Genomic DNA, 212,613 nt, shown 5'->3' with positions numbered 1-212,613 from the left:
GTTTGCCTCCCAGACCCCAACCTGAGTCCACGTTCTCCTTGGCCACAGCCCCATGCGTGCCTGAGGGCGGAGGGTGGAGGGGCCAGCTCCCCTCGCTGCTGGCCTGCTGTCTCCCCTCCCCCCGCCCTCGCCCCCCCCACACAGCCGGTCCCGGGAGCCATCAGGGTGGGTGGTGCCAGGTGCGGCTACGGCTGGTAGGGAGGACCTGGGGCTCAGCGTGAGCCTCTCTGTTAGAATCTTCCTCTTCCGGCCGCGGAGAAAGGAAGGAGCCCGGCCTCAGGGCTGTAGCCTCGGCCGCGAGGGGACGCCTGCCCCGGTTTGGTGCCACAAGTATTTGCCAAGCGCAGCTCTCCTCTCCACCCTGGCCCACGCTGTGCTGGGCATCTGGGATGGGGGTGAACCAGCTCTGGTCCCTGCCCTCAAGGAGGGGAGACGGTTGCTGGGCCCTAGAGGGAAGGACTGTAACCAGAAGGTACAAAGTGCCGTGGGGATGAGGCGACTCAACCAGGGAAGGCTTCGTGGAGGAGTGGCCCTGGAGTGGAATCTTGAGAGAGAGGGAAGGGTGTGTGCAAAGGCCTGGAGATGGGAGTCAGGGCTGCTCCCAAGGTGGGGCGGGAGTGATGACAGGATGGTGAGGACAGGATGGTGGGGGCAGGGCCAGCTGCCAGCGCTCACGGCAGGTGACCTGGTTTGCTTGGGGGAAGAGGAGGAGGGAATGGGGGTCTGGGGAGGCCAGGGAGGGGGGCGCCTCTGAGGTTCAGTTGGGCAGTGGGCCGAGTGGGGTGCAGCGCCTCAACCCTGTCCTGGGTGGGCCTGCAGAACCCTGGATGTCACCTAGCCTGCAGCTGACGTTTATTGAGCACTTGCTGTGTGCGGGGCTGGGCTGTGCCCTCGCTCGGTCCCCACAACCCCCTCTGAGGTAGGTGGTGCAGGTGCAGTCATCACGGCCATTTTACAGATGGGAAAACAGGCTCTGAGGAACTAAGCAGCTTCCCCAAGGTCCCCCAGCTAGGAGTGGCAGCTGTTCTATCCACATTAGGTCCCTCAGCTGCGGGGGCCATCCCACACCCGGCCCTCAGAGTCCCATCCCTGCCTCCGCCCTTGGCTGGGGGTCCAGGGCTCCATCCAGCCTCACCCTTGTCCTTGGGGGCGGCACAACCCTGCTGTGCTCACGCCCCCTCCCCACTGTCCTGAGCAGTGCTTCCCCCCCACCCAGGGCCCACGCCCGCCCCAGCTGGCTCAGTGCCCTTTGCAGCCAGGATCTGGCTCTACCCAGGGCCGTGACCTGGCTGAGTGCCCTCCCAGCCTGAGGACCTGGGGGCTCAGCTTGGCAGTGTGAACGCAGGTGTGGGCCTGGGCTCGAGCTGGGTGGGGAAGAAAGAACAAGATATCACAGCCCCTGCCCTGGTGGGGGTGATGGGGTGATGGCTCTTGCTTGCAGGCACCACCCAGTCTGCCGAGAGCTGTGGTTCCTTCCTCCTCAGGAAAGCCCCAGTCCGATGGGGGAGACACGGGCACGCCCTGTCTGATGGAGGGCATTGTGGCAGTGGGTAAACGGGACAGGCTTGCAAGCCTGTGGTGCCGGGTGAAGGCTCATCAGCGTGTCCACCAGTCCTGGGACCCTCCCCGTGTCCCTCCCAAAGAGCAGAAGGGCCAGTCTGACCATCAGTCAATCCCACTGTCCACACTGGGCCGTGCTCACCGGCTGGTGGGGTCCCTGAGGTGCAAGGTCCTGGGTGGACTGCCTTTCTCCCCTGGCTGCAGGCAAGCGTTGGTAAGGGCTTCACCTCTAGGTGTGGCCTGAAGGGATGAGAGCCTTCCTCCCGCCTGAAGTGTGGACCTAGCATTTTGGTTTCAGGCCCAGGCTCTGCACTTACCAGTTGCCCTGGTAACTGGTCCAGGAGGATTTCTTCCTCGGGACCCACACGGGGAGCAGGAGGCTGGGCCAGTCACACCCAAAGATCCCTGCCATGGTGGCTTACATGTTAACTATTTTTAATTTAAAAAAAATTTTTAGTTTATTTGGCTGCGTTGGGTCTTTGTTGTTGCACGTGGGCTTTTCTCTAGTTGCGGCGAGCGGGGGCTGTTCTTCGTTGCGATGCGCGGGCTTCTCATTGCGGTGGCCTCTCGTTGCAGAGCATGGGCTCTGGGTGTGCGGGCTTCAGTAGCTGTGGCGCGTGGGCTCAGCAGTTGTGGCTCGCGGGCTCTAGAGCGCAGGCTCAGTAGTTGTGGCGCATGGGCTTAGTTTCTTCCGCGGCATGTGGGATCTTCCTGGACCAGGTCTTGAACCCATGTCCCCTGCATTGGCAGGTGGATTTCTAACCACTGTGCCACCAGGGAAGTCCCTTAGCTATTCTTTTTTTAAAATATTTTAATATTATTGGAGTATAGTTGTTTTACAATGTTATGTTCGTTTCAGGTATACAGCAAAGTGATTGTTGTTATACGTGTACGTTCTTTTTTTTTTTTTTTTTGCGGTACGCGGGCCTCTCACTGTTGTGGCCTCTCCCGTTGTGGAGCACAGGCTCCGGACGCGCAGGCCCAGCGCCTACGGCTCACGGGCCCAGCCGCTCCGCAGCACGTGGGATCCTCCCGGACCGGGGCACGAACCCGCGCCCCCTGCATCGGCAGGCGGACTCCCAACCACTGCGCCACCAGGGAAGCCCCTACATTCTTTTTTTTAGATTCTTTTCTCATATAGATTATCACAGAATACTGAATAGAGTTCCCCGTGCTATACAGTAGGTCCTTGTTGGTTATCTATCTTATGTATAGTAGTATGTGTATGTTCACCCCAAGCTCCTGATTTATTCCTCCCCTTTGGTAACTGTAAGGTTGTTTTCGATATCTTTGTTTTGTAAATAAGTTCATTTGTATCTTTTTAAAAGTTAGATTCCACACGAGTGATAGCATATGGTATTTGTCTATGTGTTAGCTATTGAATGAGGTGCCGTCTATGAAAATGCCTGGGGCACCCCAAGCCTCAGGGTGGGGGGCAGGCAGGTGGCATCTACAAAGAAGGACTATAGCCCACAGACCCATCCTCAGTGCCTGGCCCCAGGCCCTCCCAGCCCAGGGTCCCCTTGGTTACTTAGCGAACCTGGGACTTTTTTTTTTTTGCAACTCATGGCATGTGTGATCTTAGTTCCAGGCCGCATATCCCGGTGGGAGCAGGCTGTCTGCCTCTGCTTGTTCTGAGGCTTCAGAGCAAAGGCCGCTCCCAGGCCCAGTGACTGGCTGAGTAGATGCTGGACACAGGTGCCCTTTATCTTCCAGCCTCTTTAGGGCTCACTGGTTACCAGGACCAGAAGCCCACTTACTAAGCAAGCAGCAGAGGCTCTTGGCCGGCTGTGGGCTCACGGGAGGGAAGGTTAAGAGGTGAGCCATCGGTGTCTGGAAGGACAGGACAGGCACTACAGCTCCGGGAATCATTCCTGGTGGGAATGAAATGGCACTGTTTCAGCATCAGTCTCTCAAGAGAGAGCATCGTAACTGGCCTATTGTGGGTTACCCGGTGGGGACGAGGGAACGCGACGGCCACACTGCACCGAGGCTGCGGGGAAGGGGTGGCACCAGAGAAGGAAGAGGGGCCGTGAACAGGTCCACAGGCCTACGCCACCCCTCGGGCGGGTAGGGTCCCACAGAGCAGGGAAAAGGACCAGCTGGGAGGTGGCCCCGAGCCAGGGGCACACACTCCTCTTCTGCCCCTCACTGAGGAAACCTGGTCTCAGGGCCCAGTGTCCCTAAGCTCACTGGCCTGACTTAGCAGCAAAAGGCAGCAGTGATGGCTCTTCCAGTGATGGAAGATTTTAGAAGGAAGAGTAAGATCAGGCCTGGCATACGTCACAGTCACAATTTCTGGCTTCCAGTTGTTATTTTTGGTCACGTGATCGAACACCTGATAAAAATGAACTCATTTATCTGTGCCAAGCACTCTGCTACCACGAGCCCACGAGGATGTCATTTCCATTGTACACGTGTGGAGAAGGGCTCTGGGTCCACTGACAGAGCTCCGGCCTTCCCGTCCGCCTCCCTCATCTTCTCCACCTGAAGGTCCTTGAAAGGAACTGCACGCAGGTGTCTCTCCTATTCCCCGTCTCTATCTCAGTGGCACTCTGCACTCAGTAAAGATGTGCCCCATCTGGGAACTTTCTCATCAGACCACGCAGAGAGGAGCTGGGCCCAAGGATTCGGGGACAGGCATGTCAGGGACCCAGGTACTTCAAACCAGAGGGGCTTCGCCGGGGTGTGGGCCCTACTGCCCTGCCACAGCTGCCCTGGTGTCAGCCGGGAGAGCACGGACTAGAGCTCGGAGGGACCTTGGGCACGTTGACCCCAACCTGTCTCCCGTCACCCAGGGCTGTGAAGATGGCGTGGGACGAGTGCAGACATGCCTGCACAGAGCAGGTGTTTGCTGAAACGAAAGGGGAGTTGGGGGGTAGAGCCCCCATCCTATCACACTTGATGATGGCACGTCCCCAGCTGTTCAGGACAGGTGGGGCGGGGTCTGCACGTAGCGGGGGCCCAGAGAAGCCGCTGGGGATCTGCAAGGACCCCCTGTTCGCTCACCACGTGGGGCCCACGCCCCCACTGGGGTCAGCCCTCCCAGCCGAGCTCACACATGCTTGGACAGCGAGGCAGGCGAGAAAGAACACAAGGCCAGTGCTAACTGCATCCCAGTTTCTTTTTATTTATTTTTTTTGTTCTTTTCCTTTTTTTTTTTAAGTATGGAAGCTCAAGTATAAGATGTAGATTTTTTTTAAGCTTTACAAAAAAACAAAATAAAACAAAAACTCCTTTTGCATTCCATAAAAATTGACAGAAAAGCACCTGGCCAGAAGAGCAGGACGGTCCGCAGGTCCCCGCCCCCCACCGTGTGGTCTCCGCGGGACAGGGGCCAGGCGTGTGGGACGACGCTGAGGGCCACCTCTCCTTTCTCCCAGAGCTGTCCCCTGTCCCCGCCAACCCCCAACCCCAAGCAACTCCCAAACACACGTGGAATCAGATTTCCAGTTTTTCTTCTATCTTTCACACACCACAGTTATTTCATAAAATTTTTTTGTTTTACATTTTTTACACCAATGTAACAAAAGGGTGAGAGGGAAGGGAGGCAGACAGACAGTGTATTTTATGCCTATAAATGGGTGGTGGTGGAGAGACGGGGGGCCGAGGCAAACAGAAAACATGGTTTCTATGGAAATACCGAGTTTTGATAGCAAAATGTGGTGGGAAGTAGGCCTCAGAGACAAGAAGGGTGTTTATAGGGTTTATTCTCAGGGAGAGATGGCGCTGTGCAGTGGTGATGCAAGTTGTTGTGTGACCTGGGGGGGAGGGAAGGGACGAGGGAGGGAGCAGAAAACAAGTTTCTAAGAAAGGAATCTAATCAGCGCACTGCGGCGTGTCCGGTTAGTTGGGAAGAAGAGGCTTAACACTGCTGCTTTCTCTTCAAAGCCTCCACCAGGTCGTTCTTAAGAGCTTCTTGTTTTGATTTGTCTGCAAAAGTCTGCACAGACCTGCCCGGGGAGAAGAACTGTCATTAGCAGGCTGAACAGGAAGAGTGCAGCGGCGAGGGGCTGAGGGCTGCCCTGCTGGTGCGTCCAGGGCGAGGGGCCGGGTCGCTGGGCTGGGTGCCCCCTCCCCATCCTCTGGGAGCGCGAGCTGCAAGCTGTGCGGTGGGGGCAGAGGGGCCCAGAGCCCGAGGCCGGCCCCACGGGGGAGGCCACGGCCCACCTCTGCACCAGGCTGGGCGTGACCTGGACTCTGGGCACAGGTCCCAGTGTCAGCCTGCACCAGAAGTGGGCCTCCAAGCACGCCACAGCAGAGACCATCTGTGCTTCAGCCCAGCTGTGGACTCAGGCCAGAGGCCGAGAGATAAGGACCCCATTACAAAGCACGGGGTGCAGGGCTGGCCACCCAGCGGGTGTTAGGAACCGGCACCTCGGACGTCTGAGCCCACTGCCTGGGCAGCACCTGCGGGCAGGCACTTTTAGGCCTCTGCTGCAAGGCACCATCAGCTGTTAACTCGGCCAAGAAAATCCCACAGCCTGAACTTCAAGCAGCAGGAGGGGACAGGTAAGTGGCCCTGCTGTCAAATCCTGAATTTGTGGGGAAATGTTCATGGGCGTGCACGTACGCACAGGTTAGACAGAGCAAACAGCAGCTAACCTTTGTAGAGGTTGTACAGCTTACATAGTGCTTCTCACGCACACTTCACTCTCACAAGCATTCTGGAGGGGTCTGAGCATTATTCCCAATTTACAGATGAGGAAACTGAGGCTCAGAGAAATGCTCCTGGCAATGACCTTAATGATCACTTTGTCAGATTTCCTCGATGTGTGGGTTAACCAGGAACTTACTAAACTATTTATAAACTTCCTAACAGTTTCAAAGCAGTGGAAAGAAAGAGTGGAAGGCTGCCTTGCAGGAATGCTGTGGAGCCATGGGAATGTCACGCTTGACACGCACTGGCCGTGAAACAGAATGGGAAGGAGAGACCAAAAAATAATCCCCCAGCACTGAATATGGGTGAAATACAATGAAGTAGGACCCAGGAGCATCCCACGTGGAATTCTGGCTACTGAGTCCTAGAAACATCACGGCAAGTGCCCTCAAGATGGTAAAGGAGGCAGAGACAAGGCTTTTGAAAGAGTCTATGTGCAACTACAAAAATTCCCATGAGAAATGCTGGCATTTTTGGTTGATGCTGCTGAATACACATTTCTGAGTATCTGCTCTGCTCTGTGACGGCCAAAGGAAGGGTCAGGCACCAGCCCTGGTGGCCCTCGGGCTGCAAACCTCAGCCAGCCCACCACGGGCTTCTGGAAAGCTTCCAATGGGAGGCTAACTTGCCCAGTGGGAGGATGCAGTGGGCGAAGTGGTGGCTCCCACGGCACCCTTGCCCAAGTGGGTGCTGGCTCTTCTGGGAAGGAGCACGCCAGGCCTGGGCTGTACCCAGCACCCCCGCTAACCCCCCAAAGGAGAAATTTCCAGAGTTAGAACCAGGTAAGGAACAGGAGGTTAGGCTTGGAACGGCTGGAGGTGCAAGGAGCAGGGCCCTCGTTGAGTTGAACGAGCTCGGGAACGTCACTGCCAAGCAGCTCGGAACCAATGCATGGAGGTGGGAAGGAAGGCCTGTCCTGGACAGAAGGTGCCAGGCTGCCCACTGCTGCAGGGGGTCTATGTCAGAAAGCCTCCAGTGCGTGGCCACAGGACTGGCTGAGGTGAGGGATCCAGAAGATTCTAGACCCACCCTAAAAGCTGAGCGGCTGGAGAAGAAACTGCACCATATGGAACGCCTTAAAAGGGGGTTTCTTAATGCTCTGATGGGAATGTGACGGTCCGAGCATGAGGCTGGAGGCTGACAGATGCCCCAGGCCTGATGCTGGCACACACACAGACCAGACTGTGCTGCGGTCCCACAGCTACAGAAGAGCCGCCCGGCCTGGCTGCACAGGTGCCCCACCTCTGTCCCCCCCACTGGGCCTTTTCCGGGTCAGGGTCTCCAAGTCCAGCCCCTGGGCCTGGGAAGAAGCCCCTAAGCCCAGGCTCTACAGCCCTGCCCAGCTGGGTTTCCAAACGCCTCTTATTAAAACCAGTTTCTCTCCTCCTCTCCGGGGATGCTGACTGCTTTCACACATCTGTATCTGTCACTAGCTCAAGTCGTGGTCCTCAGCCATCGTCTACAGCCACACTGCTGCCCCTCCATCAGCGTAAGGCATTGGGGAGGACAGCTGCAGCTCGCCAGGGGCAGAGGGTTATGCTCGTCCCGGTGGCTCCGGTGGCACCCGGCCCGGCCCGGCCCGGGGATTACAGCCCCACTCTTGTGTTCCATCCTCAGACTCAGGGTGATACACCGCCCCCTTTTAGGTTGGCTAGCCCCAGTCAATCTCCCACCGAGAAGGGGGGCTCATCTGACTTCCGGAATCCTTGGTGGACAGCTGGCGAAGCCCCGGCTGCACACACAGCTGAGAGGCCGCCAAAGCTGCCGGCCAAGCGGGAGGCCATTGGGAGTGGCGCAGGCGAGCGGCTCCTGCCAGAGAGGCGACGGTGATGCCCGGTGATGCCCGGCCTGCTTGGGGGCAGAAGCCCAGATGGCCTGCCCTCACACGTGGCCCCACCCAGAGTGCAAAGCACACACACCGCATACGTGATTCAGGTCTGTGTAACGCGGGGCGGGGCAAGTCTGCACGTAAAGGGAGCTGCTCCTGGCCGAGCGGACACGGGGTTAGTGGTGTTTAAGGGTCCGGCGGGGTCTCGGCGGGTTGGTGAGTCCTGTTTAGTGGGGCGGGCGCTCAGGCCTCTCAGGCAGGGTACCTGGAGCGGCTTAATTATCAGGCTGGATGTGGATCTGGCGCTGCGTCAGCACTTGGGAAAGCTCCCTCTGCAGCTGCAGGAACTTGGGGTTGTCGGGGATAACGTCAACAGATCTACAGAGAGTGTGCAGAGGTGAGTGCAGCAGGAGGGGGAGGACGGGACCCAGGAGCACAGGGGGCGACAGCTGAGAGGACGTGCAGGGGACACACAGGCAGAAGAGAGAGGGGAGCGTCACCAAGGCCACTGCCGCTCGGGGGCTGTGGTAGGGAGGTTCTGGCCGCAGGGCTCTTGCGGGCGGCAGTCACGGTTTTCAGGGGCTCAGGCCACCACCCCACAGGCTCTCTGCGGCTTTCTCCGATTTTTCAGCCAACGCCCCGGGACCCTGCAGGCCAGGCGGGTGTGTGGCTGGCTCAGGGGTCCCAGGCCAGGCAGCTCTGGGCAGAGATGACTTAAGAGGCCCCAGGCTCAACAGCCAGAGGAGAGCAATGCTCTGGGGGTGGAATAAAACCCACCGGGGGCCAGACCACGTTCCCCACAGGCAGGGAGGAAATCAGAAAGATGATGAGTCCAAAGTGGGCCCCCTCTTTTAAAACTCTATGAGTGAAGGACTAAAACATCTGTCTCCTGGACAGATTCACAAACCAGAGCTGCTTCCTGCCTCTCCTTGCTCCCAAAGGAGAGATCTGTCCACAGTGGGGGATTAGAGAGCTGGAAGCCAAGGGCACAGCGTTAGCCCCTGGACTCGCGTGGTGGTGTAGGGCTGCACACCGGTCTCCATCCCACCTCCTCCCTTCGGCAGCCCTGCTCCTGGACGGGCGGAGGGCCACTGGGAGTCGTCCCTGGTCGAAGGTCACACGGCACTGGCTGACAGAGGCTGCATGAGATCCCGGCCTCCCGACTCCAAGGCCCGTCTCGCTCCACAGCGGCCTCCACTACCCCCAAAGGGGCTCTGGCCTCCTACCCTGCCCACCATGACCTTAAGGACCCAGCGAGCCCGAGCCCCACTTCGGCCTTCACTTGGGCCGACGCTGAAGAACCGAGGGCACAAGACGTGTGGGGAGGGGCAGCCAACGGCCCTGGGAGGACCCCAGGGTGGCCGGTCCCTCTCTAGAAAGCAGCAGGTCGGGGGACTCTTTCTGTGGGACACTCTGCTGCCCTGGAAACCAGCCAACCAGAGGCTGGTGGTGTCATGCCCTCCTGCGTCTCAGGGTCTGATCTGGAGGTATCCTCAGGCCCAGGAGCCAAAGGGGCCGGGCAGATTCTTTAGGTGGGACTCCAGCTGAGGGACCGAGAGGTGACTCCAGGGACAAGGGCACCGATGTTGTTAAGGTGAATGGGCCCCAGGAAACAAAAATGGTGCAAGTCTACTCTGATTCCCACACCTATCCTGAGTACACACTCTGTATGCCGGGCTTTACCTTGCAAAACCTGCATTAACAATCCTATAAGGAGGATACCTCGGCCCTGGTTTACAAAAGAGGAAACAGAGGCCCAAGGCCATAGAGCTCTTAAGCAGTGACCTAGGATTCAAATCCACATCTTTCTGGTTCCAAAGCCCGTGCTTTGGGGTACATTACCTTAGCCCATTAACGATGTCCTTTGTTTTTCCAAAGTAGATCTCATTCAGCGTACTTCTGATTTTATTTTCCATGTCCTGGAAAAGGAGGCCGGTGAGACTGACGGGAACGCCCTCCCCTACCTCCCGCCCGCACTTCTGCAGTCCTCGCTGTGACCACAGGGTGGAGGCACGTGAGTGTGTGCCCTGAGCGTCTCCCCATCCTGGCGCCCAGGACGCCAATACCAGCTCCAGGTGTCCCAGGCTGACCCTCCCTGGGAGCTGGCCCACCCCACCCGACCACCCGCCAGCCCTGCCCCCGGCTCTGTGAACAACCCCGTGCAGCTGGAGAGCACCCGCTTCCTTCCAGGCGGCGTGGGGAAGGGGGAGCTGAGGTGTAGCTCAACTCCCCCACCAGAGCCCACTGGGGTTCCCGGGATCTGCTTCCCGTCTGAGCTCAGGTCACTGCTCGCACCCACTGGATGGCGGGAGACAGGACTCGGGGCCTCCCGAGCTGATCTTCTGGGTGCACGTGTTTAGGGGACAGTAGAGGGGGTGCCTCTGGAGCTGGGCCCTGCTTGTGTCCAGATCAGAAGGCTCAGGAAACACGAGGCCAGGGCAAAACATGAGAAATGCGCTGCTGGCTGCTGTGGAGCTGCGAGGGAGCAGCAAGGGAGGCCGGCAGCCGGAGGCCCACTCACCTCGACCAGGCGCCCGATGTTGGCTATGTGCGGGGAGCAGTCGCTCACGGTTTCATCCTTCTCCATCTGCAAGAGACGGAATGTTCCTGTAGGTCAGAGAGCCGGGTGAGGGCCCAGGGCCTGTTCTCCCTGCTGGCAGGCCCGGGGCCGGCTGGCGGGGGTTGAAGGCCACTTTCCCAGTGAGGGAGCCCCAGCACAAAGCAACCCAAGTTTCAGGTCGCAGACAGTCCAGCCCGCAGAAGCCCCGAGGCCCCGTTTCCAGAGTCTTGTTCCGCCCTTGTGGAGCACACCCCACCTCCACCTCCACGGCCCACAGCAGGGAGGGCGCAGGTGACCACCCCTGCCAGGCACAGGCTCAGCTTGGGGCCTGATGTCACAGGTGAGCCCCCAAAGTGCCGGGCTGCTGCCATGCCTGTGTAGCAGCTATGGAGGGAGGGACCGGCAACCGGGGTGTCAGGAGGCTCAGACAGATGGGGCGACCCGCCCAAGGTCACACAGGGAGTGACAGCAGAGCCTGGGTCAAGGCCAGGCTCACTTCCAAGCCTGCATTCCTTCTACTCTGTGAGGCTGCAAGGCCGGCCGAGTGACCGTGCGGAACTTGAACAAGAGAGTCTCAATCGCATCCCTGGTTACGACAGGGGGGGTTTTAGAGGAGGCGGGACCCAGCGAGCCAGCTCTGGCCCAGTGATCAGTACTCTGAGTATTAAAAGGAAAGGGGGCAGGGAGGGGAGAAGGCACTGAGGACCCTGACACGAGCGCCGAGTCACGACGCACGCAGAGCTCTCCCCCAACTTCCGCCCTATGTTTAAGGCTTACTTCCCTCACAAGATTATACATTCCTTAAGGGCAGACGTATGTACCTATTTTACACTTCACAGGTGCCTAGCAGAGTGCTAAGTGCATAAACGCTGTTTAAACCGAGTGGAAGTGTAGCTACGGTCACCACTGTTATTTATTCATTTAGAAAGATTTATTACTAATTCATTAATTTATTTTTGGCTGCATCGGGTCTCAGTTGTGGCACGGGGGCTAGTTGTGGCATGCGCAGGCTCCAGGGTGGGTGGGCTCTGTAGTTAGCGGCACGCAGGCTCTCTAGTTGAGGTGCGTGAGCTCAGTAGTTGCAGCGTGCGGGCTGAGTTGCCCCACGGCATGTGGGATCTTAGTCCCCTGACCAGGGATTGAACCTGTGTCCCCTGCATTGTAAGGCGGATTCTTTACCACTGGACCACCAGGGAAGTCCCTCACCACTGTTACTGAAATAAAATGCGGAAGCTGAGGCGGTCCAGGGGAGACTGGATACATGCATACGTATGGCTGAGTCGCTTTGCTGTGCACCTGGAACTATCATAACACTGTTAATCAGCTGTACTCCGATATAAAATAAAAAGTTTAAAAAAATACAAACAAAATCTGGAAGCTGAAATAGGCAATCAAGAAACAGGATGAGAAGATAGGAACTGGATCAGGAAGGCTAGAGCTCAAAATGAATTCAGACTAGTGAAAAAAGCAGAGCAAAGGTGGAAGGTTAACCACCTTCAGAACCGGAAGAACAGGGCAGATGCTTGGGGTGCGTGGTGGTCTGTTCGGAGGCTAAAGGCCTCTGCCCAGTCTCACCTGCTTTTACTTCTCTTACCCATTAGGGAGAGTGACTTCCAGGCTGGGAAAGGTAGAACAGACCCAGTTAGGAGGGAGACAAAGCCGCAGATGGTAGGAGAGAACCAAGTCACTTTAAATGATTAAGTTTCAGGGTCAGAAAAATCCGATTCTGTGACAGAGACATCCTTGAAAAGTTACGGCACACTTCAGAGGTGCCAGAACCCTGGCGGAGGGCAGAGGCTGACCCCACTTCCATAACAGAAGGAAGACTGGAGTTGGAAATTAAACACTGGTTTGACACTGATCCAGACAACAATTTTCGATGGGACCGTTAAAAAAAATCATCTGCTGGCACGCTTTGAGATCAGATGCTCCAGGAGCCAGCACGGGCTTGCTGTGGACACGATCTGCTGCGAGACTCTCCAATTTCCTATTGAGATGGGGATGCTGGGCTGAAGAACAGAGGGCTCCTCCGAGATCACATCACTGTGGCAGGCTCCCATCTAAGATCCTGTGGCCGAGGCTGGACGACAGCCCGCTCATGTTCCCAGAGTGGCCTCCAGGGCATCTCGCAGGATTCTCTACCTGGCCCTGGGTCTACCTGTTTGTCCAGGACTTAAAGAAAGGCATAGCGCAGAGGGTTCATGGGATCCTATTGCCAGCATCAAGGGTGGAGGTGATGAGAAGGGTCCTTCCAGGACCCGAGACATGGGCCAGCTGCAGAGCAGTGACCTCACTCCACCTGGTCCTCGTGAGAACCACTTTAAAGCTGAGGAAGCCGAAGCTTAAAGGTGTCAGGTGCTCTGCCCAGATGACAGCCCGGCTCGACCCGCAGCGTGCTGACTACCTTCACCAGGGCAAACGCAAACCACCTGCTTTGGCTCAAACATTAATCTCACAGAGAACGAAATGAGGAACAAGCCCAGTGAAGAGACTTGCGGGTTTTAGGTGATTTCAAGCTTGACAAGAATGTGACGGGACCAAAATGAAGCTGTATTACTGGAGCCCAGCTCAGGGGCGGCGCGCCCCCCATCACACGACGAAGCTGCAGGGGCGAGGCTGTGTCACTTGCTGAGGGAGGCCCCTCCGTTCCGTCCCAGCCCAGCCACGTCCACAGGGCTGGATGCAGTCTGGGTTTTCAGAGAGCTGTGGGCAAACTGGAGCCCTTCTGCTTAAAAGGTCTGAACACCCTGACCCCAAGAAATGGGAAAGAATGTGGATATCTCAGGCCGGGAGGGGAAGGACTCGGGAGGTCCTGGCCATGCTCTGAGGGCCTGCTGTCCAGCAGGGGCGTGTCCGGCAACCCATGTCATTGCCAAGGGGCGACGGAGCTCTCTGTTATCATATCTGCATCTGCTCACAGAGCAATGAGCCCTGGGTCCCTGCAGGGGTCTGGGGAGAAACGGGGTGGCCATTTGTCAAGATGCTACAAGAGGGGGATCCGGAGTAGAGTGAGGTCTGGAACCCACGGCCTTGCAAGGCCCTTTCAAAGTCAGGAGACTAAGTCTGAGAGTGAAGACGCCTGGTCTCTGAGAGTCTCTGAGAGTGAAGACGCCTGGTTCTGGCAAGACCATTTGGCTGAGGACTGGTCAAACAGGAGAGACTGAGTGAGATGCTAGAATGATCGGCTGCTCTGCCCCCAACACAGGGCCCTGAGCCACCCCGGGCACTCTGGCCAGTGATCCTGGGGAGTCTCGATCCTCAGAGACTCAGGGGTTGACACAAAACAGGAGGTGAGCATGCCCACCAACTTCAACTTCAAAGTGAAGCCACTCCCCACCGTTTCAGGTGGATGAGCACCCCACCCTGGGCAGCGCCGTGGTGTTTGCGGGACATGCTGGGCCCTGAGCAAAACCCTGCGGCCAGGACGACTGGAGTGTGTGTGTGTTGAACAGGGGCTGGGACCGCGCTCCGCCCTGAGGAAGGACGGTGCTTGCCTATCCATTCTTAAAAGGCATCTTTGGACACCGACACGCTGGCACTGAGTGTCCTCTCCTCCCACGTGGAAGAGGCTTCTGTGCCCGGCCAGACGGCAGCTCAGGGCTGCTCTTCCGGGCAAGGAGAGGCCTGGGGGGTCTGACCCAAATGAATTATGTCCTCCCACAAACTGGCCTCTCCGCCTCCCTAGCTCCACGCAGACGGCAGACTCCTGGCAACCCCAGGGAAGCAGTGAGGCTCTGAAGCTCAGCGAGGGCCGCATTTTAAATGCGCACCAACCACCCAAAGTTGAGGCCAGAACTGGGGGCAAAGGGCTCAGGGCCATCAGGGAAGCAAAGTCACATCAGATAGCCGACCTCTTGGGTATCATCTCTGCTTCAGAATCAAGAGCCATCCTCCAACAAAGGAAAAGGCTGGAAATGCTGGGCGCTCAGAGATAAAAGAGGTCTGGGCATGGGGGCCAGGGCGGGTGAGCCTCCCCCAGGAGCAGGCCGACCACCAGGGAGGACACAAGGGGCCACGAAGCTTGAGGCAGAGGGAATCTGAGCCCAAGGCAAAGGCCCAGCAGGGCCCGGGGGAGGGAAGGAAGAGGGTGGGCGGGGTCAGGGCAGAGGCCCGGCACACAGACACGTCTCCACGGCCCCCCTGCCCGCACCCCTGCCGACTCCCTGCACACCTGGTCAGGGTTGGCTCGCTGGCAAAGCTGACCTGCCAAAAATAGAACTATTTTTGCACTGCAGATATTATTACATCCTTATAAAAGGGGCTGCCAGAGGAAAACATTTGTATGTGCTGTGGTCGTACAGATGTTCCACAAGGCGGTTCTAACGGAGTCTGGAGTCAGAGCCCAGCCCGCGCATCCCCATCAAGCACCTCCGCGCCTCTCCGTGGCCTGGCGACGTGGAGGACACAGGCGAGTGTGTAGAAAGCAGGCCATTTTCCTCAAAAGGGAAAACGTGAGCAGAGTGCCGTGCGGCACTTTGCAGCGAGCAGAGCCCGGAGGGTGGGGACCTGCAGGAAGCCAGCCCCGTCTAACGGCTCCTGCTCTGGAGCCCTGGGGGACGAAGGCCTTCCTTGCCTCTACACTGCACTGGAGAACCTAATACGTGCACCAGGCCCAGAACGGCGCCTGCTGAACGGGACTCTCCCCGGCCTGGCTCCTCCTAGTAACTGAGCTGGGCTCCGGGTCAGAGCGGGGCTGAGGCCAGGACTTAACATGCTGTCAAGCCAGAAGACAGTGGTCAGACAGCCTCTCAAGGAAGGTTCGGTTTGCCCAGTTTAGGAAAAATTTAACTGAGCCTAAAACTGTATACATCCTAGAAGATGGAAAAGTCTCTGCTTGCGTGATAGGTGGTAATAGCAGTTAACAGCTATTATTTATTGGGCATAACCCATGTGTCAGAATGTTTTTTTATTTCTGCTCTACAACAATCTTTCCAAATGGGCATTATTAAGCTCGATGGTGAAAGTGCTGAATTTCAGAGAAGGGAAGTGGTTCGTCCAGGTCACACAGCTGGAAAGAGACTGGGCTAGGATGTGAAGCAAGGTCTGGATGATTCCAAAACCTGTTTTCTTCCAGGAGACTCCTCCATTTTCTCAACTTCATCCACGGTCTTTACCGGAAAACTCAAGGACAAACCGCAGTCCAGGGCTCAGAAATTCCGAGCAGTTTCATCCCTGCCTCACCCGCCTGCCCTCCCCCCAACCCTTCCCTTGCTCGGATCTCTGCTCCGTTCCTCGCCTGCCCAACCTTCCTAGCGGGGGATGGGCACAGGGAGGCAGCCTCACACCAGCTTTCCCTCTCGACCAGGCTGGGTCGTTCCGCCCCAGGTCACCGGACGTACACCAAAGCATCTCTAGAAGCCACGCCACTCAAGCCTCTCCACCCCTGAACCCAGGAACCTTAGGGAACAAGGGAGCAGCTGGAGCTGGGCCTCCCCGGGTGAGGAAGTCCTCCCTGAGCCACCCTGAGTTCGGCCCGGACCCCTCCCTCTGTTCCCCACATCTGGAGGGAAGGCCATGGGCTCTTCCCCCTGCAACATGCCGCCCTGCCTGACTGCCAAGCGCGAGTCAAAGAGGATTTTCCTGCCTTGACACGTGGGGCAGGTGCCTCTGCTGGAGTCTCACTGCTCGAAGATACATCACAAGGGAGCCCGGTGCTGAGCTGGGGGGAGAGCTCGCCTTCCGAGTGTCCGCCCTAATCTCCCAGCTCCACAGGACATTCCACCTCTGTTTCTAAATATTTAGAGTCGGAAAAAAATGTCAAATGAACATCTGCAGGGCCCGGCCCCAGACTGGAAACCTTGGATCTCTTTCCGGACATTCGCAGTCTTGCCTCTTTCCCACGCCTCCAGCTGTCACACAGAAGTGACCTCTCAGTGCAACTTCCTTTTCAGCACGTTGGTACTTGGCCTGCGGAAAGCAGCCTTCCCACCGGGGCCCAGGTGGCAGCTGCCCCCCTCCTGCCCTCAAGAATTGGCTGTGATGAGCCTCTGCGAAGATGGCCCTCACCTTGCCTCCCACAGCCTTCCAGGGACGTCCCTAAGAGACATCTTTTGGCAGGGGCGGGGGAACAAAAGACCGGAGTGGAGGAGATGGGTGAGGGTGCCTTGGTCTGAGCCCCTGGGGCATCTCCACAGCCGGCAGGTCACAATGAGGTGTGAAATGCAGCTCCAGTACATTCACCAAGAGCGGTAAGAAAGTCAGTGAGGGGGGCTTCCCTGGTGGCGAGATCCCACATGCTGCAGAGCAATGAAGCCCGTGCGCCACAACTACTGAGCCTGCGCTCTAGAGCCCGCGAGCCACAGCTACTGAAGCTCGCGTGCCTAGAGCCCGTGCTCCGCAACAAGAAGCCCGCGCACCACAACGAAGAGTAGCCCCCGCTCACCGCACCTAGAGAAAGCCCGCTCGCAGCAACAAAGACCCAACACAGTTAAAAAAAAAAAAAAAAAAGTCGGTAAGGGCGCCTTGAGAGAGGAGAAGATGGAGACAAAGCCTGGGGAGCCAGGGAAAGGGACTCCTGGGGGGAAATTCCGCCAAGCCCAAGCCACGGCCCTTCCCAGGACAGGCACAGGAAGCAGGAAAGTGGGGGAGCCCTGGGCATCGTGCCAGGCAAGGGTGGCCCCGGCCTATGCAGCTGTGGGGTGGCCAGTATGAGCTGGATGGAAACGGGAGAGCTGGGAGCCCTCGGCCTGGCTGGGTGCTCCTGACCGCTGGCTAGGACGGCTGCCAGGGTCGGGGCCTGGCACTGTGGGCCTGGTGAGATGGCCCCTTCCCTCCTGACACACGGGGGGAAGGTGTGAGTGTGTAAGTGAGTGTGGGGCTGCCATGACGCCTGGGTCACAGCAAGTACCGCTTACTGGAGGAGCTCGAGCGAGGAAGACCCACCCGAGCCCGGCGCCCACACCCTGGGGTCACCCCAAGACGCCTCCAACCCGTCCCTCCTCTACTACTCCTGCCTCTGCCCTTCCTTGTGATTTCCTGCCTTGAGGCTCCTTCACTGACCACCCGGCCACAGGCTAGTCACTGCAGCCGCCGCCGGGGCCATCTTTTGAAGTCACAAATCTGATCAGATCAGTTGACTACTTAAAAAATCTTAAAACCCTCCGCACTACCTCTGGTGGTGAAGGCATCTCATGTGGTCACTTGGGTTCTTGCAAGAGGCACCCAAAATGTGGCGCTGCGGAGCACACTCCAGGGAGGCCTGGTGCCTCCACTGGACTCCGCGGTTCTGGCCCCACTCGTGGGGCCTGTTTCTGGGGCGGCTGGTCCACTGCCGCTGCCCACGCTGGCTGCTTGAGGGGCTGCCAACGGAATGCTCCTGGGCGCCCAAAGGGCAGTGTCCTGTTTACGCTGAGCCGACTGCTCAATGCATTTCTGTGCAAATGCTTACTGAGCATCTCTTAAATGCCAGGCCTACAGATAGGGGACAGATTAAGACCAAAAAAATGCAGTGTGGCAGAATGCAGCTTTCTTTTCTTCTAGGCAGACAAATCAGGGTTCGCATCCCAGCTCTGCCTGCTACTTAGATAAGTCACCACAGCAAATTACTTAATAGCCTGAACCTCAGTTTCCTCACCTGCTAAATGGGAGCGATAACTCTATGCTGTTGACAACCCAATCAACAGAGACAGCCCACGTTACCACACGTGTTCACTCTTGATCACTGATCTGCTAAGCTTTCCTGGAACCCCTTCGCTTCCCATCCAAGAGAACCAGAGATGTCTTCCCAAGGCTCATCTGGGACAAACAGCTAAACCCGCAGCCCTCATTTCCCCTGTATGCGCAGGAGCTACGCATCGTTAACTTAGATGTGTCACCCTCATTGCTTCCCTGCCCCTCCTTTTGCAGTTACTTACTTTGGAAACCAGCCCCAGATTTAATGCACCTCAGATGAGTTATGCGACTGGCCGCGAGGATGATGACAGAAGCATCAATTTCCCCATGAAAGCCCAAGAGCACAGGCAATCCAAACAGGCCCGCGGGCCAGCGCGGTGTGCTGAGGACAGCCACTCATCAGGCCTGCGTTTGGCTTGGCAGCGGGTGCTGCTCACAGCAAGCCCAGACCCTGGCCGTGGGCTGACAGCTCTGATTTAAACTATTAGGAAGGCTGAGGATTAAATATTCGTCCAGGTCACTGTAAACCGGGTGGAATTATAAACAGTTCGGAGCGGTAAGTGATGCAGGAAACAGTTTCCGGATACGGGTTTAGGATTTTCCACCACTCCCCAGGTGGCAGGGTGTCGGGGAGGACGGCTGCGAGGGAGCCAGCTGCCTGGGCTTCGGCGGCCCCTCCCTGGTCAGTGGTTCCTGGAAGACAAGGGCCCATTCCCGTGCAAAAGGATGGTCTCTGCCCAGTGAGCACTAGCCTCTGGGACGGTGTGGGGACAGCCCTGCCCAGAGGCCAGAGAAGGGGACCCGCGAGATCCCCTGTGGCTCCAGGCCCTGTGACACGGCAGAGGTGGTGCAGGTTCTGCACGGAGAGTGTGAGGCTCCGACACGTGGCCCAGGCACCTGCCTTGCACTTCTACTGTTCACGTGCACGGAGACGCTTCTGTGACTGCACTTAAAAGAGCTACTACATTTATCCTTCCTGCCACATTTTAAAAAATTAATGGTTACGAAAAGCGTAATTATCATCTTACTGAAAAAGCCATTTTGCTATTAAAAGGAATCCTCATGAAGTCAGGCGCCCCCAGGATGAGGATGGCAACGGTCATCTCTGCCGAGGAAGGCCCCCTCCTGAGGCCGTCCTGAGGGATGCTGCACTGCAGCCAAGTCTCAGAGAAGACTCAGGCCAAGCTACCTGTCTGTGCTTCCTCTTCCTCACACAAAGGCACCACTGCCCTGCACCGGCACAGGGTTAAGGCCTTCCCTTGGGGTGGGGCCGTTAAAAGTCCTAAACGGGACTCTTAAACAAGGGTCTTCAACCTGTTCAGAAGCTTCAAGTAGCACGTGTAGCAGAAGTGAAGACAAGTCTGCTCCAGGGGAGGCGGCACCTTCCAGTCCAAGCTCCCAGCTCACCTCACACACCTGGAAGGGAAACCTTGAAGATGGGCTGCTCATGACACCTAAGCTAAAGATGGGCAAGAGAAAGGTACACAGCAGCTGTGATACTGTGATTTATAAGAAATACACAATTTGGTCATTCGGATGACCAAAATACATTTCTCACGTACGTCTGGTCTTTATCCATGGTTCTGGGCTCACGGCTCCCAAACCCTTGGCATTTCCCGGGCGGTAAGAGCAATGGGAGCATCTTTGGTTATATTTGGTCTCTTGTCACCAGTTCCTGAAATCAATCGCTTCAGGGCCATAAAGGTGAAATGGGTGCCTTGTCACTCATAACAAGCCCCTTTCCACCACAACTGGGTTTATGTTAATGAGGTGACTTTTGGAAAGTACCTAAGCATGGCGGCTGGTTGCCAGGGGAACCAACCATAAATAGAGGGGTGGAACTTTTAGTCCTTTCTCTGATTTCCAGGCAGGGGAGAAGGGCTGGAGGTTGAATCAATCACCAGTTGCCAACGAGTTAATCACCATGCCTATGTAATGAAGTCTCCACAAAACCCCACGAAAGATGGGAATCAGCTTCCAGGCTGGGGAACCAAAATGCTTCCAGGGGCCCCAAAACGCCGTGAGAACGAAGCTCCTTTGTTTGAGACCTCGCCCTGTGGATCTCTTCATCTGGCTGTTGATTCGTAACCTTTAAACATCCCTTGGAATAAATCTGCAATCTAATGAGTAAATAAGTTTCCTGAGTTCTGTGAGCAGCTCTAGCAAATTAATCGAACCCAAGTAGGGGGTCATGGGAACCTCTGATTTGTAGCCAGTAGGTCAGAAGCACAGGGGACAACCTGGACTTGCCACTAGCGTTGGAAGGTGTGTCTCAGGGGAGGAGGGCAGGCAGTCTTGTGGGACTGAGCCCCGAACCTGTGGGATCTGATGCTATCTCCGGGTAGAGTGTCAGGCTCATAGGTGAACTGTAGGACACCCTGCTGGTGTCTGGAGTACTGCTTGCTGGTGGCATGGGGAGCCGCCCCCCAAGATGGAATTAGGTGCAGAACCCCAAAGAGTAGCACTCGTCAAATTTTAATGTGCACATAAATTACCTGGAGAATTTTGTGAACTTTAGATCCTGATTTGGTGGGTCTGTGTAGGGCCCCAAGCTCTCTGCATTTCTGACAAGCTCTTCCGTGGTGCTGACGCTAGTCCCTCCTGGACTAGACTGTGGGCAGGAAGGTCCCCTCCAGCTGCAGAGCAGAGGCTCTCAGAGAGCCCTCCTGCCTGGCCGGGCCGTTCAGGACCAGAGAGGTGGGAAACAGAGCAAAGCAACGCTTCTCGCCACATCAAAGGAGCCTGAAGTGCAGAGACACGCTGAGCCCTGAGGGTGAAGAGAGAGAAGCCACGGCCAAGCCTGCAGTCACCTGGTCCTAGCACGGCAGGGAGCCGGCTGGGAAACTGCAGGCGGCGTTCAACCACAGGTGGCTCAAACGGCATCTATCTGGAAATGCGAAGCCCTGCTTAGGCGGTGAGTCAGAGCTGGACAAGCTCACCCTGAAGACCAGTGCCCTAGAAGGACGGTTATCAGACTGATGTCTCCCCGCTATGGAAGTCTGGTAGCCAGGCTGGAGGGCTCCAAACTTGGCCTTGAACTAATATGAAGACAGAGTCATCTTAGTTAATGTGCAAGGAAGAAAGCCGGAAGGAACAGCTAACACCTGGACGACCAAAACCGAGATTCGACATTATCTGTCCCTGGCAGAACGGACAAAAACCAAAACATGAGTTCACATGTAAAACCTCATTTTAAGAAAGATCAACTGCACAAGAACAGAAGGGGAAATCCCTGGACCGTCAACAGCCCGTGGGAAAAGAGATGCGGGGGCGGGGGTGGGGAGCCAGTGGGGGGCCATTTAGCCAACTGCACACCTGTGAGGTACCAGCAGAGCAGCACGGGGCCCATTCTGGATGCCTCTTTTTATGGAGACGGATGGGAAAGGAACGGGTTATCCCCCAAGGCAGCGGGCTCCCTGGTCCCACCCGAGCAGAGCGGCACAAACTGTCCTGTCAGGTTGGGAGATGACCTCTGAACTCTTCCCATGTCAAGACCCTGTGACTCAAGCAGTCTTTGGACTGCTTTGACCCATTTTTTCTGTATGAGGTGAACGAATATTCTGAGTTTTGAAAAGTGCCCTGCTGGGGTGCATAGTGGAGGATGCCGGTGACTATCATTCCGTTGCACCCCTGCATCCCTGGAGCACCGCTGCGGGGGCCCGAGCTGAGCAGAGAGCAGGCGTGTACCACAGGGCACCTGCCTGGGGAGGCCGGTAGACCCGCTCGGAGGCTTAACAGGCTCTCCCTCTTCGGGATCCCTGTAGCTCCTTTTTCAGTCCTTTCTCTCCTTTTAGGGACCTGGCTACTGTCCCCCAGCAGCCCGCTGCCAAGCCCCGAGGCTGGCCCCCTGGCGGCTGTCATTCCTCACTGCCCACCCCCACCCCCAGATCACGGCCATCCGTTCTCGCTGCAGAAAGCACCTCTCCATTGTCCAGTGGCTGCCGGCTGCCCACACGCAGCCCTCTCTCGACTGTGAGAAAGCTGCCTGATTTCACTCTAGGAAATCAACACCCACACCCCTGTTCATCTCCTCGACCATGGGTAGTCACATGACCCTAGCGTCAGGAAGTGATTCTGTCCGGGACAAGTAACCCGACCCGGCAGTGAGACGTTCCTGGGGTTACACGGCAGACCTGCTCTGCAAGAGAGGCTCTCCCCCAGGATGGCCAGAGGCTGCCAGGAGCCCCCGCGTGGAGAGCCAGAGGCCTGCCCACATCACTCGTGTCTTAGACCCGGGCGGGCTGAACGACGTCCGAACGTCACAATTAGGTGAGCTGACTCACTTCCATTTTCGCTTAAGTCAGTGAGAGTTTTACTTCCGTCACCTGCAACCAACAGCCCTAATACATCATCTAAGCCACAACTGAGAAAGCAATCCATTCTAAAATGTTACCAGCGGTAACACCCTAAACATCACGGGAGCATCTTAACATAAACACCTTGACCCCAAGTAAAACCTCCCGTGACTGAATGTCGGGAAACATGGACAGGCCTGTGGGGAGATCACGTCAGGTGCAGGGGCTGCCCCAGGACCCTCTGTGGGGCAGCTGCTCACTCATCTCCACACACGGCCAGCCCTGGGGCTGCAGCCAGGGGCACTGACCACTCTACCTGTCTAGTAAGGCTGCCGCCGAGGTTCATGGTGCCAGAGCCGGATTTGTTGGTCTGCAGCCACAGCATCACCGTGGAGGTCAGCTTGTAATGGGCGGTGCGACCGCTGGACTTCTCCTGTAGGATGAGACAGAGATCAGAGCCTTGGGCACAACCCTGAGCTGAGGAGAGCCCGAACGGCCCCTGAATTCAGGTCATTCTAACACGTCCCTTCCTAACATGTCACCATGACATGACCTTATAGAATCCCAAATGGTTTTTAAAGGGGCCGAATCTGCGGTCACTGTATCCAAGTTCTTTGGGGATCTTTTTCATCAGTGACTACTGCGATCCTGACTTATCTTTATCCACATGGCTGTGGACACTTTAAGGAATCAGCAGGGGTTTATACGTCACAACATATCCCCATCAAGAAGCACCTGCTAGGGAACAGGCCGCACTGTTTGGGCTGCCAGCTGCGGGGGCGGGGGCGGGGGCGGGGGGGGTGGGGTGGGCGGCGAGCTGTACCTGCACTTCCACCACGTGGATGGAGTCCCAGCAGCCTTTGATCTTCTTTGATCCATCTCCAGCCTTCTTTATGAGGATCACTCCAGCAAAACCATGATCCAGATCCCAGAGGTAGACAGATGAGACGCCGCCTTCAAAATACCTGCAGGAAACAGGCCCACGTGTCCATGAGATGCTAAGCCCGTCAAAATACATACAGATCATCATCCCAGGTCCCAGGGGTGGCCATTTGGCAAAGATTCATCTAAATGTCCCTCTGGGATTAACGACCCTCCCTACGGTGGTTCCAGGGTTGATTCTTGCATGTGTCCTGCGCATTCGTTGGTCAGGGGAGGGGACGCAGCATCCTTTCGGGTGGAGGGCTCACAGAATGAACACGGAACTAGGAGTCCAGAAGGTGAATCTGAGTCTGAGATGCCCTTCCTCTAGCTTTGTGGCCTTTGGCAAGCTGACTCCACTCCTCTGGGCTTCACATTCCTTCCAGAAGAAGGATCCAGAACGTGTGTGACATGTGACAGACCCTCAATGGGGGTCATTACTATTGAGTAATCATGATCACGTGACACTCCTATCTTTTGGGATGGCTACTTTACAGGCGGAAATCAGGAAAAGCAGAGCAACGACAGCCCAGACTTCTTCCACTGAGAGCAGACAGAGCTCTGTTCCCCCCGGAACGCTCCAGGCAGGGCCTGCACACACTGGGGCTTCTGTGGGTTTTTCAGAGCAACCTGCTGCAACACTGTATAGCCTGAAATGAAGGGCTAAGGTTGGGACCGAGCTTCCTCTGCAAGTCTGAGGCAATACGGAAAAATTCCTAATTCAGATCAAATGCAGGAGGGAAAGAAAAGGTCACAGGAGCAAAGGAAATCAGGCAAGGATCCCAAATTCAAGGGCACCGAGGCAGCGGCTGTCCGTACAGGTCCGGGGAGCTCAGAAAGCAAAGGCGAACCCACCAGCTGACGTGCAGCGCCTCAAATTCTGCTGACGACCAACTACGACTCTGGAAAGATGGAGTCTCTCGTGGCTAATAGCACACTCTTTACCAGAAAGTCTGTGGCCTCTCTGACCCCATTTAACCCTGCATCAGTGGTGCGGCAGGCGCACTCCGGGACTCTCCAGGAGGCCCGGGGCCGCGGCCTCAGATGTGAGCAGCAGGCAGGCACCGAGACGCACGGGCTGGGGAGTCAGGCAGGCGCAGGTCCCCATGCCCGCCCCGCCAGTCACCAGTTACGTCACGCACTTATCCGCCCAATGACTACTTATCAAGAGCTACCAGCTACTGGCTGTGCGAACTAGGCCTTAGTTTCTTTATAAAGCAGGGACAGTATTGGGACTTCCCTGGTAGTCCAGCTAAGGTTAAGGCTCCACGTTCCCAATGCAGGGGGCCCGGGTTTGATCCCTGGTCAGGGAACTAGATCCTGCATGCCACGACTAAAAGATCCCACATGCTGCAACTCAAGACCCGGCACAGCCAAATAAATAAATAAATAAATGAATATTTAAAAAACCAAACAAACAGGGACGGTATCTACTTTCTAGGACTGTTGAAAGACAAAAACAATACAGGAAAGTAGATACCTGACCAAAGATGATTATTTTCATAACAAAAACAAGTAATAAAAATAAACACGTATATGAATTACACCTCGATAATGCTGTTACATAATAAAAAATATACCTGGTAATTGCTAATGTTTAGAGAATGTAAGCGATGGGTATACCAAGAATTCTCTGTACTCTTTTTTGGATAATTTTGCTGTAAATCAAACTCTTTCGAACTAAAAAGTTTTCGTACAAAGGCCAGTATGTGATATACACCAGGGTGTAACCGAGAGACAGACGGAAGAGGTAGTCCCCTCTTCACGCTGGTGAGCTGCAGGGCCCCGCGGCTGCTTTGTCTCTGGCTCTGACCCGCCGCAGGCCCACTGGGCGTGGCACATGAGGGTCCACACCTAGGTCTGTTCCCCTCGCGCCCTCCCCGCCAGCACTCCTCAGGGAGACTGTCCCCACTGCTCCATCCCGCGCTACCCATTGCAATTGAGCTGTCAAGTGAAATTCACAGCTGTCTCCCCTGGCCAGTGGCCCCAGAAGGCAGGTGACAGCAGGAGGCTGTATGAGGTGCCAGCCCCGGGGCTAAACGCTGGTCAGAAGATTGAGGGACTGAGGTTGAGGGACTGAGGGAAAGGAAAGATTGAGGGCTTGAGGACTCTGGCTTCCGACCAGGGCAGCAGAGCGTAGAACCGCGAGGGGAGAGCACGGGAGAATGGAGACACACCTGCAGGCCCGAGCTCGGCACCAGCCCGGGGCAACTCCGGGAAACTGGCCAACGCTGGGCACTCGGGGACCCCACTCAGGAAGGCGCTTTCCCTTGTTCTAGATCCCTCCCCAAACCCCAAGTAGGTAAGTGTTCTGGCGTAGAGCCTGAGGCCCCCTCACTTCCCTCCACAGGGCCACCCTGACCCGGCCCAGCCCTGCAGGGAGCTGGTCACATGCTGGGCCACCCTGGAGCGCTCCTGGGACGTGTGGGGACGCATCGGTCACCTTGGGACCAGACCCCTCACTCAGGTGGGCGGGCGGCACGGGCTCCGGGGTTTTGGTGCCCCCTCCCCGAATTCCCCAGGAAGCAGGGCAGCACCACCGCGGGCGGGAGGGGCAGCCCAGGGCAGACCCGCCAACACCCGTCCTTTCGGTGACAGATGGCTGTCCTTTCGGTGACAGATGGCCGGGTTCCATCACATGGTTTTCCCTTTCTGCCTGCTTGTCGGGAGAGCAGCCCCACATCAAAAGGGAAAAAACAACTTTGAAAAATGTGGCTTTTCTTGCGCTGGCAGAAGCGGGCCGCTAATTCCTCCTTTCCTGGAGCGAAGGCGCGAGGCCCAGCGGGCGTGTTCATCCTCGAAGCCCGCGCAGCCCCCCCCCCCCACCCCGCCTCAGGCGCCTTCCAGCCCAGAGTGTTGTTCTTGTCTCTGTGCTGGGACTCGGGGGAGGGCAGGTCAGGCTGCCCTGGGAGGGAACCAGCAGAGGGCCTGGTGGCTTGACAACCCTCCTCGACACCACCTGGCAACCAGTTCAAAAGCACCGGGTGGCCTGTGGTTGAGCCCTCTCAGTCCCCTCCCTTAGATTTCTGTTTTCTTCCAGAAAAACACAACAACAGCATTACCGTTTTGCGGGGCGGAACTGGCCACTTCCACTCCCAAGTCCCACACCTCACGGCCAGGCTCCACTCCAGGCAGCTCCTCCCTGGCATCCTCAGCTTCCCTTGTGGGCCACACTGACCAGGTCCAGAGTCACAAAATGTTGGAGACAAAGGAGGTAAAAATGCAACCTCGACTCTGATGCTCACGTGGGTTACTATTCTTCCCCCAAATTACAAACTTTATTAGAAGAACATTATTTTTAAAAAAGGAAGTTTAAAATTTAGCCCACAACACCATAAACCAGCTTATCCCATAAATCTCATTTTTCCAAATTCCCCTCCAGACTCTGTCCAGATGCTTACTTTTTTATGTAACTGTAGGCACAGCAAGGGGACTGGGCTGGGCTCGGCTTTCCTCACTTGGCTGGAATCACGAGCACCCTTCCACGGAGCCACGGGACCTCCGTAATTGGTTTCATAGCTGGGAGAGTGTCCCGTCGGGTAGTACCCTAACTTGCAGGCGACCTGACTTTCAGTAAAGAGATGAGGGCAGCAGCACCAGAGGGGCCACTCTTCCTCGTGCTGCTCAAGAGCAGACTCACGTTCCATTCACCTAAAGGGACCTCTGGGGACGCGCACGGCTGCGCGCCTCAACCTGATGCTCCAGGACAGAGGGACTGGAGGACGCGTGATGAGAAAGGGCCGGCTCAGAATCGCCCAGAAGGCCAGACTCTGCGGCAGAGTGGCCGCGGGGCACCGACAGCCCCCGTCCCACGGTTTACGGCCCTGCTCTGCGCGTGAAGTGTTAATTAAAGAGGGACCTCAACAAGTTTTTGGGAATTTATTCTTACCTACTGTACTTTGATCATAATGACATGAAACGGGGAAAAAAAATAATTTTTATGTGGTTCACATTTATGAGTTTTTACATAAAGGCTTTTGTGGGTATTTTAAGAATGTGCTAAAATGTTGTCTGAAACCACATAAAGCCATCTGAGGAGTCGCCCGCCAGAACTAACAGCACACACATGGAAGCACTTTAACTGGCCTTTGTATATTTAATGAGTCAAATAGTATTAATATTGTTTAAATGCTAACATGCTATTTCAATAAGGGGGCTCTGCCATCCCTGGCGACTCGCTCTCGGGCCGCGCACGGCAACGTGAACGAGGCACCAAGAGTGGCCTGGCGCTGCAAGCGGGCGCCCGAGGGGCTCACCCGGCCTGCCTGTGCTCTGCCCCTGCTCCACGGGGGAGGGAGGGAGGACGGTCCCAGGACCACTGCCATGGCCCAGCCACGCTGGGCACAAAAGGGAAGGCCCAGAGGTCTCTGGTCAAGGGGGCAGCTCGGGGAACATCTTTAAAACGTGGACGCCCAAAGACGAAACCCCTGGGCTTTTCTTCGCCCTGGTACCTTCAGGGAGTGAGGGCTGAAATCCGCACACACGGTGAGGAGGGTGAATGACCTGTTAGCCACAGGGACACAGGGACAGTCTGTGGGGACACTGCAGAGAAGCTGGCTTGGAAAGTCGAACCAGGGAACAGTGGGGCCTTTCAGAGTTCCAGGAACATCAGTAGGGGAACCGATAGACGGACCCAGACCGACCCGGGAACAATGAGAGGAAAACGCTGCCCTGATGTCCACCCAAGAGTGAAGTCTCTCAACCAAGTGCCATCGGCTCCACAGTTGGTGGCTTTCAAGATCTTCCCAGCAGATTAGTATTTTTTTTTTAAGGCAAATGGAACTGCAGAGAATTCAGACAGCTGGCATTAAGGAGATGGGGGCACCTGGATTCGCTCCGTTAAGTCCCACCATCTGAAAAACAGTATGTTGATCACAACCAGGTTTCATAAACTTCAAAAGACCAGGTCACCAGGGCACAGCTCTGCGCTGGATAAGCCAGGAGCCACAGGCAAGCCCCTCGGGTGGGCTGGCTATTTACCCACACAGCCAAATACACTGAAGTGCCTGGGCGAGTTAGACCCTGAACCTGGATCAGCGAAAAGCCTGGGGTGTCGGTGACTCTCTTCTTCCCAGAGAGCTATGTCGTTTCCCCCTGAAATGCACTCCTCCACTTGACCAAAGTCAGCGTCGTCACACATACAGATTCTATGACCATAACTCTCCAACCTCAGGACTGCTGGGGAGGAGGAGACAAAGGGGAAAACTTAATACTTCATACTCAAAATGACCTACTTCACAAAAGACAAAAAAAAAAAAAACAAAAACCCCAAAACCTAGCTCGGCTCCTAAAGCTTTATGGAGTGTGTGAGGCTGAGGTGTGCGTGGAGACCAGGATGGAAACTCGCTTCAGGAATCCGGGCTGTAACCAGGCATGGCCAACGCGGGGCTGCGCATGTAACAGGGAAGCCGGGACTGGAATCGGCTTGGAGGTTGGCCCTCCCTCTTTCCCATCAAATCGCCTCCTGGGAGAATAGCTGGACTTGTGGCTCTAATACAGAGGCCCCAACAGGTAATGAGTCACATGCCAGGACCCCCACAAAAGAACCACAGCCAGCACAGATCTGCTGGGAGCAGGGTTCATTCAGACGTGGTCCTTTAGCTGAAAGTGGGCTGGGCAGCCTTCCCAGGACTGGGCATGCGGATCTCTGGCAGCACGACGACACCTGCGCTTCGGAGGACGGGCAGTCACCCCCAAACCCAGACGAGTCGGTGGGGGGTGGGGGGAGCAGCACAAGGCCACAACCTTAGGTGCTGGGGTGTGAGCTTCTGCAGTCGGCTTCATTAAACAAAGCCAAGAGGAAGGCAAGAAATATTTATGCGGCACCAATGTGGTTTTCTCATTTGTAAGATGAAAACACTGGATCTGGGGTTCACTAGGGTCTCTCCCAGCTCTGACACTCCAGGATCAGGCGGCTGCTTGAGGGCCGGTGTGAGTGTCACAGCGCAGATTCCGAACATCTGAAGTTGACCAAAACTCTGCTTACACACCTCCAGTGACAGCCGTTTCCACCATGGTTTCTGGAACGCGTCCCAGAATCTGCCCACGGACACGGGACAGGTATTCTGTGGACATTCCTTCCAGCACACACAGGTGCAACAATCCCCAGAGCAAACATGCCGATCGGCTTAGGCATGCGCGACTTTAATGCCAGTTGCACTTAGACGTGCACATCTGGACCGTGGCTGCGGCGCTTTACAGCCTCGCTTTACGAGGTTTTTATTTTTTTACTTAAAGAGGAATAATGAAGGCCTCTCTGGAAACAATGGTTCTGCTGCAGGGGCCGCCGAGCTGGCCTGGCACCTGGCCACGCCGTCCGCACTGCATGCCACCCGTGAGCATCCTCTGCCTCTCCGGGCTACCCGTAAACACACTGCCCACCCAGGAGGATGTGGACGGTCGAGGCCTTCTGGAGGTGCCATCGCCATCGCCCAAGAGCTGCCGTTTTTGAGAACCCATTCTGTGTCAGGGGCTTTGCATACATTATTCTACAGTTAAGATGGTGGAAACCCAGAGAGCGAAAGGAATGCACCCAAGTCACACAGCTGAGGACTGGGGAGCTGGCTGCCCCGGAGCCACGTCCTGTTCTCATGGCCCTGGTTTAGCCTGTGGGGCTGGACTTAGGTAAACACTCTCTCTCTCTCTCTCTCTCTCTCACACACACACGCGCCACTGTACACAATGCTGCCTCAAGATGCAGAAGACAGTCAGGGAAGGAAGGAAGGGGTACACCAAGTGGCCAGGAGTCTGGGCAACCCTAGAACCCTGCACTGGGAGTTCTGGAAGGAGGGCCCTCCACTTCAAGGTGGCAGCAGAGGCCTGCTGGCTGAACTGCTGGAAGACCACCCACCCTCGATACTTGCACGCAGCAGCGTCCCTGGCAGCGCAGGGTGCCCGGCAGGCCCAGGGAGCACCACCACCGGAGGACGCCGGTCCTCACTTCACCCCAACACATGCAGCCACATAACCCGAAGCGTGACTGCCTGCCGTGCGGTGACAGAAACCCAGAAATCCTGGAGGAACCAGAGTCCTTGATGCTGACTCGGGGATCATGTTTGTAAATGAGCTTGTTTTCTGCACACTCCTGATTTCCATTTAACTTTCTTCCAGCAGATGAAAAGCAGACAGCGCGTGCCAAGGTAAGCAGACCCTGGGCACGGCCTCAGGAGCCTGGCGAAGGGGACCCACGTGGACGCACCATCACTGGCCTCCAGGCTGGGGGGCAACGAGTGGCCTGTCTGGACCCTGCGCGCACGGGCTCTGGGAATCGCAGGAAACGCCCCTACTTCAGAGCAGGGCTCAGAGCAGCTGAAACTTACACCACGAGAGCAGGAAGCGACTCGACCCAACTCCCCCCAAAGCAGACAGGGCTTCTCTCCACGCGTCTCCCACTCAATCAAAAAAGCGCAGCTGAGGCGACCTTGGTTTCCCCCTTAGCTGCCTCCAGCACTCTCACACTGGCCCAAGATGCAGCCGGAGGCCCACAGCAGGCGGGGCAGGGTCCCAGAGGCCCTCCAAACGCATGGCTGAAGATACAAATAATGTATGTGGAAAGCCAAACACTAATTACGCTGCCGATAAGCTCAGAGCCAGACACGACTTCCCCACCTTTACCATGCGGTCCCTGGGGCACAGGATGTGTAGCAAGCGGCACTGTGGCAGGGTCCCTCGGGAGACCTTCAGACACGGGAGAGCTCCTCCACCTCCGGGCAAGGGGGAAGAGGTTCACGTGGCGGGGGCCACCCAGACCTGTGTCAAGGGGCAGGCAGCCAGGCCAACGGCCAATCCTGATGGTCCAGGTCTCACCTGCCCCAGAACTTTCCTGAACGATTGCATCACCTCACGCTTACTCTGCTCAGTGCTTCCACCCATCTCCCGGCTGGGTTCTGACTCTGGAGACCAAAGGTAACTTGGCCTGGCTGTTTCTGGTGGTGGGGAACACAGGGTAACCTCAAACCACAGGTGTCGCTCAGCCAGACTAGTGGGAGAGCGGTCAGGGCCAAGCAACCAGAATAAGAGGAGTCCGGGTCAGGGTCTCCCACTCCAGCCTCCAAACGGCTTCTGGAGGAATCTCTCAGGACGTACAGTCAGAGCTGTCCCACGTACCCCGGGACCCTCCAGACCATTTCCCAGGTGCTGAGGACTACACCCCAGGCCTGTGCCGGACGAGGGCCCATGCACCTCTCCGCATGGCTCCTGTCCCCTGGCCACACCAGCGAGCCCCTCCCCACCAGGTTACATGGCTGAGCCTGGCTCCCCACGACCACCCGAGCTTCCATGATTCGCTAGGAGGACTCACAGGACTCAGAAGAGCCGTGCTGGCAGCTGTGAGTTATTCCAAGGAGACAGGGCACAAGCCGCCGAGGGAGGGAACCGGGTACAGGCTCCCAAGACCGCCCCTGCCCCGCCCCGGGGAATCACACGAGGTGCGCCTAATTCCCCAGCGATGGGCCGGGACCGCATGTGAAGTGCTGTCCCTGGGGAGCGCACCCCCCAGCCCCAAGCCTTGGTGCCCAGGGTTCTTATTGCTGAGCTCCTCTGCCTGGCACACACCGCAGCTCCGCGCAAACCATAGCGTTTGCGCGACAGTTTCCACGTCGAGACGCCTCCTATCAGGGAATGGAACTAAACCTCCCAAATCCAAGTTCCCAGATGCCAGCCAGGCCTGCTCTGACGATGCTCCTCTGCGACAGGGACGCCCGCTCCAGTCAACCCACGGCCCCTCCCCGGCCACTGCTAGAGAAGCAGCGCCCAGTTTTTGGTCCTTCTCAGCACTTACCAAAGGGTGCGAGTCCTTTGTTCATTTGTTCACTTCTTCCCCTGTGTACCTCCTCACCCCTGCTGGGCCCAAGGGGCCCGCCTGACCACCCCCATGTCACCTGCAGTGCTCAGAGCACGGCAGGCTCTCGGGAAGTATCTGCGGCTCCATCCTAAGTGCTCTCTCCCGTCACCGCAGGCGGGAACTACTTCCCTCCATTTCTGACACAGAGTTCACTCGAGGTCTCGCTGCGGTCTATGGCAGAGCCCCGCCGGAACCCGGAGCCTCTGAACGCGGCCCGTTGCCTCACCACGTCTGCACCGAAACCACCCCCCAGCCACAGTACAAAACACATCCACACAGGTCACTGCTGCAAGACGAGGATAATCCTGTCACATTCGAAGGTGCGAGTGGACACCGTGAGTGCAAGGTGAGCCTTGGGAACAGCGCCTCACTGACTGCCCTCACCCACCCCCCACCCCCACCCCCCAAGATGGGCAGTGGCACCTTGCTGACAGATAAGGAAACAGAGGCCAGAAAGCGGACCACTCGGCCCAAGTCAGTGAGTGAGGGCAGATCAGAGAATCAAGGCCAAGTCTCTTCCAAAGCCCAGCTCCTCCCCGACTCTGCAGCCTGACCCGGATACGGTGACTTCTGCTGGAAGGTGTCTGTGCCTGCTGCCAGGGTGTCCCCACCGCCCACCAGTGAGCTGCTTCCCAGACTCCTGCTACCTCCACTTCATCAGAAAGCCTCCCGGTGCCACCTCGATTCCCATCAGGACTGAAACACTGAAACTCCCCAGGCCCAATGCTCACATCCCAGGAAGGGGTAGCCCCGGGGAGCCCAGGGTAAGAGGTCTGAGACGGCAGCTGGGAACATGGAGTTTCAAGGACCCAAGAAACCAAGGCAACAAACTTTTTCCTCACAGGAACATGGATGCCCTGCCTTCGCTGGGCTGGTGTCGCTCAAACATCATCTGACAGAGGCGCAGAGAATGGAAGGAAGGAGCGGAAACAGCCACGACTGTGACCTGGTCCCAGCGGGGGAGAGGAGGTAGGGAGCCGGGGGAAGGCCCATCTGCCAGCGCCCGGCCGCTGCCGGAGAAGCTCGCAGGCTCTGGGGCTGCCACAGGGACGCCAGCCTTGTTTCACTCTGTAAACGTCTTCCAGACAAGAAGGGCTGATTAGGAAACCTAATTAAGGCTTTTGAAGATTATCTCAGACCCGAAGCAAAGGAAGAACACAAAATGCCTTCCCGCCCCGCTCCCCCACCCCCTAGACTCTGGCCTTCGTTAAGCTTTGATTTCAATCAATCGCACACCCACTAAAATTAACTTATAAGGCCAATAAATTGCAACCGCATGTTTGAAGGTATTATCTGCTGCAAGCCAAGAGCCAAGGATCGCAGAGCACGGGGCGAGATGCCTGGCACGGATGGGAGCAATCATCTCTGCAAGAACGCAGTGCCAGCCCCTTTGGTTAGAACATCTGGTCTCAGCAGAACCTGGGCCGACAGAGGACCCAGTGTGAACGCCAGAGCGGGGAAGGTTTCCCATCTTCTCTGGGAACCTGAAAACTCAAAGCACTGATCGCGGGGTTCACGGCAGCCAACTGGTGGCTCACACCACAAATAAGATGTTTCTCTGGCAGCTGCAAGTGCTGACCCTCTACTAAGTCTCTCCCAAGAAAGATGGCTCACTTAGGTCACGTGATGAGGTGCTGTGACCGACGAGCTACCCCAGGCTTAAGGCGTGAGAAAGCAGAGACAACTCTGCCAAGAAAGCAGTGACCCTGTGAGCCAGCCACCCGAGAGGAGGCCCTTTCTACGACCTCTCCCTATTCCCCAGGGGCTAACTGAGCCAGCCCATGAATTAGAGCCAGGAAACCATCTTGGGGCTTGGCAGAGAATGAGAGTAGCCTGGATGTCGGCGACCCAGGTGGGAGGGCTTGGGAGGGGAGAGAAGTGATGACGTTCCACATGGCTGGAGAGTCGATCAGGACCTCCCCCAGCGCCAGCACTCCAGCAAAACCTGCCTGTCGTCTCCTGAGCATTTTCGGCCAATGGACTATTCTTAATCTAAAATCAGAGTTGTGCTATCAACGGTTGCTTAACAGTTATTCTCTTGGGGAAAAGTTACCACCACAATCCCTTTCTGTCACTGGTGACGGCAAAGAAGGCATCAGTAAATGTGGGAGGGACGGGAGGGTGGGAGGGTGAGAACGTGGCAGGGACCCGGGAGGAGCAGGGGGGAAGCCAGGAACTGCGGGGCTTCAAAGGGATCATGCAGGACACACAGCTCACCTCCCTGGGCCCCTACACGCCACTTGCCCACCTTGGGAAAGGAGCTGTGCTCCAAACTGCTGGCACTTTTAAGCTCTATGGAGAAATGCTGTGCACAGGCAGGAGAGAGGGGGGCCACATCCCCACCGGAGCTGCAAGCCAGAGGGCCTGTTCATCAGTGTGTCCTTGGCCTGGCCCCTCACTCGGACCATACCAGTTCCACATCCCAATTCCCTACAAAGTCAAAACCTTTACAGCCCCAGGGATTAAAGCCCAGAGCCCGAGGACAGAAGCCTAGGCTTTCCCTCAGGATGCTGGCGAAGAAGCTTTTCTCTCTCACGGCAGAGAAGCCCCCTTCGCCCAGCCTGGATCGCATCTCAGCTGGCTCCACGCTCCCCAGGTCTCCTTCCACTCATCGTGTTAAGGAGAACATCAGGAGGAGGAACAAGGTTGATGGGCCAGGACCAGCACAGGAGGAAGCGGAACCGGGAAGCTGTCTTCACTACCGTGGCCACAGGTTCAGTCTTAAGGCACAGCTAACAGCTGGGGAGAGGGAGAGGTCCACGCCGGAGGAGGACGTGGCAGGAAAGAGCACCTTAGGCCTCTTTTTTTGTTTTTTCCTGTTTTTTTTTTTTTTTCTTTTCCTTTTTTCCCTGTGCCACACAGCTTGTGAGATTTTAGTTCCCTAACCAGGGGGCTGAAGCCGGGCCCTCAGCAGTGAGAGCGCAGAGACCCAACCACTGGACTGCCAGGGAATTCCCCGTTTTTCTTCTGTCAAACCCACAGCCCTTCAGAAGCCAACAAATCTCTGCGAGCTGAGTTCAGTGCGGCCTTCCCAGTGTGGAGCTAGGGTCCTTCGTGCTAGGAATCGTGGAACAAGGGAGCCCCAAAGGCTCCTTACAGCACAGCTGCTCCCGCAACACAAGGGGGTTCTAATTCTAAGCCCGAGGGCCAGAGTCTGGCAGCTTGCAGTCATTTGAGGCGGGGAGTGGTCGAGAGGCCGGAGCACAAGCCAAACTCAGCCGTAACTCTGCAATCCAGCAGGGTCCCAGAATTCACAAACACCGGGTGGTCAGGAATTAAAGTCGGGGCTAGTACAGGGGATGGGCCTGCTCATCACAGTCCTCAGCCCCCGGGCGGCACAGGCCAAGCCCCATTTTGGAGCGGGGCACCACTGGAGCGGCAGCCGTCCGCATCCAGCCCTCCTGGGAGCGATGGTGTGCCCGTCCTCTCCTGACGGCGTCCTTTCAATCACCCGCTCTTCCTTCTGGCAGGGGTGGGTCTGCCCGAGGCTCCGGCACCCCTCGGCAAGCCCAGGACACGGGCCATCTTCCCGGCTGCTCGGGCAGCAACTCGGCAACCAGAGCCAGCAGACGTGAGGCAGTGTCAGGGAGCCTCCCCTCAGAGGAACCGCTGCCTGAGCCCATGTATCCACGTGAAAGGCGGGCAGGTGGAAGAATCCATGGAGGAGCGCTGTGGCTTCCTTCACTGGGATGACGGCAAAGGAGTCTTCCTTCCTGCGGGAAGAGGTCTATACTGCGGAGGGGCAGGGGTGAAGCATAAAGAGGAAGGCGTGACCTACTGCCCCTGCCTCCCTTGGAACAATCTGGTCCCTAGAAAACCTGGAGTGACCACTGGCCAGCACAGGCCTCTGAGCCCCTCGCTAATCTCCGTCTGCTCCAGAACCACAGGGGGAAGAGCTCAGGCTCTGGCCCTGCCAAGGTCACCGACATGGCCACTAGCAAGTCACAGGCCACTCTGACGACGGGGACTTCCAGAGGTAAGCAAGGTACTGGGAGGGAGGGGGCAGGGAAGGAGGAAGGGAAAGGAAGGAAAGAAAGTAAAAGGAGACTTGCATTCGTAAGTATTAGACCAGAAATGAGTTGGCTTATCAAGTGTGGTCCAGCTGGGAAAACGGTCCTCACGTACGGCCTCAGGAGGGGGCATCCTCAGGACACTGATAACACAGGGTGCTTTGAAACTGCTGACTCTGGTTGCCCAGTGACAGCTCTAGCCAGCCCGGTGGCCTGAGGTTGCCGTGACAGGGAGAACTGGGCCTCCCCTCACATACAAGGGCACAAAGGGCCTCCTGCCCTCCTCTGTGGGCGCCACCTGCAGGCCCTGTACTCTCTCCTCCCCTACGGAAAAGCACATTGACGCCGCTGGGGACAGACGGCATTCTCTGGGCCAGGATTCCACCTCTACAGACCATCCCAGAACCTCCGGGGCTGGCTTGTCCTGTTAGATCCGCCACTGGGTGGAGGAAGCTGTCCTGTCGCCCCCCTCCCCAGCCCCCCGCAGCCCCGCTCACCTTTACAGGAGAGTGCGGGCCCATGCACAGCTCCAGAGAAATACGGGTCATTAAGGCTTAACGCCACCTTCAAAGGGGACACTCGCCCAGGCAGGGGAGCCTTCTCAGGAGGCGGTGCAGAGAGTGAGACCTAGGGTATGAGCCTAGTTCCTGCCGTTTCCTAGCGGGTTAACCACTGGAGGACTTCCCTGAGCATCGGTTTCATCGTCTGTTAAATGAGGTAACTCCCACTTACCCTACAGAGTCGCTGTAAGGATTGGGGGATCACAGTGAAGACTTTTTAATGGTGATGGGGAAATGCCCACGATGTTAGGCCAGTCAAGACCCCACAGAAGGCACACGTCTAAGACTGACCACGTGTCATTATACACGTGAACCAGGGAGACAGGAGGGAGAAAGGAGTCAGAGACAACACCGGCCTCTTCCCCGGGCCTGGCCCCAAACGGCAGCACAGGGCACCAACACGTCTGCATTGCTTTATTTGGGAAATCACAGCCCAAATGTTTAGCCTCTAAGAAATCAGAACCAGCCTCGTTCTGATCCTTGGAGACGCCGGCACAGGCAGCCCTCTGCCCAGACCGCTCCTTTCCGGCCTGGGCGCCGGCCCTCAGCTCCAGCGTCAGCTCCCGGAGCGGCATTCCCACCCCCTCCCCGCCCCGCCACTGAAAGCCCGAGTCACTCCCTGTCCGGTCACCACACTGACTTGTTTGCACTCTATTTTTTTTTTTTTTTTTTTTTTGAGGTACGCGGGCTTCTCACTGTCGTGGCCCCTCCCGTTGCGGAGCACAGGCTCCGGATGCGCAGGCTCAGCGGCCATGGCTCACGGGTCCAGCCGCTCCGTGGCATGTGGGGCCTTCCCGGACCGGGTCACGAACCCACATCCCCTGTATCGATCGGCAGGCGGACTCTCAACCACTGCGCCACCAGGGAAGCCCTGTTTGCACTCTATTGTTTGTCCTCCCACAGTGGATGCACCGCGCAGGCAGGAACGTGGCCCTCCGTATTCAAGGCCGGCGCCCCAGGACTTGGCTAGCAAACACTCAAATGTCAGTCAGGCGAATGGATAACTGTTGGACTCTGGAGTTGGGTAAGGATGGTTTCATACTGGACCATACATGCGAAATACGTTACTGGCTGTGTGAAGTTGGGGAAGTGACTTCACCTCCTTGAACCTGTCAACTCATATGTAAAACGGGGACAATCCTCTTGCACAGGCTGATGTGAAGATCAAATAAGACCTAGAGGCAGTGAACACTGTGCTCGTCCAGCCCCTGGCTGGTAGCTGCTGTTATTACCACTGCTATCTTATTATCAATATTATCACTATCCCATGAAACTGATTCCACTTGGGAATTCTTATTTAGCAGCTGGATAGGCCTCTTGCCAAATGGCCAGGTAAGACCAACTACAAATACACCAGAGATGACAGCGACGAGGAAATCTCTCAGCATCACTGGAAGAGGAGCTATTCTACCACAGGGCAAATTTCTAGACATAAGAACTTTTTTTTTTTTTTTTCCGGTACACGGGCCTCTCACTGTTGTGGCCTCTCCCGTTGCGGAGCACAGGCTCCAGACGCACAGGCTCAGCGGCCATGGCTCACGGGCCCAGCCGCTCCGCGGCATGTGGGATCTTCCCGGACCAGGGCATGAACCTGCGTCCCCTGCATCGGCAGGCGGACTCTCAACCACTGCGCCACCAGGGAAGCCCGACATAAGAACTCTTTAATCAGTGAATTCACTCTAACGGTGAAAATCAGTAAGTTGTGGAAACTTCACGCAAATATGGACTCAAGTCCTAGCTCTTCGCCTCTGTGTCCTGTGGTGAGTCATTTAGCCCCTGGGAACCTCAATCTCCTCATCTGTAAAAAAGGGAAAATCATCTCCCCCAGAGGTTCTTGAAAAGATTAAAGATAATGTATATACAATACCGGCACATGACAGATACCACAGATAAAGCTGAGTCACACAGCGACGCATTCGGGGGCTACCGAAATGTTCAGGGCCATTTGTTCATGGTCTCCTCAGAGCTTCTGCTTGTGCGTTGTGGGTCTTTTTGTCTGTCCATGTGTCAGACTGACAAGTGTCACTTTTCCTCCCAAACCAGCTTGTAAAGTAAATTCTTTATTATATGCGTTATATCAAATCTGCTAAAAATTGGAAAACCACGCCAACTGCCTGCAAGATGGAGACCTGAAACTCCTTCTCGAAGTGTTAACAACACCAGCTTTCAGACAGTGGTTTCAGCCGTTCAGATGCTTCGTTTCTCTCATTTCCATTTTCTTGCCTATATCCTAGGTCAGGTCAGGGAGGGCACCCTGTAGACCGAAGGCCAATTCCCACCTACCTCAAGGCTCAAGAAGATGGTTTTACATTTTTAAAGGATAATATATACATAAAAAAGAAAGAACAAAGAAAAAGTGATAGAGACTTGTGTAGCCTGTAAAGCCTACAATGTTTACTATCTGGCCCTTTACAGAAGTGTATGCCACGCCCTCCCCTAAATGACAGAATTTGTACTGAGGTAGCATTGCATGTATTACAGTTTTGTTACATTTTCAATACAGAACTTAATTAAAAATGAGATTCTACGGATTAAGAAAAAACCCTTCAGAGGATAACCTGCTTTGGAGCCTTTCCTTGCAAGGCGGATTAATTAAGTGGCCACCTTTCTGGTGGTGTGGAGGGACTGGATGGAAGCAGAAAGCAGACGCAGCGAAAACACTTCCCAAAGTGCAGGCTGAGGCCCCCAGCAACTCGGGAGTCAGCAAAATGCTGGCTCAGAGGTGGCTGCCCAAGGCCCACTGTTTAAGGACCTCGACTCCTCCCGCCCTGCTGACTGGTCTGGAAGCAGGGGCCCTGAGCTCCAGCTAAGAACAGAGTCAGGGCAGGCAGTGCAGTGAAAACCAGACGGGCCTCTGGAGACAGACGGAGCCAGGTTTGATTCCTCACTCCGCCTCTTGCCTTGGACAAAACACCTTAATCTTTCTGAACTTTGATTTCTTCATCTGGGAAATGGGGACTAGAACAGTGACCACATTTGTGAGGATTTAAGGATTTAAGATGATGTGTGTGAAACATCGGGCACTGAGTCTTGCGCACAGGAGGTGCAGTCCCAATGGCACCGGCTGCTCCTGAGAGGCACGACGCAGAGTACTGCCCGGGCAAGGTAGCAGCCTCTCACGACTGACCCGATGACCACACTAGGGCCCAGCACCCTGCTGGGGGAGCTCAGAACTTTTACTAGTTAGGCCAGCCAGGTGGCAGGTCTAAGGGAGACAATTTGGCCTCGCGTTTCACCTATGAACTACCTATCAAAAGAGCTGCGGGGCAAAGGGAGTCCGTAACTCACAGGTCTCGGTACTGGTCAAAGGCATTGTTGGCTTCCACCTCCAGCTTCCTCAGCCGAGCAGAAGGCATGGCCCCATCTTCCAAAGGAGGGTCATACTTGTTACTCCACGGTGACCTGGAGGGGGAGAAGGAGAAGGAGATCACATGAATCATTCCAGTGAGCCATCGGCCCAAGCCCCAGCTTCTGAAATTTCAGAGGAAAAGCCATTATCCACAGGCCCTGGGCATAGACGCGGCTTTCTCAAGGTTTGCAGAGCAACGGCTCAGGTTCCATCTGACCTGGGTATGAACCCCAGGCTCCAAGTCTCACCAGCTGTGCATTTCCAACAGGTGTCATGACTTCTCTGAGCCTCCCTTTCCTTACGTGCAAACTGAGGCTACTATTTACCCACAGGGCTGCTTTGAGGAGAAAAGTATTGATACATCAAGTGCCTAGATTAGAGACGGGCATATAGTAAGTGCTCAACAAATGTGACTTCTTTCTCACCCTTTTTAAAATTTTCCTTTGTTCTCACCATTGTTTTGATCAATAGAGGCCCCTCTCTCCTCCCTGGCCTGCTGGCAGCTCTGGAGAAACTCTTACTCCTCAAAGATCTTCTTACACGATTAAGGATTAAGAAGAGAGCTGTCAGTTATGGAAGCAGCAAGAGAGCCAGCCCCGTGGGGAAAGGCTGACCACACGTAAGAAAACCTGAGGGACAGAGTTCGCCCTGTGAACAGAGGACAGCCTTCCAGCCTCCAAGGGCTGTGCACACAAAGAAGACTGTGAAGTAATGAGAACCAGCCTCACTTTTTCCAGCCCAAAGTCTTGCTGCATTTTTTAAAATGTATTTTGCCACATCAGGAAAGCATTTAATCACAGAGAGTGCTGAAAGGGGGTTATAAGGGAAGTAGCCACTCATTAATTCCCACAGGTGGAGTTCACAGAGCTGCGGGTTCAAAGAAAGAGAATTAAAAAGGTGAGGCGGGGGGGGGGGGGCTGCCTGGTGGCGCAGTGGTTAAGAGTCCGCCTGCCAATGCAGGGGACACGGGTTCGAGCCCTGGCCCGGGAAGATCCCACATGCCGCGGAGCAACTAAGCCCGCTCGCCACAACTACTGAGCCTGAGCTCTAGAGCCCGCTCGCCACAACTACTGAGCCCGTGTGCCACAACTACTGAGCCCGTGTGCCTAGAGTCCGTGCTCCGGAACAAGAGAAGCCGCCGCAATGAGAAGTCCTCACACCGCAACGAAGAGTAGCCCCCGCTTGCTGCAACTAGAGAAAGCCCGCGCGCAGCAACAAAGACCCAACACAGCCAAAAAAAAAACAAGGTGAGAGGGTAAAAGAAAGGAGGAGAGGACAATATGGAATTCGGACAAAGTCCTTCACATTCTGGGGCATAAACACCTCGACATGTCCACGGTAAGAAAACTCACTGCCTCTCCCGTTTCCCCGCAACGACACCACTTCACATCACTGAGGGCTCAAAAGAACCTTCTGATTTGGGATTGTTGGTAAGAGAAAAAAGGCATCACCGCCTCCTGAAGCCCAGTTTTAACTAATTCTGTGCACAAACATCTTTCTTCGTGGTAACTGATGCCTGGCACCTACCTCAGCAGGTCACGTCAAGTCAGCTGGGCGACCTCTTCTCCCAGCCACCCTCAGGCAGGGGTCCGAGCTTTCTTGGCTGCTGGTCCACAAACGTAAGTGGGGGAAGAGTTGGTGTGCTTGGTGTCCCAAAAGGGCCTCGTGCAGCAGCTGCCCAGGCCACCTCAAAGCAGAAGGTGCTTGGAAACCCTTCTTTCCACACCAGCCCCTGACCTCACTCACCAGTGTCGGGAGAGACTGTGCAACAATGGGCTGAAACGCTCCCCACTGCCCCGTGACCAGCAGCCAGCTCTTGTGGTCACACGGGGTTGTGCACAGGCCACAGCAAACAAAGGGCTGTTGGACAAGCCAGGACCCCACCTGGCTCGAAGAGCAGGCGAGAAGCCGACGCCGGGCGCCCTCTCACGCTCCCCAAGGCCTCTCCCTCCCTGGGCAGGGCCGACACATCCATCATCGCCGCGTTCACCCCTCACAACAGTGCTGCCCGACAGAACCTTCCCCGGCAACAGAAATGTTCTATATCTGCGCTGTCCCAAACGGTAGCCACTAGCTTCATGTGGCTCCTGAGCACTTGTGTGACTGAGGAACCGAATTTTAAATTTTACTGAACTTGAATTCGTTTAGACGGTCAACTTTAGAACCTGAGCTCCCAGAGGGCAAGAGCTGTGTCTGTCTTGCTCCACTGTTTGCTCAGCACCTGAACAGTGCCTGGTGCTCAGCCACATGCTCATGAGAAAAAAAAAGGCAGAGGAATGAGTGACTGATCTCGCACCCGACACAAAGCAGAAGTAACCACTGCCCCCGCCTGTCCCCGCCTGTCCCCTCACTCCCACACAGATGTCGGTTCCTGCAGCGGTCACATCCCCGCCCTTGACAACAAGAGCGCTCCAGGCAGAAGCCTGTGCAGTCTGCCCTCGCACCCCAGCACCCAACACAGAGCTCGTGGGCTGAAGCCTCCCAGCGCGGGGTGGGGAGGAAAGGACACACGGCACGCCTGCTGGTGCTCCTCCAAACCAACAGAGATGGAGCAACTTTCTGCTTTCTCTGCTGAGGGACACCTAAGCATTTAAAAAAAAAAGAAAGAAAAGAACGAAAAAGAAAGAAGAAAATCCACGAAGACCTCTTACCAGATCCAGAGACAAAGAGGAAGTTGCAGAGTGCTGTCTCCACCACTGTTTATTTGTAAACTAGGCTTGGTACCTCACCTCCACTCACCGGGGGGAGTGCAGAGGAATCTGAGCGGCAGAATCTAAACTCCCCACCTGCCCTGCGGCTCCTCAAGACCCCAAGACTCTCCTCAGCACACTCTGAGGTCTGACTTTTGTTTCCACGGTTACACGGCCATTGCTGTCCTGGGGGCCTGGAAGTCCCACCCCTACTGGCTTTCATTTAAAGGCGACCTGATTAGACATAAGAGCCGATCTCTCTTGAAGACTGGGGGTCTGGAATTTTCAAGACACATCTCTCCCTGCTCACAGACGACAGCATTTCAAGCCGTTAGTCCTGGAGCCGGGGTAATTGTAGCTGGGGGAAAAATCATAACATTACCCAGAATATCCTGAGTGGAAGGGGCACTCAGAACACATTTAAGAGCTTAAATGGAGGCCATTTGAAAAAAGACAGATGGACAGGAACGCTTAGATTTCAAAAGTCAGGCCTTTCATTTCCCTCAGAGAATGCTTTTTGTTTCAGCTAACGGGTTTCAAACAGTGCTGCTGGCCAGCTGTCACACCATAAGGATCTTATTTAAGCAAACGATCAGACACAGGACAGAAATGTGTGGAGAAACTCGGAAGACCTTGAAGTTTTATACCGAGAAGAGAAAAAAAACAAAAGCCCTGTGCCCTGACACCCTGGGCTCCTCTTCAGCTGAAGACCCCCAGGCCCCCTACGGAGCCCCAGGAATGCAGGTGGGAGCCAGCAGGGCGACCTGGAGGTACCACATCCTGGGAAAGCCTGGCCTGGGCATGGACTGGAAATGATTCCCGCCTTCCACAGGCTGCTGGGCAACAGCTGCCTCACACAGCAAGCCCGAATTTTCAGGTGGAAAAAAGAAAAACGACGACGATGTTGAAGAAGCAAGGCTAGCTCCAGGCCCCCCTCTTCCAGGTGCCTCTCCTGAACCCCATGCCTGGTGAAGCTGCTCATCCTTTGGCCACGGGCTCCCTGGCCTGTCAGCCCACTTAGCACCCTGAGGGACCTCTCCCTTGGTGAGGACTAGACCTGGCCCTATGCCCACAACCTGGACAGTGGCTGGCCCTCCAAGGCTGAGCCTGATCTGCCTCAGGGCTTGTCTCACCACCTTGGAGCTGGATGCCCACCTCTGCACCCCCATCTCCACACAGACCTCCGGGAACTCAGACTACCCAGCCTAGCTGACTCTCCACGTCCACCCGATGGGCGTCTGAAGCTTAAAATGCCTCCAAATCAGCCCCTCCCAGAGCCTTCCTCACCTCGATAGTCAGTGATCCCACCTTCTAGCTCCTCATCCGCCCCACCCCCGCACCTGCAAACACTGCTGGCTCTACTTTTTTTTTCTTTGCGTTACGCAGGCCTCTCACTGTTGTGGCCTCTCCCGATGCGGAGCACAGGCTCCGGACGCGCAGGCTCAGCGGCCATGGCTCACGGGCCCAGCCACTCCGCAGCATGCGGCATCTTCCCGGACCGGGGCACGAACCTGTGTCACCTGCATCGGCAGGCGGACTCTTAACCATTGTGCCACCAGGGAAGCCCTGGCTCTACTTTTAAAACGTACCTCAAACCCGACTACTTCTTCCCATCTCCACTCTAGTCTCCAGTCTAGGTTAGACCAAAATACATTCTTTACCTGACCTCCATTTGAAACTAGGAAAGGGACGTGGTCACATGACAGTCGTCTAGTCTTGTTTAAATAGTATGAATTCTTTGTAATTTCCCCCAAGTTCTGTGCTGTTCAGCCCTTCACACGTGTTACTTCTTTCAACCCCCAAGTGCCCCGAGCCAAGCCCTATGGCCCTGGCCCTCAAGGCCTCTGGCCTCACCTCCTACCCCTGCCCGCCCCCCACCACTGCTGTCTCCCACTCGGGCCTCCCTGCCAGGCTCAGCCCTGACAGCTCACCCCGCCCAGGGCCTTTAAAGGGGACACTCTTCTCCCAGACCTGCGCGGGGCTGAGCCTTCTCATCCTTAAGTCTCATTTCACACTTGACCACCGACGCCAGAGCCTTCCCTGTTCACCCCTCCACCTCTCCCTCCCCTGGTCCTCCATTATTTTCTTTATTTGCTCTTCAACAATATATACTGTTTATGCAGCTGCTTACTCTCTGGATTCCTCACTAGGACACAAGCTCCACAGAAGAGTGACTCAGTGTCTGACACACGAGCGCCTGCTCACAGAAACACGTCACCGAGCATCCTGTTAGAAGAATGAACACTACACCCTCCACTTAATACACGAGAGAACTAGAGTCCAGAGACAATAAGTAATTTGTCAAAGTTCCCGTCTGCTCAAGGGGGCAGTGCTGGTTTGGAGCTCATGTCGGCTACCTCCAGCGAATTTCTCCTACTTTCATTTCTCAGGCCCCAACCCCTCCCCCAAAAGAGCATGAGGCCAAAGCGTTAAGACTCAGCCCAGGTTCTGCGGCTTCTAAAAAAACCTATAGCCTATGGCATTCCTCCACCATTCTCCAAGGTACTGACTACAGCCATCCATCACAGGAATACTGGATGCGTATAGGGATTCCCAGTCTTTTTTTTTTTTTTTTTTTTTGCGGTATGCGGGCCTCTCACTGCTGTGGCCTCTCCCGTTGCAGAGCACAGGCTCCAGACGCGCAGGCTCAGGGGCCATGGCTCACGGGCCCAGCCGCTCTGCGGCATGTGGGATCTTCCCGGACCGGGGTACGAACCCGTGTCCCCTGCATCGGCAGGTGGACTCTCAACCACTGTGCCACCCGGGGAGCCCCCCAGTCTTTTTTAATATTAAGAACTCCTAGGCACCCTTAAAAACCTAGCTCGGACATCATCTCCTCCGGGAAGTCTTCCTGGAGTCAACCTTGGCCTTCTCTATGCTACCCTCAATAAGCTTGGCCCTGGCTGCCGGAATCACGTCACACAGTAATCAGCTCCTGGGTGCGTCTCCTGTTCTAGACCATGGATCACCCAGGGCAGGAACACAAGTCGACTTAGTTATTTACAGCCCTGGACAGGGTGATGGAGAGAGAAAGGACAGCTGCACGTCTGTCTGACGAGCTTCATTCACATGCCCTTAAGCACGCAGGCCCTCCCTGGGCTTGGGATTCCTGTCATGGGCACATCCTGGACCTTCTCCTTTGCAGGATTTGATGCGATTTTAATGAAACAGCTTGCTGGTTTTTTTTTGTTTTGTTTTTTTTGTTTTAAATAATTAATCTTTGGCTGTGTTGGGTCTTTGTTGATGCATGCAGTCTTTCTCTAGTTGCGGCGACTGGGGGCTACTCTTCGTTGTGGTGCGTGGGCCTCTCATTGCGGTGGCTTCTCTTTATCGTGGAGCACAGTCTCTAGGCACACGGGCTTCAGTACTTGTGGTTCGCGGGCTCTAGAGTGCAGGCTCAGTATTGTGGCGCACGGGCTTAGGTGCTCTGCGGCATGTGGGATCTTCCCGGACCAGGGCTTGAACCCATGTCCCCTGCACTGGCAGGCGGACTCTCAACCACTGTGCCACCAGGGAAGTCCCTGTTTTTTGTTTTTTGTTTTTTTACCAACATCCCTTTCTTATTGGACTGTAAGCCCCACCAGGGCAGGGGCTTCTTATTCACTGCTGCATCTCCAATGCCCAGTAGGGGTACTCCACAGACATCTTCCGGTCAATTGGATGGAATGATGGATAGAAGGGAGGGAGGGAGGGAGGGAAGGAGGAAAGCCTAGCAGAAGCACAAGCAGAAAGAAGGCTGATGGGCTGTCAGATGTCAAAGCTCAGCAGTCCTTGAGCTGCTGCAGCAGTGGTAAGCGGCTGGGGCGGGCGCAGCATGCCTGCTGCATTCGTGGGGCAGGAGCTCACCTATAGGAGTCCCCATCTCTGTTGTAGTCACACAAAAGGTAATCCTTTCCCACCACCTTGTCTCTGGCGATTTTCAGTGGCTGGTCAACAGAAGACAGGAGATCTTCACATAGACTGGGGACCTGGCAGAGAGAGAGGAAAAGTCAGAACAGAGGTTAAAATAACACATCAAACCCAGGTTGGCTCACGGCATCTGTAGCCATACTGTGGTCAGCATATTTAACATCTGGCCCTTGGTAGCCTGCCAGAATTATGGGCCTGTTCTTTTCTTTTCCACATGTGTCTGACACCAACTGTGTCCCTCTATAAAGAAACCTGTTCTTGAATTACAGTGGAGCGTGATTTCCAATACAGCTTTCCTTCCAAACTGCGTGCAGCTTTAATTACCTGGTCGCCAGGGTGGTCTAGTAACGTACGAACGTGCTTGGTATTGGTCTCTGGTGGGCAAAGCATAAGCTGAAGCCCCGAGAAGAAGGTAAACACTTTAAACACACAGGAGTCCAGAGAGCTTTGAGAAGAAGAGCCAGTCCGTGCCGAGAGCTCCCACAGGCTCCCTTGCTGGGTGGAGTTTCCAGTACTTTCCAGGACCCCAGCCAAGCGTTACCAGGTTGGCTTATGGAGTCAACCCTACCTGCTGCAAAGGTAGCTTCCCGCCAGCTTCCCACAGTGCCGAGCTCCAGCTGCTGTGCTCAGGCTCATCCTCCTGTGCCCCTCACTGAGAAGGGGGGCCCTCGGGTGGGGGGCGGGCAGGGCTGAATCCCAGGGCAAATGCTGCTGAATCGGACACAGAGCCCTGCTAGGAACCAGGCCTCTGGCCTCCTCCTCCCAACTCAAACATCAATTTCCACCCGAAGTATTCCGGGAAGGGAGGGCAGCGCTCTCCAAAATGGATTCCTTCAGGCTTGAGTCACTTCCATGCTATATTTTCAATGTGCTGACTTATTCGTTTCATGGGCCCAGGTTTACGGAGGCCCCACCGTATCGTTTACCCGACGAGTGGCTGCCAACTGCACCAATAACCCTTCCAAATGGAAAAGTTAAATCATGTGGCAAAGACACCCAAAGAGCAGCTCAGCAGAGGGGCGGCCAGTCACAGCAGTTCCCGTGCTCCCCCGGAAGGCCCCTGCCACCACCAAAGAGGCACGGATGGGGACACGGTCACCTTGGAGACCACCAGCCTCCGTGGGCTTCTCGAGGCATCTCTGCTGATGGGGGGGTGCCTCCAAACTCAGCCTGGAAAGAGCTGTCTGGCACACCTGTGAGATGGTGACCCTGCCTGGTGACTCACAGCCGTTTCTCATACACTGAGCAGCACCGGGCAGCCAGCCCCGCCCCGAGACACGAGACACACACACCATTAACCCCTATCTACAACGTGCTTATTTCAGAACTCCTTCTGGATGCAACACCCATCTGTGCACCCACCTCCCCAAGTAGAAAGACATACAAACAAAAATGGGGCTGTTTTCAGTTAGTTTTGGTACTGAGAATACCAAGCGTCTGCCACGTATCATGCACTAGGCTGGGCCCTTTACAGATGGCACACTGTCTACCGGAAGCTCACACTCATCCTGTGACGTAGTTATTATCCCTGTTTTACAGATTAGAGAATTGAGGCCTGGAGTCGTGAGGTTGCCCAAGGTCTACACAAGAAGAAAGCAGTAGAGAGAGAAGTCTCCCCCTCTGACTGGAACTCTGGTTTAGCGGACAGCTAAGAGGAAGAAGAGCACACGCCAAAGGCACACTCTGCTGGGAAATGACCCCCTCCCTCCCACCCAACCCCTGTTCCGCTGTGGCACCCTTCACCTGGAAAAAAAAGCCCAGATCAAGGCAAGGAAGATTTTAACAGCTTCCACCCAAGGCAGCTGGGATTTGAAGTGGCCTTGCTTTCCTGTCGTTGGCCAAGTGCAAGGGCCCTGGGCACCTATGTGCCCGCCTATCACGTTACAGCCTTTCCCTGGCATCACTATTCTGTTGGGCTGATTCCCTAGCTTACTTATTGGGCCCTGACTTTTGCCTAGAACCCCATTCTAACTGGCTGGGGCCCTGACACTACTGGCCTAATTTATCCTAGAGTATAGTAAAGACCAAGCAAACACGCTCTGAAGTGAGACTTCCTGACTCTACGACTCACTGGCCTCCTGGCCTGGGGCAAGTCACGTTACTTCTCTACCAAGTTGCATTTCCTCACCTGTAGAGTGGGGATAAGAAAAACCAACCCGGTTGCGGATTGCATGTGACGATGATGCATTCAGTACCCAGCATAGCGTCCAGCGCGGGGCAACGCGTGCACATCAGGAACCGACGCACTGATGCCCCTGCTCCCCCTGGGTCCCCAACACCACTGCTGCCTGTTATTCTCAGCCTGCGGCTCCGGCCTGGATGGCAGCCCCGGCCTGGATGGCAGCCCCTGTCTGAACGGCACCTCCGGCCTAGACAGCAGCCCCAGCCTAGGCTGCACCTGAATTTGCTGTACTGCCCCAGGCAATGGATGAAAATGCACCATTGAGATCCAGTTCTGCCCAGAGCCATGCTGCTCCTTTCCTGCCAGTCCTGTTGCGGGTGGCTAAGTCCTCCAACAGAAGAAGCTAACAAGATAATGGGATTTGGTATAAAACAGGCTTGACTTCACTCCTATCCAAGAGGCTAATCCACGGATCGAAAGTATTTCAATAATTTCTTCCCAGCACTTATACTAACTGAAATGCTTTTTTTATTGATTTGTGGTCATGTCTCTCTCCCTAGAATGTAGGTTTTACCAGGGCGAGGGCTGTCATCCTGTTCACCGCTGAACCCTCAGTGCCCAGGGCAGTGCCTGACACAGAGCAAGTGCTTGACGTATGTGGGAAGGAGGGAGGGAGGAGTTTTACAATACGGAGCCTCCCAAATGCCAATCGGCTTTATCTTTAAATTAATAAATTGGTGTGTAGCAAGGATCTTCACCCAAAGAGTGTACAGTCAAGAACTAAACTTTGATGGATACCAATGACAATTTCACCGTGGCTCCAACCAGGAATATGACCTGTGATGTGGTTCCAGAGCAGCAGACAGAGAGAGCGGGAGTTTTAGTGAAAGTCCTGGCGTCTGTGTTACTATACGACCCCAAGGAGCACAGCGGCAGTGCGAGACTGAGAACTGAGAGACCTGGGTTCGAGCCCCTGCTCAGCTGTTAACTAGCCATGGAGACCTGGGCTGGGCCCGAGGTTGTTCATTTGGCAAACACAGCAGGTGAGCTGCATCAGACACGGATGGCTGCTGGGCCACTGTAAGAGCCTCACTGCTTCAGTGCAAATAATTCAGGTAGAGAAAGCCTCTAATCAAGACACTATTAGATTCTTCATATGGTTAAACATATTCATCCTTTGAGAATGCCCCCCCCTTTTTTTGGTGTTAAGGTGCCCGTAACTTGATGAAACGATAGGTTTTGTTTTTGTTCTAAAGGTTCACAACCAATGACCTATTCCTCCTCTTTTCTTTTAAATGTCTCTGGCCTGTGAAATCAAAAAATGTGGCAGCCACTTTTCTAGAAAACGGGATCCAGCCCTCCCTACCTGTCCAAGCAGATCTGGGTACTTTCAAGGCCAGCATAAAGGAGCAGGAGGGACTCCACTCCCCACTTTGTAACTCACGTCCTTCGAAGCACAGACAGCGCAGATTAAGGCAGCGGCGCAAGGGGCTGATCCGTGGTACCAGCTGTCATCAGTGGCCACTCCTGTTGCCTGCCCAGCCTCCTTTCCTATTCTTCTGGTCACAAAGCTCCTCACTCCATATGGTTGGGCAAGGCTGATCTCTACTCCACCACCACGCGTGGGCAACGAGAGGGCCTCAGCCCCTGGCATATGCAGGGAAGAGTCTTCTCCAGGGGCGATGGAGGGATACACGGCTCACCTCCTTTCTGCCAGGGCAGCTGGGCTGGGGGTGCAGGGCCTGGGCTGCAGCAGGCATCGGGAGAGTACCTCCCTGCGTTTCTGAGCACTGCAGGACCGTGGAGATAGTACCTGAGCGCCCAGATCCAGCCACCCTTGAAGGTCTGTGCCTGGACTTTGCAAAATCTATGGCCAGGTTCTCACCAACCTGAGGAAAACATACATCTGAACTCTAACTCACAAAGCTACGGCTGTGCACAGAAAAACACAGAGAGCTCATGAATGACGGATGACTTGCCCCACCACGAAAAGCACCTGGTTGTGATATGGCTGGATGACTCTCCACCCCAGCAGGTACAATTTTCGCCTTTTGGATAAACTCCCAAGTTGGGCCATATCCTTGTATTCTGTTGCCCTCCACCAGTCCTGTTTCTTTGATCAAAGATAAAATGCTCTGTAAAAATAACATTATTGTCGTCATGTGAAACGAGAAGTGTGGACTACACGGTGTGCTCCCAGATTCGTACCAGAGCAGCTGCCAAGGGCGCATTAGTCATGATCTGGCACCACCACCGATTCGTCTCACTCCCGCCCCCGTTCCCACCCCTTCCCACTCCTGCACTCCTGCCTGAACCCTCTCAACCCACCACACGGTCCTACTCAGTGTTTCTAGACAGGCGAGCTTGCACATGCGTTCTTCCACTTACAAATCCTCCCCACTTAGGGTTGCCGGATAAAACAATGCATTGGCCAGTTACATTTGTATTTCAGATACGTAACGAATAGTGTTTTAGTACATCTCCAGTTTACACACGACATATATTATTTGTTAAAACTGGCAACCTGGGCTTCCCTGGTGGCGCAGTGGTTGAGAGTCCACCTGCCGATGCAGGGGACATGGGTTCGTGCCCTGGTCCGGGAAGATCCCACATGCCGTGGAGCGGCTGGGCCCGTGAGCCATGGCCGCTGAGCCTGCGCGTCTGGAGCCTGTGCTCCGCAACGGGAGAGGCCACAACGGTGAAAGGCCCTCGTACTGCAAAAAACAAACAAACAAAAACTGGCAAACTATCCCCATATAGTCTTAAATCCTACCACCCTTCAGGGCCCAGCCCAAACTCCAACTTCCTTATCAAGATGCCCCACTCTTTGGAATTCCTGCAGTGACGCTGATATCAACTGAATCCTAAATGCTCTGGGGACGGCTGTTCTAACACTGGCCTCAACTATCAGGTTACTCCTTCCTCAAGACTTAACATTCTTCACTGAGCACTGACTCGGTGGGTGCCCGCAGAGGCCGGTCCTCCAGACCAGGGCGCCAGTGACGCACACACTGGTGGGTGCTCGGGCGTGTTGATGATGGAAGCGGGTATCAATCCTATGATCTAGGGTCACAGTACAGACCCAACCTCACCCCACTTCCTAGTCATGTCAAATGCTTAGAACAGTGGAAGAAATCACGTTAAGTCTCATGGATCACAAGTTTGCACAGCCATTTAAATGAAAGGACAGGTCCAAACAAAGCCGGGAGTTCACTTCGGGGTGTGAGTGTCATAGGCTCTGCCTCGGGACCCAAGGAGGGCCTCTGGCGAGAACGTGTGGTTGGTGTCGACCACCCGAGGGCTGGACGGTTTCTGTCCAAACTGCCCACCTGACCTGCTTAACAGCCTTTGTAAGGAATGTTCAGATAACACCAAAGGTGTCAGACCAATCCAAGCCGTTGGGGGGATTTAAACCTAATTCCAAGCGACGTGGCGTACTAAACAACGGTGCATTGGCCAAGAAAGCGTTCCCGCCGTTGCTCTGGTGGTGAAGTTCACGCCTCCGTCGGTCTCTCCACTGCCCGTCTGGGGCCATACCCCAGGGAGCAGGGACCGCCTCGCCCTTCACCACCGGCACTCCCAGCCGGCTCACGAGTGCCCACGGGGCCACAGGAGAGATCGGGTAAAACAGGAATAAAGTGAAGTAGGGCAGGGAGAGGAAAAAACCCAGAAGGCAGAAGGCAGGAGAGAGGCTGGCATGCCACGAGCTACTGCCGCAGGTGACCCCTTAACGGTAACGAGAATAAAGAGAAGGATGCCAGGAGGGGGCGGGGGGGCCAGGCGCGGCACTACGTAAACTACCCGCGTCGCCACCTTGATTTTTTTTATTTATTAATTTTTTCACGTAAAAGGTCTTAGTTTATTAATTCTCTCACGAAAAATCTGCACAATCACCGCAGAATCTTTACTCCTTCTGCTGTCCAATCTCCAGCTGACTTTCTGCCAGCACCAAACTGGCCTCTGCAGTCCCCAGGACCGCCTTTATTCTGCTCGGGCGTTCCTTTCACTGCTTTCTTGAGGTCTTCTCGTACAGGCCACGCCTCGCAAGCCTGTGTCTGAGCTCATCCTCCTTCGCGTGACCCAAGGAATTGTAAATCACGCCAAGGCCAGCTGTCTTGCCGTCAACAACATGGGTTCTGAGCCCAAACACAAAGGCGACGTCTGGTGTGGTCTTGTACATTTTGGCTAGTTTTCCCCAAATTTCTGTCTTAGGTACTGTTGCCTTCCCAGGATGAAGGACATCAGTGACCATTTGTTCCCACTGAAGGAGTCGGGTGGTCATGAACTTCCTGGTCCGGACAGTTACCGTGTTGTTCATGATGGCATGATGGCGGCTGATCTTCAAGCAGCCAGGAAGAAAAGAGCCTGCATCGCCTCCTTTAATCCTCAGAACAGCCCTGCATATAGATATGGTTACTGTCCCTATTTTAAAGAAGGGCGAGGGAATTCCCTGGTGGTCCAGTGGTTAGGGCTCCGCGCTTCCACTGCAGGGGACACGGGTTCGATCCCTGGTGGGGGAACTAAGATCCCCCACGCCGCATGGTGCAGTCAGATAAATAAAGGGGGGGAGTGGGTAGCAAAATAGGGCCTTAGAGAAGTAACTTGCCCCAAGTCACACAGCTACTAGCCAATGTCTAAGAAAAGACATGTGACATACAGTATATCTGGGTTAAAAAAATAAAAATTACAGGGACTTCCACTTCCCTGGTGGTCCAGTGGCTAAGACTCTGCACTCCCAATGCAGGGGGCCCGGGTTCGACCCCTGGTCGGGGAACTAGATCCCGCATGCCGCAGCTAAAAGTTCGTATGCCGCAACTAAAGGTCCCGCACGTCGCAACTAAAGATCCCCCACGCCGCAACGAAGACCCGACGCAGCCAGATAAATAAATTTTTTAAAAAGCTATAAAAAATAACTCACTAAATAAAAATTACATTCACTCTTGCTGTTGCCTCAAACTGGATCCTTTTCTACTATCTAGCCCAACAGCTGATCACATGAACAGAGATACAAATCAGAAGCTTCCGGCCACAAGTGAGGTTTGTGTTTGCGCCGCCATATGGTTCTACTTTGCCTCTTCCCCTTCTCCATTAGTTATTAATGTTGAAAAAAATTGTTCAACCAGAAAAAGAAACTTGAGATGAACCCTTAAAAAAGCACAAAAGCCAGACCAGTTCAACTCCATGGATAATCTAATCCACGGCGCCCTCGTCTTTAAGAAATGCACCCTTGTACCTCGGTTTTTTAAAAAAATGGCCAAATGAACACATTCCGTCTTTTGATCTGCCCGCTGGCTGAGAGCCCGCCACCAGAGAGATAAGAATCGAAAACAGACCGTGTTCACTGGGTCGCACACTCAGATGAGTAACGTTGCTGAAACCATGGCTGGGCAGAGTGCTGGCTGGCCCCACTCCCCGGCAGACGGCAAAGTATCAGGATGCCGGGGCTCCCTCCCCATGACCAGCAGAGGTCTCTGCTTACAATCCGTTCCTTTTATTTTTCCCAAGGCCCCAAACCTTCCCCGCTTTTCTCTAATAAAAATTTAAAAAGAAAATAAGGAGAGTGCTTTCAGTGACACACATGCCTGCCTCAGAAACACAACCTACAGGGTGGCATTCTGGAAAACACCAAACTCAAAATCAAACACAAGTTCGAGTGCTTGGTCTGCCACTTCCTGGCTGAGTGTAACCTTCCTAAACCTCAGAACTGGGGGCTACAACACCTACCTCAGTAGATCCTGAGTACCCACCCCCAGGCACCTGTCAGGTGCCATGGATCCAGCGGCAGACGAGATGGACGGGCACGGCCCTGCTCTCCCAAAGCACGCTCCAGCCGCCGGAAACAGACGAGGCACGAGGAGCCATCCTGAGAGTGGCGAGGGCTGTGACACGGACCTGATGGGGATGGCAGGGGGACTGCAGGGATTCGGTGGTCTAGGAGGTGGACGGAGCTGACACGTGAGTGGAGGAAAGGAGAGGCACCGTGATGGGACTGAAGAGCCGGCCCCAGGCTCCCCCCGCCCCCACCCCGAGGAGAGGAGAAGAGAGAAGCATCTGTGCGCTGGAGTCCTCAACCAGGTGGAGCAGTGCCTGTGGGCCCCTTTAAATGTGATGGCAAGCCCCGGCACACTGTTGTTCATAAAACTTCTTTTTTTTTTTTTTTTTTTTTTTACTTTTTATTTTATACTGGGGTATAGCCGATTAACAATGTTGTGATAGTTTCAGATGCACAGCAAAGGGACTCGGCTATACATATGCATGTACCCATTCTCCCCCAAACTCCCCTCCCATCCAGGCTGCCACATAACATTGAGCAGAGTCCCCTGTGCTATATAGTAGGTCCACTGGTTATCCATTTTTTTTTAAGTTTATTTATTTATTTTTTTAATTAGTTTCTGCTTTATAACAAAGTGAATCAGTCATACATATACATCTGTTCCCACATCCCTTCCCTCATGCATCTCCCTCCCTCCCACCCTCCCCATCCCACCCCTCCAGGCGGTCACAAAGCACCGAGCTGATCTCCCTGTGCTCTGCGGCTGCTTCCCACTATCTATCTACCTTACGTTTGGTAGTGTATACACGTCCATGCCTCTCTTTCGCCTTGTCACAGCCCACCCTTCCCCCTCCCCAAAACTTCTTAAAGCCTCCCTCCCACCTCCTCCCCAGACTCCCAGGTTTAAGAAGGATACACTTGAGGACCCATCCGTGAACGTGGGCCCAGGCGGCCTCCATAGCCTATGGGAGATGAGGGACCCCCCACCAGCCCCACCCCCCTGATCAGGGTGGAGGAAACAAAGTCCTCCCCACGATTGCCCAGCAGCAGCTTTTTTTTTTTTTTAGTATTTATTTATTTGGCTGTGCCGGGTCTTAGTTGCCGCGTGCAGGATCTTTAGTTGCAGCATGTGGGATCTAGTTCCCTGACCAGGGACGGAACCCGGGCCCTCTGCACTGGGAGCACCGAGTCTTAGCCAGTGGACCACCGAGTCTTAGCCAGTGGACCACCAGGGAAGTCCCAGCCCAGCTGCAGCTTTGTTAGCAGGGCCTTAGTTGTCACCAGGAACACCTGGAAGCAGAGTTTCCAAGTGAACTGATGTAACAACTCTCCGAGTGTGGGTGCCCCGCACTGGGGACACCTCACCCTGTCCTGTAAACCCACTCACAGGGTTTGCCTGAAGAAGCGGAGGGGGAGCCCAGGGGACCTTGCTCACCCTCCAGGACCCCACCCTCCCCACCGTGCAGACGGGAAAACCCAAGTGCAGGGAAGAGCCTCACACAGGCGGCAAGGTGGGGGCAGGGCAGAACTGGACTCTGAGTTCCAGGCTCTGACCCAGCGATTCCAGAGCACAGGCCCCGCTGGGCTGGCAAGGCGAGCGGCTTCCGCTCCCACTCCCCCTTCCAGTGGGGCTCCGAGGAGAGGGGGTGGAAAAGGAAGAGAATCGGCGGTGGGGGGAACTCGGGGTCTGCACGGTCCCTGCCCGCCCACCCCGACTCCTGTGCTGTGGGCAGGGACCCGCGACACTGCCAGCGCCACCACCCAGCACAGCCTGACCCCAGGGCCGCCGGCCCTCCTCGTGTTTCAGATCCGGCCTCTCTTCTAATTAAGCTATCACTGGACTCTGAGAACAGTATACTTTAAGTACAAGTTCAGACCGTTTTCTTCACTTGAAGACTGCGAATTATAAAATGCACTTTTAAGGAGAACGTCGTTAAATGTACACGACAAGTGTAGGAAGCAAGGTCCCAATTTTGGCAACACCATAACGTGTGCGAACCGTGCCCCTCAGATTTGGGCCACCGGCACGGGCTCCTGAGGGTCACACACTGACAGCCGGGTCTCATCACTGAGGGTCTAACACACATGGGAAGGTGCCAACATTAGGAAAGCGTTTCTGATCAACACGTTTTATTCTGCCTAGAAATCAATTTTTCATGTGCCATTAACAACAAAGAGCTTTCTCAAGAAACAATAAGCCTCCCGCCGCTCTTTTCTTAGGCAGGTGCCCCAACCACCCCAGAGATAAATAATAAACAAAGGCAAACTTCCTGGGCTGGGTTTCAGCCATTCATACCCCAAAGCTTTGCCTTCTAGAAGCTTGCAGGCTGGAGTAAGAAGCCAGAAGCGTTTTCTAAAGAAGGGTCAGGAGGGGGCAGGACAAAGAGAAGACAAACTGAAAGGGGAAATTGAAATCACTACACGTGGGTCATCCAGGGGCACACACAAGGCTCCTGTTGTCCACATGTAACCCTACGCTTCCCGAAGGGGACGAACCAGGTGCTTGGAGCCTAATTAAATTAACTGTTCCCTGGCCAGGAGCGACCGCATCACCTGTGTCTGCGCTGAGAGAAGCTGGGGTCTTTCTAAGCCACCCGCTCCTCTTAATGAAGGGCTGGTCCCCGAGGGATAGGGCACGATACACAAGCACCTTTAAGAAGCCAGAGGCAGAAAACTCACTGGGTCTAAGTTATGTGCACCGGCTCCTGAGGGCTTCGCGCAGCCTCCAGGCCGGTTTCAGGAGCTGCTGCACATGGGGCAGCCCACTGCCTCGGCCTGCACGGCCGCGGGCGGGAAGCTCCCCGACCCGGCCTGGGCCCAGCCTCCCACCGCAGCCCCACGGCTGTCCCGCGAGCCCCTCCGCCACCCCTCAGCCGACATCCTGACAGTCTCTCCACCAGGATCGCCTGCCTTTCTCCCGGTGCTACCTAGTGACCCCCAGTTATCCTTCAAGGTCCTCTTCTATGCATGCCCAAGGCTTCCGTAGCGAAGGCGATGCCCCTCATCTACAGGCTACGCCCCTGCTGCTCTATGTAAGACTGGGCCCCAGGCTGCATGGATTCGGGATGGGGTGTCTTTCCTCAGGGCAGGGGTGAGATGTCTGGACGGCCCTGGGCCTAGCGTAAGGCTGGCTGGGCTTCCTAAATGCCGGTGGGACCGTGGCTGAATTGTGGAAAAGAAGGGCCACTCAGGTGGACCTCTGACCTTCTGAAGCCCACGTCTGTCTCAGTGAGAAGCGCCCCCCAATGTTCTTCAGCGCCTCTCCGAGAGCTGGACTAGGAACCAGCTGGGTGGGTGGGGGTGGGGGTGAGAGTGAGAGGGTGATGACCTGGGGCGGCAGCGCATCGCTGTGACCAAGGGCCTCCCAAGGCGGATGCAGACTCGAGCTCCTGCACCTTCCCTGGGGTGTGGACCACCACCTTGCGAGGACCTGTGGGGCCGGCCCTTGCCCCTCACACTCCACGCAGGCGCCTCCTGAAGCTGGGCCCATAGCCTCCCCTGTGCGAGGAAGGCATGCGTGGACAGAGTGGAGATCTCTTCCCAAACGGCCTGCGGTCCTGCTTTCTCAGGCTGTGTTAAAGCATTATTGTATTGGGTGCATTCTTACAAATCACCTCAAATCTTTCTGGGAAAAAGACCAGGGAAAAATATATTAAAACAACTCGTTTATCACATGGTCTTTTTGCAAAGACAATGTAACTTCATGGGCCGGACAGAGGGTCCATCTGTTTTTTTTTTTTTTTTTTTTTTTTTGCAGTACGCGGGCCTCTCACTGTTGTGGCCTCTCCCGTTGCGGAGAACAGGCTCCGGACGTGCAGGCTGCCATGGTTCACAGGCCCAGGCGCTCCACGACATGTGGGATCTTCCCGGACCGGGGCACGAACCCGTGTCCCCTGCATCGGCAGGCGGACTCTCAACCACTGCGCCACCAGGGAACCCCTCCATCTGTTTTATTATTACCGTTTTAGTGTTATTACTATTATTAAAGCAATGATCCTAACAACAGCAAACTTTTTTTTTAAGTGCGTGCTATGCATGAGACATTCTTCTAAGCATGGAACACACATCCTCATTTTATCATCATGGAAACCCTGTACGAAGCAGTGGTGCTACACTGTTACCCCAATTTATGTCAAGTTCTCATAATTTACAGATGAGGACACGGAGGCACAGGGAGGTTAAGTATAATAACTTGGCTAAGGTCACACAGTTCGCAGGTGGCGGAGCCAGAATTCAAGGAAACCCATGCGATCCCACCCCAGGACTCCTCAGAGCCACGCAACCACCGAGTCACATGCCACAGTCCTGGGCCTTTCCACCATGTAGTCTCTCCAAACTCTCAAGACCACAGACTTCTAAACAACCCAGACAGTGCCACAGCCCAGCAAAATCCCAGTGATGTTGCTGGTCCCTTTCAAGTGGAACCGTTCACGCCGTGCGAGCACGTGTGTCTGAGCGGGGGTGGGGGCCAGCACTGATGTGCCACGTTATGTGAGGGATACCCAGAACAAGTCGGTGGCTTTTCTTCCCCCCTTAGCACAAAGATCATCCTGGCTGGCTGGCCACAACGTTTCACACTGGATTCCTTCCCCTGGATGGATGTCTCATCAAGGTTTTGTTTTAATTTCACCAAGTCAGCCAGAGAAAATGACGACGCACGGCCAAAGAAAAATCTGCGACTCGTCCTACTGGGGAAACAGTCAGGTCCGCTCAGGAGTAACGGATGTCTCCCCTTCGCTGTCTGTGTCTTCCCGGATCAAGAGCGCCTCTGTTTCTCCACTTTGGCTCATGAGGAAGTAAAACCCAAATCCTCCAGATAAAATCTACCTAACGTACGAAGGATTAAATACAGTGTCCCCATCCTCGATGTCTAATAGGAGAGAGCGGGGCACAAGTGAAGCCCCAGCACGCCCTGTGCTCTGGACCGGGGAAGGACTGGATGCTATGGAATCGAGGGGGGTCGCCCAGAGCTTCTCTGGAGGGGAAGAGGAACAGGGGAGGCCGGGGTCCATGTCCTGAGGAGCTAACATCTGAGCTCAGTTATAAAAACTGAAGCACGTATGTGGCATTAGAGGTCACAGAGAAGCCGGCGGGACTGAGAGGCAGGAGTGCCCATCTGGTCAAAGGAGCGCAGCGTGGAACGCCGAACACTGACGGCCACACAACTCTGTGAAGATGCTGAAAAGTCCCTGCACGCTTTAAAAGGGTGAATTTTATAGTACGTGAATTGTATCTACATAATCACAATTTTATCTCTATTGTTTAAAAAAAATTTAAAAAGGTGAATTGAGAGAAGATTCCAGGCAGAGAGCACAGGCATATTCCAGGGACCTGTAAGTTCAATGCAAATACAAAAAAATTAATTGGGGTTTCCAGCAGATAAGAATATGTTACATGACCTAAATTTTAGGCTAGTAAAAAGTGACCCCGGGCATCAGGAACCAGGGGCAGGGTTATCTTTCTCTTCACTCTTGTATCTATCTGGCTATTGACCCTTACAACCCAGAGCTTTCTACGTGAGAATAAATTAATGCAGCACATGGTAGGCATGCATCACCAGCCTGGAAGCCAGAGGTGGGTCTTCAGTGAAGTGGGGCTAGATCATCAGATAAGACATAGCTGCCCTGGTCCTCAGTTTCCTCATCTCTAAAATGGACCAGGGACTTCCCCGGCAGTCCAGTGGTTAAGACTTAGCCATCCAATACGCGGGCGTGGGTTCGATCCTTGGTCGGGGGGCTAAGATCCCACATGCCTCGGGGCCAAAAAAACAAAACACAAAACAGAAGCAATTATTGTAACGAATTCAATAAAGACTTTAAAAATGGTCCACAGCAGAATGTAAATTGATGCAACCACTATGGAAAACAGTATGGAGGTTCCTTAGAAAACTAAAAATAGAACTACCATACGACCCAGCAATCCCACTACTGGGCATATACCTTGAGAAAACCATAATTCAAAAAGAGACATGTACCACAATGTTCATTGCAGCACTATTTACAACAGCCAGGACACGGAACCAACCTAAGTGTCCATCGACAGATGAATGGATAAAGAAGATGTGGCACATATATACAATGGAATATTACTCAGCCATAAAAAGAAACGAAATTGAGTTGTCTGTAGTGAGGTGGATGGACATAGGGTCTGTCATACAGAGTGAAGTAAGTCAGAAGGAGAGAAAAAAATACCATATGCTAACACATATATATGGAATCTAAAAAAACAAAAAGGTACTGATGAACCTAGTTGCAGGGCAGGAATAAAGATGTAGACCTAGAGAATGGACTTGAGGACACGGGGTGGGAGGGGGAAGCTGGGGCGAAGTGAGAGTATCATTGACATACGTACACGACCGAGTGTAAAACAGTCGGCTGGTGGGAAGCAGCCGCACAGCACAGGGAGATCAGCTCGGTGCTTTGCGATGACCTAGAGGGTGGGATAGGGAGGGTGGGAGGGAGGCTCAAGAGGGAGGGGATATGGGGACATGTGTAGGCATATGGCGGATTCGCTTTGTTGTACAACAGAAACTAACACGGTATTGTGAAGCAATTATACTCCAATAAAGATCTATTAAAAAAAATGGTCCACAACAAAAAAATCTTAAAAAAAAATAAAATAAAATGGACCCAAACTGAACAAGATGGATGTCATGGTTCTCCAAGGCAGAGGAGAGGCACTTGGTGGGGCTCAAGGAGGTAAAAGAGTAAGAGGGGACGTCTGGGCCCAACACGATCCATTGGAGTTTGCTATAAGATTTAATTTGGGGCTTCCCTGGTGGTGCAGTGGTTAAGAACCCGCCTGCCAACGCAGGGGACACAGGTTCGAGCCCTGGACCGGGAAGATCCCACATGCCGCGGAGCAACTAAGCCCGTGCGCCACAACTACTGAGCCTGCGCTCTATGGCCCACGAGCCACAACTACTGAGCCCACGTGCCACAACTACTGAAGCCCGCGAGCCTAAAGCCCGTGCTCTGCAACAAGAGAAGCCACTGCAGTGAGAAGCTCATGCACTGCAACAAAGAGTAACCCCCGCTCACCACAACTAGAGAAAGCCCGCACGCGGCAACGAAGACCCAACGCAGCCAAAAAAAAAAAAAAAAACACTTTATTAAAAAAAAGATTTAGTTTGAAAAGAGGGCTCCACTAGACTAGATGACCAGTAAGGTTCATTTCAGTGTTAAGATCCTACAAAGTTTCATAGCGCAAGACTTAGTTTATTTACTTATCATCTCTACGACCATCCAGGATATGGCTGTATGAACTCATCAAAAGTCTGTGACGTTCTAAAAAAAAAAGCTTGTGACGTTCTTCCTACAACAAAATGTCTACTGAGCAAGGTACCTGGTGAGACCTCAAACTGATGAAGCCCTGGGCCTGTCTCCAAGGTGCACACGCGTCAATGACCCACGACGGGGGGAAGAAGTAAAAAGCCCGTGACTGCATGCGCTTCTCCCCTGAATTCCAGTTCAAATTTAAAATTCTCAGGAAAGTTCTCTATTTGTAAAACCCAAATTACCACCCCCCTTCTCTCTTCCAGGAGTGCTCTCCTGCCCCCAGAGGCCCCTGCCCTAGTCCTATTCCCTAAAGGGAAGCCCAGCTTTTCCTGCTCCCCATGGCACACACCTTTATCAACTTGAGTGTCCCCTTCACTGATCTGAGGCTCCTGCCCGGTGGCCTCAACCCAGAGCCGGCAGGACCCACAGCTGCTCCTCACTGACCCTGTCCTTGGCCGACTTCAAAGGTTGGGGAAAGCAGGCTGAGGGTGCCACGCTCTGCTCAAGGGTTTAAATCTGTCTCCCAAACTAGACGGGCTCTAAGGGCGTGACCTGGGCACTCCTCCTCCAGGCCAGTGCCTGCCAGCCTGCGCAGGGCTTCCTGACGGCCCTCAGAAAGGAAACGCTTTCTGCCTCTTCTGGTCCTGGGAAGTGGGGGTCTCTCTCCAACTCACTTGTATCATATTTCTCATCAACCAGAGGGCAGGATCTAACTTAGAGACAGACCCTTCAGACCTCTTCAAGGAAGCTCTCCGAGCGTTTCACAAAACTCTGCTCTCTGAGCCCTCCAGCAACAGGATGCCATACAGTTCCTGAAAGGCAGGCGCTAGACAGACCTCCTACTGGAGAATTCTGTTAGGGCAAGGCCAAGGAAGGGGTCTTTGTGCATTTCTGATGAATTGTGCCTCCGGCTCCAGCTGACGAGGACCAGGTATCTTCTTCACCTGTACACGAACACATCCTGATCCTTACCTAGGTCAGATTCCTTCTAAAGTACTTCCCTGGCCTTGCAGCACGGCTCCCACCAAACAGAAGCACTGGAGGATGAAGCTCTTTTGTCCTCACCCACCTAGAAGTTACAACAGCATGGCCACCAGCGGCACCCGCTGCCACCTCCCAGTGCCGTGGTGAGATGCAGACAACGAGGTTAACAGCAACACACAACCAAAGAGCATCCGCGCACGCAATTCCAAAGAGACTTACATTGCCTGTACAGAGGCAGAACAAACGCCAAAAAGGAAAAAACTTCCCTCAAACAAGCGTGGGGGCTTTCAAGGAGACTTGCTGAGTGGCAAACATTTCGGAAAGATGGAATTTCAAACACAAACACCAAAGGGCAGAGATTTGAGGCAGAAGAAGCTATGCACGCAGCTGGGAGGCCCTTTAATTAGGGAAAGATTTGCAAAGCCTGTGGAGCATCGGCAAATCTCCCCGTGGTCTCCGGAATGGAAAGAATGTGGAAAGCAATGGGGTAATCAACAAGTTCCAATTTGCTTGACACTCTCACCCAGAAGGAAGCACGTGGTCTTGTCCCCTTGCCACCTTTCAGTGGTCCCGGTGATCCCTTAAAGCAACAGAAGAGGACCACCGGGCCGTGGGAGAAGACAGGCTGGATTTTTCTCCTTCCTAAGGGTGCTTCCCACAGACAGCACGCAGGAAAGCTCTTCTGTCAAGGAGTTTTAAGGCAAAAACATGATTCAAGGGAAAACTAGCCCCTGGGCACCACCACCCCCGCCCAGACCTAGGGACTGTATTTCTGCAGGTATTATATAGCACTCTCACAAGTATTTCCAGTGGACTTAAATATCCTGCACTTGGGCAAATGATCTGTAATAAAATGGAGAAATGATATCCCCTGCTCCAACCAAATGGAACACTTGGACTCCCAAGGGGTGGGAGGAGAAGCAATGGTTTTCCCCAAACAGCCGACACCCATGCTGATACTCTTCTTTTGGGACATGGTGACATTCAATGCAGCACCGGGCACAGGTAATTCAGTTCTACGTTGGAGGATACCCTGTGTGAGGATTCCCAGCAGTCACAAGAAGAGTTACCAAATCTTAAATTGTAAGGGTAACAAGGATCAGGGACAAGGCATAGACTCTGCGCCCCTCTCCACCACCAAAATCTAAGAGTTCAGGAAAAACGGAAAGTCACGAGCTTACTTTGGGTTCCCTCAGGGGCAGCAGCTGTTACTGACCAGAGCTGCAAAGGCGGCGCCCGGACTTGACAGAACGCCTGACTGATCGGATTCAGAAAGCCCCAGGTCTCTGTGAGATCAGACAAGATAAAGGCCGGTGGCACTGGCAGCTCCATAAAGCACTTGGCCAGCAAGCTCACTGCTTCCCAGGAGAGGGCTGACGTGGGCTTTTCCAGAGGCAGACAGGCACGTGAAGTAACCTAAGAAAAAGGCCCACTTCCCAGCCCTAATCTTGAAGTTACACGTAGTCAGTTGATCTCCGTCCCTTCCCTCATCCACCTAGAAAGTCTGAGCAGCAACCAACAGCTGATCCTCAGCAAAACTGGAGTGTGCGCCCATCACCTGCTTTTTGGCAAGGGATCCACAAGGCCTGAGCCAGTGCCCAGGGCTCATCGGGCATCGGTTCACGGGCTGTGATCGGGACGGAAACACACTGCCCCTGCTCAGTCTCAGCCTGGCTGGTTCCCTTCCCAGCGCCCTGTTAGGCTGTCTCAGGCTCCACCTACGCCGAGGAGCCTTCCCTGAAACCCACCCACCAAGGGTGGGCGTGGTGCCCTTCGGTGGTGCTTCCACAGAACTCTGTGCTCCTCTCATGGGAATCCTTGCAGTGGATCCACCTGGGTACCTGCTCCCCCTCCCGCCCCAAGACCGCGCACGCTCTGAAGACAAACCTCACTGCACTTATCGCTCTGACCCCAGGGCTTCGGCTCAGGCCCTAGCACTCAGCAGCGGCTCCAACAAGCCTTCCCTGAGTGTCCATCACATGCCGCACACTGGGGATACAGAGGTGAACAGAGCAGACAGGAGATCCCTGCCCTCAGAGAGCTGAGTGGGCAGCGGCAGATTCCTATAATTAAGCCATTCCCGCCGAGAGTAAAGGTGAGCGCCGTGGCCGGGTGATGAGGTGGGAGGGGGTGGGGAGTGGGGCCCAAGCGGCAGGCCGCCAGACAAGCAGGGTGGCTGTGAGATGTGTTCCCAGTAAAGGGGACGGCACGGACAGAGACCCAACAAGACAGGCCATGGGGCCTCTGGGAGACACCAGAGCAGGTCAGTATGGCTGGAGCATAGGGGCCATGGGGAAGGCAGGAGGGGTGGACGGGGCCCGATCAAGAGCTCTCAAACCCAGACCACTGTCTGGGCTCGGCCCTGATGGCACTGCGGAGCCGCGAAGGGCCGCGGAGGGTCGTGACCGGCACCACGTGTGGAATGGCTACTCTGGCTGCAGAAAGCGAGCTGGGGCTGGTGGGGGGCTACAGGCACGGAGGGCCGGAGGCTGGCAGGGGCAGCCGGTGATCTAGGGTGGGGTAGCAGCAAGAGTGCTCACTGGACCTGCTCTAACACGAGGGTAAACACACCTTCAGCCGACAGGCCGGATGGGCGAGGGCAGCGCTCTTTCCAAGTGACCACTTCGGGCCGTCTGAGCCGCACCCAACGCCGCTGGGGCCGGCCTCTCTCCTGGACCCCCCGCCGTCACACGCCTGCTTACTAAGCCTTCACTGTGGAGACCCACGAGGTAAAGTACTAGAGGTCCTCGCGTCAAGACTGAGGAGGCCTGAGCCCGCCTCGCTGCCCACTTCCCGGCGGGGAGCCGGCAGCATCGCCTAGAGCCTGATGGGGAAGCACCCACCCACCGGCCGGGCCCCGTGGGAGAAGCAGACCGCTCCGACAGGGGCACACTCCTCCTCAGAAGGACAGCTGAGCTCTAACGGGCAAGGCCAAGAACTCAAGCTGCTCTGCCACTGAACTCCTCCTCCACTCACTACCTGCTGTCATCAAGGCCACAAGGAGAGCTGGCCAGCATCTTCTTTTTCATTGTCACAGCACTTAGCACTGACACTGAGCGCTCACTTGCAACCCGACACCGCCCCAAGCCCCTGGGCCATACTACTCAGTCCTCACAGCTGCCCTCTTTGAGAATGAGGTAAAGTCATCATTCGCTTCCTTGTATGAACGAGGAAACTGAGGCACAGAGAACTGGAGTCGCCTACTCAAGGTCACCTGGATAATTCAGGGCACACCCAGAGGCCGCTAACTCAGACTCCCGTGGTCTTAAAGACTCAAGATGGTTTACCACCTTTCCGAGTACTGCCACCTGCCAGGGCCACCAGCCCTGGGCACACGGGGCTGAGGTCTCCTGCCTTATGTCTCAGCTTCACAGCATCTTTGTCTCCCTGCATCTCTCTGCCTCAGATGACGCAGCATGGGAAGCATAATATGCCCCCCTCCCCTCGCAGAGTTCGGGGATGGGCGGGTTTACTGGACGGTTAACTAATATTTATGTAGCATCGAAGACATGGCCAGGCGCTGCGCAGGGTCTGGAGATACGGACGTGCACGGTTACATCCCACAGGTGCTCCCAATCCAGAGGGCCCTTGGGTGCTAATAATACAAAATTACAGCACACCATCAACAGGAAGCGCTCTAAGCCAACCCCTGCTGCGTAACACAACTTGGAGATGTGGCTTTCCTAACACACAGTGCTGAGAAACAGGAAGCTCAGTGAAACCGGGAGGAAAATGCTGGGGAGGCAGGAGTAGGTGAGAAACTTACATCGCCTGGTGCACATCCCGACTCCCAACTGCTTTTGACACACAGTCAGAAAGAGAGGAAGGGCTTCCCTGGTGGCGCAGTGGTTGAGAGTCCGCCTGCCGATGCAGGGGACACGGGTTCGTGCCCCAGTCCGGGAAAATCCCACATGCCGCGGAGGCTGGGCCCGTGAGCCATGGCCGCTGAGCCTGCGCGTCCGGAGCCTGTGCTCCGCAACGGGAGAGGCCACAACAGTGAGAGGCCCGCGTACCGCAAAAAGAAAAAAAAAAAAAAAAAAAAAGAAAGAGCGGAAAACCCACTCGTGTGAAGGATAATCGTTTCCAGCCTGGGGCAAATCTCCTAAAGGGTTCTGTTCTGAACCCAGAGTGTTATTTTAGCTTCCAGTCAACAGTAATTAAGTGTGCCTGTACATTCCAGAAAGAGGGGACAGGGAGATTAACGATAATTAAATCTCTTCTGTTATTTGGCTTCGAATCTCTCCTCTGAGTAGCCTTGCTGTCAAATACTTGTTCCAAAGCCTCCATCTGACATAACTCCTACCACCACCATCTCTAACATCAACTCTGCTCTTAGCTTGAAGGTTTCAATTACATAGAAGGTAACAGGCCCGCTAGGACCCGAAAGCCCGGAGTGTCACAAGTGCCATTCATACCTCTTCTCCTGCTCACCAAACATCCAGAGTTTGGTCGGTAATCATGTGCAAAGGGGGGCCACAGGCTGGACAGCCCCTTCATGAGGCCTCTCATAGGCAGGTTCTGTGCATGTTGTGATTGACAGGGTCTCTAATGAACCTTAATTGTGAGTGAGACGGGCCCAGGAAGGCAGCAACAGATGTGGCAAAGGGGCAACCGTGAACCGTCCGACTAATGAATAAAAAGTGTCCGGCCTGATGAGGGCCACTGACCCAAAAATGGAGGAGGGCGGAATCATCCCTCACCCCTGCACCCTTTCTGAAGCTCTTACTCCTTTATGCGAGCAATGGGAAGGCTCTCCCGCCTCCAATCCCCCAACAACAACAAAAAAAACAGGGATGGCGGTGCCGCTGGGTGGTGGCAGCCGCTGCCTGGAGGTGGGGGCCATGTGAGCATTACCGTGGAAGCTTCCGTCTCCGTCAGGATCTCGGCTTAAACCACAGATGCCCGAACAGGACGCCCTTTCAACGTGGGAAGGGGAAAGCTACACTCTATTGAAGACTGAACAGCGTCTTGCCGGTGCTAATTACTGTGACAATATCTGCATTCAGAGCCAGCCGTCCACTGGTGACCTGCAGTGACAAGGAGAAAGCTGTTCCTGGGGGAGCTGTGGGCAGAGCCAGCAGGCAGGAGAAGGGCAGGATTCTGACTGGATGGGCCTGGGGACCCTGACGCTGCTACTTACTAATCAGCTGTGAGGCTCTGACCAACTCATTAAGTTTCTCAGTTTCTTCACTTGTAAAATGGGGCTATAGAAGACTAACCTTGTGGTAAATGTATAAAGCGTCTAGAACAGTCTCTGGCATCTGATGGTTATCAATTAAAGCCAGAAGACCAGCACGGTTTTTATTCATTTGCACACTGACCACACTGCACTCGTGCAAATCTGATGTGACCTCAGAACCCCGTGCAGACCCTCTGAGCCAGGTACTATGCTAAAGCTTCACATACACGATCTCTAGTTCTCGAGGTCAGGGTCGTCAGGCCCACCTCCTAGACGGGGAAGTCAAGGCTCTGAGGACACACAGCTAAGACGTGATGAAGATGAGAGCAGAGTTTGGCTGGGGCTTCAGACTGAAAGGCATTCAACTGAATCACATCCCACTACTCCTTAGCAGACATGTTGGCCATCCGGTCTCAGACTAAGAGTTGCCCTAAAAACACCTAACCAAGAATTTTACAGAAGCTCAATCTCCAAGTATACGAAAATAGGCTGCTTTAACCTGGCAAATGGCGGGGTAACGGGGAGAGGGGGGGACAGGGAGAAGGGAACCATTAAATAACCAATCTGTTTCGAAGGAGAGTGCAAAATAAACGGGCACCCTGCTTCCAGCCCACCCCCCAAACTGCCACTCCTTGGCTGGTGGCACATGCACCAGGGGTACCAACAGGCAAGGGCAGGTGAGATGCTAAAATAGCTTCCCCACCACGAGCAGCAGACTCAGGAGAGGCTCAAGAGGGGACAGAAACCATGCAATAGAGGACCACTGCCGCTTGACTGTGAAAGCCCCTCAGGTGTGGACTTGGGGTTTCTCCAGCTGGAGAAAAGGGGTGCCTGGGGGTTACACTGGCAGCAGGGAGGAGGAGGATAAAAACTAGAGACGGGGGTTCAAGCCAGGGACAAGAAATGAGCAGTCTTGATAAGGCGCAAGTGTAAAGTGAATGCAAGTGAAGGCATGAGAAAGCACGACACTGGATAATAGACAAAGGGATCTGGGGACTCAGAGCTTGCGGCGGGCCTGCACTGGATGATATACAGGGGGGTACCTGGGTGGCACCCCTGGATGGCTGGAGTGAAGGTCATGAGGTCAAATGACAATGCCAGCTGGCTTGTCCTTGGATATTGAGATCAGCTTTAAAACCCCTCTCCACCTCGTAAGACCATCCAAGTACCTGGAGGAGTGAGAAGAGTGGCCACCCAAGCAATGAGCAAGGGGAGTGGAAGAGACCCACAACCCGCCAGAGCAGACCAAGAAGTGTGCTCTCAGATTACCCCCGCCTCTGTGGAATGACGGGCCTTATTACTAGTCACGAAGCCCATCAGCCACAGTCTGACTCTGGCCCCTTCCACTGGCTCTGGGGTGGCGGGCAACGGCGTTTCCCAGCTTTCCGTGCAGGGATCCCAACTTGAGAACTCAGGAAAGGTGGCGGGTGAGGGAGCGTTGGGTGTTCAAGCCCATCTAAAATGGAGGGCCTGGTCACCACCTCCCTTCCGGGTGAAACCAATGAAGTCCTTACAATCATGCGCTGGGTCATAACACCCCACCCCCACGCAAGACAAAGCCGGGGCTGTGTCCACCTGTGAAAACAGCCAGGAAGGCTGCTTGGAATGTCAGGGCACAGCCCCTAGGCAGGCAGAACCCGGGGGTTAGCAAAACGGTCCTAGGAGGCCAGTGAAGGTAGTAAAAGCATCAGTGAGCATTTTTTTTTAAGCACCTGTCTTTCCTGAACACGTTAGCACTTCATACACACTCCCAAGCCCTCACAACTGCCCCGGGAACGCAGGTTTCTTATGCCAATCTTGTGTGCTGGAGGCAACTCTGGGAGGTGCGGTGACCTGCCTCTCAAAGCTGGAAGGCGGCCGAGGAGGGATTCAAGCCGGGTCCGCCTCGCTCTGCCTGACCGGAGGGGCGGGGAGGGGGGTGCCAGGGGCCCCACCTGCTCGCCTTTCTCCCCAGAGTTACCCTTCGAGGCAGGTTATGTTCTCACAGACCCGAGAGAAATCGATGCCTCTTCTGCCAGCAAAAGGGGACAGTGAAAGTAGTGACATCGACACAAGGGTATCCATGGTGATGTTCTTTTAGGGCTGGGCAACAGAACTCAGATTCTCTGGGCCTGAGACCATCTGGCCCTCACTTCACAGAGGAGGAGCCGGAGACCCAGAGAGACCTGCTGGTCACAGAGCAAGCTGGTGGCACCCAAAGCCACAACCCAGGCCTCCTGGCTTCCAATAAGACTTGCTTAATGTACACAGCGCCTTCTCTCTCCTATTGAAGGAATTAGTTCTCTATTTGAAAAAAGCAACAAGAAAAGCTGTTTCCTTCCATGACACTTTACCAAACAGTTATGAAAATTTAAACATCACACTTAGGACCATTGCCCAAAGGATCTAGAATCCAGGTCATCTGACGTGTAGGTTAGGAACCTTTCCAGGAAACCAGTGATTTCCAAAGTGGATTGCATGAAAGTGAGTTAGAGAAATGCTGAGTTAAAGGAAAATGGGTTCTTTTCTCCCTTTTCCTTTGCTAACTGCAGGACTTCTCAGAACCTTTAACATGACAATCTGGAGGAGAAGCTCCCAGAAGGTAATTAGAATGCGCCATGTTTCCTCAATTGTTCGCTGTCTTTGTTCCTCAAAGGCTCAACACCAAGGTGAGCTGACCAATTTCATGAAAGTCGGGAAAAGTGTAAGTTGCACCAGGAGGAAATAAAATCCATCCACTGAGCAGAAACAGGGGTCAGCAGTGAAGGAGACTCTCCCAGCCAGCCTATCTTGTTTCGTTTGCGGATTAGGCCTTTGCACGGCCTCCCCTGTACATCTTGCTGTCCCACACAGTATTCCTACTTTTCTCATTAGAGGAGGCAACGGTGCACAGCGGCTGAGGGCCCTGGGCTGCTTGGGTTCACAGCTTGGCTCCTTCACCACTACCTGGTGACCTTGGACAAGCTGCCGAAAGACCCTGCTGTTGCTTCCGCCTAGTAGGGACGGACGACAGCAACAACCTCAGAAGGTGTTTTCTCAAGATTTAAGGAGATACAGTCTTTGCCAGAAGCTACAACTATTTTTCAGAGTTTGTTCTTTGCCTTTTAAGTTTTTTTGGATTAAACTTTTAAGTTAAATTTGCATATTTCAAAGCCATCACGTTGGCATTAGCTTCTATGCCTTATAAAGGCCTCCCCCCCACCTCAACATCAAACGTCATTGACGTTTTCCCTCTGATTCTTTCATGTTCGTTTAATATTAGTTCCTTAATCCATCAGGAGTATGAGTACCTGCTGTGCAATAGATATTCAGCTTGTTTTCCTTCAAAACTGTTAGCTGTTCCAGCAATTTTACTGAAGAATCAATTCTTTTCTCGCAGTGAACTGTGACTATCACCTGTAACACACCCTAAGTTCTTCCATCCCGGGGCCTGTTTCTGAGCTCTCGGACCGCATCCGCTCTGCCCTTACTTCCGACCTGTGCAGGCTCTTCACGCACGGCCGACCTGCCTTGTGGGAAGACTATTCCTAGGTGGCATGTTGTTCTGCTGTTACAAGTGGGATTTTGCCCTCCCATCCCCTGGCACCTTATATATTCTAACTGGTTTATGCTGGTGTGTATGCTGACTTTGGTACATTCGATTTAAAAGCAGTCACTTTCCGGACCCATCCCTTTAGATCCTGCAGTGCAAGAACTTGCTTTTCCTAAAATTTTTAGACTGGCTTAATTAACTGAAAGAAGAGACTGGGACATACTACTTGGGTTTGGGCAACATGCTTTTGTAAGGAGCACGCCACCCCCCAACACACACAGTGCACACCGTGTGTGTGTGTGTGTTTTGGGAGGTGGAGGTAGCCACCTTGGCACAACTGCTCCAACAGCCAGGCCATGCAGAATCGGGCAGCAGTTTCTTTGCTCATCAAACTCTGAAAGGGCTTCATACCAGGAGAGATAGAAGAGAGATTCTACATGTCTTTTTTCCTGAGGTACCTAACAAGTTCCACGGTGCCTACCCTACCCCCATCACAAATGCCTTTTAGAGTTTCACCTTAGAAGACAGTCTGGCCCTAGCAGGACCTATAAGAAATGACATACTGTAATGTTTTCTTTTTTTTTTTTTTTTTTTTTTTTTTTTTGCGGTACACGGGCCTCTCACTGTTGTGGCCTCTCCCGTTGCGGAGCACAGCCTCCGGACGTGCAGGCTCAGCGGCCATGGCTCACGGGCCCAGCCGCTGCGTGGCATGTGGGATATTCCCGGACTGGGGCACTAACCCGTGTCCCCTGCATCGGCAGGCGGACTCTCAACCACTGAGCCACCAGGGAAGCCCTGTTTTCATTTTTAAAGACAGCAATTCAACAGACAAGACTCTCCTCTCGGTCATGGATCAGTTATGGGACTCATGGGGTGCTGGGGCATTCTTAGTTTCATCTATAAAAGGGGAACCCCCCCCGCCACTCGCTTCACAGAGCAGCCGTGGAGATTAAACAAGGTAATGGATGAAATGTATTAGTAATGAGGCCCATAGATATCAGTGCTTCTGACATCTGATGGATCTCTATGAAAGCAATTTATTTTCCTATGTCATCCATTGAAAAAGATTTTATGAAGAATGAAAAGAGGGGAGAAGCAAATTCTAAATCTGAGACCCAACAATAAATAATTTTTATTTTGAACTCTATAATATCCTATGAAAAATAACAAAAGCATACTACTGGGTGGCTGACATTAAACGGGATGGGAGACAACTAACTTTCAAATCACCTAGCTCTGGAGCATTTCAAGCCCGCAGCCATAGTGGGTAATCTGCCTCGACTGTTCTGGAATGCTCAGGACAGTCTCCGGGAGCAAAGCGGCCCCTGCTCCGCGAGGAACACACACACACAAGAAAGCAAATGACCCTGTACTCTTCTCCTTTATTCATTCGGTTTCAAGTTTTAACAGGTCTGGACTGCATGTTCAGGAGGCAATTCACGTCCTCCTTAACTGGATCAAATGAGGGTCTATTATTCTGCATATAACAGAACTCATCAGAATTTCAAATAACTTCCGGCCGTATCTATGGGGGGGGTCGGGTGAGGGCCCCCCAGGAAGCCCCATTTCCTCTTTCTAAGCAAATCACGACATTTAGTCCTAGTTTAGAAGGGCTGCCTAGCTCCACCTTGACATAAATCACCATCAGGTGGCAGAGTCCTCACCTTAGCAACAGGCTGGGGTCGTGAAAGGCCAGCTTCCTCCGCAGAGACCCCCTGGGTGGGGAACAGAGGGCCGGTCCAGTACCCTGAGTCCAGGGTCCGCTTTCTCCCTCGGCCTTCCTTTAGTCACTACAGCTGCAGTTCATTCAAAGAGCAAAACGTTTGCATGAAGAGGCTCACCACAACTTTCCAAGGAATGGAGTTCATTAAAATACTGCTGGGGGCCCTTGGCTGGAATGCTTTTTTGCCCTGTAAAACCGAAACTGCAGCACAGTCGCCTGTAGGAAAGCTCGGAACGAGCTCAGAAACATCAGCGCGACAGGCTGTTTTCAGGGGTCCCTGCATAATTACCGACTATTCCATCCATTCCCCTGCGCCTGCTCCAGAGACAACATCTGGCCTGGGGGAGAACACTTCCCTGTAGACCCCACACCACAGATGCAAGAGTGGAAGCCAAGTGCTCCCACCTCCAACAGAAACCCACAGGGAACTTGCCCAGGTACTCGCCTGGGCCTGGCGGGCCTACAGAGCCCTGGCCCCAGGGTCGGGAGCCCCTCTCCCCTCGGCTCCCAGGGGCCGACAGCAGGGGAACGAAACACTGTGGGCAGGCCCGATCACAAAGCCCGGCTGAGCATCTCCAACAAGGTCCCAGAGCACCAGGGCATGGGGATGGAGTGCCCTACTTCCTGGAGCGCCAACTGGACTCAAGGCTTCGGTGAAGAAAGCATTCTTTTTATGTTAAAATGTCTTGCATGTGGGCATGTTATGAACTGGAATGCAATTCTTTTTTAAAAAGACAAAACATAAAATTCTCTGCTAGAGGCAGCCACTTTTGGCTTTGCCCTCAAAACCCCAAAGATAAGTGTTTGCTCTTGTCAGGAATACTTTGTCAGGAATGCTTTGGGAAAAGAATCTGAGAAACAGTACGAGGCCAGGCGGAAGGTGGCCAGCAAGGAGGCAGAAGGGAGGGCGAAACTCACCGGAGAGCCGAGACTACTTCTACGCAGAAATGAAGACAAATAATCGTGCCTGCTGTGATCTGTGAGGGAGATACAGCGTGCAAAGCTGGCGTGGCCAAGCCTTCTGCCTTCCAGAAAATCTTGCCTGAATTCCCCACTAAACGTCAGCTCTGCAGAGCCAGGCCTTTCATCTCGTACCCCCGGCACCCAGAATGGTGTCTGGCACAGGGAGATGTTAAATGCTTGTAGGAAGAATAACTCAGTTCTGCAACTCTTGACAGCTGTCCTCAGAGCTGATTAGCTGGTCCAGACCCAAGGGCCGAGAGGATCCGGCCAAGGTCATTTTTATCACGGATCAAGCGCTAGGATCCCTGCATTTTTTTTTCCCTGTGGAAGAGAAGACGAGGAAGAAAGGCTGCACTTCTTCCTGGGTCAAGCACCGGGTCGGATTCATAGGAGGTGCTCAGTAAATGTTGACTGAATCCACTCACTTTTCGCCTGTTTAGTCTAAGATCTCTTCAGAAGGAAGACATTTTAAATGCTGTCTTTGAAACAAAGGAGGAAAACATGCTGGTACGAGACTAATTTAAACAGCGATGGTAACTGGGAAGCCAGGCAAGAAGACAACACGGGCCTGGTCCCTCCTGACCACAGATGAACCAGATCACGTCTGGCCTTAAGGTCCCCGGGCCCGGCACATCTTCATCCTCTGGGGACAGAGCTGAGTTTGAGTTGTGAGTTTTACCCCACACAGCTCTCACTGGGAATATCAGTTCCCGATTTCCTAGGTTCAGCTATTAGAGACTGGAAACTAACAATGCTTAGCAGAGATGAGACAGATAATCAATGATATTAATGACTGTTAAATAATAACAGCCTCAATTTCAGTCACAAAGGTGTGTGAGCCTGGCTCCATGGGCTGCTTCCCGCACGGAGAGTGGGTCTTGGCAGCACCAGCTGGAGGTCTCCACTCACTGGTTCAGGATCCCCCACGTCTAGGTGCGCCCCGTGCACGCCAGCCTTCTAGTCTGTCAGTGGTCATCTCCCTGCGGACCTTGCACTACCTACAGGTGAACAGTTTCTGTGAGCTGTTCAAAGTACAGGCACTGCTGAGGCTGGCCCTTTCTATTTCTGGAGGGCAATTCTGGTTGCTAAAAAGAACTATGCTGAAATGAAAACCGATCAAGTTCTCAACTCCCTGGTCAGAGCATCAGGATGGCTCTTCCACCTCTAACCCACAGGCCTGACGGGATGGCCTGGGTGCCTTCACTCTCGTTGGGAGAGGAGATCCAAGAGCTGGATCTTCGGGTGGCTATAAGCAAAGTAGAGAGAAGGAATTAAAAAATGAAGTGACCAACGTTTGCAAGCAAAGACTTTTCCACTTGGTTAAACAGATTTAGGTCTATTTTTGGTTTGCTCTCAAAAAGGCAAAGGACGGCGGCCTGCTGGGTGCCAATTTGCAGAAACAAACTCCTTCCTCAGCTCAGGGCTCAAAATACACCCCAGCGGAGACGTTCTGGCTCTTGCTGCCAGCGTGCAGAGTAAAGCCATAGAAGGTCAAAGTTTAGGAAGCCAAGGGAGCATCTTAACGTCATATGATTCTGGGCCCACATGGACCTGTGGGTATTTCTGAAACAGCTTAACAACGGGTTTCGGCTGGCTTCACTCTAGCACAATGGGATTAATATGTAATAAAATGATGTTCTGGCCATCTGCAAAGGAAGGTCATTTCCCACCAATCAGAGCACGCATCATAATCCCAAGCAGCAAAAGCTCTGACAACGGAAAGAAGAGAAAAGAAAACCGATCGGCATGGTAAATCGGGCTGCCTCGGCCTGGCTGCCAAGCCTGCGCCACATTTCTCTTTAATACTCCCCTGTAATTGGACCACTGGTGGACCGGATAAGTGCCCCACATTTTCTCTGGCGCCGACATCCAAGCGAGGCCGTTCCCTTCATGGGGTTTGCTGGCAAATCTGGACATTCTCGTCAGTCGTAGAATACCACCTCCACCTCCCCGTCATTACTTGCGGCAGGTGAGCACGGGAGGAGTGACTGCAGTGCTGTGCACCGGGCCAGCGCGTTAGCTGCTCTGAAAACGTCTGACTGATCCCAGATTACACGGAACAAAGGCTCGGATGCACTGCTTCTAGGAGACCCGTGACAGGGCGAGTTTTCTGAAATTACAGCTTTGGGAAGGAACTAAAACTACAAGTGAACTTCAGAGCCACAGCAGTACACTCAGCATGAACTGACTCTTACGGGAATGAAAGAATTTTGCAAATCCAGTTAAAAAGAAACAACAACAAAAAACGGAACAAAACGAAAATCAGTCATTCCCAGGGAAAATGGAAGAAAAATAGCAGTGATGAAAGAAAAACATTCAAAGGAGTAATTTCCAGGACTACAAAACCAACCCAAATGCTCCTTATGCATTACAGTGCATAGCAGGGGCCTCAAATGGCTTTTGAAGTATGTCCACATAGTTTTAACGAGGCCATGCCCTACCAGACCCTAATTCAGTGAAAAGTCAGGCTCTACTTCCATTTCGACACTCATCATACCTCAAATTAAAAAATTAAGGAGAATACCAACTCCCCAGCCCATCCTGGATGATGGGAATCCATCATGGCCTCTTGCTCAGCCTTTGGAGGTAGATGGGGCCCAAGGCGGGTCCCGTACAACCTGGCAAGGGGAAGTCGGTGCCTCCCAGGCCCTCCAGGAAGCAGCGGACCAGAGCGAACTGCGCAGTCTGAGTGGCCCAGCTCAAAGTAGGGAACGTCTTTCAAGTCTCTGGTTTTCTTTTAATTATGCGAACTTTAAATGATTTTCCATAATACATCTATGTTTAAAATGTTTCAGATTAGAAATGAATTAAATTATTTAACATTTTCCCCCCAAACAGGAAAGACAGACAGATGAGGGAGACACACCATATTTAACCTGTTGCTCTGAGTGTAAGTGATTCGACCGAAAGGTACCCAGCAGTTATCCCGGCAGGAGGATTCCCGGTGCTGCTTGGTTGGCCAGAGTACCACCCTGCTTCTTCCTCAGAGTCTACATCATCCAATAAAGGTGCAGTGGTCTTATGTGCATTAGAGGGGTACTGTGAAAACTAGATGAAATGATAAATAACACAAACAGCAGCATCCAGCTCAGTCCAGAGAACATAGTAGGTGTTCAACAAACGGTAGCTGTTGACCCCACAACCTACATCTGCCTCCATCCCCCTCTCCGGTCACATTCTACAGATGACAACGTTACAAGCGGGAAAACAGCGCACTCTGACAGTCATCTCTGGGATGTCACATACTACACGTCGCACATCAGGGACAGATACAGTGTGGTACGTCAACCTGGGTCTAAGTGTCCTCCTGCAAACTAAACCCTTAGGATGATTCTCTCACCCAGTATTATCTGGCCAAGGTGAAGGATGGCTCTTGACACGGCTCTTTCATTCACCATCAATGCTGTAATTTCCCTGCTAAGCCCAAGTAAAATTGGTATAGACAGCAACTGGTATACCAGCTGACCAGGTTTCCACAGAAGTAGCTACACACACATCTCTGCAACAGTGACGAGCGAGTCACAGAGAAGTGACACAGCTACAGGAAAACACTTCAGTTGCCATAAGAACAAAAGAGCCCGTGAAACACCAAGAAGATTCTACTGAGAAAAATTTGCTCATCTCTTAACTTCTATTCTTGGTCTATTTCTAAAATACAGTAATAACTAAATTGGCAAACTAAATTTAAACGCAGCTGGGCACACTGTCATGCTCAGTGGAAACGCAGCATCAGCCTCTGCAGCTGACCAGGTTAGGGACCTGAGCCTACCCACGGCTTCTGCCCACCCACTTCCGCATTTGCTCAACCAAAACTCTCCAACCAAGAAAAACAAGCCACAGCGCGCTTCCCATGCTGCGTCTTGCGGTGCTACCTGACAGGATTGCTGAGAGTTAAATGAGGCCACGCGAGGAAAACGCTTAGCACAACACGCCGTGTCCAAAGTGCAGGATGTGGGCTGACGGCAGCAATTCCACATCAAATCCAAGCCCTCCTGCCAACTTCCAAGGATACCTCCTACCCATCCAACTTTATACTCCATCATTTCCCAACAGAGACCATTTCTCTGACTCACATTTCACACGACCATCCAATGTTTGAGCCAATGTTTAAAAATTAGGATCTTTCACATAAAGCTCCAAATGTACGTATGGCACCCCCAGAAAAATGTGAGAACAAGCCACAGAGAATCAGACCCCACAGGGCAAGAAGTGACAGGAGCAAAGCGCCTGCCAGCCAGACCTCTTCTTTACATCAAGGCCACTTCAGCCATCTACGTCGCCCCCCCCCACCCCCCACCCCGGGGCTCTGGGTGTGGCATTCTCCCCCCTCCCCCCACCATTCTGAGCATATGGTAGGTTCGGGTTCGTTCGCATCACAATTTAGCATTCTGTTCTTTAACAGTCATCTAAAGCGGCTGGGCAGGTAGCTTCGGTGCTTCCATCACAAGCACCTGTAGCTGGCTTTCTCATCAGGGCTATTTACCTTGAGAAACCTCCTCTGCCTCATTTCCTGAATTATTACATGGAAAAGCAAGCAAGTTCACAACTCCATCCACAGGCTCGACTCTGTTCACAGAGCTGCCTCTCATTGGGAGTCTGTGTCTCTATAAATACACAAACAGTTGCACAACGGACCTTGCAGACTGCTGCGGAGAGTCTTACCTGGGAATGACATGAGTCTCCTGAAGTAACGTTTTCCCCTAGTAAAACTGTTCTGAATGCATACAATGGAACTAAATGTATCACTATAGCATATGAACAAGTTTTCAAGCTACTATTTTAAAAGATATCTAGTTGATGAGCAATGGTTGGCAACTGATAATTACATCCAAGAAGATGGGGGACACAGTGAAAAGAACAGAGGACGACCTGGGAGGGCTCAGGTTCCGACCTGGAGCCAGAACTCACGGGCCAAATGATCTACTAACTCGGCTGGCTCCTGGGGCCTGATTTTATTTTACTTCTTTTCATTATTTACCAGAGCCTTATGGGTGTTTTTGAATACTCTGAACATTTTCAAATAACATTATGGTGCCAGTTCATCTCTGGCATCATTCTGAGACCAATCATTCCATATATGTGCATGAATAAACAAACAAATATTTTAAAAAGTAGATGTGATGAGCTCTTTAAAAGCCCATTTTTGTGTTTCATGCCATTTCAAGATAGAAGTGAAGCCACCAAAGCATTTGAGAGGCTAGATTTTTGTACTGCTTTGGCTGGAGAAACTTCCACAGTGGCAAAGAGACTAGTAAAGCCTGGAACCAGGCACTGCTGAACACCTGCTGGATTTGTGTGGCCTCTTCTTCCCTAGGCCTAAAGGTAAGCTTCTAGAAGTGAAAAGAAGGCAGCTGGGGGAAAGGGACAGGTAGTATCAACCTTGATTTACAAAGGTGGCACTGAAAGAATGACCAGCATAGGAAACCCATCTGCTCTCTGGAATAATCTCATAACCCAGTGGTGGTGTCTAATTGAAGACAGAGGAGGTTTCTTGTGCGATCTGAATTGTGTGTGGAAAAGGGTACACAGAAGCAATCCAGTACGAGCCCCAGCCCCAAATAAAACCACACGAACAGGCACATACCAGGTCTATCAGGTCGCTGAGGTTTTTCTCGATTTGCTGTGGAGGCAGGCGCCTCATCAGGTCCAAGGCACAGTCCAGCTGCTGATCACTCTGTCAAAGGAGAAACAGGAGTGTCTGAGTCATTTTGCCAGCAGAAACACCAAAAACCCCCCTTTCAAAAGCATTCTGGCAGCTGCAGCTTGCCCAGGTACCCCGAGACCAAAGAGGTCTGTAGTGGGCCCTCTGACACAGCCCTTGGGGGGGAGACTAGCCAGTCCCCCCCGGATGGCAGTGTCTGTCTCAAGTGGAGGCATCCAAAAAACAGTCAAGCATGTGGAAGTGGGCTAGAGAGTTTGGAAAGCTGCCTTGCTCAGGCCACGTCTCAAAGCCTCATCAACTTCCTTCAGCAGCTCTCCAGACCAGCAGACGTATTAACTCCCAATGGGTCCTGCAGTGATCAGGCTCGAGCAGCAGGTTAGGCACTGTTCTTTGCTGTAACCTGGACATGAACGTCAGGAAATGTCACCTGGCCAGGTTCCTTGATGAGCTCCAAGCCAGGGACAAAGCCAGGCAAAGAACAAGCGGCAAGATGCGCACAAACGTTTAAGTGCTTCAGTCATTCTGCTGAGGCTGGGCCCATCTTCCCGGGTGCCAGGCCTGGGCAAAACAGACCAAGACCCGAAACACCTACAGTCGAGAGCTTGCCCTCGCTGGCAAAGTGAACAAGTGCGTAAATCGGGGTCAGTGCTGCCTCAGGGGCCCGGGAGGAAAAAGACTGCTCTCGTTCTCACAATAATCTCTTCATTTAATATTCATGCTGCAGATATTTACTGAGAGCCCCCACGTGCCAGTCGCCATAAACATGCAATAAGTAATGGAGAGAGGAAGGAAGGAACTGAGTGGGGGTGAGACCGGTAGAGAGTCTGGTAGGGTGCAAAGTACTGATTCAGCGTACAGTGGGCTGTAACACAGAAGGAAGGCCAGAGGCTCGAGAGGAGCAACCAGAAATAAGGTGGGAAAGGTGGGCCCGGAAAAATGATGGAGACCACTGCATGCAACGCTAAGAAGTGCAAGTAAGGTATGTGGAGCCTCCAACACTACTAACCAGAGGCACTATCTGATTTGTATCCTGAATCTGCTCTGCTCAGACCAATCTCAGGATTTTTGAAAGCCCTAAATCAACACTCTTAAGAACCTTTATAAAGTATACAAGGTAATCCTGGAAATGCCACATTTGGCAGTAATGAAATATAACCTTTGAATCCAACCATCTGCCCTTCAAGGTACATCAACCACAAACAGGCTGTGGTACGCAAGGACCCAATTTGTATACACCAGAGATGTAACACATAACACACAAGTTAACTGGAAGTAGTTTCACTCCCAGGTAATGGATGTGGCATATACAGCAGGCTGTTTTTGGAAAAGAAAACAAAAACAAAAAACCTGTCCCCTGCTCAAGACGGTTATCAGTGACAATTTATTCTGGGACACACAACAAAATGGCTATACCCTGCAAAGAAACACACACACACACTCCAGAAACCTTATAGCACTTGTTTTGCTTAGTGAAACATCCTAGCAACCACGTATTCCCTACTTGTGCCGTGCCTTCTATGCCAGCCAAGGCCACGGGGACGTGGGTCTGGCCCGCTGACATGGGAAGACATTTTAACACCACTTCCAGGGTCAAGAACACAGATGAACTGATTTGACACTAGAGAGGCTTATATTCAGTGCTCTGTTCTGCCATTCATTAACTTAGGACCTTGGGCAAATTTCTTAACCTCCAGGAACCTCTATTTATCCTGTGAAACCGAATAAAGGAAACTACATTTAAAATGGAGTTAGGAGGCCAGAAGGGGGAGCTCTCGAGCACCAGCACTAGGCATCAATTACACACCCCAACAGGAAGAGAGGGACCTTGTATTGCCAGCAGGAGGAAGGAAGATTTTTCCTTATCCAGCAGCGAGCCCAGGCAATGGGAAGCCATCACCACCCTGAACTCTCGCCTTCCTCTGATGGACATTCCTTCTAAGCAACCCCACCCCCACCCCAACTTCGTTTTTCTCTATAATGTTCCTTTCCTCTCCTTCGTCTTCTGGGCTCGCCTATAGTCTTTGCTATTCCGTCCCTGAATTGCAATTCTCTGCAATTCCTGAATAAATCCATTTTACTGGTAAAATAACTGGCTGTTTTATTTTTAAGGTCAATAATCCGTAAAATGGGGATAGTATCTACTTCATAGGGTTGTTGGAGTGATTTGATTAATACCTGTGAATTGTTTAATACGCAGTAGTATGCATTTGACTGGGAGTGTTTTCTGTGTGTGTGTGCAAACACGTGTTTTAATTTTTAAAATGTAAGTATTTTATAACATTTGCCCCACTGGACCCAACCCAGAAATCTTTCTGTTGCTCTCATCTGGAGCTACGTATTCAAACTCCATAAACAGCTATGTGCTCCCTTGGCCGTGCAAGAAGAGAAAACCTAAATGACTCAAGTCAAACTACTTAAAAGGTGTAAACTAATGGGCCAAAGACCTTAACGGACATCTCACCAAAGAAGATACACAGATGGCAAATAAGCACATGAAAAGACACTCAACATCACATCTCGAGAGAAATACAAATTAAAATGAGGTGCCATTACACATCTATTAGAATGAATGAAATCCAGAATTCTGTTAATGCCAAAAGCTGAAAAGCAGGTGGTGCAACTCTGGTAGGATGCAAAATGGCACAGCCACTTCCAAAGACGGTTCGGCAGTTTCTTACAAAAGTAAGCATACTCCTACCACACAATCCAGCAATCACGCTCCTTGGTGTTTACCCAGAGTAGTTGAAAACTAATGTCCAGGAACTTCCCTGGTGGCCAGTGGCTAAGACTCCACGCTCCCAATGCAGGGCGTCTGGGTTCGATCCCTGGTCAGGGAACTAGATCCCACATGCCGTAACTAAGAGCCCACATGCCGCAATTAAGACCTGGTGCAGAGGAACGAAGGATGGGAGGGAGGGAGGGAGGAAGGAGGAAAACTAATGCCCACACAAAAACCTGCCCACAACAGTTTATGGCAGCTTTATTCATAACTGCCAAAACTTGGAAACAGTCAAGATGCCTTCAGTAGGTGAATGGATAAAGAAACAGTGGTGCATCCAGACAAGGGAATGTTATCAAACCATGAAAAGGTGTGGAGGAAACTTAAATGTCTACCACTAAGTGAAAGAAGCCAATCTGAAAAGGCTACATACTCTATATGAATCCAGCTATATGACATTCTGGAAAAGACAAAACTATACAGACAGTAACAAAATCAGTGGTTGCCAGGGGATGGAAGGGAGAGAGGGATGAGCATAGGCACAGCACAGAGGATTTTTAGGGCAGTGAAACTACACTATATAATACTATATATAATGGTGGGTATGTGTCATTTTAAATTTGTCCAAACCCACAGAATGTACAACACCAAGAGCGAACCCTAATGAAAACTATGGATTTTGAGTGATTATGACATGTCAATGTAGATCCATCAATTGTAACCCTCGTAGGGGATGCTGACAGTGGGAGAGACTATGCATGTGGGGTGGGGCACAGAGTATATGGGAAATCTCTGTACCTTCTGCTCAATTTTGCTTTGAACCTAAAACTGCTTTAAAAAAAATCAAGTCATTTCTCTTTTTTTCAAAGGTGTGAATTAGTGTTTCTCAACTGGGATTGATTTTGCCCTCCCCACCAACCCGCAGGAACATGTGGAATGTATGGGGACGTTTTCGGTTGTCATCACTGTCTGGAAAGGCAGCTACTGGCATCTAATGGGTAGGGGTCAGGGATGCTTCAAAACATCCGCGATGTACAGGACAGCCCCCAACAACCTGGCCCCAAATGTCAGTAGAGCCAAGTTGGAGAAACCTTGGTTTAAAAGGATTGTTTTGGGGACTACAGACTCCCAGACTCTGGTCAAAGCTAAGGCCCCAGAAAACGGCACAGAACATTTTACATACAATTCTAACTCACAGACTACCTGTAACCCTAAAGACGGCTGGTCTTTGGAAACTGTCTCAACTGGATATTAACAATACTCCTGAGAACTAGAAAAAAAATGTCAGGTATAAGCCTAGATACACTGAACCTTTTTTTTTTAATATTCAAAATATATAATTAGCTTTACAACTCAATATCAAAAAAGCAAACAACTTGATTAAAAAACGGGCAGAAGACCTGAAGAGACAGTCCCCCAAGAAGATACACAGATGAGCCAACAGGCACATGAAAAGATGGTCAACACCGCCAACCATCAGTGAAACGAAAATCAAAACCACAATGACACAACACCCCACACATGTCAGAATGGCCACCACCAAAAAGACCAGAAACAAGAAATGTTGGTGAAGATGTGGAGAAAAAGGGACCCTCCTACACTTTCGGTGGGAATGTAAATTGGTGTAGCCACCATGGAAAACAATATGGAGGCATACATAATGGCAGTCCCATTTTCCATTCCCACCAGCAATAGAGTAATTAATTCTACACTGAATCTTTAATCCAGAACACAGGGGGATGTTCACAAGGGATTAACTAGAAACTGAGTAGTGTATTATCTAGGAAAAGGAAAGTCATAACTTGACCAGAGAAGATCAACATGAAAAGACACTATTTTAACCCTTCCAAGGAGCCTGTTCACACGCCCCCACCATCTTAATAGGAAATATTCATTACAAATTTCTAAGGCTAAGGATGTCTAACTAGCATTCAATTAGAAAATGACTAAAAGCTTCCCATAAGCCAAGCAACGTGGGAAAGCTTAATGACAGCTTGTGAAAAGTTAAAATTAGAGTTAACTGGAGCCCTTGGCTTGGAGGGGTGGGGGGTGGGGGTCATCCCAAATCCTGAGGGTCCCAAACGGGAAACAGCACAAGAGAATGAAGAAAACATGGATGGTCCACAGCTACGTACAACAACATGAGTGGCCCCAGAAATAGAATGATGGTGGGGGAGAGGAAGCAAGTCCAAGGGGACTACCTAGGATGCTCAAAACCCTGCAATACTGAACTGTTATTTAGATACACACACACACACACACACACAACGCACACGCAGTGTGCGTTGTGTGTGTATGTCTGTATTTTTTTAAATTAATTAATTTATTTATTTATGGCTGTGTTGGGTCTTCGTTTCTGTGCGAGGGCTTTTCTCTAGTTGCAGCGAGCGGGGGCCACTCTTCATCGCGGTGCGCAGGCCTCTCACTATCGCGGCCTCTCTTGTTGCGGAGCACAGGCTCCAGACGCGCAGGCTCAGTAGTTGTGGCTCACGGGCCCAGCTGCTCTGGGCCTAGCCGCTCCGCGGCATGTGGGATCTTCCCGGACCGGGTCCGAACCCGTGTCCCCTGCATTTGCAGGCGGATTCCCAACCACTGCGCCACCAGGGAAGCCCCTGTATGTCTGTATTTTAAACCAATATAGCAAGGCCTTCTTTCTTATTAGCCAAGACAAGAGAATGTTAAATACAAAATTCAGAAGAGTGAGAAGAATAGTTATAAGGGAAGAAGCCACTAGGGGAAGACGAAAGTTGGTATTCATCTAAGTCTTGCACAGAATAATGGATTCAAGGACGTTCATAATATCATGTTGCTTAAACTTACATATATGTTAATATGTTCCTTTATAGTTATCAAGGATCTAAACATTTTTGAGTTGATATTTGTGCACTGTGTAAGACTGGGGTCCAGTTTCATTCTTTTGCATGTGGCTGTCCAATTTTCCCAACACCATTTATTGAGGAGACTGTCCTTTCCCCATTGTATATTCTTGCCTCCTCTGTCATAAATTAATTGATCATATATTCATGGGTTTATTTCTGAGCTCTCTGTTTCACTGTCACGGTTTCACTTCACTTAATATTTTTTAAAGGTAATAGAAAAAAATACAAACAAGAGCAAACAAGGACAGAAATGGGGAATTAGGAGCTCAGAGTCCAAAGTCTGCCCTGTCACTGGATGTCTGTGCGAGCTACTCTGCTCACTTAGCCTCATGGTCTGGGATTTGCGGAGAGGGCCTCTAAGAGTCCTTCTAGTGGGCTGTGCACTGTATCCCAGTCTAAGCGCAGATGCACCCACCACACCCACCCTGCCCTTCAACAGCCCCCTGCAGGCCAACAACTAGGTTTCAATTCAACAACCAAGCCTTGAGTGCCGGCCATTGGCCAGGCCCTGAACCAGGCGCAGTGAATGAAACCTAGTCCTGACCCTCAAGGAACCATCCACAAAAGAGCCTATCGTGTGAGGCATATGATCATATGAGGCAAGTGTGATGTCTAGAGCAATGGGACATAGAAGCTGCAGAGATGAGGCATAGCTCACAATACACTGATGTGCACTTCTTCATGTATCAATTATATTCCTAGCATTTCCCGACTTTCCATTATTCTGTATACTGCCACCCCATGACCAAGGGCTCTTCATGTGATGGCTCCTTTGAAACCCTAACTGATCCTAGACACTTCCCTCATAAAACAAGCTTTCCCAGTTCCACCTCCCATGGGTGGCGTTTTCCAGGTTGAAAAGTAAATAGTAAAAGAATGATGTACTTCCCTGGTGGTCCAGTGGTTAAGAATCCACCTCCCAATGTATGGGATGAGGGTTCATTCAACCCCTGGTCGGGGAACTAAGATGCCACATGCCACGGGGCAGCTAAGCCGTCGTGCCACAACTACCGAGCTCGCGTGCCTCAACTAGAGAGCTCGCATGCTGCAACTACTGAGCCCATGCACTCTGGAGCTCACACGCCACAATGAGAGAGAAGCCCGCACACCGCAACGAAGAGCCCGGGCACTGCAATGAAAGATCCTACCTGCCACAACTAAAACCCGATGAAGCCAAATAAATAAATAAATAAAATGGGGGGGGGGAAGAATGACCATTTCACTTCACTCTCCATAATTCTCTGCCCATTCAATTAGTCATTCAATAATTATTTGAGGGTTTCCTAGGTAACAAGCACTGTTTTTGACGCTGAATGGTTAACATAACGAAGTCCCTGTCTCCAGGAACTTACGGTGTAGTCAAAACCTATACAGAAAAAGACAGAAGATGAGTCCTTGTTAGGATGTCAGAATATGGAGGGGACAGCTCCTCTGCTTTAAGCTGGTGAGGCTTCAAGGTGTCGGTTTAGATTTTTGGTTGTGTTTTTTCAGAATATAAACTGAGCTGGGGAATGTTTCACTTTCTGCTCGTTTTTCACATGACTGGAAGAAACACACAAACTGCTTAAAAATCACAACAAGTAAAACAACTGTTAATACAGACTAGAACAATTTTTCAGAATAAGAAATCAAATAAAACACTACAGCTTAAACTACTAAGGAATTTTCAGACACTGGGTAGTGTTGCCAGCAATTTGCGTAACTGTGAAACTTGGCCTACTCAATGAACTAAAAAGGCAGAGACTAATTTGGAAATTATCACCAAACAACAGCTATTCAGTCCCCAGGTGGGGATGCAGAGAACAGGACATGTCCCAACCTGCAATAAACTCAAAAAAGCTTAATACAATAAACACACCTATCCACAAAAATGAAACACGTTTCGCAAAGGTCCATATGAGTGGTGCAGGGAACCGCAAAAAATGCCTCAGAAGAGGGGGTACACGCACCGGTTACCACGGGCTGAGCAGGGGTGCCCCGGGCAGACACGGGGGCAGCAGGCGCAGTGAGACGAGGAGAGGCCAGGAGAGCCGAGGGGCGCTCGGAGGAAGGCAACGCAGTGGGGTGTGGCCCTGGTCCAGGGCCCACAGCAAGGCTGGGTTACAGCCAAACCCTCCCTCAGAGGGCAGTGGTGTCCTCAGCAGGCTCCGGGCTCCACGGAGCTCCAACGCCTGGGGACAAAACCTCGCTGCTCCCAGCCGTCTTGCGTTTGTCGACTTTATAGGTACAGCTTGTTTGGCCTTTAAAACTTTAAAATGTGCTTCTCCAGAAGGGATTAGGAGCCCCGGAAGATTTTTCCACAGAGGACTGAGAGGAATATTGTCGTGTCGTACGTAGTAGGTGAAGCGGATTACGGTTTCCAAAAAAACGGCCTTAGCAAGCTCTCCCACCCCCTCGCCCCATTACAATGTGACTCTGTCATTCCTCCACTGAGAGGTGGAGTCCCGCTCCCCTTGGAATGGGGAGAGTTTTGTGACTGCGTTTATCAACACAGAATAGCAGGATTCACCTCTGTCACTTCTGAGCCAGAAAAGAGCACCATCTTCCACCTTGCTTGGTGAACACCCACGCCTGCAGCCCCAAGTGGCGATGTAAACAGGCGCAACAACTGCCCTGAGGCGGCCTTGCTGTAAGGAAGAGCAATGGAGCCCAGGTGGAAAAGCCACATGAAGAGACCTTGTGACTCTCAAGTGAGCCGCCCGGCCAGCCCCGTGCTCCAGGCCCCCACTGCTCCAGCCTCAGCTGTCTGACTGCAACAGCACAGGACCCAAGGTCAGAACCACCCAGCCAAGGCTCTCCTGAGTTTCTGGCCCCCCAAACCACTGGAGATGCATAATGTGAGGATTACTGTTATTTTAAGTCACTAGGTTTTGGAGTGACTTTGTTAGATGCAATAGTAACAGATACAGAAGGCTGCCTCTGGTGACTGTGGGGACGCAGTCTGACCAGAGACGGGACTGGGGGCAAGAGCGTCAGCAGAGGGGCCTCCACAGCAACCAGGGCTCTGGCTGTAGGGCTGGAGAGGACGGGAGGGTCAAAGACTTCAAGAGGCAGGACAGACAAGTCAAGGGTACCTACTAGAAACGAGAAGTCTGAGATGACTCAGTTTTCCAGGGGGGACCACCTGCTAGAAGACGCTGCTGCAGCCCCACTGGTGTCTGTATGTTTGTGTGTGCCCTTTTAAAACAGTGTTTGTAATTTCAAGGACAAGCAGTACCTCACGCTGCTTGGCTTTCCGAGCATAAGTCCTACGTGGCCTGCTCTAGTGACTGGCTGAGGCAGATCAGTGCTTTTTAAAAAATATTTATTTATTTATTTTTATTTTTGGCTGCGTTGGGTCTTCGTTGCTGTGCGCGGGCTTTCGCTAGTTGCGGCGAGCAGGGGCTACTCTTTGTGGCGGCGCGCGGGCTTCTCATTGCGGTGGTTTCTCTTGTTGCAGAGCACGGGCTCTAGGTGCACGGGCTCTAGAGCGCAGGCTCAGTAGTTGTGGCACACGGGCTTAGTTGCTCCGCAGCATGTGGGATCTTCCCGGACCAGGGATCAATCCCGTGTCCTCTGCGTTGGCAGGCAGATTCTTAGCCACCAGAGAAGTCCCCAGATCATTACTTAATAGCATCTGTCTATACATAAACAACCAACCAAAGCTTCAAGGCCTTCACAGTTTGTTCTTAAATTCATCAAGACCTTCTTCACTCGTTTACATTCCCAAGAGGCTTAGAAAATACTTCACAGACAACACAAAGGTAAACTTCACTGGAGCCCAGGCTGACTTATCACAAATTTATGGAGTCTAATCTAACCACGGTTCGTCTTGTATAATCTGTGACCCAACAAGCAACTTTAAGAGTTGAATCTGTTTTCTGCCACGTGGCTCAGGAAAAGTTTGCACTGGGGGCCATTTGGGGAAGATTCACAGGCCAGCCCAGCCAACTACTCATCTGTAGGTCACTTCTGCCACTGACTGGGTGCCCTCTGGTTGAATCTTCTGGAAGGGACACAGCGACGACAGCAGCATGTGGAGGCTGGTGGCTCACCAGACACAAACACAAGCGTTCCCTCTGGATGACTTTCCTTCCCATGGGAAAATCCAAAACCCTATACCAAGTTAATCAAAACCACAGTGAAAGCCCATTTGGCAGATCAAGCCTCCTTTTACCTTTTGGGGTCCACTGTCTATCATGACAGCTGGGCCAAGGTCATCTTCAACATAAAATTAACTATTTCAAGGTGAATTAATTCAGTGCCTTGGGTTAATGTGGTTTTGAGCACTGTGAAAACAATCACTTTACGCGTCTCTGCTTTAAAAAAAAAAAAAAAAAATTCTGCCAGGGGAGTTGCCTGGCTGTCCAGTGGTTAGGACTCAGCACTTTCACCGCCATGGACCCTGGTTCAATCCCTGGTTGGGGAACTAAGATCCCGCAAGCTGCATGGCATGGCCAAAAAAAAAAAAAGGAAAGAAAGAAAAGAAAACCAGGTTGTTGACACAATAAAATTCTGGGTCAAAAAAAAAAAAATCTGCCAGATCACAGAAATTTAGGTCCAGATATACTTTTCAAGTTTATCTAAGCCCTGCCCCATCATTTTACAGACAGCTAATGAGGTTCAGAGAAAGTTGTGCAGGGTCACATAGTCAGTGGCAGAATCAGCACTTGACCCTGTATCATGGTGAGAGGTTGCTACTACACCCATGCCATCTTTCCACTTGATTCAGTCAACTGCTGGGTGACATGGAGGCACTGGGCACACAGACCTGAACTACTGAGACGTGGTCCCTGCGCTCCAGGAGCTCGTGACCCAGGGAAGAAGACACCCAGAAAAAGACGCAAGAAAGAAGGACTGCACCCTCGTACTCTATATTTAGAGCCATCCCCTTATCACAGAGGCACGGGGCACTCCTCCCAGTGACCTTTTCCAGATAAGCAAAGCACAGCTGGCCCTCTATCTCCAGGGATGCGAAACCCTCGGATACGGAGGGCCAACTGGAATCATTGTTATATGACATTTTATATAAGGGCCTTGAGCGTCCGGTCCTGGAACCAATCCCCCGTGGATATACTGAGGCACAAATATACCAACTTTCTATTAATCCTAAAAGATGGAACTCCCTCTTAAATGTATTATAAGGTCCATGTTTTTACACAGAGGACAATGCAATGAATACAGTCATACCACTTTTCACTGGCCAAGGACACCGTTAGGAGTGCCCATTCCTGGAAAATGGCCCTGTGTCTGCGTTTTAAATTTTTCTACCTCTTAGACAGGCCATCAGCTACACTCCCTCATCTAATCTGCTATGGGTTAGGAAATTAGAAGCCTATTTGTTAAAAACAAAAACAAACAAAAAAACACAGGAAAACCCCCAACTTTGAGAGAAAGAATAAATCAGATTCATAAATTGGGGTCCAGAGTCATAGTCCCACAGTTTGTGAGCACCTTGCCAGTGTAGGGGTGTGTGTGTGTGTGTGTGTGTGTGTGTGTGTTTCAAGGTTAAGGGCCCACAGCTTTCGTCCTTTTCTCAAAGAAGTCTAAGCTTGTAAAGGCACAGACGTGATCCAATAATAAACGTTCCTATTCTTCCACTTAACCTGCAGGGTGGAAGTAAGCAAGTCATCACTTAATCCCCTGGAGCTTCAGTTTTTCAAACCTTAAAACATGGGCCTATCAATGCTCCACCCTGCGGGGCCACTGGGTGTGAGGTGACGTGTGTGTGGCGCAGCATCTGACCCTCGAGGGCATCCCCACAGTCCTTCCTCCACAAGCGCTAGGAACTCTCCCAGGATGTGAAGCACATGGCGTATCTGCTAGGACTTTAACATAATAGTTTTTGGGTGCTCGAGGGCCCTTTCCTCCCTGATTTTTTGCTCATTTGACACAAGTTTTCCATTTAGGCTGCCAGGAGTCTCTAGAAAGGCAGGCGGAGTGTTATTTCGGTTTCCAAGTCATTAAGCACCAGCAAAGGCGAGCAGACGCCACAACTCTCCCCCACTCACAGCAACCGCGCCCTGTTTGCGAGGAGTGCACGGCTCCCCTACAACCAGAGTGGGAGAAGGGACACAACTCCTGGGCAGAAAACAGTAGTAAGAGCTGACCGAAGTGCATATTCACCCACAAAAGACCCTCTGCCCTCTGCTTTTCTGTTCTGTCTATCCTCTCCTTGTCTGGCCTTCCTTCCAAAGTCCTCTGACCCATCTCCCCAGTCCGGAATGGCACCAAGAAATATTCCCGCCACTTCGCCTTCTCTCCAGTTACGGGTGTTCCCAAGCCCAGCTGAGGCCATCAGAAACGTACAAAGGGGACAGTCCTAGCAGAGACCCCAAAATTACCTTGACTCCCCATCCAGCAATGAGAATTTCCAAGACATATTTATTCTGGAGCAAAACTTAGCAACCTACATTCAGGCTCCGTGTCAAACACTACAACAGCCATCCGCTGATTTTTCCCTTACACGTCCCTTCAGGGAGTGGAGGATCCAAAATGAATCACTCAGGAGGTGGAGCTCTATCTCTGCTGGGCTGAGGACGAAAAAGGTTTCAGATAACCGATTCAATGTTTACATTCCCCAAATCTGTAACTGCAGAACCGGGAATGGCTTCTCTGCAAGGACAAAGTTTACCTGGTGAGTTTGGTGGAATGGCAAAAACTCTCAACGAGGAGTTAGCCAACCGGGGTCCCAAAGGAGGCACAACAGTGCAAGCACATTCTAACTGCTCAAGCAGTCACTGCTTGGAGCAAGGTGAACAGTGTGTTTTGGGGTCTTCTACCTCTCCTGGAAGCAGAGAGATGTCCCTTCCCTCCGGCATCCTCCACCTCTATCCAGCCCCGCCAGTACCTCAGAAAGCTTGCTGACCCGTTCTATGCATGGTAACTCGGTTCCCTATCAGCACCCAACCTGAAGGCAAGCGCCGCCTGCTCTTTATGACTCTGCCATACAAAGCAGCGGTGCTGAGTCTACCCAGGGAAACACCCCAGGTCAGATGACAGCTGACACATCCAGGGCTCTGGATGGATCTCCGTCTGCCAGATTTCTCACGCACTCTTCCTGGCTCTGCTAACAGGCCAGCTGGGTGAACTGGAGCATTTTATCTTGGGTGTGCTCCCCTCTACCTCTCCAGATTTTAAAACAGAATCACAGAAATGTTAAGCTAAAGGGGATCTCAGAAACCATCTAATCGGCAAGTTTTTTAAAAAATTTGTTTGTTTATTTACTTTTGGCTGCATTGGGTCTTGGTTGCTGCGTGAGGGCTTTCTCTAGTTGCAGCGAGCGGGGGCTATTCTTTGTTGCGGTGCGTGGGCTCTAGGCACACGTGCTTCAGTAGTTGCAGCGTGTGGGCTCAGTAGTTGTGGCTCGTGGGCTTAGTTGCTCCGCGGCATGTGGGATCTTCCCGGACCAGGGCTCAAACCCGTGTCCCCTGCATTGGCAGGCGGATTCTTAACCACTGCGCCACCAGGGAAGTCCTTTATTTTTTTTTCTGTAATGAGGAAAACTGAGGCCCAGACTTATCCATAACTAATTAAAACTTACCATATAACTAAATAGCAAATGCCAGGACCAGAAAACAAATCTATTTATTATACAGTTTAGCGCTTTCCATCTGCTTACAGTTTAACTGTAAGTCAAAAGTGAAGAATGGGGGCCTCCCTGGTGGCGCAGTGGTTGAGAGTCCGCCTGCCGATGCAGGGGACACGGGTTCGTGCCCCGATCTGGGAGGATCCCGCATGCCGCGGAGCGGCTGGGCCCGTGAGCCATGGCCGCTGAGCCTGTGCGTCCGGAGCCTGTGCTCTGCAGCGGGAGAGGCCACAACAGTGAGAGGCCCGCGTACCGCAAAAAAAAAAAAAAAAAAAAAAAAAAAAAAAAGTGAAGAATGGGACTGGATTTACTTTTTAAAAAAAATACAATTTAGGGCTTCCCTTGTGGCACAGTGGTTGAGAGTCCGCCTGCCGATGCAGGGGACACGGGTTCGTGCCCCGGTCCGGGAAGATCCCACATGCCACGCAGCGGCTGGGCCCGTGAGCCATGGCCGCTGAGCCTGCGCGTCCGCAGCCTGTGCTCTGCAATGGGAGAGGCCACAACAGTGAGAGGCCGGCATACCGCAAAAAAAAAACACCAAAAAACAATTTAAAATAAAACTGTATTAGAATTAACAATGACATCATTAAGAATACTTACACAGTTGACCCGTGAATGACATGGGTTTGAACTGTGTGAGTCCACTTATACACAGATTTTTTTCAATAAATACATATTTTGTACCGTAAGTGTATTTTCTTTTCCTTATGATTTTCTTAATAACATTTTCTTTTCTCTAGCTTACTTTCTGGGCCGACTGTGGACCAGACACTGCATGTGTGGCTTTTGGGAAAGCATCACAACAGCTCCTTGAGATGGGCACTATTATCCCAGCTTTACAGATAAATAAACCAAGGCTCAGGAGGTTAAGTGACTTGTCCTAGATCCTGGGCACTGAATAACAGAGAAGGACACAGAACAAAACATGGTTTGCTTCCTGTGACCAAACAATCTCTAGAGAATGTTAACCAACCCAAACTAAAAGAAAATTAATTTCAAATGACTTGGAGAACAACTTGCTAGCTCACAGAATCAGACAGGGGCAGGAAGTCTCTTCTTCCAGGTTGGGCAAATTATGGACAGTTCTACCTCCTACCAAATTCTGAAATCTCCTGGCCCCCTGCATTACAGACTCTATTCTCACAAACACTATCACTGACGGGTGGATTTCTCAAAAACGGTAGAGGCTTTTTCAGAGAGTTTCTCTGGTTGATGGTTTCCTGGACCCCTTCAGAACATCTGCAAGGTGCCATGACCTATTGTCTGATCGTCGATGTTTCACAGATGTCTACAGCTGCTGCCTCTGCAGGACCCTGGCTGGCTTCATGTGACAAGAGACTAATCCCTCCGCTTTGTCAACTGGTAGGTAGACGCAGACGTAGGGGAGATCCTGAGACATCTTCAATGGATGCCGTGCATGCTGTCCACTTCTACCTCAATGGCACAAGAAATTCAAGAAGCCTTTCACCAAAGTCAAAGATGATTAAAGCAGAGTGTCCCTATATTCCAAAGAACAGTTAAAGATTTTTTTTTTTTTTTGGAAAAAACATCATCCACATGTTCATTGACGAAGGCTGAGAAAAGTATACTCCCTTTCTCAGAGCAGAAGCAGCCAATTCACGTAAACCTTCCCCCAAGCTGATTTATAAGATGGCCTGGATGAAATCCGTAACATTTTGGCCACAGGTTTCCGCCAATAACACGATGCACATGGCTTCCAGAGGTGTGGGAGGGAGCCTGGGTCCAAACTGCAAACCTCACAAATGGACAAGTCATGATGGGAAAGCAGCAAGATTTAAGGGATTTGGAGGAGACAAAGCCTCCATCAACCTAAGTATTTCATCTGCAAGAGGGCAGTGCTGCCTTTTAACTTATATCCAAAGGGAGGTTTGAGGAAAAGAACACAGTGTTTACACGTCAACCAAAGCAGCTGGACCATTTCTTCCCTGGGTTCCTGAGCTCTTATTTCAGATGCCAGTGTGAATCAACGTGGAAAACCCCCAAATCCCTGCCTGCCCTACCCAGCTCAAGGGCAGCTCCTTCTTACAGGGTCACACTCTACACTACCAACCACGGGCACAGCACATCACAGTACAAGGGAATTCCCGCAACAATGCTGGGCCCTCTGGCACCTCTCAATACATCCCCAAAGCCTTCACAGCCTTTGGTGACAGTGAAGGACAATGCAACATTTTACCAGTCTGTGATAAATTTGTAAATTTAACCTAAGACCTGTTACAAAACTTCCAGGTGTCAGGACCCACCAGGCAGGGAGATGCCTAAAAGCGAGGTCCTTCCGGCCTCGATATCTAAGACCTAAGACAGACCCCCTTGCTGGGCTGTGAGTGACAAAAAGGACCTTGGAAGTCAGACAGACAAGGGTTTAAATCCTTCACTGCCACCTCCTAGCAATGGAGGTTTGGAAAAGTCCTTCACTTTCCAGAGCCTCATTTCCCTCATCTGTTAAATGAAACTAACAATAATACCTATCTTGCAGCGTTGTTTTGAGGACAATATCATAAAGTATGTGTGAAGAAACTAGTAGAGTTTCTAAAACATATTAAGTGCTCAGTTAAACAATAGGTACTATCACCATCCTCTTCCACAGAGTTTAGCTTCAGAGGGCACAGGACTCTAACATTCCCACATGGCATTAAAACACACACACACTCGGGCTTCCCTGGTGTCGCAGTGGTTGAGAGTCCGCCTGCCGATGCAGGGGACACGGGTTCGTGCCCCGGTCCGGGAAGATCCCACATGCCACGGAGTGGCTCAGCCAGTGAGCCATGGCCGCTGAGCCTGCGCTCCACAGCGGGAGAGGCCACAACAGTGAGAGGCCCGTGTATCGCAAAACACACACACACACACGCACCCCTCCGCCCACTTCTGTGGTTAGCATCACCTGAAGGCATGCAAGTGGGTAGCCATGGAACAAGAGCCTGAAAAATCAAACTGGACACGGCCGCCCCTTTTTCACTCTTTTGAGCCAGAGGAAACCGATCTTTATGAGTGAAAACACCATTCCTCTCTCAACAGACAAGTTTCCTTAGAGAACATCTTGCCAACAAGACATTTTTCACAAGCTCAAAACCTTCTTTCCTTCCATCCTTAACTAAACGTTGAGGGCTACGTCTCAAGAAAGTTGGTGGCTGAATAAGGAGCTTAAAGTCCTTCAATGAGCAAAAATAATTAAAGAAAGGGAAGCAACAAGTTCCAATCCCAAGATATCTTTCTGAAAACCAGAGACTAAGCTCAAACATTGCACAGCACTATGGGGACCACCTTCCCCTCTACCGTCCAAAGCAGGCCCTGCCAGCAACACCACAACCACTGCCAACAACGCCTGTCGCTGGGCGGTTACTCCACGGCAGGCTCGGACTTAAGGGCTCCGAATGCATTAATAAACACAATAGCTAAAACGTATTAAAACGTTGCTCTAAGTGCTTTATATGCCACTGTCTCACCTCATCTTACAAACAGTCCCAGGAGGTAAGTCCTAGTGTTATTCTCAGATGCGGACACTGCAACACCATGAGGTTCCACAGGTAATGGCAGTGGGGCTGGGCTTCAAAGGCAGGTCTGACCCCAGAGCCTATCCCGTACTGCCGGCAGCCAGGCCACCTGCTGCCACCATGCTCCCTTCTCGTCCTAAGGATCACAGAAGCCACCTCTCTGTTTTCAAGGCTCCAGAAGAAGAGGAACTTAATGTCCATTTTTGCACAGCTGAGCAGCAAGGGAGGGACAGCTCTCTAGTTAACAGTACAGGTCTGAGAGAGAGGTCTGCATTCAAATTCTGACTCTGCCAGGTTCTAGCAGTGTGACCCTGGACAAGTGACTAAACTCTTCTGAGCCTCAACTCAGGTCTCCCCATCTGTAAAACAAGGGTAATTACACAGCACATGCTTCATAGTGTTATTTTAAAGATCAAGTGGGGTTCATGCTCATAGAGCACTTAGCACATACCTGGGACACAGTCACTGCGTACATTTTACATGTTAAGTCAACAGAGAAGAGGAATGGGAAAAAGGTAGAAGGATATAACCTAAAACTTCAAAATAAAGGCTTCTCTGGCCTTCTGCCGAACTCTAGAAAACAGTGCTGGGCTGTGTGCATCCAGGCACGGCACCAGCAAGTTCTTGGGCCCACAGAGCCTGACAGGTTGGTGGTTTGATCAAAGGAGGGCTAGACCAGGCTCGGGGATTTGGGCGGAGTCTGTTTCCACATGCACATCTACAGAGCCGAAGTTCAAGGATGGCTTACATGATAATTCTTTACGAATCTGAACACTCAATTTCTCAGAATAGTGTTTTCCTATTCCATAGGAGATAAAACTGTAACCTCATCCAGATACAGAAATCCACTGACTGACTGCTTTCACTAAAAGCAGTCTTGGGACTTCCCTGGTGGCGCAGTGGTTGGGAGTCCGCCTGCCGATGCAGGGAACACGGGTTCGTGCCCCGGTCCGGGAAGAACCCACATGCCGCGGAGCGGCTGGGCCCGTGAGCCATGGCCGCTGAGCCTGCGCGTCCGGAGCCTGTGCTCCGCAACGGGAGAGGCCACAACAGTGAGAGGCCCGCGTACCGCAAAAAAAAAAAAAAGCAGTCTTGGGACTTCCCTGGTGGCGCAGTGGTTAGGAATCCGCCTGCCAATGCAGGGGACACAGGTTCGAGCCCTGGTCCGGGAAGATCCCACATACCACGGAGCAACCAAGCCCGTGCGCCACAACCACTGAGCCTGCACTCTAGAGCCCGCAAGCCACAACTACTGAGCCCGAGTGCCTAGAGCCCGTGCTCTGCGGCAAGAGAAGCCACAATGAGAAGCCCACGCACCGCAACAAAGAGTAGTCCCCGCTCACCGCAACTAGAGAAAGACCGCGCACAGCAACAAAGACCCAACGCAGCCAAAAATAAATAAATTTAAAAAGCAGTCTTGTAATTTAGAACCTTCACTGAGTAAGGTCTTCCATGAATATAAGAAATATCACTCTGCCTCAGGCCAGAGGCCCTCTTAATGTGTTCTGAGGGCAGGATGGGGAGAAATCTGAGGACAAGGTGCTGAACGACTCAAGGGCTGGGATGTTATTACCCTCATCACCTCCAGCTCGGACGTTCCTCACCTACAGCGGAAAACTGCAGTCAGAACCACGCAGCACTGCTGTTGAGCCCCAGGAGACATACTTTCCTAAATAAGTTTTTGAGTGGGATGCTTGCTAATTTCCAATAAAGGAAATAAACGGTAACGTCAATTACTTCCTGTCTCTGGGTCACAGGAATAAATACAGACTGCAAAGTCAGCCGGCCTAAGAGACTCACACCCCTTCTGCACAGTCTGAAAGGCTTGATATGAAATGGAGAATCTGCAACTGGAAAAGCAATTTAGAAACAAAACACAATGGGCAGTGAAACTCATCCCCGGTCCTGTCACAGCAAGACACCCTCCTAGGTTTCCAAAGCTAGGAAGGCATTCTCCCCGTGTTCCCACCAGCCCAGGGAAACCGAATAAACTGTTTACCAGGGACCTCAGCAAAGTAAGCCTCAACTCAGCAACGGGAGAGCTTCATGACACAAAGAGAAAACATCTTTGCTGTACTTTGCCCATTTTCTTATACTTAGCTCATAAGTTCTGCGACCAAAACGAATGGGAGGCACCATTGGAGAGCTTACAAAAGCAAAGAGGCTCCTGCCTCTTACATGAAGGTAGAAATCAATTCACTTTCCCCTCTAACCCTTGAATCCCAGGAGAACGCCAGTGGTTGGATGGCCTACCAATGCTCAGCTTTCCGGCTGTGCCCCAGACAGGGATCCATCCATCCAAGTATTGTTCTTACCTCCCACCTCCCCCTCCATCAGGGGAGGGGACCCGGCACATGGTTCCGAGGTCACGCTCCTCACTTCAAGGATCGTGGGAATGCTTACGGAAACACTTGTTCCAGCTCTGCCAGCTGGATCGCTGCTTCTTAAGAGCCTGGAAAGCTAGGGAGTGCAGGACCAGACGCAGGAGGAAGGGGAGTGCAGGGAGGCAGATGTTAAACGTTATCATAAAACAACTAGAAACGATCAAATTGTGCACACTTTACATATGTGCCGCTGAGAGTGCTTCAGTGAGACCTCAGGAAAGGTGGGGGAGAAAAGAAAAGACACAAGAGAGCAGGCCACTCTTCCTCCACCTCAAAACTGTACTGCTTAATCCCGGGGTTTTTGTTGTTTTTTTTTATTTGCGGTACGCGGGCCTCTCATTGTTGTGGCCTCTCCCGTTGCGGAGCACAGGCTCCGGGCGCGCAGGCTCAGCGGCCATGGCTCACGGGCCCAGCCGCTCTGCGGCATGTGGGATCTTCCTGGACCAGGGCACGAACCCGTGTGCCCTGCATCGGCAGGCGGACTCTCAACCACTGCGCCACCAGGGAAGCCCTTAATCTCCGGTTTTAATGAGAAAATTCAATCAGGAAGGAAACTTACGGAAACCCAGAGCATGCTGAGTGAAAGAGGAGGTTTTCGCAAGGTCTCAGCACCGAGGTGCTCTGGGAGATGATCCCAGAGGCTTCCCGTGCCCTCTGCGGAAGCCGGGGCCCCGTCCAAGCTTACACGCGGAACTAGAACCCAGACCAGATCTGCCCTACCTCTTCCGTTCCCCTGTGCGGCTTCCCTAGTGAGCCTCAGCACAGGAGCAAGGGGGCCGGGGAGAGCCCAGGATAGGATCTCAGTTCTCTGACACACTGAGCTGTTCAAAGAAGTCAGTACACAGACAGGTCCCCACCAGAGGCTGACAGGCCCTGAGCAGCCTTCAAGGTCACCAGCAAGAGCTGCCCACCCTCCTTCTGGCTTCCCTTGTAAGCAACGGCAGGCCGCTGGTCAGTGCTGGGATGTCCTGTGATGGGGGGAAATGGCTTAGCTGATTCTCATAGGAAGATTAAATCCAGAGCAAGGGGGCAGGGGTAGGAATCCATTTCCAATCAGTGATGGAAAACAGATTTCCTCATCGGCCAGGATTCTTTCTTGCAGGATGTAAAGATCAGTGGGTGAGACCCAAGACCACAGAAGTCCAAGGAGGTATGGAGCGTGGTGGCACACGCTGGATAAGAGGCGAGCCCATCAGAGAGACAGGAAACAACATGCCCCTTGGAAGTATTTGCAAAGCTCCCACACTGGAAAGGCGAGATAAAGTACGAAACAGCCCGCTTCACGTAAATGTTCTACGTTACAGAAATACAAGTCTTGACCACCACCTCCTCCCTGTAGAACGTAACCACGCACATTCGCATTAATATGGGAAAAGACGGTATCAACTAGTAAAGTCTTTTGAGTTAAAGGTCTTTTGTTCTAAAAGAATCCAGAATTTCAGAGTGTTAGTGACCCCAGAGGCCCACTTCCCCCTTAGGAAATCCCTAAAGGACTGGGTCTCTTAGCCTCTGCTTGGTCGTCACCAGAGGGGGAAAACTCCCCACGTTCCAAGGCAGCCTGTTTCCACACGGCGCTGGATGAACACCTGCAACTCACCCGCCGTCCATCCTTCTGTCCTCTAGGGCCATCCAAAGACGTACGAGTTCTTGGCCAAGCAACATCCCCTCAGATCCCTGAAGCAAATCATCACATCCTCCCTCACCTCACACACTCCTTCCTGGTTCTGCTTGCGCCCTGCATGTGACACGGTTCTGGGACCCCTCACCATCGGGTGTCCCTGGGGTTAATTCCACCGACTCGCTGAGTGTTTTACCGCATGCCACTCATCTCAGATCTTATTCCTGTTAGATTCAGCCCCTGGAGTTTGTTGGGGTTTTGGTTTTTTTTTTTTTTTTGGTGGAATCAAGGTCCTAACATCTAATACTTTGGCAGTTCCTCCGGCTGCCATTACACCCTTTGCCCAGGCGTAAGAAAGCAGGACGGGGCCAGAGCACAACCAGGCAGAGGTGGCTACCAAACGTTCCAACAGCTGAGGTAAAACACACACACATTAGTACCACATCCAGTAAACTGCTTAGAAGGTACTTCGAGGTATAATCATTCAGAAAACACTTTAATACAAGATTCATTTGTAATGAATATCTGTTAGAAATGATGCTGGGAAAGGTGACGTAACAACAATTTGCCCTCTTACGCAGATTAAGCATTTCTCCTGAAATGCAACCCTGGCAGCTCAGTCCAACCTTTCCTCACAGTGAAAGGGTAAATCTCCGTCTAGCCTAAGGCCGACTGCTCTGGATGGCAACCACTGGATCCGAAGCCACGTTGCTGGGATGTGTGGATTGTACCCCAGTGGACAAGGTAAGGAGGAAATGTCTGCAGACACCCAAGCTGAGGTCCCCCAGGCAGACTGACTCAGAATTAGTGTCTGGATAGCTATCACGGCATCCAACTCTACTCATTTACTCTAGTTCATCCTTAAGACAGACTATTACATTAAAACCATGCTTTCAAAGAAAAATGAAATTAGAAAATACACGTACTACTACTCAGGGCTGAAAACTCTAAAAGAGTGAATGAATCCCAGTTAGTCTGTTGTGCATTTCTTGGGGGTACACCTGTGCTCAGCCTGGGGTCTACCCCTCCACTGCCTTCAGAGGGTGGGGACACGTGGCACACTGGTGGCCTCAGCATACCAGGAGTTACTCTGCTTGAGGACTTTCCTTGGAAGTGGAGTGAGTGCAGGAGGTGTACTTGGGAGCACTACATTTCTCTCTGGGCTCAGCTTTGTTTCGCGCCCAGCTCAGGGAGAGAAGGGTTTCAAGGCAGAAACAGAAAGCCCCATTGGCCCAGTGGGAGTGGGGTACAGCACATCCATTTAACTTCATCCCCTGAGCACCGACCACGGATATAAAGAACGAGCCACTGATGGAGGGTGGTGACGGGCGTGCTCAACCCTTCTGTACAACTGGCACCCAGTGTGTCACCAACTCACTCAAACGGCAGAGGACCACATCAGACCCTCCCCAGGCTCCAAAGCGGCAGAGGCAATGATGATTCTGGGCAGGGGATGGCCAGAGCAGAAGGTACAGACAGCCGCAGCCCTGAGGCATCCACAGGGCCCCTTCAGAATCATCACTATGGGTGTCTCCAGATGGTGGAATCATAGAGGGCTTCATATACCTTTAAGCTTTGTCTGTGATTTCCAATTGTAATGGGCATGCGTAACTTTTTTAATCATAAAAAGGGCTGAAAAGTACATAAACTGACAATTTTCAAAAAAACAAAAGCCAGTGATCACTCTGGTCCATGAGACCTTGGTACAGTGTGTAGGAGAATTCTGTTCTCAGAATGGAGAGAACCAGACTGCTCATTACAATAAAACCAGACGATCTGATTCAAACTAATTTAAGCTGGGAGAGGGTAGAGTGGGTGGGTATAGATGAAACAAGATTGGCCATGGTAACAGGTCAATGGGGTTCATTATATTATGTGCTTGAAAATTTCCATAATAAGAAGTTTTTTAAAAATTTAAATCGGGGGCTTCCCTGGTGGCGCAGTGGTTGACAGTCCGCCTGCCAATGCAGGGAACACAGGTTCGTGCCTCGGTCCGGGAAGATCCCACATGCCACGGAGCGGCTGGGCCCGTGAGCCATGGCCGCTGAGCCTGCGCATCCGGAGCCTGTGCTCCGCAACGGGAGAGGCCACAACAGTGAGAAGCCCGCTTACAGCAAAAAAAAAAAAAAAAAAAAAAAAATTTAAATCGGGCACCACTCCCTTGCATGAAGTCCCAGGTGCCATCTAAGCCAGGCTCTTGCAGACTTCAAGGCCTGTTTGAGTCTAATGGTTGCCAGACATTAGGCAACTGCCTCTTGCTTGCACTTGGTCCAGGGAAGCCCTCCTAAAGGAGGAGCAAAAGGAAACCCTAGATGAAGCTTTGCAACAGAACAGGTGCTTCAAGGACCGAAAACACGAAAGGGTCCTCAAAAATCACCAAAACCCCTTCAACTTGGAAAGCTGTGTTTTCACAGGTTTCCTGTAAAGATGCCACCAGACACTCCAGAATCTGCAACTCCGGTTTGTTTTCAGGAAAGTTCCATTGCTTCTGGCTTTAGTTTGGCTGCCATAAAAATACAGCTCCTTCGTGCTGGGGTAACTAACTCTACACCAACTGCACTAAAAGAAGGCTTCGTCATTTGCATTCACCCACCCCATCAGTGTTCAGATGCGTGAACACACAGACGTCTAGCAGTGGTTTGATTTCATACCTTCCCCCTCCCAAACACTTAAAAATAATAATTATACCCTCCTATACAATGAGCATGTCTCACTTTTATCAAAGGATTTTTAAAAATCCATTCCTTATTTTAAAATAAACAAGATACTGTATAACAGAACCACACAACCATCGCCCAACTCAGGGCCCAGCTGTGAGAGACAGAAGGTTACCCACAGGTTGGGACTTCCCTGGTGGCGCAGTGGGTAAGACTCCGCTCTCCCAATGCAGGGGGCCCAGGTTCGTTCCCTAGTCAGGGAACTACATCCCACATGCATGCCGCAACTAAGAGTTCTCATACTGCAACTAAGGAACCCGCCTGCCGCAACTAAGGAGCCCGCCTGCCACAACTAAGACCCAGTGCAACCAAATAAATACATATTAAAAAAAAAAAAAAAAAAAAGGTTACCCACGTCAATTTCTGGTCCATGGCTGCCTTTAAAACCTTCGCGAGCCAAAAATTAAAGTAATAATTTTGATGTGAACATGAGTGCCTCCTGTGTGCCCAGCACTTCACAAATGAGGAAACTGAAGCGCAGAAAGGCTAGGTCACCTGACCAAGACCACACAGTGGATGCATGGTGGCCACAGTGTTGGGTGTGCACCAGACACGGTGTTCCTTGTTAAGGAAGATACCAAACCTCCAAGGCAGTTCATGCTTCTTACCCTCTGTGAGGCCAGAGGGAAGGTGATGAAAGTTACAGACCCTCTCTCCAGAGAAATGCACACACATACAGAAGTTTGAATAAGATATCTGGTGGATTCACAGATCCCTCTCATGCCCCAAACATCCCAGGTTTAAAACCTCTGTTCAGATTCTGAAGAACTTCTGTGAGCAAGGGGGTGGGGGGGGGATGGGGGGGGAATGTATACTGGCCTCAACCTCCCCCTCCTTTAGTTGTGTGTCCCCTGAGGCTGCCCCTTCTGGGGTTTGTTGTTGTTGTTGTTGTTGTTGTTGTTTTGTTTTTTTGGATCTTAGTTCCCCGACCAGGAATTGAACCCGGGTCCTCGGCAGTGAAAGTGCAGAGTCCTAACCACTGGACCGCCAGGGAATTCCGGCCCCTTCTGTTTCCGTGCTGCCACCTCCCCACCCCTTGGCAACTCTGGCTTGAATCTGATCAAATATCTCTTTGGACCCTCTTAAAACAACCAAAACATTTTCTCACCCATATAAGTACACAAACTTTCGCTGAAAACCAAGGATCAACAAAAAAGGACTATTTACAGAAAACACAGCGTGCCTAAACACTGTCCAGACTGCAAGATTTTGTTGAGATAAAGGACATCCTGGCTCCTAAGGGCACCGCCATCGTCAGGAGCCCTGGTTTGGCTCTTCACTTATCTTCCTGCCACTTCCGCCCAGTACTGCAACCTGACATAAAGGAGCCATCTCCAGGAAATCCTGGGGTCCAAGTAAGTCATTTCAAGGAGTAGAAATTCAGAGAATTCTAGAAAGCGATTTTGCAAAAACAGTTCCAAACTGGGAGAAAAATTTTTTTCTTCAGGTACAAACCCCCTGGCCTAGAATTCTGCAGAGGTCTTACACAAAGCTTTTACAAAGACATTCATTTCAGCACTTTTTATAGTAGCAAAAAGTGAAAACAACCTTAATGCCCAGGGTAAATAAATTATGGTACAACCATTAAGATGAACCACTTAAAGGAACTTCCCTGGCTGTCCAGTGGTTAAGACTCAGCACTTCCACTGCAGGGGGCTCAGGTTCCATCCCTGGTCAGGGAACTAAGATCCTGCATGCCATACAAAGCAGCCAAAAAATAGACGAACCACTTTAAATTATTAACAGGAAGTTTGCAAAGGTGTTTTAAGTTAGGTGGGGAAAAGACTTCTGTGATGCCAATGAGAAAAATCAGGATGCAAAATTGTAAATATGAAAGCTATATTTTAAAAATATGCTCAGAGAAGACTGAAAAAGAAAAACACAAAAAAGTAAAAGTGGTTTTATCCAGGAGAGGGGGAATTTTGAGTGATTCTTATTTTTTCATCCTCTTTATACTTTTTGGCATTGTCCACAAATGAAACATACACCTTTCCCCCCCGACTGTAAATATAATGCTGGCTTGCCATAAAAAATTCAAGCATTACAGAAAATAAAAAGTCCTCCTATATTCCCATCACCTAGTGGTAATTACTCCCCAAAGGTAACTACTAACGATAATTTGGCTTCTGCTCTTCCAGATGTTTTCCAACAAGCATTATTTTTACAATCAAATAATTTCCTTAAAAAAAAACCCAAAACCAAAAAATAACAATCCAGGGCTTCCCTGGTGGTGCAGTGGTTAAGAATCCGCCTGCCAATACAGGGGACACGGGTTCGATCCCTGGTCCGGGAAGATCCCACATGTCGCGGAGCACCTAAGCCCATGCGCCACAACTACTGAGGCTGCGCTCTAGAGCCCGCGAGCCACAATTACTGAAGCCCGTGTGCCTACAGCCTGTGCTCTACTGCAAGAGAAGCCACCGTAGTGAGAAGCCCGTGCACCGCAGCGAAGATCTAACGCAGCCAAAAATAAATAAACAATTAAAAAAAAAATCCACGTTGACACCATATGTATGAAATGTCCAGAAAGAAAGATTTGTGGTTGCAGGGGTGGGAACTGGGAGTAACCGCACATGGGTGGGAGGGATCTTTTGGGGGCGATAAAGGTGTTGTCAAACTAGATTGTGGGGATGGCTCCACAACTCTAAGTTTACTAAAAAAAAAAAAATCACAAAATTGAAACACATACTTAAAAACAGGGAGTTTTATGATATGTTAAGTCACACCTCTACAAAGCAGTCGGAAAAAAAACCCAAACACCCCACACAGCGGCAGTTCTGGAGGAGCTGGCAGTGTTGGCTGCCCCACCTCCGCCCTGCGGCTCTGTTCCCTGCTTCTCTCAAGAGCACATGGCAAGACCATGTGGTAGGAAGAGAGGAAGCTGGCAGCCTCTCAGAATCACTGGACAAACAGCCTCCACGGAGAGGCTCAGCAGATAATGGGGGGCGGGGGAGGGGGCAGGGGGGAGAAGGTCAGTTCCAGTGTGCCTAGAACGCAGAAAAGCACTGGTCCTGAAAAGCCATTCACAAGGCTCAGGCTGAGCTGCCACGCTTGCCCCAAAGACAAGTGGCTGGGGACACAGAGCACTGGCCCACGTGCCTCACGGAGCTGGAGCTCAGGATGCCGCTGCGCAGGAAAACTGAGAACACGACTCTCATTCAACAGAAACTTGAAAGCCGCCCCCGACAGGATGTCACTCCCTGGAGGTCCTCAAAGGTGAAAAGAAATGGGCCAAAGTTAAAAATGAGTAATATGACAATAAGCCGTCTGCCAGAGGTGAGTGGAAGATCACTCATTACATAAAAGGCACAAGGACTACAGACTAGAAAAGCAACTGGGATGCCTGAAAGGTTGCAGGAGAGGACGATTCTCTTAGAAAGTTAATTGGTGACTATGGATGCCAAGCTTTTATAGTATTCATACCCTCTTAGGAATCTAACCTAAGAAATCACTCACATTTATGCACAAATATGCCCACTATTTTGTTGCAAAAAAATGGAAATAACTTCCTCAACGATAGGGAAATGATCAAATAGTCTGTATTGTTACCAGGTTTGTGTAGAGCGTCCTTGAAAAGGGGAAGTTATTTTATGTTAAAATAGCAAAGTTGGATATAAAAATTTAATCTCAACTAAGAAAAAATGTCCAAATCCTGAAGCAAAACAATAAATGCAAATGTTAACAGTGTTTTTCTTTGGGTAGGGAGATTAAGAGATTCTTTTTTCTCCTTTTATCTATTTTTTTGAACTTTCCTAATTTTTTATAAAAGTATTTCTCAATCTCTAAAAAATCTGTGATCCATCTGCCAATTGGATTTTGTTAACTTTACCCTCTAGGGTTTGTACTGTGTAGAAACTAGGCTTTACTTTATTTTCCACACATAAAATTCTAACCCTGAATGTGCTTCCTCAAATTACAGCCCCACTGATAATACGGCCACACACGTGATGACAGTGGGCCCCCAAGAGGTGTGCTGCCTAGCCCAGCCCTCACTGAGAATAATCTCTACTAGGAGCATATGAAACTTCTACCATCCTCTGGGAAATAAGGATTTTGTAGTAGTTGTTGCTTTGTTTTATTGTGAGAAAAAAAATACTGACAAATTTAAAACTTAGCCCAGACAGAGCCTTTGGGCAGGACCAGACCGGATCCTTGAGGGAACCCAGCATCACCTAGAAGGAAGATGGAACCACAAGATCTTTGTGCCTTCCTAAGAGTATTCTGTGGACACAACAATCCAGCTAGGGGCTTCCCTGGTGGCGCAGTGATTAAGAATCCATCTGCCAATGCAGGGGACACGGGTTCGAGCCCTGGTCCAGGAAGATCCCACATGCTGCAGAGCAACTAAGCCTGTGAGCCACAACTACTGAAGCCCGCATGCCTAGAGCCCGTGCTCTGCAATAAGAGAAGCCACCGCAATGAGAAGCCCGCGCACCGCGTCGAAGAGTAGCGGCCGCTCGCCGCAACTAGAGAAAGCCCGCGCACTGCAACGAAGACCCAATGCAGCCAAAAATAAATAAAATTATTTTTAAAAACCCCAACAATCCAGCTAAATGAGTTTTATTGATAGCTAGACGTGCCCCAGGGATGCAACCCCAAGTTCAGGGTCAGAGCAGTTGCCCAGAGCTAGCTCAGCTGAGAACTGGTGGAGGCGGGCACAGCTCACCAGCCCCATTCAGCGCAGCCCCAGGAGCTCGCCAGCCTTCTGCTCCTCCAGTAGTGGTCTCAATCCCAATGCTGTGCCACACGGAAGAGCTGGTGCCACCTAACCTATTTGCAAGGACTTGTAGTTAAAGTATAAAGTTTATTCCACGTTTAAGGGTTAGCGCTCTAATTTTTGCGCTCTAATTACGACCTTCTCACCTGCATTCTAATAAGCTTTCTTGGACGTGGGAAGAAAAGATGCAGACAGAGGTGGCGGAGGTAGGGTGTGGGGACTGAGCAGATCCCAGCCTCTGCTGTGGGGTGGGCGGGGCATCGGGTGGGCTTTCCTCCTGGAGGTTAAGAGCCTACCCACCTATCAGCCAATCGAGCATTAAGGGGCCATGGACTAGAGAGATGATGGGAAGCCAAACAATCTCCAAGTAATCAAATGTAAGATCGGGGCTGCAGCACCTTTGCTTCAACAGCACACGGGGGTGTGCCGCTGGCACAGTCAGGAACGTTGGGGCAGCTCCAGAGGCGAAAGCCAACACCCAGAAGCCAACCTTCTCCTGGCACTTTCCACCTGGGAGGGGACTCTGTTCCTCTTCAAAGCCGCGGAGTCCGCGGAGCTCTGACTCCTCGCTGTAAATCAGTTGGAAAAAGGGCTATCTATCGCCTCTCCTCCTCCCTCCCTCCCTTTGGGGCATGTGATGAATATGTTTCTACTCTTGTTGCCCCAAGTTGAAGAGCATTTAGAGACTGAAATAATCAGTTCCCACTCCTGCAACCTATCATTATCCACAAAGCCCAGAGGTAAAAACTCCCAAACCTTTCCTCTCTGAACCACGAATCAAAACCTGGGGCAGGGCTTTCCTGGTGGCGCAGTGGTTGAGAGTCCGCCTGCCGATGCAGGGGACACGGGTTCGTGCCCCGGGCCGGGAAGATCCCACATGCCGCGGAGCAGCTGGGCCCGTGAGCCATGGCCGCTGAGCCTGCGCGTCCGGAGCCTGTGCTCCGCAACGGGAGAGGCCACAGCAGTGAGAGGCCCGCGTACCTCAAACAAACAAACAACCAAACAAACAAACCTGGGTCAGTTGTGACAATGTGAACCAAAGAAAGATGCAGTGTCTCACCTTCTCTTACCTATGCTTTCTATCCTTCATTCAACTGCAAATGATTCACATTAGGAGTTGCCTGGTGGGTGGCCTGACCAACTTTACTCCCTAGTCTGCAACAGCTGTCGTCAGCCAACACATGGGGGGCGAGTGAGGGAGGGGGCGTGGGACGATTGTTTTCAGGGTCTGCCAGTTTGGCCTTGCTCACATCCAAAAATCTCTCCTACCTGCGTGCCGTGTGGATTCCAGTAACTCTGCTGTTTACTTTCCCTGCCGTCTCCCTTCACCACGACAGTGAAAGTTTCCACCCTCATGGCCACTCAGCCACCTGTTGCTCCTCTTCTTTCATCAGATCTGACACTTCTCTAGGTTCTGGGTCACATCTTCTGGGCTGGCCAGGGCCCGGATGGGAGAGCCCCATATCCTGGAATCATCTGGGCACTGGAGGAGATGACGGTTACAAGCCACCATCTGCAGCTGGAGACGCCCGGGCAGCGTCAGGATGACAGGACACGGCACGCTGCTCCAGGCCCCGGCCCGGTGCCCCTCCTGACTTCTACATCTTGCTTCCGTCTGGCCCAAGCAGCTGGCCAGGTGGTTTTCATTTGCAGATGAAGCCCCAGCAGCTCTGCGGCCACAAGCCCCGACCCTTGAGTCGACCCTTGAGTCGCCGTAAAGCTGACAGGCACGTAAAGCTGACAGGCACGACGTGCACCTGTGTATCACCAAGTGGGACTGGAAGGCCACACGTCCCAAGGCCGGAACCGGGGGTAAAAGAACAAAGTGGGGTCTAGGTGCTTGAAAATTCTGATGACAGCCAAGAAAAAGAAATGCACTGGTGTGACAAGAGGTGACTCCAAGTCCGGCCCTGGAGCTGTGGACACAGGGAGAGGATTTCAAAACGGCCCCACTGCATCTCACACTGAAGATGCCAGGAAATCGGACCTTGTCTTGGAGCCATTTTTCCAACACGCCCAAGAGAACGAAGAAATAAGCTGGTCTTCAATGTTAATTATGACGTATCTACAGAATGTGATGTTACGAAACAGCTAAAATCAGACTTAAAAAGAAAAGGTGATGATCTACAAAAATGGTGATTACAAGTTACACTGACCAAGGGTTTTCTGTGGGCGGCACCCTGTTCTAAGTGCTTTATTTACATGTGTTAACTCATTCAGTTCTCACAACATGCCTGTAAGACAGCTTCTGTTATTAATCCTATTTCATAGATGAGAGGACTGAGGAACAGAGAGGTCAAGGACCTTGTGAAAGATCACAAAGCTAGTAAGTGGCAGGGCATGGGCTCCAGAAGCCATGTTTCTGACTACATGCAATACTGCCACTCACAATATAATACAGACATAATAGTAACTATGTATATACCCTCCAAAAAATTAGATTATAATAAAAGACCAGAGAGAAATACTCCAAAATAACAAATGTTTTGTCTAAATAATGGGATTAAGGTGATTTTATTTTGTACTTTGCTATTTTTCTAATTTCCTACAATTTACAAAATCAGAAGGAGACCATAACTATTATCATTTATATGTTCTTTAAAAAAAAAAAAAGATACTCAGTGTGCCGGCACTAGGGATTGTCAGTCATCAGTGCCAGCAAGTCTAATGAAACCCTCGCACGGGTAGTTAACCACCCACCCCTCCAGCGCACAAGTTTCTTAACTTGTGAAATGGGAGGACCACTCCCAACCTCAGAGACTTGTTCGGATGAAATCAGAGCACAGGTAGAGCTCCTGGCACAGAACCCGGCATAACAGCATTACATCCTTTCCAGGGGGCCCAAAACGTTACTCACAATAAGAACAGCTACCACTTCTTGATGGCCGCCCTACTAGGCATGTAACAAACCTCGAGTCAACTTTTCCTAACTCCCTGGTGGATGAAGGGAAGAAAATGAGGTTCAGGGGCCTGCCCAGAGCTGTGGTGCCTGGAAGAGGCTGACCAAGACTCAGGTTGTGTTTGCCCACCTCCAGGGCCCACACCCCTTCCAGGGCAAGTTCCAGGTGGAGACGGACAGGCTACCACAATCTTGGGGCTTCTCATCACCACCCTCCTCTCTGGGCTGCTCCCTTTCTTTTCAACGATTTCAGACTCCTTAGGGTCCAGAGAGGAGAGTGCACACCTCATGTTGAAATGATTACAACGCGGTTCTCAGTATCTTTGCTCACACTCGAAACCTAATCCCCCTGGTTCCGTTATCCCCCAGCTGTCCTTAACTCGGTCCAAGTTCACGGACAGGTTGATGCTGAGCTTTGGCCCTCGCTTCTTAAAGCCATACCTAGGGGCAGTCTATTTGTCAGCACTGAATTCAGGAAGGAAGACCTGGTTGCCATTTTGTTACACTCCAGGTCAGAGTTGGGTGGTGATCTTTTTTTTTTTTTTTTTTTTTTTTTTTGGCCACACCGTGCGGCTTGTGGGAACTTAGTTCCCCAACCAGGGATCGAACCCGCATCCCTGCAGTGCAAGTGCAGAGTCTGAACCGCCAGGGAAGTCCTGTGGTGGTCTTTTAATATGCACCTGGCCCACGGACACTGGCTCTACCCAGGTCTCCCAATCAGGACAAAAAGCTCAGCCTCAGGAGGCTCAGGTGGGTAACAGTGATGACCTCACTGTGGATTACGGTCTGGACCAGTGGAGAACACATGCCCATTTGAAAAAATGGACAATGGAGCACTTCCCAAGAGGCGCCCTCAGAGGCTGATAGTAAGCCAAGCCACAGCATGACCACGGTCTGCTGCTGCTTCCTGACCTGTTGGGGGCGGGGGGCGCCTGCTTTAGGAAACCAAACTGATGAGCATTCTAGTCCTTCCCCCAACCTCCCTAACAGACCTCTTACCAGGGCTGACCACATGTGGCAGAAGAATTTTTCTTCTCAAAAAAAATTTTTTAAGTTCATTGTATCAATGTTTGTCTGATACACAAAAGGTCAACGTTACTGACTATACACTTCTGGAGTGTTTCTACGGTCTAAGAGCAAAGGCCACCCGACAGGATCATCCACCTTGAAGCAGGCGGAGGGAGAGCACCTGGAGATGCTCAAAGTTCACCCTGTTATTTCACAAACAAGAACACTGAATCCAAAAAAAAGGGAAGCTGACCCAAGACCCCTTGGAAGCAAAAACCCTTAAAGACTATCCTTTTACACTTTTGCAATATCAGCTGATATTTAGGCTTGTGTTGGGAAATCTTGCACATCTGAAGGATAAAGGGGCCAGAGAGGGAAAGTACCTAAAATGCAGACACTCGCCATGTTTGTTTTGGAAAAGACCAGTCAGGAGTCCACAAGAGGGTTATGAAAAACCCCACTGACACCACCACCAAATGCCTGTCTTTGGAATAATAGTAAGGGATGTTTATTATTTTTAAGAATTATCTTTACTGCTACATGACTCATTCCTGCACGCTAGGAATGCTCTCATCTGGTGCCATGGAAAGACTGCTGAATTATAAAGTTTGTAAAAGTTATCATTGTCCTACATGTGTCACACTGCAGTGCAAACGGATACACAGCAAATCAGCCATGTGGAGGAACTGTCACTGTGCCTCTCACCGTTATCAGCTGTTCCTATTTTACTTGAAGACCTTAACAACACTTTCATCCAAGAGCTCATCAACCTCAGCAGGTGAACTGCTCAGAAATGCCCCCAGAGTCAGCACGAGTTCCCAGGAAGAACCCACCATGGGTTCTGGGCGCTGGTTCATGGCAGGGGAGTGGATCAAGGAAAGAGAGTGGTGTGGGCAGAGGCAGAAACAGGAAAGGAACAGGGAAACGAAGACCACGGGTGAGAGGAAAAGAATTTCCTGCCCCGGTTGGCATACAAGAAGCCTTGAAAAGCGGAAGTGAACAAACCTATGAATGGTAACTATAAAAGCCTCTTTTGGGCTTCCCTGGTGGCGCAGTGGTTGAGAGTCTGCCCACCGATGCAGGGGACACGGGTTCGTGCCCCGGTCCGGGAGGATCCCACATGCCGTGGAGCGGCTGGGCCCGTGAGCCATGGCCGCTGAGCCTGCACGTCCGGAGCCTGTGCTCCGCAACGGGAGAGGCCACAGCAGTGAGAGGCCCGCGTACAGCAAAAAAACAAAAAAGCAAGCCTGGTGCACGAGGCCCTGTGAGGTCCAGGCCTGCGGACCTGGCAACCTGACACGGTGCTCTGCTCACTGGCAGACCCTTCTCCTCCACCCACTGCCCTGACCCCGGCTGTCCCCTCCTCAGATGCCCTCGTGGCTGGCTCCCGCTCAGCAGCCCCAGCTCAGCTGCCCAGGGATGGGGCCTTCCCTGCCCTCCCGGCCCGCCCCCCACTCCTAGGTCCTAGCACATGCCCTGCTTTGCTTCTTCACAGCCCTCATTACCGTCCATGCTCCTGCTAAGAAAGCAGGGGCTTGGTCTTGCTCACCCTACCGGTGAACACTGCCTCTCATGATATTTATGGCAAACAATTCCCAAGTCCCTCCTGGGGACCAGGCAGTGAAAGAAGCCCTAGAGATGTATTAGCTCACCCCCCAAACAACAACCCTACTCCCCTTTTACAGACGAGGAGAGTGAGGAACAAAGGACACGCGGGACTCAAACCCAGGCAGCCAGCTCCAGCCCCGCGCTGCTGGCCACCACCCCGGGGGCTGCCTCTCATGCATCCCGGGGTCACAGCTCTGTCTCCTGCGAAGACGGGGGCTCCTGGAGGGCGGGCACCTGGTGTCAACGGCACCTGCTCCCCAGGGCCCGGCCCTCTCGTAGGAGGTCCTGGATAAAAGCTTAGAAATAACCGAGGGATGGGGGAAGCCACACAAACGACAGGCAAGGCCAGCAGCGCGGCTCCCTGTCACCCACACCTGCGAGGAGGCGGCAGCCCTTGGGGGCCACAAGGAACGAGGTACCAGCCGCTACGACGGACCCTCCAAAGAGCACGTCTGCCCTGTAAGGCTGCCTGTTTCACCCTAAAATAGCTACACTCTGGTCTTTAAAAACTCTTTTCCACAGAAAACGGACACTTGCTTTTCCAAGCAAATGACATCTGGAGGGGGTTTCCCACTGCTTTTATCTTGGAAAGTTACACACGATTACTAACAACTACTATTAATTGTCTTCTACATGTTACACATTTACACACCATCTTCATTCGATCCTTAGAACCCTGCGAGGCTCACACCATCATCCCAACCCACCAGGGAGGCTCAGTGACTGGAGGGAACCTGGCCCAGACCACACTGCAGTGGGGGCGGGAAATCCAGGCTGTCGGACTGCAAACTTTCGTTCTTTACCATAAAAGCCGAAAGCTTCGAGAATGCATTTCAGAAACGTGTCCCAGTTTTCTCCAGGTGACTTGAAAGTACGCATTCAAGTCGCAGAGCTTTGAGGCTGGAAGGCCCAGGCAGAACCACCTTTGAGTGAAGCCCGGCTCTTCTAAGGGATGGCTGTGAGCGCCCCATCGCAGCTTAGAGCTCCCCAGGCAAGAAACCCGCGGGTGTTAGCAGAAACCCTGGAGAAGAGATAAACTCCTGGTAAAGGGAAGGAGGAGGGGCTGAGAAGGTGAGTTCAAACCGTGAATTCAATTCAAGGAACCGTCCTGCAAAGAGGAAGCCAAACTGCAGACCAAGCAAGTGGAGCGTGTCAGGAGAGCACTGAACACCAACACTGCCAACCAAGAGCACGCAAGGGCCCGATGACTGTCTCTCCCCATTTCTATTTTTTAACTCAATAAATAAACTTTATTTTCTGAAAGAGGCCAAGCTGGGGTGGGAGGAGGAGAAACAGAGGTGAGGGAGATTAAGAGGTGCAAACTTTCAGCTACAAAATAAATGAGTCACTGAAACTAACGCAACATTGTAAATTAATTATACTTCAATTTTTAAAAATCCTATAGTAAAAAAAAAGAGTCAGAGGTAGGAAATATAACAGCGTGGAGAATACAGTCAATATAGTGTGGTGACAGATGACAACTAGACTTATCACTATCATGGTGATCTTTTTTTTTTTTTTTTTTTTTTTTTGTGGTACTTGGGCCTCTCCCTGTTGTGGCCTCTCCCGCTGCAGAGCACAGGCTCCGGACGCGCAGGCTCATCGGCCATGGCTCACGGGCCCAGCCGCTCCGCGGCATGTGGGATCTTCCCGGACCGGGGCACGAACCCGTGTCCCCTGCATCGGCAGGCGGACTCTCAACCACTGCGCCACCAGGGAAGCCCCATGGTGATCATTTTGAAATTTACAGAAATATCAATTCACCGTTTTGTGCACCAGGAACTAACAGAGTGTTGTAGGTCAGCTATACTTCAAAAACAATCTCACTCATGGAAAAAGAGATCAGATTTGTGGCTACCAGAGGCGGGGGTGAGGGAAGGTGGAATTAGACAAGGGTAGTCAACAGGTACAAACCTGCAGTTATAAGAAAAATGTAAAACTGAGAAAAAAATAAAAAAATTAAAAAAGAAGCCAATTCAAGAGGGCCTCTGCATGCCCACCTGATGAGAGGCCCAGATGAGCAGGAATCCCTCCCTGATCCTCACGTTTGGGACCATTAGTTTTTCACAGTTTAATTTATCCTGTAACACACTGGCGGTTTAGGATAAGCAGGACATCCATGCTATGTGCCCTTCTGTCTGTCATGGCCCTGCCACTTATTGGGTCTCTTCAGCCAGGTCAGTTCACTGATATCATCTACTTGCCACCATGGCCCTTTGGACTTGCAATCCAAAAGTCGCCGAGGAGCTACAGAGAGAGGAGACCACAGTCCCAAGGCCCGAAAGCGCTGGTCACCTTAAATTCTTCCCAAAGGGCCGCCAGACGCAGAGGTTCACAGCCACGGCCACGTCTAGCACCATAGAGACTACCAGACACTTCATTTCCAAGCTATGAAGAGGTCACAGTATCAGAGCCAGTTATTTATGCAAGAAAAATAAAGACCTATTTTCCAGCATTTTATAGGGTTCTTACATGCAACGTTCATAATTTTCAAAAGAGCAACTGATACGGTGAAACGAACGAGTTACAGAGAGAAGTGAGCCCTTCGAGAAGTAGATGAAAGAAATACAAAAATAATTTTTGAATGCTAATAAAACTTCTCAGAAGAGGGTCCGCTGCAAATCCAAGGCAGGATCAGATATTCTGTAAGAAGCTAGTACGTACACACACACACACACACACACACACACGCAAGCGCGCGCGCACGCGCGACAGATCTCTGGTTTCACAGAGGCTGGCGCACAGGAACATCTTTCCAACACCACCAGCCTCAAAATCCCAGTCCTGAGTTCCCTTACATGTAGGTACCCTTAGTTCACAAATACACTGCCTTAGGAGGAATGCAGAGCCGCTCCCATCCAGGCACCACTGCGCTGTACAGAAAGGCACACTACAACTCCCAGGCCCAGCCTGTCTTTCAGTATCAGCCCATCTGACCATATGACATCCTCAAACAGACTGTACTTCACGTGAGCTGCCCCTGCGGTCTACCTGGGAAGGGAGAACGCAGCCGTCTGACTGCTCTATGATTCTTGTTCAGGCCACAGGAATCCAAAGCCCAGCACAAGACCGCTAGCATTTTAAAGGGAGAAGAAACAGGGATGCTTAGTCTCGACCACGACTTCAGCAAGAGGTGCCAACGCACAGGTCATCTCTGTCCGTCCAGGTCACAAGATGGTAAGGGGCACCATTAAGGGTCATTATAGACACCTTAGGGCACTCGAGGATTTTCATCCAGGAAATGGAATAATGACCAGCATTCCAGACTATTAACCAGAGATTAGCTCAATGGGTGGGGGGAGGCGAGAGGGGAGGCCCTAAAGGGTTACATTTAACCCCAGAAAGGCAGGAAGTTCCAGCAAATAGGCTGTCATTCTATCCAAGTCTTGTTTGAACTAAAGCACAGCAGGAAAATAAAGCAAACCAAAGGGGAATTACAGCCATTCACAAAGGAAGGGGCCTTGGGATTAATGGACTCTTTAATTTCGAATTTCCTGAGGTTTACGGCTAATAAGGCCCTTTAGACATACTGTAACGTGATCAAATTTCAGCTCAGTTCACGGAACAGCCAAAGGTGGAAGACAGCACAGAAACCACCACTGGGCCCCAGAGACTGCAGACAAGGCTCACAGCACTTGCTTCCAGCCTTGATCCACACTAATTAGGCACCTCTAATTCCCCAAACAATGGCTCAGGGGGCGGCTGTGTAATCCACCGTATACACCTGGGGAGCTCTCTTACAGTACTTACTGATAACTCCCTAACTTGGGTCAAGCATATACACACATAAGGCTCGAAGGTGGGGAGAAACAACATTGAATGCAACTAGCAAGCACATATGTGGACAAAAACATCCAAACTTGTTAACCTACAAATGAAAAATAAGCTACTATTTATTGCTTATTAAATTAAAAATCAAGGGAGAAAAACACCCAAGGTTGACAAGGAAGCAATAAAATGACAGTCGTACTGCTGGTGGCCTTATGACTTGGCATGACACTTTCTGGAAAACAATTTGGCTGTATTAATCAAGAGTTGGGAAAAGTGTTCATACTTTGACACGATAATGTTACTCCTGGGAGTCCATCCTACAAAAGAATCCAAATACAAAGAAAACTGCATCAAGGACCACAGTCACGGTAACACTGTTTATAATGCAAAACCCTGGAAGTGACCTAAAGGTGGAGTATCAGGGAAGTTACTGCTGTGTCTACCTTCTCTTCTCTAAGGAGTACTGGGCAGCCACTAAGGGATCATGGTTATGAAGACTTCCTAGTAATGTGGAAAAAGGCAAAAGAAATATTAATTTTTTTAATAGACTTATTATAGATGTTTTAGGTTCACAGCAAAATTTAGCAAAAGGTAGAGTTCCCATGTAGCTCTCCTCTGACTCGGGCATAACCTCCCCCATTAATCAACACCCCCCACCACTCTGAGCGGTACCTGGGTTATAACTGATGAACCTACACGGACAACACCACTATCACCCAAAGCCCACAGTTTACATTACTTGGTTCCAGGTTCATTCTTGGTTACAGTCTATGGGTTTGGACAAATGTACAGTGACATGTATCCACCCTACAGAGTATCATACAGATTAGTTTCACTGTCCTAAAAATCCTCTGTGCTCTGCCTAGTCCTCTCTCTCCTTCTCCCCTAACCTTTGGCAACCACTGATCTTTTTCACTTTCTCCATTGTTTTGTCTTTTCCAGAATGTCATACAGTTGGAATCACACAGTATGTAGCCTTTTCAGACTGGCTGCTTTCACTTAGTGATATGCATTGAAGGTTCCTCCATGTCTCTTCATGGCTTGGTAACTCATTTCTTTCTAGTGCTAAATAATATTCCATTGTCTACATGGACCACAGTCTGTTTATCCATTCAACCTGGTCAAGGACATCTTGGTTGCTTCCAAGTTCTGGCAGTGCAGAGTTTTCGGACGTATAGAGTTGTAGTTTTGGACGTGCAGTCTTGCGGAGTGTAAGGCTGCTTTATAAACATCCGTGTGCAAGATTTTTGCATGGACATAAGTTTTCAACTCCTTTGGGTAAATACCAAGGGGCACAAATGCTGGATTACATGCTTAGTTAACAGTATGTTTAGCTTTGTGAGACACCATCAAGCTGTCTTCTAAGTGGCTGCACCGCCACTTGGCATCCCCGCCGGCAGCGAATGCAAGCTCCTGTTGCTCACGTCCTCGCCAGCATTTGGTGGTATCAGTGTTCTGGATTGTGGTCATTCTAACAGGTGTGTGGTGGTATCTCAGTGTTTGGTCATATTTTGAAAAAGGAAGATAAAAAAATATATGTAGCCTATGACTATTAACTAGTCAAAAATCACATGTTTATGCAAAAAGAAAGGACTTATAAAAAATTTTTAAAAAACCGTTACAAGTGATTTTTCCTTCTATGATCCAAACTTCCCCCAATGAAGCTTATTAAGTTGAACCATATGAAATTGCCAATGGTCACCCACTTCTGGCCTATAAAAATGGCAATTTCATATGGTTCAATCTAATAGTTTTATAATTAAAAGAATTTTTAATAACTTCAGATATTCATAGCATTTATGTTTATTCTATACCACCACCCACTCTTTAATATAAAGAAACATTTCCACGCATGTGGGCAAACGAGCTGATTGGTCTAAAAGCCAACCTTTAGAATTTTATAATCCAAAAAAGTAAAGAAATCCTTCTAAAAGGACATGAAATAGCTGATAGAAAAAAAAACACCTAATGAAGTTTTCACCATATTTAAGCCCAATTCTGAAAGATGCAGGCAGGTTCTCTACCCACTACCATGATGGTACTTCTATGCTATAAATTCAAACGGTTTGCAGAAAGCCTTCGCCGGGTCAGGAAAGTCAGGATGTAAAGTCAAACACTGGAGCGACTCTCTGTAGGAGGGTGTGATGGGGGGAAAGTTCTGTCCCTCCTGGATTTCCCCTCTCGCTTCTGCCTGCCCTTCCACAGGCCTCCTTCATCTTCAACCAGGACCCACTTCTCCAGGCCAGCTGCTTAGAGGATGTTTACTTCCCTTTTCTGGCCTCAGGACAAGGCTGATTTTATTCAGCAAAGTACCCTGATTCCTTGTGCCCAGAAAACAGGATCTGAAGGACAGGAAGTCACTCTGTGAAAGAGGCAGACTGAATATCCGTCTATAGAGATGGGACTATATTTTTTTACAGTATAAGCAAGCACATGTGTAGAAAATATCTAGACAAATATGTATATCAAACTCTTAGCAATATCTCTGGGGGTGGAATTAAGGAGTGCTTTCACTTTGCAAGTTACACATTTCTACGTTGTTCAAACAGAATAAGCATTGCTTTTGTAGTCAGAAAACCACTAAGGAAGTAAGCGAGAAAGGGAGATCTGCTTTGATTGACCTCTCTTTTAAACTTCCTACCACTCCTCGCTCAGCTTCTCAGCCCCTACTACACAGTTCCCACATGGTGGAATTTCTTTATCCAAAAAAAGGGAAAAAAGGGGTTGGAGAAACAAACACCTCATACCAGAGACCGCCACGGCTGGGCACCGTGCTAGGTGCTTCCCCGGCACCATTTGCCCTTCTGCTGAGCTGGAGCATCCAGCCCCTTTGGAACAGCTATGAGACAAGCCCAACTGGGCAGCCAAGGACTCCAGCCAAAGATGCACTAACTGACACAGGGTACTAGCCTTGAGGAACCAACCCAGCTAGCTCTGGGGAAGGGCACCGGAAGCTGGGTTAATCGGGTATCTCATTACTCTTCCAAACAATGCCATGAGGCAGGTCCCCGAGGTCCACGTCCCTATATCAAGGATGGAAAAGGAACAATCAGAATGAAGCGCCACGAAGGCACAGCTCCTCTTACTCGCTGCTGGGCTCCCAGCACCCAGAACAGTATGTGGCTCATGGGAGTCTCCAGAAGTACTGCTGGTGGATGTGGGAGTGAAGCCACCCAGCCTCAGAGAGGTGGAGTGATTTGCACAAGGTCGCCCAGCCAGTAAGTAGGTGGTAGGCAGAGTCAACGTCAGGCTCCAAATCCATGAGCCCTTCTGTGGGCCTCCCTTGCTTGGTGGCACTTGGGAGCAAGAGAATGTTTCAGGTCCAAGCTCTACCTCTTCCCCTCTCTCCCAGGCCACCGCCACTGCCTGCAGCTCCTGGCAGGAGCCAAGCTTTGCCCAGCCTAGGCATCCAGAGGGCATTCCAGCAGAAGCGTGTTCAAAGCAGGCCTTTCATGGATATGCATAGAAGAGAACACGAGCCTTGCCAGGTGAGCTGGCCTCTACCCACGCCACCTGCTCACCTCACTCCTAAGCCCCCGACTTAAGCATAACTGTAAAGTCTATTAAAAAAACACACACCTGATTTAATTATTACTTAAAACAAGAATTGTGAATGTTTAAGGAAACAGATCTCTTTTTAAAACAGCCATTGCATAAACAAAGATTTAACTGAAAATGAGCTCAGAATGAGGCAGACCCGAGTGGGAATCTGAACTCAACAGTTAACTGGCAACGTAACAACAGATAAACTACTGAACCTCACCGAGCCTCAGTGTCCTCATCTATGAAACTAGGATAACACCTACTTTCAATGGGACCAAATGAAGATTAAATCATTACGTTTAAATGAGATAACGCATTTACTTAGTGTCCTGGATACGATTCCTGGAACACAGGGGTGTTCGATAAATAAACGCTATTGCTATTAAAGACAAGACCATAAAAACGACTGCACGAGAAAGGACTTCAAAAAGCCCATCTTGCCCAATACTCTCATTACAGATGAGGACTCTGAGATCCAAGGAGGGTAAGTAACTTCGACAACTTCTGATTATCCAATACAGCACTTACCATGGGCCTTATGAATAGTGGGCACCCAGTAAACATACTGCATAAATAATACCCCATATGAAAGAACATATTCACCTAATCTGCTTAAAAATCACTTAAAACAGGTCCAGTGTAAGGGTATTTATTCCCTATGGTTTCTATCTGGAATCATTTTCTTTCTTTCTTTTTTTTTTTTTTGGCCGCACAGTGCAGCATGTGGGATCTCAGTTCCCAGACCAGGGACTGAACCCGTGCCCCCTGCAGTGGAAGCTCAGAGTTTTAACCACTGGACCACCAGGGAAGTCCCTAGAATAATTTTTCTAATGAAAGACAATTTCTCAATGGGAGTCAACATTCATCTGGACCCACACTGTCCAATACAGTAGCCACATGTGATTACTGACGTTAAAGCTACTGAAGTAAAACTAAATATTCAGTTCCTCAATCGCACTACACATATTTCAAGGGCTCAAGAGACACATGTGGCTAGTAATTACAGGATAGCACACAGACAGAGGGCATTTCCAGCATCATGGAAAGTTCTAGTGGACAGTACAGCCACAGGAGAAGACATCCTTAAGTAATGTAGCCTTTATTTACTTAAGCGGTGGATTGGTTTCCTCAATCCTACTGTCTGCTAACAGCACTACCAGAAGAAAAGAGGGTAAAGACCTCAATAGCCTTCCTTAGCCTTCTTTTTTTAATCCAGATCTGCATATTCTATCAAGCCTAATTTCCCTTTAAAAGTTCAAAACAGTACATCCTTGGGGGGGCAGGGGGATATTGGGGTCTAGAAGGCAATGGGGACTGGGGACAGGTAGAAGTATGACCTTTAACAAAATGTGCTCTGAGCAAACGCAGAATCTGCACCACTGTCCTCCACATCAGTAAACTGAACGTTCTCCAAAACAGGTCAGCAACCTACCCACCCAGCCTCACCCACACAGAAGGGCGGTAAAAGGGCGGGTATGCACCTCTGCTAAGAATCTGTGGTTTTGCAACAGGATGTGATTGGTGCATAAGCTAATTTCCTTTACAATTCTGATGCCAAAATACTCACGTGACCCCATCTAAGCCCAGCACAGCCTCACACTTGCCCTCCTCCATGATCCACAGAGCCTAGAAGCCCTATTAGATGGAACAAGGCCCAGAGAGCAAAGCTCTCTGCAGCCATGCCCACCTCTATCACCTTCTCCGAGATCCCAGAAGGCTGGCACACCCTCCAGGAGCCAGGAAGACCACCTGGCACCCTTAGTTCCTAGGATGCTAGGACACAAGACCAAATTAGAGACTGGCTATGATCTTCTCATATGATGTTGAGGCCCTTTCAAAAAAAACACAGGGTGGCAGAAGCATTTTTATAATATTTCACCCTTTATGTAAAGAAGGGGGGGAGAAACAGAATTTATTTGTATCTGTTTGTTATACCTAAAGAAATGAGGACAGAAAAGAAGATGTCTACACAGAAACTCACCAGTAAAGATCTATAGCAAAATTATTCGTAACATCCAAAATCTGGAAGCAACCGCAAATGTCCATCAACTGGTGAATGGACAAACTGCGGTGTACCCATGCCATGGACTACTACAGAGTCCCATACGGCACTAAAAAGGAACAAAATAGCAATACATGCAACAACATGGATGAATCTCCAAAAAAACCCATGCTAAGTGAAATCGGTCAAGCACAAAAATCCATGTACTGTGATTCTATTTCTATGAACTTACAGAAAAGGCAGAAGCACAGTGACAAAGCAGATCAGTGGTTGCCTAGGGAAGGGGTGAGGGAAGAGGGGAGGGAGTACAAAGGGGCACGAGAGAACTATGTGGGGTGAGGGAACTATTCTACAACTTGACTGTGGTGAAGGTTACAGGATTATTACCAAAACTCATTAAACTGTCCTCTTAAAACTGGGGAGTTGCAGTGTATGTAAATAATGCCTTAATAAATAAAACAAAGAGAGACCCTAGAAATATTAACAGTGGTTATTACCCAGGGCTTAAGGATTTAGGGAGGGAGGGGCAAGCTGGAGGAGACTGGGCAAATGAGGACAAGGACAGGAGGGAGATTTTTCATTACACAGTCCTTTATGCACATATTTTCACTTCTGAAAGTTGTGACTGTATTGCCTTTTCCACAACCGAGTTACAATTCTTTCAAAGGCAAACGCAGAGGAGGGCTTCGTGCACGGGCTCAGCGGGGCCAGTGTGGTCCAATGGCCGGTTCCTGTGGGTGGGTTCCAGGCATGAAAGGCTTCAAGGGGGTGGGGGTGGGGATGATGAAAAGTCTGATCCAACCAGAGTTGCAGGTAGAAGACCGGCCCTGTCCTCTAGGCCCCGAAGCCAGCACTCCGGGGCCTCCTGTCACATGTTAGCAAAACAATAGCTACCATTTACTGAGCACTTCCTATATCCCAGACGCTACTACTCATTTGGCATATAGCACCTCATTAATTATGATGAATCAACAACACGGATGGAGCCCTCACTGCGTGCCACGTACGACAGCGGGCATTTTACCTGCTTTATTTAACTATTTACCTCAAATAGACTCTGTGATGAGGAACCAGTCCCAGAGAGTTAAGTGAAGCCCCGAGCTATGTAGCTGAAAGTGGAGGAGAATTTAAACCCAGGCAGCCTGGCTCCAGAAGCCAAGCTTTACATCTCTGTCCAAGAACAACTCTGTTCTTGGGACAGAGGCAACGCTAACTTCTACACCCATGCAGGCTGTGGCTGGGGAGGGAACCCACATCAGACGCCACCTGCATCTGTGCGCCTGGCCTCCACTGCCGCACAAGAGCCCTGCCAGGAGGGTCTTGCGTTCTCACATCAGAGAGGAGGAGCCAGAAGGATGGAGAGAGTCACGACGCTGCCGGGCTCCAAAACCCTTCCTCCGTCAAGCTGCTTCCTTGGCTAACAAGCAGTGAGAGCTGAAACCCAAATAAAAGTAAGAAGCATGTTTGAAGACAAAATGTTCCTGAGCTCCAAAATTTTAGAAGTCTCTATTTCTTCGAGCAAATGAATCACACGTCCAGGTCAGAGTCCTGAGCTGCTGTCGGAGAAGCTAGGAACCACAGAGGTACCACTTGAACAGCATCCTGCAACTACTCTTCAAAGCGTGGAGAGAGCCGATACTCATCAGCCCAATATGAGGAAAATGAGGCCAGGAGGCAGGAGGGGATTCGTTCAACATCACACAGCAGGTCAGGGGCCGAGATGTGGCCTGCATTCAGGGTTCCAGACCCCTGGAGCAAGTGCTCTTTCTGCTCCTCCAGCATTTTCCAGAGTGTGGTATGCAGATCACCAGGGTTCGAGAGAGGTGTTAGAAGGGATATGGACGAATGCAATTTAGTGGTTACCTAATTTTAAAAAATTTAGTTATTTATGGCTGCGTTCGGGCCTTCACTGTCACACGCGGGCTTTCTCTAGTTGTGGTGAGCAGGGGCTACTCTTTGTTGTGGTGCGTGGGCTTCTCATTGCGGTGGCTTCACTTTGTTGTGGAGCCGGGCTCTAGGCGCGCGGGCTCAGGAGTTGTGGTTCGAAGGCTCTAGACGCGCAGGCTCAGGAATTGTGGCGCACGGGCTTAGTCGCTCCGCGGCATGTGGGATCTTCCTGGACCAGGGCTCGAACCCGCGTCCCCTGCACCGGCAGGCGGATTCTTAACCACTGCGCCACCAGGGAAGCCCTAGTGCTTACCTATGTTTATATAACTAGCACATCAAACGTGTGATCTTACAGATGTTTTCTGCTTAGAGTAGACTGAGGTGTTAGGCACAAGAAAATTTAAAGAAAAACATTAAATAAATAATAATAAACTGTGCTGGTAGATGGCCAAGTAGGGGAACATGTCCTACCCCATCCTGGGCTCACTCTGGCCGCAGGCTAAAGCGAGAAAGAATAAAAGGAAAGGATGAAACGAAAGAAGGGAGAATGGAGGAAGCCAGGGGAACAACAGAGGTGTGGAGTCCCGCCTTGGTCCCCACGGGTGACTCAGCCCTTGTACAGGGACTGAGTGCCCCGCAGCTCAGGACATCAAAGTGCCTCGCTCCCCCCTCCCACCCCCGCCAAGCTGACCCAGCCTACGCTACAGTCTTCCCACCCCAAACACGCTAAGGTCCAAATGCCACACATGAGCCCAGTCAGGGGGAGTAAATGTCCCGAGTCCTAAGTAGTCCCCACTCCAAGACTACTGTCAAGGTGACCTCCCTCTGTTCCCTATACTTGAGCCAGCTGTCAGTGTTTAACCCATTTCCTTGCCTCAGTGACTCTCCTTTCTCTTTTGCTGCACGCTTCTTTCAAAATTCCAGGGCAGGGGGGGCCAAAAGCCCCCCTCAAAGCCTCCCAGCTCACAAGAGCCCTAATTACCAAGGCTGCCTTGGTTTAAAGGACAATTCGGGTTCACACGTTTCCACACCAACATCAGATGCTGGGAAGTATAGCCGGAAAACACTGCAGGGTAGCCGAGCTCTCCAGAGCTGTGCCTGTCCCACCCCCGTGGGTCCTAAGAATGGGATGCTCGTCTAAAATCGCCAGGGACACAAAGGGCCTTATCATCAAGCTGTAGTCGGACCCCCTCCAAGAGACAGGAGCACACACGTTTTAAGACAGGAAAAAAGTGATTTGCAAACACTCAAGCCTTCTTAGACTCTGAGAAAGACTCACTGGTTTACTAGAAAACTAGGCATCAAATACTCAAAAGGATTATACTTTCCTCCACACCACCCTCCTACAAAAAAACCCCCCAAAATTTGTGGAAGAACGCTATTAAAATCTTATTTTTAAAGCAGCCTCACTGTAACTACCTCTACCTCACGAGGTACGTACAACATGGGCCACAAAACAGGCTTGGTGGGCACCTGGCGTGAATAGCTGATTCTCTTCATTTGCATATTCCATTCTGCAAATTTGCCAGCTTGCTGAGATGTATGTGTAACCCCCAGATCAATACTCAGGGCACTTGCACGTTCATCCAGACACGCGCAGAGTGGTGAAGAATCTGGGTCGCCAGACGTGCGCGACCCAGCTGAGTGTGAATGAGGTGATCTCTGCCTTCTTGTTTCAGCTCTCGAGCTGTAAACAGAGCCCCTCTCACAGTCTATTTAGTGCCACATTTTTCACCTTGTTGTTGATTCTGCTGTTTAAAAACGGCCCCCAGGGCTCCCCTGGTGGCGCAGTGGTTGAGAGTCCGCCTGCCGATGCAGGGGACACGGGTTCGTGCCCTGGTCCGGGAAGATCCCACATGCCGCAGAGCAGCTGGGCCCGTGAGCCATGGCCGCTGAGCCTGCACGTCCGGAGCCCGTGCTCCGCAACGGGAGAGGCCACAACAGTGAGAGGCCCGCGTACCGCAAAAAAAAAAAAAAAAAAAAAAAAACGGCCCCCAGCGCAGTGCTGCCCAGCATCCCAAGCAGCAGAAGGCTGCAATGCACTTACGGAGAAAACACGTGCTGGACAAGCTGTGTTCAGACCTGAGTTACAGAGCTGTCGGCCATGGTTGATGAGTCAACAATATGTATGAAGTAAGGTGTCCTTAAGCAGAAACACACGTAAAACAATGTCTTTTTTTTTTCCTCACGTTTCACATTAGATCCTCAGATTCACATACTTTTACCAACCTCTCCCTAATTTCCTGACCCATGGCAACCAATTTTCTACTCTGTTTCTATGAGTTTGACGTTTTTTTAAAGATTCCACATATAAGTGATACTATGCAGTATTTGTCTTTTCCGGTTATGTATTAATCAGATGATAGAAATGTTGTCACCAGAGCATCTCAGGAACCTTACCATGCTCCCCTAGGAATAATGGTTCAGGATCTGCTAACTCAGTGTTCGTGGTGACTTTACAGAATGACAACCCAGAGCAACAAGAACAGACTGTATACACACAGGCAGGGAGAGCAGGTTCACACCTCCAGATACAAGCTACAGGAGCAGTCATAACAATCAATAAGCAATAAGAGTAGGAAAAAGAACAAAAAGTGCTGCACAAAGACCCTCAGAACAGTACAACATACAGAGAAAAATCAGAAACCTCTGCTTGTCCAACTTCAGGGGAATGGTAAGTAACAGTATCGGCCAGTTGACGTATTAAGTCATTTAAAATGTTCTCGAAGGGTTTATAACAAGAAAATTCTTGTGAAAAAAACCGGGATATAAAAATAGCATAGACAATATGAACTCAATCACATGAAAAACGTTTAAACTATATAGACACAAAGCTGCTAAAGCAATATACCAAGAAGTAAACAGTACATGCTGGCAGGGTAAGATTATGGGCAAATTTTTTTTCTTCTTTCCTATGTTTTCCAACTTTTCTATAATGAACACATTACTCATTTATTTATTTACTGGCCGCGCCATGCGGCTTGCGGGACCTTAGTTCCCCGACCAGGGACTGAACCCGGGCCCAAGGCAGTGAAAGCACCAAGTCCTAAGCACGGGGCCGCCAGGAAAGTAAGTCCCTGAATACATTACTTCTATAACAAAGAGAAAACACTGCAAACTTTCTTTTAATAACGTCAGATTCCAAAGGGATCCCTTACATCAGGGGACGAGGTCAGGAAGCTTCCCCGGGTCCCTGCCACGGGTGCTCACGCCCAACTAGAAGGCCACACACCTCCTCCCCTGGGCTGTGAGCAGCGTGAGGCAGGGACTGCCTTTTCTTCAGTCCAGTGTCGCAGGACCTGGCACAGAGCATGGCACACAAAAGACACTCAGCAAATAGTGACAAAGAACGGCAGCGGGGGGGGGGGGACGGGGACGGGGACAGGGACAGGGGACGGGGACGGGCAGTGAACTAACAGTAAATAATACCCAAGGAAAGAAAACGCCAACTGCTGGGCTGCCTGGGTAGAGGCCGTGTTGTCGGTCTGGTCGGGCCATGGAGAGGGTGCTGAAATGGACAAGGGCAAAATCGAAATCGGAGCCTCCACCCTGGCGTGGGACTTCCTTTGCGAGGTGGCCCTGTCTCCCTGCCCAGTCACATCAAGCTCTCCCACTCTTTTGGCTCCCACAAGTTTAAATTACTGTTGGTTGCCCTGCACATGACGTCTGCGTCTGGCACATGCTGTTCTCTCTACTGCCACGTCTATACCCGCCCCTTGTGCTCCTGGCAAAGGTGTCCTCTCATCTTGGCTCCAACAAAACACCTCTCCCTCGGGGTCCCTGCCTTGACTCTCCTCAGCCAGACCCCTTCCTCAAGGCACCTGCACACACCCCTTACAGCCATCATCTTCCCTTCCCCAGGTTCTTCTGAGGCCCAGAGACAGGAACGAGCCAGACACCGGGGGTCACCAGACGGTCTCACGTGGTCCACAGATGAGCGTCTTTTATCATCAACAGTTACCTAAGTTTATTTCAATGTGTACTTTCTACTCATGGCAATTAATACTGGTTTTCTGCTTGTGGTCATGACAAAGTTTCTCTCTTAGGACGTTTCTGCAGGAAAGCAAGGAGCTCTCTCTACTTGGTCAGAACAGTGAGCCAGACTGAAGAAGCGAAGTTTGCCAGGCAGGGAGAGTGGGGCCAGATCAGAGGGCCCTGGGGGACACCGGTGAGGTACAGGCTACAGCGCTTGTTAGAGCAAAGTGACGGGAAGAATGTGTGCAGAGAAAAACACTTGTTCTCTTTAGCCCCACAATCCCACTCCTGAGGAGTTATCTTAAGGAAGTGACTCAAAAGGAGGGGAGACAAATACATACAACACACGTACGTGTGTGTGTGTGCGTGCGTGCGTGTTTGTGTGTGTAGATAAAGATATAGACAGATATCCACTGCAAGGAACAGAGACCACAGTAAAGGGCTTACAAATGGCTCACTTTTTGAGCCTCACAACAACCCCAAGAGGTAGGTTTTCTGACGTGAACATTTTGCAGAGTCTGAGGACAGGAGAGACTGAGCAGCGTCCTGCACCACTCCGCACTCTCCCACACTGCCACACGGTGCTCCTATTTCACATCTGAACAGCTGCACCTCATCCCATTGAACAAACACACCGCCGTTTCAACCTACTGCTGAACAGCCACTTTCCTCAGCATTCTATCACTGCCATTCATGTCTCCTGTGTACATTGCAGGAACTCCCAAAAGGACCTGGGTTTGAATCTGGACCTGTCCCCAGATTTCTTTAACTCAGGGTATGGCTTTCTGCATTGGTCAACCCAGCCGCCATGATGCTCCCTCACCAGGTCATGCTGGAAAGCGTGGTCTTTCTAATGCGTTACTGGAGAAGCACGTTCAAAGATGAGTTTTCAGGGAATTCCCTGGTGGTCCAGCGGTTAGGACTCTGTGCTTTCACTGCTGAGGGCCTGGGTTCAATCCCTGGTCGGGGAACTAAGATCCCACAAGCCTCGAAGTGCGGCAAAAAAATAAAATAAAATAAAAATGGGCCTGAGTTTATGTGGCGGAAAAGACAATGGCCTACTCCAGGGTGTGGCGTCCAGATTCTAGAGTGTTAGGCAGAGGATCCTAGTCTCAGCTGCCTGGTGATTCGCTGTGGGATCCGGACAAACCACAAGCCCCGTGTGAGTGGTGAAATGCCATGACACAGCAGAGGTGAAGGGCAAAGGCTATAACGTCAGAGCAGCTGGGTTCAAGTCCTGGCTCTGCCACTTACTAGCAATCTTTGTAAAATCTTCAAATTTACATAAAGTCCTAAATTCGTAAGACCTCATTCTTAGGAGAATTCTGGAAACTAAACAGGATAATGCATGTAAAGTGCTAAGTAAAGTATGTAGTAACAGATGTACTGCCACCCTGTCCTTATTGACTTGGAGGGCCTGCTGAATGCTTCAGCTGATTTGGAATCTAGCTGTACTTGTTCCAATACACAGCCCATCACCTGAGGCTTAGAAATCATTTTTTTTCCCTTTCCTTAGAGACTCTGGCATGTAATGGAATGCAACTCACAGAATTTTAGCGGTTAATCCAATGCCACACAAGGATGTTGGAGTAAGACTGAAGCCTCACAGAGCACTCTGAGCTCACCACACAAAGGTCCAAGACTATTTATATGTCCATGTGCTGCCAATTAGGCACATGATGGGAGGGCCCTTCCTTGGGGACCACAGCAACCAGTTCTTGTCTGTTATCTCAAGAAATGCTTCCTCGACAATCAATATGTACCAAACAGATCCCACGGAATCAAAATAAAAGCAGGATCTGGGGGAAAATTCCCCAGATGCTTTTGTGTGCTCTCCATCTGGAATTCAGCAAGCTCAGAAACCACAGTCCATCATATGCAAATGTTGAATCATTATGTCGTACACTTGAAACTAATACAGTGTTGTCAATTATACTTCAATTTAAAAAAAAAGGAAAGAAACCCATAGTCCATCAACACAAAAGCCCTATAAAGCCAGCTTTATGGGAGGCAAAAGGACAAGGGAATTCTAGCTAGCAGTTAGATAAATGCCTCTGGAGAAGGTTATTTAAAAGAAAGAACGAAGAAATCGAGGTAGTTAAGAAATTGGGAAGATTGGACCTATTTCCCAGGAACATCACCTAGTGCCAAACGAGATGACAAGTAATAGAGGCTGCCCTGACCCAAGGACGTGGAGACCCTGCCCATCTTGTGGACAGATGCTGACACCCACAGCCCGGCACTCTAACCTCTCTGAGGACAGGAACCTGTTCAGTACCTCTGTACGGTTTCACCTCTTCGGGTTGGAATAATCACTTACCACTAGTTACCTAGAAGAGCGGTAACCACTGCCTCACTGCTCATTTCCGGCCCCAGCTGCAATGTGACACAGCCAGGGCATGGAGCTGGTCCCGAGTTCGAATGCTAGCTTGCTCACCGACAGCTACATTATTTCAGAGTCCGTCTGGATGTGCACAGAGCAGAGGAGGTGGTGCAGGGAGGAATAAAGACTATAACAGTGCCCGAGGCCTCAAAAGCAATTCCACACCTGACGTGGGTTAGAAGCTTCTATACGGGACATGAGGCTTCCTTGTAAACGAAGAACTGCAACGACTGCGTGCTTACTCTCCCGCATCTTAAGATGGGCTCCAAGGCACCTAAGCCAAACTAGGAGCAGTCACCTAACAGTCTGCTTTGAGTGGCAAAGAATTTTAAAAGTACTAAAGGACATTCGCTGGATTTTAGAATCAGAAGGATCGAGTTTAAAGGCCACCCTGCCCCTTACTAGCAGTGTGATCCTCTACAAGATTCACTTTAACCTCTTAGCCCTCCATTTTCACAACTGCAAAATGGGAGCATGACCAGGGCAATGAGAAAGATGACATGAGACGGCACTTGTAAGGTTCAGCACAGACAGGCTGATGCCATGCAAGTCCCCCTGCGTGATAAACCCTCTACGCCAACGTGCAGACGCCTGCTCTGTGTACAGGAGCGGCCCAAGAGCGAGCCCCTGGGAAGCTGGTGGTCAGGGCCTCTCCTTAGTGTCATCATGACACCCGCATTTGATTTACAGTATTCCTTAATACAGGGATTTTTAGTCAATCCAATTCTCTTCCCTATGGAATGGCGTTAATTTGCAAGACAAATGATGAGATTCCTGTAGATAATAAGGCGCCATCATACGAGGCCTGAGCTACAGCATTTCATGTGTATTACTCTTATTTAATCCTCTGTGAAGACGAGGATATTACGTCCATTTCACTGATGAGGAAGTTGAGGCTCAGAGAGATGAAGTAGGTAGTTCAAGCTCACACAGTCCCTAAGCAGCCAGATCCAGGGGTCTCCTCCACTATACTGTACCAGGCTGCCTTCCAACAATCGTTTCTTCCCCCACTGTATCCTGCCTCTTTCTTATACCCCTAAACCCCAACACTCTACATACCTTAAAATCAAACACATGTTCTTAAAAATAAAACATGAAACCCCTGAGGCAGTGAACTCTGGCGGGTCTGTAGCAGTTCACAAATGCAACCCTGGTTAGCAGCAGCTGAGAGCCCCTGGGAAAACATGCCATCTTCAGAAAAGGAGAAAATGGATCAGAACACGCAGGGCAGGTGCGGGGGAGAGGGGGGATGAGGCTCACTGATTAGCACCCTGCCCTGCTCCCCTCAGAGGCGCTGCGCACCGTATGTAACTGGCACTCCAGGGTTGGCCACTCATGCCAAGAAAGAAAAAAAAATTAAGCCATTTTCCAGAAGAGTGACTTTTATTGTAACCCAGAACAAAAGCACCATTTCAAGCAACCTGCTCATGGAGAGGCAGATGCGTGCTCTGCAAGGCCTGTACTAACAGGGTGTGTTTCCAGTGAGCTCTAGGAGAGACAACGCCTCCTCTGGGAGACGGACACAGATGCACAGTCCCAACTCCTTCCAACACAAAGCAGAGGGAGTTTGCACATTTCAAGTCTCTTTCGGCTCTAATAACATGCCAAGAGTCCATGTTGCTGATAATAACACAGTACTGTTAATAAAAGTAGTTAATGTCCTCCTGTGTCTGGCTTTACATGTATTAACTCATTTAATCCTACTTAAGTCCATCAGAAATAGATCCTCTTATTCCCACCACTTCACTGTGAAACTGAGGCAGAGAGTGAAGGAAGCTCCAAGGCTGCAGGTTCGGACCGCGACCCAGGCGGTCAGGCTCCAAAACCTGTCTTTCACTGTCCTGGACTCTAGAATCAAGACTTCCTTCAACTCCAAGGACAGCCAGGTGTGTGACTTCGGGCCAAGGGCTCAGCGTCTGCCACGTGGCGGAGCTGCAGTGAGTGCCAGCGCAGCGAGGGTCCCCGTTCCCGCTAGGCCCTGGTCCTGCCACTGCCGGACCCTCCAACAGCTTCAGCACCAGGAGTGGCCCGGCCAGCGGGAGAGCACCAACCCAGCCCCGGGTCAGACCCCACACTCAGCTCCTTCACTCCTGTTACGCCCACATCAAGTGACACAGACCTCCTAGGAGCCCAACACTGATGTCCTGAGAAGCCAGGTGTGGCCAAGGGCTCATGTCCCAAAGGCGATCTGGACATTTGCTAGAAACCTTCACTCCGGAATCGCCCTGCCCTAGAGTTTGGTCTGTATTAGGCTGAACCACATGAAATGCTGATATTCAGCCATTTTTGACCAAGGAAAACAGCAAGCTCGTGTGGTTCAACCCAGTGTGGGGGAAGGCACTCACCTTCAGCAAGGACCTACTAGACCTTCATCAATTCAACACCACGGAGCCACGGCCCACGGGCCAGGAACAGTGGAACACGGCGACAGTACTCACAGCTCTGAGCAGGGGACGCAGCATCTGTCTTCCCTCCGAGGACGAGAGACAGAACATATCAGGCATCGTGACGGTAACCAGCTCACGCTGCTCAAGGTCACATGACTATTCAAATGGCCAGTGTGGTCCTTCCCCTCAGCTTCCTGGGCAACCTGACACTGTCTGTGGTGCCCAGGCTGGGACAGGCTTCACAGGAAAAAGTCCAGGACACCCTGTATGGTCTCGTCAATGAGGGGCTGTCACAATGACTAGGATGTATGCCAAGAACAACGGTGCTGCCCAGAAAGCCAAGGTGCATCCCTACGGTTTAGCAGGTATCTTTCTAGAAACAGACCGAAGGTTCCAGTTGCTTCCCTTTTCAACAAGCTGAACCAAAAAACCCTCCGAACTTCTAACCTACACCCAGACTTCTTCAGCCTCCGTGGCTGGACCTATAGGTGAACCTCTCGACCTCAGTTTCCTCACCTGTAAAATAAGCATCCTGGTGGGTCCATGCGTGAGAGGAACAGGACAGCAGAGTTCAACAGGCATGAGTGGACGGACCTGGATCAGAATGCTGACTCTGCCACTAACTAGCCAGGGCCCTCAGGCAAGCTACTAAACCTTTCTGAGCTTCAGTTTCCTTATCTGCAGGAAACAGACCTCACAGAGCTGGAGTTGAGAGAATCAGAGAGTGACTGTGCATCCAACAGGAACACAGGCAGAAGGGAGGTGGTACTGTACAGAGTCCAGGAGAGAGACCCGAGAACCTAAGGGAGGAAGACTGCCGTCTCAGGGCACCTCCAATTCCTGTTCCTCAAGACCAAGTCCGAGGGCTTCCCTGGTGGCGCAGTGGTTAAGAATCCGCCTGCCAATGCAGGGGACATGGATTCGAGCCCTGGTCCAGGAAGATCCCACATGCCGCAGAGCAACTAAGCCCGTGCGCCACAACTACTGAGCCTGTGCTCTAGAGCCCACGAGCCACAACTACTGAGCCCATCTGAAGCCCGCACACCTAGAGCCCGTGCTCCACAACAAGAGAAGCCACTGCAATGACAAGCCTGCACACCGCAACGAAGAGTAGCCCCTGCTCGCCACAACTAGAGAATACCTGCGCGCAGCAACGAAGACCCAACGCAGCCAAAGATAAATAAATAAAACATTCACAATTTATAAAAAAATAAATGATGTTTGTGCTTAAAAAAAAAAAAAAAGACCAAGTCAGAGGCCTCAAATCCCAGGACTACCAGGGCTCCACACCCCCTATGGCTGAAAGAGATTTCAAGACAGGAGCTGTCTGGAAGAGGAAACAGAAGAAAGCAAGGACAGTACACATCAGAAACTCTCACAGAAGAACTTCCCTGGTGGTCCAGCAGTTAAGACTCTGCACTTCTAATGCTGGGGACGTGGGTTCAATCCCTGGTCAGGGAACTAAGATCCCACATGCCGCGTGTTGTGGCATAAAAAAAGAAAAGGAAAGAAAGAAAGAAACTCTCACAGAGCCAAGAACCTGAAGTGGCCCAGCCTGCACTGCTGTGTTGGGTCCACATCCAGCCCCAGGGACCATGCACTGACCAAGCTGCACTCAGCAGAGAAGCAAAGGACTGATAAAAAACAAAGCCAAGGGCTTCCCTAGTGGCGCAGTGGTTGAGAGTCTGCCTGCCGATGCAGGGGGACACAGGTTCGTGCCCCAGTCCGGGAAGATCCCACATGCTGCGGAGCGGCTGGGCCCGTGAGCCATGGCCGCTGAGCCTGCACGTCCAGAGCCTGTGCTCCGCAATGGAAGAGGCCACAACAGTGAGAGGCCCGTGTACTGCAAAAACAAAACAAAACAAAACAAAACCAAAAACAAAGCCATAGGTGAGACAGAGACAAATTCAAGAGCAGGTCTTTCAGTGGCCACAGTACCTTAAATCACTTTTCACCAGGAGCGTGCAGTGGATAAAGCGCTCCTCCTCTCAGTTTCTGAGCATAAAACTGCATGCAGGGGCTTCCCTGGTGGCGCAGTGGTTGAGAGTCCACCTGCCGATGCAGGGGACAAGGGTTCGTGCCCCGGTCTGGGAAGATCCCACATGCCGCGGAGCGGCTGGGCCCGTGAGCCATGGCCGCTGAGCCTGCGCGTCCGGAACCTGTGCTCCGCAACGGGAGAGGCCACAGCAGTGAGAGGCCCGCGTAACGCAAAAAAAAACAAAAACAAAACTGCATGCAGGAAGTCCATCCATGTGAACTCAGACATACCCCTTCAGGGCCAAAGCCTCATAATGAAGAAGCCTCAAGGAGCAGCATGACATGTGAGCAAGCCAGACCTGAACTGTCTGTCTGCCTCTCAGGGCTGCAAATGACAAGGGAAGAGGGCACTTGGTGGGAGGCTGCTCGTCACTGACCCCAGCAGAAAGAGTATGTGCAAAACCATCTTTACACAACCCTAACATTTTAAACTAAAGATAGTTCACTTGGTAACCGTAATGAGTCCTCTGCCCAAATCTCATGGAAACTTTTGAGGCAATAAGCCCAAATCCCGCTAAATAACCACAATTCTAACTCAGAAGGGTCCTGCTGAGTTCAGTGCTAGAAGAGGAAGCTTCGCGGAGCAGTTTAAGCAGTGGGTGGAGAAGTTAGGGGTCTGAGCCAGTGGAAATGACCGCTTGCAATCTGCAGTGTGGTAAGAGCTTCGCGGCCAGAAAGCACTGGGCTGGAAGCCCTTCAGATCGCCAGCCGTGGGCCAGGGACTCTGCCTCTCGGGGTCTCAGCAGAACTGGGGGCCACTACCACTTGCATCCAGGCTGCCTGGGAGGTTATATACAACACCATCTATCAACCATCCACGTTAATAAAATGATCACTCCTGCTGCACCGACGAAGTACCAGGCGCTGTCTACACTTGCCACATGCAAACTCACTCAATCCTCACAATAAACCCCCTGGGGCAGGTGGGTGTAAACGCCAAGGTTGCTACATTGGAAGAAATAGGACTACCAGACTGGAAATGTATCGCTAGAAAGTTGCAGACGAAGGCTCGTCTCACAGGTGTCCAGAGCTGTCCGAAAGCCGCGGGGTGGGAACAGGAGGAAGCCGGGAGAAGGGACGTGTTGCTGCCCCTGCACTGATGCCCAAGTCGGGCAGAATCTCAGACCTGCCTGCTGCCATTTGCCTCCTCCATTTAACCTGAAGACCTGTGTTCTCATAGGTCTGACTGCGGCGTGAGCGTCCACGGAATGAATGACCTGATGGAACAAACGTGAGCGGCAGAGGCGCCCGGCGTCCGGAGCTCGGGCTCCGGAGGCAGGCGGGCCTGCGTGACGAGGGCGACGTGAAGGCGGCGCAGGCTGAGCGGGACTCGGGGCCACCCGCCCATGCGGGAAGGCTGGGCGGCTGGGTCACTGGGCTAACCAGACTGAAATCCCCGTTCGGGCATTAGTAGCATATCAAGGCTTTGCAGGCACCACTATCTGGGATTTAAACTGCCCAAAAATAGTTGCTGGGTCAATGATAAAGCATCCTCTCCAAATGCCTGAACAGGGCAGCTCTGGGGGCAGAAGCTTCCCCCTCAGCCCAGAGGCGGTAAATCACGATGGCTGGCTCTGCCTTCCTATCTTTATCTTTCTCACCCACCCCTCCTGTCCATCCCCACTGCGGCCAGGACCCTTAGAACCTCGCAGGCTTAGCGCCTGTGAATGCCTCCCTCCAGGGCCCTCCCAGCTGCACAGCACCGCCAGATGACTCTTCCTAAAATACCACAACTCTGCCAGCCTCCTCAAATTTCTACCTGCCCTGTCAGAAATCTAACTGGCTCCACACTGTCCCAGATCAAATGCAAACTCTCTAGCTTAGCAACTCAGGCGCTCCGCAACTCCCTCCCGAGACTGAGGCTCCCTCACTGGCCATCCACTCTGCGGATGGTCCCCAAACTCACAAGGCTGACCATCACCCCGACCTCAGCTCTTGTTCCAGGCCCATGCACCCACCCCATCCTCTCCACCGGGGCAAGGTCTCCCCGGGTTCACACCCAGCCCCCACCAAGGCTGCCTGCGGGCTGGAGTGGTCAGCAGGGCAGGGCTCTGTGGAGGTGGTGCACTGCGGGCGAGCCTGCAGGGATGGGACGAGTGGCCCTTCTGAAGGCTTTCCCTTCCCTCCTCCCTCCCCGCTGCACTTCATTTTCTGGATGCACCTTGCCTCCCCTTCCAGATTAGAGGACAGGGATTATGGCTTCTCTTTGTGTCCTTACTCTGTGGTATGCAGAGTAAGACAAATGATAACCCTGGCTACCACTTACTGTGCGCCAAGCGCTGGGTTAAGCAGGTTACAATTTTCACTTCTTTCTCCCAGTATCCCTATAAAATGCCATCCTCACGTTACCCATCAAGAAACCGAGGCCAAGGGAGAGTAAGATCCTCGCTGCGGGTCACACACTGATTCGCAGAAACAGGACTCCAAGCCAGATCAGCCCAACCCCAAAGCCCATGTTCTGTGGCGCAGGCAGAAGACAAAAGTGCTCACCACTCACTCATCCAGCGTCTATGAGGCGCTTACCAAGCGCCAGGCGGCCCGCGCAAGGTGCTGGGTGTTTGGTGGGAACCAAACAGACAAGGTCCCTGCCCTCACGGAACTCACAGGCTTTGTCCCTCTTCTTCCAAGCCCGGAAGAGGGCAAGGACTCAGTTCATAAGGGGCGCCACCGGGCACAGGCGAGGCATCCAGAGCCTGAGATACAGCATCAGGCTCCAGCAACACGCGGTGTCCACAGCACAGGGAGCCTCGTCTTCTGTGGTGGAGGAGAGCCTCTGGCTCCATCAGGGACTTTCTTCATTCAAGACACAGCCCAAAGCCAAGCAAACTCCAAATACTCCTTCAGCAGGCAGTAAGCAGTGGAGAAAACAGGTCCATCTCTCAAGTCAGAAAACCCACTTCCTCCACTTAGGAGCTACAGAGGGACTATCCACTTACCCTTTGAACCTCATCTGTAAAATGGTGATAATAATAGTCACTAGGCATATAATTTTGTGCCAGATGCTGTTCAAAGCACTTGACAAGTATTATCTCATTTAATCCTCATAACAGCCTTATGAGGAGGTACTGTTATTAGCCCAAGGCCGTCTGGCTCCTAAGTCCTAACTTCGCACGCAATGCCGGAGCTCCATTGCTCGTGGCGGGCAAGGCTCCACCTCCTCACGCCAGAGCGCTGATCTCTAAAAGCCTTAGCTTGGAACTGGCATTACTCTCGCTGGTCTTAACGTGGGTGATCTTGTACCCTTTGGACTTCCACACCCCACTCCCGCTGACGGGATCTGCCTCCGGGAGAGATGGGACAAGAGCCTTCACTGTGAGCCCTACCTCTCACTGTTTCTGAGCCTCTGGCACAGGAGTCGGGGGGGGGGTACCCAGAGCCAAGTCCCAGGCCCGCCCCTCACACCAGCCACTCAACCTTTTGAGCACCCATCATGGGGTGAGGTAGAACCTAAGTCCTACCTCAGATTTCTGGATGACGGTAGATCCTCAATCAATGGAAGCTACCCAGGTGAGAAGGGCAGGACTTCTGCGGCACAAACCTTCCCGGCTGGGAGAGCTTCTGGTCTGCAGGGGACAGACCACGTGTGCAGCGCCATTCACCTCGGTGGTGGCGGCCAAACAAGGGCAGGCGTGCTCCTCAAGGCCGAGCTGAAGCCGGGCACAAGCCCCAACTTTCTCTGAAGTCTCCTGCGTTATCTCATCCAAGTGTGCTTGCAGTTACATTAAACAAGGCTCTGCTTCCTTTAACTGTAGGTAAGAGTGACACGCCTCCCTGACAGGCAACATGAGCTGTGAAGGTGTGGACCCTTGTTTGCCTTGTTTACCATGCTTCCTTGTCCTGAGCACATAGAGCAGCACAGAGAAGGCACTTCATAAATACACCCGTGAGCTTCAAGCGACTCCTCACACACCACTGTCTTTGCCTAATGCCGAGAGTTTCGCAGCCTGGGAAGCAGGAGTCTCAATGTTCAAAGTACCTGCCCAGCCACCATTTCCCTGTGCTGTCAGTCATCTGTCCTCTCCCCTCCCCCAAGGAATGTAAAAGAAGAACAGGACTCCTGAGTTATAAATAGGAATATCTGCTTTCAAACATACGATTTAGGGCTTCCCTGGTGGCCCAGTGGTTAAGAATCCGCCTGCCAATGCAGGGGACACGGGTTCGAGCCCTGGTCCGGGAAGATCCCACATGCTGCAACTAGGCCTGTGTGCCACAACTACTGAGCCTGTGCTCTAGAGCCCGCGAACCACAACTACTGAGCCCGCATGTCACAACTACTGAAGTCCCTGCGCCTAGAGTCCGTGCTCCGCAACAAGAGAAGCCACCGCAATGAGAAGCCCGCGCACCCCAACAAAGAGTAGCCCCTGCTTGCTGCGACTAGAGAAAAAGCCAGTGCGCAGCAAAAAAAGACGCAAAGCAGCCAAAGCTAAAATAAATAAATTTATTAAAACAAACATATGATTTAGCATCTCTTTAATCTCAAGCTATGGATCGTTGGCTACTTTTTTCAAGCATTCCACCAAAGAGCAGCCAGTTGGGTTTAAATAAACAAGGCTGTATATACACGTGGGGTCTGAGTGGAGCTAGACCTACACCAAGAGGTCTAGACCTACACCAGGAGGTCTACACCGGGAGACCAGCCAAGACACCAACTGTATTGTTCCACCTTGTAACAACATAACAGGCTTCTCCTATCATCTCTTGTCAGGCCAAACCATCTGGGAGCTGGAGGGACAACTCATGAGGGGGGCCCAGCCCATCCCTGCATGCTACAGCCCCACCATCCAGCACCAGAATCATAACTCTAAATTAGAACAATAATTCCTAAATTAGATGCTAGAGCTGGGTAAGGAAAAGTGCTTTGAAACTATAAAGCACTTACAGATAGTGGGAGATCATTCCCTGCTAAGACAATGCAAGTAAATTCCATTTGCTTATGCATTCGTAACTAATGCCAACGGAAATCACGGAATTTTCTCCAAAGTCCAGTGCACTTCAGACTCTCAAACTGCTATTTCCCTCCATAGATAACTGAGATCTAGCTGGTTTCTCTACCATCAACCCTACTGAAAATAAAACCACAGTGGTTTTAATACATTTACCTATTACGCAACCCCACACCACCACATCTGTCCTACTCCAACTGTCTACGCTGGTTTCTTAGTCAGAATATTCAAGTAGGGGATAAACTGAACAACAAGCAGTCAGAAATTACCTATAAGCCTAGGGGATACTGAGAACTAGTTATTGAGAGAATGAGTATGAAATCCAAGTGGCTAAGTTCAAGACACACCCCAAGCTATTTCCTTCAGTGCCAGGTACTGTTCTAGGCCCCAGGAATACGGACAGGCAAAACAAAAGACAAAAACCTCTGCCCTCAAAGGGCTCACGTTAAATAAGCCTGCATCCCTAACAACGCATAAGCAGCCTGGGACAATGGAAAGGATGCAGTTTAGAGCCTATCAGATGTGCTCCCGTCAACTAAGCAACATCTTGAGAAAGTTCCTCCATGCCCTGAGCCTCAGCTTCTTCACCTGTAAAATGGTAATACACAGCATCCCTCAAAGGGTTCTGTGTGGATTAAGTAAGTGGAGCACAGAGCACAGTGTCTGGCATCTAGTAGCCACCCGCCCCCCCGCCCCCCGCTCCTACTCCCCACAGAAAAGTTAGCCTTTTTCCTCCATCCCTTCCACAGTCCTTACAGATTACCCAGGTAAGACCCAAATACAGGACTCCTGAGAAGCCTCACGTTATCATCCTGTTCCTTCTGGGTCATTACAGGCATTTTCGCATCATGTCTGGAGACTCAGGCACTGAGGGCCAAGGCAAGATGCTCCCCCCACGCCCCCTGCCACTGCCAGAGATGCTGCCTTGAGCAGCCCCACCTGGCCATCCCAACCATCCTCCCCTGCTTTCGTCCTGACAGCAAACTTGCAAAGCCTCACTCCAAGTCCTCACCCAAAACTGTCCTGGAGAAGTCCTTCCCCACCCAGGCCTGGGACTGCTATCGGAGAAGTCCGATAACAATGGCCACGCTTTTCATCAACATACAGGAAGGCATGAAGAAAAAACTCAGCCACTCTGAATTAGTCACCCTAGTTCAGAAGCAACAGCCCTTCCTTAAACAAGGCACCTAGAGCCCCAAAACTCTTTGGGGCCCCAAGTCCACATGCAAACATCTGCCAGCACCGGGCCAGAGGAGCAGGTGGCCACCCTTAATCTCAGTCCACTCTCCGAAGACGCCTTGGCCACGTGAGGCAGAAGCCCTCTGGTCCTTCCAACCTGGGTGCTGGGCCTGCCCTGCAGAAGGTTCCAAAGTGGAGGGAGGGCGGACTCACTGGTCGGGGCCTAGGTGAAACCTCGAGCCAGTCAGAGCACCGCCCGAGCACCTGCCTTCATTACCAAAACAAACAGCACGACAGCAGCGAGCTCTCCCCCTCGGAGTCTGGCTCACCTGATCCGAGGCACCTCCATAATCAGCAGTTCCAACCCTCACGAGTTGACAGTTGAGGGGGAAAGGGAGGCTGCGCCTGCTGGGGTACATTGTGTTCGGGCCGTCTGTTGGCCTCGGGGCCCGGGGGCCTCCCAACGGCAGCGGCCTCACAAGGGCGATTGTGCGTTCATCCCCGTCCCGCGGCTCCCCCATCCTCATCCCTCGGCTCCCGCACACGCCCCGGCGCCGCGGATCCCAGCAGGACGTTCCGCCAGCACCGCACCCCGCGGCACCCAGGCGGCGGCCGCGGGAAGCGCCCGCAGAGCGCCGCGCTGCCTTCCGGGCATACGGATGCCCGCGCTGCCCTCGCTCGCTCCCAGACGACCTCCTAGAAGGGGCACCGCTCCAACTTGAGAAGGCACAGCCTCGGGACTCCCATCCCCAGCCGGGCTGGGGAGCTGCTCTCACTTCCCAGGGGCGGCAAAGAAGGTTCGCCCTAGGTAGAGGGGAGGGGACCACCTGGGTCAGGGGCAGGGCAGGGAGCCGGGCCCCGGAGGGAGGGTAAAGCCCCGGACAGAGTGAGGCTGACGCAGGCTACGCCGAGAGTGGTGAGAAGTCCTGGGAAACGGACCAGGGAGTGGGGGGAAGGGAGTGACGTCCAGGCGGGGGCCAGGGGCGGAGGAGGGGGGTCCAGACTTAAGACCATGGAGAGAAGAAAAGATTCACGCTGAAGCCATGGAGGACAGGAGAACAAATGCGGGTTGAAGCCATGGATAAGGGGCTAACGGGGGGTCCGGACTGAGGTCATGGAGAAGGGGGGAGGTGGGGGACAGAGGCCTAGCCTGGACCCTGGGAGGAAGAAACGACGGCCTAGCCTGGGCCGTAGGGGCTGGGGCTGGGGACCTAGCCCGGGCCATGGGGAGGAGAAAGGGGGACTACGCCTGGGTCCCCGGAGGGGGTGCCTGGCCTGGACCACGGGTCTAGGAGAGTCTAGCCTGGGCTACGCGGGAGACTAGCCTGGCCCCAGAGGGGGAGTGTGGGAGCCCAGCTGGAGCCAAGGGCGGGGGTTGGGAACGGGAGGCAGGGTCGCTGCCCACCCAAGCTGCCGCTCCCTCCTGAGCGGGCAGGGATGGTGTCTACCTGGGCTCCGGGACCCCGCCCCTCCCCCACCCGGGGGAACCCACCCTTCGCGGGCCGGGGGTGGATGGGGGAAGGGGGACGCGAGCTCCGGCAGGGCCCCCGGACCTGGGGGAGGGGGACGTCGGGCCTTTACCATTGTGGCGGCGGCGGCGGCGGTCCCGGTCCCGGCGTCTGTGGCTCTCCCCCCCGCAGCAGGGCCCAGCGCTTCCACTTCCCCGGGTGCCCAGGAGTGAACATCCGGGTCAGCACCTCCCTCCTCCCGCGACGGGCCGCCGCCACCTTCCTTCCCCGCCCCGGCCCGGCCCGGGCCCGCCCCCTACGCAGCCGGCTCTCGGCCAATGAGCACGCAGGGCCGCAGCGATCGCCAAGTATGGAGCGCGGCACGGGGGGAGGAGCGCCGAACGGGGAAGTGACGGGCGGGGACTGCGGGCGGAGCGGGGCGGGGCGCGGCGGCCGCAGGATGGGTGGGCGGCCGCAGGATGGGTGGGCCGCCCCAGGGCTCGGGGCGCGGGGTCGGGTTGAGGGTTGGAGGCAGGAGCCTGGGCCGGGGGAGTACCTGCTACCCGCAGCTAGACCCAACGCCCGGCCCTGTGGGTGCAGCAGCGCGGGGCGGCACAGGGACGGTGCCCGTCGGCCTCCGGGCGGGGATGCGGAAGGCGCTGGGTCTAGGAGGGGTCAGTCCCTCCCCGCCCCACCCGGTGCACGCGCTCGCTCCTGCGGCGCACCCGGAACTGGTGCGGCCCGCGGGGCAGGCCCATCCCGGAGAGATAGAGTAGTGAGTGAACCTGAGATGGAATCCCAGCGCTGCCACTTGCTCCGTGTGGGACCTGGAACAAGTCGCTGCACCTGGGCCCGATCTCTAGAAAAGGAGCCTCGGCCCACATTACTCGCTGAGCACCTACCACATACCAGGCCTTGTTTGAGGCACCAAAGATAACAGAGGTGAACAGGACAGGACATAAAGATGCTCTCACAGCTACCTGCTACGGGAATGCTGTGAGGACCACACAGGTAGAAATGAGAAAACCCGGCGCGATAGATGTTAGGTGTTAAGAGTATTTTTACATTTGCTACAGAGAGCCCTCCCATTTGCCGAGTGGGGCTGCTTCATTCCACAGAGTGACTCAGAAATTTTTTTTCTCTTCATTTAACAAATATTTGTTAAGCTTGGTCTAGAAGGCAGGAGGCCTGGGATGCTAGCCCTGCTAATAATAACTGCCTTCCCTAGTTCGCTCTCTCTCTCTTTTGTGAGATTCAAATCAGGTCACCCGTGAGGGGATTGTAAACTGTAAAGTGTTGCACAAAGGACAGGAATGAGCACCATGAGCCAGGCCATGTCCTAGGCCCCCGTCTTCAGGTAGCTCATAGTCAGGTAAAAGCTGCCACCGGCATAAAAAACGATACAGGTAAGTACCACAAGAATGATTCAGACCTGTATTACGGGGATTCAGAAAAGGGTGTGGCACTTTGGAATTTTAACTTGGTAAGTATTTATTGAGCATCTACTGTGTAGCAAGCACTGTTCTAGGCTCTATGGATAGAGCAATGAACAAGACCATCCGTGTTGTTGCAGAGTTTGAACCGGGGGAGGGGAGACAACCAGCTACTAAGTAAAAATAGAGATGGGGAGGAAAAATCAGAGTGAGGGAACGGGTAGGCAGATTAGCAAAGTGGGGCCAGCAGAGAACTAACATTTGATCAGAGGGAGGCACAAGGAACAGCAGGGGCGAAGATCCGATGGGGACAGTCCCTGGTGTGTTGGTGGCACAAGGAGGCAGAGGTGGCTGGCCCAGACTGAGCAAGGGGAGAGCCCCAGGAGCTGAGGTCAAAGAGGTGCAGAGCAGTGACAGGATGTGGCCTGGCCTTTCAAAGGATCAGGAGATTGCTGTGTTCTGAATGGACTGTAGGGGGACTAGGGCTGTTAGAAAGCTCCTTCTGTATTGAAGGCATTTTTTATTTATTTCAAAAGCACATATATGAGGCTTTCTATGGGATGGATGTTGTTACGCACTTTACAAATAATAACTCGTTTACTCCTCAGAGGCCCGGGGAGGTAAAAACCAAGGTCACCCAGCAGAGAGACGCAAATGCTTAGTGGGCATGAGAAGAAGAAAGGAGTCGGATGATGCTAAGATTTTTAGCGTCATCAGCACTGGAAGGATTTGCCATTTATTGATCTGTGGAAGATTGTGGGGGGGGCTCAGGGGTTTAGGTGTTTTTAGGGGGAGGAGCTGGTAACAGTCAGTTTCAGGCAAGTTATGTTTGAGATGTCTTTTGGAGATTTAAATAGAGATGTCAAGTAATCAGATATGAAAGTTTGGAGTTGGTGATAAATTTATGAGAACTGTCAGCTAATAAATGATATTCTGAGGTACTTAAAAGCACGAGACACCTAGGTGAGCTCACTTAGGAGATCAACGTAGAGAGAAGAGGTCAAGAAGAGAAAGAGGAACCAGCAAGGAGACTGAGAAGGAGTAGTGACCTAGGAGGAGGGAAGAAGACCATGAGAAGGTGGTGTCCCCTTGGAAGCTAAGAGATAAAAGCATGAAGGAAAGTTTTGTGAAAGAAGTGACATTTGAACTGTTTAATTGAAGAAAATAAGATTGAAAAGAAGCCTTGCTATTCAAAATGCATTACCTGCATTTTCTCATTTAATCCTCCTTACAACCCTATGAGGGCAGTGCTGTTATTTCTATTTTACAGATGAGGAAACTGAGGCACAGAGAGGTTAAGTCACCTGCCTGAGATCACACAGCTAATTTTTTCAAAGCCAGGCAGTCTGGGACCAGAGCCCACACTCATAACCTCAGGTCTGATTATGTCGCTCCCCTCCTCAAAAACCTTTAAAAATTAAGTTCCCACATAATAAGCGGGCTCAGGAACCAACCCAGGACTCAGAGACGGGTTACTCCATCTCTCTCACACATCCCCATTTCTGCTGCTTTTGATGCATCTGCTGCATTCTTGACTGTCTGGCATCCTCAGCTTGCTTATAGCCCTATTCCCTCAACATTTCAGCCTGCATGGGGTTCGTCCTGGTGACCTTTGTCCCTCCTTTATTCTCTGCATCAGCTCATTCTATTAACTGGCAGATTCTTTTATGTTTCATAGTTCAAACCCCAAGACAGAATCCAGTTAACTCATCTCATCTTTTAATGATGACATCTCATTGGACAGGTCACTGGCCAGCCCACAGATTGGCTGCCCACAGGTCAGATCCCACCCCTTGACCAGTCAACTGTTGCTGTGATCATGGGGGCATATGGCATTAAACACAGCTGCCTTTGAGGGCCTGTGGGTAGGAGGCAAACGCCATTAATATTTTTAGTACTGTTTCTTCTTTCTTCTTTCCAAAACCTAATCTCCTTGAAGTTCATACTATCATATTTTTCAACCTGCCACCCCTCCTTTTTCTCATGAACTGACCTCCACCTCACCTCCTGCACCTTACTTTATGACTTGAGCATCCGTAAGCATAATCCATGAGAGATCTTATTTTTTTCTTTATTTTTACTTGAAGTATAGTTGATTTACAATGTTGTGTTAGTTTCTGGTATACAGCAAAGTGATTTAGTTATACACATAGGTATTCTTTTTCATTAGAGTTTATTACAAGATATTGAATGTAGTTCCCTGTGCTATACAGTAGGACCTTGTTGTTTATTTTATATATAGTAGCTTGTATCTGCTAACCCCAAACTCCTAATTTATCTCTCCACCCCTTTCCCTTTTGGTAACCATGAGTTTGTTTTCTCTGTGAGTTTGTTTCTATTGTAAGTAAGTTCATTTGTATCATATTTTAGATTCCACATACAAGTGATATCATATGGCATTTGTCTTCCTCTGTCTGACTTACTTCACTTAGTAGGATAATCTCTAGGTCCATCCATATTGCTGCTGCAAATGACATTATTTTGTTCTTTATTTTTTTGGCTGTGCCACACAGCATGCGAGATCTTAGTTCCCTGACCAGGGATCGAACCCGAGCCCCCTGCAGTGGAAGTGCAGAGTCTTAACCACTGGACTGCCAGGGAAGTCCCTTGTTCTTTTTGATAGCTGAATAATATTCCTGTGTGTGTGTGTGTGTGTGTACCAGATCTTCTTTATCCATTCATCTGTCGATGGACATTTATGTTGCTTCCATGTCTTGGCTTTTGTGAATAGTGCTGCTGTGAACATTGGGGTGCATGTATCTTTTCAAATTACAGTTTTCTCTGGATATATGCCCAAGAGTGGGATTGCTGGATCATGTGGTAATTCTAGTTTTAGTTTTTGAAGGAACCTCCATACTTTTTTCCATAATGGCTGCACCAATTTACATTACCACCAACAGTGCAGGAGGGTTCCCTTTCATGAGAAATCTTATTGACTTCTCACTGATTTCTTCCCCACCATTGAGTTCCCCCGCCCCCAAGTACCCACTCCCATGGTCTTAAAGTGGACTTATTCTCACCAGGAATTGCATTGTCTCAGAAAACACAATCACAAAATCTCAAATCTGACTTTAACATCTTTACTGCAGTATCACACACAAGCATTTCTTCAACTTCATCCAGACCTGCAAACCTTTGTCTCTGCCGGATTTTTGCATTTATTTTCCCACTGGTACTCACTTCCCTCCTCACCCACTCAGTCATAATCAATATACTCACTTCCTTGCAAAACCCCATAACCCCTTTGCCCCTCTCTTTTCTTCTAGCTTGCCCAACTCTAGTTAAACCCAGCTCTTCCCCTACTCTTTACCTGTATCAGAATATCTGAATATTGCTGGAAAATTAAAACTGGCAGATGTCACTTTAAGTTGATGTCCATGAATTTCAACTGAACCCTCAGTCCTGCCTAGCCTTCCTACTGTATTTTCCTGCTGTATTCAATTCCCCACACTCTACAAGGATGATTTTTCAATCTTCTTCCTTTGTCCCCTTCTCATCCTTCACTCTAAGCAGATGAGCTTGCCTCATACTTCACAGACATGATAGAGTCAGACAGGAACCCTCTCCTCTACCAAATATCTGCATCTTGCCCAGGTTTTCTGCCTTCCCTGCTTGCTTTTTTTAATTGAAGTATCGTTGGTTTACAAGATTGTGTTAGTTTCAGATGTACAGCAAAGTGATTCACTTATATGTATATATATGCCTTTTTTCAATTCTTTTCCATTATAGGTTATTATAAGATACTGAATATAGTTCCCTGTGCTTTTTGAAATTTTTATTTTATTTACGTATAGGTGATTTTCAATGTTGTGTTAATTTCTGCTGTACAGCAAAGTGACTTCATTGTACATACATATACATTCTTTTCCATTATGGTTCATCACAGGCTATTGAATATACTTCTAGTTCCTTACTCTGGATTCCCTTCCTTAGTCACTCATTTCTCCCCCTATCCTGGATCATTCCCACCTGCTTTAAAAAATGCCCCAGGGCTTCCCTGGTGGCGCAGTGGTTGAGAGTCTGCCTGCCGATGCAGGGGACGCGGGTTCGTGCCCCGGTCCGGGAAGATCCCACATGCCGCCGAGCGGCTGGGCCCATGAGCCATGGCCGCTGAGCCTGCGCGTCTGGAGCCTGTGCTCTGCAATGGGAGAGGCCACAACAGTGAGAGGCCCGCGTACCGCAAAAAAAAAAAAAAAAAAGCCCCAATATTCTAAAATAATGTTTTTAACAACAAAAAGCTCTTTGATCCCACATCTCCCTCCAGCCACCTCCCCCATTTATTTGCTCCCCTTAGCATCAAAACCTTGTGAGTTCTCTGCAGTGGCTGTTTCCACATCAACTCCAGTTTCTCCTTAAATCAGTCTGGCTTGAGTTTCTGCCTCCACCTGTCAATTTGGAAACTCCATGTTGCAGAAGCCAGTGGTCACTTTGGGGCCTTGTCTTACTGCTGACCTCTTGGTATTATTATTTTTTTAAATATTTATTCGGCTGTGCCAGGTCTTAGTTGTGGCACGTGGGATCTTCATTGCCGCATGCGGGATCTTTAGTTGCAGCATGCAGGATCTTAGACGACAAGGTATCAAACCCGGGCCCCCTGCACTGGGAGTGCGAGTCTTAGCTACTTGACCACAAGGTAAGTCCCTGACCTCTTGACATAATTGCAGTTGGCCACTCTCCTCCTTGTTACACCTCTCTTAGCACTCAGGGCTCCTCTGAGTCCCCTTTGATGCCTCCGCTTCCTTTGCTGAGGACTCAGTTCTGGGGTCCCTTCTTTTCTGTATCTAAATGCTCTTTTAGTCACTGTGGGTCTTCAGCACCTGGAACATAATAGGTGTTCAGTGAAGGTCTGTGAAATAAGATAATAGCATCTGCATCATAGGATTATTGTGTGAATAAGTGGACCAAGAATGAATAATAAAGTAATGGCAACTTTTAATTGAGTGCTTACTATGTGCTAAGCTCTTTTCTTGTATTATCTCACTGAGTCTTCCCAACAGTCCTTTGCACTAGGAATTCCTATTATTACCATTCTGTAGAAGAGGAAGTTGAAGCTTAGATAAATGACTTGCCTAAGTTCACACAGATAATAAGTGGACAGGGAATTCCCTGGCAGTCCAGTGGTTAGGACTCGGTGCTTTCACTGCCGAGGGCGCGGGTTCAATCCCTGGTCAGGGAACTAAGATCCTGCAAGCTTCATGGCTCAGCCAAAAAAATAAAAATAAAAACCTTTAAAAAAACATACATGGATGAACCCATCCTCACTTTGGTCTTTCTGACTCAAAGTCAATTCTCAGAATCACTAAATTGAGATCATATGTAGGAAAGTGCTTTGTAAACAGCAAAAGACGATGTTACTACAGTACATAGCAGCACACAGCATGGCAACTTGCACATAGTAGGTGCCCATGAGTGTCTGCTGAATTGAGGCAAGGTGGGAAGAAGTCCCGCACCAAATAGTACCATCACCCGAGGAAGGAAGAAGCAATCTTGAGGACCTCGGAGACTCAAATCAACCTTACACCATACGCTGAATCTTTTGTGATGCTCACCAGCTAATATAAGACACGTAAAGTAGGCATTACCCAGACATTTGCCCAACATGGTTTCTATCTTTCAATTAAGTCTCCACAGCTGGAACTGTTGGGTTAATAAATGCACAGTCATTCCAGGGGGCTGGGGCTTGTTTAGCTCCTAAATAACCTCTGATTTTAACAGGCCAGAGCGTGCTCCCTGAGGTGGGGATCTTCTCAGATTACTAACAGTGGTTTTAGATGTTTTACTGTGTCTCTGGAGATAGGAAAGAACCCTAGAATTAGCCAACTTTTGACCCCTCACTACACTGAATTCTACAGACAAGGGGTTTAAACCATATCTGTTTTTTAAAACTTTATTGAAGTATGGTTGATTTACTTTTTTTCTTTTTTTAATTTTATTGACCATATCCCTTGAACATTCTACCTCCATATACTAAAGTTGTAGTGGGATTCAATGTAAGGATCTTCATTAGGAAGAGCACCAGGAGGGAAGATACGTCGCCTGGTAATTCCATCTTCCCCATCTTCAGCCGGGTTAGTGGTCTTTTCTACAACTTAACCCTTCCTCATTCTCAGATGTTTAGTTTGCGTGGAGTTGAGCCCACCCCCAGCTCCTGAGGACAGGATCCTGATTGACTGAAGCCAAAGTGTGGCCTTGGTTTAAGGATAGGCCCTTGACCTAATTTGGGCCACAGTGCTCCCTGTAGAACACTAATTAAACCCTGCCTGAAGGGGGATGGTCCATCAGGTAAATGTGGGAAATGCAGTAAACAATATTCCCGCTCGGCGATTCTGTTTTTTTCAAGAACCTCAATTATCCCATCTCTCCCCAGATTGGTGAATTACTCCCTCTCAACTAGATGAGTACTGTCGTTTTAAACATGCATAAGTGTCTCATATGTTAAAAAAAAAAAAAAAAAAAAAAAAAAAGGAAGAAAGAGAAAGAAGGAAAAAGCCTACATGGATCCCTCTAGCCCACCACCACCTTATCTCCTGTCTTTCTCAGCTACAGAATTGTCAGTATTTCCTCTCTCCACTTCTACTTCCCCTTCTATTCCATCCCTCCTCCACAGAAATGACCCTCAGGTCACCCCTACCTCCATGTTGAAAATCGCATGGACATGTTTCAATCCTCAGCCCCAGGAGTACTTGACACTATTGGTCACTTCTTCCTCCTTAAAGCACTCTGGTCCACAGGCTTCCATGACGTCGCATGACTCTCCTGGTCTCAGTCCTACCTCTCTGACTGCTCCTTCTCCGTTCTTTGCAGACTCATCCCCTTCTATGCAACCCCTAAATGATGGGGTTCTCTCCTCCTCTGACTTTGCAGCTTCTCCTTAGACAATCTCATCCACGCTCACGGCCTCAGTTACCAGCAGGCCTCAGTCACGTCCCCACCCCTGGAGCTGGCAGGGGTGGGGACCCTGTAATGGGGGAGGGGAACTATTTCCCACGTAATGGGGAGGGGAATCAGGGTACTATTCACAAAAGAAGGAGAAAGGGATGCTGAAGAACAGAAAAAAAAACAACCAGATGGTCACTACAAGCATGCATTCTGGGTAAGCTCATGCAAATTATCAAAACAGGCTCCTTTTGGGTCTCAGAAATTTCTCATCATTGGAACCCTAAGCAGGACTGAGTACAGGCACCCAAAATGCTGATTTCCTCTGTAGACAGAACACTGTGAGGTTTGCAAAGGAGGCAGCCTCGGCTAGACCACTAAGATCAACTTTTCCCACCCACAGCATCCTGAAAGAACACGTAGCAAGAAGGTGGAGGGAGACAGACCACTAGCACTCCACTTCTTTTAAACACACCCCATAGAGACACATATGTAGAGAACAAACGTATGGACACCAAGGGGGGAAAGTGGCAGGGCGGTGGTGTGATGAATTGGGAGATTGGGATTGACATATATACACTAATATGTATAAAATGGATAACTAATAAGAACCTGCTGTATAAAATAAATAAATAAAATTCTAAAATTCAAAAAACAAAAACACACTCCAAAATCATCAGTGCCAAGGGAATGCTTTGCCTGAGGTTAGACATCATCCTCCTGGGGCTTTTGTTCTTGCTTTTCTTTTTTTTTTTTAATTAGTTCATTTTTAGTTTTGGCTGCATTGGGTCTTTGTGGCTGTGCACGGGCTATCTCTAGTTGCGGCGAGTGGGGGCTACTCTTCGTTGCGGCGGGCGGGCTTCTCATTGCGGTGGCTTCTCTTGTTGCGGAGCACGGGCTCTAGGCGCATGGGCTTCAGTCGTTGTGGCTTGCAGGCTCTAGAGCGCAGACTCAGTAGTTGTGGCACACGGGCTTAGTTGCTCCGTGGCATGTGGGATCTTCCCGGACCAAGGTTCGAATCCATGTCCCTTGCATTGGCAGGCGGATTCTTAATGACTGCGCCACCAGGGAAGTCCTGTTTTTGCTTTTCTAATAGGTACCTGGGAGAACTCACAGCCGCCTTCTGCTGGACTAGAAGTATTTGTATCCTGACCATCTGCGAGGTCTTGCTCAGAGTTAGAGAAAAGCTTCCCAAATGTGGGCCAGCTGTTGGAGCTTTAATATGCATATTTAGGAGAATTCATATTTAATTTATTAAGCTGGCTGGCCAGCTGCCCACTAGGCTTGGGATGACCTCTACAATGCTTCTAGGACTAACCCTTCAGACTCAGAAGAATGGTCACCTCCTCCTTCATGCAGTATTTTCTGCCTGTCCCCTCAAAAGCTGAGTTTGGGGCTTCTTTCTTTGTGTTCCCGTGGAAATGCTGTACCAGGTACACCTTTTCACTTGTAATTTGCCCCTACTGCTCTCTGGACTCCTTGAGGCAGGGACCATGAGTCACATCACAAGCAATTGGGACAGAGCTGGAATATGGTGCCCTATGAATGAAGCCCATTGTTCTCTGCATCTGTGTCTCTATTTCTGCCCTGCAAACCGGTTCATCTGTACCATTTTTCTAGGTTCCACAAATATGCGTTAATATACGATATTTGTTTTTCTCTTTCTGACTTACTCTGTATGACAGTCTCTAGATCCATCCACGTCTCTACAAATGACCCAATTTCGTTCCTTTTTATGGCTGAGTAATATTCCATTGTATATATGTACCACATCTTCTTTATCCATTTGTCTATCGATGGGCATTTAGGTTGCTTCCATGACCTGGCTATTGTAAATAGTGCTGCAGTGAACATTGGGGTGCATGTGCCTTTTTGAATTATGGTTTTCTCTGGATATATGCCCAGTAGTGGGATTGCTGGGTTATATGGTAGCTCTATTTTTAGTTTTTTAAGGAGCCTCCATACTGTTCTCCATAGTGGCTGTACCAATTTACATTCCCACCAACAGTGTAGGAGGGTTCCCTTTTCTCCACACCCTCTCCAGCATTTACTGTTTGTAGGTTTTTTAATGAAGGCCATCCTGACCTGTGTGAGGTGATACCTCACTGTAATTTTGATTGACGTTTCTCTAATTGGTGATGTTGAGCATCTTTTTGTGTGCTTTTTGGTCATCTGTATGTCTTCTTTGGAGAAATATCTATTTAGATCTCTAGCCCATTTCTTGATTGGGTTATTTTTTTTGATATTGAGCTGCATGAGCAGTTTGTATATTTTGGAGATTAATCTCTTGTCAGTTGCTTAGTTTGGAAATATTTTCTCCCATTCTGAGGGTTGTTTTTTTGTTTTGCTTATGGCTTCCTTTACTGTGCAAAAGCTTTAAGTTTAATTAGATCCCATTTGTTTATTTTTGTTTTTATTTTATTTTATTTTTTTATTTATTTATTTTTTTTTTTTGCTGTACGCGGGCCTCTCACTGCTGTGGCCTCTCCCGTTGCGGAGCACAGGCTCCGGACACACAGGCTCCGCGGCCATGGCTCGCGGGCCCAGCCGCTCCGCGGCACGTGGGATCTTCCGGGATCGGGGCGCGAACCCGTGTCCCCTGCATCGGCAGGCGGACTCTCAACCACTGCGCCACCAGGGAAGCCCTTTTGTTTTTATTTTCATTCAGCTTTATTTTTTGTTCAAGTGAACCATTGGAGTGCAGAGCATACGAGGACCTTGTTGAGGTTGTTAATGCCTCGGACCAGGCTAGACATGGTGACCTATTTATCTAAGGCAATCAATGCCACTGCAGTCAGAAAGGCTCCATATTTTGGCCAGAAAGGAAAGCAAAGGCCAGAGGCAGAGAAGTGATGGCAAGTATTCAGTCTGTTAGGTAAAGTGACTAAGTGGAGAAAATGAACCACCAGGTCTAAAGGTAGACACACTGTGAGGCAAATGCAAAGGGGAAAAGTGCAGGGCATGGTGGAACAGGGTGATTCAGCATAGAGCAATGCCAGTAGTGATGGGACCCATTTCTAATATTCATTGTGCTACCTTCTTTATAGCTTAAAACTGCCAGATAGGATCAGACATACTTGGTCTAAGATCCTTGTAAGATCTGGCCCAGTTTAACACCTATATGAGAAAACTCTGATCACCAAAGATATCTCTCTGTCAGGCACCATTGCCTGGACAACTGGCGTGGCAGTTCTGTTAGGCTTTATCTTGATGCCCTTTTGTTCTCTGCCCCACACTACTCGTGATTGCCACAGGTATGTAGCACTGCCAGGCTACAGGGTCACCTTTTCCATTTCCTCTTCCTGGGCACAAGCACTGTCTACATTTCCTAGCCTCCCTTGAGTTAGGTTGTGGTCATGTGACGGGGCTTTGACGAATGGAATGTGGGAGGAAGTGAAATGGGCCACCTCCAGGTATGACCATCAAATGCCCCTTGGGACCCACCCCGTACTCTCCCTCTCTCTTTGTTCATCAGCCAGCCGAATGCAGAGGCTCCAAGATGGAGGAAGCCAGTATTCCGTTCAGGAGAGTCTACTGAAAACATCCAGTCAGACTGTGTCTTAGGGGGAAAATAAACCTTTGCTGTAAGCCATTAAGCACTGAAGGTTGTTTCAGCAGCTAGCACTCCCCTGACTAATACAGGTCTAAAAAGCTACCCATGATAGCTTCCAACATAGCAGGAAATGATTGAGATGATAATATTTAATCAGGATTTCCATAAATGTGTTAAGGTTCCACAGATCCCTCAAGGTAGAGCCAGTGAAGATGGACAAAGGTCACATCACTACAGAAAGGTGAGCCAGGATTTGAATGGAGTTCTGTCTGATCCAAAAAGCTTATCCTTTTTTCACTTCTCCACATGACCCCAAACAAAGAGGTGTTTAGATGTTTTGAGTGATGATCATATGGTGACAGACTCTAGGATTCTGTGTAATTTGCTCCCTGGCATATTTGTGCTACATATTCCGGCAGCACATCTACCACTTCCCACAAGCCAGTGAGGTTGGATACAATGACATCCTGTAATCCTTATTTTTATATTGACATCGTGCCCAGGTACTCAAAGGAGGGTTACTAAAATTATTATTTTCTCCAGCCTGCAACCTAAATGTTTACCAGTCTGGTAAAAGACTTTGGGGACCATAGAGGTATATAGGTCTTCCTTCTCCTTTTCCTCCTTCCTTCCTGTCCCAACCATTCCAGTCATAAGCTGGGCTCCACGCTTCTTCTAGCTGAATAATTGCATCTTCTATCTCTCTGCAATGGTGAGAGAGCAGGTGACTGAACCTCCATATTCTAGTTTCCACATCTGTAAAATAGGTGTATGATACCTACCACGTACAATTGTCACGAGGTTTAACTAAGACAGGCAATAAATTGGTGGCATATCGTGTGCTCTTTGATTTTATGGATGGTCCCCCCCCTGCCCCCAACAATCCTCACTGCTATTACAGAGCATCAGACGATTCTTGGTATTTTGTAAATACATTTGCTTGTCTTACTACATTGTGTGTGTGTTTTATGCCTGGTTATGTCAGCCTGGTATATTTTTGACCTTAAACTCTAAATAGGCAGAAAACCCATGGTTGCTAAATATTTATTGGTTCCAGGTACCATACAATTCATTCGTTATCTTCGACCACAGTAAGAGATCATTGAACACTTTCTATCTTATGAGCTTTATGTAGGGAGGCTCCTGGAATAGGAGTCCGTTTCTGCCCACAAAATCCATCAGAGTGGATTTTAAATATGTAATTATTTATTTATTTATTTATTTATTTGGCTCCGCCGGGTCTTAGTTGCGGCACGCGGGATCTTCATTGCCGCGTGCGGGATCTAGTTCTCTGACCAGGGATGGAACCCAGGCCCCCTGCATTTGGAGTGCAGAGTCTTAACCAATGGAGCACCAGGGAAGTCCCCAGAGGTGATTGTAAAGGCACAGTGGCTTATTCTTCTTTAAAATAGCTTTTTAAACATCTGACTACGGAAATATATGCTCATTGTAAAAATTATAGATACAACACCAAAACCAGAAAATTATCCAAGGAATAATCACTGCCATCTTTTTAGAACCTATCCTTCTAATCTTTTTCCTTTCCATATACATACCTATTTTACAAAAATGGGGTCATACTGCATGCACATATTTGTTATCTGCTTTTTTCCTATCTGAGAACATATCATGAATGTTTTACATGTATTAAAGATTCTCCTGTGGCACAATTTGTAATTCTAGTTTAGTGTCCATCGTATGGATAGATGGTGATTTTTTTAAAGCAATCCCTTTGTATTGTACAGTTTGGTTATTTCCATTCTTCCACCATTATTAGCAACAAACATCTTCATATGTATTCCTCTGCTCACATCCCTAATTATTTTCTTAGAACCCACAAGTAGAAGTTTGCTTCACAGAAAAAGCACACTATCCAGGCTTTTCCTAACCATTGCCAAGTTTTCTATTAGAAAAGTCCTACAAATTCACACTCCCACCAGCCGTGTATGAGAATGCTATAATAAAGGCTGTTGGCCAAGATGATGGTTATGAAAAAAATAATCAAGAAGATAAGTATTTGCTAAAGGCTCTCCCCACGCCAGCTGTGTTTATTTGTTGAACTCTATAGCCATGTTCCTTGGACCAAACACTGAAGGTTCTCTAAACTTTTAGTTTATTTAGTGCCTCTTTCAACACTCTGAAACTATGACCCAAGTTTTATCTGACGGAAAGGAGATTTCTGGTAAATATGGTTTCCAGTTTGGAAACTCAGCTCAAGTACTTCCATCCCTCATCTCAGCGTGGACCACCTCTGTGGTTTTAACTGATGGGAATCAGTTAGAAAGTGCTGCTGCTGACTTGGAGCCGAGAAGAGTGCTTAAAAGAAATGAAAGAGCTGGTCTAGGGTGAAAAAGTCATGTTCCAAGGTACAAAGGAAAACCAAAACAGCCCAAGGGTTTGGAGTTTCATTTGACCCGCTCTGATAATATCACTATGGTGATGGTCTCCATAAACAGTTGCAAAATAGCAAGATGAAAAAGAACGAGCAAGTTCCACCCAGGCGATCTGGAGTTATTTTAGGGATCAAGGCAATGTCATCTGGGGTAAATATGGAATGCAAAGTCTGTTCTTTTAATAATCATCCCCTTCTTTTGTGAGGCTGAACAAAGGCCTGGCATGTCAGATGTTTGGGCTGAAAGCAGCACTGACCTAGTGTCTTCGGGGCTCAGGAGAAAGCACAGCCAAAGGAATGGAAATAATGGTTCATAACAGATGCTGGGATGATTCTTCTCACACCCTTGGCCTCTGAGACTCTGCTGAGCCTGATGTAGAGTCCAAGGGTGGAGCAAGGGTGATGTTCTCGGGAAGGGCTGGCCTGGTCGAGAGGCTGGGATGGGGACCCCAGGGAACTGAGCTTGGTTGTCTGCCCCTGACCTTGATTCCTGGGCCAGAGCGGGTGGAGGGAAGCATCTTCAAGTCCACAAATCTGTCTCTGGGGCATTACCATCTGCTGCAGATGACAACTGCCACTCCCATCCTCATGCTCTTTTCTTTGAACCCCTGACTCAGCCAGCCTCAGTCCGAAAAGCAGAACTAGCTATTTTTTGCACTAAAAAAAAAAAAGTCATGCAATATACTTGCTGAACTCCTTCCTGACCCTGAAACTCTTACTCTTTGCACTTAACCCCTTGCTCTCCCCTTATTCTTTTCGCTTCCTTCTCTTCTAGACTCCTAGATTGCAAGCTCCCCCATCATCTCTAGCGAAGATCTTCAAAGGAAAGGGTTGTTCTGAAGCCACAGAGGCTGGAACAATGCCTGGCACACAGAAGGTTCTCCATAAGCATCAGCTGTTAGGAACTGAATCCAAAACCCCGTGCCTACCCTGCCGTGGACATTTCTCCAGCAGGTCTGAGATGATGGCTGTTTGTTTATTCACTCATTCAATCAATATTTATTCACCACCTATGGGGAACCAGGACTTCTTCTGGGGACTGGAGCTACAGGGACGAACCAGATCCTAGGGCTCTGTCGTTATGGAGATGACACCCTTGTAGACGCTAATATCTGAGTGGTGAGCACAGCTGTCATAACAGAGCCTTCTCTAACCATTGGACATAAAATCACCCTTCCGTTTTATTTTTCTTCCCAGAACTTATCATAACAGGGCATACTATACACTTGTTTGTTTGTTTGGCTGTGACACACGGCATGCGGGATCTTAGTTCCCCGACCAGGGATCGAACCGGTGCCCCCTGCAGTGGAAGCGCGGGACCCTAACCACTGGACAACCAGGGAATTCCCTACTAGTTTTTTTTTTTTTAACATCTTTATTGGAGTATAATTGCTTTACAATGGTGTGTTAACTTGTTTTTTTGTATTTGTTTTTTTTTTGCTGTATGCGGGCCTCTCCCTGTTGTGGCCTCTCCCGTTGCGGAGCACAGGCTCTGGACGTGCAGGCTCAGCGGCCATGGCTCACGGGCCCAGCCGCTCCGCGGCATGTGGGATCTTCCCGGACCGGGGCACGAACCCGTGTCCCCTGCATCGGCAGGCGGACTCTCAACCACTGCGCCACCAGGGAAGCCCAGCTTGTTTGTTTTTTTATTTTTATTTTTTTTATTTTGCGGTACGTGGGCCTCTCACTGTTGTGGCCTCTCCCGTTGCGGAGCACAGGCTCCGGACGTGCAGGCTCTGTGGCCATGGCTCACGGGCCCAGCCGCTCCGCGGCATGTGGGATCTTCCCAGACCGGGGCACGAACCCGTATCCCCTGCATCGGCAGGTGGACTCTCAACCACTGCGCCACTAGGGAAGCCATTGTTTGTTTTTTAATCCATCAGCCTTTTCACACAAAAATGTATGCTCTTGGAGGATAATTTATCTGTGGCATTCACTGCTGAGTCTCCACAACAATGCCTATCACACAGTAGGCGCTCAACATATACATGTCAAATCAGTTTCTTCAATGTACTCTGCAATCCTCTAGAAGAACTTTCTAGCAAAACTCTCCAGGGAATGAGCTAAGAAGACCTCTAGAGGGTCATAACAACAGATTACAACCGTCCAGGGCCTTACAGTTTACAAAGCAGGGAGGTGCACTGGGGTGAGCATGGACCTTCACCTTTCAGGGCCCTGATTTCCTCCTTGTAAAGTGGAAATAACAACACCGGCCTTTGGGGACTGTTGTGACTGATGAAAGAAGTGATGGGTGTGAATCGCCCCACCTGGCGCCTGCTACTTAGCAGGTGCTCCGTGCTTGAGGACTGGGCACTATTGTTTCTTTCTTATTGGAGCTTCTCAGTTCCGTGTGGACATTATTATTCTCATCCCCATTTAATCAACAAGGAAAGCCCAACTCACAGAGGCTTAGGAATTTGCTCACGGTAGCTCAGGCAGGACTAGAAGTCCCCAGAGGGAAAGAATTCCAAATATACTGCCTTACCTGTCACCCCGGGGCGGCCAGCTCTGGTAGGAAAGCACATCTTGTAAATCCTCTTATTTCCTCCTCCGCCCTCACTTTGATGTTCCCCATTTTCAGTACGTCACCCAGCGCTGTGGGAAAAGAAGAGCTTTGGAGAGAAGCAAAAGCCAAAGGGGAAGCTTGTGCATTTGGTTAGTTGGTGAAAGGCGAATCCCCCTCCTGCCCACCTCTCCAGCCCATTCTGCAGCTTCCTCCCGTGCCTCCCCCGAGTCTCCCCATAGCCCGCATTTCTCTAAGCCTTAGGGACCCTCCACGTCCCAGCGTCTAAGTTGACAGGGATTCTGGTCCAAGCAGGTGGGATGGGCCATGAGACTCATTAGCATAAATCAGGAAATTTCTTGCAATTGAGAGGTCCTCAGAACACTGACTAGATTATAAACACTACTAGTAATTGAACTTTCTAAAAAAATTATAATCTAAAAATATTTATAATAGTGTTATCATTCATGAGCATCTCCTAGATTCCGGGCAGTGTGGAAGGCAATTTACAAATACCTGACAACAACCTGAAAGGCAGGTATTATTATTCCCATTTTATAAATGAAAAAGTTGAGGCTCGGGGAGATGAATAATCTTCTCCGAGGTCATGTAGCTACTAAGTGATGGAGGCCCAGGATTTAAACCCAGGTCTGCCTGCCTTCAAAGCTCATGCCCCTACTCCACAAAATATGCAGGGGCGGGGAGTTAATGTGCCTTAGGACACCTGTCCCACCAACCCTCTGAAGAAAATTGGAAACATCCTAAAAAATACAAAAATCAGTGGATGGTTATATGAATTATGTAGAGTGAGTGTAACCTGTAGAATAATTTGCAGTTATTGAAAATTACACACAGAATATGATGACACAGAAAAGTACTTGTGATAAATGGAAAATGTAGGATACAAAATGTATATCCATGGAGGTTATAATTTAAAATGTTTGTCCACTACATAAATGAGCATGTGAAGTATAAATAAGCATGTGCAAAAGACTGAAAGGAAATGTATAAATATAATCACATCTGTGTGGTGGAATTTAGAGGGATTCCCCACCCCCGGTTACTAATCTTTCTGTAATGTGGTTAAATTACTTTGCAATTTACAAATTAAAAAAATATTCTTGACCCACCTCCTAGAGAAATGGAAATAAAAACAAAAATAAACAAATGGGACCTAATGAAACTTCAAAGCTTTTGCACAGCAAAGGAAACCATAAATAAGACCAAAAGACAACCCTCAGAATGGGAGAAAATATTTGCAAATGAAGCAACTGACAAAGGATTCATCTCCAAAATTTATAAGCAGCTCATGCAGCTCAATAGCAAAAAAACAAACAACCCAATCCAAAAATGGGCAGAAGACCTAAATAGACAGTTCTCCAAAGAAGATATACAGATTGCCAACAAACACATGAAAGAATGCTCAACATCATTAATCATTAGAGAAATGCAAATCAAAACTACAATGAGATATCATCTCACACCAGTCAGAATGGCCGTCATCAAAAAATCTAGAAACAATAAGTGCTGGAGAGGGTGTGGAGAAAAGGGAACACTCTTGCACTGCTGGTGGGAATGTGAATTGGTACAGCCACTATGGAGAACAGTATGGAGGTTCCTTAAAAAACGAAAAATAGAACTACCATACGACCCAGCAATCCCACTACTGGGCATACACCCTGAGAAAACCATAATTCAAAAAGAGTCATGTGGGCTTCCCTGGTGGCGCAGTGGTTGAGAGTCCGCCTGCCAATGCAGGGGACACGGGTTCGTGCCCCGGTCTGGGAAGATCCCACATGCCACGCAGCGGCTGGGCCCGTGAGCCATGGCCGCTGAGCCTGCGCGTCCGGAGCCTGTGCTCCGCAATGGGAGAGGCCACAACAGTGAGAGGCCCGCGTACCGCAAAATAAATAAATAAATAAATAAATAAATAAATGGCTCCTGTTGTTAACATTCATGGTAAAAAACAAGACTCTAATTAACCTTCCCCATTCACCCACCCGGCCTAACCAATCTACACTCTGTGAAGCACTTTGAATTAACTGTAATTGGGCCTAGCCGCTCCGCGGCATGTGGGATCCTCCCGGACCAGGACACAAACCCGTGTCCCCTGCATCGGCAGGCGGACTCTCAACCACTGCACCACCAGGGAAGCCCAGGAGCCATTTATTGATGTCCACTAGGTGCCAAGCACTGTATGCATTTTATCTCCATTAATCATTAATCATCACAACCCTGTGAGGTCAGTTTTATTCCATCATATATGAAGATGAAGATATTGAGGGCTCAAAAAAGTAAAGAAACTTGCCTAACTTCATGAGCCAGGATCCACGCCTTCAGACACCAAAGCTCATGCTCTTTCTATTACACCAACATACTTCATGGTGGGGAGGTTCCAAATCTCATAGAAGGATCTGATTGGCCTGCTTGGGTAACCAGCCTATCCCAGGACCAATCACATTGGAAGAAAAGATTGGCCAGGCCTAAGTCACTGTCCACCACTGTACCAACAGGGGCCGTGGCTGATGGTTCTATTAGAAGCATGTAAGATCAAGAAAAGGCAGTCACCAAATAGAAAAAAGGATGGAGCACACAGAAACAATGGCATTCACTACTTTAACTCCATCGCTGTTATTTGCACTGGGCCTACGCTAATCTCATTATTTTTCAAAATCATCTCAGTGAGAACAGTAATAACAATAACTACTGTCTCTTACTGAGAGCCAAGGTACAGTGGCATGTGCTTTTCCTGTGCATTATTCTTGTTTTTTGTTTTGTTTTGTTTTGTTTTGTTGCAGTACGCAGGCCTCTCCCTGTTGTGGCCTCTCCCGTTGCGGAGCACAGTCTCCAGACGCGCAGGCTCAGCGGCCATGGCTCACAGGGCCCAGCCGCTCCACGGCATGTGGGATCTTCCCGGACCGGGGCACGAACCCGTGTCCCCTGCATCGGCAGGCGGACTCTCAACCACTGCACCACCAGGGAAGCCCTGTGCATTATTCTTGATCCTCATGCTTGTGCTTGTTGTTCTTCGATAATGTTGGGCTTGTTTTCTTACTTTGGGTAGAAATAGCAGATCTTGTTTCCTGGACACTCAGACTTGACCTTCCTAGGTTCTCCATTGTCTGTTTCCCACAGCTGGCCCACCCCTTGCATTATGCTCCAGACTAACTCAAGTCATCCACGTATTAAACATCAAATCCTTTGCCCTCAAGCCTATACTCTCTCTTTGGGAGTTAAATGAATAAGACATTCACACACAGGGTTTCCCTGGTGGCGCAGTGGTTGAGAGTCCGCCTGCTGATGCAGGGGACACGGGTTCGTGCCCCGGTCCGGGAAGATCCCACATGCCACGGAGCGGCTGGGCCCGTGAGCCATGGCCGCTGAGCCTGCGCGTCTGGAGCCTGTGCTCCGCAACGGGAGAGGCCACAACAGGGAGAGGCCACAACAGTGAGAGGCCCACGTACCGCAAAAAAAAAAAAAAAAATTCACACACAGGATTACTCATTAGGTTGGGCGCCAAGAGGCCAGTTCTAAACCAGAACTTAGTCTACATAGCCCAGCCTGGGGACTGGACAGTTGACCAGAGGCTGGACTGAATGCCCTCTAGAGGGCCCTGGAGAGCTGAGAGGTCTGTGATTTAATGGTCAGGGGAGAAGGAGGAATGTTCCCGAGCCATGGCTTCTCCTTGGATTGAATCCAGCCTACACAAGAGCTGCCTGGGGCCCAAGTTGTCTAAGTAAACACTGATTCCTTGACGAGCTTCCAAAATCAGGAATAGAGCAACTGTTTGGTTTGAACAGGCTGTGCTCTGTAAACCACTGCCTGCATATCACCAGGGCCCCGTGTAAATATTTTAGCTACAGATTGGAAGAACACAAATTTTTTTTGGAAATCCCATCACTTTGTTGCTAGGCTTATAATGAATTATATGTTGTCTCTGTTGTTAGACTTAAAATTAATGTGTGTTATTTCTATTTATTGGGAGGTCCAATTCTCTAATTTTATTATAAGCATCTTAGATGTGTCTCTACTGGGACTGTTAGGGTTTGGGGAAAGCCCAGTAAATAACATGTCCCTTTTTCCTGCTTGAATTTGGAACAAAATGAAGGGAAGACAGGAATCAAGTAGGTAGAGATGAAAGAAATTTTATTACCAATAAAGCCGATAATGAAAACGTTGGCTTTTGCCGTCTGACTAAGGGGTCTTCTAATTCTTCACCCCAGAATTAGGCAGACTTAGACACCCAGTTTGAGATGGCAGTGGACTGGAACAGACCTGTGCCTCAGGGGTAGAACCTGCTCCTGTTGGACTTAAGGCTTGGAGGAGCAGAAGAAGATGTGTGTTGCTAGAGAGAAGAAAGGAAGAAGGCACTGAGCTGAGCGTGTCCAGTTCCTTCTCCCAAACCTGACAGTCAGATCGTTACTCCTCCTCCTGTGGACAACAGTAAGAGAAGGAACCAAAAGCCGCTGACATGTTACTGTGATGGACCTCCTGCCTCATGGAAATTTGAAGCCAGAGAAAAGGGGGTTCACACCAAAAGACACGTTGATGAAGAATAAGGGCAAAGTGAGGACCTGGTCAAGGAACCCCAGACACAACCTCTTGGCAGAGAAGATGACCACTGCTTGAATCAGGAAGCAGAACTTGATCTTGAAGAGAAAGTTTACCTTCAGGCATAGTTGCAAAAACACTGGTAATACTCAGGCCACATTATAGGTAGAAAAACCGAGACTCAAAAGCATTGCTCCAGTCACCACAATTGACAACATCTGCCAAGAAAACGTCACCCTCTGCCCAACAAAACCTCCCTCTTGACTGTGGCAGGCAAGGCCTGTGCTACCAAAAGAACAATGCATGGAGTGGAAATTGACATCATGAATTTCAAACCTGGTCCTTTTTGTGTTTCCTCTCTTGGTTGTGTGGCAGGATAGGTTTCCCTGGGCCCTGCACTCTCTCTGCTCCTTTCCATTCTCAACCCTGGAAGGAGATGAGAGGGCAGATCTTTTATCATAATAATGCTGCAAAGATCTACAAGAACCTATTAATATTGGTAAGACAGAAATAAGTCTCTTTAGCCTCAGTCACAAGGGGTTGTGGCTCAATGGAGCCAGAGGCCCTGGAGGGGCGGGGGGCCAGGGGTAGAAGATGAAAGAGGAGGCAAAGTGGGAGAGAAGGTACCAATGCAGACAGCATAGGAAGAGCAAAGATGTTTTACATCATCGTCTTGATGTTGAGGATGTTTGTGATGGGCTGGGGAACTTCCTGGGAGTGGACTCCGCCTGCTTGCCCTTCCAGGGGTTGGTGGGCATAAGGGCAGGGTTTTACTTTAATGGCTTCATCATCCTCAATTATCAGTGGCCTCTCTACCACGTTCCTCCCTCCTTTTTGATTACCAAGCCTTGTCCTTTCTTTACCTGGAATGTCTTTCTCTCATCTTTCTCCTCATTTCTATTTCCACTGCTCTCACCTCTCAATTTAAAAACTTCTTACCTAGACTTCCTGCCTTTTTCATTTCCCTTCTGCACCTACTGTTCATTTCCTACCAGACTGATCTTTCTGGAAAACAGATCTGATCTGCTTAAGGCCCTCTGTTATTAAAAAGTCTTTGTGGGCTTCCCTGGTGGCGCAGTGGTTGAGAGTCCGCCTGCCGATGCAGGGCACACGGGTTCGTGTCCCAGTCCAGGAAGATCCCACATGCCGCGGAGCGGCTGGGCCCGTGAGCCACGGCCGCTGGGCCTGCGCGTCCGGAGCCTGTGCTCCGCAACAGGAGAGGCCACAACAGTGAGAGGTCCGCGTACCACAAAAAAAAAAAAAAAAAATGGGGTGATATGTATTCTAAAAAACTCATGGTATATTCATATAATAACTGTGAAGCCATCTAAAAATAAGATTTTGAAGAATATTTAATGAGATTATAATATAAAAAAGTAGAATAAATCTATTATTATATCCATGAAAAGAAAACAGACTAGAATGTATTACAAAAACATACTAGTGTGTGGTGGAATCACAGGAGACTTTTCATTCATTCTTTACACTCTTCTGTATTTTTCAAATGTTCTACAATAAGCATGTATTATTTTTATTTTAAATCAGAAAAGACTATGTTTTCAAGGTTTGTAATAATATGAGGAAATGTAATTTGTTATAATGTTAAATTTTAAAAGCAAAAAACCAAAATTATAGGGAGCTCAACTGTGTTAAAATTTTGTTTTGAAAAGGTGGAGGGAAATATACCCAAATGTTAGCAGAGGTTGTCTTGGAATATTTTCTTTAATATGCAAGTATTATTTTTATTTTGTAGGAGAAAACATTTTATTCAAAAATTTAACATGACAGTGTATTATATTATTCAAGTTTCTCCACAGAAACAGAACCAATAGGATGGATTTATTTATTTGTTTGTTTGTTTATAAGGAATTGAGCCTCACAGTTATGGAGGATGGTGAGTCCCAAATCTTCAGTGTGGGCATTTTCATTTATGGGAGGCATTGTGCTGAGCATTTTACATGTATTACTTCATGTCGTCCTCATTATCACCGTTCATAATATAGTCTGCCATTTATTCCCATATTCCAGGGAGGAAAAGTGAGGCACAGAGAGGTCAAGTAACTCTGCCAAGGCCACAGGGTGAGTGAGCAAGGGAATCAGGACACCAGACTAGGCCGACTTCTCCATTAGACATAAGAGGCACATTGCATGAGGTCCATGATATTTTTAGGGGCCCACACATTGTTTTAATTTTCATTTATTTTATTTTATTTTTAAAATTTATTTATTTGGCCATGCTGGCAGCTTGCAGGATTGAACCCAGGCCCTTGGCTATGAAAGCGTGGAGTCTTAACCGCTGGACTGCCAGGGAATTCCGAATTTTTTATTTTAAAATCGAGAGAAAAAAATGAATATACTGATGATAAATATATAACGAATTTAGTCTGGATTTGATTCATCCTTATTCCAACATAGTCGTAAAATATGATTTTAAATATTTTTTATGGAAGGAAAGGCCCACAAAGGCAGGAGTGCCTCCAGACCCCCTAACTCTAGGCCCCTGTGCTTAAACTATTTATGGCTCACCCCCTCTCCGAACCCTAGTTAACCCACTTTAAGCCTGGATGTCTATGTGGACTCAGACAAGTCACCCTTTCTGTGCCGCAGCTTCCTCCTCTGTAAAATGGGAATCATAGCTAGTGTAGACTTGTTTACAGCTGTGAGGATGCCCTGAGTGTATGTGCACAACACACAACACCTTAGCTCCATGCCTGACGCTCAGTGAGGGCTCCGTAATGATTAGCCACATCTGACATCATTTCTCGTTGCAGCTCAGGGTCTGGAGTGTCCACACCCTTCAGGGGCTTCTCTGAGCGGCCAGTTGGCTGACAGCCTCGGCAGAGCAACACCTCATCAGGCCCACCAGGAATTCCACGGCATCTCCACAGCAGCCTTGGGAGAGATGCTGATGAGTTCTTCCACCAACCAGGGGAAAGCCACACTTATAAAAGCTTCCAGGTCTCGGCGATAATTTCTCCCCTTCCCACACCCCTCCCTGCTCCCCTGGGCCCTTTCCCATCTTAGCTCTGTTTCTGCAGGAAGCAGGACAGAAAGGACTTGGTTTGACGCAAGTGGAGAGAGAGCTCAGACTTGGAACTCTCAGGAACTGGCTTTGCAGCCCAGCTCTGCCAAAACAAGTTTGGACAAGTCACTCAACCTCTCAGCCTCAGCCAAATAACAGGAACAGACAATTAAAGTAGGAATAATACTTGTGACCATTATTAGTAGTAGAAGTGTAAGGGCTTTGGGGTCAGAGTCCTTTGGGTCAAATCATGGTTTCTACCTCTTGATGGTACCTGACTTCACTCCAAGTCTAAGTTTCTCATTTGTGAAATGGGGAACAATAATAGTACTCACCTCAAAAGGTTATTGGGAGGATTAAATGAGATAATTAGATCTAAAGCTTTCTGCAGCAAGGGCACACAGTAAGTGCTCTATAAAGGTCAGCAACTGTCACTTTAGTTGTAATTGTACCTCTTCATGAGCCCTATAACATATAGTCCAGATTCCGAACTGCACACAGTAGGTGTTAATGGGTAGCTGTGGAATGAATAGATGAGTGAATGGATGGACAAATGAACAAACTTGCCATCACTTTTGGTCTGGGACTGTTCTTCATGCCTAATCCCCTTTGACCTAAATGCAATAGAAATTTTAGCAGCTTCAAGACTTCCAGTCTTCTTGTTTTTTCTTGACTGGATGAGGCCGTTTAAAATATGTCTGCAACTCTGACACTCCCTTCAGAAGGTGGACCCTAATTCCCCTCCTTGACTATGAACTGAACTTAGTGCCTTGCTTCTAACAAATAGAATAAAGTAGAAGTGACAGTGTGCAACTTCTAAGACCAGATCATAAAAATCATGGAGGCTTCATCTTGGTCTCCCTCTTGGATCGCTTGCTCTGGGGGAAGACAGCTGCCATGTCATGAGCGTGCTCAAGCAGCTCTGTGGAGGGGTACATGTGATAAGGAACTGAGGCCTCCTGCCAACAGCCATGTGAGTGGGCCATCATGGAAGCAGATCCCCTGGCCCCAGTCGAGCCTTCAGATGATGCAGCCCCAGTCAAAGATTTGACTGCATCCTCATCAGAGACTCTGAGCAAGGACCACCCATCTGAGCCTCTTCCAATTTCGTCACCCAGAAAAACCATGAGATAATAAGTGCTGGGGTTTTTTAAAATATATATTTATTTATTTACTTGGCTGCATTGGGTCTTAGTTGCAGCACACGGGATCTTCACTGTGGCGTGCTGGATCTTTAGTTGTGGCGTGTGAACTCTTAGTTGAGGCATGAGGGATCTAGTTCTCTGATTAGGGATCAAACCCGGGCCCCCTGCATTGGGAGCACAGAGTCTTAGCCACTGGACCACCAGGGAAGTCCCAATAAGTGCCATTTTAAGTGGCTATGTTTGGGGATCATTTGTTACAAAGCAACAGATAATAATATACTTTGTATGAATGTTCTTTTTTTTTTTTTTTTTTCTGGTACGTGGGCCTCTCACTGTTGTGGCCTCTCCCGTTGCAGAGCACGTGCTCCGGACGCGCAGGCTCGGTGGCCATGGCTCACGGGCCTAGCCGTTCCGCGACATGTGGGATCTTCCCGGACCGGGGCACGAACCCGTGTCCCCTGCATCAGCAGGCAGACTCTCAACCACTGCGCCACCAGGGAAGCCCTGTATGAATATTCTTGATAAAAGTTTGAAACAAAGGCTTTTCTAATAATACTTGGCTCATGGAGACTTCTGACTGTTCATTCTACATAGTGTTTTAACACTATTCAGAAAGCCTGAACCCACACTTTTCCTGTGACATTACTGTTACTAGACCATGCCTGTTACCTAATTAAGGACCCTTCCCTGCCTGGGATCTCAAGTGGGCTGCATCCTGACATCTGTTGTACACCAGCCCTCAGTGGGATTGGCACCACTGGATCCCTGGCTGGGAAGGAAGAGTCAGGCTCAGTGATAAGCAGGTTTCTGTCAGTAGCTCATATTTGGAAGCATCATGTTATCCATTTCAGGAGGCTCCATCTCAGAGAGACTATTTCCTTACTGACAGCTCCCATGCTGTTTTAACAGCAGCTAATCCTTTCACCTTATTTGGAGACAACTTCAGAATCCTTTCCCTGGCTAGCAAGTCTTGGCACTTGCTGGAGAGAACAGTCAGAGGCCTTTGCATCTGGGAAGTCTCTGCCTAATGTGGAAAAGGTCCTGGAAAGAGTGTCTGTGACTGATCAGGTTGAGGGCTCAGGGCTGATAAAGACAAGCCAGCTCTTCTTATCTCACAATGAGGATGTTAGCAGTAGAGCTGCCCTGAGGGCATGGTCAGTGTGGCTATGGCAGTCAAGTTCAACAGTCTTTTACTGAGCAACTGCTATGCGCCACTCACTGTAGACAAGACCAGGACACAAAGATGAGTAGACAAGGTCCTTGCCCTCAAAGAATTCACGGTCTAGTTGGGAAGACAGGCAAACCAGTGAATAATTTCAACGCAGAGCAGTAAGCAGAGGTTGATCTACCTACCAGGTGAACTGGGAGCAGGAGAGAGCAAGGAAGGGTTCACTCCTTGGAAATGGAGAGGTCAGGACAGATTCAAGGAATATCAAGGAAGTATGATCATCAGCCATGAGCCAAGTAGAGGGGAGAAAATCTTATGTTAAGGACTTTGAAGGTTAGGGCAAGGATTCCTCTGACTTCTTGGTCTTAACTTCTGAGGGCTGGCAGGATTTAATTTATCCCCTTTCGATCTCTCTTAGAGTCTAACTGGATCATTAACCATGAAACCAAACTTGAAATTTAAAGGAAGATCTCCTAAAAAGAGGTAAAAGTAAACTTACACCTGGATTTTAACAAGGATCCTGAGACAAGGGTTGAGTGCAGATTTCTTATCAAATCTGGAATCTGTTTACTTTGACCATCTGCATTGCCCTCATGCTTGGACTTTTGCAGTAGCCACCTAACTCATCTCCCCATTTCTACTCCTTATCCTAAGCCCAGGCCCTCATGGCAGCTACAGTGATCCTTTAAAATTTTCAGGGAAATTTTCAGGGGGCACGGGTTCAATCCCTGGTCAGGGAACTAAGATCCCACAAGCCTCATGGCGAAGCAAAACAAAAAACAGGGCCTCCCTGGTGGCGCAGTGGTTGAGAGTCCGCCTGCCGATGCAGGGGATACGGGTTCGTGCCCCGGTCTGGGGGGATCCCATATGCCGCGGAGCGGCTGGGCCCGTGAGCCATGGCCGCTGGGCCTGCGCGTCCGGAGCCTGTGCTCCGCAACGGGAGAGGCCACAACAGTGAGAGGCCCGCATACCGCAAAAAAAAAAAACAAAACAAAAAAAAAAAAAAAAAAAAAAAACAAACAAAAAAAAACTGTAAAAAAAATAAATAAAAATTTTAAAAAATAAATAAAATTTTCGCGTTGGATAATGTCTCTTCTCTGTTTAAAACCCTTGGAAGACCTTCTATTATGCTTTGGATAAAATCCACCCGCCTTTCTTTGCCCCACCAGGCCCATGTGTCTGCCTTCTGCCCACCTCTCCAATCTCCTCTCCTGCCCTCCCCCATCTGCTCACGCTGTCGCATGCACTGGCCTTCTGTTGCCCAAATATACCAAGCTCTTTCACACTCAGAGCCATCCACTCGCTCGAAACATGTTTATCAAGCACCTTCTATGTGCCAGACATTGTCCTTGGCACTGAAGATACAGCAGGGAACAAAATGCGCACAAATCCTTGCCCTGGGGAAGCTTACATTTTAGTGAGGGGACACAGACTGTGAACAAGACACATCAATGAACACAGTATGTTGGATGAGAATCAGGACTAAGGGAAAAGAAATAAAGCTGAGGGAGGGTATCAGAGGTGCTGAGGAGTGGATTTGCAATTTTCAACAGGGTAACCAGGGATGGTCTCAATGAGCAGGTGACATTTGAGACTTGAAGGTGGTGAGGGAACAGGCCAGGCAGACACGTGGGGGCAGAGTATTCTCAGAAGAAGCAGTATTCGGTGCAAAGGCCCTGAGATTGGGGCGTGTCCAGTATGTTCAAGGAACAGTGAGGTGGCCAGAGGGGCTGGAAGAGAGTTAGAGATCAGATTCAGGAAGTAACAGGAATCGGGCTTCCCTGGTGGCGTAGTGGTTGAGAATCTGCCTGCCGATGCAGGGGACATGGGTTCGTGCCCCGGTCCGGGAAGATCCCACATGCCGCAGAGTGGCTGGGCCCGTGAGCCATGGCCGCTGAGGCTGCGCGTCCGGAGCCTGTGCTCCGCAACGGGAGAGGCCACAACAGTGAGAGGCCCACGTACCGCCAAAAAAAAAAACAAAAAAGAAGAAGTAACAGGAATCTTAATCAGGTGAGTCTGACAGGCTGGCACAAGAACTTTGGTGTCTGTAGAAACCTCTACCTGGAACACTCCACCCTGGCTCTTCACATGCTGCCTCTTTCCCATCTTTCAGAACTCAGAGAGACTTTCCTTGATCACCCTCATCCCTCACTGTCACAACACTATCTTTTCTTCATAGTAAGTACCAAAATATGTACGTTTGATCTAATTACACATATATAGCACAAACTCCACTGACGGCAAAAGTCCTATCTGCCTTATTGACCATTGCAAACCCAGGGCTTAGCAGACTGTCCAGCACTCAGTGAGTGTTCAATAAATCGTTTGTTGAATGAAAGAAATAGGGAGATTCTGTAATTATTATTCCTAGTTTGAACCCTATGGAGTATGAAGAAATACATTTTGACATTGGAGGAACATCCCCAGGAAACTTGTGGGCATTGGCCTGGAGGTCGAAAAGCTTTCAGAGAGAGAGAGAGAGAGAGAGAGAGAAAGAGACTGAGAAAAGAAAAACCAAAAACATGCCACATGTATGGACTTGGAAATTAGAATGGCCTTGAACTTCTAAATAATAAATTACATAGATGCTAGAAAGCAAAGGAACAAAGCCCTCAAAACACTAAGTGAAAAATGTTAAGAGAGAATTCTACGCCTAGCCAATCTATCAATCAGATGTGAGGTAGAATAAACATAATTGCAGATATACAAACTCTCAAAAATTTTACCTCCCATGCACTTTTTCTCAGAAAGTGATTGATGATGTACTCCACCCATATGAGAGGAAAACACAAGACAAAGACGAGTATCCAGGAGACAGTGGCTCCAACCCAGGCCAAAAGCGAGAGAAACTCCCAAGTTGATGGCAGAAGGAAGACAGCATGACAGCTGTGCAGACAGCTCAGGCTAGATGGGTATAGGAAGGCAGAGGGCTCCAGGGTTGAGGTCTCCTGAAAAATAGGGAAATTCACACATCATCCACTCCATGCAACCAGGATTGCCTGCGTCATTTACAGGACCCAGTGCAAAATGAAACTAAAGAGGCAAGGCCTCTGGCTTGAAACTTATTAAGAATTTCAAGATGATAAAAGCAGGGCATTAAAAAAACTGGGTGGGGGACTTCTCTGATGGTTCAGTGGGTAAGACTCCATGCTCGCAGTGCAGGGGGCCCAGTTTCCCTCCCTGGTTGGGGAACTAGATCCTGCATGCTGCAACTACGACCCGGTGCAGCCAAAATAAATAATAAACAAACAAACAAACAAACAGAAACAAAAACTGTGTGGGCTCTTCTGAGAATGGGGCCCTGTGGAACAGCATGGGTCATATGCCCAGGAAGTCGGCCTTGCATGTGACCATGTGGAAAACTATAGGGGGGGACTTCCCTGGTGGGCGCAGTGGTTAAGACTCTGCGCTCTCAATGCAAAGGGCCCGGGTTTGATCCCTGGCCAGGGAAGTAGATCCTACATGCATGCTGCAACCAAGTGTTCTCATACCTCAACTAAGGAGCCAGTGAGCTGCAAGTAAGGAGCCTGCCTGATGCAACTAAGACCCGGTGCAACCAAATAAATAAATAAATATTTTAAAAAGAAAGAAAGAACACTATAGCAATAGCTGTCCCCATCTGCAAGCTAAGAGAAACAAACTCTAGTTGACTTATGGAGAAAGGGAATTTATTCAAAGAATATCAGGTGGTCCATAAAATCCCAAGAGGGTTAGAGAACACTCATCATAGCTACCCTCCTAGAGGAAACTCCTTAAAGCAGTCTGTAAACTGGTACACTGAAGGTGATGTCACCACTGTCCCCAAGTACTAGGCACTGCAGCTTGCAGATCTGATACTGCTGGGTCCCTGGGGATGGTTCAATGTCATTGTCTCACACTGCTGCCCTGCTGCAACTTCTTCTACCCAAAAAAAGGTTTCTTGTATTTTCTGCTTCTCCAGTCATTAGTTATCTATTCAAAGTCAGAAATGCGTGCATTATGGGACTTCCCTGGTGGTCCAGTGGTTAAGATGCAGCGTTTCCTCTGTAGGGGGCATGGGTTCTGTCCCTGGTCAGGGAAGCTCCGCATGCCATGTGGTGCGGCCAAAAAAGAAAAGAAAAGAAAAAAACAAGAAAAAAAAAAAAAGAAATGTGTGCATCTGATGGGTGGAGCCCAAGCCAAGTGGCCATGCCCTAAGCTGCAAGAGGCTGGGAAAATAAGCATCTAGAATCTTCCACTTCTATGAAGGAAGTTCTGCTTCCCACAAGTCTCCTAAGGGGGAATTCCCCAAATACAGGAAGGGTTTAAATCTGGGCAGCCAGGAAGAATGACAAATATCCGCTATCGAAGTATAGGAAGAATTCCTACTACATAGACTAAAACAAAACAAAACAACACAAAAACTAAGCAAATGAAACCAAATATAAGACAAGTAGAAATACAGATAAAAATAAAATAAGAAATGTTCAGAAAGGAAACATGGTAGTACACTATCTGGCTCATCAGTGTTCTACATTTGCATATTCTGAATAACATCAAAACTGAACGTGGATTTAACCCCCCACATTTCACATTTATCACCTGGTGAAGATGCAAAGCAGAGAGGGTACTTGATGATTTAAGGATGCTCAAAAAATCATCTGCCATAATGGGAAGTTAAGAGATAATGTCTAAACTAGATACATAAAAAATTAGAAGTAAAATCATATGTAGGAATATGGACATCAATGCCCAAAGAAGCTGCTAAAACAGCAGCTGGGGAATAAGACTAGAAAATAAGGAGAGGTCAGGTAGGGGAACTGCATTTTCCTTGTTGTTTGTTTTTGTTATAAGCCTGTTTGTACTTGTTTTGGTCAGGCTATATCATGCTACACTACAGTTAACAAATAAATCCTGAAGCTCTCAGTGGCTTAACAAAATAACAGTTTTGGGTTTTTTTTTTCCCCCTCATTCATACAGAATCCAGTGTGGGTTGGGCAGCCCTCTTTAGTCTTGTTTTCCCATCATCTGATCAAGGTCATTGCAAAAGGAAGAAAAAACTGGACAGTGAGCTGGCACATTTTGAAGGGCCAGGCCTGGAGATGGCTTACATGGCTTGCACCCACATTCCACTGCACAGACCTCAGTCACTTGGGTCCAACATAAATAGCTCTAAGAGAGTTGGGAAATGTGATCTTCTCAGGAAGATGCATAGCATTGTCTTAACCACAATACCATTTACATTTTTTTAAAAAAATTATTTATTTATTTTTGGCTGAGTTGGGTCTTTGTTGCTGTGCATGGGCTTTCTCTAGTTGCAGCGAGTGGGGGCTTCTCATTGCAGAGCATGGGCTCTAGGCGCACGGGCGGGCTTCAGCAATTGTGGCTTGCGGGCTCTAGAGTGCAGGCTCAGTAGTTGTGGTGTAGGGGCTTAGTTGCTCCACGGCATGTGGGATCTTCCTGGACCAGGGCTCGAACCCGTGTCCTCTGCATTGGCAGGCGGATTCTTAACCACTGCGCCACCAGGGAATTCCCCCCATTTACATTTTTAAAAATTCATAGACTTTATTATTTAGAGCAGTTTTAGGTTGACAGAAAAATTGGACAGAAAGTATGGAGAGTTTTCACATATCCCATTTCACCCCACCACACATAACAATTTCCTCTATTTTTAATATCTTGCATTGGTGTGGAACATTTATTACAATTGACGACCCAATATTGTTACATTACTATTAACTAAAGTCCATAGTTTACATAGGGTTCACTCTTTGTTAAACAATTCTTCGGATTTTAAGAAATGCATAATATCATGTATCCACAATTATAGTATCATATAGAATAGTATTACTTCCTTAAGTATCCCCTGTGCTCCGCCTATTCATCCCCTCCAACACCCATGCTCCCTGAACCCCTGATCTTTTTACTGTCTCTATAGTTTTGTTTTTTCCAGAATGTTATAGAGTTGGAATCATACAGCAATCAGCCTTTTCAGAATGGTGTCTTTCATTTAGCAATATGCGTTTTAAGTGTCCTCCCCCTTTTCATTTCATGAAAAGACATGAAATGTCTTTTCATGGCTTGAGAGCTCATTTCCTTTTAGCACTGGCACCAGGGTTCGAACCCGTGCCCCCTGCATTGGCAGGCCAATTCTTAACCACTGTGCCACCAGGGAAGTCCCAACAAGGGTGAATCTTGAGGACATTATGCTGAGTAAAATAAGCCAGTCAAAGAAAAACAAATACTGAATGACTCTACTTATATGAGGTACCCAGAGTAGTCAAATTCATAGAAACAGAAAGTAGAGTGGTAGTTGCCAGGGACTGGGGGGTGGGGGAAATGGGGAGTGTTGTTTAATGAGTATAGAGTTTTGGTTTTGCAAGATTAAAAAGTTCTAGAGCTCTGTTGCCCAACAATGTGAATATACTAGACACTATTGAACTATACACTTAAAAATGATTAAGAGGATACAACACATGGGATCTTTGTTGCGGCATGTGGGTTCTTTTTTTTTTTTTTTTTTTAGTTGCGACATGTGGGATCTAGTTCCCTGACCAGGGATCAAACCCAGGCCCCCTGCATTGGGAGTAGGGAGTCTTAACCACTAGACCACCAGGGAAGTCCCAAGAAGATACATTTTATATTATGTGTTTTTCACTACAATTTTTAAAAATTTAATGATCTTTCCTTATTAGACTGGAGGGATGAACAAGAAGGCTTTTCAAGTCCCATGAGACCCTGCTAGAAATCTAGCTGTAAGCATATACTTAAACATGCAACAGTATTACTATTTAAATTTTAAATCTTTTAAGTGTTTGAAAGAGGCTCTTTGTAAAAGAAATGATTATTTTGCAGTGAGAGTGGGCAAATCTAATTTATCAGATATGAAAAGTTAAGTTTTTTTTCTTGAGTTCTCTTAAGGGCATCAAAAGTATATAGCACTAGGGGCTTCCCTGGTGGCGCAGTGGTTAAGAATCTGCCTGCCAATGCAGGAGACACGGTTCGAGCTCTGGTTCGGGAAGATGCCGCAAGCCGCGGAGCAGCTAAGCTTGTGTGCCACAACTACTGAGAATGCGCTCTAGAGCCAGTGAGCCACAACTACTGAACCTGCAGTGCTGCAACTACTGAAACTCACATGCCTAGAGCCCGTGCTCTGCAACAAGAGATGTCACCAAAGCCTGCGCACCGCAACAAGGAGTAGCCCTCACTTGCCGCAGCTAGAGAATGGCCGTGTGCAGCAACAAAGACCCAATGCAACCAAAAATAAACAAAATAAAATAAATAAAATTTTTTAAAAGTATGAATTTCCAATTGTTTCTTTAAAAAAAGTATATAGCATTGGACTTCCCTGGTGGTGCAGTGGTTAAGACTCTGAGCTTCCAATGTAGGGGGCCTGGTCAGGAAACTAGATCCCACATGCATGCTGCAACTAAGGAGCTGGTGAGCCGCAACTAAGGAAACTGCCTGCCGCAACTAAGGAGCACACATGCCACAACTAAGGAGATGGCCGGCCAAAACTAAGACCCTGTGTGACCAAATAAATAAATAAATAAATAAAATATTTTTTTTAAGTATATAGCATTTCCTGGGATTAAAAAAGTTTGGTTTTCTGAGCCTCAACAAAACGTACCAATTACAGTGTAAGTAAAAAATTAGAACCAGCCATATTATCTGAACAATTTAGTTTGTTTTCGATCTTAAAGGCATTATCAATTATACACCAAAGTGTTTCCCCATTTGCTTTGCCAGCCAGGAAGCTCAGAACAAGATTTGTAGTACATCTCTAAGATCTGCACAGAACTATAGACATTATGTGTTAAGGCAACTTTGTGTTGCCTCTTAATTCATCTGATATATTCCTTCCCCTAATTTTTGCTTAGTCCCAGCTTCATTGCTTACTTTATTTATTTATTTATTTTATTTATTATTTTTGGCTGCATTGGGTTTTTGTTGTTGCGTGCGAATTTTCTCTAGTTGCAGCGAGTGGGGGCTGCTCTTGGTTGTGGTGCACCACCGCAGTGCACGGTGCAGTGCACCACCATGGAAGCCCTTTTTTTTTTTTTAAATCTTTTACACAGCATACATTTAGTCAATCCTCTTGGGAACAGTGTGGATTTTATAAATAAATAAAACACAAATGAATAACATGAATGAGCACCTTACAGATATGGTCTTCTATAGTCATGAATTTCTAAACATCATCAAATCCATTACTTCCAAAGTCAAATAAAACTCCAGGGCCAAATGAACTTCATCTTGTGAGGCAGAAGGAAGCAGCGAAACACTAGGGGTGGACTCTTCAACTAATATATTTCATATCTCTTTGTAAACAGGAAACACACAGCTCTAACAGCCAAGCAGCTGATGAGGGGAGGATGTGGGGAGGAAGGCTGCGACCATGAATGAACTAGCTCCAGGGGCAGTTATTGTTCACTGCAGTCCTGATTGAACCTTCTAAGAAAGAGGTAGGAAGCTAAAATTATGCAGTGAGGAAACTCTTAAACACACGGATGTATCATAAATCAAGATGACACTAATGAAAAAAAAAAAAAAAGATGACACTAATGACTTCTGTTAGTTGTAATCTGCTTTAGGTTGTTTCTCCAGCAGTGGGAATGAGGGACTTTGGGCTACCCTCACTCTCCCTTCTTGTTTTCTTTCCTAAGAGCCACACAGAATTAAATGAAATTAAGTGCTGCATCAATTAAGCTTCCTGGCTGCAAGCCACAGAAACTGACTCTACCTTAAGCAAAACCAAAATTCATTAGAAGGCTGTTATGGACTGTGTGTTTATGCCCCTCCCAAATTCACATGTTGAAGCCCTATCCCCCCATGTGGTAGTATTTGGAGATGGGCCTTTGGGAGGTAATTAGGATAGGATGAGTCATGAGGGTGGGGCCCTCACAATGGGATTAGTGCCCTTATAAGAGGAGGCACCAGGGGGCTAGCTCTCTCTCCCCTCACCCTCAGCACACACAAAATAGAGGTCATGGGAGCATACAGTGAGATGGACACTACCTACAAACCAAGAGGAGAGGTGTCAGAATGAACCCGCCTTGATAGCACCTTGATGTTGGATTTTCCAGCCTCCAGAATGGTGAGAAAATAAATCTTAGTGTTTAAGCCATCCAATCTATGATATTTTGTTATGGCAGCCTGAGTTGACTAAGACAAAGGATATGGGGATTCACAGAATCAAGAGGAAGCTTAGAAAACCAGCAGGATTAAAGGGACCTCCAAGGCCTGGCAGTCATGTTTCTACAATTCCTATAGCAGAAGACACTCTTCCCATAGACCAGGAATTAGCAAACTGTGACCTACCAGCCAGTTCTAGCCTACCACATGTTTTTACAAATAAAGTTTTATTGGAACTACCTCTTTCTTACAACATTGCTGGTTTCTTCCATCAGGGCTGCAGAGAACAACAACTGCCCCCAGAATGCATATCACTTCACATGTTGTCTATGGCCCTCTTTGTACTGTAACAGCAGAGTTGAGTAGCTGTGACAGAGATCATATGGCTCGCAAAGTCTAAAATACTTACAGAAAAAGTTTGCTGACCCCTGCCCTAGACTAAGATAGAATAGCATGAAATGGTGCCCCACTGGAGTTGTGCAGTGCACTGGTAGCCTTATCTGAGGAAGGCTGGGCAGCAGAAACCATAGCTAAGGCTATGCCACTCATGTTCAAGTGCTGTCTCTGTGATGAATCTGGGGTTCCCAACCCCTTTTCCCTTCTCTTTGTCTTTGGAGAGTCCACTGGCTGAGCTTATGTAACAGGCTCATCCCTAAGGGACAGAGGGTGGAAGGATCTGGCCCTCTCAGTTCCATTTATAAGTGTGAGTAAGGGTGTCAGGAATAGCCCATCCTGTAAAACTCCAAGTAAGTCCCAACAGAGGGGGCTTGGTGTATTAATAGGAGGAAGGTGGGAGTTTGATGCCCTTTGGCCAAAAGTCTTCGGATGTCCTTATGAATAATTACAAATATCCCCCTCGTTGTCACATGACCCTCAAGGTACACCTTGTTGGTTCATTCGTTGTCTTGCCCCACATCCAGACACGGGACACTTTTTTTTTTCACTATTAGCATGTGGCCACCTTAGTCCAGGCCAACATTATCTCCTACTTGCATTATTGCAACAGATGTCTGACCTACCTCTCTGCTTCCAGCCTTGCTTACTGCAGTCTGTTCTCCACACAGCTGTCAGAGTATTCCTTCTGCTCTTGGTCGGTCGGTTGGTGGGTGGGATGATTCTTTAAAACCCAAACTCAGGGATTTCCCTGGAGGTCCAGTGGTTAAGCCTCCGTGCTTCCATTGTTGGGGGCACTGGTTCGATCACTGGTTGGGGAACTAAGATCCCATATGCTGTACAGCATGGTGAAAAAAAGAAAAAAAAAAACACCCCAAAACCCCGAAAGTCAGATCATGCTACACTTCTGCTCACTCTAACAGCTTCCTGTCTAACTCAGGGTAGAAGCTAAAGTTGTCACCATGGCCTACCAGGGCATGGTCTGTCCTCCCATTGTCTCTCTGATCTTCCCTCCTACCATTCTTCCCTTCACTCACTCTGTTCCAGCCACACCAACCTCTGCACTGTTCTTCCAACAACACCAACATCCTCTGGCCTCAAGGTCTTTGATCTTGCCCTTCCCTCCGTCCAGAACTCTGCTGCCCCAGAGAGTTGCATGGCTCTGAAACAGGAGGGAAGGGGGCAGGACACAACGTTTGAAAGAATGACATAGCCCGAGGACATGACATAAACTGATTAGAACCAGATGGGTCCAAGGTGGCAGACAAGTCGACTTCCACTAGACCTTGAGCCTCAGTATACACTCACTGTAACACATCAGCAAGCTAAATGAAAGTTCCAAGACCTACAATAGGATCAAAAAGTGGGCGGTGGCCCAATTCCTGGAAATCCTCACCCTTTCCTGAAATAGCTGGAATACTCCTCCCACTCATTAGCCTATGAAATTACCCACCTGTATAAAAACTGACAACTCCCATACCCTGGTGCCTTTCTCACCTTCTGAGATGGCCCACGCTCTGTCTGTGGAGTATGTTTCTCGCTAAATAAATCCACTTCTTACCATCACTTTGTCTCTCACTGAATTCTTTCTGTGATGAGACATCAAGAAACTGAGCTTCATTAAGTCTTGAAACCAGGTGTGTGATCTCAGCTGGAAGACTATGGGTTTTGGCCGGGTTCGAGTCCTAGCCACTTGGGTTCAAATACCAATCAGGGTTTTGGATGGGTTCGAGTCCTGGCCACATGGGTTCAAGTACCAACCTGAGGTACAAGGTTTCAGCTCCATCCCTCAAGTCCTTCAGTCACTGCTCCAATGTCTTCTCAATAGAGAGCACTTCCTTGACCACCCTGTGACCCTCTTTCTCCCTCACCCTGCTTTATCTTTTGTCATAGCGTTTCTCACCACCACACATGTTCTATATGTCTGTTGACTTGTTCCTTATCTGTGCCTCATCATATCGAGTCAACTCTGTGAGGGCTGCAGTATCACCGTGAGCTCTGCCTGAAGCTGGATAGGCACTGGATGGATAATGTGAAATGAAAGAATCCTGACCCAGGGCACTGCTTCACTGAAGTTCCTGGGAAGCTCAGGACCCTGGAGCTCCCTATCGTGTGAAAATGAACCTCTTTCCCCACCCCTGGAATGTTGATCCTGAATTCCCTCACTTCACACCCAAGGAATCTCCAGAGTATAAAACTAAAAGCTAATGGCATTGACCTATTAAACCCCAAAATGCCTCAAGAGCAGGGAAAGGGTACTAGTTGCAGAGAAAGGAGGCAAGATTTTCTTTTTTTTGTCCCCATTACCCTACTCTATTTTTCTTCATAGCACTTGCCACTATTGGAAATGGAGCCGAAGCCCCATCTAGCCACTTGACTATTCCTGTATTTTATTCTGTTCTTTCTGAAACCTTCTCCTTCTTCTGATTTTCCTTTGAGGACACCACCCTTCCCCCACTCTCAGTCCATATGACTTGCTTGGCATAACTCTCACCCCAGCTCCAGGAACGGGTACGTTGACCAGGCCTACACTTGTCAGTCTACTTTACCCCTCTGGTCACAGTGACAGCTTTGAACACGACCCCATTCAGACAAAAGAGAATTGGGACCAATTCAAGTCAATGGGACTGCCAAGGAAATGGAACTTCATCCTCCGGCTGGTTTTAAGAGAGAATAAGATGTAATACTGGAGCTGCTGGTGAAAGTGCCACAATGTAGGAGGACCATTCCTCTATAAAGTTCCACAATAAAGAGATATAGAGAGACTAATCTTGATACTTTTGAACCCCTGGATCCAGCCATACCTGAAGCTAGTAGACTTGTCAGATACAAGTGGCCTAAGCCAGTTTGAGTAGGATTTTCTGTTACTTGCCACCAAGAGGTCTTTACCTTTTTATTCACTCTTCCTTCCCAACTAACTGTTCATTCATTTCCTCTAACTCCTCTTCTGTTAGTAGGAGCTGTATCTCTAGGTCAGACATTAAACCCTGAAATAGGATGCAAAAGTACTTCCTGCTCAAAGCCAAAACAATTGCATCAAGAGGAGGAAAGGTCAGTCCATTTTCCCCATGTTTCTAAACATTTGGATGTTGTCAACATGAAGACAGAACTTCTAGCTTTTGATCTGCTAATATTGGAGCTCTGTTAAGGCCAAAGAGGCTAATTCTCATGCTCTCGTTAGAACTGTAAACTACTCCTTTGACTGAAGTCTTACAAATGTGCAGAATTGGGAGAGAAGGACCCTGAAGACATTTGCTGAGATATTTGCACAACTTCCCCTTTATCTATTAAAATGATGTCATTGTTTTTAGAACATTTTGAGCTATTTTTCATTTATAATGTTAAAAGAATGCAGTTAGACACTTATAGAGACTGTAACTTCATTACTTTAAAAAATATTTAACCTTAATCAGTTTTTAAATTCAAGTAATAAATGCCTTAGGAAAATAAAACATTACAGAAATATATAAAGGAGGATATGTAAATCTCCCCATGAGCTGACTGTCTAGAGATGACCACGATTGACAGTTTGATGGATATTCTAGTATGTACTAAAACATAAAGTTCTTAGACACAAATGGATTATACCATACATATTGTTTGTGACTTTTTTTTCTTTCATATATCATGGACAAGTCACCACGTCTTTATACAGAGCTAACACAATCTTTTAAAAGGTTGTGTCATATTTCATTGTGTGCAGGGCTATATATGTTATTTGAGTTGCCATCGTATAGAATAACTTTGACTGTATAGAAATTCCATAATTTATTTTTCCATTTTCTTTTTGATGCGCATTTGGATTCTTTCTAAAGTGTGGCTTATAAACAACAGAAATTTATTTCTTAAAGTTCTAAGGCTGGGAAGTCCAAGAGCAAGATGCTGGTAGATTTGGTATCTGGTGAGAGCATGCTTCCTAGTTTATATACCCCCATCTTTTTGCTGTCCTCACATGTTGGAAGGGACAAGGAAGCTCTCTGGGGTCTCTTTTATAAGGGCACTAATCCCATTCCTGAAGGCTCTACCCCCATGACTTAATTATTTCCCAAAGGCCCCACCTCCAAATACCATCACATTGGGGATTAGATTTCAATATACGAATTTGGGGGGAACACTAACATTCAGTCTATGGAAGTAGGATTGCACTTTTTTTTTTTTCTTGATTAGTCAGTATTAGGGAATGAATGGCAATGAGCCATTTGCTTTCACTTACTTTCATTGTATCAGCCAGAAACCAAACTCAAATTGGCTTGGCAAAAAATGGAGTGAACAGTGAGGTAAGTGGCTTCAGGCATGGCTGGATTCAGGGTTCAAATGATGACATTGGAACTCATTTTCTGTCTCCCACTGGGTTGGCCTTATTCTATTCTAGGCCATGGCCCCCTGTAGCTCCAGGCTCTCTCCTTTTAGTGGCAAGGTTGTTGCAGCAGCTCCAGCCCTCATATCCTCTCAGATTCAAGTTCTGCACTCAAAACCAAGTTTGTTTCCCAATAGTCTGAGTCAAAGTCCTGATAGTCACTCTTATTGGACCTCTCATTGACCCAATCATAGTGGCCCAAGGAATGGGCTCAGTTGATTCACTTGGGCCTGGGGTGGTCAAGTTCTCCACCCCTGGGGGAGATAGAACCACTCCCCACCCCACCCCACCCCACCACCAAAGGAACTGAGAATGGGGGAAAGGCAGAGGCCCTAATGAAAATCTGGGAGTGCTGAATGGTTGCTGGGGAGATCAAACCTTCCTCCAGTTCTGCTGGGCACTACTGACTCCACTGTCATTCTGGGGTAAATTCATTCTCCGTACTGCAGCCAGAAAGATGTTCTCCAAAAAGAACAAATCTGAGCCTGTTTAAAACTCTTCAGGGCTTCCCTGGTGGCGCAGTGATTGAGAGTCCACCTGCCGATGCAGGGGACACAGGTTCGTGCCCTGGTCCGGGAAGATCCCACATGCCGCGGAGCGGCTGGGCCCATGAGCCATGGCCACGTCCGGAGCCTGTGCTCTGCAATGGGAGAGGCCACAACAGTGAGAGGTCCGCGTACCGCAAAAAAAAAACACAAAAAAGCAACTCTTCAGTGGTCCTTCCTTGCCCTCAGAGCAAACTCCATCCTCCTTAACAAGGCCTCCAAGACGTGGCTGGCCTCTCCTACCACACCAGCTAGATTTCTTCCCAGGATCCCCTCACACCCCTACACCCTAGCATTCCTTAGGAAAGTCATGCCGAATTGCTTAGTTGTCTGAATACACCCTGTTCTCTCTCCCACTTCTTGGCCTTTGCATAATAGTCCTGGTGATTTATAAAGAACTTACTAAGTGCCAGGCAATGTGCTAAGTATTATATGTGTACTTTACACCCCATTTGAGTACTCACAATAACCCTATGAAAGGCAGTAGAGTGTGCAAGGTAGAAACACACTCCAGAGACAGTCTGCTGAAGTTCAGTTTCAGGCTCATGTATTAATCATGTTTTTATTTTCTGTATTTATGATGCTTTGACATTTTAGGGCCTTGCTAATCCTGGAGAGACTGCCCCTCCCAGGGCTAGCTAATTCCTAGAGATAGTAAACAACTTGCCTAAAAACCCCGCCTTTCACATGCAAACCAATCAATCCAAAACCAAACACCTGACTATATCATTTATCAACTCTCACAGCCGAGTCAATATTGCCCCAGCTGTCAATCACCCCAGGGCTGGATACCAGGTAACTAGGGACCACCCCATAGCCTGGAGCCTGCTGAAATTATTCAAACTAGCCAATCCTGATTTACCTTGCCTCTCTCCTTCCTTCCCATGGAAATCACAATAAAAACTTTGCCCATGCTTTTATTCCTGTCTTACTGACCCTGTTGCTTTCCCACACAGCCCTGTGTAGCTGTCATGCCCCACTCCCCTTGAGAATTGTAATACATTCTTCTTTCAAAGGCAGTTGTCTCCATGTCTGTCATCTTACCATACCAGATTAAAATAAAATCTTAGGTACATTTCACAACAGCTCAGCCTCTTACCAGATGTGTGACCTTGGGCTCAATCTCTCTCTGCCTTGAATTCTCTTTATCTAAAATAGGGATAATAATAATGTCTACTTAGGGACTTCCCTGGTGGCACAGTGGTTAAGAATCCACCTGCCAACGCAGGGGACACAGGTTCGAGCCCTGGTCCGGGAAGATCCCACATGACGAGGAGCAGCTAAGCCCTCCTGAGGCGCTCTGGAGCCCACAAGCCACAACTACTGAGCTCGCGTGCTGCATCTACTGAAGCCCACACACCTAGAGCCCATGCTCCACAATAAGAGAAGCCACCACAGTGAGAAGCCCGTGCACCACAGCAAAGAGTGGCCCTCGCTCGTCGCACCTAGAGAAAGCCCATGCGCAGCAATGAAGACCCAATGCAGCCAAAAATAAATAAATAAATAAGTTTATTTAAAAAATAAATAATTTTGCTTTAATATAAACAGTTATGTCTGATTTATCAGTGTGACTATAATACCAGTATACATTTTATTCTACTTGGGTTTATTTACCCTGAACTTATTCAGGTTAATTGATCAAGCTAGCTAACGTTACTCCTGTGTAACATTTACAAAATGAAGAAAGGTAAATTTGTATTCAACTGGATTGAATCATTATTCTGACAAATCTTATTTTATCAGCGATCATGTCTTATAGTATGTTAGCTAATCCAAGATCTTCAGATGACTGAAAACCTTGCACTGATATTAAATTGAGTTATTTAATGAATAATCATTGATACCTAAGTAATTTCTAAGATAGAACACTGACACATTGTTAACTAGGCATGATTTTAAGTTTATATATTCTGCATATATGCTATATAAAGGCTATGTTCTGGGTTACGTTAATGAGCATTTTTAAAACGTGTAAAAGAGATACCTGTGACTGTAGAAAGTTGCACTGTAAGCTCTGCTTGTCCGCTGCAATACTTGGGTAAGGCGGACAGGTTTTCCTTAACTTACCCTACACCCTATTGTTATCTGTGACATAGAAGTTAGTTACTTTGGTGAAAAGTAAAACTTTGGTTAAAAGTAAAAATTCTAGGGCTTCCCTGGTGGTGCAGTGGTTGAGAGTCCGCCTACCGATGCAGGGGACACGGGTTCGTGCCCCGGTCCGGGAAGATCCCACATGCCGCGGAGCGGCTGGGCCCGTGAGCCATGGCCGCTGAGCCTGTGCATCCGGAGCCTGTGCTCCGCAACGGGAGAGGCCACAACAGTGAGAGGCCCGCGTACCGCAAGAAAAAAAAAAAAAGTAAAAATTCTATGAGTAGTTGAGATGACACTAAAAGCAGCAGTAACAGAGAACTATAACATGTATGTGAGCAGGTGCTCTCAGGCTTTTTGGGGGGAGCCTCTTGATATCCTTACATTCTTCAGATTTATTGAGGACTCCAAACAGCTTTTGTTTATGCAAATTTTTTAAATATATAGATTTTATTTTTATTTTTTATATATAAATTTTTATTTTGTTTATGCAAATTTTAACTGTTAATATTTACCATACTGGAATTTGAGGCTGGGAAAAATTTTTAACAAATCTTAAAATGTAGTATATTGACTCATTTGAAGGTAAAAATGATGTACTCGGGACTTCCCTGGTGGCGCAGTGGTTAAGAATCCACCTGCCAGTGCAGGGGACATGGGTTTGATCCCTGGTCCCAGGAGATAGCATGTGCGGCGGAGCAACTAAGCCTGTGTGCCACAACTACTGAGCCCGCGCTCCAGAGCCCGCGAGCCGCAACTACTGAGTCTGTGTGCTGCAGCTGCTGAAGCCCACGCACCTAGAGCCTGTGCTCTGCAACAAGAAAAGCCACCGCAATGAGAAGCCCCCACTTGCCACAACTAGAGAAAGCCCACATGCAGCAACGAAGACCCAATGCAGCCAAAAAAAAAAAAAAAAAAAAAAAGGTGTACTCATTGCTTGTTAACATAAATATCATCTTAGAATTAATATGAAAATTGTTCTGGCCTTGTGGGTCCACTGAAAGAGAAACACAGTGCTAAGGTAAAGTGTCAGTTTGATTCAGAATATAAAAGAGCATTTATGTATATAAATAAATTTTACTTGCTTTGGTTTGTGACACCTGAGTCTGAAAAGAAACTATGAAATATGTTAAAATTATAGCAAAGTTTGCTCAATCTTGACAGGCTTGCTTCCTTGGTTTACTGATAAGTGCCTTCACTTGCTTATGAAATGTTATTCTTTACTTTCTGTAAAATTGCCTAGATAGCAAACTTTCCATGTCTTAGTAAGTTTCTGTGATTTATTCTGATTTTATTGTATCGATTATTTAAGGGGGAAAAAAGAAGAACCACGATTCCTCACTTACGAAAAAGCGAATCTTCTTCACCATCTTGTTACCGTCTATGTTTATTTTTAAATGCTTTATTATCACAATGATAGGCACTCATGATCCTCTCTTAATTGAATGTCCAAATCGTCACTGATAACATTTTTGAATTTTTGCCTTCCCAGACTGGATCCTAAATATCGAAAAAAAGTAAAATAAAATTTCAAAATATTAGGTACGTCTAAAACGATCTTTGAGCTTTCCCATATGATCTTGGGAAAATCACAAAGATTTGTTCTTTAACTTATTTATTTATTTATTTATTTATTTGGTACACGGGCCTCTCACTGTTGTGGCCTCTCCCGTTGCGGAGCACAGGCTCCGGACGCGCAGGCTTAGCGGCCATGGCTCACAGGCCCAGTCGCTCCACGGCATGTGGGATCTTCCCGGACCAGGGCATGAACCCATGTCCCCTGCATCGGCAGGTGGACTCTCAACCACTGCGCCACCAGGAAAACCCTATTTTTTAATTTATTCTTAAACAAATCTTTATTTATTTATTTTGGTTGTGTTGAGTCTTAGTTGGGGCTCGAGGGCTCCTTAGTTGCGACTTGCCGACTCCTTAGTTGTGGCATGCAAACTCTTAGCTGTGGCATGCATGTGGGATCTAGTTCCTTGACCAGGGATTGAACCCAGGCCTCCAGCATTGGGAGCTCGGAGTCCTAACTGCTGCACCACCAGGGAGGTCCCTTGTTCTTTCACTTTATAAAAAAAGATGCTAGAAATAATTAGATTTGCTTGAAGAGTTGCATGGAAAGAGCCATCAAATCAGAAGAAATGCTCAGCTTTCTCCAGGTTAAATATATCTAGGCAAAATGTTATTTATACAAATATTTTTAAATTGTATCCTTTATGAGAAGTCCCTGGAACAATGTCTTTGCTCTCCATAGTATGTTCTTACCCTCAAGGAAAGCACTGTATGAACGAGTTCTCTTAAGAACTAGAACAATTATGAAATAGCTGTTGAGTTTTCCTACTTTCATCAGAGTCCCATCAGTGCTTTGCCTGATATTGGCAACAATAGTATAGTGTATCAGTCATGAGCTCAGATAGTATTTAAAGTGTTTACTGTCTGCTACAATACTTGGGTAAGGCTTCCTTCTTTTATTTTTTCTTTCTTTTTTTTTTTGGCGACATCGTGTGGCATGAGGGACCAGGGATCGAACCAGGCCCCTGGCAGTGAAAGCACCAAGTCCTAACCACTGGACCACCAGTGAATTCCCAAGCCTTCTTTCTTTAATTTGAATCTAGCGTGGTCTAGGCCAGTGGAATGCACATCAGAGTTACAGAATAGAGACCTGTAGACATCTACAGATCTTCCCAGTACAAAAAAAAATGTCTCAGGATTATTATATGTTATCTCTCAAGATTTTTTCCTCTCTACAAATTATGTTTATCCATTTTTATGAATCAGATGTAACATTGACTGACTTCTTTGAAAATAGGCTTAATCATTATCTTTAGAGATAGTTTGCCTAAATTTTATTCTTTTCTGAATGTTTGATTGCCTTTGTTTTACATGCCAGAAACAACGAAATTTCCTTGTCAGTTTCATGATTCTTATTATGTACTCTCATCAGACCTTTCACACTGGAAAATTATCAGTAATCAATTAACCATATCCATTTTGGTCATTGCCATCTACGATATCTCTGAGGCTTGCCTGAAGACCCTGCTATAAGCCACAGACCAGAGTTTGTGTTCTCAACAAAAAAGGACAGTTTGAGAGCTTCACGGAAAAGGACTGTACCAGATACTTCAAACTACTGACACTCAAAGCCGAGCTGACCCGGCTCAGACAACTTTTAGGCTCTACCAGTGGAGTGAGTCAGGATTTCCAGGACGCTATAGTCAAGCAGAAGGCTTCCTGAGACACTACCTCAAGAGTCAGCAGAACTAGAATTAATTACATAGGACTGAATCAACCGACAAGGAAAAGTTTATTGTAGTTATTTGTTTGGAATATTGTTGATGTTGTTTTAATGTTCTATTTTCCAGATTTACAAGGAAGCCCTTTGTCTTTCTTCTTAAGCCATCTGTAACCCATAACAATTTAGTAGATTTTGCTTTTGTAAGTGGAACTAAACATTCACTGACCTTGCAGAATTTAGAAACACTTAATGTACCCCTACTTTTCATGGCAAGAATTATTTGCATAGTTTTAATAAGAATATTCCCCCCTTCTTGCCGGGAAAAATCGATTGTACACCAAGGCCTGGAGTGTCATATTTGAGAATGATGTTCCTCAAATCAGGTATAACAAGACATTTTAGGGAATAAAATTTGACACTGAACTGAACTTGGGTCTGCTTGCCCATGGGCAGCAAAGCCAATCTAGTGACACTGTGTTGTGGTGAAAGAACGTACAGCATTTATTGATGGGCCAGGCAAGGAGAATGGGCAGCTCATGCCCAAAAGACCAAACTCCCCGAAGACTTTCAGGGAAGGAGTTTTAAAGGCAAAATTAGGGGTGAGCGCTGCAGGGTGTGTGATCAGCTCATGGACTTTTTTCTGATTGGTTGGTGGTGGGTAGCAGGGTGATGTTTCAGGAATCTTAATCATCAACCTTCTGGTTCCAATCAGTCTGAGTTCTACATGCTTGTGGTCAGCATTTAGTCACTATCCTCCACCTGGGTGGGGGTTTTAGTTTCTGCAGAACAACTCAAAGGTATGTGTCAGATTGTTATGTATCTCCCTTGAGGAGTAACTGGAACTCTGTTTTATCACTGAACTATTGTTTAAGGGTTTATTACTTTTCTTGCTGGACTGCTTTTCTTTTGTTTCTGCATCCCATCACTTCTCTAATTAGTAACTGCTTGAGTCTGCTCTTTGGAAGGCCTAGGAGACTACAGCCTTTTTTTCTACAAACAAGAAACAGTGGACATTGAGGGCCTTTTGTACCTGGGAGGGCCCTGCAGAGTCCCACTTCTTTTCAATCCCCCCCTTTCTTTGATACTCCTCAATCCTGAGGTGAACAAGGGCTGCACAAGAAAGGGAAAAAAGTTTTGGGTAGAGAGGTTAATCATAAACTCTGCTGGGTAACTTGGTTTTACAGGACTTGCTTTCAAATTTGGCTGTATTTACAGAATTAATCCCTACAAAACTCTCCAAGAAAACTGGTCTGGCACCTGGTTTACAGGTACTAAGGAATGATATTTGGGATATTTGGGAGACCTCAAAAAGAGGAATTCGGGCTTCCCTGGTGGCGCAGTGGTTGAGAGTCCGCCTGCCGATGCAGGGGACGCGGGTTCGTTCCCCGGTCCAGGAGGATCCCACATGCCGTGGAGCGGCTGGGCCCGTGAGCCATGGCCCCTGGGCCTGCGCGTCCGGAGCCTGTGCTCTGCAACGGGAGAGGCCACAGCAGTGAGAGGCCCGCGTACCGCAAAAAAAAAAACAACAACAAAACAAAACTACAAATAGAACTACCATATGACCCAACAGTCCCACTACTGGGCATATACCCTGAGAGAACCATAATTCAAAAAGAGTCATGTACCACAATGTTCATTGCAGCTCTATTTACAATAGCCAGGACATGGAAGCAACCTAAGTGTCCATCAACAGATGAATGGCTAAAGAAGATGTGGTACAGGGCCTCCCTGGTGGCGCAGTGGTTGAGAGTCCGCCTGCCGATGCAGGGGATACGGGTTCGTGCCCCGGTCTGGGAGGATCCCATATGCCGCGGAGTGGCTGGGCCCGTGAGCCATGGCCGCTGGGCCTGCGCATCCGGAGCCTGTGCTCCGCAACGGGAGAGGCCACAACAGTGAGAGGCCCGCATACCGCAAAAAGAAAAAAAAAAAAAAAAAAAAGAAGATGTGGTACATATATACAATGGAATATTACTCAGCCATAAAAAGAAACAAAATTGAGTTATTTGTAGTGAGGTGGATGGACCTAGAGTCTGTCATACAGAGTGAAGTGAGTCGGAAAGAGAAAAACAAATACCGTATGCTAACACATATATATGGAATCTAAAAAAAAAAATGGTTCTGAAGAACCTAGGGGCAGGACAGGAATAAAGACGCAGATGTAGAGAATGGACTTGAGGACACAGGGAGGGGGAAGGGTAAGCTGGGACGAAGTGAGAGAGTGGCATGGACATATATACACTACCAAATGTAAAATAGATAGCTAGTGGGAAGCAGCCACATAGCACAGGGAGATCAGCTCGGTGCTCTGTGACCACCTAGAGGGGTGGGATAGGGAGGGTGGGAGGGAGACGCAAGAGGGAGGAGATATGGGGATATATGTATATGTATATGTATATGTATAGCTGATTCACTTTGTGATACAGCAGGAACTAACACACCATTGTAAAGCAATTATACTCCAATAAAGGTGTTAAAAAATAAAATAAAGAACTGCTAATAATCTAAAAAAAAAAACTGTATGGCTTTAAATTTTGCAAAGTAAATTTACCAGACTTGTATGACAAATTAATACTTTCACTGCACTTGTGTAAACAATTAGTATAAATCTAATGAGACCAGCTTTATTTTGTGATCAAGAATAATTTTTCTTTGAGATTATTATGACCATAAGGGGTTTGGGGAGACCATACGGACGAATTGGAAAGACCCTGAAATTTATTGTGTGTCCTGGCTGGCTGTCAGTGAAAGGTTATCTCTTCCTTTCATTATCTTTGAACTACTTTATAGCTCTGTAAGTTATAGAAAACTGACAGTAATGTGAGTGATTCTTGTCTATAGAAATGCAGTTGTGTCCAGTGGAATGCAATTTATTATTTATTCTCTAGTGGATAGTGACCAACTTTGCCAGTTTTGTAACTGTTTATAAATTAATTTCATTGTTCCTTATCTCACTATAATTGTGGGGGTACTTTGATTTCTCCTTTGAACTAGTCATAACGTCTTTCTGGTTCCCTCATTACTTAACAGATTCCATAAAATCTTTGCTACGGGTTCATTTCATATCCATATGAGAGTCAAATTTTTAGTTTTTTTCAAAATTATCATGAGTTAATATATGTAAGATGCTTCGAACAGTGCCTGGCACCCAGTACAGGCTTAGTAAATGTTAGCTTTTGTAAGTAAAGGATTCAGATTATCCCCAGTTTTACAGATGAGGAGAATGAGGTACAGAGAAAGCAGGCACATTTGCTTAAATGGCACAGCTTGTCAGAGGAGGAAGAGAACTAGAAGTCCAATCTGTCTCTTCAAAGCCTCTGTCTTCTTGTCCCCACCCCACCACACCTCTCTCTTACCCATAGTCCTCTCTGGCTAGGCTTTGCTAACTCCCACTCATTCTTCAGGTTTCATAGTTGGAGTCTCTCTGGATCCTTCTGGGCTAGGTTTAGCAGTGCCACCTCGAACCTTGTATCTTCCCCCATCGAGCTCCTATCGTAAATATGTTGCAACCATCAATCTCTTCATCTAAAAGATGAGCCCCCATAATGACCAGGGACCAAGACTCTCCATCACCATCCAGCACAGAGCCTGGCATGCAGCAAGGGCCAGAAGTGAGGTGTCATGTAGGTGTGGCATTTTCTTCACCTGGGATGGAGAGCAGGGATGCTTTCTGGAACTGCCTGGAACCCCTCTGCATCTTTGTTCTCTGCCAGCCCCACACTCCTTGGGCTCCTGGCCACTCTAGGGAGTAGCAAGCCCACCTAAAGAGGATGCCCAGAGCCCCTAGGCTCTCATGACTTGAGTTTCCGGTTTTCGTCTTTGTGTTTTTCCAAATCAAATTCCAGAAATCCCGGTTTAAAAATAACCAAGAAACGCAATCTTCTCCACCAAGCCGTCTGGCAAAAACAAATCCTCAGCAGAGACCAATGTGCAGTCTCGCTTCACACTTACTCATTTTCAGACGCCAACTCAGCGTTTTGGGTGGGGAGGAAAAGGGGAGGCAGGACTCCTTGGGGCCGAAGGACAAGGGCCCAGGAGCAGGGCACAAGCTGGGCTGGATGCGATGCAGGCACACGCCCCTGTGGGCAGACAGCTGCTTGAAACTGCTGTGAAGTCCGGTTTTCCTTGGAGTCTCAGCCTGCTGGTCCCCAGCCCTGGTTCGGGCAGGAGATCAAAGCAGCCCTGGAAAACGGTCTCCGTTAGCGATCCAGAATTCATTCTCCTTCCCTAGGGAGACATCAGCTTCTGCTGGAGCCTGCCTTTCCCCATCATGACTTAGGGAATAGGCTGGTGTTGATAGGGAGTAGCGTTTATACTCACACCGATCAACGACTTCCAACTCCCTCCCCTTTTCTCCATGGTCTATTTTTTGACCTGTCATCTTTTTTAATGCCTGTTTTTGTGGGCGAGAAAAAAAAAAAAGTGTGATGGAAGAGAGGAAATTTAGGACCAGGGAAGGCCTGGAAAACTGTCAAATTTCATATTTCCTCCTTATTTGAATCAGCATTTATGTCCCTCAATGGGGTTTTCCTGCACATGCTTGTATAACTCCCTTTTAAAACAATTTTTGCTGTTTTTTCCTCTCCCTGCCCCTGGGTGAGTTATTCCAATGACTACTTTCCACCTCAAAAGAAAAGTCGTGGACAGGAAAAAAGTGGTCGTGTGGTCTGTTGGCTACAACAAAAGTGGAGCCAGGAGACTTTGGTTCTATCCTGAGCCTTTTTGGGAACACAGCAAAGGCGAGGGACAAGAGCCCTGCCCTCTTACGGGAGTTCACGGGACCCAGTGCCAACAGGAGGAAGTTGCTTCCTCCAGATCCAAAGGGGACCAGGAACTAGCATTTATGAAACACCTGCCCAATGCCAGCCTTCTACTGACTGACTCAGTGGATCCTCAGAACTTGTGAGACAGGGTTTTTGACTCCTGTGTTACAGCTGGGGAAACCGAGGCTGAGAGAGATTGAGTGGATTGCCCCAGGTAGCCCAGCTTGGCAGCGGCAGCCAACATCAGAGCCCAGTTCTGGTTCTCAGGTCTGAGCTGTTTCACTGTAAAGCGTGACCCGCAACCTGCAACCATGCTTCATTCGTTGATGTACTCAATTTATTGAGCACCTGTTACGCGCCATCCTCTGTTCTCGTAGTGTACTGAGCAAAACAGAGATCCCTTTCCTTTTTTGGGGGGAGCTGTGCCGCTTGGCTTGCCGGATCTTAATTACCCGACACCAGGGATGGAACCCTGGACTCTGGCAGTGAGAGAACAAAGTCCCAACCCATGACCCGGGGCAGTCAGGAAACTCTCTCAAAGATCCCTTTCTTGGGACTTCCCTGGTGGTCTATTGGTTAAAGCTGGGCGCTTCCACTGCACAGGGCACGGGTTCTATTCCTGGTCAGAGTAATAAGATCCTGCATGCCATGCCAGGCCAAAAAGAAAAGAAAAGAAAAGAAAAATCCCTTTCCTTTCGGAGTTTATATCCTAGTCGGGGGTGGGTGGAGGAGAGAGGAAAATAAAATAAAATAAAGAAGTAAATTATGAAACATGATAGGTGGTATATGCTAAGGACAAAAGAAAAATTAGAGCAGGCTAAGGGTTTGGGGAGGGCTGGAGACACTTAGGGTAATCAAGATAGGCCTCACAGAGGAGGGGACGTTTGAAGACTTAGGTGTGAGAGGGAATTCCCTGGCGGTCCAGTGGTTAGGACTCCGAGCTTGCACTGTGGAGGGGTGGAAGGGTGGGGGGACTGGCGTTGGATCCCTGGTTGTGGAATTAAGATCCTGGCAAGGCGCATAGCCTGGCCAAAAAAAAAAAAAAAGAGAGAGAGAGAGAGAGAGAGAGAGATGTGAGAGTCAGAGAGAGGAGGCTGATGTTTCAGGGAAGATTATTACTGTCAGAGGGTACAGTCAGGTCAGTGCAAAGGCCCTCCAAGGCCACATTTGCCTAGCACATTCGAGGAGCAGCAAGGAAGACACAGTGAGTTTGAGATGTGTGATTTCTCTCCATACAGGGCCAAATAAATAACATCCAAAAGCATGACCGAAGAGGCCCATTTATGAGGAGCTTCCAAACAAACTGGCCAATTCCTGACTTTCCCCACTACCGCCTTCCTTTAGACCGGCTGTTTTGAACCCAAGGGCCTGTGAACTTGGATGGGAAAAAAAAGTACAACTTTTTTTTTTTTTCCCACTAACCTCTTACTTGAGTTTAACACTTCCTTCAATTATGAGTCAGGCAACAAACCCCAGTAGACTTAGCAGGACCAGCAACTGACATCAATAGGAATCACAGATATTTTCATTTCACATAACAGGTGCTGTAAATTATCCCCAAATGTCTTTTACCCACTTCACTTTGAACTAGTAGTAGTTATAGAGCCTGCCACTCAGTCTCATGATCCATTGCATTAACAAGCACATATGTTACTATATCACAAATTCAAATTTAAAACATTTTTGATAATGGTATTTCATTATGTTTAGTTTCCTTTGTAATCCTATGAATTTTATGGTTTGTATCTAAAAATCATTCTGAGAAAGGCTGCATCAGCTTCCCTAGACTGCTAAAGAGGTCCATGGCATAAAAGAGTTAAAACCTCTGATCTAATTCAATATCCTTGACAAGACAGGAAGCAAAAAAATAAATAAGGCACTAAAATTTCTTGATCCATGACAGGAACCATGCCAGGAACTTGTTAGACATTACCTTGCTTAATCCTTACTGTTGCAAGGTGGATATGACTATTATTCCCATTTTACCATTGAGGAAATTAAGGCTCAGAGAGGCTAAAGTCACCTAGCCAGTCAGTGGGAAATCAGGCATTCAAACTCAGAGCTATTTCTTTCTTTCTTTCTTTTTGATATTTATTTATTTATTTATTTGGCTGCACCAGGTCTTAGCTGCAGCACAAGGGATCTTCCCTGTGGTGTGCAGGATCTAGTTCCCCGACCAGGGATCAAACCCGGGCCCCCTGCATTGGGAGCGCAGAGTCTTAACCACTGGACCACCAGGGAAGTCCCCTCAGGGTTAGTTCTAAAGTCTTAATTTCATCAAAACAAACTGTATCCTAAGTTGCAGCCTAAATGCCCGTCTGAATCAGGACAGTGTCATAGCCAAGTGGCAGGGTGGTATTAGTTTAGAGTCTGGATACTGGAACTAGTTGCCTGGGCTCAAATCCAGCCTGTGCTGTTTGTTTACATGTGACTTTAGGTAAACTACTTCACCTCTCTGTGCCTTCATTTCTGTGTCTTTAACATAAGGCATGATGGTGATAACAACGCCACCAGCATGGACGTGTTGTGGTGTAGAAGGTGTGTGATGCCTAGAACAGTACCTGGAATGTAAAAGGTGCTTGCTTTATTTTTCTTAAGGACTTATTTTTATTAAGAGCTTTGGCTCTAGAGAGAAACAGATTGGGCTGGAGTATCAGCATAACTAGCTGTGTGGTCTTGGGCAACTCACTTAACCTCTCTGAGCTTCAGTTTCCTCATTGTGTAAATGGGGATCACAATACTTGCCTCATAGGATGGATATAAGGATTAAATGATATAATGAATATAGGATATTTAGATATTTACTGACTAGTACAAGCAACCTCTAATAGATATGTGCTCAGTAAGTGCTAACATTAATCAATTATTACTATTATCTATTTCTATTTCTTTTCAACCCCATCAATTTCCCTACTCCTTGCTCTTGTCTTTATTAAGCTTTCCCAGCCTTATTCCTTTACTCAAGGATTTCGTGGAATGTCTAATACAATTAATCGAACTATTAAAGTTAAATTCAGACATTTATTACCCAAATGTTTATTAACCTCTTACCATGTGCCAGGCACTGTTCTAGGCACATGGATACATCACTGAACGAGAGTCAAACATCTCCGTCCACAGCAGCTAATAGAGCCCCATCCCTTACCACTGGGAACTGTTTTCTTCTCTAGACGTGCAATGCCCATTCACAGTTCTGTGCTTTTTCACAAGCCTGTCTCTTTGCCTGGAATATCGTTTCCACCTGACAAACTCCTACTTGTTCCTTGGGGTCTGAGTCAAATGACCACTTCCAATAAATACTGTATGATATCACTTATATGTGGAATCTAAAAAATACAGCAAGCCAGTGAATATAACAAAACAGAAGCAGACTCAGATATAGAGAACAAACTAGTGGTTACCAGTGGGGAGAGGGAAGGGGGGAGGAGCAATATAGGGGTAGGGGATTAAGAGGTACAAACTATTAGGTATAAAATAAGCTACTATAAAATAGTCAATATTTTATCATCACAATAAATGGAGTATAACCTTTACAAATTGTGAATCACTATATTGTATACCTGTAACTTATATAATATTGTACATCATCTGTACTTCAATTAAAAAAAAAAGTCTACTTTCTCCATGAAGCCTCCCTTGACTCCCAGGGCAGATGGCTACTCTACTTGAGCCCTCCAAGGGACATCTGCTTCTTTTACCTGATCAGCCTCAATTCCTTAGTTGCCTTTAGTTGTCCTTTAGGGAACCATCCCCTCCTTGCTTTCAGCCCAGTGGGCTGATCTTAACCCCACCTCACCCTTCATTCCAGGACTGAGCACGTGAATAGGCCTAGCCAATCAGAGTATTTCATTCTCAAGCCATAGTGATTGGTTCAGGGATGGACATGACTGAAGCCAGATCAATGAGATTCAAGCCTGGGACTGTTTAAGCCAGTTCAAATTGGTTTTCTGTCCCTTGCAATCAAGAGTCCTGACTAGTACAAGCACTCCCTGAGTAGATTGTTTTCTGATCTCTCTGTTACCTTCTGTCTTTCTCCCTAGACTATGAAATAACCCAGGGCAAGGATAGGATTTTATTCATGAGGTGATGGAGCCCAAGTCCCTTCAGACAAATGGCAGTTGACATAGTCCTGGGACAAGACTGTAAATAGATACTCTTGTCTGTTCCATGTGAACATGAACGGCTTCTGGTCCTTCTTTCTGAGAGGGATGGAAAAGAATGCATTTGCCAGATCAGTGACCCCATACCATGTATATGAGGCTGTGTTTATCAGCTCTAGCCAAGATACCACATCTGGCATAGCAGCTGCAATTGGTGCTACTCCTTGGTGGAGTTTACAGTAGTCCACAGCATCTTCCAGGATCTATCTGGGTTTCGTAGGGAACACATTGGTGATTTCACCCTTTATTGGTGATTAATCACTCTCCCCCTTTCATTGTCTTTCTCCGGTGCATGGGTAGCTTCCAGCAATAGCCATCCAATTCCAAAGTCTTTAAAACTCCCAAACACCTGATGGATTTCACCCATCAGTTCATTCTCTTCCTCTCATATCCCATTCCAGTTCACCACCAGTGAAAATCCTTAAAAGTGCCCTGTAATTGCATGCCAGAGGCTCCTGGTACTCTACAAACCACCGTTGACAGGGTCTTAACTGCCAGGCAACTGGCAGGTGATCCAGCTCTAAAATCCCATTTTAGTTTGCTTCCAGTATCAACTGACATACGTTGAGTTCTCTGTGAAACAGATTCTGAATCTGAAATTTGCATGTAAGAACTTTAGAGGTGGGGTGCTCTCAGGAACTAGGCCTTTGAGTAAGAGAATCAGAATTGGGGCAATCAGAATCAGAATGCAGAGGGAGAAGCTGCACTCTGATGAAGTTGCTCTGAAGGTTTCAGACAGAACCATGAGGAGTTCTGGAGTTGAAATGGGTTTTCAGAGTTGTCCCGCTTTGAGGCAAGGAGGTTAAGGCATTTATATTCCTTCTTGGACTGGTCACTGGATGCAAGATGCCTTTAGGAAGAGGGCTTGATCTTGGGCAAGGCACCACTCTGTCTGAGAGTGCCTCAGACCTGAAGTGGGGGATCTGGGCAAACACCACTGCATCCTCTACAAAGAGTTTGTCTTTTCTATGTTGATGTGCTGGTATTCCACGTACATTTTATTTTATTGTTTGACTGTTAATAGACTTATTTTATTATTTATTTTTATTACTGTAGTAAGAACACTTAACATGAGATTTGCCTTCTTAAATTTTAAGTGCACAAGGCAATGTCATTAACTGTAGGTGCAATGTTGTACAGCAGATCTCTAGAACTTATTTCTCTGTCATAACTGAAACTTTATACCTGTCAAGCAGCAACTCTCCATTTCTCCCTCCCCCCTTATTTTTATTTTTTTATTTGTTATTTATTTTTATTGAAGTATAGTTAATTTACAAGGTTGTGTTAGTTTCAAGTGTACAGCAAAATGATTCAATTATATGTCTATATCTATACCTATTCTTTTTCAGATTCTTTTCCATTATAGGTTATTACAAGATATTGAGTATAGTTCCCTGTGCTATAGAGTAGGTCCTTGTCGTTTAGCTATTTCAAATATAGTAGTGTGTATATGCTAATCCCAAACTCCTAATTTGTCTCTCTCCACCATGTATATTTTAAGTATTAGACTCTTATTAGTTTTAGATATTGCAAATATTTCCTTTCAGTCTGTCATCTGCCTGTTAACTGTCTCTCAGTGTCATTTGTTAAGCAGAATTCCTTAGTTACGATGTAACCAAATTAACAGATTTCTCTCCTTAAGGATTTGTCTCCATTGCCTAGGTCACAAAGATATCCTCCTATGTTCTGTTCATTCGTTGAATATATTTTTACCTTTCATATTTAGGCACTTAATCCTTTCAGAGACCATTTTGCGTTTTTGTTTTATTTTGTTTTGTTTTGTGTTTGTTTGTTTTTAGCCACACTGCGAGGCTTGCGGGATCTTAGTTCCCCAACCAGGGATTGAACCCGGGCCCACGGCAGTGGAAATGCTGAGTCCTAACCACTGGACCCCCAGGGAATTCCCTCAGAGTCCACTTTGAATGTTGAGTACTATGTATGCATCTGATTTTCTTCCCTTTTCCTCTGTACAATGAACCAGCTCTCTCGATTTGTCTCGGACTCTCTGCTCTCTGGTTTCTGCTCTCACCACTGGCTCAAGATGTGACATTTGCAGAAAATCATTGACCTCTTGATATGTGTACTCTGTGGTTTATAAAAATTCCCATTCATCTTGCCCTCTATGAAGCCCTGGGCACCTCCCCCTCTTGCAGCTCTGTGTGTGTTCTTTTTAAACTTATTATTTATTCTTATTTATCTTCTCTTTCTTTGTCTCTTCTTCCTCTTTCATCCCTAGGGCTTCATTGCCTTAACTTCCTCTTGCAGCTCTCCAAAATTGATATAATTTAAGGCTCTCTCCTGGTCTTTATTTTTAGCCCTTGTAATTCCATCTTCTTTGAGAAATTCATCCACTTTCAAGATTTTAATACCTCCACATGAGTAAGTCCCCTACTGGCAAATCCCGCCCTGACCTCTCTTGTGAATGCCAGTGACAAATTTCAAACTGAAAGTTGGATAATTTTTAGTATGTCTGAATTCAAATTAATCTTAACCGTGAAAGTGATTTTATACGATTTACCTGTATTTTATACGTTTCCAAATCCTCCAACATTCTGTCGCAGCATCGCCTATAAACTAGGTGTTCAACATATATTTATTCACTGGGTAAGAGGATCTCATGTTTAACCATATTAAAAGTAAAAATTATTTTATTCATGGTTCAAAAGATCAGAGGCATAAAATTTCAGAGAAAACTTCAGCCTCGAGTCAGCTTACCTTCTTCCTTTGAAACAAGGGAGGTTGGTCACCTCCTGCGTTAGAGTGTCCCTCGCACTGAGGGTAGGGAGGGAGGAACAAGGGTTGGCAGTGGCAGAGCCACAGTCACGGTGATGTCCTGGGAAGGTCACAGTTTTGGAGTCAGAGAGACCTGCATTGAAATTGATGTCCTCCATGGACACGGTTTCCTTATCTGTAAGAGGGAGTGAGAAGGCTCAGTCCAGATGGCCATTAGGAGAATAAAAGAAGCAACACGTGGAAAGGTCCTTGCACTCAACAGGTGCTAAACAGAATTGTGAGTTCCCTTGCCTCCCTCTCCTGCATTTGGTTTCAAGCAGAAGACAGAAGTGACTGAGCTCTCAGGATAAATGGTCCCTGTTAAGAGCCTCCAGTTCCCAAAGGGGAAAGTCAGACTGGAAGTCTCATTGGTCCACAGAGCATCCCCATGCGTTTGTAAAGTAGGTTGAGGGAGCTACATTTGTCTCCTCTTTACAAATTAAGAATTTTTTTAAGGAATTTTGCCCTTTTAAAAAATTTTTATTTATTTATTTATGGCTGTGTTGGCTCTTCGTTTCTGTGCGAGGGCTTTCTCTAGTTGCGGCAAGTGGGGGCCACTCCTCATCGCGGTGCGCGGGCCTCTCACTATCGCGGCCTCCCTTGTTGCGGAGCACAGGCTCCAGACGCACAGGCTCAGTGCAAATTAAGAATTTGAAGTGTCAAGTACCATCCTGAGAGCATCAAATGAGCACTTTAAAGTTGACAACAGCTCAGAACTCAGACTCTCATGAAGGAGCTTACTGTTCACTTTTCAGATGGGCAGTGAGGGAGAAAACATCAAGTGGCCCATCCACCTGACGCTTTTATATGACCTGGGCAGCATATTCAAGCCGGTGCAGGGATGAGATATAAAGTCTCCACAAGCATCCCCAGCTTGTCTCTGGACTCCTTCCAGACCACCTCCTTGTCTTTCCTCCCTGCTGCTCCTTGTTCATAAACTCTCTTTGTTTTGGCTTCATGCTATGGTTCCTAGCCTCCACCCATCTTTCTGCTAGATGGTTCTCTAGGCTTGACTCACTCTCCTGGCTCTCAGCAACCTCACCCATCCAAGCCATTGTTTTTGGTCTTTGTCCTTCCATCTCCCACCCTGCTTCCATGGGTAAGAAGCAGCCCATCTGTGGGGTCCACTGGAAGTGCCCCACTCCTCACCAGGACCAGAAGGGTCATGATGGTCAGCCAGATTCAAGATGGCAAAGTCGTTTCTCCCCACCTCCCATCTTTAAAAATCACTCAACAAGAAATGAAACAAAAATATTGTTTACAAAACTAGGAGACAACAGCTGCCCTTAACCACACTAGGTAAAGTAGAGAGAGGAAAGGCAAAGCATTCCAGTTGGTTCTGACAATGGTGGACATCAGGACGCCCTCTGAGAAGCACCAGGCTAGATCTTAACGACAGAGGGTTAGTCTTATGCATCTCTTTATTCCCTGAGCTTAGCACAGGATTGGCCAAATCAAATCTCATGAAACACTTGTTGAATGAATTACATCGTTTTATATATATCATATAAAATGAAAGCACATGAAAGCATATTTTGCTCTAAAAAGAACTGTTAGAAATGTTTACTACATTGCTCAGTAGAACTGCCATTACTTCTATTAGCCAGAGGGCCTTCTAAACCCACACGCGGGGAGTTCCCTGGCAGCCTAGTGGTTAAGACTCTGCGCTCCCAATGCAGGGAGCACAGGTTGGATCTCTGGTCGGGGAAGTAAGATCCTGCATACTGCACGGCACAGTCAAAAAAAAATATGGTAAAAAAGAAAAAAAATCCAGTATAAACCCACACATTGAGGAAGAGAGCTCTAAGAGGTTCCCTTTTCCTGATGCTCAGCATTTCATTGCTTCAAATATTTTATCAAACTTTCTGCTCTTTCATCAGCTCAGTTTTAGTCTTTCACTATTTTAACATGAACTTGGTTCCTATGGAGGTCAGGACTTGATCATTACATTCAGCCCTTTGCAATGGTTAGGAACCAGGTAACAGCCCTGACATTTAATATTTAATTGTTTTTGATCAGCATTAATTAGTCACAGATGCACACCAGATTCCCATTTAATTAAGTACTCTTGGGAACACATTGTGGGCTCAGGGATGCTAACCACATCAAAAAGGAAATGTTCAAATTTAAAAGCTGGGCCCTGGAGACCCAGGCATCCATGGAAAGGAAATTCCAGATGTCTAGCAACCTCCCTCTTTCCTCAGAATCCAACCTCCTACTTCCAGCCCCCTGGAGTCTAAAAATCTTAGCATTTCTGCTGAGAACTTCAGGCTGCAGCCATCTCCTCTCTTGTCTCTCTTGGATCATCGGTTTTACCCGCTATCCTGAATCATCCCCCTCCACACACAAACATGAGTAATTTCTCCCATCCTAAAAACCCGCTAGCAACTCCACCCCTTCTCAAGCTATTGCTCTTTTCCTTTGTCCCTCCTCGGAGAAAACTCCTTGAAAAGACAGGGTACACTTGCTGTCTCCAGTCCTCCTCCTCGTCTCTCTCAAATCCACTGTCTTAAACTTTGGTTCTGACCACTCCAAGGAAACTCTCCTTGTCAATGTAACCAAAATAACCTCCTTGATGCTAAATCCAATGGCCAGTTCTTCATCTTCATTTGACCCAGTTAATCATGTTCTTTTTCTTGAAACATTTTCTTCATTTGGCTTCCAGAAAACCATTCTTTTTGGTTTTCCTCCCAGCCATAGCCATTCCTTCTCATTCTTCTTTGCTGATTCATCCTCAACTCCCCAGCCTCTAAATGTTACAGCGCCACAAAGCTCAGTCCTTGGTCTTCCTTTCTCTCTGTCAATACTCCTTCCTTAGGTGATCTTAGAGAAATGTATATATATGCATTGAACTCTCCATTTTTATCTCCAGCACAGACCTCTCCCCAGTTCACTCTGTATTTCCACTTGAATATGGACTTAGCCAGGTGCCTTAGAAATGCTCTATTGAAGTAGTGAAATCCCAGGACAGAGAGTGAGAGAAAGGGAAAATGAGGCCAGGAGTGAAGGTAAGCAAACACAAGGGAGGGCATTATCAAGCTAGTCATATATTCATAAGAAAACACAACTAGTGGTGTGATCACATGGAAACGTCTCCAGAGAGGCCAGGGTGGGAGTCAGGGTGGAGGTGGGGAGACACCACAGCACATGGTGCTGCCTCTTAAGAAGGTAAAGTTTATTTCCGGCCTGCAGAAGGAAGTAGAATTCATCTGTTGACTCCTCATCTCTTGTCTCCCAATGATAATAGTTTACCCCTGCACCTCAGGTTGTAGTCCCTGGCCTTTTGGGGCTTCTTGAGGATGCCTGCTCCCCCAGCCGTGGTTTAGAACTTAATCCTGGACTCAGAAGCATTGGGAGGAAACATATCCGCCATGGTCTTGTCATTTGGGTCTGATGCCTGGAGCTTTTTCAGCTTCTGTTGCAGCAGGCATGGTGAAGGTGAGCTGGAGCCTGGCCCTCACCCTGGGAGAGACTGAGACAGCCAGTGGTCTTAGCAGGAGACCATTAGTTGTGGTGACCCAGGCTCTTCTTTGAGTAAGCAGTCAAGGGGCCACGGGGAGGAGAAAGAGTTGAGGAAATATGGGGCAGCACATAAACTGGGTCTACTAGGCAGCTCCAGACTTCACCTAGCCAAAATGGAATTCCTGATTCTGTTCCCCCATGCAAGCTTCTTTCTCTCAATTTTTCCTATCTCAGTGTCTATTCCTGCCTTTCTGCTTGCTCACTCTGAAAATCTTAGAACCATCCTTAACGCCTCTTTCTTTTTCCCTCAAACCCTACACCCCATCTATCAGCAAATCCCATCAGCTCTAACTTCAAAAAACATCCAGATGTCAACCTCTTCTCACTGCTTCCTTTTTCATCATTTTTGGATGATTGCAATATCCTTCTATCTGATTCTCTGCTTCTGCCTTGCCCCCAACATTCTATTCTCAACACAATGGTCAGAGTGGCCTTGTTAAACACAAGTGAGATGGTGTCACTCCTCTCCTCAAAACCCTCTAATGTCTTCCCACCTCACTCACAGTAAAACCAAAGTCTTTGCTGTGGCCTCTAAAGTTCTATACCATCTGCTTCCACCACCCCGCTGACTTCATCTCCTGTTTGCACAGTCTGTTCCAGCCATACTGTGCCTCTAAAGGGTCAAGCAAGCTCTCACCCCAGGGCCTTTGCACTTACTCCTCTCTGTGCCTACAAGACTCTCCCCTCAGTTATCTTTGTGGTTTGCTTCCTCAGTCTTTCAGAGCCCTTAATGATGCCAAAAGCTTGACCTCTGTGCACTGGTGCCAAATTGAATCTTGGAGACAGAGTTTTGGATGAAGTAGAAAAGAATAGCTTTATTGTTTTGCCAGGCAAAGGGGGGCACAGCGGGCTCCTGACCTAAGAAACTGGGTCCCAGCCCGGCAGGGTTTTGAGAAGTTTTATAGCAATAGTTCAAGGCTGGGGTTGCTGACAAGATTAGGGTGTGTGCAGGGCCTGCACTCTTCTAATCTGGTCTCAGGTAATGTTCTTGATGAGCTTCTCAGTTTCCTTTAATCTCGCCTCAGGTGTTTTCTTGGCTGCCCCTCCCTTGATTAACAACTGTTCAAATCTGCCCTTTGGAACTCAGGGAAGGTCATGGAGGCTGAACAGAAAGGCTCCCATGCCCACAGGGTCCTGCTCGGTTTCATTAACACCTCTATGATCCACTACTTCTCAGCCAGAGAAGGCTCCATGGAGGAAGAAGAGGCTGAAGAATGGGAGAGATTGGGAAAACAGGAAGGAAGGTGTGACCTCTTCAAGAGCTTGTTGGAAAGTCCAGAGTGATTGCAGGAATAATTTGGCCAAGGAGACCTTACATGGAGACCTTAATACTGAACTCAGGTTCAGCTGCTTGCCACTCAAAAGCCAATACTCAAGAGATAAGTGTCGGTTGGAAAGGAAAAGTTGCTTTATTCAGGAGGCTGGCAACGTGGGGAGAAGGCAGACTTGTGTCCAAAACCCAACTCTGAAGATTCTGCTCGACCATGATAGTTTTTAAAGGGAGAATCATTCGGGGGAGGGGGTCAGAGTCTTCCTTATCTTCCACTGTGTGCAGACTTTCTTCTGATTGGTTGGTGGTGAGGTAACAGGGCAGTGTTCCAGGAATCTTGTGCTCACCCTGAAGTTACCATCTTCCACCTGGGTGGGGGCTTTAATTCTTGCAGCAGAACTCAAAGGTGTTGTTTATGTATATTCCTTCAGGAAGAACTAGGACCCTGCCCCATGGCTGCACTGTTGTTTCTTGACTGCTCCTCCTTTGTTTCTGCATTCCTTCCCTACCTTGATAATCAACTGAATCTGCCCTTTGGAACTCAAGGAAGGTCAAGGTGGCTGAATGAAACCTATTTCCTACAAATGAGAAATGGGGGACACTGAAAGGATTTGTACCCAGGAGGGCCCCACAGGGTCCTGCTCCCTTTCAACCTCATGTGGGAGAGTAGCGAAAGAGTTGAAGGGGGAGTGGAACTGTTCTCAAAAGGCTTTGAATGCAAAGTTAAGGAGCTAGGTGTTTATCCTATAGGCAAGTGTGTCCAAGTGAGAATCAAGGTCAGTTCATTTAAGTTTCCACTGAAAAATGTACCCCAACCAGGACCTCTGAATCAGCATTTGTTCAGGTGGTCTAAACATGTCCATAGAGGAAGCAAGAGAAACCAACATTGACAAAGGAGCCAAAAAGCTTAGAAAAACACGTGTCCTTGAGAAGAATCTTCCAGGCCTGTTCAGGAAGTTGATGGGAGAAGGTAGTCTTCCCCAAAGCCACTGCTTGAGAGTTTATGGATCCCATGATGTGGTAACTGGGGGTTGGAAATGGGATTTCAAAACCAACCCAACAGGAAGAACAGGGAAAAGTTGGTGTTCTTTTTTGGTGCCCTCAGGTCAGCCCTACCATACCCTTCCATCTCTCTTTTTTTTTTTTAGCGCTAATGAGCATGTTTTCTTTCTTTTTAAAAAATTTTATTTATTTATTTATTTATTTTTGGCTGCGTTGGGTCTTTGTGGGCTTTCTCTAGTTGCAGTGAGTGGGGGCTACTCTTGGTTGCGGGTTTCTTGTTGCAGTGGCTTCTCTTGTTGCAGAGCACGGGCTCTGGGCACGTGGGCTTCGGTAGTTGTGGCACACGGGCTTAGTTGCTCTACAGTATGTGGGATCTTCCCGGACCAAGCCTCAAACCCATGTGCCCTGCATTGGCAGGCGGATTCTTAACCACTGCGCCACCAGGGAAGTCCCCTCTTCCATCTCTTGACAACCAATGTTGTAAGGTCAAGGAGGTCAGTGAATGTGGGAGCCACCGCCCTCTGCTGGAGGGACTCGTCTCATCCCCAGACCTGTATTTGACTCCAGGTCAATAGTTTTCAACCTTATTTGAGAATCAGAAGAAAGCTATAGACTCAAAGAAAAAAAGATATGCACTCCTACATAAAGATTTGCATAGTTTCAGGGATTCATGGAAAGACCCTCTGAAACACATCCGTCAGCCTCCCAGGTAAAGTTGTGACTTTAGAAGCAGACAGACCGAAGTACAAATTCAGGGCTGAGACACCCACCTCTCTGGCTGTGAGACAGAAGAGAAATTAAGGAGAGGCTACCCAGTCTATTTTCTGCCAAAAATGCCATTTTTTCTCCTTGGATCCCATGTTTAGAAATATTTTCTCTACCAAAGAGATTGCATTGGCTAAGAAATAATTTTTGCATTCCCTAACTTTTTATTAACCCACAGAATAGACAAGTGATATCCAGTTACCTCATAATGGCTGCGTTCACATAATCCAGGTCAAAATCAAAGGTCACTTGACATTAAGTTAGCCAGGGGAGCTCTGTAGTGGAAAAATGTCTGATTGATTTTGGTTGGCCCTTGAAATATTAATACTCAAGCTATGATGATTACATTTGTACCAACTGCCACTCACTTAGTTGACGTGCTTAAATCCAAACCAATTCAGTGATGCTATTTGCCTCAAATTCACGCTCTCTCACACATCCATGTCAAATGCAGGTAATGGCAGAAAATGTACCTTCAGTTGCACCTTTTCAAGTGTTCCCTTTAAGGTCAATTCAAACATATGGTTAAAAAAAATATTGGCCACAAAGCTACACTGAAATCCACTCTGGTTGTTACTCTTAACTGGTGCTTCACACTGGGACCCTCAGACACTAAAGACAGGACCGTGTGAGAACATGGAACATCAGCCGAGCACCACTGAGTACCCGGCATGGATAGTGTTGGAGAGGTAAACATGAAAAAGACATTATTCCTGCTCGTCCTTCCTTCATTCATTCAAGAAATATTAAATGTTTCCAATGTACCAGACACTGCAAGGCACTAGGGATATAGTGATAATGAGACAAGTCAAGTCCTTGCTTTCATGGAACTTACTGTCTGGTGGGAGAAGCAGGGTTGGGTGATGGAGGGGGAGAAGGAAGGAGTAAATAAATAGAGAAGATAATTGCAAATTGTGATGTGCTCTAGGAAGGAAGTAAAGGGGGTGGGTGGAGTTAGGTAGGGAATGGAGGCGGAGCAAGGACCTCTCATAGGTTTAGGGTCAGGGTCCAGGCAGGAAACACGTGGTCCACTCAAACTGGGAAATGGAGGAGAGTTTGTAAAGTTACTATTTACAAAGTGAGAGGAATGATGTAATACCCCAGAGTTAGAAACAGTGGGAGCCATTGCCAGCATTAGGCCCATTTTTTTTTTTTAGCATTTATTCGTTTCAAAAAAAAATTATTTATTTATTTATTTATTTACGGCTGTGTTGGGTCTTTGTTGCTGCACACGGGCTTTCTCTAGTTGCAGCAAGTGGGGCTAGTCTTCACTGTGGTACGTGGGCTTCTCATTGCAGTGGTTTCTCTTGTTGTGGGGCACGGGCTCTAGGCGCGGGGGCCTCAGTAGTTGTGGTGCACGGGCTTAGTTGCTCCGCGGCATGTGGGATCTTCCTGGACCAGGGATCGAACCCATGTCCCCTGTCCTTGAGCCTCTCCGGGGCCAACAGCGCGGTCGCAGTCTCTGTCCTGCTGCAATGTGGCCTCATCTTTCGGCCTGGCCCGGCCTGCTGCTGACGTCCATTAAGCTGGATCTGAGCTACAACAGGAAGAAGCAAATCAAAGAATCTGAAGAGAGCTGATGGGGAGGCCCATCTGAGGGGAGCTGCTGTGGGTACATCACTACCAGTTAGCGGCAGAGTAGCCTGGGATCCAGCTCTCACCATTTCCAATCTGGTGTGGTCTCTGCTAGTTTAGTTTCCTAGGGCTGCTGTAACAAAGAACCACAGACTGGGTAGCTCAGAACAGCAGGAATTTATTCTTCCTCAGTTCTGGGGGCTAGAAGTCCAAACTCAAAGTGTCGCAGGGTTGGTCTCTTCCTGGTGGCTCAGAGGGAGACTCTGTCCATGGCTCTCTCCTGGCTTCTGGGATTGCTGGCACCCCCTGGCACCCCTTGGCTTTGCAGCCACAGAACTCTGATCTCTGCCTCCATCCTCATATAGCCATCTTCCTTCTGTATCTGCCTGTCTCTCTACATCTCTTCCTCTTCTTATGAGGACACCAGTCATTTTGGATTTTGGGTTCCCCTTGTTCCATTATGATCGGATCTTAACTAACAACATCTGCAATGATCCTATTTGCAAATAAGGTCACATTCTGAGGTTCCGGGAAGGGCATGAATGTGGTGGGGGACACTATTCAACCCAGTACACCTGCTTCAAGGTAGCAAAGCATTAAGTTTGCAAAGTGTCTCTGTCATCCTCTCCTCTTTCAGGGACCCTTTCATTCAGTTTGAATCCCCCATTCCTGCTATTCTATATTCAGAACACATGATCTAGTAGCTTAATCACTTGAAAGAGCAAGGATTACCCCAATAAAATGCCACTACACACCTATCAGGTTGGCAACAATTTTCGAGCGTAATTTTTTTTGTTTTTTTTTTGCGGTACGCGGGCCTCTCATTGTTGTGGCCTCTCCCGTTGCGGAGCATAGGCTCCGGACGCGCAGGCTCAGCGGCCATGGCTCACGGGCCCAGCCACTCCGCGGCATGTGGGATCTTCCCGGACCGGGGCACAAACCCGTGTCCCCCGCATCGGCAGGCGGACTCTCAACCAGTGTGCCACCAGGGAAGCCCTAGAGTGTAATTTTAAAATATCAACTCTTGGCGAGGATGTGGAGCAACAGGAGTGATTATACACTGCAGTGAGGATGTAAATCAGTACAGTCGTTCTGGGCTGAAGTTGGCAATATCTAATGAAGCTGAAGATAAACAAACCCTATTGCCCTCCTTAGTTACATATCATATAAAAATGTATGCCGATATGCACCAGGATATATGTACAAGGATGAGAAACCTTCTTGGTAATAATATCCAGCTGGAAACAACCCAAATACCTATGGAGAGTAGAAAAAATAGACAAATTATGAGCCAAGACATGGAAGCAACCTAAATGTCCACTGACAGATTAATGGATAAAGAAGATGTGTTTTATATACACCCCCCCAAACACAATGGAATATTACTCAGCCATAAAAAAAGAATGAAATAATGCCATTTGCAGCAACATGTATGGACCTAGAGATTATCATACTAAATCAGACAGAGACGAATACCATATGATATTACTTATTTGTGGAATCTTAAAAAAGTGATACAAATGAACTTATTTACAAAACGGAAAGAGACTCAAAGACATGGAAGACAAACGTATGGTTATCAAAGGGGAAAGGGGGGAGGGATAAATTGGGAATTTGGGATTAACAGATACACACTTCTATATGTAAAATAGATAAACAACAAGACCTACTGTATAGTAGAAGGAACTATATTCAGTGTCTTGTAATAACCTGTAATGGAATAGAATCTGAAAAGGAATATATATAAACAAATATAGATATAGATATAAAACTGAATCACTTTGCTGTACACCTAAATCATCGTAAATCAACTATACTTCAATAAAAAAAAATCATGGTTAGAATATAACGGGATACTATATAGCAATGAATCGAGAATGGACTATACATGCAACAACATGGATGAATCATAAGGCATAAAAATGAGCAAAAGAAGTCAAATTCCATAGAATACAGACGGTATGATTCTATTCATATAAAGTTCAAAACCACGCAAAGTTAAACCATATTGTTGAAGGATGCATAATCAGATAACAACACTTAAAGGAAAGCAAGGAAATGAATAACATAGAAGTCAGAATAGTGGTTATGCTGGCAGGGAGGGAGGGGATACGATCTGGCAAAGGACACAGCAGGGAGTGGGCTTCTGAGGTGCTAGTATTGTCTGTTTTACAATAATTTACGTGTCACGCTGTATTTATGTTTTTAGCACTTTTTTGTATGCTTGTTGTATTTCACACATATGCATGTTTTTAAAAACAACAGCAACAACAACAAAGGACAGCCACCGGGGCTTTGGAAACAAACGAGGAAGCTACTTAGTAGCTGCTTGACTTTGGACACATTCCTGAAGGGGCAAGATGATATAAGACCCCTCTTAGAGAAGATATGAATCAAAAAATGTGACTCTCCCTTTAAGAAAGGAATTAGTTCTTGATTGAAGGGAAACTGAAAAAATAATACTGGAATCTAAAAGACCTTTATATATGCAGGTGCTGTGCTGTAAAATATTCTAATCTGTGTTGTTAATGAAGCGGGATTTACAACCTAGTAAACTAAACAAAGAGTTTATGTTCAGTTGATTAACCAGTCGAGGCTAAAATCTATTCTACTTAAGTGCCAGTTTTTTTCACTTTTCTTCTATCCAATGTAAAAAGATACTAGCTCTCTTACTGTGAAATTGCTTTATTACAAGACTCTGTGTTTACCCATTTGAAACGCAAACTTCTAGCTTTGTGAAATTTGCTCCATACAAGTGGGAGAAGTCCTAATGATGGTAATAATAGCTTACACAAAGGGTTCAAATTAGGAACAAAGCAATTCTTTAGGCAGTTTGTAGTTACTAAAACATTTTGACATGACACTATCATTCTTTGAAGACTTCCTTACTTTGTGATACAAGAAGATATTCCAGGGTCATCTTGAATTTTCCCTGCTTGAGCCCTGGAGTCTTAGCCAATTTTCCAGGGAGCCCTGGGCCCTTTAAGTAGAGGATGGTATTTAGAAGCCAAGATCTAGGTTTGCTTATTGCTACTGGTATGTCATTGCTTTTAGGCCCCCTCCACAGACAGGATTGGGAAACACACACACACACACACACACACACACACACACACACACTTTTTTTTTTTTTTTTAAATTTATTTATTTATTTATTTATTTTATTTATGGCTGTGTTGGCTCTTCGTTTCTGTGTGAGGGCTTTCTCTAGTTGCGGCAAGTGGGGGCCACTCCTCATCGCGGTGCACGGGCCTCTCA

At 49.4% G+C, this 212,613-nt stretch overlaps 2 protein-coding genes across 3 annotated transcripts; both read right to left on the bottom strand.

The window, feature by feature from the left end:
* Positions 1-4,666: 4,666 nt before the first annotated feature.
* On the bottom strand, positions 4,667-143,471 carry CAPZB (capping actin protein of muscle Z-line subunit beta). 2 transcript variants are annotated; one of them, XM_081225289.1, is made up of 10 exons: positions 143,306-143,471; positions 79,912-80,001; positions 46,733-46,854; positions 40,136-40,249; positions 23,338-23,479; positions 22,831-22,947; positions 10,570-10,635; positions 9,891-9,967; positions 8,314-8,426; positions 4,667-5,513 (listed from the first exon to the last, which is right to left on the bottom strand). In XM_081225289.1, the coding sequence occupies exons 1-9, from the start codon at positions 143,306-143,308 to the stop codon at positions 8,324-8,326; spliced, it is 834 nt and encodes a 277-aa protein (XP_081081415.1). In that variant the 5' UTR covers positions 143,309-143,471; the 3' UTR covers positions 4,667-5,513; positions 8,314-8,323. The 2 variants fall into 2 exon arrangements, with proteins under 2 accessions (XP_081081415.1, XP_081081414.1); XM_081225288.1 differs by lacking the exon at positions 8,314-8,426 and having other exon boundaries at positions 143,306-143,426.
* On the bottom strand, positions 52,690-53,456 carry LOC308612379 (small ribosomal subunit protein eS24-like). Its single transcript, XM_081224858.1, has one exon. It carries the CDS (start codon positions 53,233-53,235, stop codon positions 52,921-52,923), a length of 315 nt encoding a protein of 104 aa, XP_081080984.1. The 5' UTR covers positions 53,236-53,456; the 3' UTR covers positions 52,690-52,920.
* Positions 143,472-212,613: the final 69,142 nt, after the last annotated feature.

Source organism: Mesoplodon bidens, assembly GCF_964165515.1.
Source record: "Mesoplodon bidens genome assembly, chromosome: 2".
NCBI classification, from domain to species: domain Eukaryota; kingdom Metazoa; phylum Chordata; class Mammalia; order Artiodactyla; family Ziphiidae; genus Mesoplodon; species Mesoplodon bidens.
This window is presented reverse-complemented; position numbering and strand designations above follow the sequence as displayed.

Excerpts from the sequence above, each read along its gene's own strand:
- LOC308612379 (XM_081224858.1), bottom strand. The coding sequence starts at position 53,235 with ATGAACAACACGGTAACTGTCCGGACCAGGAAGTTCATGACCACCCGA.
- CAPZB (XM_081225289.1), bottom strand. Across the intron at positions 22,948-23,337 it reads TCCACGTGGTGGAAGTGCAG|GAGAAGTCCAGCGGTCGCAC; the intron begins GTACAGCTCGCC and ends CTCATCCTACAG. Across the intron at positions 8,427-9,890 it reads GACATCGTTAATGGGCTAAG|ATCTGTTGACGTTATCCCCG; the intron begins GTAATGTACCCC and ends CACTCTCTGTAG.